This window comes from Microtus pennsylvanicus, chromosome X, assembly GCF_037038515.1.
Source record: "Microtus pennsylvanicus isolate mMicPen1 chromosome X, mMicPen1.hap1, whole genome shotgun sequence".
Lineage (NCBI taxonomy): Eukaryota > Metazoa > Chordata > Mammalia > Rodentia > Cricetidae > Microtus > Microtus pennsylvanicus.
Window position 1 is genome coordinate 129937022 of NC_134601.1, and position 288358 is coordinate 130225379.

General features: G+C 40.5%; 1 protein-coding gene and 2 pseudogenes across 4 annotated transcripts; 1 reads left to right on the forward strand and 2 right to left on the reverse strand.

Moving 5' to 3' along the window:
• Window positions 1–24096: 24096 nt before the first annotated feature.
• On the reverse strand, window positions 24097–24977 carry LOC142840913 (small ribosomal subunit protein uS5 pseudogene; annotated as a pseudogene).
• A 14837-nt stretch (window positions 24978–39814) lies between these two features.
• On the forward strand, window positions 39815–197823 carry Klf8 (KLF transcription factor 8). Of its 4 annotated transcripts, none has more exons than XM_075957847.1 (7): window positions 39815–39856; window positions 40233–40373; window positions 171040–171113; window positions 181907–182468; window positions 184255–184366; window positions 185620–185759; window positions 191883–197823. In XM_075957847.1, the coding sequence occupies exons 3-7, from the start codon at window positions 171042–171044 to the stop codon at window positions 192062–192064; spliced, it is 1068 nt and encodes a 355-aa protein (XP_075813962.1). In that variant the 5' UTR covers window positions 39815–39856; window positions 40233–40373; window positions 171040–171041; the 3' UTR covers window positions 192065–197823. The 4 variants fall into 4 exon arrangements, with proteins under 4 accessions (XP_075813962.1, XP_075813961.1, XP_075813960.1 ...); XM_075957846.1 differs by lacking the exon at window positions 39815–39856 and adding an exon at window positions 89077–89128 and having other exon boundaries at window positions 40089–40373; XM_075957845.1 differs by lacking the exons at window positions 39815–39856; window positions 40233–40373 and adding exons at window positions 161960–162051; window positions 162637–162821.
• Window positions 100077–100648, reverse strand: LOC142841736 (transmembrane protein 126A pseudogene; annotated as a pseudogene).
• Window positions 197824–288358: the final 90535 nt, after the last annotated feature.

A 288358-nucleotide genomic window follows, 5' to 3' on the forward strand; every position in this document is an offset into this window, starting at 1 on the left:
GCTGCAAAGGGGAAGGAGGGAACTCAGCTCTGGGAAAGCTGCAAGATCACAGCAGACAGCTGGGGTCAAGGCCTGATTTCTGGGAGGGAGAACAGCTAGAGACTTCTGGGAGAGAGAATGGCTAGGGCTGTGGTTCTCAACCTTCCTAATGCTGCAACCCTTTAGAACAATTCCCCGTGTTATAATGACCCCCAACTCTAAAATTATGTTTGTTGCTACTTCATAATGGTAATTTTGCCACTGATAGAAATTGTAATGTAAATATCTGTGTTTTCTGATTGTTTTAGGTGACCCCTGAGAAAACAGAGGTTCGCGACACGCAGGTTGAGAAGCACTGGGCAAGAGAGACTGTAATGTACCAATAGTGTCTAGTGAAGATAGGTAACTATGACAACTTTGAGCTGAAATCACATGGGTTGGCTCAAAACTGTGCATTTCCATTTACTGCTTCAGCTGGTTAGCTCGGAAAAGATGTTAAAGGTCTCAGGGAGATAGTACTTGGAGCTGTCAGAACACCATAGCCTAATGTTTTCCTCAAATAGGCTTTGGCTTTAGCAGAACACATTCTTCAGATGAAATCTTTTCGTGTACCAGGCTCTCACAAAATTCTTATCCATGTTTCCTCGGAGACATTATTTTTATTTATTTATTTATTTATTAAAGATTTCTGCCTCCACCCCACCACCGCCTCCCATTTCCCTCCTTCTCCCCCGGTAAAGTTCCCCTCCCTCGTCAGCCCAAAGAGCAATCAGGGTTCCCTGCCCTGTGGGACTTGCTCTAATGCATGCAGCATGGGTCTCTGTATCTGCCCTAAGCTGCTATCTGGGTGTGGCTTTAGTGCTTGCATTTTTCTCACAGTCTTCTTGAAAAGTGTTGCCCTGTTGCACTGAGAGAGGGTGTTGGCCTAGTTTGTCTTTTTTTGTGGCTGACCAGAAGCACCTTGGGGAGGAAAGGGTTTAGGGATCTTACAGCTAGCAGTCCATCCTGGAGAGAGGTCAGGGCAAGAGCCTGAGCAGAAACTGAAGCAGAGACCACAGAGGAACACTGCTCTGGTGGCTGGCTCCTCTGACCTTTATCATATTCCTTTCTTATGCAACCCAGGGCCACCTTCCCAAGGGGGTCTCTGCCCGCAGTGGGATGGGCCTTCCCATGCCAATCTTTAGTTAAGAAAATGCTTGGACAGGCGTGCCCATTGGCCAATATAATGGATGCAATTTCTCAGGTGACTCTAGTAGACAAAGGCGAAATAGCGCAGGCCTCAAACTTACCAGCACAGAGTCTAGGACCACTCCTTAGAAACGGTTGCCATCTTTGAAAGAACTCCCATCAGAGAGAAGCTCTGACACTAAAGCATAAGGCCCTCATCAGCAGATTACTAGGCCTCATTAGAAAGGGACTTTCTCTTTAAGTCCTCAAATTTTCCTGATTCCTTTAGCACACTGTCAATAATTTGAATTATTCATCCCAGTAATGAATGCTATCATCACTGAAGTGGAAACATCATCAGGGGTTGCTGAACCTATGCCAGTAGTCTGAGGCTTTCCACTTCATTTCCTGTGGGCTCTGTGGTTATGTCATCTATTGTTCCCATGTGAAAGTGTCTGTGTCCTCTTAACTCCAGCAGCCTCGTTGACTACAGACAGTCCGTGAGTATAGCACCTGGGGCTCTCCCACCTGCTCCTGCCTCATCCAGCCCCCTTTAATGAAATGCTCTTGCTTTCCTGACCCCTAAACCAAGTGTAATAATACTGAATGCGTGTGGCAGTAACTGTTCAGGATTGTACCAATTTTATTCCTCTATTTAATGTTTGGCAGTCTTCTGATCAAAAGAGTGCCGTTTCATTGTTGTTTTCATTTGGCCTTCTCTGCTCACCATGAAAGGAAGGCTAGCTTTTCTTTTGTTTTGATTTTTTTAATTGCCCATGTGTTAAACACCCTTCACTCACTGAACCCTGGGGAATTTTAACGATAGTCTTTGTAAAAAAGAAAACCTCAAAAGACTAACTTCGATGACCTTTTTATATAAACTTTGTTAAAATTTTATCTTTGAATTATAATTTTAAATATTTTAAATCCTTATATAACTAAAATCTTTTCTTAACACATTTGTAAAAGGAATGACTTCTGCCTGTCTGGTGATACATGCATCTTGCCTGGATCATTACATGCTTCTGTATTGTTCGTTGCTACTGATGTGTTTAGTATCGTCAGTGTTTCTAGAGATGTGGCACAAATTCATAACTAAATAAATACTTTGAAGTTTGTAAAAGGTTATTTTCCCAGTCATTGTCTTAAGTTTCTACTTGTCTCCTTAGTTTATTTCTAAATATTTTGTATTGATACTATTGGGAAAAAAATCATTATCTTAAATTATCAGAATTTTTTCATTGCCATGTAGAAATATAATTAGCTTCACATTAATCTGTGTGCTGCAATTTACTAAACTTTTATTGAATCTTTAGGGTTTTCTATATGTGCAGTCATTTTCCTTTCCTGGTTTGACGTCCCCTTTCTTGCCTAATTGCTCCAGCTAGAGCTCCTTGTCACAAGGCGTTGGACAGAAATGGTGAGATAGGGCACCTCATCATGCAGCATTGGTCTTCACTGCTGGAATCTTGGCCAGCCCTTGTTGTGTTTGGTATTTCCTCCCATTTCTGGTTTTCCTCAGGAATGTATATTAATGTTTTTCAATTGCTTTATCCTCTGTCATTTGAAAAAAACACAGTCTTATGTTCCCACCTTTAGTCTATTAATATAACATGTCTCATAGATTGCTGTAGGGTGAGCAATTATGTATACTGGGAATAACTCTCACTTGGTGTTTAATATTTCTGTTATGCTGTTGAATTCCATTGGCTAGCATTGAATATTTCTATGTGTATGAGTGTTTTGCCTGTATGTATTTATATGCACCATGTGTGTACATGGTACCTGAGGAGGCCAGAAAGGGTGTCAGATGCCATGGAACTGTACTACTGATGGTTGTGAGCCACTGTGTGGGTGCTTGGACCTGAACTCAGGTCGTCTGTAAGAATGAGCAGTGCTCTTAACCAATGAGCCATCTCTCTAGCCCCAGCATTAATTTTTTAATATATTTTTATTGAGCTCTACGTTTTTCTCTGCTCCCCCCCCCGTCTCTCCCCTCTCCTTCAACCCTCTCCCAAGATCCCCATGCTCCCAATTTACACAGGAGAGCCTGTCTTTTTCTATTTCCCATATAGATTAGATCTATGTAAGTCTCTCTTAGTGTCCTCATTGTTGTCTAGGTTCTCTGGGATTGTGATTTGTAAATTGTTTCCTTCCTTCCTTCCTTCCTTCCTTCTTCCCTCCCTCCCTCCCTCCCTCCCTCCCTCCCTCCCTCCCTCCTTTCTTTCCTTTCTTTCTTTCTTTTTTTGGGGGATCGAGACAGGGTTTTCCTGCATAACAGTACTAGCTGTCCAGGAACTAACTCTTGTAGACTAGGCTGCCTCAAACTCACAAGGATTCACCTAGCTCTGCCTCCTGAGTGTTGGGAATAAAGGTGTGCGCCACTACCACCCGGCCAGTAGGCTGGTTTTCTTTGCTTTATGTTTAAAAACCACTTATGAGTGAGTCCATATGATAACTGTCTTTCTGAGTTACCTCACTCAAAATGATGTTTTCTAGCTCCATCCGTTTGCCTGCAAATTTCAAGATGTCATTATTTTTTTCTGCTGTGTAATACTCCATTGTGTAAATGTACCACATTTTCCTTATCCATTCTTTAGTCGAGGGGCATTTAGGTTGTTTCCAGATTCTGGCTATGACAAACAATGTTGCTATGAACATAGTTGAGCATATGTCCTTGTGGCATGATTAAGCATCCTTTGGATATATACCTAAAAGTGGTATTACTGGGTCTTGAGAAACATTGTTTCCTAATTTTCTGAGAAATAACCACACTGATATCCAAAGGGCCCGAAATTAATTTTTATTTATTTTTTATTTTTTTTAAATATTTATTTATATGTATACAATATTCTGTCTGTATGCCTGGAGGCCAGAAGAGGGCACCAGACCTCTTTACAGATGGTTGTGAGCCACCATGTGGTTGCTGGGAATTGAACTCAGGACCTTTGGAAGAGCAGGCAATGCTCATAACCACTGAGCCATCTCTCCAGCCCCGAAATTAATTTTTAAATGCTTGGTAGAATTCAGCGGTGGGGTCATCTAATTCTGTATTTTCCTTGGTGCAGATGTATTATTACTTATAAAACTTTCATTATTTTTTATTTAAAGATTTGTTTGTTTATTTTTTTATTATTTTTGGCTTTTTGAGAACAGGGTTTGTCTGTGTAACAGCCCTGGCTGTCCTGGAACTTGCTCTGTAGACCAGACTGGTCTTGCCTGCCTCTGCCTCCCAAGTGCTTGGATTAGAGGCGTGCACCACCACCACCCTTAAAAATTTATTTTTATTTTTAATTATGTCAGTACATGTATCTCTTTGGGAGTATGGGTGTGTGAATGCAGTTGTGTATGGAGACCAGAAGAGGCCATTGGTTCCCTGGAACTGGAATGCAGGCAGTTGTAAGCCATCCAATGATTTGGGTGCTTGAAACTGAACTAGGTAGGTCTCTGAAACAATAGTACATGCTCTTAACCCCTGAAATATCTCTCCATTCTTACTAATTGAACCTTCTTTCTAGTGCTAAGAGCATTCCATTTTTTCCTTATTTTTATTCTGGCTCCCACGGTCCTTCCTCCCTCTCTTCTACAGGATTCCCTGAGCTCTGCCTACTGTTTCGCTGTGGGTCTTTGCATGTTTCCATCAATTGCTGGAGGAAGTCTCTCTGATGACAGTTGGGCTATGTCGTGAGCCACCATTTGGTGGTGACTTTTGCCGTATTTCTAGCCATGGTAGGCAGGTTCGTACTTTTCGGGGTCGGGGTGTGAGGATTAGAAATGGTAGATAGGAAGAACAGAGATAAGAAAGAAACACAGAGATGTAGAATAGAGCGAATCCTGAATGCTGGATTTCTGACTTCTGAGTTCGCCTGTGTTTATTTTCCATATGCTTTTATATCCTGATACAAAAGGCGGAAGAAGGCAAAAGGCTGCTTTAAGATGACACAGAGGACAACCAGAACAGATTCTTATTTCGATGCTTGAGACATCAAGCCATTAATTCTTTTTTTTTTTTTTTTTTGGTTTTTCGAGACAGGGTTTCTCTGTGGCTTTGGAGCCTGTCCTGGAACTAGCTCTGTAGACCAGGCTGGTCTCGAACTCACAGAGATCCGCCTGCCTCTGCCTCCCGAGTGCTGGGATTAAAGGCGTGCGCCACCACCGCCCGGCTAAGCCATTAATTCTTGAATAAAGCTATTTGATGTTTGGGCAGTGAACACACTCTAGAACAAGAATCCTGTAGGCAGCCACTCCCTAAGTCAAACCTCCTATTTCAAAAGAAGGAGAAGAAGTTTGCTTGAATTCTCTGACTTTTGGTCAGGGTGGAGTGGACTTACCTCTGTGAGCCAAGTAACCACAGCCCTAGGTCAGGATGTCTTGTTTTGTAGCCACACCTGTTGTCAACAACTTTGGAAAAGCCAAAAATAAGCTCAAACTCTCTGACCTTCAGACAAGGTAGAAAAAGCTCACATTTTTCGGCTACCATAGGGATGCATCGGTCTATGAATATAGCAAGATATCTTAGAAATCATTTCATTGACTTTGGCCTTTCTTTCTTCCTTCCTTCCTTCCTTCCTTCCTTCCTTCCTTCCTTCCTTCCTTCCTTCCTTCCTTCCTTCTTTCCTCCTTCTCTTCTCCTTTTTCTATCATTCATGTTTGGCTCTACCCTAAGTCTCTGAGCCATCCAACTTTTGGTGCCTGGCATGGGCTCCCTGTCTGGGCTTGGGCCTCAGATTGGACCAGTCATTGGTTGGTCATGCCCATAAGCTCTGAGCCACCATTGTACTTACTAGCACATCTTGAAGGCAGGACAGGTGTGTGTTGAAGGTTTTGTGACTGAGTTGGTGTCCCAGTCCCACCACTGGAAGCCTTGCCTAGTTACAGAGAATGGCCAGGGCAGACTCTGAATCCCCCATTGCTAGGAGGCCTCACCGAGGTCACTCTCATAGATTACAGGAATTTTCCACTGCAATAGGTTTTCAGTCACCGCCCCACAAATGCCCCCCCAAGTCTGCCCTCAAAATCTGTTCTATTTCCTCTTCCCAGGGAGATCCATGTGCCCCCTCTAGAGCCCTCCTTGTTACTTAGCCTCTCTGGATCTGTGGATCAGACTGTGATTATCCTTTTTACTTATCAGCTAATATTCACTGACCAGTGGTACGTTATCACGTTTGTCTTTCTGGATCTGAGTTGCCTGAGGAAGAAAACCTAGATCACTCTGATTTTTAATGCAAGCATTTATGGGTCTAAACTACCATAGGACTGGATTTAGAGCTTGGAGAAGTGACTTAGCGGGTTCGTTTTCTAGCATACATACAGTATGTCACAACCATCTCTTATTCCAATTCCAGGGGATCTAACTTTCTCATCTGGTCTCTATAGATACCAGACTAATACACACAAAATACAAAAATAAACAAATCTTTAAGACATTGCTTTTAGAACTGCATTTACCCCACCAGTACTTGTATGTAATATTTTCATTTTAAAATTTCTCCCTGATTTCCTTGATGATTCATCATCACTTTACAGATTGTTGTTTGATCTGCATGCTTTTGTATGTTCTTTATAGTTTTTCCTGTCACCAATTTCTAGTTTTCTTATATTGTAATCAGATACAATAAAAAGAATTTTACATTTTCATACTTGCTAAGACTTGCTTTGTATCCTAAAATATAGTATATCCCTCATACTGCTGAGATGATATTTTGCAGTATTGGGGTGAAATTTTCTGCAGATGTGTTAAGATTATTTGATTTATAAGGTCATTTATCTTTGGTGTTTCTTTGTATTTTCACATTAGCTGTGTTGCTCTGGATGTGACTTGATCTGCAGTAAAATTCAAGTTTTCTTTTTTATTGGTGGGAGAGTTACACATACACTTACATTCTAATCTCAAGATTGTATGATCCATCGGTTCAAAATTAAGGTATTTTTTTAAAAGATCATGTAACTCATAGGAAAAAAAGCAAAGAACTATAAATATCTAGGTCTTATTCATTATTGTTTTCAAACAGAATTTTAATTTTATTGTGTGACAGATTTTCCTGGGGAGACACAACACATATCTGTCTAATCACCCCAGATAGAGAGCCCATGACAGACCAAAGTATGGATATCATCAAAGTCCAACTTGGTGAACCAATGAGTTTCACTGAGGTTAGTTACAGGAATATGGGTAAGGGGTTACTTACAGGAGCTCAAATGATTCAAAGACAGCTGTATCCACAAGGCCCACTCCAGCATGGTGACAGCTCACAAAGCTGGGGGCCCCAGAAAACACTGCACATCCTGCAGGCACCTCCACAGGTTGGAGGGTGCTCTTCCCAGGTGTCCCAATGGGTTAAATCTTTCCAGGCAGCTGGGCTGGTTTCTGCTTCTCTCGGGCACCTGGGTTTGCTGGAGAGTCTTCTGTGCAGCTTGGGTCCTCTCAGGGTCTTCTTTGCAGCTTGCCTTGTCTGACAAGGACTCTAGGAAATCCTCATTGCTTACTCTGGGATGGAGGGACCCAGTGGATTTGGTCAGTTTCAGGGACTTCCTGAAACTGTTTTGAGTTGCTTATGTTCTGTCTTAAGGAGCTTCCTACAGGATGAAATGATCCAACCTTGGAGGAAACTGTTATACAACTCCTGTATAATCAAACTTCAGTAATGTTGAAAATTCACAAGAAAAGAGGGGAACCAAAGAAAAATGAAAAAAAAAAACAGGTCTATGGAAAGAGCAGAAAAACAAAATAAGATGAGGTGAGATTTATGAGGTCCTTTTTAATTTTTCTAGACAGGGTTTCTCTGTGTAGCACTTGTTGTCCTGGAAATCACTCTGTAGACCAGGCTGGTCCCAAACTCTCAGAGGTCTGCCTGCCTCTGCCTCCCAAATTCTGAGATTAAAGGCATGCGCCACCCCATTCCATCTCTAATCTGTGAGGTCTTATGTGCATAAGCAACCAAGCACCAATTGGGCTCTGGTAAATTGGAAAGTTTAGGGAGTCCTGGTGGAATCACTATTTGTTACTAGGAAAATCAGGGTTCCTTCTTGGGGTTCTTAGTGTTACTAATAAAAAAAGTTTAAGGGAAGACTCAATATAGACAATTTCATTAGAGTTTAAAAGAAAAATCTCAGGGCAAGAAAGATGAAAATCTCAACAGATACTTGGAGGAAGACAACGGTATGTACATTGGTGTGGACATTGGTCATGGCAGACACACAGCTACATGGTGGAGATTTCTTGAAAAGAGTGGAGTCCAACATGTTAGAGGAAAGCATGCTCAGGATAAAAGAAAGGAGAGAAGAAATGGAAAAGTTACTCTCTTCTCAGGAATTTAGAGAGATGGGCTGAGTGATACAAACTCGAAGACTGAAGCCCTGCAAGCTATTGCGCTGGGGGCTGCAACTCTGAATAGGAACAGTGCATTACTTCATAAAGGGCTAATTGTTCCTCTTTTCTCTTTAGCATGACTTAAGGTGAATCTGCTGTCTGGAGGGTTGGTTTCTTTGTCAGGTAACTGGCCAGTCCAACTGGATTAACAGGCAACAAAACAATCAGAATCTTCCTAGGAAGAGAACACCCAATCACAAGATGCACAAGGATAGGTGGTTCTTCTAGAAGGCCCACAAGAATGTTCCCAAGTCCCACTAATTATAAAATAAATTACTTGTACCTGGAGGGGGAAAATAAAGCATTGGATTATATTAAGTATAAAGAGTAATTTTTCATCCAACCAGAATGGCTACCATCAAGAAAAAAAGCAGCAAATGCTACTTTTTGTGTGTACGAAAGTAAGTCAGTCCAGGCACTCAGAAAATCCATGTAAAAGTATCTCACAAAGCTAGAAGTTCAACTACCATATAATACATCTATACTACTCCTGGGAATATAGCCAAAGATACCACATAGACAACTGCATATTTGTGTTTACTGCTGGACTAGCCACAAGAGCTAAGACATGGAACTAGCATATATAACGTGTGTGTGTGTGTGTGTGTGTGTGTATGTGTGTGTAAATGTTTGCCAGCACCGAGAAGAAAAAAGAGAACAATATATCTCACATTAGTCAAAAAGCTATTTGCAATTGACACCTCTGTAGTGATAGTTCATTTGTATTTTAATAAATAAAGCTTGCCTGAAGATCAGAGAGTTAAACAGCCACCCTGGTCAGCCTTACAAACCACACAGTGGTGACACACACCTTTCATCCCAGTAGCCATACTAGTTTGCCATAAAAAAAAGGCGTTAGTGGTATATGCCTTTCATCCCAGCCCTAGAGAGGAATATATAAGACAGGAAAAGACAGCTCTCAGACACAGTCTCATTCTGAGGTTCCTGGATCACCATTTCAGACTGAGGTAGAGGTAAGAGCCAGTAGCTGGTTGTTTTGCTTTTCTTACCTTCAGGTTGAACCCCAATATCTGTTTCTGGATTTTTTTTATTAATTGTGCTACACACTTCCTAGGAAAGAGAAATTCAGTGTTTCCCAAGGCAAAGTCATTGGATATATCAACCACAGCCCAGGGCAGGCCCTGTGCCCAGGAGTAGTTGACCAACACAAAATGGATTACATGTTTTGTTGTGTGTGTTTGTGCATGTGTGCACACACACAGATGTACACCCTTTTAGCTTTGTTCTGCTTTGGTATTTTTTGTCTTAGTGATTTTTCTTCTTTCTTTCAGTTTGACTGTTTTGATGTCCGTTTTCTGTTATTTTTCCTGATGCTTTTTCTTGGGGCAGGCAGGGGGCAGAGGTACAGAAGGAGAAGTAAAGAAAGAGGAGAAAGAGTGTGAATGGAGCTGGCTTGGTATGGAGGTCTCCAACGAGCTCTCCAAAGATAGTCTTCACTTATTATTACCAGCAGAGATTTGGGAGGGAGTAGATATAAACAGAGTGTGGCAGTAAATTGTCTGGACATAAGTGTCACTCGATTAGGTACTGGTGTCATCGCTTTGTCTCTTTGACTTTTGTCCCTACATGCACTGCTCTTGTATGAGTGCTAACATCCATCTTTCAGCTAGAATATGATGTAGGGAGTCATTTCCTCATCCGGATGCTCCTAATGAAGGTCCTCTATCATCATAATGAAAATTGTCTCCAAGTCCTTTTCCCTCTCCTTCTCCACAGTCTCCAGTTCTGCTTGTTACTGCTGCAAGTGCTACTTCCCATGCTTTTTTGTGTGTTCCAGACTTCACTTCCTTGTTCAGCCTGATGTCTTTTATCCTCAGACTTACAGATAAATGTTTAGAAGGCAATACAAATATCAAAAGGGACATACCAGTATTTATTTTGCATAATACTGAAATGACAGCATTTCATTTTAGAGGTGTTTTTAAATTTCATAATAAAGTATTGGGTGAAATCAAAATTCAGCGTGTTTACAAATAAATTGCTTGTATTAAAGATGAAATACAATTATTTTAAGATCAATATTAAGCATGCATTACTGTTTACACAATTACTATAAAATTGAAAATGCAAAATATTATTTCAACATAATGAGCTTATGAAAAATTAAGCAATGTTCAATAGTGGTGACAAGTCAAAAATGAAATAAACTTGGTATTTTAAATGGGTGAATTTTTTGATAAGTTTTATCTTAATGAAGTTATTTTTCATAAAGAAGATCTGAATGTGGAAAAATATATCATATTCATGACTGAGACAAGATAATATAACAACAATATTAATTATCTCGCAAATTATTTGTACATTTAATGAAATTTCCATTAAAATTCCTTATAAATAATGGAAGGATGAAAAAGCAATAAATCAACCAAAACTCAGGACATTCAATAGAGGATATTTATAAGCAATTTGCCAAATTGTAGGCCCAGCTGGTTATGTTATGAAGAAATTCTCAGCTTTGCTCTACTCACAAATACACATAATTCAAGCTACATGGAGGGATGATGCGGTGTGACGGCAGAATAGGAAGTCCCTGCTTATATTCCCCCCAGGGCAACAATCAGTTCACAGATATGCATGGCCTTTTCGAGAGTTTTGGAATTGAGGTAGGTATCTTTGTGGAACTATGGCATAGCAGAGGTCTTTTGCGAGGAGAGACCTAGCCCAGATGACAGGCTCATTAACTGTAGACTTAGCTCTCCGCATTGGGCCTGAGTTCTTTTATGAGAACTATCTGCCGAGACACCTGGTAGAAGCTATGCTTATTTATCCCTTAGGTGACAGGCACATAAATCTCAGTCCTAGCTATAGGCCTTGAAATCACCTTGAATATTGACTCCAGTTCCTGTGATCTGAGATCTCTGAGTGTTGCTGCCCACACGATAGCCCAAGTGTTTCTCTGCAGATCCTAAAATGGCCTTGTATACTGGGTCCAAACCTATGACCAGAGAAACATATATGAGAGAGAGGCTTGGGAATCCACAAGGAAAATAAAAGGATGCCCAAAAGGGGGAGGAACAAATGGGCAGTATAGCTCCTTGGTAGAGTGGAGAGAGACAACTGCTTCCAGCAGTTATGCCTGGTTGGCCAGTCCTCAAGGTAAGCTTGCTCCCAGCTGAACACATTCAAACTCAGTCGGGGTCTTTGATAAGACAGTGACTCCTCTGCTGGATGGGTCATTAGTAGAGAGAAAACCCATTTTGTTGTGTTATTTGACTCAGAGGCAACAGCCAGGTGTCATATTGAGCTTAAATATATATAAATATTATGTATTAGTATAGATAATATTATAAATATTATTATAGAATAAAACATTTGTGTTGTAGGAGCTGCGGGTTGCATTCCACCACCCAGCTCCCGCCACTGGCTAGCTTTACCCGATATAACAACACACAAACTGTATTCTTTTAAACACTGCTTGACCCATTAGCTCTAGCCCTTACTGGCTAATTCTCACATCCCGCTCAACCCATCTCTAATAATCTGAGTAGCACCAGTCTTACCGGGAAAGATTCAGCATGTCTGACCTGGTGGCTTGCTTCATTGCGTCTGCCCGGGAGAGGGGAGCATGGCGTCTGAGCTCACTTCCTCTTCCTCCCAGCATTCTGTTCTGTTTACTCCTCCCACCTATGTTTTAACCTATGAGGCCAAGCAGTTTCTTTATTACTTAACCAATGACCTTCCTCCATCACATTTGGTCAAATGTGGATATTAAAATGATGAGTATCACTAAAATAACCTCTGGATCTGATGTCTAAAACAATCTGTACCAACTACCTAAAACATTGATGAAGAAGAACTAATTCTAACACACTCTACTAGTTCAGCATTATTCTGATATAAATATTCTGATATATTCTGATATAAAAGCTGTAAAAGGTACTGTCTTCCCACCCTGTGTGTGTGTGTGAGACAGAGAGACAGACAGACAGACAGACAGACAGACAGACAGACAGACAGATGTTGAAGGCATTCTTTCCTCTACAATTTGGACAAAAACAAAACAAAACAAAAAATCAGAGATGCCTGAACAGGAGACAAAAACTTTGCATTGGGTGACTGTGGGTACATTCACATATCCATTCCTTGATACCCAGACATATGAAGTCTAGTTTTGGTAGAAACAGCATCGTATATCGACTTTATATGTCTGGGTAGTATTTTCAAAAGGCCAAATTCCTACATTGTAAAGGGTACCCTTGTAGTAACAAATCCACAAGCATAGAAACATTGTTACATATGTTTATTTTTATAAAATGAGTCATTGATCAGATATATTATTGTATGATTCCGTAATGCTATATAAGAATCTTTTAAATACATAAATGAGAATTCTGACATAAGTATTGTATTCTAGAAAGACAGCTGTTTTGGGGAAAATATTTTATTTTATTTTTATCTATGAGTATGCATCTGATGTGTGCCTCTCTGTGTTTATGTTGATGTGAGTATAAGTGATGTGGGAGTGATTTCTTTCTAATCTGTTGCTTTCATTGGTTAATTAATAAAGAAACTGCCTAGGCCCATTTGATAGGCCAACCCTTAGGTGGGTGGAGTAAACAGAACAGAATGCTGGGAGAAAGAAAGCTGAGTCAGTGAGTCGCCATGATTCTCCCACTCCAGACAGCCGCAGGTTAAGATCTTCCCTGGTAAGCCACCTCGTGGGCTACACAGATTATTAGAAATGGGTTAGGTCAATATGTAAGAGCTAGCCAATAAGAAGCTGGAACTAATGGGCCAGGCAGTGTTTAAAAGAATACAATTTCCGTGTAATTATTTTGGGTATAAAGCTAGCCGGGTGGCGGGACGCAGCCCCGCCGCTCATATTACAACATATAAGGGCCTGCACAGGCCAGAGGCATCAGATCCCCTGAACCTAGAATTACAGTTGGTTGTGAGCTACTTGATGTGGGTTCTGAGAACTGAACTCAGGTCTTCTGGAAAAGCCCAAAGTGCCTTAAACTATTGAGCCATCTCTCCAACCCCAGAAAGACAAATTTCTTGATTTATTTACAGCTTTAAAGACTGAGGGTTCTATTGTCTATAATGTTCCCTATTGTGCTCAGTAAAGATCAACTAAGAGAGATTTCAGATAATATGATTGAATTTGAAATACAAAAATATTGTATTGTTTTCAGGGCTCTGAGCATTAGGTTCCTTGTGTACAGTATATCTCACTTCATTTTCCTCAGAGCAGATGGATAGACTTAGCAGTTCTGAGAGACCAGGCTTATCTGTATTCGAGGCTCATTTCACATTGTCAAATGGGCCTTGCTGTTGCTACTGTCTGTGAATAAAGAAACAAAATTCCCCAAGCCTCAGCCCCTTGAAAAACTTTACTAAACAGGCCAGCATGGAAATTTGGAAGTCTTGTCCTGATGTCTGAGAGAGAGAGAGAGAGAGAGAGAGAGAGAGAGAGAGAGAGAGAGAGAGAGAGAGAGAGAGATGGTCAAAAGTACAGAATTAATAGGCCTTACCAATTAAATGCATGCTCCTCTAACATGGAAGATGTCTGATTACTTTGGTCATTGATGTTGAATGCTAAGAGAAAACTTCCCACATGTTGTGGGAAGTCCTTGCTAAAGTCCTTTCTCTAGTGGCGTCTAAAGGTAAAGGAGTTGAACTACAGTAGATTGACTGGTATTTTCAGATCTAACATGTTTCAGAGTTCTATTCCAATACCCATCGTATGTTATTCCAAACTTCCTTGATGCAAACTGGCATCTATGACTAGTCTACCATAATAAGTATTAAATATGCAAGAGCCTGGGTGACTGAACATTTCCACTATGTGTCGTCCAGGCTGGCCTCGAACTCACAGAGAGCTACCTGCCTCTGTCTCCCGAGTGCTGGGATTACAGGAGTGCACCACTACTTGGCTCCTTTTTTATGTTCTATTCACTATCATATTTCATCCTTTCACCAAGTTTCCCATAAAATAGGAATTATATACATTAATAAATGTACAAATAATAAAATTTTGGGTTATACACAAGTTTATTTGAGAAAATATCAAATTGTTTCTTTCCTGAATGTGAAATATATAATATCATATCATATAATGATGATGATGTAATATTTTGTGGTCTGTGATGTCCATATATATATATGTATACACACACATATATATGTGATATATATATATATATATATATATGATATTTGGTGGTCTTTGATGTCCATATATATACTTGTGGGAAGCAGAGGATTCTCTGAGAAATTGTGTAAGGAGTGACTGAAATCCTGAGCTAATGTGTATCATTGCCATGAACACAGTCATATCCAGGACCCAAAGCCTTAGACCCATGGAGATGATAAAGCCCTCCCCAGTTCATGCTCAGAGAAATGGCAGTCTTTTTCTTTAGAGTAGGAATATTGACAGTGTGTACAGAAAGCATCAACGGCAACATGCTTCTCCAAGATGTTTGCAACCTGAGGCTGTTCCCCTACAAAGACCTCCTCGCAGAGAAGCTAAGCCCTCCTCCTTCTGCTACACACAATAAATACCTTGTGCTTCTCAGTTGTGTAATAGTGCCCTCCATCAGAGTGACCAATCTCAGATTTTCTGTATGTGTATCTGACATTTATGAGTTATATGTTGTATCTTCTTCCCCAAGTTGCCCCAGTCAGTCCTCGAATCATGCTTACTGGATAGAAAAAATAATGAATAATTGCCCAGAAATAAAACTGCCCTTATATGGTACAGCTTTTCTTGGGCTTCTTGAGACCAGGGATGATGCATCTGTAATTGCAGGATTACACTGGATCTCAGCATGGACATTTCAGCCAGCTGCTACTGACTTACAGGGAGTGGGAAGGCATGGTTACCATTACTAAGTTCTGCCATGATTTGCTGAGATGCCAAAGGTCATTAAGGTGTCTTGAGGCCATATGCCCTGTTCAATATGCCTGTGAATTTATGGGGCTGATACATCTTGAACCAAATGGGGGTTCCTTTGTTTAACCCAAACCATACTCTCTCTCATCAGATGCTACACCAGGGATTTAACCCTTTGTGGGGGTTGGGTAAATTCAGGGAGGTACAACCATGCTCATAAATACTCCAAGTATAAAAGGCTGGAATTAGTGTATTCCATGGCTGACTATTTTAGTGAACATCCCTGGTCAATGTTACAAGGCACACTCCCCATGGAAATTTCCCTCCCAGACTGGCATGGTGACCATTGCTGCTTGACGAAGTTCTACCATTTTGACATTGCAGACCATACTTGTCCAGCACATTTTAACTTTCATTTTTAATGGTTCTAAATATTAATGTCTTTCCTTTTGGAAAATTTTGTGTGGACTTCGGTAAAAGATAAAAATATGTACAATGATAGCCTCTCTAAGCAAAATAATTCTTTGGGAAAAAATCCCCGCCACCATGGAACTGGGAATTCCATTGTGTCCTCCTAATTACATGAAACCCAGGAAAGTTAGGTAGAGATTTATTAGACCCACCAAGAATGATTCCCAAGGATAAAATGTCTACAATTCATATCCAGAGCCTGAGGCCATCAAGAGCAAGTGTTCAGTTAATAAATGTAGAGAAATCAGAATGGTGCAGTGTGATGATATTTTGTTCGTAATCTAACAAATAAAGCTTGCCTGGAGATCAGAGTGCTGAGCTAAACTACTAGTTAGTCATAGAGACCAGGCAGTGGTGGTGCACGCCTTTAATCCAGCACTCGGGAGATAGAGGCAGGCAGATCTCTGTGAGTTAGGGGCCACTTTAGGCCTTGAGACTGAAGCGTCTAAAAGAAACAGCTCACACAAAGGTGATCCCAGCATTTAGGATCCCATGCCTTTAATCCCAGCACTAGAGAGGTGGAGACAGGAGTGATAGGGCTGGTCAGAGAGAGGAATATAAGGTGGGAGACAAGCACTCAGATGCAGTCTGAGGTTTTGTAGAGACAGCATTCAGTCTGAGGATTCGAAGAGACAGGATCGCCCCTTTGATCTGAGCATTGGTAGAGGCAAGAACTCTCCAGTGATTGGCTACTTTGCTTCTCTGATCTTTCAGCATTAACCCCTATATCTGACTCTGGGTTTTATATTAAGACCAATTAGAATTCATGTTACAGTACAGTAAAATGGAAAAAGAGACTTTCCCTTTTGAGAGCGTGTACTAAGGAGAACAAGCCCATATAGTAAGACTAATAAACTGTAGTATTGTGTCTGCTTTCCAGAAATCCTCAGGCATTTGGATAAGGATTTCCATTCCTTGGGATCTTGAGGAAAGTTCCTACTTGAGAAGAGAAAGCAGTCCTTCTTATCTCTAGCAAAAGGAACTTGTGGCCCTTCCAGTAACTGCTGCCTATTGTCAAGGTCAATACTAGAGTCCTCAACAGCTGATCTCATGCCACACCTCAGCTCATTTGCCCCTTGTCTCCTGTTTAATCCTATGTGCAACTATAGAATATAAAAGGCATAGTCTTTTTTAATTAAAGGCTGCTGGCATCCATCCAGATTCACCCTTGGATCGTGTCTGTCTTCTCCTTATCCTCCCCCTCACTGACTCCAAACATCCTCTTTGTGACTTGAAATCACACACACACACACACACACACACACACACACGCACATGCTTGCGCGCACACACGCACACGCGCGCGCGCACACACACACACACACACACACACACACACACACACACTGAAGCAGGTCTCTAGCCCCAGATCATTTGGCTATTAGAGAAATTAGTCAGAGTGGATTGAAGGAAAAACTTAACTGCTACCACTGCTTTGGTGGAGATATAATTACAAGCCGGACACATAGAACAGTCCAGTTATCCTTAGAACATCCCAACCTTCATCATAGAAAAGAAACTGAGTAAATGTAGGCTGCTGCCGGATTTAAGAGGTACAAATAAAGTCACACAGACAATGGGGCCCCTGCAGCCAGGACTGTTGTGGCTTACTGCTAGTCCATCTTGTTTTCATGTAAATTATAGTTGACTTAAAGAGTAGCTTTCCACCGTTCCACCACGTCCTGGGATTGTAAAAATGTTCCTTTTACCTGTCTCTTGCCTAGCATTTCCAACTGAATATTTTTTCTTAGGGTCTGAAAAACAACCTTACTATGCATCAGGAATTTGTTGCCGAAGCTATCAAGCCCATATGCAGCGCAATCCCTAAGGCTTATAGTATCCGTTATATGGATGATATTCTAGTCAGCCACCCTGACTGAAAGCCATCCATTTTTGTCTCCCTCCAGTGCTCTTTGGTTGCTTTGGCAGGTAGATGTTCTTCATGTCTCCTCATCTGGGAGAGTCAAATCTGTGAATGTTTCTGTAGATATGTAGTCTCCTTTTGTTTATGCCTCTGTTCACACAGAGGAGGCTGCAAAACATATGACTACTCACTCACTGCCCTGCTTCATTTGCCTTCAGTGCCTCAAGCTTATAGCCCTTCCACCTTTGAAAACCTTTGTGCCCAACAGAAAATGGCTCCCAATATGTGCATTGCTTATAACCCACAAGGACAGGCTAGTGTAGAAAGATCCTCTGATGGCTCAAACAACCATTAGAAAAAGTAAACGGGGAGGGGGTAGAATTCTCTACCATCCTAATTTTCAAAACTAAGTTTTATGTACACTAAAAATTTAAATCATACAGAAGATGATCTGGCAGCCAAGGAGTGCTACTGGTTCCCAAGAAACTGGAATAAAAACCTGTGTGCAATGGCAAGATACTGTTGTGAGGAAATGGTTTGGCCCATACCCTGAGCTAATGCAGGAGTGGGCCTCAGCTGGTGCCACGAGTTTGAGGGTACTCCTCTGACTGCCTGGCCTCCATTCAGCTCATCAGGGTAGGCTGCAGCCTTGCAATGTGGACAGGATTTAATATATCACAAGAATCATTACCAACACATATGTATGACAACAGCTCCTTCTAATTGAGAGCAGATATATTTGGGAATCGGCTGGGTGTTTGAATTCACAATAATGATAGCATGGATGTGGCCCAATTATGTCAGCACATCCTAGCAGTATAAAAGGCCTATGATCAAACTGTTCCTCTTGCTATTATTATAAAAATGATACTTGATGAGCTTCGAGGCTTTGTTCCCTTTAACTTGTTAAAGTATTCCTTTTGTTTTTGCTGTGCACAACAGCTGTTCTGGCCTTTCTTAGCATCCTCACAGTGTGGTGTTGAGCATTGTAGTGAACTGCCCTGGACTAATCATGAAGATTGATCCTAAATATCTAAAAAGTAAGAACCAGGGAGATGTGGTGAATTCAGAAATCCCTTAGTATTGAATGTGTGTTTTTAACACGAACACTAGCATGTCAAGGACCTAGTGTCTCGCTTGGACCCACGGAAATAACAAAGCCCTCTCCAGGTTACCATCACGGAAATGGCAAAGCCTTCCCATGTCCATGTGCAAGTACCAGTGTTGACTGTGTGCAGAAAGCATCAACCAGCAGCTTCCTCCTTCCAGTTGTTTACAGCCTGGGCCTGCTCTCCCACAGAGACCTCCCACTGAGAGTTGCAACCCCTCCTCATTCTGTGCATAATGACTTACCAGTTTGTTTGGTAGGGGCTGTTTATCAGTTTATCAGAGCCAGCAGAATCCAGCTGATTCCAGCTTCTCTCTCTCTCTCTCTCTCTCTCTCTCTCTCTCTCTCTCTCTCTCTCTCTCTGTGTGTGTGTGTGTGTGTGTGTGTGTGTGTGTGTGTGTGTTGTTTCTTCTTCATTGTCTGCCATTTCTTCCTTCCCTCGTAGCCCCAGGCAGGTTTCTAGGACCCAGTTGCACAGGATCCAGCATATATTCATGTGTTTATTTCTTGCAGCCACTTTCTGAAATAGGCATCATTATTGTATATCCGTGTGTGTGTGTGCACGCGCACATAGATATTTTTCACTGAGAGACGGGCAGGAAGGAACACTTGTTAGGGTCATGAGAAGAAAGAACACATGCTTGGAACAAAGAAAGTAAAACAGAGGCATGAAATAAATGTCTCTTCTATGACTCTTTTAGAAAAACAGTGATTTCTTGTGCTTGAAATATAAAACAAATGGGAACCCTAGGAAGATAGGGTTGAGGTCTTGGTGCCCCTCATCCTTTATGAAAAGATCAAGTATCTAGGGGTAAAAAGAAGAGCCAGATTTCAAAACTGTTGGAAGGGAGTTCAGGAAAACTCAGATCAAACACTGGCTTGAAATCCTTGCAACCTGAGTTGGATTTTTTTTTTTCATTTTGTTTTGGTGACAAGGTTTCTTTGGTGCCTGTTCTGGAACTAGCTCTTGTAGACCAGGCTGTCCTCGAACTCACAGAGAGTTCCTGCTTCTGCCTCCCTAGTGCTGGAATTAAAGGTGTGTGCCACTACCATGCGGCTGAGTTGAATATCCTAAAGTCACATAAAAGTAGGAGAGAACCAATTACACCACAGAATACACACAGACAGACAGACAGATACACACACACCAATTACACCACAGAACACACACACACACACACACACACACCAATACATTACAGAATAACATACACATTATTATTGTTAATTCCTGGAGGTGAAGTCAATTCTCACTAATCACATGTGAGTACACAGCTTTAGTCAACTGAGTAAACAGAAGGCCCACATAGATTTGAAGCCCAGAAGAAAGCTTAAAGTCAAGGAAATAAAGGTATGACAATAAGCACACAGAGAAATGGCTAAGTGAAACCGGGGCTTGAGTGAGGTTTCCACAGGCAAAAGTGTCAAAGAAACATCATGCTAAAAGACAGATGGAGAGGTTATCAGCCAAGTCTGCCACACAGGACGTTTTTATGTGTGTTGTTTGGAGCAAGTTTTTAACCTTTCTGAGTCCGTTTCCATATGTTTAAAGTAGACACAACAGGATTGCCCCCTTTATTCAAGAGATGAAGGCTAACGCTAAGGCATGATTGAAGCCCAGCTTCCTTGTGAGAATTCCTGTTAAACAGTTTGTTTTGCTTCAGTGCGACTGTCTGTCTTTGCAGTCTTGGCTCCGAGGAGTTTCAGAGCGTAATTATGCTGCTGTATACACTTCTTCACAGCTTTTAGTTGCTAATCTTTTCTATAGTAATTATAATACCAAAAAGTATCACAAAGATTGTTCCCAGAAGTCACAAGGCGCACAAGTCACAGGACACTGACAGAGTACAAAGGTATCTATGTTTACCAGCCTAACTGGACTCACTACGTGCAATAGTTTGCTTTTCCTTTAAACTCTGATTTTGAGATTAAGTATGTAGGATTTTTAATTTCCTTTTAACTTTTTTTTTTTATTTATTAAAGATTTCTGCCTCCTCCCCACCACCGCCTCCCATTTCCCTCTCCCTCCCCCAATCAACTCCCCCTCCCTCATCAACCCGAAGAGCAGTCAGGGTTCCCTGCCCTGTGGGAAGTCCAGGGACCACCCACCTCCATCCAGGTCTAGTAAGATGAGCATCCAAACTGCCTAGGCTCCTACAAAGCCAGTACATGCAGTAGGATCAAAACCCAGTGCCATTGTTCTTGAGTTCTCAGTATTCCTCATTGTCCGCTATGTTCAGCGAGTCTGGTTTTATCCCATGCTTTTTTAGACCCAGTCCAGCTGGCCTTGGAGAGGAACATGGGATGTACTCACTCATAATTGGTTTCTAGCCATAAACAAAGGACATTGAACCTATAATTCGTGATCCTAGAGAAGCTAAATAAGAAGGTGAATCCAAAGAAAAACATATAGTCATCCTCCTGGATATTAACCCTCATCAGGCGATGAAAGGAGACAGAGACAGAGTCCCACATTGGAGTACCGGACTGAAATCCCAAGGTCCAAATCAGGAGCAGAAGGAGAGAGAGCACAGGCAAGGAACTCAGGACCGCGAGGGGTGCACCTACACACTGAGACAATGGGGATGTTCTATCGGGAACTTTTCGTTTTTTTTTGAGACAGGGTTTCTCTCAGCCCTGGCTGTACTGCAACTCACTCTGTAGACCAGCCTGACCTCAAACTCTGCCTGCCTCTGCCTCCCAAGTGCTGGGATTAAAGGTGCACCACCATTACCCAGTTGGTGATGGAGTTTTTAGCTTTCAATCGTGGCAGAATTTATTACTTACAATTTCATGCCTAACAATTTCTATGTGAATTTCATCAGCAAAATTTGCATATAGTAAGCTTTGCTATTGTATTGTGGCAACTTCATCACAAGAAATTTTCAATGAAGATTTTGGAGAGGAATCTAAGAAGTATTGCCTGAGTTAGCATTGACCACATGGTAAGCGTTCACAAATGGTATTTTACTTCCTTCTCACGTCTCAAGCACTGCAGACACTGTAGATGTTTGAACAGAAGGGCAGTTTGCAACGTTATAATGTGTAAAAATATCTAACAATGTCTATAAATTCTCATTTGAATTACATAAATTTCTACCCCACTTTTTCTTTAATTAAGAACAGTATATCTACATTCTTCAATCTATATTCCCATCTAGTGGCCCACAGAGGCAACTGCCTGCAATTGAATTTCCTCTTGGTTTTATTTTTTTTCTAAAACCTGGAAAAAAAAACAAGAAAGATAGTATGCCGTAGTTAAAATCACAGATAGACTCACTGACCCAGAGGTGTCTATTACGAAACCTTGGACAAGTTTCTACTCGTTTTCTATAGACTTTTTATGTCAGAGAACTGAACTCAGCAACTATAGACTGTTTTAACTGAGTTTTGTTTTAGTATTATATCCGAAGTCATTCTCCATGTCATTAGCCACTTTGCAAACATAATATTAAAGACTATACAATATTCCAACATTTGTTAGATTGATTGTTCTTAAAACTTCAGCACAAACATTGCGTCATTGTGCCTTGTATCTCTTTGTCCATATTATTCCTATTCCTTAAATTTGAATTCTAGTCTAGAAATAACTATCAAAATGTGTTTGCTTAAAAAAAGAAAAGAACAGCCCGGTGGTGCTGGTGGTGCACACTGAAAAGCTCTCTTGGGAGTGGAGTCTGGACTGAGGTAACTCCCAAGGGAGGGGATTTGGTATGGAACTTCCACCCAAACACACACCTTTAATCCCAGCACTTGGGAAGCAGAGGCAGGTGGATCTCTGAGTATGAGGCCAGCCTGGTCTACAGAGTAAGTTCTAGGACCGGGCTCCAAAGTGAACCTCTGTCTCAAAAAACCAAGAAATAAATAAAATAAAAGAATCTTGTGTCTATGTCGATGATGTCAAGAGTGAATTGGAAATACAGGATAAGAAGGAAGGACTATGTACGGTGGTAATCCCCAAAGAGGATCACAGTCTGTCTAACAAAGGAAGCAAAGAAAGCTGATGGTTCAGCAGGTAAGGGCACTGGCTGCCAAACCTCACTACTGGAGTTCAATCCTTGGAACCCATATGGTAGGAGAGATCTGATTCCTGCAAATTGTACTCTAACTTCCAAACAAGCACTATAGCATGTTCATGAACACACACACTCACATACACACACACACACACACGTGCACACACAGCTGCACAAGAGAAACAAAGATAATTACAAATTTCAAGTTAATTAATGATTTAACTAACTCACAATGGGTAGGAGCTGCTGATTCCTGGATATAAAAAAAGAGCTATCATCTCAAAAAAAGATGGTAGTAAGAGCCCCACAGTCCCAGCTCATCTCTGGGCTGGGGAAGCCATGTGTGTCTTCTGGATCCTGGGAGGGTCCTTATGACAGAGGGAGAACATTTTTCTTGACCCTAGGTGCTTTTGGAGTGGCCTGAATTAAAATTCTGAACTCAGGACTTGGTGGGAATTTCTGTGTTGTATCTTGAGTCAGTCCTGCTTCTTTCCGCCAGCCATTTTCTCTGTTGGAATGTGAGTGTCTTTCTCCACATCACCTTCATGCTTTAGAATGGAAAAGCCTGCTATCCTCAGCTTTCTCATTCCATACTGAGCAGCTGCTAGGATGCCACTGTCAGCCACTGACAAGCTTACATCTCCAGGATGAAAATAACAATGAAGATTGGTCTTACGTTGCAATCTCAGTAATCATAAATAACTTGAGGATGCAAACAGAAGTTGATGGTTAATGTAAAATAGGTGCTTGGGTGTGTATTTGTGAATCCTTTCTCTTTTAGAAGGCTAAATAATACAAAGACTACCTGGCTGGCTTCTGTACCCAGCAATGACAAGCTCAAAAGAGGCCTGAGTCTCAGTAGTTTACCCGAAGGCAATATCTGGTTCCGAGAAAGACACAAACTGAGACCACCCAGGTACCACCCAGGAACAGACCATCCAAAGGAAATTCCTAACGTTCCAACCATTGTAGATAGGATTACCTGCCAGCACACACCCATTGTTTTTCCACCGGGACACCCCTAGACAAATGTCAGCCAGCCACAGGTCCTGAACCTTAGAAATCCCTTACCCCAACCTCTGCTATTATGAAAACCCCAACCTAACTGAGCTTGGACTCTCCTGGTCACTCCAATAGTTGGACACACAGAGAGTCCGAGTTTGAACTTGAATAAGAATAAGGGCTCTTTGCTTTTACACGACTCGGTCTCCTTGTCGGTTTTTTTTTTTAACAGACTTAATTCACTTTTTTTTTGTATAAAAATCCTTATGTGGTGGCCACAGCTGGAGCCTGGGTCCTCTGAATAGAGACTCTGGTGCGGGTTTTCACAAGATGGTCAGTGAATTCCTGGTAAGGAGACTTGGTGAACACAGTCTCTTTCCAGAGGTCGGGGGTCAGGTAGCTGTAGGTCTTAGAGATGGCATCAAAGGTGGCCTTGGCAAAGTTGCCCAGGGTGGCAGTACAGCCCCTGGCTGATGTGTAGCAGTCATCAATGCCAGCCATCATCAGAAGCTTCTTGGGCACAGGAGCGGAGACTATGCCAGTGCCTCTGGGGCAGGGATGAGACGCACCAGCACAGAACCACAGCGGCCTGTCACTTTGCAAGGAACAGTGTGGGGCTTGCCAATCTTGTTCCCCCAGTAGCCTCTCAGCACAGGGACAATGGAAAGCTTGGCCAAGATGATGGCCCCTCGGATGGCAGTGGCTACCTCCTTGGAGCACTTGACACCGAGACCTACGTGACCATTGTAGTCCCCAATAGCGACGAAAGCCTTGAACCTGATCCACTGGCCTGCCCTAGTCTGCTTCAGCATGGGCATGATCTTCAGAACCTCATCCTTTAGGGAAGCCCCCAAGAAAAAGTGAATAATCTCAGATTCCTTAATGGGCAGGGAGAACAGGTATATCTCCTCTAGGGACTTGATTTTCATGTTCTTGACCAGGCGGCCCAACTCGGTGATGGGAATCCACTCCTTGTCTTCAGCTTTACCTCCGCGAGCCCCGCAGCCTCGTCCTCAGCCACGGCCTCCACCAAGGCCGTGGCCCCTCAGACAGCTGCCGAATCCTGCGCGGAAGCCGCCAGGGCCTCCTAATCCTGGGCCCCCGGGTCCTCCGGGCCCTTCTGCTGCACTGGCGTCATCCGCCATTTGGTGTTTTCCAGAAGAAAAAGAAGCTCCTAGTTGATTTCTGGGGGACTCTGTGGTCTTGACATAATAGCTTCCAGGTTTTAAAAATATATTTTTTAGAATTGGTGAGATGGATTGGTGGGTATTTGCCACCAAACCTTAAACCCCGAATTTGATCCCTGTGACCCATGTAGCAGAAGGAGAGAACCGACTCCAGAAAGTTGTCCAGTCCTTTCTTAAAAATATTTTTTAAAGGCCTTCAAATTTGGGTCCTTACGATAGTGCAGTACTAGAATGCACTTGGTTTCCACTTAAAGTAAGAGAGATGATAAAATGTTATAGACATCGAAATCTTTACTGAACAAGAACAAAGATCCAGAGTGGCAGTTCCACCTTGAATATGATATGCTTTTAAGTGCTGGTTTCTGTTTTGAGATAGAGTCTGTGTATAGCACCCTATCCTCAAACTCATGATCCTCCTGCCTTAGCCTCCTGCCGTAGACAAGTAGGAGTCTAGGTGTGTACCATCATACCCAGTCTACATTTCCTGAGTTCAGATCCCCAGAACCCCTGGACATGTTGGGTGGATGGGGTAGGCTGCATGTTATTTGGGGGCACGAAAGACAAAGCAGAGCCCTGGAGCAAGCTCTTGATTCAACTGAGATGAGTAAAGAAGGGAGAGCCTGGATGGTGACCTCGGGCTTCTGCATGCGCATGCGCACAGTGTGGGGAAAGGCACAAAGAAGATAAGATGACTCCAAGGTCCATCTCCAACTCTGGGTGTAAAACAGTGGAGGGAAGAAATGAGAAGCTTTCCATCAAGTTTTTTCTCCTAAGAAAAAGAAAAAAGTAAAATCTTTCCTTAGGACTATGTGATCAGAACCACCGGAAACGCGTTAGATGAAATCAAGAAGGTGTAGCATTAGAGCATGTCATGGTGTTCCAAAATAACCGCCCAGGACCATGGGTACTCTAATGCCTGGGAAATAGGACAAATTGCCCACAATTTGAAAGTGATAGTCATGACATCAAACAGAAAATTCTGAAGGTTCTAATGTTTACTTAGATTGGTCCGCCAATTTGAACTGTAATAGAGAGATCCGTAGTGAATACTAATCATAACTGAAAACACAATTAAGAAGCCGTGCCGAAGTTACAAATTTCTCTGAACATCTGCTGATACCAGGGACCAAAAATATGTTTGGAAACGCAGCTATAATAATTTGAATCCATTAAAAAAATTTCAGAATGATGCAACTTGAGCTGTGATTTTCAAACAGATCATTTGTGGGAAGAATTAGGTACGGAAAACTGAATGAAAAATTGTCATGCCTAGGCATGAAATGACTTGGAAGAAGTGTTGTTTAGAGCTTTCTCAGCAATAGGTGGGAGTAGATGGCTGAGGCGATGGCTTTGTCTAAGATTTAGAGTGGGAAAAGGAGAAGGGCCTTATAGTCATATGAAGATATGTTGGACTGATTCACCAAAAACTGCAGAAATTGTGGCCCAGAGACACGAGGCACTAGAGCATACGTACAAGCAGTAGAAGCAAGGTATTAAAGATATTTAACTGAAGCCCATGCATAGATTGCTGCTATGGAATATTGGTTTAAGGTGTGTTACATTTGTTTATGCTGTGGAACATTTGTTTAATGATGCAAAGATGTGTTGCGTCTTTTATGATGCATTTGTTTAACTCTGTGAAGCTGTGTTACTTTGCCTGTCTAAAACACCTGATACTCTAATCAAGCGCTAAAAGGTCAATAGTGAGACAGAAGAAAGGATAGGTGAGGCTGGCAGGCTGAGAGAATAAATAGGAGGAGCAAGAGAACAAGGGAGGGGGACGCTAGGGGCCTGCCACCCCTCCCCCTCCCACCCTCCCCCTCCCCCTCCCCCTCCCACCCAGCCACCCAGCCACACAGTCAGCCATGGAGTAAAAGTAAGATAATTGGGCAGTGGTGGCACACGCCTCTGACTCGGGAAGCAGAGGCAGGCAGATCTCTGTGAGTTCGAGGCCAGCCTGGTCTACAAGAGCTAGTGCCAGGACAGGCTCTAAAACTACAGCAAAACCCTGTCTCGGAAAAAAAAAAAACAAAAAAGAGTAAGATATACAGAAGTAAGAAAAGGAAAAAGTCCAAAGGCAAAAGGTAGATGGAATTATTTAAGTTAAGAAAAGCTGGCTAGAAATAAGCCAAGTTAAGGCCATGCATTCATAAGAAACAATAAGCATCCATGTGTGATTTATTTGGGAGCTGGGTGGTGGGTCCCCAAAAAGTCAAAATTGTAAAAAAACAACATCAAAAAACCACCACCAACAAACAACTATAGATTGCCTCTGAGAAATGCCACTAATTATTATTTTTAATTTAGTTTAATTTAATGTGTGTGGGAGTTTTGCCTGTATGTATGTCTGTGCACCATATACATGCAGTGTTGAAAAAGGACATCAGATCCCCTGGACCTTGAGTCCTGGATGGTTGTGGCTACCATATGGGTTCTGGGAATTGAACCCAGGTCCTCTGGAATTGCAGCTAGTACTCTTAACCAGGGAGTTGTTTCTCTAGAACTGTCAACCAATTACTATTTTTTTCTTTTTGAGACAAAGTTTCTCTGTGTACACCAGTCTGGCCTCAAACTCAGAGATCCACCCACTTTTCCTTCCCAACTGCTGGGATTAAAGGCACCATGTCCTCTCTTTGACCAATTATTTTAATTGATATTTCTGTTAAAGTTGGCCAGGTACCGTAGAGACTTGGCTTAGTGACTCTAAATTTCCTAGATTCTTACTCTTGGCACCCAACTCTTATACGCTCATGAGCTCGCCCAGAAAATGCAGGAGCTTTATCCACACACTTTCACAAGTCTCATTCTAGCAAGGATTTTGTCATTGTAGTTTTGATTTGAAAACATATCTACATCCTAGCTATATTAAAATCCCAAGTATATTCTAAAACAAGAGGGAGACAGGATTTATCAGATATCTTAAGCTCTTTGGCTGTTTTTGGAAGCACCGAAACAGAACACTTAGAGATCTGAAAGGTCTCCTGGAAGAGGTAGCTGTTTAATGAAGCTTTGCCATTAACAGCTAAGCTAAGTTTAGTTAACTCTGTTCTCTTTAGGTATTTGCAGGGATAGCTTTTTAATTCATTCACATTCGATGTGTGTGTGTGTGTGTGTGTGAGTGCACGCACACACGTGTGTGTCCTTACTGACAGCTATAATTTGGAAATCACATGCCTCACGCAGGGAATGTACTGGAACTGGGTCTACAACCAGTGCCACTCTTTTTGGAGGTTCAGAAACTTCTGACAGAGGGGCCTGCTAGAGGAGTTGCTCACTGAGGTCATTCTTGTATCACTATCTTCTAAATGGTTATCGCTCTTCCTCTCCTTCTCTGTCTTCCCCATTCTTCCTCAGGTTCTCCTCTCCCTTCCTCATCTTCCTCCTCCTCCTCCCCTCCTTCCATCTGCCAAGCCCTTTTTTTCCTTTTTGCTATCCCTCTCTCTTTCCCTTCTTCCTCCTGCCATACACTCCCTTCTCTTCACCCTTCTCCTCCCATCCTCCACCAATACTCTCTCTCTCTCTCTCTCTTTCTCTCTTTCTCTCTCTCTCTCTCTCTCTCTCTCTCTCTCTGTGTGTGTGTGTGTGTGTGTGTGTGTGTGTGTGTGTGTGTGTGTGTCCCAGCAATCATGGGCTTAGCAGACTCCTCTACTACTTATGTCTGCCTCTAGTATATTCCTCTACTACTTATGTCTGCCTCTAGTATATTCTAGCATAGTCTGCTTCAGCACAGGCTCAAAGGCAATAAATGCAGCCAATGTTTTTCTTTCCTGAGGCAGGTTTCCCTGTGTAACCCTGGCTGTCCTGGAACTCACTCTGTACATCAGTCTGGTTATGAATTCACAGAGATCCACCTGCCACTGCCTCCTGAGTGCTGGGATTAAAGGTGTGTGAAATAAACCTTCCCTGATTTCAGGTGTTTCTTGGGCATTTGTCACAGGTATTGGTCATGTCTTAATAATATTTGTTAACCTATTTATCATCCAACCCCAAAGCTGGGACATTGCTAATAATTTACTTCTGCTTAGCTTTTCCCATCTCTCCAGAAATGGCCTGATGTTTTATGCATTTGCTGTTTTGTTCTGCGTGTGTGTGAAAACACTGTCTTCTTGTTTCATTCTGGTAGGTTTTGTACTCTGTTCACAGCTGCTCAGCCATGTCTCCTGGGACTTCCTTTGTGTCCCGACAAAGGCAACCTAAGGGAGAAAGGGTTTATCTTAGCTCCCAGTTTGAGGGTACAGCTCACCGTGGCAGGAGGTCGAGGCAGCAGGAACTTAAGGCAGCTGCTCACATGGCATCCATGATCAGAACAGAGCGTGATGCATGTATGTATTAAGCTCACCTTCTCCTTTTCATACAGTCAAGCATACAGCCCCCAAATGGTGCCCTTCATACTGGGTGGGTCTTTCCACTTCAGTTAACCTGATCAAGATAATCCCTCACGGGTGGGCCCAGAGGCTTGTCTCCCTGGTGACGGTGGAGCTCCTCAAGCTGACAGTTAAGATTCACTTCCACACTTTATTTACTCGGCATGAGGTTATTAGCAACTGTGTACTGTGCTGCATTGAAGAATTCGTTCATCTTCTTTTGAATAATTAATAGAAACCAACCAAGGAAAGAGTGACTATCGGAGTATTTCAAGTGAGGAAGGGAGTAGCATAGGTGGTCACTAGTGCCCAGGAAATGTTGGGTAGACAGGAGTTGAAAGATGTTAGATATTGGTTACTGAAAGATGATAGCCACTTATGATGAACTCATTTTAGTGCCCCTGTAGCACATTAGGGAAAATACGGTCCAGAAAAAAATGTATGGTACATTATCATAATTAGAAAAGAGGATCTTGGGATTGGAGAAAATGGCTCAGTGGTTTACAGCCCTTGTTGTTCTTGCAGAGGACTGGGGTTCAAGTCCAAGCACCCATATGATAGCACCCAACCATCCGTAACTCCAATTCCAAGTCCCTCTTCTGACTTCCAGTGCAAGCTTTTGATGTACAGACAGACATAATACTCAAATATATAAAGTAAAATAAATTGGTCTAAAAAAAGTTTTTTTTTTTTTAAGAAAAGAGGGTCTGCTGTGGAATATCATTTTAACTATGTGAAGGTGTGGAGCATTTGTTTCCTCTGCCTTTGTTACCAGTGCAAAGATGTGTTGCATTGATTTCTGCCACGTTTATTTAATTATGTGAAGAGGCGTTGCATTTGTTTCACCTTGCCTGCCTAAGTTACTTGACTGGTCTAGTAAAAAGCTGAATGGCCACTAGCTAGGCAGGAGAAGAATAGGTGGGGATGGTGGACAGACAGAATAAATAGGAGGAGAAAGTCGGTCGGGAGAAAATGAGAAGAAGAAGAGAACGAGGGAGAAAGAAAGTGACACCCACGGCAAGAAGTCAGGCAGCCATCAGCTAGCCAGATATGAGAAGCAGTAAAAGTAAGATATACAAGAGGAAAAGAAGGCAAAAAGCCTCAGGGCAAAAGATAAAGAGAAACAGGTTAATTTAAAAGAGCTAGCCAGAAACAAGCCTGAGCTAGGCCGAGCATTCATAACTAATGTCTCTGTATCATAATTTGGGAGCTGGTTGGTACTTCAAAAGAAAAAGTCTGGCACAAGATTCCCAAAGTTTCCCACCACATAGAAATAGTAAGTGTTTGAAAAGGTAGAAATTCTGCGTTGTCTTGATTTGATATATTATACACATGTATTGAGTTATCCCACTGTAGCCCATAAATTTCTGCTAATAATCATGGGTCAATTAAGACAATAAAGAAATGAGTGCTTTGCATGGAAGTAGAGCATGCGTGATCTATAGCAAGGGAGGCCAGTGACCCTGAGGCCTGAGGAAAAAACAATAGAGGATGACTTTAGACCATCACCTAAAGGCCAAATCACACAGGGGCGTGGAGGCCATGGTAAAGATCCAGGCTTCTGTCCTAAGTGTGATGAGAGAAATTAGGCAGGATAATGACACACTCTGGTCTTTAATTTAAAAAGTCAATTTGACTACATATGGCGAATAAATTGAGAAGAAAAGGTGCTAGCAATTCAATCCTGAAGTCGTTTCTATTCTCATCCCCACTAGAAAAGACAAGGAAATTAAGACTCAGTGATTTTTGGGTGACTTGCCTAAGAATGCATACAGAACAGAAAGGATTTATGTTAAAATATTATACTTTGTGTATGTTACAATTCTCTAAAGGAACAGTACCGATAGAAATTGATTTACTAAACTGGCTGACAGGATGTGGTCTAGGTAGTTCAACAAAGGCTGTCTCACAGAGGAAATGTCCTCAGTGGTTGTTCAGTCTATGAGGCTGGAGGTCTCAGCTGTTCTAATCTGGCCCTGAAGGTCTCGAGGTTTCTTTGAGAGCTGCTAGTCCGCAATTTGTGTTGAAATACTGAGGAAGTCGGTTTGAAAATCAGTGAAGGAATTTCACAGCAACAAGATAGATGGGTTTGCCAGCAAGATTGAGGACAAGCAGGCAAAAGCCAGTTTCCTTCTTCAGTGCCCTTTATATCTGGGCTGTCACCACTTCTGTTGTGTACCAGATTTAAGGTCTGTCTTCCTACTTCAAATAATCTAGTTCAGAAAACTGTACACCAAAGTGCCTCGTATCTTTGGTTTTAGTTGATGCTAGATTCATTAAAATTGGCAACCAAGATTAGCCATCACAAGTTCATCCATTGTCAACTTGACACATAACTTTCATCTATTCATATCATGTTTAATTTCTAAATGAAAACAATAACCATGCCATAATTCCATCAAACATGATATAATTATCCCACCTAAAACTATAGACACATTATATAATTTAGAATAGATGTCATAGTCCCTTGAAGTATGCTTGATATTTTATTGTTTCGTAACTTAAATACAATAATATAGGTTTATACCAAGTAAACACTGATATTATCTTAATCAATGATACATTGTATAATAAAGATATAAAGGAAAGAGAACTCAAAAATAGGCTTTTATATATAAATGTGTAAAACTTGTTCTGAACACACTAGAACAGAAATTGTTACCAAGATTGTGTGGTATTGCTCTGAAACCTGACCATGTTTTTTTGGGGGGGAGGATTATGTTGAAATTTGGAACTTTGTGTGTAAAAAGTCATTGAGTGATCAGAGTTTAGTGGACCGTTCTGTGGGAGCGTGAAAGATAAAAACGTTGAGAGCAATACAGACAACCGGAGGTCTGCATTTAAAGGTTTAAGGAAACAAATGGATGTGACATTTTGAATTACAAATCTTTCGTTCTGGTCAGCTGGGGGCTTAAGGATAATTGTGATTAACAAAAAAAAAAAACAAACACCATTTTCCTTTACTGTGACAATTGATGCTAGTTAGGTGGGGCCCAAAACAACCAAACAAGCAAACAAACAAACAAACAAACAAACAACCCCACCTATAATTAACATGAGATCAGCATTATTGAGGTGAAATCTTCTGGAAAGTGTTTCCTCAAGGTTAATATACAAAGTATTTTCCAGAGCAGGACCAAGACTGCATCTCAGACTGGCAGCTGAACTTGGTAATGTGTAAACGTCTCCTGGGTGTTACTGACTTTGACAAACATGCAAACTGCAGTACTAAAGGGTCATGGAGACCAGAGCAGCTGAGGCTTAGCTTTGTGAGAGGCCAGGAGAGACCACTGGTGAAGGGGTTTCCACTGCACCCATTGCAGTGGAAACCCCAATATTGAAGAAATCATGGAGAGATGTTAAAGCTTGGCACCATGTAGCATGATTAGAATTCTTACAGATATGGCAAGGGCCATTGGTGAAGAGGAAGCTTCAGGAATAGTGGAGACCTCACCATATTGGAGGTACCAGTGCCATAGGACACCGGCTACCTTAGTGACTGACAGGTGGAAAGTGGAGCTGGCTTGAATCTACAAGACAACTGCACATTCAGTGGGCTGCAGAAGCAGAGAACTGGAGGAGCTTCCTGATCCCCATGGAGCCCGGGAGACTGGGAATTCTTACCTCTGGACTTGGGTTTTGCTTTGATTTGATTATGACTGTGCCCTGGTTCTTCCCTCTTGAAATATTGTAGGAACTGAATATTTTAAAGAAACTGAACTTTTAATGTTTGACTTTTTTAATGTGCACCGGTTATTTTGCCTGTGTGTATGTCTGTGTGAGGGTGTTGGATCCTCTGGTACTGGAGTTACAAACAGTTGTGAGCTGCCATGTGGGTGCTGGGAATTGAACCAGGGACTTTTACAAGAGCAGCCAGGGCTCTTAAGCGCTGAGTCATCTCTACAGCCCTTAGTGTTTGAAGTTTTAAAGACTGTGGGACTTTAAAAAAATAAGAGTGTGCTTTGTATTGTGGTATTGATATTAATGTAAGATCTTGTGGATTAGCAAGAAAGTAAAGGTTATGGTTTAACTATGGTGTAGTGGTGCATCAAGTTGGCAAGTAGTCAAATGTTCTGATTAGAGGTTTTTTTTTGGGGGGGGGGCAACTGACACAATTGAAAGTCATCTGGGAAAAGGAACCTCAACTGATAATGTACCTCCATAGGATTTCCTGTAGGTAAATTTATAGGGAATTTTCTTGATAATTGAAGTGGGACAGCCCAGCATACTGTAAGCACTGCCACCCAGGGGCTGGTTGTCCTGGGTGGAATCAAAAATGAGGCAGAGCAAAGAGCAAGGAGCAAGCCGGGAAATATCATTCCTTCATGCTCTCTGCCTTAGTCCTGCCTCCATGTTCCTGCTCTGCTTGAGTTCCTTCCTCGACTTTCCTCCGTGGTGGACTGTGAGAAGGGTGTGTGTGTAGAACAAATAAGCTCTTTCTTCTCCAAGTTGCTTTTGGTGGTGGTGTCTGTATTACAGTCATAGAATGTAGCTAGGATTCTTCAGAATCTGTCCTCTGAAATGTGATACCATAGATGCAGGTAGAATTTAGACAGGTTTATATTTGAGATACAGACTTAGGAATTCATTGGCTCATATGCAGAACCACGGTACTGTAAGAGATCACACAGGAAGACAATATAGATAGAATAAAAAGGACAAGAGAAAACTAGAGGTTCTCTATTATTTAGAGCTTAGCAGAAAAGCCGTCTGAAGAGCAGCCAGCAAGGTAAAAGTCAAAACACAAGAGTATTTCTATGCTGGGCAGTGGTGGTACAAGTCTTTAGTCCCAGCACCTGGAGGCAGAGGCAGAGGAGTCTCTGTGAGTTTAAGGTCAGCCTGGTCTATAGTGCAAGTTCCAGGACAGCCATGGATACAAAGACAAACACTGTCTGGGAAAAAACAAAATCCAAAAAGAAGGAAAGAAAGAAGGAAGGAAGGAAGGAAGGAAGGAAGGAAGGAAGGAAGGAAGGAAGGAAGGAAAGAAAGAAAGAGAAACGAGTATTTCTATATGAAAACCATTAGGAAAAGAACCACATCACTTCCTGGTCAGTTATACTAAATGTTTCAGAATGACAAAGACATTTAAGGACTGAAAAATGATAGTTTGATTTAGAAATAGGGACATCACTGTAGATCTACAAAAATGACCACTTAAGTAGCATCACAAGGAAGAAAAGCATGCTGAATTATATTTAAAAGTAAATAGAAACTCTCAGAGAGTATTAAGTTTTCACAGGAAATATTATGATGGAAACCATAAGAATTTTAGACTGGAAGCTTCTAAAGGGAAAGAAAACATCTAACTCTGAGCAGCTGGTAAAGTTCTTCCACTTGATGGCTGTGCAGTAAATGTTTTTGAGCTGAACTAAATTACATGCAGTTCCTACTCCCTCTCTTAGGGAACTGCATGTCAATCAGAGTGGAGGCACAACCACAGCATGGCGGCATGGCATGTTCTCTGCCCCATGTTGAATGTACCTTCAAAACGAGTGCGTATCCATGAAGCCAAAGTCCCTCTGAAAAATACTCAACTGCTCTTGGATATCTAAGGACATTGGGGGCTTTCAGATGTCCATCTTGTGGCCATTTATTATTTATTAAGGATTAAACACTAAAATGCCTTCCCAAGCCAATGTGTCGCATAAGTAAGTGTGTGGAATGTTCTAGTAGTGACTCCGGTGAGCTCATAAGATCAAATGACATCTGAAGAGGCCAGGCACTGATTATTTCCAACCAATTAGTGGCCAATTGGAAAGTGTGTATAAACATGGAAAATTAAGTTTTATATAGACATCTAGATTTTATACAGAAATCTATTTTTATTAACAATGGGTCAGCCTTTTTTAAAATTTTTGTTTTATTTGCATTGGTGTTTTACCATGGGTATCAGGTCCCTGGAACTGGAGTTACAGACAGTTATAAACTGCCATGTGGGTGCTGGGAATTGAACCTAGGTCCTCTAGAAGAGCAGTTGGTGCTCTTAACCCCTGAGCCATCTCTTCAGCCCAGAAATCTAATTCTTATACAGAGATTAACTTTTACATAGTATTTTCCAATGCTGGTAGTCTTTTCGATTTGACACATACACATGTATGTTTGTGAACATAGTTGCACATATATACTGTAGGCTAAATAAAATATATCTGTTGACATTTAACCTATGAATTGTGGATTTGTGAGCTCCATTTTAGAGCACTTTTAACTCTTGCTACCAGACTGCCGGGAGTTTCTCCACCATCCTTACTAACATGCCTGCTCTGATTTTCCCAAAGAATACAATGTTGGAGCCAGGCAGTAATGGCACACACCTTTAATCCCAGCACTTGTGAGCAGAGGCAGGTGAATCTCTGAGCCTGGTCTACAGAGCGAGTTCTAGGACAGCCGGTGCTACACAGAGAAACCCTGTCTTGAAAAATGAAAACTAGAACCTCCCCCCCCCAAAAAAAAACCCAAAGCAAGCAAGCAAAAACAATGCTGGCTGTTTTTTTTATTTATTTTTTGATGACAAGAACTATAAGAGGTTCCTATTTTTCTACAATAGCTACTTCTTAGCTAAGGTCTCTATCTTAGCCACTTTGGGGTATATGTAGAGAAGCTTGATAACATTATTTCCTCCATACTTCTGTGTTACATGGAAGGCAATGATATTGCAGGATATGGAGATTTTCTTTCTTTCTTTTTCTTTCTTTCTTTCTTTCTTTCTTTCTTTCTTTCTTTCTTTCTTTCTTTCTTTCTTTCTTTCTTCCTTCCTTCCTTCCTTCCTTCCTCTCTCTCTCTCTCTCTCTCTCTCTCTCTCTCTCTCTCTCTCTCTTTCTCCCTTCCTTCCTTCCTTCCTTTCATTCATTCATTCAATTATTGTTTTTTTTCGAGACAGGATCTCTCTGTGTAACAGTCCTGGGTCTCCTAGAACTAACTCTTGTAGACCAGGCTGGCCTTGAACTCACAGAGATCTGCCTGCCTCTGCCTTCTGAGTTATGGGATTAAAGGCATGTGCCACCACTGCCAGACTGAGGATTTTCTTCCAAGTCCACTCTTTTCTGAATGAAAGGATGAAATAAAAGGAGGACAATTACTCCTAAAATAGGAAGAAGATTTTTAGTGTATATATAAGGGAGAAAACAGAGAGACGAAAGGGTACAGGCTGAACGTGCCTGGCAGACTAAACGGGAGCTTGAGAGCAAGAGAGGAGCAACCTACCCAAAAGCTAGTAATCAGGCTAGGGAAAGGGAAGTGAAGACCAGCCCCTGGGAGAGGGAGGTTTAGGATAGAGGGTGGGGTGAGAAGTTCTGGGAGGAGCCACAGGTATTGGGACTGCTGTGAGAGCTGGGAGGAGCCACAGGTATTGGGACTGCTGTGAGAGCTGGGAGGAGCCACAGCTGACAGAACTGGTCCCAGTTGACTTTGCTATGTTAATAGAAGTCTCATTTAGCCATTTGTCCTGGGTTTCTGAGATGTAATGCTTTCCACTGTAGCACAGCTGTCTTCTGCATCAATCAAGGCATATTTTTGTTTGTTTGCTGCACGACTAAATAAGATACTACATATATTCCGTTCAACACGCCAAAGCGCTGTACTGCAGAATGTTTGAATATAAACAAGACTCAGACCAAACTCATAAGGAAGCTTGTGCGGTCTAGTAAAACAGCATCTAAATATCTGTAGTCTAAAACAAATTGGAAAGTATTGGAAGATCAGAAAAATCAGGACCTGGTTTAGTTTGGGGCTAGGAAATTGGCAAGAGAGAGAACTTCATTTTTCATTCATTCATTCATTCATTCACTCATACCTCTATGATGAATTTATTAAACGCCCTTATTTTGCCAGTTATATCACAAGTTTCTAAGAGCAAACTACGATTTAATTCAGAGCACCCATTACCAGAAGTCTGGAAACTGGGCCTGGTAACACCTGTAAGCAAAACAATACTGAGTTTAGAACCTATGATGGGTAAGCAGCTGAGAATGTCTTGATAATGGCTAAAGACAGCTCTTTAAAAAAGGATTCTTATTCTCGTAAGACTTTTTGGCTTGAGACTAAATAGCTTTCTGTCCTTCTGCTGGTGAAGGAAGGTGGGGGTTTTTGATGACCTTGCATCAAGGTCAGAGGTTATAAAATTACTCACACGATCCTTGCATTTACATACCTAATGCCCTTCATTTGCCTTTCCTACATCTCTGACCAGTTAACTCCAGCAAAACAGCTTACCTGTTTTTCTAATATCATGGTACACTACAGATCTCCTTAAGAACTATATGGGAAAGTGTTTGTCTTCAGAGCCCTCTGACTGACATTTAAATTCCAGCTTTACCATTTCTTTGGGCTGGAGTTTTGGACAAGTCTACCTCCCAAGGCTTCTGTTTTCTCATCTGAAAATGAGGATAATAATAATAATAATAATAGCCAACTCATTGTGATGCTGTATAGTTAAATGAGGTAATATACACTAGTGGGTGTGAACGAATATAATCTCACTATAAAGCAGAGAAGATTCTATTAATTTAGATGGTCTTAAGTCTCCAAAAAACTATGCTCCCTGGAACTATTAAGAACCCTAAGTGAGAAATCAGCTACCAACTGCAAATCCTAAAGACAACCCAAAATCACACTGCTAGTAGACCACAGCTTCTACCAGTTAACCTCAATGTTAGCCCAAGGGTAAAGTATCTAGGCAGATATTTTAAGAGATAATAAAGGCAAGTTGTTTATAAAAGGCATCTATGTCTTTTTTGGCATGTTTAAAAATAGATACTAATCTGGGCGGTGGTGGCACATGACTTCAATCCCAGCTCTCGGGAGGCACAGGCAGGTGGATCTCTGAGTTTGAGGCCAGCCTGGTCTACAGAGTGAGTTCCAGGGCAGGAGGGAGGGCTACACTGAGACCCTGTCTTGAAAAACAGTAACAGTAAACCAAAACCAAAACCAAATAATAATAAAATAAAAATAGGCATTACTCAATATAGACAAAAAACCAATAATTGAATAAAATAAAAATAGATGTTACCCAATATATCTCTGAAAATACTGCCCATAATATTTTTTTAAATTTGTTTTTCCTATTTTATGTTCATTGGTGTTTTGCTTCCATGTACATCTGTGTGAGGGTGTCAGAAGCCCTGGAACTGGAGTCACAGACAATTGTGAGCTGCCATGTAGGTACTAGGAATTGAACCTGGGACCTCTGGAAGGGCAGACAGTGCTCTCAAATGCTGAGCCATCTCTCCAGCCCCAATATTTTCAAACATATATTTATTGGCTTCCCACTATACAGCAGCCAATACTCATATATATATTTTAAAAATAGATATATATCTATTTTTAGATATATAATCTTATAAAATACAAGTATATATATTTGGTTTTTATTTTTTCAAACATTTTTTTTGAGACAGGGTTTCTCCGTGGCTGTCCTGGAAATCATTTTGTAGAAAAGGCTGGCCTTGAACTCACAGAGTTCCATCTGCTTCTGCTTCCAGAGTGCTGGGATTAAAGGTGTGCACCATTGCTGCGGCCTGGCACTCTTCGTTTGTTTCTTCGTTTGAGACAGGATTTTTCTGTGTAGCTTTGGCACCTGTCCTTGAACTCGCTCTGTAGAGTAAGCTGGTCTGGAACTCACAGAGATCCACCTGCCTCTGCCTCCCAAGTGCTGGGATTAAAGGTGTGCGCCAGCACTGCCAGGTTCCTGGCCATATTTTACAGATGGAGACAAAAGGATGTTCTGAACAATTGAAAGTGACCCAGGAGGGGAAAATGGTCAAAGTTGGCTCTAAGATTTTCTTTTTGTTTTTTGGTATTGAAACCAGGTGTTATCAAGAACTAAGAAGAACACTAGCAACAAACACATTTTTTTTTAAGTTTTTCAAGACAGAGTCCTGGCACTAGCTCTGTAGACCAGGTCAGCCTCAAACTTACAAAGATCCCCCTGTCTCTGCCTCCCGAGTGCTGGGATTGGCATCTGTCACCACTGCCTCTCAACAAATATAATTTCTGATGGGTCACTGTAGAGCTCCACTTTCAGCCCATGGGATAGGTCCTATGCAATGCTCTTCTGACTTCTGAGTTGCCTGTTTTGTGGAGTGGGGTGGTGGTACTGGAAGGCTTTTTATGGTTTGGTAAAGGTATCACGCAGATTTCTGGGTATCACTACAGCTTCTTTTTCCATTCTAGTCAGAAATTTGGAGTCACATGGATGAAAGGTGATGACAGTATCCCCCCTCCGCCCCTGCACCAGGCATAACTTGGAGAAGCCCCAAAGGCCAGGAGAGCTATTAAGCCCCTTCAGTCTAGAAAGTGCACAAGAGTGGGCGGTGCCAAGGAGGGCGTAACAGGAACTTTCTGGAGTTCTGGCTGGCTAAGGAAGAGCTTTTACCAGAAGCAAAGTTAAGTGACCCGGCCTGGTGTGGTGGGGCTGAGCCTGGCTTGGCCGAAAGGAGTTTGGGTGGGGTAGAGTGAGCCAGCTTCTGGACAGAGGTGAGGAGGGGAGGCTTCCACTAGGAGCTAACCCCAGCTTCATAAACCCAACAAAAAGGTCTGGGGCATTGTTAAAAAGGCCCCAGGATTCTGTCCGCCCATCTAAGAGGGAGGAAAACCCCAGTTGTGTGATGCAGCTTTAAAGGGGCTGGTGATTGACAGAATGTGTAGCAGTGGATGGGGTGGAGCCGCTGGGTGGGGTCTGGGACAGGCAGCTGGGAGAAACCAAAAGGGAGAAACAAGCAAACCATTGCCCCAGATATCGCTAAGGCTGGGCAAGGGACGCTCCTGCGAATGAGGGGAAAGGAGGGTTTTCCATCTTACCACCACTCACACCACTGGCTAACTCCCTCACACCCTTCTGTCTCGTCTTAAGATCAGTACTACGGAGTGTGCCGGCATCTCCCTAAGTCTCCCTGGGCTTGGCTCGCGGGGCGAGGCGGCGAGGACCCGCGCGCGCTCTGGCCCTGGAAGGGGCTGGCAAGAGAGGATGCCTTCGGAGGCGCGGAACCCCAAAGTAAGTCCCTTTCATTTTGCGCGGCCAGCACCTCGCCTTCGGCCGCCCTCGCAGGGTTTCGGCGGGGCGGGGACGTGGCCGCATTTCTTCGGGTGGCTCACTCCAGGAGGAAAGAAGGGTGGGGCAGGGTGGAGTAGGGTGGAGGAGACGGGTGGAGGGTGGTGCTCTCGCGCCCAGAGAGGCCACGCGGCCAGCCCGTGCGCACTGAAGCGTGTTGTGTGTTTACAGCCTGGGTTTCCACTCCTGGTGTTACTGCTTCCCTGCCACCCTTCTAGCATTCTTTCTTTTTGTCACACTCCAGCATCCCTATCAGGTTGCTTGAAACCTCAAGCTGCGAGCTGGGAGGGCTCCATCTTGCCTGGCTTCTTAAAGGGGCAGTGCACAATTTTACCTAGGGGATGTCTCTACTTGGACTGGCAATTCAGTTTCAAAAAGAATATCTATCTGTGTCTTACCTTGTTTTAACACTACCTGTTTATTGGAAGGAATTTATGTGCAGAGAGCGGCACCTCCCTCCCCCAGCTTCCCCTTCAAACTTGGTTGTAATATCCAGTGGAATTTTAGGAGGTGCAGCGTGGGCATTGATGCCAATGTGCACATTAGTTAACCACAGAGTCAATTGGCTCTGCAGTTTTAGCTAAAGGGAAACATTTCCATTTCTTAAGAGATAACACTGCAGTTTAGATGACTTGAACAAATTAATTCATTCTACAAATATATATTTAATGCCAACTTTATTGCCTGTGGCTGATTATGCTGCTGGACGATGTGTATAACATCTCAAGGCCCTGCAGAATGCTGTCAGTGACTCCTTTATTAGCTGATTGCTGGCCAAGACCTCCTCCCAGGATATGGAGAGGAATGTTGAATTTGATTCCAACATTTGCCAAGCATCTCTAACATACACACTCCTAGTTCATATGTATTTTCTTCCTATCGATGCTGGGAATCCATATACTCAAACCAAAGGAACTGGGAGCACAGGCTGGGTAACAGGATAGCTAGTCAAAATGGCTTGCAAAGTGAGTGTGTTGGTACATGCCTGTCGTGTCCGCACACAGGAAGCAGAGGCAGGTAGATCTCTATGAGGTCAGGGTCAGTCTGGCCTGCATAGTAAGATCTAGGCCCCCAGAGCTACAGAATGAGACACTGTCTTAACAAAAACAAAAAACAAAAAAAAAAACCAAGCTTTGGAAGAGAACAGGGCAGATCTTGTATGCTCGATCATTTTCACGTTGGTGTCTTATCCACTACCTTGTGTTGGGAAGGAGGGCCTCACTACCTCCCTCCCATTAGCTAAAAAGAATTGGTATAACAAAAATTCAGGAGAAATGGCTTTTATGGACCAGGGACATTTTTTACATGTGTTTCTCTTTTGTTTCTGCTTAGCGAGGGTGAGGGTGGCAGGATTGAGGATGGAACTTAATGATGTCTCCACACACAGTCCACCAGTTATCTGTCTCTAGTTTAAATGCACAGAGTCGCTTTCTTCTGTAATACGCTGGCTTTCATTGTGTCTCTAGGACCAGTTCTCAGCAAGAAAAGGTGTCTGTTCTAGGTTCCCCAGCAACATTTTAAAGCGAATAACAATTCTCTATCCTGTGTCTCCTCGCCTCTATCCTGTGTCTCGTCTGTACATCTTCTAAATTTCAAACAGTCTTATTCCAAACAGCCCATATTATTGAGTTGGCTGGATTCAGATTAAAAAAAAAAGACAAAAAAAACCCCCACGACTCAACATTTTTCCTGTGGCCTCCTGAAAACAAAGGAAAACACCTTCAAAAGAACCACTCCTGGTTGGTTTTGACAGAGGGAGTGTAGTCTTGTCATTGAGTCAAAAGCCACTTGTGCATACCAAACCTCCCCTTGAATGGAGGGAGGGGAAGGAACTGTGTGTTGATTCCGCAGCCACTATTCCGCCTTTGGTATTTATGTCATTTATTAGGGGCTGTTGTATTTCTGTTTTAACATTTGCTTGTCCCTTGTTTCACATTTGTTGGATTTTCTTTGTGGGGAATTTCTAGTTGTATATTTGGGAACTAGGAAACGCTTAGCTGTCATATTGTTGCTGAAATATGCTTAATGCCTTTCTAGGACAATGGAAACTTTATGAACCTATTAAGAAGTACTCAAGGAAAGCAGTAGAAATTTTCTCCAAGGGTTTTAAGTGGCTTTTGCGTTATTTGGCGTCGTTCTGCTTCCTTGGATTTTCATCTATGACAAGGAAAAGGGGCTTCATGAGAGATAATTGTAAAAAAACAAAAACAAAAGAGTATCTCTCTTTGTCTCTGTCCACCTTCTGTCTCTTTCTCCCCCTTCCCCTCCCTCTGCCTTTGCTTCGCCTCCCTCTGCTTTTGTAATTCCGTAGCACTAGTTCCAACCCTCAAATTGCCTTTTGGAATGCCTAGACTTTCCTATACTAGAAAAGTTTGGACAGCTTTGCTTAAGTCCTGTTTTGGTTCTTATTCAGCCCACAAAAGTAGAAAGCTGCAAAAGAGAAAAATTTCAACACAAATTTGTATTGTATCATGATAGTCATTTATTCATTTAGTTATTTCATGTATTTCAATTTTTAATGAATTCATTCATTAATTCATTTACCATTGTGGAGATGCTCTTGGAAGACAGCAAAGATATGTGTTGGGTAAAGATCTAAATTAGTAGGAATAAAGTATGGCATGCTGGGGGAGAGCTACTTAATCCAAAATAGTCACAGGAAGCCTCTTTGATACAAAACAGAATATCTCCTGAAATCAGGGAGGTAGCTATGAGGATATTTGAGAAGGGTGTTTTATGTGGTGTGTTCCAGGACTAGCAAGAATCCCATTATTGCAACCATGGTAGCAGATACCTGGTATCCCAGCACTTTTGAAGCTGAAGGACAGCCTTTGCTAGCTTGAGGTACATAAGCAAGGCTGTCTGAGAAAGAAAGGAAGGGAGGGAGAGAGAGGGGGCGAGCATCATTGGAGATAGGACATGAGGTCAGTGAGACAGAGGAAGGCAGATGCTGCAGAATAGGACGTAAAGACTTTGGCTTTTTTCTGAAGGAGTTAGGATGCATTTTCTTCTGTTCTTTAATATTGTAATTATCTTTTTTGTTTTAAGTTGAAACAGAATTGTATTACTTCCCTCCTTTTCACCATTCCCACAAATTGATAGCACAGGGTGGTGGTGCTGGTGCAAGCCTTTTATACCAGGCAGAGACAGGTGGATCTCTGTGAGTTTAAGGCCAGCCTGGTTCCAAAGCTATAGAGAAATCCTGTCTCGAAAAACCAACAAAAGAGAAAGAGAGAGAGAGAGAGAGAGAGAGAGAGAGAGAGAGAGCGAGAGCACTGAGCTGTTGAGCTGTTGATCTTGACAAAGTTGAGGTATATTGTTTTGCTGTTTGGCTGCAATGCTCATTGTAAAAATTCTTAGTAGAAGCCAGGTGGTGGTGGTGGTGGCGGCAAATGCCCTTAATCCCAGCACTTGGGAGGCAGAGACAGGTGGATCTCTATGAGTTTGAGGTCGGCCTGGTCTACAGAGTTAGTTCCAGCACAGGCTCCAGAGGTACAGAGAAACCCTGTCTCAAAAAACAAAACAAAACAAAAAACTTAGTAGGAATTTTTTGTGAGTTGTTCTTACAAACTAGTACTTAATTTTCACGGTGGCCCTTATTATCATAATTATCTGAGGATGGTTTCAACGTGAAAATACAAATGGCTCCAGTGCATTTTAACAAAAATATCACCATACATTTATTAGCACTAGGGAAATTCTTAACTTTAATTACAAAAGTGTCACAGATTTTATAATGCTATTTATCATGGAAATGTGAAATATTTGTTTGGAAATCTTTTTTAAACGTTCAGTACTGCAAACATTATTTCTTCTTTCTTTTCTTTTCTTTTCTTTCTTTCTTTTTTTTTTTGGCTTTTCTAGACAGGATTTCTTTGGGTACCAGTCCTGGAACTTTCTCTGTAGACCAGGTTGGCCTCAAACTCACAGAGATCCGCCTGCCTCTGCCTCCCAAGTGCTGGGATTAAAGGCCGCCACCGGGCCACATCAATTCTTTTCAGTTAGTTGTTCAATGTGCTTTTCCTCAAGTCCTCTAAGAAGACGTTCCATGTTTAGATGTCTCACTAGCCTGGGGAACTCAGAAAGACAGAATGAGAAGAAAGGAGTTAAAGGAGAGAGAAAAAGGACCAGAGTTCATAGTGGAAACTCTAACAAGGTAGTTTTCAGTGTCTCCATTTTACAGTTTGAAAATTCTATAGTTTTTAGGCCTTGAAAATCCCCCTTCTTATTACAGATCCTCTTTAGGAGTGAAGTAGGTGTGTATGTTGGATGTATGCATGGAGAACTACTTGCCCCCCCATAATTCTCAGTTTGGCCACATAGTAGACTCAACTTCATGAAAATTTGGATATCTTTGCCTATCTGTATAGATTTGGATTAGGTACCTGGGGAGTAACCTGAAAGAAGGTAGTGTAAAAATCAGTCTTCAGGTGATTTACACACACACACTCCCCAATCACCCAGAGATCAGAGATGTGCCAACCACTCTGAACAAAACCTTCCCATAAGCAGTGGGCATGGACAACTGTTATTTAAGCTGGACATGGTATATAATCCATCCCTTTAATAGCTGCGGTTGAGGTTGAGGCAGGTGGAAGAGACAGGTGGATCTCAGAGGTGGAGGTCAACCTGTTTTACAGAGAGAGTTCCAGGACAGCCAGGGCTGGGTAGAGAGAGACCATGTCTCAGAAAACAAAACAAAACAAATAAACAAAGCATGTCAAATTTCAGGCCTTGACTTAGATGATCCGGTTCAGAAACTCTTATGGGTGGGACCCAGTAATATGGATTTTAACAAGCCTCTAGGTGGCTCATTGCTTTAGAATTTAGAGGATCTCAAACATTTGTTCCAGGTCCAACACACCTGAGGATATAATCGACTTCATTCAGTAACTGAAGATTTCTGTGCTTGTAGGTGATAGGCAGGAAAGATGCGCTTGCTCCCACCCCGTGTCAGGGCTGCATTCCCACGCCATCACCCCACCGATTGTATTGCATGCATCATGTGCCCACCTCTTTTTTTATTTTTAGCTGAAACCTTTGTTTATTGTGCATTGCTTTATTTAATCTTCCCAGTAACTTCGTAAGACAGATACTGTTATCTCTATTTCACAGATGAAGAAACTGGGGCTCAGGAGAGTCGTTACTAAAGATCATACAGACTAGTTAGTGAAGGATAGATTGGAGTGATATTTTGTTTGTGTTTTAACAAATGAAGCTTGGCTGAAGATCAGAGGACACAGCTAAGCCACTAGAAGCCAGGCAGTGGTGGCTCACACCTTTCATCCCACGCCTTTAGTCCCAGCACTAGGGAGGTGGAGACAGGAAGGGTTCTGCCTGGTAGAGATGACTGTAAGGCAGGGGGAGACTAGAGCTCAGTGTAGTGGGAGGATTTAGTCTGAAGGCTCAGTCTGCGGATAGGATTGCCCCTTCAGTCTGAGCATTGGTAGAGGTAAAAGGTCTCCCTAGCGGCTATTGCTTCTCCTATCTCTCTCGGCTTTCACCCACTAATACCTGACTCCGGGATTCTGTTAAGAACAATTGAAATTCTAGCTACCGTATGTTCTCTGTTGTATCCTAGGAGATTTTGTTCTGTCAGCTGATGTCCTTCTGTCCTGACTTCCTCACTTTTTCTTCTTTTGTCCTCCCACCTATCCTGACATGCCTACACAGTATATACTACCTTGCTCCAGACTCTCTCTTAAGCGCTTCCTTTAGATGCGTCAATTCATACCCTGGTCACAACAGTCCCTTGAAGGAGGTGCTGTTGTTTTCCTGCTTTATAATTGGAGCACAGGAAAACCAAGCAATTTGCCCAAGCTTCCGGAGCTTGTAAGTGGCAGAAAGACATCTGGTGTGGAGTGTGCAAAGTGTGCACGCTGATCATTTCGTCATACTGCCTTATCGGCAGTAGTTTGAATGAGAAATGTGGCCAGTGGGCTTGGGTCTTTAGACACTTGGTCCCCAGTTGGTAGCACTCTTTGGGGAGATTGTGGAACCTTTGGAAGACGGAACCTTGTTAGAGGAAGGAAATCACTGGAGCAGGCTTTGAGTGTCTCTAGTCTCACCCTTACTTTCTGTTCGCCCTCTCTGCTTAGTGCTGTGGTTCAAGATGTGAGCTTTGAACTTGCTACTCCAGCCGCCATGGCTGCCACTTGCTGCCATGCTTCCTCGCCATGATGGCCTCTTAGCCTTCTGGAGCCATAATCCTAAACAAACCCATTCTTCCCTAAGTTGCTTTGGTCATGCTGTTTTGTCCCAAGCAACAGGAAAGCTATGAATACACCTTTCTAGCCATACTTTCTTTCCGGGTCTCAAGCAATCTTTCCTCTATAGCATGCAAATTAACATCCACTTTGTCTTCACTTTTGATTTAAATCCTTTCTGAAGCTGTGCTCATCGAAGTTACCACAGGCTCTCTCCTGCCTAGTGGTAAATCTTTAACCCTTCCAACTATGGCCTTCAGGGTTGCAGGCTGTCTTTTCTTCAGAGCCTCCCCTTGCTTGTCTGTTCTGTCAGTGTTATTTCTTAGATTTCCACTTGCCTCTTACTGCTCTCTGCACTCTCTTCTCTCGCTACTCTGGAATCCTTCAGTATTTCTGCCGCTACTTGTATGATGACATCTGTCTGCATGGCAAGTCTCCATTTTCAAACGGAATGTTTCTCCCGAGCCTAGACCACACATCTGTTAACTGGACAGACATTCCAGCATCTCACATGTGGTGTGTCTAACACCCTTTATGTATTGTCAAACCTTCCATTTCCCTAACGGACTCAGTTACCCTTTCTTTTCCTCCCTTTGCAATTATGCCAATCATGTTTTTTCATTGTCTCTAACCTGGCATATTAAAACAGCTCTTTTGCTGTTGTTTTCCTTGCGTATCTGTGTTTCCTGTTGAGTTGTATGCTCCAAAATGTGTTGGGGCCCTAACTTTTTCAGTGCCTTAGAATGTGAGTGTATTTGAAGATTGTTGTTTTGTGTTTGGTTTCTGAGACAGGGTTTCTCTGCATAACTGCTCTGCCTGTCCTGAAACTTGTTTTGTAGACTAGGCTGGCCTTGAATTCACAGAGATCCACCTGCCCCTGTCTCCCAGATTCTGCAACTAAAGGTGTGTACCACTGTCATCACCATCTGGTGAGACCTTTTTTTTTTTAATGATTTTTTGAGACGGGGTCTCTCTGTGTAACATCTCTGGCTGCCCTGGAATTTGCACTGTAGACCAGGCTGGCCTCGAACTCACAGAGATACATCTGCTTCTGTTCACTTGGATGGGAGACTTTTTTAAAGAGAGGCAGTAAAGTAAGAATGAGGTCAACCGTACTGATTTAATTACTGGAAACATAAGATGAGAAATTTAGACACAAAACTCACACATTGGTGCTAAGTGAAAAGCTAGACAGCAAAGACAGCTATCTGCAAGACAAGTGGGAGGTCTATACCTAATCCCTCCCTCGGAGCCCTCAGAAGAAACCTCCCGCTGCCGCTTTAGCTTCAGATTGCTGGTCCGGAGAACTGTAGGACAGTGTGTTTGTACTGTTAAATTAGTGTGTGATGCTTTCTTATGGTAGTCTCTATAAACTAATATTGAGTCCAGTCTGTTGTATAACTTAGGCCTTTTCTGAGATTTTAACCCTTTCTTGTCCAATGTTGAGAATCTTTCAGAGATGCCCTGTCATAGGATTAAATCCATGCCTCTTCATAAGACACTTTTGTCTACAACCTGCTATGCAGATAGCAGATTTTTCCCCGCCATAGGACTCCTGTTAAACTTATTAATATTTCTTGGATATGCCATATTTTTTCCCACAAATTCTGTCTTTAATCCTTGCTTTTCCCTTTCTCCCTAGTGTCTTTCCTGGGCTAGGAGTGTACCTCTGTGTTGGAGTGCTAAGCCAGCGCGTTCCCGTTCCAGCAGTGCAAACATTCCATTAGCGTTTTCTACTTCAGCCCACCCTTGCATCTCAGTTTTCTCTTTCCGGCAAACTCCTAGGTGTATCATGAGCTCCAATTCAAATTCTATGAAGTCTAGCTGTTGTTAAAAGTATACGTAGGACTTGGGTAGTCAGGGTGATGGGAAAGGGATATTCCCATCAGGAACAACATAACCATGGAAACAAAGGCAGAAATATAATAAATATAATGTGGGTTGAAGGAGATTGAAGCAAAGGCAGCCGCTGGAGAAGACAGAACGCTCAGGCTATATAGCATTCACTCTTTCAGATCCTACATATGAGTGTACTCGTGTGGTAGTACTTGATATGCCTGGCTTAGTTCACTTAGTATAGTGTCCTTTAGCTTTCGCATGTTGTGGTGTATGGCAGCATTTCATTCTTTATAATGACTAGATAATTCCATTTTGGTGGAATTTCCATTTCTTTTTCTTTTGGTTTTTGGAGACAAAGTTTCTGTTTACAGCCCTGGCTATCCTGGAGCTCGCTCTGTAGACCAGGTTGGTCTTGAACTCACAGAGATCTGCCTGCCTCTGCCTCTGCCTCCTGAGAGCTGGGATTAAAGGTGGGCACCACCACCGCCTGACAATACAATCTCATTCTTGTCTTTTACTTTCTCTTCTCATGCTTCTGGGTACCTGTCCAAAATTACTTGCTTGTTCCAATGTCTGGAAGTGTTTTTTCCTAATAGGTTCAGTTTTAGGTCTTACGTTTAACTATTTAATCAGTTTTGAGTTGATTTCTGTAGCTGGTGATTGGGACTGCATCTACATTCCTCTGCATGTAGATAATCAATTTTCCTAGCACCATTTATAGAAAGACTGTCATTTCTTCAGGTCATTCTCTTAGAACGTCTGCTAGAAATCAATTGTCTGCAACTGGATGGACTTACTTGTCTCTGTTTTGTTCCATTGGTATCTATTTGTTTCTATACCATTTCTAACAGCTGGTCTTACTCATGCCTTTATGCAGACAATATAGCTTTATAGTATATTTTGAAGATGATGCCTTTGTTGTTCTTATTCTATAAGGTAGCTTTGAGTATTTAGGGCTTTTTGTCTATATATATGTTATGATTTTTTTCTAGCTAGAAGAATGTTATTGATATCATAACAGGGTGTGTATTGAATGTGTGCCTTACTTTAGGTAGTGTGAATATAGTAATGCTGTTTCTTCATTTTTTTGTTTTTTCAAGAGTTTCCTTGTGTGTAGCCCTGGCTATATTGCATCTTGGCTCTGTAGACCAGGATGGTCTCAGATCAAACTCAGAGATCTGCCTGACTCTTTGTCCTGAGTGCTGGGATTAAAAAGGTGTATTCCACCTCCGCCTGGCAATTTTTGTTGTTGTTTGTTTTTTTTTTTCAGACAGATGAAAGATTTGAAAAGTGAGACAATAGATAGAAAACTTCTTGATAGGTCACAGTTCAAAGACCTGCACACCGATATCAGGGTGCACATGTCCATGTTTTTGAAGAATGTGTTCTCAGAATTAGACTTCATTGTCAGCACCAGAACCCTGAGCAGGTGCTTCAACCTTAAATATTTAATTTATTAATTAAAGTTAATATCTTTGATTATAATTAAAGTTAAGATTTGTTGTTATTTAAGACAGGGTCTCATTATGTACCTTTGGCAGTCCTGGAACTTACTATGTAGATCAAGCTCGCCTCAAACTCACCAAGATCCTTATGCCCCTGTCTCCTAAGTCTTAAGCATGGACTGAGTTTAAGAAATGAGAAGTTGTGCCGTGGTGGGATCCCCGTCTCTGCCTCTTGGCCCATCATGGTATAAATTGCTCCGTTTTACAACACCAGTCCTACCACGGTGGACAGACACCCAAAACCATGACCAAGATAAATCTGTCCCTCTAATACTGGGCATGGGGGTAGGCACTGTCATTTAAACTAACTCAAGTAAACTAATATTTGTTTAATCCCATTCAGGAAAAAATGAGATTGTATGGAAAGAGATAGGAGATTGGTGGGACTCCAAAGTCTGTTCTCTCTGTGTGTATCTGTTGTTATCCCCACTTTTAGAAAGCAATAACCCCTAGTGGGCAAGAGATAACTTCCTTGTGTGCTGAGTTCATGTTACAGTTGTTATGGTTCAGTTACTTGAAAAGACTTTGGATGTCATCATTCTGTTTCCAAACTCACGGGACTCTGATATGCCTAGCTTTGATCAGTTCTGGGTTGCTAGATGGGTTCTTAGGACCATGTAATATGACCAGGGCTCACAGCTTTGCTAACCAGTGAGGTGTTTCCAGGGGATAATTTCCCCAGTCTCTGTTATTCTATTATAGCAATAGAAAGCAGATGAATATAAGTACCTAGCATAGAACATTCAGTCAATAAATGTTACATACATGGATTTTCTACCCCTTTTCCTGCTCTTTCCTATTAAAACCTACTTGGATTGGGCCTACTATAAGTACATGCTTTCTCACTCAAGCTCACCTCAAATTCTGAGACATTTTTATATCTGTCACACCCTGTTCAGCCTACTTACAAATTTGACACCCTAATTTGCTGATGAACTGTATGTATTCCTTCATCTATCCTTTACTTCCCCGAGATATGCTCAAACCTTAGTGCACATAAATTCCTTCAGTTCTGTTTGTAATGCAAATTGAGCCTGGAGATTCGGACTGGAGCCTTGGAAGCTCTCTCCGTTCTAACTGCTTGACTGGCCTGAATGGATTGCACAGTGTATAGTAAAGGGAAAAGTTAAAATTTCATCAAATCTGTTTTCTTTCCAGGAGAAGTGATTGCTATTTAAATATGTTAAATGACTTTCTCAAGGTCACAGAGCTAGTCAGTGACAGAGTCCAGACTTCAGTCCTAGTAACTGCTGTTTATTATGCTGTGCTTACTAGTCTTTGCTTAAAATCAATTCTCGAAGCAATGCCTTGATTTTGAATTTCTTTTTCTATCTCACCTTAGCCTATGAAAGTACAGTAGAGGAGTTTTATTGTGTCTTCATTGAATACAATTTTGTTTTGTTGAATTATTACTTTATTTACTGTTGTGTCCTTGTAAATAGATTAAGTCAATTTCATTGAACACGAGTGATGATTACTTTATGAAACCTTTAAGTAACATAGAAGGCTGCTTCTTACACTATTCATACAGTTTTATTGGTCAAAAAGGAGAAGTGAGGCTGATTCAAATATCTGAAGATAAGATTCATAGTTGCTGATGAGGGAGAGGTAAAATTCTTTAAAATGTGCTTTTACTTCTGGTCTGAAAGCATGCCTACTCTATCCGAATGAGGCTGAGGTCCTCTTGTCTCAGTGCATGGAGGGTCAATGGACAACTTACTTATTAGATAGCAGCTATCTTTCAAGCTATTTATTGCCAGGTCCTTCCGCCCAGAATACCTACAAGTTGATGAACTTCCGATAATCTGATAGCCCAGGCATCTGACATTTGAGAACCTGCACAACCCTCTTGGGTATCATTGGAATCTGCCACTTGAGTTCTTCGTCTTCAGCTGTGTTGCAATGTGTGTGACCATGTTTATAATGCCTGGTGGCACCTTTAACAACCTGCAAGCTTTTTCTCGTTTGTAAAAATGCATTTGGTGCAGTTGTGTTAAATTTGTCCTTTTTGACTCACTCAGGGGATTTAAAATATAATATTCATAATTGGGTAGGTTTATGCTTGGGAAGCTAATTTTGTATTCAGCCTTCTGCTAGTGAGAAACAGTACATTCATAGGGAGGAAAATATTCAAGCAAAGCAGCCTCTTGGTGAGTAGTCAAGGGTCAGGGCAGCACGAGCTTCTGAATGCCCAGCATTGTTTCTCCCCCCCCCCCCGTGTAAATGTTATTTTGTTGAATCAACGTAATACAAACCCGTGAAACGCCATTTTCCCGTGTTATGAATAAGAAAATATAGAATCAGCGAAGTTAACTAAATATCTTCCTCTAGATCACATAAATTGTACTTTAAGTGATAGATCATGTCACTTTTACTCATCAAAGTTAGCAAAATGACAGATTCAAAGTCACAGGCTTTTAAAACATATTTGCTGGTTTCCCATGATTTACCCATTTTCTTCTCACTGCCTTACAGAGAGTGAAAATTAGATCAGGGGCCTTTGGACTCCTATAGTAATAGACTCAGTTATATAGAAATATCTTAGTCATGTCTGCCCTGAATGCCTACAATGTAAGAGGATTCCAGAAAATACATATTTATGTATGTCTATAGGCACAGATAAACATACTCATTCAGAAATTGCTATCCTGATATACACAGACTTATAAAGATACATTGCATAGGGAATGGAGAGATGACTCAGTGGTTAAAAAGCACTGACTGTTCTTCCAGAGGATCCGGGTTCAATTCCCAGCACCCACATGGCAGCTCACAACTGTCTGAAGATCCAGTTGCAGGGGATCTGACACCTTCACACCAATGCACATCAAATAAACTTAAATAAACCATAAAAATATTTTAAAAAGATACATTGCATAAATGAATATACTTGGTTTTCTGATGTTATAAAAAATTACACCATAAATAGTGTCTTATTTTTATTTTTCAAGACATGGTTTCTCTGTAGCTTTGGAGCCTGTCCTGGTACTCTCTCTGTAGACTAGACTGGCCTCGAACTCACAGAGATCCACTACCTCCCTAGTGCTGGGATTAAAGGTATGCGCCAGCATTGTCTAGCTTTTTTTTTTTAAACGTGTATTGGTGTTCTGCCATGGGTGGTAGGTCCCCTAGAACTGGAATTGCAGATGGTTGTGAGCTGCCATATGGGTGCTGGGAATTGAACTAGGGTCCTCTGGAATGGCAGTCAGTGCTCTTAACCACTGAGAAATCCCTCCAGCCCCCACAAATAGTATCTTATACTGAATTCATACTGCTTCTAAACTTGGCCTCCTAACTTTCTGATGTGATTCATTCTTTCAGTCTCCTGTACTTGAGCTGTTAGTACAGTTCAAATTTTCTGTGCATAAATGATCTGTTTCTCTGATTACAGTACAGTTAGAACCAGAAGGTCTGGGTGGAACCTCAGGAGAATATTTCTATGACCACAGAGTGGGTGACTTAAAACACAGAAATTCATTCTCATAGTTCCATAGGATAAGAGCCTGGCATCAACATGCTGGCAAGGCCAGGGTCCCACACAGACCTCTACACTAAGAACCTTGGTTGGCTTTTCCAGCTTCTTCTAGCCCCATGTATTCCCTGGCTTGTGACAGCACAACTGATTTCTCTGTCCTTTATTTGTGTGTATGTTTCTCTCTCATCTCATGATGGCTTCTTGTAAGAGCATACTAAACCAAGGTCTCCCTTAATCACCTCACCTTGATTTTATTCACAAAGACTTAAATGATTTTCAAGTAAGGTCTCATTGGCAAGAACTAACCACAACATAGCAAAAACTTATTTTGAGGGATACAATTCAACCTGTAAGGCCATATCCTCTGACTCGCCAGGATGCATGCCCTTCGTATAGGAAAAGATTTTCAACCGATCCCAGTATTCTCAAAGGTCTTAACCCAGTCCTGCACCAGTCTAAGTCAAAAACCGTCAACTAGACCAAATCAATACAAAAGTCCCAAGTTTCATCTGTCATTTATTAAATAAGATACGGTTGGTTGGTTGATTGAGAGGTCCCTCCAGGGGCAGAATTCTTTTCCATTTGCAGACTTGTAGAACCTGGAAGAAAAATTAAGAAGTCAGGACAGGGACAAAACAGGCATTGTCATTCCAAAATCCTTCAAACTAAAAGAATGAAAGGAATCGTGGGGTCGAAGCAGGTCAAGGAACTTTGTCGAAAAGGTCAAAGCCTGAGAATGATCCTGTGGTGTGATTCTCTGTCCCCTTGGCCTGGAAGCTCTGCCCTCCCAGCCAGAGGGGCAGTGACCCTGCCGTCCCTGCTGACGGAAGTGATGGGTTTGGCCAGGCCTCTGCAGCCACGCCCTGGCCCTTCAACTCCCTCTTTCATTCCTGCTCTTCTCTGTTCCTTTAAATCAAGACGAATAATGCTTCTGCTGGCATGGGGTTCTCACAAACTTGTTGAATATCTAACCCACATATATGTATGTGTGTGTGTGTGTATTATATATATGTATACTTATTTACACTGGAGTATCCAACTGTTATATATTTATTTTGTTTATTGTTTGCTTCTCACCACTGACTACCACTTCATGAGGGCTATACCTTTTGTTTCTTAGTGTTCAATGTTGTTTTCCCCAGAACTTGAAATGACACATAGTCCATTGTTAGAATTCAATATCTGTTCATGCAAAGAATGCACAGAGGAAGATGGTTTTTATGGAGCATCGATTTGATGGTGGGTATTTTCACCCCACTTCTCTATATTTATTTATTACTTTTTATTTTGTGTCTGTTTGCTTGCATGTATGTATGCATATCTAGTGTATGCCTGGAAACTAGAAAAGGGTGCTAGAGCCCCTGGAACTAGAGTTACAGATGGTGCTGAGCTATCATGTGGGTGCTGAGAATTGAAGCCTGGTCCTCTGCTAGAGCAGGAAGGGCTCTTTTTTAAAAATGATTTATTTTTATTTCACGTGCATTCATGTTTTTGCCTGCATATATATCTGTCTGTATGAGGATGTTGGATCCCCTGGAACCAAAGTTACAGACAATTGTGAGCTGCCATGTATGGGTGCTGGGAATCGAACCCTGGTCCTCTAGAAGAGCAACTGGTGTGGTTAACCACTGAGCCATCTCCCCAGCCCCTGGAGCAAGGGCTATTAATCACAGAACTGTGCTTGAGAGATTTTATAACCGCCAAATAAACAAGGGAGGATCAAGTGAAAGCATGTGTAAAAATCAGGTCCATCCCTTTGTCTCTTAGGTCAAAGTGACAGCAGCTTCTCTTATTATGTCAGTGACTGGTGGTTCCATCCGATTAAAGGTTGTAATGTAGAGTTTCACATTAAGAAACTATAGGCCTTTTCCTCAAGGAGCAAAGAATTTGGTGCAGAAAGAAGGAAGCATTTTGCTTGTTTTTTAAAGGGGCGTGGATAGTGGCCTGAAAACAGCAAGGGCATAGTAAATATAAGGGTGTGGGTGTAAAGCACGGAAAGCAATGGCATACTGTATCACGACTATAAATACCCCACAATGGACTACACTGTCTTAATCAACAGCAACAGCAGCAGCTCTTGGACCATCTGTTGCATTTACTACATGCCAGGCACTGTGCCAGGCCCTAGGGGTAAGAATGAATATGGCTTAATATGTCCCCTGAAGATATTTATGGTCCACTTGAGTGGGGGAGGCCCACAAGGAAGTAGTTACAACCAGGAAATGCAGAATACCCAACTTGAAGAGAACAGACAGGTTTAAGGGAAATGACAAGGGTAATGGCGGTCAGAAAAAAAATGTTTCAATGACATGGAAAGGCTTGAGTTAAAGCTTTGAAGATGAAATTTTTGTCAAGGAAGCAAGCAGGAGGACGATTTTGTGAGAACGAGGAGTGATCTGAACTCAACCTGCCTGGCTCTGAGTTCCGTGGGGGCGAAACAAGCCTGTCTGTTTTTACCACATTCTTGGTGCCACATAAGAGAGTGCTGCTAGTATTTGTGGCCACACGGTGACACCTCTGCATTTCTATTTGGATGGAGCACACAGTCTCTGTAAGTGAGCAGTTAGAAATGAGGGGCGGTTGTAGGAAATCTTTTGTATAAAGTTCCCTTACTGGTGATTCCCCGTTAAGGGTGCTCCTTTTACAAGAGAAAGGGAGAGGGCACCCAGAAGCCCAGTGAAGACTGTCTTTGTAAAGGTGTAGAGTCTGTGCTCTGCCTGTGCCTCCCACCCTTCTCTTTACCCAGACACCCAGTTTCTCTCTTACCATTTGCTCTTTCCTGTATTCAGTTACACATTTTCTAGAAATTGATCATTCCCTTTGTATGTGGAGGTTAAAAGTTGGAATCAGAGTCAGGGTTTAATATCTTATGTTCCACCTTTTAAAGGTACCCCCTTCCGCGCACGCCTTTGATCTCAGCACTCAAGAGGCAGAGGCAGGTGGATTTCTGTTGAGTTTGGGGCCAGCCTGATCTACAGAAAAAGTTCTAGGATAACCAGGGCTACATGAGAGACCCTTGTCTTCAAAAAACAAACAAACAAAAAAACAAAAGCCAAAAACCCTACAAAACAAAAGAAATTAATAAAGAAAAATAAGATAAACTTTTCTACTATTAGTGTAGCTAAGATGTTTACCCCAAATTGGACTTGAATAAAAAGAGCATTTTTCCCAAGTTACAGGTATCTCTTTTTTCATTTTATTGTACTATTATTGATATCGACGTTGTATTGCTATACCATAGAAGAAAGTGTTGTTTGAAAAAAGAACATTTTAATAACTTTAGGAACATACTATACTTTAGGATTAAGAGGCCATTTGATCTCCCTTTATGATTTGATAACCAAAGAGGCTAGATCTTACCCAAATTGGATTTGTGGCTCACTTAGAGCTCCCCAAGCTGGTTGAAATCCTCAGATGTACAAATGAACAAGCATTACAAAGAATATGAATTCTAGGGAGATGAAAGCTTGTGTACAGAGAGGAGTTAGAGTTTTAAGAAGTTCTCCTGTGGATAGGAATTATAAACTGATGTACTGAGCATACACCACAACAGACTGGATGAACATGAAGATTACGGCTTTGGGCTTTAGCCAATTCCCTATGAACTCTGAAGTGATAACAATACTATTATCTAAAGTACAATGTCATATGAATTTTCCCAAGTTGTTACCTGATGGCCTGCTTTCTGTCCAATCCAGAAATACACACTGCATTCACTTTTTATTTTGTCACTTAATTTGTGATGGTCTGATGTTATCTCCTGGTCACATTGAGGTTTGGATTGTGGGGCAGAATAAAACAGAGCTGTTGGACCTTATCTTTGTGTCATTTCAGAGAGCACGTGATATTCATGTGATGTTACTGGTGCTGTTAACCTGGATCACTTGGTGGTGTGCCAGGTGTCTACACTGTAAAAACACCATTTTTTCTTTTTTTCTTGAGAATAAATCCAGCTTACTACCCTTGATTTTTCATGACAGGATTTCTCTGTGTAGCCCTGATTGTCCTGGGACTCTCTCTGTAGACCAGGCTGGCCTCAAACTCACAGAGATCTGCCTGCCTCTGCCGCCTGAGTGCTGGGATTAAAGGCATGCGCCACCACCACCTGGCTGGTTCACCACTCTTAAATCTGGTCCACAGAATCGCTGCAATATCATCTGGGAGCTTGCTAGAAATATAGACTCGCAGGCCCACCACAGACCTACAAAATCAGAATCTGCAAGTTGACAAGATCCCAAGTGTTCTTTATATACATTAATATTTGAGCCTTATCTAGAGGAATAATCAAACATGTGTACAAGGAGACCTGATAAAATGCATTTCCAGCTTCAGTGTAACAGGAAAAGAAAATAGAAACCATCTAAATAGTAGGAGAAAATCTAATTCTGATATTTTGATAGCATGTAAGGCATACTAAACAATGAACTAGAGCCTCATGGATAAATTAATTCATACACAGGCATACACACACCCACACACACGTGCATGTATGCAAGTATGAAAAATTACTCCAGGGAGTAAAAGAAATGAGATGGTTACTTGATTGGCTAACTCTAAGGACATGTATAGTGCTTTGTTTTTCCAAAAAAGGAGCTGAAGTAAACATTGTGGGTTATAATTCACCGAAGTTTTAAGGCACTAACATGGATTTTCATTACTTTAATTTTTGTACATTTTCAAGTGGCTTACATATTATTGAATGCAAAACAGGTAAGTATACAGAGGCAACCAGACAAAAGTGCCCTTGCTTTCATAGGACTTTTTGGTAAGAGGCATACATGGATCCATCTCTCTTTTGTCTTACAATTCAAATTGTAAATGTTCTTGCATTGTCCTCTTTTCACAAGAAAACATATCTTGAAAGCAGCAGTGGCTGTGTATATCTGCCACAGTGATCAACAGTCCTTTAGACATGTTAGCTGCTCAGTACTTGTTGAGCTGAATTAGCTCAAACAGTTTAAGTTTACAGTATAAAGTATACTTATCAAAGTATAGTGACCGTTGGTATCATGTGGCAACAGTGACAGTGACCTTTTATCTCACTGCTTGTAATTTTTGAATTGATTGATTGGTTGATTTAGTGTGTGTGTGTGTGTGTCACAGTATAACTTGTGGGAGTTGGTTCCCTCCTCTCATCGTATAGTTTCTGGGCATTGGTTGCAGGTTGTCAGGCTTGGCAGCAAGTGCCTTTACCCACTGAGCCATCTCACTGGTTCTCTCTTCCTTATTTTCAGAGATTCATCATATAGTCTATGGTAATAGTTCAAGATTATGTCATAGATATGAATTAGGAATTCCCAAAGTTCCTAGGAAGTGGAACAAAATGATAATAACCATTGCCAAGTCAATTAAAGCAACATCTTTTGGCTTATTATGTGTAAAAGACTATGGCAGGTTTATGGGGACATGTAAATCTCTGAAGGAAAGTAAAAGGTTAATTATAACGACTACATTTTTGCTTTTTTTATTTTCTGGCTTAAAAAGGAAACTTCGAGAAGTTCCAGGTCTAGGTCTCTAATGAAAGCGGCATGTGATGTTCTTTAGAAACACCTGGAGAGTGGTTTAAAGTGGTGAGGGCTATATCCCAACTGCCCCTGTTCTCATGTGATTGGTCTAGGCTGGTATGTGGGAACTGGGGTCGTTTTAAGCCACTCTAGTGATTTAGCTCTGTAGCTGAAGTTGAAAGTCATGGCTACAGAGTCATGTTTCCTTGAGGAGCTCAAGTAGATTATTAAGTTATAGTCAGTCCTTCTGATGTAGTAAAATAATAGTCATTCTGTTCATTTCTGTCAAGGACATGTAATCCTTTTTACTAGAGTGTAAAGCACTCTTAAATAACAAAATTACTGCCATAACTCAAAGGAATTCACTTGTGTATGAAATATTGACAGTGATTATATTAATTTTATATTGTTGCTTTAACAAGTTACCACAAAACTAGTGATTTAGACCAGCACAAATTTATTTTATTACTGTTCTCAAAGTCAGAAGGCTTAAAATGAAGGTGTTCACAGGACTGCCCTTTCTGGAAACTCCAGGGCAAATCTTGCTTGCATTTTCTAGCTTCTCAAGGCTATTCGTGTTCTTCAGCTCAAAGGCTGCGGTAATCTTCTTCCATCCCCCCTCTCGGATTCCTGCCTTCCTCATAAGTAGTATCCTTTGATTACATTGGGCCCAGTGCAGTAATCTTATATACTACCCCAATTTCAGATTTCTACCACATTTATAAAATTTCTTTGGCTGTGTATAATAATATATATGTTCCAGGGATTAGATGTGGGATCATTTAAGAATTCTCATTTGGCCTCCTACAAGGACTAACAATGGCAGTACTTCTACTATTACAGCTACTGTTTCTTCATGTCCTCTAAACCACAGCACAAACACTTAATGCCTTTAGAGAGAAGTTGCAGGACCGGCTTGTGATGACTGTTAACATGAACTCTGTTTAAACTTAGAAGACAGCTGCAGTTAGTATCTATACAGTGACTTGTTCAAAATCACATATCAACTGAGTGGTGAAGCTAGATCTCAAGCCCAGATGGATTTGAGTTTAGTGTTCTAAGCACAGTGTGTGACTGCTTTCCCTGGTGTCCGACTTCTAGAGCTTAGCCTTTCATACAGTAAGTAGTACAGTTGTTTGAGTGCACCAAGTGTCAGCTACAGTGAGTAAGACAAGGTAGTTGGTCTCAGTCGGTCCATATTCTGAAGGAGGATACCCGAGTGTAATTACAAAACACAGTGCTAAGTGACTCAAGGCAAACTAAAGCGACTGAGAGTATCCAAAATGACAGCTGGGGGTGCACCATCGAGCTGCTTATTATATACAGAGAATGGCGTATAGTATTTGCCAGAAGACCAGGCATGAGTGCCATATTCCTGAAGGCTGAACTCCTGATATTTTTTTCATGTCTAGAATCTTGAAAATCACAGTCATGAAAGATTAAAATCCTGAAAGTTGAAATGTTGAAAACAGAAACCCCTCAAAATGATAATGCACATGAAAAACATAAAGCTGTGAGAAGGCATAGAGCCAAATTCTGGGGCACTAGCCATGCACTACGGTAATAAAAACAGGGTTATTTGGGTGTTTTGGCATTCACTGTAGCTTCTTCATAGAACTCTGATCCTTGAGTGGGGGGGCATGCTGTTGGGACAGATGGACTGTGAAACATTCTCTCAGACCTTAATTTGAGGCCAGTATGCCCTCAGTTATTTTGCAAAATAGAAACCGAAAGAACATATAATTCTTTTTACGAAGCCACTATTACCCCAATACCAAAACCACACAAAGATTCAACAGCAACAGCAAAGAAAATTATAAGTGTAAATGCACAAATTCTCAATAAAATAGTTCCACACCAAACTCAAGAACACATTAAAAAGATCATCCATCATGATGATCAGTTGGCTTCGTCCCAGAGATGCAGGGATGTTCAGTGTATGTAAGTCAATAAACATGATCCACCCATAAAGAGAGGCCCCGGCTCCCCTAGAACTGGAGTTATAGGTGGTTGGGAATTTCCTGTCATGTGTGCTGGGAAGCAAACTCGGGTCCTCTACAATCGCTATGAGTGTTCTTAAGCACTGAGCATCTCTCCAGTTCCTCAACATTTATTTTTATTGATGAATTCTTGTGTTAGGTACTCATCTTGTTGTGACAAATACCCCCACAGAAGCACCTCAAAGAAGGAAGGGGTTCTTTTGGCTCAAGGTTCCAGAGTACAGTCCATCATGGTGGGCAAGTCATAGGAGCAGGGGTCGAGGGACAGAGAGATGAATGCTGTGCCCAGTTTGCTTTCCCCCCTTTTTTGGGATGTCTGTGGAATGTTGTCACTCACATTTAGTGTAATCCAAGCTCAGCTAATCTAATCTAGAAAATCCCTCACAAATTTGCTCAAAGGTTTGTTTCCATGTTGATTACAAATCACATCATGTTGACAACCAAAATGGACCGTACCAATAATTGTATGTATTTATGAGATACATAGAACGTTTGGTCTTGATATACATGCATATTATAGAAAGCTTCAAGTGGGATAGCAGAACCATTACTTCAGTAATTTGCTATTTTTGTGGTGAGATGCTGAAAACTTATTTTTGCAATTTTCAGTATCTAATGCCTTCCTTTTCCCGATCCTTCCATGTATCCCCTAGTGTCTGCTGAGCACTTTCCTACTCCCTTTCTTTCTTTTTTGAAAAAGCGTTGCTTTTAATTATGTGTATGTGTGTGAGTATATGCTAATGAGTGCAGAAGAAGGTGTCAGATTCTCTGAAGCGGAACCGGCAGTTGAGAGCTGCCTAATGCGGGCCTGGGGATTAAACTGTGGTCGTCTAGTTGAGTAATAGATGTTCTTAACCATTAACCCATCTCGCCACCCCCCCACAACTATATTTCTATGAGTTCTACTTTTTTCTTTTTTTAAATTTATTTTTTAAAAAATTATCTTTTCTTATTTTACATGCCAAATCCAGTTCCCACTCCTCCCCCTCCTCCCCCTCCCTCCACCTTTCTCTCCCATCCTACCCCCACCCAATCCACGCCTCAGAGAGGATAAGGCTTTCCATTGGGAGTAAACAAAGTCTAGCAGATTGCTTTGAGGCAGGACCAAGGCCCTATATCTAGGCTGAGCAAGATATCCATGCAGAGAGAATAGTTCCAGAAAGCCAGTACAAGCACTAGGGATAATCCTGGTCTCACTCTCAGTGACCCCACGAGTTCTACTTTTTTTGAGACTCTGAATAAAGTGTAAGGTCATTTGACATTTATTTTTCTGTACTTGGATTAATTCACTTAATGTAATTTCCTCTAATTCCCATACATGTTGTTGCAAATGAAAGATGTTCCTTATTTCTAAAAGCTATGTAGTATTCTATCATATATATATATATATATATATATATATATATATATATATAGTTATTTATCCATCCATTGGTGGATACCAATGTATATAAAATATTTCAATTATTGCCAATGATGTTAAAATGATCATTGGAATATACGTCTATCTATCTATCTATCTATCTATCTATCTATCTATCTATCTATCTATCTATCTGATATAATAGCTTAAACTCCTTTATGTATGCATATGCCACCAAGAACTAGGATTGCTGGATCATATTGCAATTATAAGGAACTTATAATAATTATTATAAGGGACATGTCTACATTTTACAAAATGTAAGCGTAAGATTCTGTTTTCACAACATCCTAACCAACACTTATCTTTCTACATGTATTCAGCTATGTGGTTAGGTTTATGTGTGTGTGTGTGTGTTGTCCAAATGTCAGCTTTGTGTGTCAGTTCTAGTGTTATCTACATTTGTAGTGAAACAGGATCTCTCACTTAATCTGGAACTCACCAGATAGGCCATCAGGCCCCAAGAGTCCATCTGTCTTCACCTTCCTTGTGCTGGGATTAAAAGCACCATGTCTAGCTTTTCAAATTTTATAATAAGTTATTCCAATAGTTATGAAAGGTTAACTTGTTGTGGTTCTATTTTGCATTTCTCTGCTATTTAGAGATGGTAACATTATTTTTTTCATATAAAAGTTGGTCATTGCTGTCGTTCTTTAAGGAACATCTGTTCAGATCTTTTGCCAATTTGAAAATCGTGTCATTCAATGTGCAACGATCAAGAAACTACAGAATGCTTAGCCACAAATGGGACACCTGTATAACCCCCGTCACTGAGGCTGAGGGACCATCATGGAAAAGGGGACAGAAAGGTTGTTAAGAGCCATAGGTGAGGGAGGAACAGAGTGAGACAGAATCACCACACTCTTGAACTCTTGACCACTGTGGCTACCTGGACAAGACCTACACAGAATTCATCAAATCACTGGCCCAGCATGGGGGTGGAGGAGCTTCATGAGTTCTTCCTCTAGCTGAGGAGCTTTGGACGGTCTGTGCCTTCTGGGATCAGGAGAGTAGTTTCCTTTAAGGCTGTGTCTCTTGGTAGGTGGACTATGCTCCAGTGGCTGGCCATATACCCAGAAGTTTCTGGACAGCACAAATTGGAATTGATGGGTTATGAAGTTAAAAAGAGAGAGAGAGAGAGAGAGAGAGAACATGAAGTTTTTAAGGGTAAGGAAGTATGGAGAGATCTGGAGAAGTTAAGGGAATGAATTGGCGGTGTATATGATAAAACATGTTTATGAAATTCTCAAAGATATTTATTTATATAAGATATATATTTATTAAAAATAAAAATTATGTTACTTGTTCTTGAGAAGTTTGAGTATTTTGTATATTAGCCCTTTATCAAATGTTTGGTCTCTTCATTCAGTTAATTATTTTCTTTGCTCTGGGTAAACATTTTAACTTGATATAATCTCATTTTTTCTATTTTTGGTTTTGCTTGTATTTTTGGAGTCATAGCTAAGAAATCATTAATCAAAAAATAGTTATAGAATTTTTCTCTAAGTTTTCTTCTAGCAGCCTTATTATTTCCACTTTTAGATATAAATGTAGTCATTCATTGTCATAGTTAGGGTTTCTATTGCTGCAACAAAACACCATGAACAAAAAAGTAAGCAGGGGAGGAAAAGGTCTGGTCTATTTGGCTTACACTTCAATATTGCCGTTCATCACTGAAGGAAGGGCAGGACAGGAACTCAAACTGGGCAAGAATCTGGAGGCAGGAACTGATGATGCAGAGGCCATGGAGCGGAGCTGCTTACTGGCTTGCTTCCTCTGTTTTGCTCAGCCAGCTTTCTTATAGAACCCAAGATTACCTGTCCAGGGATGGCACCACCCACCATGGTCTGAGCCCTCCTCCCTTGGTCACTAATTGAGAAAATGCCTTCCAGCTGGATCTCATGGAGGCATTTCCTCAACTGAGGCTCCTTCCTCTGATGACTCTAGCTTGCGTCAACTTGTCCCACAGAACCAGTCAGTACATTCATTTCAGTTTATATTTCGTATGTTGTGTAAAAAGGTCCAGTTTTATTCTTCTGTATGAAGATATCCAGTTTTTTCAGCACGATTTATTGATTGAAATTATTATTTCTTCACACTGTATTCACAGTGTCTGTCAAAAATCAAGTTGACTTTAAAATTTGCTTATTAAAATTTGTTTTGTTTTTATAGTTTTCATTGATTAATGTATCTATACTTAGGGGAGCATCATGGTGATGTTAGGATCAGAATAATTAACCTGTACATTTAAAATCCAGTTCTATAACTATATTTATAACCATACAACACATTATTGTAGAATATCATTAATTCATCCTAAGTTTAAGGTTAACAATGCGTCTGTCGACCAGTCTCTACTTTTTGTTCTCCTTGGTGTCTAATCATATTCTACTTTTGATTTCTATTATATTACTGTTTTTAGATTTCATGTAAAAATGAAATTGCATAATAACATCTTCCCTATTTATCCATGTTGGGATAAATTGCCAGATTTCATGTTGAACAGTATTTTACAAACACACGCGCACACACACACACACTCACATTCACATTCTCTCCATCCATTCATCTGTTGATTGATAGATTGATATTTTGATTAATTCATTCCATGTCCTCGTTACTGTGACTAATGCCACAGTTAACATAGGCATGCATGGGTCTTACTGAAATATTGATGTTACTTCCTTTCTGTGTTTATCCAGTAGTGACATTCCTATATGGTACAGTATATCTTTCCTTTAGTCTTAAAACTTTCAGTTCTAATAATGGCACACAATAAGCATTTACTATATGTCAGGAATTATATGTTTGCCATAAACTCATTTAATTTCTAAAAATCCTCCAGTGTATAGCCTCTTACTCTTCTAACTTAACATAATAGAACATTATGAAACAACGAACCTCAATATATCCAGTTACCTTACAGGAATTGCCAAATTCTAGAGGCCATTGTAAGAGCTGAATGAACTCCTGTGCCAATGTTAGATTTATGGAGATTCAAGGAAGCAATAGTTGCATATGGCAAGCGTTCGTGGTCAGTTTATAATACAATTCACTTTAAAGACTGGATGCCTGGTCCACAATTACAATAGACCACCTGGTTCAGAGAAGAGGCTAAGACTATTGAACAATGGAGTAAAGTTAGAGGTATGGAAAAAAAGAAGAAAATTAAGGCATGGAGATGTGATGTACTTTTTCAGCATCATACAGGCAAGAAGATATACACACATAGGATTAGGAACACAACATTATTTTTGCATTAGTTAAGAAATGATGTAGTTGATGGAAATTAGACTCTTACCCCTTTTCTGCTTTTTAAGGAAAAGTATTACCCACTTTTCCCCTTAATGATGCTAGGTACTGAGCCTATATATGCTGTCCCAGTGAGCTATATCCCTAGCATCTTATACTTCACTTCTGATGTAATTATGAGAGAGAAGGGCCAGGCAGGATCTTCTTTTATTTCTCGTGAACAGAAATGGAGCATGGGTAGAGAAATTTCAGTATCTGCTATGGAAAAGGCATATTTTGTGCACAGTGTTACATTAACGTGGGAGTACAGAGTCATAATAGCCAAGAAATGGGAGAAACCTAAATGAACATTATAGCTGTTGAATGGATTAAGATATTTACACCATTGAATGAAACTGCCATTTGTGCCAACTTGGATAGAACTAGAAGTAATTATGCAAAGTGAAATTTTACACACACACACACACACACACACACACACACACAGATTGTATGATCTTAAATATGTAGAATTCAAAAAAAGGTTGTTATCAGAGAAGCCAAAGGCAGAACATGGGTTCCCAGGGGCCCACAAGAGTGCAGGGGTGAGGATAGCTGGTCAATGAAGTTACAGACACAGGAACAAGGTTCCTGTGCTCTGCGTAGTAGGATTTCTGTTGAGAACAGAAATGTGCTGTATATATCAAAAGGCTAGAAGAGAATATTTTGAATATTTTTACTATAAAGAAATGTTTGAGGAGATAGCTAAGTTTAACTTGATTTTAGTATTACACAGTGTATTACAATATTCCATATTCTCTTCAGTGATATGCATAGCTTTATGTATCCTCAAACACTTTTTAGAAGGATTTGGGAGAGATGTCTTAGGGGTTAAGAGCACTTAACTGTTTTGTTTGTTTGTTTTTTTTGTTTTTTTTAGAAAACCCACATTTTGTTCTCAGTTCACATATCATAGCTTACAACCACCTGCATCTCTCGTTCCAGGGGTTTCAATGCCTTCTTTGGGCCTCTTGCGTGTTCCTGCACACACATGGTGCATAAATTTATACAGGCACACACACATAGACATCAGAATAAATAAATCTCAAAAAGCCCAAGACATTCTAGAATCGAAAAGGCATGTTAGTTTACAGACGGTGATGAGACTGTGCCTGGCCTCCTGCCTTTGTCCCTTACAAGAAGCTAAGTGACAGATGTTGAGGTGGGTTAGTGGAAGAGTGAGCCATTGTGGCTGTGTCCAACAAGAAGCCTTATATTTAGGAGCAGTAGTATCTGTGGGAAGAAAACCCTCAGTCCGTTCTAATGTCCGTTTGGCATCAGAAAGAAGTGAATGGGTTAGGGGTGTTTCTGTGCAATATTGTTCCCTTTTTTGTTCCTTTAGCCCAAATTTAATATTTTCCATATCCTGGTTAAGTATGTTTCTCATATGCCTGGAGATATTCTTCAATTAATTGAAATACTTCGATGGACTAGGAAGAAAACACATAATCTGACTAAAATGACTCTGAATTTGTCTAGAAATATTGTGCAACAGCAGAAAAGTCACTTATTACTATACTGGAGAGGACTTATGCATTGAATAGAGTGTAGCATAGATAAGAGTCCTGTCATCTGCGCAATCTATGATTAAGTGCAATGAGATGGCTTCAGGTTTCAGTAGCTGAAAACCATTTGTGTATTGTTCATTTCCTCTGCGGAATAGTGACGATATCTTCATTTGTAAGTGATTTCATACATGAACATAAAACCTGGATAAATACTTTCCAAAGGGTATTCTTCTGAGTCATACCCTCACCACACACACAGGCACACACATACCTGCGCACGCGCGCACACACACACACACACACCAGGTGTGTCAGCTGATGAAATAACTGCTGAGAGACTGCAGTGATCAAGTCACGCTTGGTCTCTGCATCGGTGGCTCTTACCGTCTAGTAGAGGGAGACAGACAATAAAGACGACAAATATACAACTATTGCATGAACAGCTTAATGTAAAATGTGAAGTGTGTTCCAAAGGAAATTAGCAAGGTGTCGTGAAACGGGCTGAGGAAAGGTAGGTTGTGTTAAAGTAGAGTCGCATCTTCAGTGAAATAACATTTGAGTTGAAATCTGAATGATAAAAGCAACCCTGCAAAGTGGAAGTTGAGAGGGGAGCTAACAGGCAAGGCAGAGAGGCAAGAATGAGTTACATGGCAGAGGATGAGAAAGGGGCAGAGACGATGAGAAAGACAGGACTGTAGGGCTATAGAATTTGTATTGAAATATTTAATTTTTAATATATTTCTCAGATGATAAAGTATTTTTTGTTTTATTCTCATCTTAACCTTTCAGAGTTTTTTTCCATATGTAAATATCACACATAATTTTGAATATGCCTATGACCTTTTATTATGTTAGGACAAATGCAATTTGTATTTGAATGTGACTGTATAGTATAATTTAATAAAACTATATATGACACATTTAAATTTCATTAACCTTTTGCCACAAATCATTTTTTATTGAGCTGGAGTTCACATATAAAACTTCGTTTTGTAGTATACAACATTTAGTTTGATATACTTATATATTTTATGAAATGATTACCAAAATCAAGTTACTTAAAATATTTGTCATTTGAGGTTTAGAGAGATGGCTCACTGGTTAAGACCACATATAGCTTTTGTAGAGGACCCAAATTCAGTTCCTAGTACCCATGTTGGATAGCTCACAATTTTCTCCAACTTCTTCTCCAAGGGATCCCACACCATTTTCTAGCCACTTCAGGCACCACATGCACGTGTTCACAGCCACACTCAGACACACACACATACATAGAATTAAAAATAAATCCCAGTAAAGACTAAAAATATCCACCATCATAATACAGCTACCATATTTTTTTGGCAAGTATAGTTAAGTTTATTATTTGCATATTTAAATTAAATTATACATTATGGTATAATCAACAGAATGTATTATAGTATAATTAACAAAGTAGCAATACTCTATGTTGTATCTTCAGAATTTTTAGTTCTTCATAACTAACACTGCTCTCTGGGCAACATCTTGGTTTTCCAAGCCTCCAGCATCTTGCATCCACCATTCTAGTCTTCACTGTCCACACAAAAACATAGCTGTTACCTTAGTCGGAGTGGCCCCAGAAGCCATGACCAGCAAGCACATTAACAGTTGAGTGAAGTTTTTATAATAACAACAAAGAAAGTCACAAATCAAGGTTTCGCTTATTTTAATTAAAGATAGGTGGGAACATCCAGTAGACAGGTTCTGGTGGAGCGAGCCTCTGCTCTAGGCCTCAGATTTTATCTGATTGCCTTATTAACCTTGGGCTTGATGAAAGCTAAGTGTCTGTTTTTACATTTCAAAAAGGATTTGACTAATAGTCAGTGGATATTGGGTCAAACACACAAGTAGGCAATAAATGGCTATTAAGGGGCTAAAGATAGCGCAAGATAATTTGGCTCCAGACCTGAGACATTAACCTCTCCATAGTCACAGAAGTTCTAATCAACTGGTCTTGTAAAATTTTTCACTTGGGACTGGCTTTTCCCCCTGGGAACTTGAGTTCATACTGCTTTTGTGTGTTTAACTTTATAGATGCTACAAGTGAGATCATGCAGTATTTGTACCTTGTCTTTTCACTTAGTATAATGTCTGCTAGGTTCATCCATGTGCCAAATTCCAGGATTGTCTTCTTTTTTAAAAGTAGATAATATTCCATGTTGTTTGTAGCTGTGTTTGTCCACCTACCATATCTTCTTTTTGATTGTTGATTGATACTTGAATCGATTCCATGTCCTAACTACCAAGAGACATAGGAGTGTAGGTAGTCCCTCTGTATCCTCAGCTCGGTTGCTGGGGTTGTCCAACCAGAAGTGGAATAGATTGCTCTATGATAGTTCCATTTTTAGGGGTTTTGATATTCTTTTTGTCTTTGAGAAAGAGTTTCTCTGTGTAGCCCTGGCTGTCCTGGAACTCTCTGTGTAGCCCTGGCTGTCCTGGAGCTCACTCTGTAGCCCAGCCTGGCATTGAACTCAGAGATCCACCTGCATCTCACTCCTGAGTGCTAGGACTAAAGGCCTATGTTACCCCTACCCAGCCATTTTTAAATTTTTGAGAAAGCTCCAACCTGTTTCTTGTAAGGGCTATGCTAATTAAAATTTATATCAGCACTGAATACTTTTCTTTCCTCCCCTACATCCTTGCAAAAACAAACCTTCCATTTTTAAGTTGCTAGCCATTCTAAAAAGGGTGAGGTTCTGGATATGTTGGCTTATGCTTGCAATTCTAGCACTCAGATATCAGAGGCAGGAGGAATGCTGCAAGTTCAAAGCCGGCAAACTAGTTCTCTTAGGAAGGCTAGCCAGGTCTACAGAACAGACCTTACCTCATAAACCTAAATATACTAATAAAGAATAGTGTGAGCTTCTATCTCATTGTAGTTTTGAATTATATTGACTAGTGATTACTGATGTTGAATGTATTTTTCTTGTACCTGTAAATCATTTATATGTTTTCTTCTGAAAAATGTTCAAGTCATTTGGCCCATTTTTAACTTGGTTATTTTTTTCTTATTTGTTTGTATTCCTTTGGATAGTAACTCCTCAGCAGAAATATGACTTATAATTTCTTCCATCTTGTAAGTATATATTCACAATCATGATTGTTTCCTTGTTTTTACAAGAGGATTTTTTGAAAAATTGACATTTTTCCATGTTTGCTTATGTTACATGTGCTTTGGTGGTCATGTCCAAAACACAATTTTCCGTAGTTCTTTTCTGTGCTTTCTTTCCAGTGATTTCCATTGCACACTGTATGCCAAAGTCTTAATTAGATTGTGAGTAAATTTTTACATATAATGTGAGGTAAGGGTATTGTTTTACTCTTGCTCATGATATCAGTTTTTCCAATATAATTTACTAAAGAAGCTTTTCTTTTCCTATTGTGTGTCCTTGGCACGTTTATTGGTGATAAATTGTGATGGAGGAAGGTCATTGGTTAAATAAAAAAGAAACTGCTTGGCCCTCATTGGTTAGAAGATAGGTGGGAGGAGTAAACAGAACAGAACGCTGGGAGGAAGAGGAAGTGAGCTCAGACTCGACAGCTCTCCTCTCGGGAGCAGACGCCTCAGAGAGACACCATTCTCCCCGCTCCCGGGAAGATGCACACGATGAAGCAAGCCACCAGGTCAGACATGCTGAATCTTTCCCGGTAAGACCGGTGCTCACAGATTATTAGAGATGGGTTGATCAGGATGTGAGAATTAGCCTGTAAGGGCTAGAGCTAAAGGGCCAAGCAGTGATTAAAAGAATACAGTGTCCGTGTAATTATTTCGGGGCAAAAGCTAGCCGAGCAGGCGGCTGGGGTGTTGGGGACGCAGCCCCGCCGCTCCTATTCCTACAAAATTGATCATAAAGGTATAGATTAATTTCTTGGCTCTCTTTTCATTCATTTATTTCATTGGTCTGCATATTTTTGTATCAGTGCCATTCTTGCTGTTATCATTATTGTTTTGTAGTAGAACTTAAATCCAATAGTGTAATGTACTCAGCATTGTGCTTTTATTCAAAGATTATTTTTGCTATAGGACTAGCACATATGTCCGTGCAAATAAAGAAGGGAGTTTGGGCATGAGAGAGATTTTGAAGTTTACAGAACAGGATTTGATAATTAATTAATAGACATGGGAAATGAGAGAAAGAGACGAGCTAAAATGATTCCCATTATTTTGACCATCCTTATAGGTTGCAATTCACTAAACCGGGGACACAAAGAAAAAGAGCAAGAAGCATAGCACTTCATTGAAAATACCATCAGTCTAGGAAAAGTAGACGCCACTAGAAAGGATTACTCGGTGCTTAGGGAAACCCAAAGCAGAAAAGCTCTAGTGGATAAACTATTGTGTCATCGAATTACATAACTGCAGGTCAGGAGGGAAGCAAGTGAGGTTTTAGAATGATTGGTTTGCCTATAAAGCTGGGATGAATAGAGTAAATATGCAAAGGAGGTCCGTAGAGGAGGTCATATGGATAGCTTAGTAGACGAAATCATTTTCAAGAATAGGGGGGAGTGCCGGGCGGTGGTGGCACACGCCTTTAATCCCGGCACTCGGGAGGCAGAGGCAGGCGGATCTCTGTGAGTTCGAGACAAGCCTGGTCTACAAGAGCTAGTTCCAGGACAGGCTCCAAAAACCACAGAGTAACCCTGTCTCGAAAAACCAAAAAAAAAAAAAAAAAAAAAGAATAGGGAGGAGCTAGCGTGAATTGAGTGTCTGTTACTAGCTAGGTGCCCAATGTGTTGCCTCATTCATCCTTGGGACAGATAGCAACTTCTCAGAGCTTCAGGTAACCTCTCAGGTAAAATTGACATAATCACATATCCAGAGTACAGGAAGGGGCATTTGAAAAGGATAGGGAAGGGCTGGAGAGATGGCTCAGTGGTTAAGAGTATTGCCTGCTCTTCCAAAGGTCATGAGTTCAATTCCCGGCAACCACATGGTGGCTTACAACCATCTGTAACGAGGTCTGCTGTCCTCTTCTGGTCTGCAAACACACACAGATTAAATATTGTATACATAATAAATAAATATTAAAAAAAAAGAAAGAAAAGGATAGGGAAAATGTATCTCTGTGGAGTCATCACAGTGGTGGTTGTTGTGGAAAAGGACAAAGCATTACAGGATACTGCATTTTGCTTCAGGCTTAATGATAACGGGGTTGAGAGTTTTGGTTGAATCAGTTTTTCATAAAGAGCTATGTTTAATTCCTAATTTTGAGGCGTTTCAAAGAAAATTTGATGGTTTTGGTCTCTTGGTTAGCTTTTGGATGGCTGTAGTGCTGATTAGTCATGTTTAGGTAGGCCTTCAATTTTGTTCCATTAGTCTACATATCTGTTTTTGTGCTAGCCCTGTACTGTTTTTATTACTATGACTCTTTAATTTATCTTTAAATCTAGAATGGTAATCCCATTATCATTGCAGTAATTATCATTATTCTTTTTGCTCAAGGTTGTTTTGGTTATTCAGGGTCTTTTTTGGTTCCATATGAATTTTTTAGACTTTTCTCCCTATTTCTGTTGAAAAATATTGTCAGTATTTTGATTGGGATTGCATTGAACTCGTACATTGCTTTTAGCAGAATGGTAATTTTCTCAGTGTTAGTTCTGCCAATTCATGACCATGGTGTGTGTGTGTGTGTGTGTGTGTGTGTGTGTGTGGTGGGGGGTGAGTCTTCCCATTTTCTAATCTCTTCCTTGAGAAATTGGAAGGGTTTTTTTGTTTTTTTTTTTGAGACAGGGTTTCTCTGTGTAGCTTTGAAGCCTGTCCTGGAACTAGCTCTTGTAGACCAGGCTGGCCTCAAACTCACAGAGATCCACCTGCCTCTGCCTCCCGAGTGCTGGGATTAAAGGTATGTGCCACCTCTGCCCGGCTAGTAGTGCTCTTCCATGTTTTCTACCTTGTCTTCTGCCTTGACTTCCTTTGATAATGGACTGTAATGTGGAAGTTGGAAGTGTAAGATGAAATAAGTCTTTCCTTCCTAAGTTTCTTTTGGTCATTGTGTTTCATCCTAGCGATAGAAACCCCAGGCTAAGCCAGGGGTCCACATTCTGCTTTGAGTGCACAGTTCATAATAACCTAATGACCTTTTCCTGTTTATTATCTTTTAATATTTTTGACACTCCCAAGTAGTCTTGAATTAGGAACAAATCTTTTAACACATAAACCTTTGGGGGCACCTAAGTTCAAATTATTATAGAATGCAATGTCACATTTGATTTTAAATATGATTAACATACTTTAATGGCCCTATAACTTCTTTGCCTGTAATTAGTGACTATGGGCAGAATGTATTGTGTTGCACAGCCATAGAACTACTGACTTTCTGGGACATGCAGATGTGGAGACACTGTTGTGACTCAGAATTGGGTAGGATATGCAGAAGTTATTGTAAGCCTCCTGTGTGACCATTGGCGCTGTAGGAATGGTAACACTCTTCCACCAATGGTCATTTCCTTAGTCACATGGCTAGAATGAGCCCTGATGTTTTCCAGTTCCTCTAGCCCTTGTAACTGCTGTAGCTGTGGTAAGACTAAAACATCTGCCCTCAGACCAACTGGTAGCATAGTCACACACAGTAATTGGGACTGTGTAGTGTTAGAATCCCAGCTCTTGATGTCAAGGCCCTTGAATTTTTACATATCATGCTGTGTGCCCACTTTACAGCCTTTCTTTTTTTTTAATGTTGTAAGTGTGAAAATTCAATTTTTTTAAAAAATTGACTTGTTTATTATATATATGGTGTTCTGCCTGCATGCCAAGAAGGGGACACCAGATCTTATTTCATATGGTTGTGAGCCACTATGTGGTTGCTGGGAATTGATCTCAGGACCTATGGAAATCAGCCAGTGCTCTTAACCTCTGAGCCATCTCTCCAGCCCCTCAAGTTTTACTTATCTTTTTGAATAAATATAATCACATTGTTCAGTTAATAAAGAGCACAGAATAGCCAAGCCCTTTTAAAAACCCATCTAATCGCTCTGTTATCTTCGTGCACATAGGCAATCAGTTGTTTTCTACACACTTTAGAGGCATCTGGATTGTACATATTATACAAGTGGTAATCTAATACACACATGCTCCTGTACTGCCTTAGCTTAACAACGTAACTTTGAAATGTACAGAAACAGCATCCCCCTCATCGATCTTTCTATCCCTTTCTTCCCTTTGCCCCCCCTAGTCTGTTGGCCTTCAACTCCCCCCTTTATTGAATATGGATTCTTTTCTCACATAATAGATCCTGATTATGGTTTCCCCTCCCTCTATTCCTCCCCGTTCCTCCCTACTTTTTCTTTCCTCCAGATCCATTTTCTCTAAGTCTCTGGAAAAGAACAGGCTTTTAAGAGATAACAACCAAATATGACAAAATAAATGTACCAAGGTGACACAAAATCAAAGTTGTCATGGCAACCCAGCAGGAGAAGAATTGTCCCAAGTGCAGGCAGAAGAGTCGGAAATCCACTCTTTTACGCATTGGAGAATCCTGTTTGACTAAACTAGAAGCCATGATATATTCGCAGAGGACCTGGTGCAGGCCCTGTCCATGCTGCTGCAGTCTCCGTGAGTTCATCTGAGCTTTGATCATGCTGATTTAGAGGGTCTTCTTCCCTTGGTGTCCTCCTTCCCCTCTGCTTCTTTCCCACTTTCTCTTCCACGGGGTTCCCTGATCTGAGGGAAGGGATTGATGGAGATAGCCCATTCATTTAGGGCTGAGGGTTCTATTTTAAGGTCTCTCAAGCTCTGCACAGTGTCTGGCTGTGGGTCTCTATGTTTTTTCTCATCTGCTGCAGGAGGAAGCTGCTGTGATGAGGGCTGAACAAGGCACCGATCTGTGAGCATAGCAGAATGTTATTAGGAGACATTTTGTCACTACTTTTTTATTTTTTAAGACCATTAGTCTTTGGTTTCACTCTGGGTCTCTGGGATATCTAGTCTCGGGTTCTCGGTCACCTAATCCGTGTTGGGTATGGGGTCCATCACAAGGAGTAGGTCTTTAGTCACATCGGTTATTGGTTGGTTACTCCCAGTGCTTTGTGCCACCATTACCCTAGCATATCTTGCAGGCAGGACACCATTGTAGATAGAGGGTTTGTGACTGGCTTGGTGTTTATGGTTGTCCTCTGGAAGCATGCAGAGTACCTTCCTGGAACAAAGACACCTAAAAGTAGGGTGAAGGCTCTGTATAGGCATTGATTAGTCGTCTCCATGTTCAATGAGTTGTATAAGTATTATCTTTAGCAGTAGGGCCTGGCTGTATGTTTGTGGGAAGCAGCCTATAGTTTTGGCAACAGTTTGGGTTGTTTGGGGATTCCCAAGGGACCCTTTTGGCTAATAACTCAATTAAATGTAATTTAATTCAGATACTGAAAGCTTCCTTTGGTGAAAAGAGCTGGCCAGTTGGGACTTTGTCTTCCCCGTTATTTGGCAATGTCATCTGTATCATGAATGTATATATTTTAAGAAGTTTCTACTGTATTAGGTTTCCATACTATTCCTCAAATGTCCCTTAAGTTTAGCTGTTTCTCCCCGTAGTCCCTTCCTCAATTCCCTCCTTCCCCACTTGATCCTGCCATTCCAGCCCCCTCGATGCATTCAAACCCTCTATTTGCCTTTCCTAAGAATTTTGTTCCTTCCAATTCCTTATAACTACTCTCTGTGGTTGTCTGAACTAAAACTTGGTTATCATTGACTTCACACCTAATATTCTCATAAAAGCAAGTACATGCCATATTTGTCTTCCTGGATACCTAACTCAGGATGATTTTTTAAGTTCCATCCATTTGCCTGTTAATTTCATGTTGTCATTTTTTAACAGCTCATTAATACTCCATTGTGTAAATGAACCACATTTTCTTTATTCATTTTTCTCTTGAGAAACATCTAGGTTGCTTCCAATTTCTGACTTCAGTGTCTTATTGCTCTAGCTAAGACTTCAAGTACTATTGAATATATATAGAGAATGAACAACCTTGCCTTGTTCCTGATTTTGGCAGATTGCTTTGAGTTTCTCTGTATTGCCTAGAGGCTTACTGTAAACTGCCTTTATTATGTTTAGTTATGCTCCCGGTACCCCTTATCTTTCGAAGACTTTTATCATGAAAGGGTGTTGGATTTTGTGAAAGGCCTTTTCAGCTTCTAATGAGATAATCATGCATTTTTTTCTTTCCGTTTGTTTATATGTTGAATTTCATTTACATATGTTGAACCATCCCTACACGTCTGGGTGAAGCCTACTTGATCATTATGGATGATCTTTTGATGTGTTCTTGGATTGGGTTTGCAAGTATTTTACTGAATATTTTCACATCTATGTTCTTAAGGGAAGTTGGTCTGTAGTTCTCTTTCTTGCTTGGGTCTTTATGTTGTTTGGGTATCAGGGTGACTGTGGTCTCATAAAATGAACAGTTTTCCCAGTGTGCCTATTCTGTGGAACATTTTGAGGAGTATTGACATTAATGGTGCTCTATGGTAGAACTCTGTGGCAAAACTGTCTAGCCCTGGGTTTGTTGTTGTTTTTTTGTTGTTGTTTGGTTTTTGTTTTGTTTTGTTTTTGAGTTGGGAGACTCTTAATGACTTGACTGCTTCTATTTCGCTGGGGGTTACCAGTCTGTTTAAATTGCTTATCTGATCTGAAGTTAGCCTACTTGCTTCCCTGGTCTGAGTGGCCTGTGAATTCCCAGGGGGTGCCTGCTAGAGTTGGGGGCTGGGACAAAGCAATGGGCATGGGGAAGGAAATTTGGAGGAGTTGATCTGTGCGATACACTGGAGGTGGGGGCAGGGGGAAGGGAGGCTGCAACAGAGCTGGGGAGGAGACGGGGAGATTAGATCTGGAGGAGCCCAGGGAGAGGTGAAGATCTGCAGTTCGCCTTCCTGCTTCCCTGGCTTGGGTGGCCTGTGTGTTTGGAGTTGTGTGTTCTCGAGATGGTGCCTGGGATAAAGGAATGAGTTGGGGAAGGGAGGTAAGGAAGGGATGATGGGTGGAATCCACTGGAGATGGGGAATGGGAGGCCTCAGCAGAAGGTCTCCTGCAAAGCTGGGGGTGACACAGGGGGATGGGTCTGGAGGAGCCGAGGGAGAGATGGAGATCAGCAGCCAGGCTTCCTGTTTCCCTCAGAGTGGCCTGTTGGAATTAGGGGGCTGGAACTGGGAGAAAGCAAGAGTCGGGGAGGGCAGTCAGGAGTGGAGGATCTGTAGGATCCGCTGGAGATGGGGAAAGGGGAGGGAGGAAGGTGCCATAGGTCTCCTGCCAAGCTAGGGATGAGATGGGATTGGACTTGAGCAGAGGGAGAGGTGACAATCTGCAGCCAGCCCTGTTTCCCCGACTGCAGTGCCTATGGGTTCCCAGGGAGTCAGCTGTCTTCTTTAAATCTTAATAAATTGGTGTCATTATGATAGTGTCATATTTGTATATCATGTAACTTGTGCATATACTTCCTATTACCCTCTTAATTCTTAATCATCTTTCTATTTTTGACTCAAATGTCACTTCTTAATGAAACTGCTTCATATACCCAGAGTTTTCTCTGTGGTCAAGATGCATTGCTTTTTGTACTTCTTATTTCTAGTACAGATAATATTGAAAACAATCAATTTGTGTTGTTTTAATAACTAACATCTTCACTAGACTATGCTCCACAAGAATAAGGATCGCTTATAATTCCAGAAAATTAAAAAGTTATTATTTAAAGAATAAGTTTTTATACATAGCTTTTACTCCAGTATATTGGTTGGTTAATTGAGTACGACTCCTGAAGCATCTGAGGTTTTTTCCCATTTTAATATGTGTGTGCATGCATTCATGTGTACATCCATGGTCATTTTCTAGACTCACCTTCACTTGATCTTCCACCGTATTCACCGAGGCAGGCTGTCTTAATCAAACCGAGTACTTGTTGATGTCTCTAGTCTTCATAGCTTGTTTAGGGGGATCCCCTCTCTCCACCTTCCAAGGCTGGCATTATAGGAAGACCACCATGCCCACCTGGCTACTACATTGGTTCTGGGACTCCGTACTCCAGGCTTTACGCTTTGGTGGGCAAGCTCTTAAACCTCCTGGCCGTTTCCACGGCTCTGCACCTGAGTTTTGGTAAGAAATAGGAGCTTCGATCCTTGCCTAGTGGGGCCAAGGAGAAGGCACTAATAGTTAGATTGCTTGCTATGCCACCATGTGTACCTATGTTTGTATCCCCTGCACCTACATACACATTCTGTAATCCCAAAACTGGAGAAATAGAGACAGAAACAGAAGGATATCTGGAGCTTTCTGGCCAGCCAGGCTAGTCAAATCACTGAACTCAGGTTCACTGAGATCCTGTCAGAAATAAAGTTGGGAAATAATTTGGTATGCACACACATGCACGTATCCCCCTCCCCAACACACACAGGTGTACACATATGCACAAAGCAGCAAGAAACACTTGCTTAATGAATGGATGTCAATACGTAATGGATATGTTCTAAAGTGCTCTTTTATTCCTATAAACTACATCTTAGACCCCAATAACCTCAATTATATTTTTCACTATAGCTTTGAAGAATCCATAAGATGATTGGTCTAATTAATGAAATTTTCTTTTTTGATACCTAATTGTTATTCCTATATAATTACTCTGTAATTGGATTCGTGTATTTGTCTTTTTGTCTTAGGACAAAGGGAGTGATAACTAAAGCCCTTGATATGAAAGGAAATGGAGATTCTCTGTGTTTCACAAGTGGATTAGTACCCTGGAATAAAGCAGCTAAAGTGGAGTGTGATTCAAAATGAGATTGAAAGGGTCAAATTAATGGAGACAAAAACCGTTCTTTGTTGTTAGCCTTCCCAAACCAGTCAATAAGTGTTCCCCTCCTTTCTCTCTTCCCTGGCACACTGAGAAGCAGAACCATTGAAAACAGAGTAGGTAGCATTCCAGGCACATTGGAACCATTTTAGAAAGTGACCTGTGCTTCAACATAAAAGCAAGGATCTTCTGTTTTGCGAGAGAACAAGAACATCCATGAACAACAATCCATGACTGTATAGAATGCACAGACACGCACATGTGGTCTGTGGTATTGTTCCCATTGCAAAGCCCGAGACAGAGTGGTAAAGGACCTCATTTCTTGATTAGATATTGACGCTTTGCCTGTCTAGCTAGTTTGAAGGTGTACTCCTTTTTATTCCTCTTCCCAGTGACTATCTTTAAAACTCTGTTAAACCAATTTATACAATTTCTTTCTGTCATTGCCTTATCATAAGCGTCATCCCCCTTATAATCTGTCTTTCCTTTTACTTCTCCTTATCCCTTCTAGGCTTAAAATAATTCTCTGTGACAGAAGGACAAAAAAATTCCTAGAGTAGAAGGTGGGGAACAACCTTCCCCAGGTTGTTAAGTGGTTTATGCAGTTGGCTTTGTGTAGTTTTCCTACGCATGCTCTGTTCATCCTGTTCTGAATGTCACCAACACGTGTCCTTTCTCTTACTCCTATTAGTTTTGGATTTCTTGGTGGACTGCTTGCTTATCCATTTCACTCCTTTGCACCATGGACAGAGAGGTAATACATTTCTTTTAATAGTGACAAGGGAAGGAAAACATGGGGATTAAAAATAAAGGAGGAATGAGGTAATTTATAGAAGAAACTATGTTTCCTTCTGAGAATCATCATTAAAGTGACTCATTATGTCTGCACATCAAACCGATGCACAGTAACTGCTCAATAAATGCTGTGTATTATTACGTGGATAGTGATTCTGATTATACAAATGACAGTCCTATTAAAAAATGTAGGTCCAACTCATACTGAGTAATTTGCGGAGAGTTTAATATTGTAACTACTTATAAAGTTCCAAGTAGGGGATAGGGAAATCATCACATGGACATTGTCCTGGCTGGTTTTGTGTCAACTTGATACAAGCTAGAGAGGAAGGAGCCTCAGTTGAGGAAAGGCCTCCATGAGATCCAGCCTAAGACATTTTCTCAATTAGTGACCAATGGGGGAGGGCCTAATCCATGGTGGGGGGGTGCCATCCCTGGGCTGGTGGTCCTGGGTTCTATAAGAAAGCAGGCTGAGGAAGTCAGTGTTTCGGTTTCTCAGGAAATTCGGGATCAACCTACCCCTGGACCCAGCAATACCACTCTTGGGAATTTACCCAAGAGATGCTCTATCACATGTCAAAAGCATTTGTTCAACTATGTTCATAGCAGTATTATTTGTAATAGCCAGAACCTGGAAACAACCTACATGCCCTTCAGTGGAAGAATGGATGAAGAAAGTATGGAATATATACACACTAGAGTACTACGCTGCGGTAAAAAACAATGACTTCTCGAATTTTGCATGCAAATGGATGGAAATAGAAAACACTATCCTGAGTGAGGTATCCCAGACCCAAAAAGAAGAACACGGGATGTACTCACTCATAATTGGTTTCTAGCCATAAATAGGGGTCACAGAATCTACAATTGGCGAACCTAAAGAAGCTAAGTAAGAAGGTGAACACAAGGAAAAACATATCGTTATCCTCTTGGATAAGGGAAGTAGACAAAATTGCCGGGGAGAAAAGTGGGATCTTGGGGGTGGGGTGGGAAGGGGGTAAGGGGAGATGGGGAGAGAAAAGGTAGAAGGGAAGGAGGGGGGACTTGGGGAAATAGGAGGATCGGGATAAAGGAAGGTTGGATAGGGGAGCACGGAACCACAATCCTTAGTTAAGGGACCCACTTTAGGGTGGGCAGGAGAATTGACCCTAGAAGGGCTCCCAGGTGCCCAAGCTGAGGTCCCCAGTTAGTTCCTTGGGCAGCTGAGGATAGGGAACCTGAAATGACCCCATCCTAGCGCAATACTGACGAATATCTTGCATATCATCTTAGAACTTTCATCTGGCGAGGGATGGAGATAGAGACAGAGACCCACACTGGAGCACTGGACTGAGCTCCCAAGGTCCCAATGAGGAGCAGTAGGAGGGAGAACATGAGCAAAGAAGTCGGGACCACGAGGGGTACACCCACCCACTGAGACAGTGGAGCTGATCTACTGGGAGCTCACCAAGGCCAGCTGGTCTATTACCAAAAAAAGCATGGGATAAAACTGAACTCTCTGATCATGACGAACAATGAGGGATGATGAGACGCCAAGGACAATGGCACGCAGTTTTGATCCTACGCAATCTGCTGGCTTGGTGGGAGCCTAGCCAGTTTGGATGTTCACCTTCCTAGATATGGACGGAGGGGGGAGGACCTAGGGCTTACCACAGGGCAGGGAACCCTGACTGCTCTTTGGACTGGAGAGAGAGGGGGAGAGGAGTGGGGGGAAGGGGAGAGGGGTGGGAGGAGGGGGAGAAGAGTGGGAGGAGGGGGAGAAGAGTGGGAGGAGGGGGAGGGAAAGGGGTGGCTGGGAGGAGGTGGAAATTTGTTTTTTTTTCTTTATTCTTCTTTTATCAATAAAAAAAAATGTTAAAAAAAAAGAAAGCAGGCTGAGCAAGCCAGGGGAAGTAAGCCAGTGAGCAGCGCCCCTCCACGGCCTCTGCATCAGCTCCTACCTCCAGGATCATGCTCTGTTGCAGTTTCTGTTCTCACTTCCTTCAGTGCCGAACAGCAGTGTGGAATATAAGCCAAATGAACTCTTTCCTCACCAACTTGCTGTTTGGTCAGGATGATTAGTCACAGCAATAGAAACCCTAACTAAGGCAGATATTATCATTTCCTAAGCGTAATTAATACCAAGTGATATTATTATTCTTATATTCGATAGTGCATGCATATAGAATGATGCCTAGAAAGTTGAGAATTAATACCTAGATCTATTAGTGTCCACTGGATAGAGTTATGATCTTTGAACAAATGTAACAATCACCCTACAGTAATCTTTCAGGTTTTTCTGTTTGCTTTTGTTTTTTGAGATAAGGCTTTTCTAAGTAACAGTCCTAGCAGTCATATAACCAATTCTGTAGACCAGGCTGGCCTTGAACTCACAAAGATACACCTACTTCTGCCCCTCAAGTGCTGGGATTACAGGTGTGCGCCACCACTACCCAGTAATCTTTTAGGTCAGGTGGTGTATGTGTTAGTTACTTTTCTCCATTCTTGACGAGAAGTGGTCTGAGGAGAGAAGCATGCACAGCCAGGGGAACACACACCATCATGGCAGGGATGGTATGGCTACAGGAGGCAGGCTGATATAACACTGCATAAGCAGCCAGGAAGCAAATATTGAAGAGTAGAGCCTGACTGTTACACCTCAACCCTCACCGTGCCATGGTGACTCACTTCCTTCAGCAAGGTATCACCTCCAAAAGGCTCTCCAGCCTTCCTAAATAGCACCACTGCAAGCGCATGGAGGGCGTTTCCCAGTCAGCCTGTCTCCGTGGCCCATTTTATACCTTACCATGCCTATGTATGGATTCTTCAGCTATAGATCATATAGTTGAGAATGCATAATGTTAAGGTATATAAATAAAAATACGTTGCAATGCTAATAATCTTCATGTTGTTCCTACACATTGTGGCTTCTGCACTGCAGCCATATTAATATATAAACATCTCAGTCATTCCTCTGTATACAGCTGTTCAGCTATCCTATATTTTATTTATTTTCCTGTCATAGATTTTAGTTCCCAAATTTACTGTTGCAGATAGGCCACTTAAGATTTCAAAAATGTGCACTAATCAATTTGAAAAATACGAATTAAAACAAAAGTGAGATTTCATCTCACACCTATTTAAAATAGCTTTTAGGAACATTAAAATAGATACCAAATGTTCATAAAGATTAACGTTTGCTTTAAACTCGAGAATGAGCTTTCTATTCTGGAAAATACAACAGTGCCTAGTCTAGAAATCCATTTACTCCCCCAGTCTCAAGTCGGAGACTTGACTGAAAGAAATAACAGCAAGACTCATAAGAATACATTTTCATTTTTTGTTATTACTTTCCTACAACACAGAAGCAGATGGAGCTACTAGTGGGACCTACCAAGCTCACAGATATTCAGGCTGTGTCATTTAGGGCTACTAGTGGGACCTACCAAACTTACAGGTCGTGACGTTGGTGTTACTTGCTGTGAAGATGGTATAATGAAGGTAAAATTAGATTTTGAAGTATAATGGCAGTAAGTTCAGAATACAGTCTCCTTCCTTGCCCTGTTTGGAGCTACCGGCCAGCAATGAAAACATTCATTTTGCTTTGGAGAAAGTAAAGGACACAGTAAACATTTTGGACAAAAAGAAGGATGTGTGTGTGTCTGGTATAAGGGAGGAGAATAGGGACACGTAGTGTAGGGTACATCAGTGGGTCTGTGAGTGACATGAGCCAGAGTGTTGGGCTATAGTCATAATTACTCTCAAATGAAAAATGAGCAAGTTGCTCCCCAGTGGATTATGGGTAATGTTGAGAATGAAAATGCTGGTGGTGTACATTTGCTAGTGAAGGGTTGAATTCTTATAGGCATTAGTGAATATATTAGTGTCATAATTGTTGGGGTTTCTGTAGATACTGGATCTTTATTGCCTACGTCAAACTAGATCTCACCATATAAGGCATGCTGACCTCAGAATTGTCAGCCTCTTGCCTCAGAGGTGTACTGAGATGACAGGTGTGCGCCACTGTAATCAGCATTGCTGGCTGTGACAACCTTAAGTGGAATGACAGTTCACCTTAAAGTTAGATATTGATCCTTTCTTTAGTTCTCTCGTCAGTTCACAGTAAAAGAAAGAGGATTAATTGTGTGTGTGTGTGTGTATGACTGTGGGTGCTGGGAATCAAACCTCGATCCTTTGGGAGAATAGCCAGTGCTCTTAACCTCTGAGCCATCTCTGAGGCCACAGAAAGATTCTTTTTTCTTTTAACAACTAACAAAAGTAACTGAAACTTGTGTTCATTTTGAGTGAAAGGATAGAATTCTATTTGCATTTTTGCTTTACCCCTTTCTCTACTGTTAGCAGTCTCTTTTAAATTTTTGAGCTCTTTATTTCTTTTTCTTAATTTTAATTTCTGTGCTATTAACTGCAAGTAGAAATATGCTGCTTTGAAGAGAGAAAAGCAACCCGTCTTTGTCATAGCTCTTGGTTGCTGTGATGCGAAAGGCTTGGAGTTCACTCTTGGGAATATGAGTGTGTGTGTTGGAGGAAAAGCTGTATTAGAGTTCTGTAACAGTAGAATATTATATATGTGTGTATATATGTATATAATGCGTAGTGTACATTATGTGTAGTGTATATTATATGTTAAACAGCGCTAACCGTACATCTTAGAAGGCCCGCGGAGGCTGTCGGAGATAGTACATGGTGGATGCTGTGCTCCTGCAGCATCAGAAGATGGCAGTGGTAGTTAGGCTTTCCTGCGTTCATCAAGAGGAACTGTCAGAAAGGCAGCAAGTTTTCCCTCAACCTTGTCACTGAGATGTGATTTCAACTTCAGAATGGCTCTTCTCCACACAGGTAGCCTTCCCTGAAATGTCCTCACAGTCTCTTAGGTTAATCCTAAATCCTCTTAAATTGACAGTAAAGACCAACAACCACAAAAGGAAAATACAGCAAATAATTAAAGGTGAATTAGGATAGTCACTCCAAATTTAATGGTTTGATATTCATAGAAACTTGTATTGTCTAAATCTCTAGGAAGAAAAATATATTTGGGGTATCAAGTGCTCCATTTAATTGAATATATATTTTTGTGCCTTAGGTCTGTTGTTCTTCCATCTCCAGGATGAGTAAATTTGATCTTTTAATGGTGTTCTTCCAAGTTCCTATGTTCTGTTCTCATTTGTTTTGTCTTTGTCAGTGTCTGAATGTCCTAATTCATATATTTTTTTCCTACATTTCTGATAACTTCTCTTTTGCTTGAGCCATTTTATTGGTAAGACTTCCTGCTGAGTTTTTTAAATTAGACTTACTGAGTTTTGCATTTTTAAATTTTAAATTATATTGTTTTAGTATTTTATTGGCATGGAATCCTGCTTTATATCCCATATTGATTTTCTAAAGTCAGTTTTTACTTTGTATTCGCTTTGAGTTTTTAGTTTATTTGTATCCCTTTGATTTTATCAAACGTTCCCAATCATTCTTTGCAATTCTTTGAGACGTCATTGGTTTCACTGTTTTTGGAAGTTGTTCACGTTCAATTGGTATTTTCAGGAGTGTGTGTCACAAGCCTCAATTTTTTTTTATTTATTATGTTAGTTCATTGGGATTTACACATATGTGGGTTTTCTTCGCTTGGAGTTTTAGATTAGTTTTAATTTTCATTTGAATTATTGACAGTATTTGAGTGGTGTGGGGTTATGGTAGAGTTGAAGTGTTCAGAAGTTTGTCATTCCATCCATATTCAAGGTATATTACTTGTGTATTACTCCCAGAGTGAATTAACTTAGGAAAAGCACTACTACTGACTAGGCTCACTATGCAAATACAGTGCTTCTTTTAACTTCTCTAGCTGTGAGAGGTAGAATATTATACTAGAATAGAAATGACTGAGAGAAAGAGGGAAGGGCCAGCAGGATGGTCCAGTGCATGAAGTGCTTGATGACCTGAGCTTGATCCCCGGAATGCTCATAAAGGTGGAAGGCGAGAATTGGCTCAGAAAGATGTCCTCTGACCTCCATGTGTGCATTATGGCATGCGCATCCTCCCCATGTATCACATGCACACATAATAGTAGCAACATCAACAACAATAACAACAACAATAATATAGTAGATAATAATAGTTATTATTATTTAAAGTGCTTGGAGCCTAAGAGAAGTAGACATGGTAAGGATAAGAGTTAATATTTTAACAGCTATGAAAAAAACTAAGGTAAGAAAAGTATCAGGTGGGAGGGGAAAATTGGGGTACTGTTAAGGCCCATAGGTTTTAGGGATTAATGAAGCTATGGAATATTATAGTTAAGAAGTAAAGAGAAGAGGAAGGTAGGTGTGGAGGTGTGAATGCAAATGAGCCCAATAGGCTCAAAGGGAGTGGCACTAATAGGAGGGGTGGCCTTATTGGTATAGGCATGGCTTTGTTAAAGGAAGTCTGTCACTTGGAGTGCATTTTGGGATTTCGGAAGCCCCAGCCAGGTCCAGTGGCACTCTCTTCCTGCACCTACAGAGATGTAGATGTAGCCAGATGTAGAACTGTTGGCCCCTTCTCCAGCACCGTGTTTGCCTGCATGCCACCATGACTATAATGGACTAAACCTCTGAATTTGTATGCCAGCCCCCATATAAGAGTGGCTGTGGCCATGGTGTCTCTTCACAGCAATAGAAACCCTAAGGCAGTAGGGAAGAGAGGAGGAGGAAAAGAAGGAGGAACGAGAGGGAAAGAAAGTGAGCAGAGTAGCATTGTAGACACTGCACAGTAGGCTGGCTTGAGAAATACAGAGCACACGCAGCCCAGTGATGGGCAGACTATGAGATATTTATACAAGAATGAAAGTAAAACATTAAACTGTTTTAAGAAATAAAATATTAACAGAAAAGCTAAGACAAAGTATAATAAAATACATTTAAAGTACAATGATCACATTAGTAGATATGGTTTGGTGGAATATGTTTAAATTTTTTCCTTCCCTGTGGTGTTTCTTTCATGCAGCAAATTGCACTGATGAAGAAGGTACAGTTTGTAATTGCAGTTCAAACCTGTAAGATCAGATTCGGGTTATTTATTGCCCCAGTGGAGTTAACATGGTTGGCATTTGGCTTGCGTTTTTGGCACAGCTGTACTAGGTTGAGCAGTGTAGTTCTCAGGTCCCTTGTTGATGCTCTGTCTGGATCTGTCCTGTGTTAGGGAGGGGAGCATGAAGACCCTCGCTAACCTTAGTGGAATTAGCAACAAGTCTGCATAGGTCTTGCAGTATCTCACTTTGACCACAGCTTCTACAGCCAGGATGGATTTCTGTGCTTTCTTCCCATGGAAGTGTATAGGGTCCTTGGTTTCACATATAGTTTGGATCTGTAGCAACTCTGTCTTTCCTTGGTCTTCTATGGTGCCTTTGTGTGTGATGGGGCTTATGACCTTTAGCATATGGTAGGTAGCCACTGATCTCAGGCAAGCCCATTGCTGTGCTTCAAAATTATCAGCTCCCAGGCCTTACTGTTAGTTATGTGTCCATTCTTTGCTCATTCAACTAACTATCCTTGAAGGACCAGTGTGTTTAAGGAGAAGCACTTCCCTGGGTCTTCTCTGACCTCAGTGGAGCCTTGTGATGTGGATTTGCAGCTGCCCATGCCCACTTTCCTATGGATTTAGAGAAAAACTGATCATGTAGCATATCCCTGCTCCACTACAGTTTCACTGTCATTTGCATCCTACATTGCTGTGTAGTACTTGTTGCAAGTACTGAACCAACCAATACAGTGATTGCAGTATTGATGTAGCATTATGAACTCTGCCACTTTCACGAACCTGTAAGTATTGATAGACACATAGGAGTATTAACCATGCTAGCATCTTCCGGAATAGATCCATACCCTAAAAATTTGTTTGTCCCTCTTTATTTTCTCTCATTCTTCAAGCCATGGTAACATTAATCATTTTACTGTTTTTTATGAAATTGAACCATTTTTATAGGGCAAGTTGTGTTGCCTATCAGAAAGTCCATGTAATATTTAGGATGTGTGTGAATGTCTGTGTTGTATATACATTTCAAGATGAATACAAGGTAGAGATATGAGGAAAATAGAGAAAGGAGTGTATGTTGTGTATGTACATAGCAAATTTACAACTTTTAGGAATCTGTAGATCTGAATTTAGGACGAATTCTTTTTCAGCCATGCATATACTAAGAATTGTAGGCATGACTGCTTGCCTGAGCTGACTTAGAAAACTAGCATAACATTTGCCCTGGATACATTTTTTTCACTTTTCCGCTTTCGTTATTCTTAGGATGGCCTGGAGTTTTGAGGCAGCAGGGAAAGAGGTCAGTAGTAGACTGAGGGAGGAGGGCGTAGAAATGGCCCAAGGATAATGGATGTAGGTTCTAGGTTATCTGTATAATTGCTTGCTATTCACAAGTAGGCAAAACAGGCTGGTTTTTGCCAATAAGATAGTAGCTTAGGGGTCTTCATGGAATAGAAGCCTAGGAGGCCTACAGCTGCTCCTGGTATGTATGGGGTTTCAAGATCTGCAGAAGGAGCCTTCTAAGACTGGGGGGCTGCCACAGCCTGCAGTTTCCGCCTACCTCTAATCATCTTCTACCTTTACCACTCCAGTCATAGCCTTTGACCCTGGATGGTTTCTCAACTGAGACAATGATCTCTTCTGGAACCAAGGATGTTTTTAGCAGCCCTGGGCAATCCTGAGCTTCCAATGCATTTTCCCTTTCCTCCTTTTTTAATGTCAAATCAAAATGGAATTTCCTGTCTGGCGCCAGCTGGTCCCTTGCGCCCCCAGGTGCTAAGGGAGCTCTGGTGAATGGTGTCATAGGGCTAGTCCTACAGATCTCTTTCTATATGTCCAAGACACCTGGGCATCCGGGTGGGAGAGGTCTTCCCACATCTGCCAGGGCAGGTGTGCGATGTACGTGTGAAAGCCACCTGAGACTTCTCCATGGAGATAATGTGCTTGCTGCCCATGGGCCTGGTCAGTTCCTAATCTCTCTGCTGGAGGAATTTTGCCATAGTGTGGTCAGTTCCCTGGTGTTACCAGCTCCAGTGACTGGGGGGAGGTCACTGAGTTCTGTAGAGTATACCACAGTCTGGGGGGATCTGGATGTGGGCTACGCGGCTGTTCAGCAAGAGAAGCCCTAAACTGGTTATTTTCTTAGTATCCATCATGGTCTTTATGTCACTCAGGAAAGCCATGTGCTTTAATATGTCCATGGCCAGTACCATATCAGTGGATGTCCACCTTGTGTAGGCTCTGCTTCTCTCAAAGCCTCTGCTTCTGGTTCTTGCTGAGGTTATGGATGATAATCACAGTTCTCTTTTTGCAGCAAGTTGAAGCCCACGGTCAGCAGGTGATTCTGCAGCACTGATTTGTCATAGGTAGGATCTTGCTCTTTATATTTTTCATCTTTATTTTAATTATATGTGTGGGTATTTTGCTACATGTGTGTCTGTACCACGTGTGTGCCAGAGGGCAGAAGAGGGCATTGGATCCCCTGAAACTGGAGTTATAGATGGCAGTGTTGAGGCTGAGGATTGAACCCAGATCCTCTGGAAGAGCAGCCAGTGCTCTTAACTGCTAAGCTATCTCTCCAATCTCTTAGTGTTTTGAAGAAACAACTTCTCATTGAACTTCAGTGATTTGAACAGGGACTTTAACCGCCTTTGTTCTAACAGGTTCTGTTTGCTATGTGTTTTGGTCATTTCTGGAAACCGATCTTGCTTTGATTCTGTCTGTATCTTACAGAATGAAAAGAAATAACTTGTCAGCATCATAAGCATTAATAATATACAGTTGTGCGTGGCAGTTAATCTTGTAGCTGCAATGGAAAACTTAGTGCCAAATGTTGTAAATGTAACCAAATCTTGGTAGTCTATTTCATGTATAGTGCCATCCCTGGAGATGGTCTGCTACCATTTCTCTTGGAGAATGTATCTTTGTTAAATCCATGGTTGATATTTTGCAATTTTGTTTTATTTTGGCAAGAGTACTAAGAGCATCTAGCTATGAAATGTACTGCTTTCCCATCAAATTGCTTATTGCTGTCAATTTTTAAGGTTTTTGGGTTATCTTGATTGACATTCATCTGTTATATTTTTTGGCATGGCCTGTCGGTCTAGAATTCTACATGCATGAAATAAAAGGAACTTCCAAAGTATATTTAAATTTTTCTTTAATTTTGAGAATTTCATGCATGTCTATGATAAAATATGATCATATCCACCTACTTTTCTTCCCTCTACTTCCCTCATTTCCCTTTTGAACTTCATGTCTTTTTAAAAATAATCCACTAAGTTCAGTTAGTGCTGCCCATATGTATATGGATGTGGAGCCACCCACTGGAGCATGGGAAATTTACCAATGGTCATATCCGTAAAAAGAATGAGCTCCAGCCGGGTGGTAGTGGTGTATACCTTTAATCCCAGCACTTCGGAGGCAGAGGCAGGCAGACCTCTGTGAGTTCGAGGCCAGCCTGGTCACAAGAGCTAGTTCCAGAATAGGCTCCAAAGGTACAGAGAAACCTTGTTTCAAAAAACAAAACAAACAACAACAACAACAACAAAAAGATGAGTTCCATCCCGCACCAACAACTATCCATTGCCAATAGCCCCAGAGTAAGGAATGGGTCCTGGAGATCCTCTACCTCGTATATTCAGGAATTTTGCCTGGTTTGATCTTGTGTAGAGCTTGTGTAGGTAACCCACAACTCCTGTGAGTTCATTATTGTGATAGCCATGTCATGTCCAAAGACAGCATTTCACTTCACTCCTCCCTTAGCATCTGGCTCTTGTATTCTTTCTGCTTGCTCTTCTGCAATGCTCCATGAGGTTTCTTATGTTGGGGTTAATTAGATGTCTGGTTTAGGGCCGAGCACTCACTCTCTTATTCTTAGCACTGTAAATAGAATTTTAAAGATAATTGAAATCTGTACATTTTTAGCTGAACGTGCTATTTAAAAGGATATTAATAGGGGGCTGGAGAGATGGCTCAGAGGGTAAGAGCATTGCCTGCTCTTCCAAAGGTCCTGAGTTCAATTCCCAGCAACCACATGGTGGCTCACAACCATCTGTAATGAGGTCTGGTGCCCTCTTCTGGCCTGCCGGCATACACACAGACAGAACATTGTATACATAATAAATAAATAAATATTTAAAAAAAAAACTCAGGTTCTCTCTCTCTCTCTCTCTCTCTTTAAAAAAAAAGGATATTAATAAAGCTTTATTTAAAGAAGACAATAATACTCCAATCAGAAATACTGTGAATGATAGTAAAGAGCATGTTGGAGAAGGCTGCTAGTTAGTTCCCAGTCCCCAAAATAATCACACAGAAACTATAGTAATTAAAACACTGCTTGGCCCATTAGCTCTAACTTCTTATTGGCTAACTCTTACATCTTAATTTTACCCATCTCCATTAATTTGTGTATTGCCACATGGCTATGGCTTACCAGCTGAGGTTCCCAGTGTCTGTCTCAGGCAGTGGATCCATGGCTTCTCCTAACTCCACCTTCCTCCTCCCATGCTATAGGCCAAGCCAGTTTTTTTTATTCATTAACCAATAAAATCAACACATAGACAGAAGGACTTCCCACACCATACAACATGCTAAGGATTTTGGTCTTTTTGAAGCATTTGCTATATCATTGTGGGGCATGGGTAGAATAGGAGAAAGAGACACAGAGACAGAGAGAAAACAGTAATAGTAGTGGGGTATTTATGGTTGATTTCCAAAGTGAAAAGTAGGGCCTAACCTATGGTAGTAGACACCAATGGAAGATACAAATGAGGCAAGTTGGTATCAACAAGGTTGAGTAGTTGGTCAGTTTGGGGCAAGGAGGAAGTGAAAGTGACTCCTAAGTTTTTGCCTTGGATAATGGAATAGAATGGTACAAGTTACCAAATGAAGAACAATTCTAGCATATGGTTATAGTACCTGACTGCAACATTTTGTTCCAAAGTATATATGATATAGTGTACTGGAATGTTAACCTATGTTCATGTTATGGCCTATGTTAGTAAATATATGAATTAGTATTTTACTTTCTTAAATACATTTATTTTATTCCAGAAATAAAAAAAAACTTTCTCTGCCTCATATCTCTTACCTGTTGATATAACTGAGCTCCAGCCCCACTGAATCAGTCACCGTTGCAAGAACGTAGGGTGCTTTTCCACATCACAGTACCCCCATCAACATTATTTCCTTTGTCCCAAATCCTTCCTTTCTGGAGTCAGAATATGTAGGTTAGTCTGGTTTGCCAATAGTTCATTTTAGTAAAGAGAAGTGTGAGTACAGAAACATGTACAGCTGTAGCGAGCCTCCTAAACTGAACATGCGCCTATAAACCACATCAGACAAAACAGAAAATGACTGGACTTCCAAAAGTTTCCACTACCCACGGTTAGCTTCTGTATCCCACAGAAAACCACTACGCAGATTTCTAGCATCATTTATTAGCACTGTCTGTATATGTGTGTGTGTGTGTGTGTGTGTGTGTGTGTGTGTGTGTATAAAATCTAAATGACACCATGTGGTATATACTCATTTATGTTTAGCTTATTTCTCTCAAGGTTTTATGATTCATTGATGATGTTGTATGTACCAGTGGTTTGCTTCTTTTACATTGGTATATAATATTGCATTGTATTTATTTTTATATTATCATAAATTTCCATTGTATATCTATACCATAATTTAGTTATTATTACACATTTCATGGATATGTGAACTGTGTGCAGTCTTGAGTTTTGCTGTATGAGTTTATACTTTAATAGGTAGTTTTTTGTTGCACGCATACTTATTTCTCATGGGTATATATAAAATAATTGAGTTATCCTACAGGTTACACACATGTATAGTCAATGCTCCCACATACATCTCTCATGTGACTTTACTGATATGTGAAAACTATTTCTCTATTTTCCCTGTGTGAAAAACTATTTCTCCATTTACATTTTTTGTCATTTAAATGACAGAGATTGCAGAATTGAGTTACATCTTCATGAATACAGAGTTTTGAGATATTGTTTAATAGCTGAGTAGGTACGGTAGTTATCTTCCAATGAAAGTGTGGAATCCAGCTTCATATGTGCACCTGAACTTATGATCTCCCCACCTTGGCACAGAGTTTGACCAAGTGGATACCTTGTACATATTCAGGATAATCCTCAAAATACACTTTTGTGGCCTTATTCAGGACAATAAAAATTGGAGTATTGAGGTCCCAAAGAACCTCATGCAGAGAAACATGGAGTAAAACAATGGATCTTATTAAAACTTCAAAGCCGTTGTAGTCATTAGAATAAATGTAAAGAGCAAAACCTCACAGGTGATTATATAAATATTATACATAAAATTTAAGAATGTTGTAACTTGATTGTTATCAATGAAAATGTTGGAACAAGGACCTGTATAAAATGTCACTCATATATAAAAAATTAAGAATACAGGACAAAATCATAATAGATGTTTTTAGTATACTAGGAATAGCCTGAGGCTTGCAAAAATCCATGAAGCATTTTTTAAAATTAAATTAATTAATGGATTTTACATCTCGAGTATAGTTCTCCCTCCCTGCCCTTCTTGTATTTCCCTCACCCCTGCCTCACCTCTGCCTCCCAATCCATTCCTCCTCTGTTTCTGTTCAGAAAGGAGCAGGCCTCCCATGGATATTAACAAAACATGGCATATCGAGTTGCAGTAACACTAAGTACCTCCCCTTGTATTAAGACTGGACAAGGCAACCCAGTATAAGGAATAGGTTCCCCAAAGCCAGCCAAAGCATTAGAGACAGCCTTTCCTCCCACTGCTAGGAGTCCCACAAGTAGACCAAGCAATACAACTGTCTCACAAATGTAGAGGGCCAAGATCGGTCTCATGTGGGCTTGTGGAGCATTTATTTAAGAAAAAAATCTTTTGATAAGAGCTGTGAGTTTATAATTATAATTCATCTCATTCCCATTTCTCTTCTCCAGCTGCATTCAGTGAAAGCAGAAATTTGGCACCCACTAGCAAGGGAAGAATGGGGTTGTCAGTTCTCTAAAGTTCCATTCCCAAAAAACTGTCATTATTTAACTTTTGTGGCAGCCTTTTGGAATGCCTCATGTGCAAATGTGTCTTCTATTGGTTCTGACTGAGATCTTCTCCGTGTTCAATACTCTACACCCAGGGAAATTTGTCTGAAGAGTCAGAGAAAGATTTATCATGTACAGCCAAAGTGATATATTCAGTATTCAGTTAAAGAATAGGTTAATAAAAGTACTTAAGATAATTTGGGGAAAGTGATGTCTACAGGAATATTGATGAACATGCAATACATGCAATATACTTAAACAACAAACGATGAGGGAAGGAATTGGAATTTATAGGAGTAAAACTTCTGTAAATTACCAAATATATTTAAAAATCAGTAAAAGAAACAAAGGAATTAAGATGATATGTTGCAAGGCATTTAAGAGACATGAAGTCAAAACAGAACAAAAAGGCATACAGTGTCAGAAATGCGTGATCCCCTCTAAAAAGGATTTTTATAAAAATCAACATCCCCTTATGATGAAAGTCACAAAGAGACTAAGAATAGAAAGAATATAATTCAACATAACAAAGGCTATATATTGTTGACTTTCCTATATAGTAATAACAGACACACAGAGAAAGAAATCAGAAAAATCAGCTTACTTATAATTGCCTAAAGTGTATATATAAAGCAAAAAGTAACAGCCCTTGATCAGAAATGAAAGACCTCTATAAAGGAACATATAAAACATTAAAGAAAGAAATTGAAGAAGACACTAGAACAGTCATTTTCAACCTTCCTAATTCTGCAACTTTTTAATACAGTTCTTCATGTTGTGGTGACTCCTAGACATAAAATTATTTATTACTACATCATAACTATAAGTTTGCTACTGTTGTTAATATAAATATCTAATATGTAAGATATCCAGTATGCCATTCCAAAGGGATCATGACCTTCTAGTGCAAGTTGAGAAACACTGCACTGGAAGATGAAAAAATATATTAGCAGTAATAATACTGTTAAAATGGCTATCCTACCAATGGTACCAACAGATTCAGAGCAATCCCCTTCAAAATTTCAATGCTAGTTTTCATATAAATAAGCAAAACAATCTTAAAATTCATATGGAAACCAAAGGGATCCTTAACAATAAATAAATTAATCATAGTACTTGAACTATCATGGCACCTTGTTTCAAGTTGTACTAGAAGATGAGATAATAAAAAGAGCATGCGCTGCCACAAACCAGACTTGTCAGTTAATGGACTAGAATAGAGACCTCAGTTTAAACTCATGCCACCGGAGCCACCTGTTTGGAAACTCTGATTTATTCTTTCGAAGTTTTATAGGTATATAATTACTTTCACTATTCTCTTATCCTCCCCCCCTCCCACAGAATCCCTTCTTTCTGACAAGTTCCCCTGCTTTTGTTCACGTGTTTTTTTTTTGTCGCCCACTGCATTTAATTAGGGTTCCTTGCATGAGCAAGAGCAACTTCTAGGGGCTGAACCAGTGAGCTGCATAACAACTAACTACCTATAGCTCCTCAGGAAGAACTCAGACCTAATTAACCCTTCATTCATGATTTCTTATATCTATTTGACACATTTTTAAAATACATATTATTATGATCTCCAGATATTTTGCAGTATAATATCTTACTAATATTTTAATAATTCTTATTTAATCATATATGTCATTTTCTTTTATTTTTGTTACATGTATGTAAGTGATTAAGTATATAAATGCAACCTGCTGAGTATGTTTAGTGTTGTTTGAATATGTATGTTTTTAGGTTTGACTACTTGGGATTGGATGACCATTTAGGGCGCGCAACTCTGGAGAAGACCAATCCTCCCTTTCTGAGTAGTCTTTTGTTTTTTGAGACAGAGTTTCTCTGTGTTACAGCTTTGGCTGTTCTGGAACCCACTTTGTAGACCAGGCTGGCCCCAAACTCACAGTGGTCAGCCCACCTCTGCCTCCCAATTGCTTGAAAGGAGTGTGCCACTACCTCCTGGCTATGAGTAACTCTTCATCTGGGGATAAAGGAACTGTGTAATTTCCCCCATTCACATTGGCATGTCAATTGATGTTGTCTTTGGTCAGGCTTGTCTTAAGCAGGCATGCTGTTGTGATTTCCTGGGTATAGATTCTCTGTCATATCTAGAAAGCACAAACTTGCAGCAGATTTCTTGATCCTCTGGCTTTTACTTTCTTTCTGCACCCTCCTCCGAAATGAGTTATACTGGTTTGGAAAGCGACATTAGTAGACTCTTCTCTGAGATCTATGTCCTCAATAGCCATGAGTGGTTGGCTAGTTTTCTAGTACCAGATGTTCCTCCCCTCGCACCATAGAGTGGACCCTTAAGTCCAATCAGATAGCTGTTGGTAACTGCCAAGATATGGGTGCCACTTTTGCACCCCTTAGGGATATCTTTCTGTCCTGATCATTGTTGTGCTTCGTAGCTTACTTAGGTTACAGTGGTGTAGGACAATTGATTACTTTCTTCTGTTGGCAGCTTGTATTAGTTAGTCCTCAGAGAGACTATTACTGGGCCAGAGCCACCTAGGTTGCTCCATGTCCTGTGGCCAAAGTGTGAGATTTCTTCAGCAATAGGGTCTTATCTTCAACTTCTGGGAGTCAACCAATGGCAATATTGTATTTTGTTTTGGGAGTCTCTTGAACTCCCTTCACCAACAGCTTGAAGGAAGGTTTCCTATACCTGGCTGTAGGATTTGGTATTGCCACCCAAAGTGGTGTAACTGCATTTAAAGTCAGCCAAAATCTCTCTCTCCGTGTGTGTTTGTGTGTATTATATGTAATTATAGGTGAATATAATATGATTTCTTAAAGCATTTACAAACGTCCTTGTCATTATTATCTCTTATCTCTCCTGTATTAGTGTTCCACCATCTCCCCAATTAAAATTTCCCTCCCTATCTTCCCATATCCCCCAGGATATCACTTGTATCCTGTGATTCCCCTCTCTAGCCTGCCCCCACAGCCTCCTTTTACTTTCCTAGGTTATGCAGGTACACTAGAATCTAAACCCTCATCTGAGGATTCGGAACTAGGAACCATGGATGTGAGAAAATGTGCTGTTTGTCTTTCTCAGCCTGGGTCACCTCATTCAATATGTTATTTTCTAGTTCTGTACATTTACCTGAAAATTTCATGATTTTATTTTTCTTCCCTGCTGAATAGCACTCCTTTAGGTATATGCACCAGCTTTTCTTTATCTGTTCGTTCAGTTGAAGGACATTAGGTTGTTTTCATTTCCTAGCTATTCCTTCTTGCTGGTGTATAGAATTTTACCGATTTTTTTTAAAGTTGATTTTGTATTCAGCCCTTTGTTTAAATTGTCGATTATTTCTAGTTGTTTTCTGGTGGAAATGTTGAAATCTCTTATAACAGTGTATTGTTTGCAAATAGGGATAATTTGATATCCTTTTTTCCATGTTAGTACCTCAAGTTTCCTTCTCCTGCCTTGGTGCTGCTGCTCGTGCTCTAAGCACTATATTGAAAAGGAGTGGGGATGGTGGACCGCATCGTCCCACTCCTGATCTTAATGGGATTGCTTCAAGCTTTCCTCCACTAGGATGATATTGGTTGCGGGTTTATCATATATAGTCTTTATAATCTTGAAGTATGTTTCCTCCGATCCTAGTCTCTAGGACTTTTTTTTTTAATCATGAAAGCATGTTGAATTTTAATCAAAGATTTTTTTTTCAGAAAATTATTGGGAGATGATCATGTGATTTTTATGTTTAAGTCCATTTACATGTTTTATTAGATTTATTGGCTTACATACATTGAATCACCCCTGCATCTCTAGTATAAAACCAATATGTTTGTGACAGATGATCTTTCTTACATATGTATTTGGTTTGCAAATCTTTTTTTTTGATTTTTGCATCTTCTTATTCATCAGGGTATTGGCCTGTAATTTTCTATTTGTTGTGTCTTCCTGGTTTTCATAGTAAAGTAACAGTGGCTTAGAAGGAGTTCAGAAGTGCTCCTTCTGTTCTGGTTCTTAAAATTAATTGTCTGGAGAGGTGGCTCAGCTGTTAAAGGCTAGGCTCACAGCCAAAAAAATAAAAGTAATTTAAGAAGCACTGATTGTAAATCTTCATTGAAAGTCTGGTAGGATTCTGCCGTGGACCCATCTAGGACTGGCTTTGCAATCAAGTGGGTTTTTTTTTTTCTCGTTTGATCCTATTATTTGTTCTGTGTCTCTTTAGGTTGTGGAGTTCTCATTTCACTTTGGATGAATCTAGAAAACTTTCCCTTTCCTTTAGATTTTCCACCTTAATGGAATACAGGTTTTCGAGTGTTCACTTACAACATTCTAGATTGCTGTAGTGTCTGTGATGGCTATTCTCAGTTTTCAACTTGACTACATCTGGAAAGAACTAAAACCCCCAAATGAAAGGCACACCGGTGAGGGACTTTTGCTTCATTTGAGGTAGGAAGATCCACTTTTAGTTCAGATCTTTGACTTAGGAAGACACGCCTTTAATTCTGATCTTTTGAAGCTGGGAAGGTCTGCCTTATCTGGACCACACCTTCTGCTGGAAGCCCTTATAAAGGCCTTGGAAGAAGGAAGCTTTCCGCTCTTTGTCTGCTTGGTCTTATACTGAAAGCAGTTCACTTTCTTTACTGGCATTGAAGCCTACCTCTTAGGGATTCCAGCATAGACTGAAGACCAGCGGAGACGTCCAGCCTCATGGACTGAACAATTACGGGATTCTAGGACCTTCTGTTCATAGGTAACCACTGTTGGATTAGCTGTAAGTCATTCTGATTCTGATAAATCCCACCATATATATATATATATGTATATATATACACATATATATACATATATATATATTCATTCTATAAGTTCTGTTACTCTAGAGAACCCTGACTAATACAGTGTATAATTCTGTTTCTTTTGTTTAGTTGGGGCAAAGTTTTGCCAATTCTGTTTATTTCTGCAAAAAACCTGCTCTTCGACTTTTTTTATTGTATTCTTTATTTTTCATTAGTTTCTGCTCTGGTTTTTATTATTTCTTGCCAGCTACTGGACTTGGGTTTGGTTTGTTCTCATTTTCCAAATTCTTGAGTTGTTCTATTAAGTCATTTATTTGTGTGTTCTGATTTTTTAAATTTAGGAGCGTAGAGAAATAAATTTTGCCTATAAGACTACTTTTATTGTGTCCCAGAGGTTTTGGTATGCCATTTTTTTAAATTTTTATTAATAGTTTTAATAAGTCTTAAATTTCTCATTTGATTGATTCTTTGACTCATGTGCTATGTTTAATGTGCTTGAATTAGTGTACTTTCCTGGTATTCTTTTGTTGGTTCTTAAAAATTTTTCCTGGGCGTTCCTGGGCTGTGACGGTGCACGCCCTTAATCCCCAGCACTGGGCTGAGGCAGGCAGTTCTCTGTGAGTTCAAGGTCAGACTGGTCTACAGAGGTAGTTCCAGGACAGCCAGGGCCGATACGTAGAGAAACCTTGTCTCGAAACAACAAAATATAACAATGTTAGTGACTTTTTATTTTCTTGTCAGTGATTGTGTGTGTGTGTGTACGTGTACATATGTATTGAATATGCCAGCAATATTTTGTGCTAATGCATCAAAGTGATCATTAAAAATAATTCATCTGTTGCCAACTAACATCATCTCATTTATCACCAGTGAAGTACATGTCAGACTTTGTCAATACTTAGGACACAGCAAATTTTTTTATTCCCTGATTAATTACGTAGAAATCATTTATCGTGTCTACTTTGTCTTAAATACTGTTAGCAATAGGCATATAGTACCCAGAAATCATCTCCCTTGTGGAGATTGAATAATTGGAATGAAGGGAAAAAGACCACGTTTATAATAATAATTTTCCTATATGATTAGACACTATGACACACACACACACACACACACACACACACACACAGCATCAAGGTGACAGTGGAGAGCGATTCCTTAGCTGTAGTGCCATGCAAAACTGAGATGAGGCTATTGTAAGAAAGAATAGCTGCTGGGAAGGCCCTGAAGTAGAGATGAAAGAGGGTATGTGGCAAAGACCCAAAATACACAAGTACCTGGAGCCTCCTAAATGAAGAAACACATTAGAGAAGGATTTAACTTTGAGGAGGTAGTAGGTTAGACAGTATTAGGCTTTTCTTATTTTTTTCCACAGTATTACAAATTTTTTATAGATGTTATACGGATACATTTTTCCTTTTTATTATTTATGTATTTATTTTTTAATATAAGAGACGGATTATTTTATTTTTGTTGTAATATTTGCTTCAAGTCAATGAATTTCTGAGCCAGGTTCAGGTAGCTGAAAGGCCTTTATGAGTTTATATTGTCTACACCCAAGGTATGCTGCAAAAACAGTCTGAAGTACAATGGGAAATATCTTTCTACAGACAGGCTTACAAACTGTAATCCAGTCATTTAAGATGTTTCCTTTCTGTAGTAGAGGGCTTGAGCCATACCTGGCAGCCAGGCCTCCATTCACAGGTATAGCCAAAAGGATAGGATATAACTACCCATACCAAAACCCACTAGTGCATTCTGGGTCATGGCCCAGGTCTCACAGTTCAAGTCACCTGTACTCAAAGGTAAACTTACAAAACTTGCATAAGACAGACTCACTGTCATAAATGGCATCAAGGCCATTGGTAAGCTAGAAGCTTGTGTCATGGGCAGGCTGCTCCGAAAAAGACCGTTTGCTATTAGGCCACTGAAAGCAGCTTTAAGTCCAATATATGCAGATCCATGTTCAAACAGATACCTTTCTGATTCTGGAAGTTGTTTAATTTTTCTGGATATGATATCAGATATTAGGTCTTCTTTGATAGTTTGTTTCTGATCTTCCATCTTGGACCGCTCCTGCAGCACCTTCCGCCCTCCTCCCAGCCACTGGTATTTGCCCAGAGTTTCCTGGGTCGGGTTTCACCACAACCTTCCCTCCGGTAGCCTGGGCTTTGTCTTTGGCTGACACGTGACCCCTCCTTTTTATTTTTAAAACAATCTTATTTTACATACCAATCCCAGTTGCTTCTCCCTCCCAATCTCCCACTCTTCCCACTTTTTCCCCACCCCACCCCTCAGAGAGGGTGGGGCCTCCCATGGGAAATCAACAAAATAGGGCGTGTCACGTGAGGCAGGACCAAGGTTCTTCTGGTTGAGCCAGGTATCCTTGCCCTGGCAATGAGCTCCAAAAAGTCAGTTCATGCATTAGGGATAAATCCTGATCCCACTGCCAGTGGCCCCACAAACTGGTCATACATAAACTTATTTTAGTTGGAAGTACTGGATAGTAATGACCAATGGGTAGTATAAGCTGTTATAATTCTTCTTGTCCTTTCTCCATTTCATGTATATATCGTGTGTGTGTGCGCGCGCACACACACACACACACACACACACACACACACACACACACACAGGTACATGTAGAGGTCTGAGGTTGATGTCAGGAATCTCCCTTTATTGCTCTTCCACTTTAGTCTTTGAGGTAGGACCTTTTATTGATCCGCAGAGTTTGCTGTTCAGGCTAATTAAACGAGCCCCCTTGCTCTGGGGACCCCTTTTCTCCATTTCCACAGGCCTGGAATTCTAGGTGGACTACTCTGCCCACCTGGCATTTACATGGGTTCTGGAGTTCCAAACTCTAGTCTCCTTGCTGCATGGCAAGTACTTTAAAAGCTAATTCCCTTCCCCAGCCATTAATGGGATTTTTAAAGATCTGTCTGTCCCACAAAGAATGCAGTACAGTGGAACTGACGGATGAATTGAGGGTCTAGCGTAGGGAAGAGATGAAGGTAGCTTAGCGTCAGCTAATAACCCTGTAGACAGGATTCTTTATATATGTACCAGGCATGCGAGATAGAGTTGTCACCATCTCTTGACTAGTCAGATAAGGATAGGATCAGAGGGAAGGGAAAAGAAGAACCTAATGACTCCACAAGCTTAGATCTCAAGTTTTGCATAGTGGCTTCAGAGATGGCTCAGTGGTTAAGAGCAACTCTTGCTCTTGAAGAGTCCTAGTTTTGATTCCCAGCAGTCGCAGGGTATCTCGTAACTATAACTGCAGTTTCAGGAAATCTGATGCCCTCTTCTGACTTCCGTCAGCACAGGACACTTAGGCACATGTACTCTTGCAGGCAAAACACGCGTAAACATAGAATAGATGAATGTTTCTGAAGGGAAATAAGAGAGCAGTGGATCTGGGGAAGAGGGAAGGTGGTGGAGACTGGGATGAATGAAGGGAGGGGATGCTGTAGTTGAAATGTATGAGAGGAGAACAAAAAAGTAAACAAAATATTTTTCTTTATCCAGGCAGTGGAGGCACACAGAGTGGTGTCCAGGACAGCTAGGGCTACACAGAGAAATCCTGTCTTGAAAAACTAAAAAAGAAAGCCTAAATCAAAATTTATATAAATATGTATTTTCTGTATATGACTGTTTTTATAGGCAAGAAAACTGGACAGAGCATTGCCAGCAGTAGTGGTGCAGAGCTTTCATCCCAGCACTTGGAAGGCAGAGGCAGGCAGATCGAGGCCAGCTGGAACCACACAGAGAAAACCTGTCTTGAAAAACAAAAACAAAAAACCAAACAAAACTATAAAGAGAATCATGAGAGGGGAGGAAGAGGTGAAAATAGGGTAATGGAGTACAGTACTAGGAAAGAAGGAGGAGCTAAGCGGAGAAAGGAAACCATCTGGAGACATGTGTGGGGAGCACGGGGGTTGGGGGAGCGATAGGGAAGAAGAATTAATGAGAACAACATGTGTATGAAGATGACAGTAAATTCCAGCTTTGCATGCTAACCTAAACAGTAACTGGCTGCATAGTTTTAATCTGTGTATATAAGAGAATGATAATGTTAATTATTAAAAGCCGTGAGAGAGCACTGCCAGGTTATTTCTAAAGGTAAACTTATCAGAATCACATCAGACTTCTCAGCAGAAAGCCTAAGGGCCAAGAAAGCATGCGGTGCATTTCAAGCCTGAGTGCATAGAACTGCTAATCATGGTTACTCTGTCCAGCAGATGCTATCCTTTAAAATAAACAGAGAAGCCAAGACTCTCCAAGATAAGCACAAACTAGAGCAATTTATGGGCATTAAAGCAGCATTTCAAAAGATAGCTGAAAAAACATCTTATAAACAAAAGAAGAAGAAAGAATTTTGCAACCATGGAAATAACGGTGCTCAGTAAAACATTTGCAAACTGAATTCAACAATCTATTAAAAATCATATACCACAATTGACATAATTTCACTCCAGGTTTGCAAGGATACTTTAAAATGGCTATCAGTAAACATAGTCTATCACGTAACTATGGACTTGTATATATATATATAATTTTGATAGATGCGGAAGATTAATTTGAGAATTCATGAAGTTTCTCTTCATGATAAAAGGCCTGAAATAATTAAGAAAAGAATGGTCATACCCAATATAATAAAGGCTATATATATCCCAAACCCATGGTAAACATTCTGATGAACTGGGAACATTTCTTCAGAATCATGAATAAAGTGTGTTTTTCCTCACTGTAGTGCTTGACATCTTAGCTAGAGTAATGAGGCAAGGAAAATGAAAGAAAGAGCATCTAAGTAAAAAATGAAGAATCTAAATGATATAATCTTCACTTAAAACGCCCCAAGGAATACCCAGGAAATCTATTAGATCTCTTAAATACGTTCAACAAAATAGTGAATTTGCAGTCAAATCTTTACCACTGAGCTATACCCCTGCACCTCAACAAAACAGTGACTTTGATTGGGTTGTGTGTCTTCTTGATGTTTAGTTTCTTGAATTCTTCTTGTTTGTTTTTGCTTGAGACAGGCTGTAGCTGACTGTCCTGGAACTCGCTCTGTAGGCCAGGCTGGCCTCGGACTCACAAAAATCTGCCTATCTCTGCCTCCAGAGTACTGGGATTAAAGTTCCTTGAGTTCTTTGTATGTTCTAGATATTAATTCATTGTTGCATCTGATGTGCAGAAGCCTTTTGATTTTAGGAGATGCCATTTGTTCATTTTCGGCATTATTTCCTGAGTGATCAGATCCTATTCCTGAAGTCCTTAACTGCCCCTATCTCTTGAAGTGTACTGTCCTCCTCCAGCAGTTTCAGAGTTTAAGGTCTTATTTAAATTTCCTTAATCCACTTTGCGTTGATCTTTTGTGGGGGATGAGTGATACGTATCTAATGTCGTTCTTCCTCATGCAGATACCCACTTTCCCCAGCAGTACTTGTTGAAGATGGTATATTTCCTCCAACATGTATTTTGGCATCCTCGTCAAAAAACTGGCGGCAGTAGTTGCCTGTCCTTTTATCTGGGTCCCTTATGCTGTTTTCCTACCCTGCGCCTGTCTTTGCACCAGCACCATGCTGCCTTTATTAAACTGGGTCTGCAGTACAGTGAAATCGGGGACGTTATCTCTGGCATGTGCTTACTCTTCAGGACTGTTGTTTGCGCTATCTGAAGTCTTTTGTGGTGCCGCAGGAATTTTATGTTTTCCCCCTCTGTTTCTGTGAAGAATTTCACTGAGTTTTTATTGGAGTTGTGTTAAATCTATAGATTTTGTTTGATAGGCTGTCCATTTTCACAATTTTGGCTTTTATAATCCGTGGTGTATTCTTTAATTCTTTAATTTCTTTCGTCAGTCTTTTCAAGTTTTCATTGTAGAAGTTTTTCACTTTCTTGGTTGGGTTTGCTCTCTGGTATTTTGTTTACACTATTGTAACTTTTGTACACTATTGTATTGTTTTCCTGATTTTTTTTCTCAGTATGTTTGTTATTGGTATATAGGAAGGATACTGGGTTTTATGGCAAGTACACATCCTGCCACTTCTCCTAAAGCATTTATCAGATCTTAGCGTTTTCTGGTGGAGTCTTTACTGGCTCTTATATATAAGGTCATGTCATTTACAATGAAGGATACTTGGACTCCTTCCTTTCCTAGTTGGAGTCCTTTAATTTACTTCTATTGTCTTACTGCTCTAGTTAAGGCTTAAAGTACTATATTAAATAAAGGTTCAGAAGGTGGAACTCTTTCCTTGCCTTCTGTATTAGTGGGAATGCTTTGAGTTTTCCCATTTAGTATAATCTTAACTATAGGTTTGTTGCATATACCATTTGTTATGTTGAAATAACATTTCTCCTATTCTGGATTTCTTCAAGACTTTTAACATGAAGGAATATTGGATTTGGTCAAAATTATTTCTGTGTGTCCATTGGGATGATGATTGTGCTTTCTATTGTTGAGTTCCTTTGTATGATTTATAACACTTACTGATCATGTCTCTTTCACCATTCCTTCATCTCTGGAGTTAACCTAACTTTAGCACGGTAAATGGTGTTCTCGTATTTGGTTTGCAAGTATTTTTTCTTATTAAAAATTTCCGACTCCTCCCCACCTCCCATTTCCCTTTCTCTCCCCTCCCTCCTCACCCCTCCCTCCCCTCCCAGTCTGAAGAGCAGTCAGGGTTCCCTGCCCTGTGGGAAGTCCAAGGACCTTCCCCCCCTCTATCCAGGTCCAGGAAGGTGCGCAGCTAAACAGACTAGGCTCCCTCAAAGCCAGTACCTGCAGTAGGATCAAAACCCAGTGCCATTGTTCTTGACTTCTCAGTCAGCCCTCCTTGTCAGCCAGATTCAGAAAGTCCAGTGGCTGATCTAGTGGCTCACCAAGGCCAGCTGGACTGGAACTGAAAAAGTATTTTTTTTGAGAATTTTCACATGAATGTTTACTTGAGAAATTGGTCTGTAATTTTCATCCCCCCCCCACTCTGTGTTGTGTTGTGTTTTTACCAGGTTTTGGTTTTAAAAAAATGGTACTGTTCCGTTCTTTTCCGTTTTATGGAGTACTGTGAAAAGCATTGGTGTTAGTTCTTTGAACATCTGATAAAGTTCACTACTGAATTCATTTGGGACTGGACTTTATTGGTTAAGAAGATTTTTTCTTTTTTTTTAAACCAATCTTGTCACAGAAGATTCTTATTTATTATTTATTTATGTATATTTTATGTGCCTTGGTGTTTTGCCTGCATGTATATCTGTGTGAGGGTGTTAAATTCTCTGGAACTGGAGTTACAGACTGTTGTGAGCTGCCATGTGGGTGCTGGGAATTGAACCTTGGTCCTTTGGAAGAGCAACCAGTGCTCTTAACCACTGAGCCATCTCTCCAGCCCTGGTTGGGAAGATTTTTGATTAATGTTTATGTCTTACAGCTTCCTACAGAGATGTTTACATTTTTATCTTATCTTGATTTGATTTTGGTACGTCATACGTATTAACAAATGTATTCATTTGTTTTAGATTTTCCATTTTAGTAGAATATACATTTTTTTTTACCTAAGACCTAACATCTTCTGGATCTTAATGGTATCTGTTTTAATGGCTCCATTTTTATCTCTAATTTTGATCTTTCCTCTCTTTTTTTTTTTTTCTATTGATTGTTGCATATGGCTTTTTTTTTTCTATTGATTGTTGCATATGGCTTTTTTTTTTAATTTTTTTATTGATAAAAGGAGGATAAAGAAAAGAAAAAAAAACAAATTTCCACCTCCTCCCACCAGCCTCCCATTTCCCTCCCCCTCCTCCCACTCTTCTCCCCCTCCTCCCACTCTTCTCCCCCTCCTCCCACCCCTCTCCCCTTCCCCCCACTCCTCTCCCCCTCCCTTTCCAGTCCAGAGAGCTGTCAGGGTTCCCTGCCCTGTGGTACGTCCTAGGTCCTCCCCCCTCCATCCATATCTAGGAAGGTGAACATCCAGACTGGCTAGGCTCCCACCAAGCCAGCACATGGCATAGGATCAAAACCGCGTGCCATTGTCCTTGGCGTCTCATCAGCCCTCATTGTTCGCCATGTTCCGAGAGTCCAGTTTTATCCCATGCTTTTTCTGGTAACAGTCCAGCTGGCCTTGGTGAGCTCGCAGTAGATCATCTCCACTGTCTCAGTGGGTGGGTGCACTCCTCGTGGTCCCGACATCTTTGCTCATGTTCTCACTCCTTCTGCTCCTCATTGGGACCTTGGGAGCTCAGTCCAGTGCTCCAGTGTGGGTCTCTGTCTCTATCTCCATCCATCGCCAGATGCAAGTTCTAGGATGGTATGCAATATATTCGTCAGTATTGCTCTAGGGTAGGGTCATTTCAGGTTCCCTATCCTCAGCTGCCCAGGGAACTAACTGGGGACCTCAGCTTGGGCACCTGGGAGCCCCTCTAGGGTCAAGTCTCCTGCCCACCCTAAAGTGGGTCCCTTAACTAAGAATTGTGGTTCCGTGCTCCCCTATCCAACCTTCCTTTATCCCGATCCTCCTGTTTCCCCAAGTCCACCCTCCTTCCCTTCTACCTTTTCTCTCCCCATCTCCCCTAACCCCCATCCCACCCCACCCCCAAGATCCCATTTTTCCCCCCGGCAATTTTGTCTACTTCCCTTATCCAAGAGGATAACTATATGTTTTTCCTTGGGTTCACCTTCTTACTTAGCTTCTTTAGATTCGCCTATTGTAGACTCCATGAACCCTATTTATGGCTAGAAACCAATTATGAGTGAGTACATCCCATGTTCGTCTTTTTGGGCCTGGGATACCTCACTCAGGATAGTGTTTTCTATTTCCATCCATACTTTCCTCTCTTTTGATTTCAATCTCGCTTCTCTTTTGAAAGAATCAGTTGTTTGATTCTTTATATCAGTTTTTTCATTTCATTAATTTCTTCTCTGATCTCGAATTACTTTCCATCTATTGATTTGCAGTTTGCTTGTTTTTTTCCTAGGGCACAAGGTGTATCATTACATTATTTATTTGAGATCTAGTTGAGTTTTAAAAATATTTTTCTATTTTTGTGTGCATTGGTGTTTTACCTGCTTGGTTGTCAGTGTGAGGGTGTTGGATATCCTGGAACTGGATATATAACAGTTGTGAGCTATCATGTGGATGCTGGGAATTGAACCCATGTCCTCTGGAAGAGCAGCCTGTGCTTTTAACTGCTGAGCCATCTCTCCAGCCCCAATATCTGATTTCTTTTTTTAAGGTTAATGATCATGTAATATTTAAATAAGTTTGCTTATAAACATACCACATGCACCCACAGGGAGAAGTGAGGCTCTGTAGACACAGCAGCATAGCAGAAACACAGAAGCAACCACAAAGAAGATTGCTTTCTGTAGGCACTTGCCTCTGCTTTCATTGTGTTCCTCGCATTTCAGTGTGTTGTGTTTTCATTTTCATTTGATTCTAAGAATTTCTGTTTCACTTGTGACTTCCTCTAGGACCAGTTCATTATTTCCTAGCGTGCCATTTAATTGTCACATGTTTATGTATGTTCAAGAGTTTCTCTTGCTGTTGATTTTATAGTCGTATTATGTTATGATCAGCTAGAATACAACAAATTATTTCAATTTTCCTGTATATTTGTTGACACTTGTTTGGTGCCCTAATATACGATCCGTTTTAGAGTAATTTCCACTGACTGCTGAGAAAATAAGTATGTATTCCGTGCTGTTTGGATGGAATCTTCTTTAGATGTCTGTTAGGTCAGTATGACCCATGAAATAATTAGTCTATTTCTCATTTAGTTTTTGTTGGAAAGACTTGTCAGTTGATAAGAATGGGGTACATAAACTTCTCATTACTTTTGTGCTAGCACTAATCTGTGACTTTACATTTAATAATATTTTTTATGAAATTGAATGCATCTATGTATACAACATATATTCTTGGATTGTATTATACTCTGGACTATCCCCTTAATCACTGTTAAGTGACTTTATCTTTTCTCACTACTTTTGTTCAGATGTATGTTTTGTCAGATATTAGTTCTAGCGACATCTGCTTGTTTCCTAGTTCCTTTGTCCTGGAACACCTTTACCCATCCTTTAATCCTATGGCAATGACAGTCTTTTGTGGTGAGCTGCATGTTTTAGGGGACAGCAAATAGATGGTTCCTGGGTTTTGATGCCATCTGCTTTTCTGTGTCATTTGGTTGAGGAATTCAGACCATTAATATTCACAATTATCATAAAAAACTTTGTGCTGATTCCTGGTTTTGTTTTGTTGATTCTGCAGGGTTTTCTTCCCTCTTCCTTTCCTGCTTAACTATTATTCTACCATGGTTTATTCTTTCCTGTGGCCTCACTGATGGAATTGGTTTTTTTCTCCTGTCCAAAGAATTCCTTCCGTTATCTTCTGTAAAGCTGGGTTTGTAGTCATAAATTCCTGTAGTCTATTTTTGTCGTGCCAAGTTTTTATTTTTCCTTCAATTGTGACAGTTTGCTGGTTTTTTGAGTATAGTAGCCTGTGTTGGCAGTTGTCTTTCCCAACTTGAAGCACAACATTCTAAGCCATTCTGGCTTATAAAGTTTTAATGAATTATCTGCTATTAATCTGATTGTATGTGAGTTCTTTCTCTCTTACTACTTTCAATATGCTTTATATATTTAGTGCTTTAATTATTCTGTGATGAGTGTCCTGTCTTTAGGATATTGTCAGTTCTGATTGTTTTCTTTTTGTTGCTATTTTTTTCTTTTACATTTTTATTAATTCTTTAAGAATTTTGTACAATGTAGTTTCATCATTTTCATTCCCCTTCCTCCCCAACTCCTTCCAGGTTCATGCCCCTTCTCAACACACCTGACTTTTTAATCATCTTTTATAAACAAACTATCAAGTTCATTTTGTATTGTCCATATGGTCTTGAATGTGTGGCCTTCCCCTGAAATGTGAATTACTCACCAGAGGCCAAGTTCTTGAAGAAAACTGACTTTCCTCCTAGCAACTGTTAACTGACAAAATATGCTCAGTGAGGGGTGAGACTTCATGCCCACCTCCTTCACCGTGCTGGAATTTTGTCTGGCTTGAGCTTTCATAGCTCTTGTGTATGCCGTCACAACCGCCATGAGTTCCTATGTGCAATTGCTTGGTTGTGTCCAAAGAAACACTGCTTGCTTGTAGTCGTTCACCATACCTGTCTCCTATTTTTTTTCTGCCTCCCCTTCTGAAATGATCTCTGTGGCTTGGGAGGAGGGACTATAATATAGATGTCCCATTTGGGCTAAGGATTCTACAGTCTCTTATTCTCTGCACCTTGACTCATTGTGACTCTCTGTGTTAGTCAGCATCTGCTGCAAGAAGACACTTCTCTGATTATGTTGAAAAATGCATTTATCTATGGGTATAATAATGTTAAGCCATTAAGAGTTGATTTAATACTGTGTCCATTTAGCAGAGTAATGGTACTAGTTTCTCCCCCTATAACCTATGACCTATCAAGCTATAGGTTCTTGGTCCTGTTAACAGTATCAAGTATGGGTCTCTTCTTTCTGAGTGGGACTTAAACCCAATCAATAAGTAGTTGGTTACATCCATGATGTTTATGCCAGTGAACATGTCTTTCCAGACCAGAAAATATTGTTGCTCACAGGATTCACAGCTGGGTAAGACTGGTTATTACCTTTCAACTCTGATAACATTTGTAGAACCTTTCAGCACTGTGAAAGTTAGCCAGCAGAGAAGAAGCTTCTATTTGACTGCAAGTTTGACTTCTTTCTGTTTTATGATTTAAGTATGAGGTGCCTTCAATAATCAGGTCTTACTGTTTCATTCTGGAGGGTAACCAATAGCATTAACAATAGCCTATAACGTTTAAGGGTCCATGGAAGCTTTCTGGGCAATGACTCTAAAAGAAGGAACCTATCTTGGTAGTGAGGATTTTCTTTGTTTGCCTATTGTATCTAGTGGGGTGATTGCCACCCTGTTATAGTGTAACTTCATTTTAATTCTTTTAAAAGAAGGTTCTGACTTTTTCAGAATATCTTTAGAATTTAACTATCCCTCCCTTATTTACTTCTCTATGCTCTTTTCCTATCAACCACCCTGTTTTATCTTTCCTGTTCCCTTATTCTCTTGATGGCCACCTGTGTTTGTTGTGCATATGCTTAGGATTATGATAGCCTGTTGGTGGAGTTTTCCTTTGCTGTATGGATGTGGAGAAAGGTGAATACTTATTCAATGCTGGTTTGGGTGAAAACTGTTAGAGCCACTATAAAAATCAATATGGAGATTCTTCTAAAATCTAGAAATAAAGCTACCATGTAATCCAGCTCTACTACTCTTGGGCATATACCCAAAGGACCTTGCAAACTTACAGTAGAGATACATCCTCATTCCATATTCATTGCTTCTCTGTTAATAATAGTCAGGAAAAAGAAGCAGCCTAGCTTTTCATTAACTGATAAATGGATATAATAAAAATGTGTTGTATTTTCACAATGGAATATTATACTCAGCTGTTAAGAAAAAAACAGAGTTGTGAAATGCATAGCTTAGTAGATGGAAATGGAAAAAAATAACCCTGAGTAAGGTAACTGAGACCCAGAAAGACAAATGTCACATGTTTTCTCTCATTTATGGATGTTAGCTTTGATATGTGTGTTTCATTTGGAATACTCGTGGAGGTTAGAAAGTCGGTAAGGAGGTGTGGGGATGGATAGCTTTCAAGGGAGAGGATCTCCATAGAAGTCAGTGGTATAAAGAGTTAAGGGGGGATAATGAAGTTGGGATAAGAGGCAAGTATAAGAGGGTATGGGGATATGAGTGTGTGTGTGTGTGTGTGTGTGTGTGTGTGTGTGTAAAATCTTTTTTAAAAAGGTCATATGGAAGCCTACTACTGTAGAAGCTTCCTAAAGACAAAAGGGATGTTTTTCCCCTATGTAAAATTTAGGGTTAACATGACAGAGAAATAAAAAATAAAATGACATAATATTAGGGAAAAGAAACAAGTAAAGAGGAAATGTAGATGTCAGGTACCAAAATGTGCTGAAGGGACTACTATCATTAAAGTATGCTTTGTGCATGTATGGAAATGTCATACTGAATCCTGCCTTAGTCACTCTTCTGTTGCTGAGAATAGACACCGTGATCAAGGCAACTTTTAGAAGAAAGCATTTAACTGAAGGGCTTGCTTACAGTTTCAGAGGATTAGTTTGTGATTATCAGGATGGGGTGTGTGATGGTGGACAGGCAGGCATGATGCAGGCAGCAGTAGCTGACAGCTTACATCCTGATCAGCAGGCAGGAGCCAGAATAGAGAGCAAGACGCAGCCTAGAATGGGCTTTGGAAACTTAAAATCCCACTCTCAATGACAAGGCCACACCTACTTCAACAGTACCTTCTAATCCCTCCTAAACACTCCACCAAACGGGAACCAAACATTCAAGTATATATGGAGTCCATCTTATTCAGACCATCGCAAACCCTTTACAAGTAATGTATCTTGTGAAAAAATTAAAGGTTCAATATTTATCCCTTCTATACCCTGAGTGATGTTCCAGTAGTTTTCACCTCACAAAATGATGAAACATATTGAGTACATATGAGTTTATACATACTGCAGCCGTCCAGATAGCTCAGCAGTAACACGTGGTAGTGCACAACATGAAGATACTTTGGCAGTCTGAACCAAAGTATTTGATCAATGTGATCTTGGCTGTGTACCTAAGTACATACATGTAGTGAGTAATAGCTGGCTGAGATGGATTTGTCAGTATTGAGAAAGTGAGGAATTCCTAGAGAAAGACTAGTTCTTTTGTCAAACTGGACCTGTGAGAGGAAGAAAAAATGGTCTGAGAACTAATGAATGAAAAGTAACTATCTTCATATCTCCTCAGTTAAAAGCTGATTCTGATCATCTCCTCTTTAATGAACTTGCTTTTTTTCCCCTTATAATCAATATCATACCCAGAGGTTCAGAAACTGCAAGTTATATTCAGGTCACCGGGTGGCTTATGACTGTAATCCTAAGCTAATTGGGAAATTAAAGCAGAAAGATTGCAACTTGAAGGCTATCTGGAATTACAGAGTGAGTTCCAGGCTATCCTCGGCAACACAGTGAGACCCTGTCTCAAAATAAAAATGTGTTAGATACATAGATCAGTGATAAGAGTACTTAACTAGCATTCTCAAACTACTAGCTTCAGTCTTCAATATTGCCAGGGGAAAGAAGTTTCCAGTTACTGAAAACCCCTGTTTCAGAATAAAAGTTAAGAGCCAGGTATGTGGACCTTTGTTAAGGATCATTGGTTAAGAGCCTGGGTGGCTACTTTTCTAGAGAACCTGTGTCTGGTTCCCAGACCCAAATGGTAGCTAACAGCCATCTATAACTGTAGTTCCAGGGGACTGGAGGTCCTGTTTGGCCCTGCATGGGCCTGGTGCATATATACAGATCAGACACCCACATAAAAAATAAAAACAAAATTTGAAAGTTTTCATGTAGCATGTTTAAGGCTTTATGATTGGCTTAAATGTCAACTTGTCACAAATTGCAATGAACTAAAGTAGAAGTGCCTTCATTGCCTTGATTGATGTGGGAAGATCCACCTGGACATTAGACATTACCTACAGATGTTACAGATAAAAAATGCTTATACAGAAGGCTCATCATTTCTGCCTATTGTTTGCTTGGATTTCTCCATTGCTAGTACGTTAATTTGACCTGTTGCTGCTGCTTCTGATTCCTTGATGGATAGCAGAACCAGCGTTTCCAAGCTTTTGTTGACTAGGGTCCAATGCCTCTGTAGGAATCTTGGCTTCTGTGCAATTAGGACTGCCAAGGCACCCAGGATTGAGCAGCTACCAGTTATCCTCCCTGACAAGTAAGAGACAGCAGATACATACATGGATACAGGGTGGGGAGGGAGAGGAGGAGATAGTCCATCAGTGCAATATGGACTTTTATCCTTCAACTTTGAAGTATCATAGTGTTATAAAAAATCTACATATATTTTTGGTATACAATATGATGTTCTGATGTGCATATCTCTATATAAATATAATTAGCTCTTTATTAAACCAATGAGAGCAACACACCTTCACAGTGTACACAACATTACCTTATTTTCAGCTTCCCTTCTTCTTAAGAAAGAGCATATTCCAGGGTCATTGTAGGCAATGTGAGAGACATCTCTGTGTCTTGTTGCTTGTATGAAAGCCTGAGAAGAGAAAATAGTTGCCCAGTTTATGTGGTCTCTACCCAGTCTTTCCATTTACAATATCACTGTATACATTTCTGTAGTCGCGTAGGTGTTGTATGATATATATTACTAGCTCCAGAAAAATACCTTTGGTCATCCCTCCCTGTCTCTACCCACTATGTACACCTAATTGCCTATCCCATTTTGTTAAAATCAGACAAAAAGAGTCTACCCCACTTCTACTCCATGGGCACCATGAGGCTGAAAAGGCATGTTTCCAAGTGAGGGTTAGTGTTTGGCCTTTCTCATCTTTGCTCAAGGACTCTTGCTGAGTTCTGAGTAGTGTGAGTGTAACCTGCACCAGACTGAAGGAAAGCACTCCATTTAGCCTCTCACATGTAAGGTTTCTTTCTCAAGTCTGTGAAGGGGACATTCAAGAAGGGAAAAGGTACAGGAGGAAAGGAAGCAAAGAGACTAGAAGGGGAGAAGGATGAAGTTAGACAACAGGAAGTGAAGTGTAACAGGCTTTTGTTTGTGCCACCAACCAGCTCCCAAATCATGACAAGGAGACTTATTATTAGTTACAGATGTTCAGCCTTATCTTATGCTTGTCCCATTCGCTCCTATAATTTAATTTAACCTGTTTCTCTTCATCTACATTTTTCCTCGGGGCTTTTTATCTTTCTTTCTTACTGTATGTCCTACTCCATGTCTGGCTGGCTGGTGGCTGCCAGCCTGTCTGGCCCTAAGTGTCTTCCTCTCTTTCTCCCATGTTTTCTTTCCTTCTCTTCTCTCTCATGCCTAGACTTTTCCTCCTACTTATTCTGTCTTCCTGAAAGCCCCGCCTATCTCTCTACTACCTATTAGCCATTCAGCTTTTTATTAGACCAATCAGGTGCTTCAGGCAAGCAAAGCAAGACATCTTTACATTGTTGAATAGATATGCCATAAACAAATATAACAAATCTTGGCGGGGCAGTGGTGGCGCCCGCCTTTAATCCCAGCACTCGGGAAATCCCAGAACTCTGGGAGTTCGAGGCCACCCTGGTCTACAAGAGCTCGTTCTGGGATGGGCACCAAAGCTACAGAGAAACCCTGTCTCGCAAAACCAAAATAATAATAATAATAACACATCTTTACATTGTTAAAAAAATGCAGCATAAGCAAATGTGACGCATCTTTACATAGTTAAAGTAATATTCCACAGCAGTGAAGTTAAAAAATTGTGGAAACAAAAGGAAGAACAAATGTCTCTGAGTGGGGGAAAGACTGCCTTGTTTGTTTGTGCTATCTGCCATTTGTGGATTGCCGAATCGTTCAGTTTTCATGGGGCTGTAGTTCTTTGTCTGCCCTGAACATTTGATTCTCCCAGAATCGGCTTTCCCCAAAGACAGAGCAGTAGAATGGTGGTGGAACTTGTCATGTTTCTGCCTTACTTAGCTTTTTAGAGTCAGTCTAGTAGGAGGTTTGTTAGAAAAGAGCCACATGCCCTATGTTGGCCATATTTCAGACTTAGCTAGAGAGCTGCTGTTTTAGTCAGGGCCTGATAGCTTTTAATAGCACAATAGCACCTACATAATTTCGAGGTACATTTAGTTGACATAAAAAAGCCGATAATACTTAGTAAATGTGTTCTCAAATAGATGGGCCATCATCTGAATAAAATAACCTATGTAATACCTTGAAAAATCATTTCTAACTGTGTGGGAACTAGGAATAATTTTACAGATTGTTTTTTTATCTTGTTTTTACAGTGTTTACTCTAGCCCAGGTTTGCCTCAGACTCATTCTGTAGCCAAGGCTGGCCCTGAATTCCTAGTCCCTCCTTCTACTTCTGAAGTGCTGAGGTTAGTCATATATTACCACAACTCCCTCAACGTAGAATAAATATCTTGATGTGTGCTTATTTTTCAATTTTGTGCATAGTCAATACTCAATAGATAGTTAAATCTTGAGTAAAATTTGATGGTTTTATTACTCTTAAGATTGTTATTGATTGACTATTTTTCTGTATCCTGTCAGCTAAAATATTGATAAATGTCACAAAGGTTCATGGGCACCTGGGAGGGTGTTAATAATATTGATTATGTACTGTACTCTGTGATATGAGCTATGGGATAAATGAGGAAAAAGTCAGTTATTGTTGGTTGATCTTCTGAAACTGTAGGACTCACATACAAAAAAAGAGAATGAAATGTGAAAAGGTTATTCTTGGAAGTAAACATACTAAATTGAAAAAGTTGGAGACTGAAAAGTTGAAATCTGGCTTCTTAATCTCGCTCTACTATTATCAGCTGAATACTTTGGGGCAAGTGAATTAATCATAGTGAATGAGATTTATGATGTGCTGTTGAATTCAATTTGCTAGTATTTTGTTGAAAATTGTAACATCTATGTTCAATGTGATTATTGTTGTATAGCTTTTCTTTTGTTGTTGTGTCTTTATCTGGCTTTAATATGAAGATAATTCTAGCCTGAAATTAACTTTAAAAGGAGCAAACATCTGAATATATGACTTGAAATTGCAAAAGAAACCTTTGAGAACGTTTTATGATATTTGTATAGGCAATGTTGGTTTTTGTTTGTTTGTTTGTTTGTTTGTTTTTTACATAACCTCAAGTATAGAGAACAAAAGCTAGAATAGACAAATGAGATATACCAAGCTCAGGGTGAAAAACCCTTCTGCTCAGCAAAGGCAATAGTTGAAAGAAGCCTATTAATATATTTGGCATTAATACATATGGATAAATATTAATGTTATCAGAATATAGAAAGGTCTCAGAAAAGCCAGTAAGAACAAAACACCTAATACTCCTAGAGAGAATGGAACAATTGGGCTAGAGAGAATGGAACAATTGGGCTAGAGAGAATGGAACAATTGGGCTAGAGAGAATGGAACAATTGGGCTAGAGAGAATGGAACAATTGGGCTAGAGAGAATGGAACAATTGGGCTAGAGAGAATGGAACAATTGGGCTAGAGAGATGGCTCGGTTACTAAGTGCTCTTGCCTGCTAGTTCAGTGGACCCAGGTTCAGTTCCCAGCATCCATATTGTGGTTCACAGCAATCTGTAACTCCAGCTCTATGAGATATGATGTCTTCTTCTGTCCTCTGTGGGTACCAGCCATGCACATGGTACATTTAGTAGACATCAAAAAGCAGATAATACTTAGTAAATGTGGTCTCAAATGGAAGGGTCATCATCCAAAGAAAGTAACCTATGGAAAACCTTGAAAATTATTTCTGAGTGGGAACTAGGAGAAATATTTTTGCAGATTTTTTTGTATTTTATTTTTTACAGTGTTTTACAGACATTTATTCAGGGCAAACACCCATACACACAAAGTATATTTTACTGTAAAGAGAAGCTTCTTTGATAAGTGGTGGTAGCTACACATATCTATGGGCAGAAGACTAAGATTTAGAATGTTGTAAGGAATTATGGTGGCCTAGCGAAGTTGTGGTAAATGGGCAAATTGTTTGAATAAGTCTTTCTTGAAAAAAAGAGATGCAGTGGCCATGAGGCGTGTAGAAACATGCCACGACAACATAATTAGTGACCGGGAAATTGAAAATCAAACAATAATGAGATTTAAAGAATAACAAATTCTGGTGAGACTATGGAAGAAAGAACTTTGATGCAGTGGTGATGGCAATGTAAATGAATATAGCCATTAGGAAGGTCAGTGTGGGAGTGCCTCAAAAAATTTGGATATGAAATGATCAAAGTAGCCCACTTCTGAGTATACTAAGGAATTGAAATCAACTTAACAAAGAGATAATTCAATAGCAACATCTGTTATAAGTACTATTTAGAATAGCTAGTTTGGGGAATTAGGCTTTGTATCTATCAGCAGAAAGATAAAGAATATGAGTGTGTGTGAGTGTGTGTGTGTGTGTGTGTGTGTGTGTGTGATTGAGTGTGTGTGTCTGTCTGTCTAATGGGTTTTATTCATCCTTAAAGAAAAATGAAATCATGCTATTTACACCAAAATGTATGCAATTGCACGACATCATGTCAAATAAGCCAAAGAATGACAAGTTGTGCATCTTTTCACTCACATGTTCAAGTTTGTTTTTTTTTTCTAAAGTCAGCCTGAATGTAGAGTGCAGATTACCAGAGATTAGAGAGGCCAAGTGTGAGTCAAGAGAGGCTGGATCTGGTCAGTGAATACGTTTTGGACCACTGCACTGAGCCCCATTAACATGCATGATTAGTACATGCTAGTAAGAATAAAATACCATTTAAAAATAAAGTTTGAAAGTAATTTTTCAATTCCTCATTTCGTTTGCTTTTCTGTACTTTCCTCGCTTCTTTCCTCTTCTTCCGCTGATGGTTATCATACTCTATTCTTCACATCTTCCTGCATTCTCATCTCCCAACCCAAAAGCCACATACATTGGATAACTGAATAAGTCTAAGGGAATCAAGAAGCTGTGTAGGAGTGTACCTGCTCTGCTGACATCTCAGTGTCTAGAATAAGAGTTCTCCATTTTGCTTTCTGTTAACATGTTCTTTTTATATTTCTTAAACTTTCTTGCCAACTACATTAGGCAGAGAGCTAGTGCAATCCCCTCAATTTACAAAAAGAGTCACAAAATCATATCTAGTCATGACCTAAAATTGATGATAGCTAGAAACAACCTCTGACTTCTTTAATGTCATAATTCCTCTATCACATGAAAGCAAGGGATTTGAGAAGAAGCCAGCAGTAAGTCTATAAGAAGAATTTTAACTTAGTTGAATGGTGGGACATATCCTTACTGCCAGCTGAGGCAGGAGGATTCACACTGAGTTTGAAGCTAGCCTAAGCTATATAATGACACTGAGGCTAACCTGAGCTACAGTGTGAGACCCTATCTCAAAAACAAATTGGCCAGCAAGATGGCTTAGCAGATGAAGGCACTTGCTACCTAGGGTGATTGCCCCAAGTTCAATCCCTGAGACCCATTGGCGGAAGGAAAGAGATGACTCCTGTAGATTATTCCCTGACTTCCACGCGCACTCCCCACCTGAACACAATGTAATAAAAAAGCAAACAAAAAGCGTTGGCTTAATGAAGGGAATGACAAAGAGGCTTGTTAGAAACAGAGGAGTGCTGAGATTCACTCGTATTTTCCAAAGGTAAGAATTGCCACCATTTGTTCATTGAGATGTCTGATATGCCTATGCTATCTTTGTATATATTAGGAGAGTAAATATTTGCTGAATAACTTGGTTGACGCTCTACAACTTAAGCCCTCTCTTAACCACTAGACTGTACTTGCTTTCTACCTGAAGAATAGAAATTATTCATGTGTTTTACATCATATAATACATAGTGCTTTCCACTCCTGCCTTCATAAACTGTAAACCATTGTTATGTCTACAGGGACAGGTCAAAGAGTGTTCGTCATCACTGCCAAGGTATTTCCCTGGAGCAGTCATAGCACGTATTGACTCCCGCAGGCTCAGTTGAACCAGACAGTGGAGTCATTCTTGGTGATGAAAGGTGACAGGATGAGGGTTTCTGCATTTTTTTCAGTCTTGGCTATTACTGAGCTCAGAGAAAATTATTCTCTTGTTTGATGCAACGGCAACATTTTGGTGGCTACTAATTCTCACTGGTCCTTTCTGAGTCCGAGAACTCTGTTCATAAAGATCAAAAGTCCTAAGGAGGTTCAAGTGTGTTGTTCATTCATAAGTGCAAATGCACTGCAGCATCTCTTCAGAAGCTTCTTTTTATCCACAGTGGGTTTTAGATTAGCAGTCAACTGAGCAGACTTAAATGCGATGGTTGCTAAAAGACCCGCAGTGTCCCAGTCAGCTAGGCATCTGACCAGCTCTTTGTTCACGCCTTCATTACATGTGTATGGAAGAATATGATAGTAACTTTTTAAGCCTACAATTGTAAGAAGTATAAAGTATAAGAGGCAATGCATTTTACATTAGAAAGTGAGATGCAGCAACATTTTGTTCGTTCACACATCCCTGTGTGTTCATATTCATGAGACATCAGGGGTGATGATTCATTGATGTCAAGACATTACGCAGAAGAAGAAGGTATCTCCATTTTAAGTATTTTAAATAGTGCTGAGGAGTTGAATCCAGGGCCTTGGAAGTGCTTTGTAAGTACTCTACCACTGAGCTTTATCTACAGAGTATATTTTAAATCTTAATAGATAGGCTAGGTCAAATAACATATGCTTCAACTGCACATATACCTGTTTCACCACACTCTGGTCAATATAAATAGTATAAGAAAAATGCTGATTTCAGGCCTGAAAACATCTCATTAGAATTACATTTGCATTTATTGATAATACATTGTATTCTTTTATTTTTATGTTTTTGAGATTATAATTACAACACTTCTCCCTTGCCTTTTCTACTCCCAAACTCTACCATAAAACACTTTCTGCTTGCCTTCTAATTCATGATCTGTTTTTTGCTACTTGTTAATGAACGCATGCACGCACGCACACACACACACACACACACACACACACACACACACACACACAGAGAAGTATATAACCTGTTCAGTCTGTATACTCTTACCTGTATGTATGTTTTCAGGACTTACCACTTGGCCCTGGACAGTGTGCTCTTCACTGGGAATGACCACATCTCCTGATCCCAGATTTCTTCCTCAGTTGCTTATAATTCTTTGTGTAAGATTGAGGTCTCATGGGCTTTTACCCATATTTCATTCTGTTGCTTTATTTGTCTTGTTAAGATTTCAAGCACTTTATGGACTAGGCGTAGTGAAAGTGGATACAACCTTCCTTCATTCCTAATTTTGAAGAAAATGGTTTCTGTTGCTGTCATTCAATAGAGTATTGGGTATGAGTTCATCATGTAGAGTACTGTTAAGTCAAGGTATAATTTTTCTTTGTTTTTTAATTCAGGATCTTAAAGTCCTGACTGTCTAGGAACCCACTCTGTAGACCAGGCTGTCCTGGGGGTACATAGAGATCTATTTACCTGCCTCTGCCTCCCAAGTGCTCGAATTAAAAGCATGTGCCACCATACCTGGCATACTTTAGTTTTTCTATTTTTAGTTTCTTCAGTTTTTTGTTTTGTTTTTCGAGACAGGGTTTCTCTGTAGCTTTGGAGCCTGTCCTGGAACTCCCTTTGTAGACCAGGCTGGCCTCGAACTCACAAAGATCTGCCTGACTCTGCCTCCCGAGTGCTGGGATTAAAGGCGTGCGCCACCACCGCCTGGCTCTTCAGGTTTTTTTTTTATGAAAAAGAAATGTTGATTTTTCAGCATGTATTAAACTTACCATGTGTTCATTGTTCTTGATTTATGTACTGTATTTTTTATTGATTTGCATATGTTGAACATCTGTGCATTACAATGAATTAGTAAATAATTTCAATTTGATTCTTCTAAATATCTCTATAATATGTTATACATTAGTTTGTGAGTATTAGGGTGAGGATTTTAAGATCTGTATTAATTTATGAATTTATGTAGATATAAAATTGTGATCATTTTATTTTTTTAACCCAGTTTTGGTATCAGGGTAATCCTGGCTTTGTTGAATGACTTTGGAAGCTTTCTTTCTCTTAGTAATTTATGGGGTAGTTTTGTGGTGCATCAACATTAACTCTTCTTTAAAACCTGCTCGGTTTCAGCACTGAATCTATCTGGTCCTGGCCTTTTCCCTTTTGTGAGGCTATTGTTTATCTCATTGCTCAGTTTTTCTTTATGCTCTTGTTTTACCTTTGATAGGCCATATAATGTAGAAATTTACTTGTATTTTCTGGATTTTCCAACTAATAAAGCATTATTTAAAAATACTACCTAATTAACTGCAGAATCTCAAGAATATTTATTGTAATATTTCTTTTAAAAAGTTTCACTTTATTAACTTGGGTCTTCTCTTTCTTCCATTAATTTGGCTAAGGGTTTGTTGGTCACATTTATCTTTTTCAGGTAACTTTGTTTCTTTGAACATTTATGGTGTTCTTTTGTTTTCTATTTCAATTTCAGCTCTTATCTTTAAAGTTGCTAGTTTGCCTTGTTATGCTTTATAAGATGGGATGCCCACCCTCGGGTTACTTGTTTGAGAACAGGATGCCCACACTTGAGTTTGAGAACGGGATGCACACTATTGGGTTACTAGTTTGAGAACGGGATGCACACCATTGGGTTACTAGTTTGAGAACGGGATGCACACCCTCGGGTTACTAGTTTGAGAACGGGATGCACACCATTAGGATACTAGTTTGAGAACTCTGCAACTTTTTCTGGTAGCGCATCCTTAGTTACAAAATTCCTTCTTAGGAATACTTTTGCTGTATCAAAAAATATTCCATTTAATGGTGTTTTCATTTTACTCAATACTAGAAAGTTTTTGATCTCCCACTTGATTCAGTAACACACTGCTCACTCAAAAGCACAATATTAATTTTCCATGGTTATGTATTTTCTATAGTTTCTCTTGATGTTGAATTTTAGTTTTATTCCATTATGATAGGATAGGATACCAGTTTAGATATTTCTATTTTTAAGACTTGTTTAATGGCCTAAACTGTGATCTGCACTGACGAAAGTTCCACTGGTGTATTCCATAGCTATTGAATGGAATATTCTATAGTCGTCTTTTTAATCCACTTAAATATGCTGTAATTCAATTCTGATTATTTTGTTTACTTTTGTTTTGGTTATCTATTTATTAGATGGGTTAATTGAGATTTCTCACAGCCATTGTATCTTTACAAATCAATCTGTTTATATCCAGTAGTGTAAATTTTAGGAAACTGGGCACATGGAAGTTTGATGTATATATATTTGCAATAATTATATTCTTGATAAATTATTCTCTTTATTAATATGTACTCAACTTCATTATCTTTTCTGACTAATTTTGGCTTGTATCTGTTTTGTTAGATATGAATATATATAGCTAGTCCATCTTGCTTCCATTTTTATCCTATATATCTTTGCCAGTGAGGTATTGTCTTAGTTAGGTTTCTGTTGCTTTTATAAAGGCCATGATATGATCACAAGTAACTTAGAGAGGAAAGGATTTTTCAATTTACATGTCCCCAACACAGTCTACCATGAAGGGTAGTCAGGACAGGAACTTGGAGGTAGGAACCAAATCAGAAACCATGGAAGAGTTTCTGGCTTGTGCCTCCTTGCTTCCTCGTCATACTTTCTATACCACAGGACCACCAGCCTAGAGGTGGCACTGACCACTGTGGGATGGGCCCTCCCACATCAATCATTGCTCAAGAAAATGTTCAACAGATTTGCCTACAGGTCATTTACTCATTTGGGGTTCCCTCTTCCCAGATGACTTTACTTGGGTTTGTAGTAGAGAATGCATGGTTGGATCTGTTTTTAAAATTCAAACATCTAGTGTTTTTGTCTGTTAACTGGAGAGCTAAGATATTTATGTTTAGAGTTATTACTGAAAGAAATATGCTATTTTCTACACTTTTGATTTTTTTCCTTGTTGATTTTATTTGTTCTTTTGATCTTTTTAATTATGAGCCTTTGTCTCTGCTATTTTATTGAAAATGTTTGTGTAAAAGTCAGTCACCGATAACCTCCAAGCAATATAGCAAATGATGTCTTAGTCATTCCATTTGTCTGAAATCATTTCCCGTATGTGGTGTCCGAGACTTTATCATCGTCTTGTTTTTTCCTTTTAACCTCTGCTCTCGTCTGTCAGTCTACTTTGCTAAACCACTCAGATGTTATTTACCTTTAAACTTTGGCGTCCTACAAGGCTCAATCTTTCTACGTACAATCGCTTTTAATGTAATCCAATTCTGTGACTTCACATGTCTGTACATGCCAGTGATTCTTCAGTTTTTTACCAGCTAAAGTCATGCCCATAAAAATAATAATCCACAGTTCCTCTCCCATCCATCCCCGACAAACAAGCTTTCTCTGTGTAGCCCTCGCTGTCCTGGTACTCATTTTGTAGACCATGCTGGCCTGGAACTCACAGAGATGACCCTGCCTCAGCCTCCCAAATATGGGAATTAAAAGCATGTGCCACCACCACTAGGCCAAAATCACAATTCTTATGTCTACCACCTACTTGATTCTTGTTTGCCTTGCCTTATCACCAGCCCTGTAAAACCTGTAGCCTTTCTTGTTTCTTCATTTGTTTGTCTAGGTCGGGTTTCTCTGTGTAGTTCTGGCTGTCCTGGAACTTTCTGTAGACTAGGCTGGCCTCAAACTCACTGAGATCCACCTGTCTCTGCCTCCCAAGTGTTGGGAGTAAAGGCCACAACTGCAAGACAATAACCTGTAATCTTATCCATTTATCATGACAGTCCCATCCTTTTATTTGCAGAGGACCAAACCCTCAAGTCTTTTCTTTCTTTCATTGTCTTAGCAGTTGAAGAAAAACTGTTTATTGGGGGTGAGGAAGCACAGGCATGCTGCAGACACACACACAAAATTACCCTCTGCAAAACGGAGGGAGGATTTGGGAAGCTGAAGAATTTGGTCTTTTCTTGAGGCCTGTTTTTTTTTTTTAAGTCTCTGAAGAGTTTTCCTTCCCTAATTTAGGGTTGGTCAGTTTGAAGAAAGATGGGAAGGTAGATTGGCTCACAAGTGTTGTGTAACATGTCCCGATCCAGACGCAAACGGAACTTGTTGAGTCAGTCCATCAGCACAGGGCCTGCCGGTGGGAAACAGAAGACCACTAGCACTTTGTTTTACAGCCAAGCTTTTGTCGCAAATCAGGAGGATGAGGAAGAAGCTCACTATCTTTGCCATCTTGGAAATTCCCCTCCATTATTCCTAGTCATAGCCCCTTACCCTATCTGTCTGTCGACCAACCCCTAGCCTCTCATTACTCCCTCTCAGAGGTCACCCTGACTGCTCTCAGTTTGGGTTGCTAACTGCTCTTAATTGCTTCCTGCTCACCAGCCTAGACGGGGGTGGGCAGTCAGTCCTCTGAGACGGCTTGACCTCATGGGCCATGATAAAACTTCACCAGTGGTGATGATCCAGAACATAAGATAGCCAAGGTGGTGGTGGTGTATATCATTAAAGCTTGCCGTCCCAAGGGGGGTAGCATCTGTAACGTATAGAAAATGCCACTCTTACAGCATTGTTAGAAAAATAGCTGGGGCGGTTCTGCCCTTATTTGAGGAAGAGAACAGGCAAGACAACCATCCAAAGAATCCTTGACAGGCTTTGTCGTAGGTATCAAGGAGACTATTGATTCCTTTGCTAAAATTGTAAGGCTTAAGGTGTATCCTGTGGAGGAGGCCATTTGTTTGATTCAAGAGTTCAAGGAGTATTTCATCAGCCCTAAGTTCAGAAGTCACCCATTGAGTATTTTTCTGTAACCATGGGAAACATTGAGAGACAAGGTTAATGTGGAAAGCTCCTCAACATCATGGTTAACATAAGTTTTGTATAAGAAGGTGAAGCAAATTGTGTAGCTGACTGAACTGTGTACAAGAACCTTTTTACCAGAATCCTGTAGAGGCGTATAGGCGGTACCTTACCAGCAAGAGATGCCTCTGCCCATACACCAGCTGGAATGTCTAGTGGAGGCATACACTATAGACCAAACCTGAATGAAATCCAGATTTCCTTTATTGAAGTTACAACCAGACAACAGCATTTGATAGACAATGAAAAGAAGACATATCTTTTTCAAAGTTGTTCAGCAATGTCCCAAGACACCATTTTATTACCTTGAATATTTCTTCAAGCCTGGGAGTTAACAATGTATTTGGCAGCCTCCTTTAATGGGAACATGATTGGGTAGACATCATATTACAGCTGTGAGAAGTGCTCTTTTACAAAGAGATAGTGTGATCAGGAAGAAATGAATTAGTAGGAAATAGTTGTCCAAATGATATTTCATATGGTTCTTTCAGTACAATGTCTAAGGACTGTTGAATCTAGGGAACGTGGGGTGGCGGGGGAGGGGGTAAAGCAGGAGAAGAGAAGGGAGGGGAAACTGTGGTGATATATAAAATGAAAAAAAAACCTTTTATTTAAAAAAAATGATACTAAACCGGGCAGTAGTGGTACAATCCTTTAATCCCAGCACTCGGGAGGCAGAAGCAGGCGGATCTCTGTGAGTTTGAAACCAGCCTGGTCTACAGAACTAGTTCCAGGACAGGCTCCAAAGCCACAGAGAAACCCTGTCTCGAAAAACCAAAAAAAAAATCATCTTCATCATTTCAACCCTGGTCATACTTTTCTGATGGGCGAGGAAGTATAGGTGGCCAGAATGAATCACTTTTTTTTTATGTGCATTGGTGTTGGGTCCCCTGTAATGGGAGTTAAGTGAGCTGCCATGTGGCTACTAGGAAATAAACCCGAGTCCTCTGAAAGAACTCTTAACTGCTGAGCCATCTCTCTAGGCCCCACTTTTTTTCTTTTACTCTCAGTGCCAATTGAAGATCTGGTCCTCAGGGATCATTTGTGCTTGGGAGGAGCCTCTCTGACTCCTCTAATCTCTCTGTTGTCAGTTAATCCATCTGTGTGAGGCCTTGCCTGACCGGTGTTTCATTTGGATGTGTGGAGGAATTTTTCTCCTGTGTCGACTCTCTTCTTTACAGACAGGATGCTGATTAGCGGCCATTCAATGATATCTCCTCTGAGCAAGGAAACAGGTAACTTCCCACAATTATAGGACACTTTGAGACATGCCTCATAGTTTTGTGGGACACAGTTGATCTTGAAGGCCTGGGGAGGGGAGTGATCTCCCCTTCAATGTGCCTGACCACATTGTCATAGGCTTCCAAGTATGGTTATTGAACACCCGGAGGGTCAGTTGCACCACTTTCTGTAAAGTTCAGGTGAAGCTTGAACAGCAATTAAACATGTTAAAAATAAACTTTGATTAGATTCGCATAAGGTAATCCATCGTGTAGGGGTTTTGTTTGTTTTCTAGCAATATCTGGATGATCTAGTGGGTAAAAGAAAAGTTGGACATAGGGAACTTTAGAGGACATTTCCTCCTATTTGTAGAACAGCTTTAGCTATTAGATGATATTAGAATTTAGTGTTGCCACTGGGGGCCACTTTCATTATTCCCAGAAAAGCGTTTAAGTCATGCTTGGGTCAAGAAAAAGACTAAGGCCCTCTTTCTAAGTACCTCAGGGTCTAACCTGCTCCAGTTGTGCAGGAGGCAAGTCTGTGGGGGAACTTGAAGGACTCTTGGAGGATTTTGTCCCCATCTGTAAAGTGCGAACAAGATTGGGAGAGACTGATGGAGGTTCAATTAAGCCTCCGGCAGTCTCTCAACCCAGCATCCAGAGAGAGAGGAGAGTGACCGGCCAGATTCTGACACCCTAGGACCACTTCTCAGTGTCCTTCTTACCCAGGACTGCAGTTCTGGTCCCTGCCGGTTTTCACTGACAACCCAGATATCATTGTTAGATTATTTTAGTTTTCTCCTAACCTCATTGGAGGTCAGATCAAGGTTAGAAAGCCCTGTCTTGTGAGAGACACACACTAGTTCCCTCCAAGCCTCGTCCTTGGGACTGATCAAGGTGGGGCTCTCACTAGCTCTTCTGTATGTAACCTTATCCTTGGGACAGATCAAGGTTAGGGTGCCAGGACTTCTGAGAGAGAGATTGAGGTTCCCTCCCCCAGGACTTAAATAGTGGCCTGTTTTCTGTGATATAGATTTACATACCTTTAACTCCTGCAGAGGAACCCCAGAGCATTTCAAGTAGTTGCCTGAACAATAGAAAAGGGGTTATTTGCTCTGCCATAGGGTCTTCCAGACCTCATGTCCATTTTCTTTCTTTAAAGCTGTAAATTCATATTATTATTGTTATTATTATTATTAATAACTTAATCCAAATAGGAAGCAAGCATGATAAGTGATTTTCTTTTTATTTAAAGAATATCGGGCTGGAGAGATGGCTCAGAGGTTAGGAGCATTGCCTGCTCTTCCAAAGGTCCTGAGTTCAATTCCCAGCAACCACATGGTGGCTCACAGCCATCTGTAATAGGGTCTGGTGCCCTCTTCTGGCCTGCAGGCTTACACACAGACAGAATATTGTATACATAATAAATAAATAAAGAGTATCATCTAAATTAGAAGAGGCTTCTCACAATCCACTATATGTAAATTGTGTTTAAGTCCCTGTAATCTGGAGGAGAGTAAACAGAAAACAACAGAATAGCAACAAAGCTAAAAACTCAGAAGGTCACCGTATTCGCTTGTTTCTTTTCTTAACCTGTTATTTAACTGAAAGGCTCACATTTAATATAAAACAAAACTGAACATTAAAATAAAATAAAACAAACCATCTTGGAGGCCTGGTGTTGCCTCTTTAAGAGTCTGTTTTAAAAGAGAGAGGGAGGGAGAGAGAGAGGGAGAGGGAGAGGGAGGGGGGCAATGGTAATCAGGCAGCTCAGTAGGACTGTCTTGGAAGTTTTTTTTGGGGGGGTGGGTTCAAGACAAGGTTTCTCTGTAGCTTTGCAGCCTGTCCTGGATTTAGTTCTTGTAGACCAGGCTGGCCTCGAACTCACAGAGATTCGCCTGCCTCGCCTCCCGTGTGCTGGGATTAAAGGTGTGTGCCGCCACCACCACCCAGCTCTGTCTTGGAAGTTTTATGGGTGCCCTATGTTTGGTCTATGGTAGATTGTCACATTAGCTAAGATTGTGGTGAAGTTGCATGGCATTTGTCTTTTTAAAAATAGAACATTAGCAAAGGTGGCAGCCAAGTCACACGGCTGCTTCCATCTTGATGTTGTCAGCAAAGCCACATAGTTGTTTTCTGCTCAGGATGAGCCCAGGTCCCTGATAAGGTGAGCTCATAATCTCCCACAGGGGTGGGATCCGCACATCTTACAGATTAAATGTGGACTTTTACACCCTTTTCTTTAGAAGGACCCTTTAGTTAGGTGAGGGTGGATGTAGGAGATAGTCCTATGGACTCAGCAAGTAGGCCCTCAAAAGCAAAAACAGAGGAAGGAATTCCACAGTCTCAGCTCAGGGTAGCTACTATCAGTGGGAGAGCTCTCAGCTAGCTTCTAGAGGGAGAGGGAAGACATTTAACCACCATCTAATTTTAGTTCGAAATAGTAGTGGGTTTCTCTCTCTCTGTTTGTCTCTGTCTGTCTCTCTGTATGTTTCTCTGTCTGTCTCTCTCTCTGTCTCTCTCGTCTCTCTTTGTCTCTCTCTCTCTCTCTCTGTCTCTCTGTCTCTCTCTCTGTCTCTCTGTCTCTCTCGTCTCTCTCTCTCTCTCAGTGTTGGAGAAGAGAAAAGTAAGGGTAGGAGACACAGGCGCTTTGCAAAATCCAAAGGTCTGTTTGTCTCCAGGTTAAGCGGAACCTTCCAAATCTCTCTCCAAATCTCTCCCTCAGGCAGCCAGATGGCCCTGAGCAGAGTGAGACTGTATCGCTCTGGAGCCAGGGCTTAGGTTAGCAGGGTAGTGTTAGTGTCGGTTCACAGGTCCCTCCCTAGTCGCCAAACAGTTTAACAGACTTCCTAGGGCACACAGACTTAGAGTTAGAAGGTCGAAGGGGGCCTTCCTGGTTAAAGAAAAGAAAATCACCAGTCTCTATCCGGGCTGGGGGAAGGGTGCTACAGCTAATGGGACAGACACAGCTTCCTGTCCTTTCAAGGCTTGGCCTTTCTTACTCACCTTGAAGAAGTCCTGAGACAGGTCCCCAAAGTTATACAGACCAAGGGCCTTGGTTGGGTTTGTTTTCTCTGCCTTTTTAAAGAATTAAGAAACAAAACAAAACAAAACAAAACAATAAGAGTCTCAAGCGAGGCAGATGGTAGTGGAGGATCTGGAATACTGAAAACGGGCGCAGGTAGAGTCAGCAGTTTGAAGAAAGGCATTTAATTGAGGGCGAGAAAGCATACACATACCGCAGACACAGGGAAAAAGACCTTCTGCAGAGCAGAGGGGCACCTCAAGAAGGGGAGAAAAACCCCAAGTCTTTTCTAGAAGTTTCTCTGATGCTCTGTCTATTATCAGAAAGCAGATCAAGGGCATCTCCTTCAGAATGCGACCCTCATTCCCTTTGTTGCTGTTTCCCTGGGTTAATGGAATAAGGGACTTGAAAGGCCTCCCTGCTCGCCTTTAAAACACTGATCAAATGTTGTTGCTTTTCTCCTTGAAACATCTTTCAGTAGGTTTCTACTTCATACATCTCAATTAAAGCTAGGTCTCTATGCCCGCTAAGGTATTGGGAGCTCTGACTCCCTGACCTCAGTTAGTGCTGTTCTTCCATCCCTGCGTTCTTTGTACTTTAGCCACATTTTGTTCTTCCTGTTTATCTTGGAAAACTTTAGACATACTTTCCCCTCAAGCATTACCTGTCCCATGTCCTTAAAAAGGTTCCTGCAACTCTTCCTGCGGATCGCCCTGTTCTTTCCTTCAAATGTTTGGTCAAATGTAAATTCCCTTAAATGGCGCTTTCTTCATTGCAGTCATTTCCTGTTTTAAGAAGTTTTTCTGGTGAAGTTTTGGGGTCTCTTATCTATCCTAGCATATTATCTGTAGATAGTGATAACTTGATTTCACCTTTTCTTGTTTGTATCCCTTTAATTTCTCTCTTGTTCTTACTGTTTCAGCACTATATTGAAATGAGTGGGGATGGTGGAACAGGCCTGACTCATTTAATAGGATTGCTTTCAGTTTCTCCACACTTAGAGAGAGGAGTTTGCTTTATTTTTTTCTTTTTGTAATTTATTTTTTCCATTCAAAAATATACACTTCCTCCCCTCCTCCCATTCCCCTCCTGCTCCCCCACTCACCCTCCTTCCTTCCTCTCCCTCCTTAAGAGAGGGCAGGGAACCCTGCCCTGTGAGAAGTCCATGCCCCCCCCTTCACATCCAGGCCTAGGAAGCTTTGCATCCAAATAGACTAGGATCCCAAAAAGCCAGTACAAGCAGTAGAAACAGGTCCCAGTGCCTTTATCAATGGCTTCTCATTCAGCCCCCATTGTCAGCCACATTCAGAGAGTCTGGTTTGTTCACATGCTCATTCAGTCCCGGTCCAGCTGGCCTTGGTGAGCTCCCATTAGAACAGGCAAAGCATGGGATAAATTTGGACTAGCTGAATATAGCGGACAATGAGGAAGAATGGGAACTCAAGAACAATGGCAGTGGGTTTTTGATCCTACTGCACGTACTGGCTTCGGGGGAGCCTAGGCAGTTTGGATGCTCACCTTAGAGACCTGGATAGAGGTGGGCGGTCCTTGGGCTTCCCACAGGTCAGGGAACCCTGATTGCTCTTTGAGCAGATGAGGGAGGGTGACTTGATCGGGGGACGGGGAGGGAAATGGGAGGCGGTGGCCGGGAGGAGGCAGAAATCCTTAATAAATAAATAAATTTAAAAAAAAAGAACAGGCACACTGTCTCAGTGGGTGGACCAACCCCTTGCGGTCCAGATTTCCTTGCTCATCTTCTCCCTCCTTCTGCTCTTCAACTGGACCTTGGGAGCTCAGTCCTTGCTCTGATGAGGGTCTCTGTCTCTATCTCCATCCATCACCAGATGAAGATTCTATGGTGATATTCAAGATAATCATCAGTGTGATAGTGGGGCAAGGCCAGTTCAGGCATCCTCTCCTCCACTGCCCAAGGACCTAGCTGGGGACATCCCCGTGGACACCTGGGATCCCCTCTAGAGACAAGTCTCTTGCCAACCCTAAAGTGTCTCCCTTAATGTAGATCTCTTCTTCCCTGCTCCTATATCCTCCCTTCCTCCATCTCCACCCTCCCACTCCCCCAAGCACTCTTTCCCTTTTCTCTTCAAGAGAGGAGTTTTCTAACATAATTTTGTATAGTTTTTTTCAAAAAAATCAGAAAAGTCATTTTTAAAATGACTATACTATCAAATGTGATTCAGTAGATACAATGTACTACCAATTAAAATACTTGGCATTTTTAATAGTGCTATAAGGATATCCTAAAGTGCACATGGATCCCCAAATACCCTAATAGCCAACCTAACCACCAGCAAAAAATGATCTTGAAGGAGACAATACAATATATGGTTTCAGAATACATTTTAAAGACATACTATCAAAGGAAGTATGATATTAGTCTAAAAATAGATTAATAGATGAATGGAATAGAATAGAGGACCCAGAAAAAGACTCACACATTTACATCAACTGATTTTTGATAAAGGTGCCAAAACATACATTTCAGAAAGATAGCTTCTACAACATATGGTTCTGATAAAGCTGGCTATTTGCATGTACAACTCAAAATGGATCAAAGACATTAATCTAAAATGCAAAATACTGAAACAAGTAGAGATAAACATAGCAGCAATACTTCAAGTTATTGACACAGGCTATACTTTGCTGAACAAGAGTCTATTGGCTGAAGAAATGAGAACAAGTATTGGCAAATGGTGCTTCTATACAGGAAAAGAAACAGCAGAGCAAAATTATAGTCTACAGCACGAGAGGAAAATCTAATAAACTATTCATCTGCTAGAAGAATAAGGATAAAATGCATAAGAAACCCAAAATGTTAACCAAAGAATAAATAATTGAATCAATATCCAGGTAATGAACTGAACAGGAATTTTTAATACTAATGGGCAATAATTACATGAGAAAATGTTGAAACTTGTTAGCCATTAGGGGACTGCAAATCAAAACTACGTTAATATTCCATTTCCTCAGTAGATGTGGGTATGATGAAATAAGAAAACTGTAGCAAGTAAAAAAGTCAGAGATGGTGCTGAAAATGCAGGGGCAGAGGGCTATGAGCCTTACATGATCTTGGTGGTTGGTAATTTAGATTAATGTAGCCACTATAGAATACACTGTGAAGACCCTTTAAAATCTAAAACTGGAACATCCATAAGATTCAGATCTTAAAAATAACATTTAGAGTAACAGAAGTCAGCTGGCTTGCTGATCATGGTCATTGTCCCACTGTTAAAAATCACCCCCAAAGAAGAATGACTGTTTCCGTCCCCCAGTAGCTATCAACTGCCAGTACCTCTTTGGCTTGGAGTGTGGCCCCTTGTGAGTCCCTCCCCCTCTCTATGATGGAATTTTAGCTGGTGTGATCTTGTATAGGTCCTGGGCAGGTAACCAGAGCTGCTGTGGTTTCCTAAGCAACAGTCTTGTTCAGAAGACAGCATCTCATAGCAACCTCCAACATTCCTTTTTTTCTAGATTACTTACATTCTTTCTGCCGCCTCTCTTTTCGTGTTCCCCTCTGCCTCGTCTTTGTGATGTTCCCCAAGACAGGAGAGTCTTTTTTTAGGAAATGACCTATACCCAGCAAATTTTAAGTATACAATATGGCATTGTGTAGGCAGTATGTTATATTAGCTATCCAGAACTTACCTGGCAATAACAGAAATGCTTTATTTTTCAACTAATACTTAAACATAAAGAGCTGTACATCTTTTTGAGTAATATATAAGGTTTGATACATTTATGTGTTGCATGATGTTTAAATCAGGCTAATCATGTTTATTTCAAAGACATGATAATTTTTTTTAGGGTGTAAGCTTTCAAAATTCTCTTTTCTGGCCTTTGAAAAGTGCAGTTTATCCTCGTTATCTCCAGTCACCTCACTGTAGCTTTTTGCTTCTCTCCAACTTTTAATTGATTATCCAGTGTCAGCTTTCTTCCGTTCCTGAACACTAGGCTCCCTGAGTTCTTGTAGCTGCCATTCTCCCCTTCTGTAATAACTTCCACATATGAGTGAGCCCAAGTGCTGCTTCCATTTCTGTGCTTGACACTTCTCAGCAGGATAGCCACTTCCACCCATCTTACTACAAGCTACAAACTCCACCCTCTTCTAAAACCGTATTGTGTATGTGGACCACAGTTTCTGAGCCATCCTTCAGTTGTCCCCATTAGGTTCTTTCCATTTCTTGGCTGTTCTGTACAGTGCAGTAAAGAACAAGGAGTGTAGACCCACTAGTTTCATTTCCTTTCTATATATTGCCGTATTTTAATTTTGGGAGAAATACCAATTCTGTTTTCTATAATGGCTGCACTAATTTATATTTCCACCCACAACATGTTCCCTTGTAGCCACATCCTCATCAACATTTGTTATATTTAGTCATTTGTGTACTTGTTTTTGTGTGTGTGCATGTGTGCACATGTGCACTGTGTTCATGAATGTGAACTCCAGAGTCCAATACCAGATATCTTTCTTGATTGCACCCTACTTTAATTTTTGAGACAAAACCTCTCACTGCACCTGAAGTTGATTGATTTAGCTAGGCTGGTTGGCCAAAGAGCTGCAGAGATAATTAATTAGTTAATTGTGTGTGTGTGTGTGTGTGTGTGTGTGTGTGTGTGTCAACATGCATGTGGAAGTTAGAGGACCTTTGTGGAACTCAGTGGGTGCTAAGGATTGAATTGGGGTCTTTGTACCTTCTCACCTTCTGGCCTCTCATGGCTTTGAATTGTGATTACCTAAGGATGGAGTATGTTGACCATTTTTTATTCTATTCTGTAGTTAATTGTACTGAGTGTTTGCTGTCATGGTGTAGACTTCCTTTCAGTCAGTCTACTCTGTCCCTTTAGTCTGTGTGTGTGGTCTTAATGTCAGCACTTTTGATTAATACAGCTTCGAGGTATATTTTAAAGTCAGGTAGCGTAGTACCTCCTCCTCTGTTCATCTTAGTCAAAATAGCTTTGTCTGAAGATATTTGGAGGTTCAATATGCATTTTAGAATGTCTTTTAGCTTTTTGAAATATGCTAATTAGGATTTTGATGGGAATTGCATTGAATTGTACATTGCTTTGCAATATGAATGTTTATCATTATTGTTTCTTCCAGTCAATTACAGCAGAATATCTTGCAATGTCTTGGAGATCTATTTGATCTTTCATCAATATTTTATAATTTTGTTATAGAGTTTTTTGATCTCTTCAATTAAATTTATTCCTAGCTAGTATATTATTTTAGTTATTGATTTGTTTTATGGAATTTCTTTTTATAGTCTAAAATACTACTGCTATTTGTGTATTAAATTCCCATTCTCCACTTCTGTATTATTTTAAGACATTTTATTCATTATTATTGTTGTTGGGGTGCCTCACTTGCTATGACATATGTGTGGAGTTCAGAAGACAACTTTGTAGAGTTGATTCTCCCCTTGGATCCTAGAGGATCATACTCTTGATTGCTGCGTTTGTGTGAGAAGGGGCTTTACCTAATATCTGGCTGGCTCTCTCTCACTAATTCTAATAGGTTAGTAGTGTTTTCTTGATCTGTAAGATCCCATCCTAGGCAGTTTTCCTTCTTTTCTAACCTGACGTCCTTTATTTCTTTCTTTTCCCTACTCATTCTACCTTGAGTGCCTAACGCCATGGTGGATGAAGTGGTAAAAGCATATGCACTTGTCTTGCTTGGTTCAGATGTATCAGAAAGTTTTCCTCCACTCCTCACTCGGCAAGTGTTAGGCCTTCCTAACAGTGGCCTTTATTATGCTCAGCCATGTTTGCATACTGATCATGAAGGGATGCTGAGCTTCATCAAATGCTTTTTTCTGTCTGAATTGAGGTGACTATGTTTTTTTTAATCCTTCCGTTTGTTGGTAATGATGCATCACATATATTTACTCATGTATATTCTACCACCATCCCATTCCTGTGATCACAGGGAATAATCATTTTGTGTGTTGATTTCATTTACAAGTATTTTGTTGAAGATTTGTTTTTTTGTTGTTGTTGAAGATTTGAGTGTTCATGTTCATCAAGAATAACTTATGAAATTTGCATATCACTGCATTGCTTAACCCTCATCAGAGAACCTTCTTCTTGCAGTAGATGGGAATTAACACAGAGACCCACAACTAGATAATCTGAAGAGAGTGAGAGACTTTGGAACACTCAGCCCTAAGTGGATGTCTGTATGACACCACACTCTTCTTCTCTAGATTCAAAGTTCTGTGTGGACAAGGAGGTGGAACTATTGCCACAGGTGCTAGAGAACTCTGGGAAACACTGTCTTCCAGACACAGCAGGACCGATGCACATCTGAGCTCACAGAGCCTGTAAGAGCATGCCCAAGATGTGCACAAATTCAAGCCAGACAAAAATCCCAGTATAGACAAGAGGAAGTGAGCACAAAGTCCTGCTCCTAACCAAGAAACTATTTCCAATTACTACCTGTTGAGAGAGAGAAAATTGGTTTTCTCCACTGGAGTGATAATTGAATATATCAACCACACTCCAGGACAGACCTCATGCTCAGTAGCAGTTGACCAACACAAAGCAGACTGCATGTTTTTTGTTTTTTTGTGTGTGTATGTGCTTTTGTCTTTGTTGTTTTGGTTTGGTGTTTGCTGTCTTCTTGGTTTGGTTTTGTTTTAAGTGAGAGAGAGAGAATGTGAAGCTTGGTGGGTAGGGATCTGTGGAAGATCTGGAAGGACTTGGAAGAAGAAAAAGAATATGATCAAATATATCATATGAAAATATTTTTAAATATCCCACAGTACTCAGGAGGCAGAGGCACGTAGATCTCTGAGTTTGAGGCCAGCCTGGTGTTCAGAGGAATGTCCAGGTCTATACAGAAAAACCCTATCTCAGAAAAAAAGGAAATAATAAAACTGTGAAAAAGAAGATTATAATATTTATTATATTTGTATCTGATTTTGGTAGAAAGCTAGTATTAACCTTGTAGAATATGTTTGGACAAATTCTTTTATTTAAGGGGAATCTCTTTAAGGAAAATTTATATTATTTCATCTATAAATGTTTGCTAAAACTTACGAATGCCACTCTCTGGTTTTGAGCTTCTCAGAAATGGGAACCTTTTTATTACTGATAAACTTTTATTACCTGTCACTAGCTTGTTTATGTTTTCTAGTTTCCCCTAATGTAGTTTTGGTAATGTTTATGTTTTTGTGATATTTTTCCATTTCTAAGTTACCAAAATTTGGACATATAGTAGTTCATAATAATTTCTAATAAGACTTTTTGCAACCCTTATTCTTTGTTGTATTCTCTTATATTGAGTCTTTCCTCTTTTCCTCCAGTTTAAGGGTTGTCAAGTTTTTTTTAATAATTTATTTTTATTTGCATTGGTGTTTTGCCTGTGTATATGTCTGTATAAAAGTGTCACAGACAGTTGTGAGTTGCCATGTGGGTGCTGGGACTGAAACTGGCTCCTCTGGAAGAATAGCCAGTGCTCTTAGCTGCTGAGTCATCTCTCCAGCCCTGTTAAATTTTATTTTGTTTTGTTTTTTCTTAAGCAGTTCTTTGTTTCTTTGGTCTAAAAACAGACATGGGTTTGATTATTTTAACTATCTTTTTCTTCAAAAACCTGCTCTTTTTAAAATTCTGTCTCCATTGGTTTTTCAAAAGAAAGTTATTTTACACATACTTGTATACTTTTTAAATCTTTTCATGTTATTCATTTTTGGGTTTGCTATTATGGGATCTGAAAATGGTTGGTATGATATCAATTTTAAAAAATACTTGTTGGTACATGTTTTGTGTGCTATCACATGATCTATCACAGAGCACGTTCCATGTGCTGATGAGGCAAATATGGATTTCCTAGTGGTGGAATGGACTGTATTTTTTCACTTTTTAAAAAGACAAGGTATTGCTATGTGTTCTGGGCTAGCCTGTATGGCATAGGGATCATAATCTTCTTGCCTCTGCCTTCCAAGTGCTCAGATTACAGGTATTTATCATTGTTTCTTGCTTTGGGATGTTCCTTAGATGTTTACTATCTCCATTTAGTGAAGGGGAAATTTAATTTTTAGAGGTTGTATTTTTTATTATTACCATGGGGGGGTTAAGGAGGAATGCATCATGGCATTTATATGGAGGTCAGAGGAGAACTTTGTGTTTTTTTTTTCTCCCATGTTGTGGGTCCTCGGGTTTGAACTCAGGTTGCCAGGCTGGCTTGTCAAATTCCTTTACCTGATGAATGATCTCACCAGCCCCAAGTGTGTAATTTAACTCTTGTTTCTTCATTGATTTTCTGTCTAAATGCTTTTCCCATTGATGAGCATGGGTGTTAAAGTCCTGAGCTACTTTATATTACACTCTGTCTTCATTTAGCTTTATTGATACTTGTTTTATACTGTTATTTGTTTGTATACTTGGATATTATATATTATTCATAGCTGTTGTTTGCTCCTTCTGAATTGACATCTCTATTATTAGGTTGGTTTCTCTTCTGACTGCATTTGATTTCTAATGCTATTTTGTCCCTCAGTAGTTGGCTACTCCTAATCTCTCTTGGTTTCCATTCACACTGACTATCTCATCCCATTCCTTTTTTCTGGATCTTTTTGTGTTCTTAGATGCAAAGTGAATGAAGTGGATTTCTTTTCTTTTCTTTTTTTTTTTTTGTAAAGCCAAAGAAGACTTTGTTAAGAAAAGGTTTTTTGTTTGTATTTTTCTTTTTGAAACAAGGTCTCAGTATGTAGTTCTGGCTAGCCAAGAACTCACTGTATAGAACAGGAAGGTCTTGAACTTGCAGAGCTCCATCTGCCTCTGCCTCCTAATTGCTAGGAAGAAAGGCATGTGTCTCATGCCCAACAAAAAAGTTTTTAATATAAGCTTAAATATAAGCTGAGAAGGAGACGTGGAGGGAATGTGACTTAAGGAAACAATAAGGTTTCTTCAGAGACTGTGGATTTGGCAAAGTTGCACTTAACTGTCTTGATACTAGCTATATACACAGTTTTTGTAGGTTTTGGAGTTACATCACTCAAATTACATAGAAGATTAAGTGAAAACATTTTGGTATGCTCATATATACCTGAAGATCTTTTCTTTGGTAAATAACATGATTTATGAGCTATAATATACAAGCCAAATGACAGATAAGATAAAAATATAGATTAAAATGGATTTAAAGTATTATGATAGGTCACAGAGAGATCAGGACATGGTTTGACTATAAATAAGATTCATTATTGTATTTTTGAGATTTTCTTGATTCTCAGCCAACAGGGTTGAAGGAATTCTTTTCTCTGGCCATGTCTCCTTGATTTTTTCTGCCATTCTGTTTCGTCCCCAGTTTCTCCCTCTAAGACTTTGCCTAACAGTAAGAGTTGATAATGATCAAAGTCCCATTGTTCAAGTTTCTTACTTCTGAAAATGGATAGAGACAGGACCTGCCTATCCACAGTTTTAAAGTCTTTGTCTTATCTGAGGGAGATAGACGAGTTGGAGTTTGGAGCTCTGAGGATCACCGTTCAACAGAAAAAGTGAATTTCTTTTCAGTAGGTTTGTGTGTGTGTGTGTGGAGACAGAGTTTTCTCTGTAGCTTTGGAGTCTGTTGTGGAACTTACTCTGTAGACCAGGCTGGCCTTGAACTCACAGAGATCCACCTGCAAGGCCCAGCTTTCTTTTGAGTAGTTTTTAACTTGTTTCAGTTACAATGTCTTTTATTTGGAACTCTGATCTATTTCCCTTGCAGGCAACCATTGCCTTGATTCAACAACTATGAAATCTGTCTTCCAGTTTTTTTGTACTGCCTTTCTCCTCTTATACTCTTCCTTAGTGATTAAATGACTTACCCTATGATATGATTTGAATCTTTGTTATTTTTTTATTCTAAGTTTTTACCCTGTAGTTACTAGGAGGTTCAGAAGCATCTTTAATTATAAAAAGTTAATTTCCTTTAGTCTTGTTCTAGTAGTTTGCATATATTCTTGTTCCTGTGTGTCTGTGAGGAGTCCTGTGTCTGTGGGGATTCCTGTGTCTGTGGGGAGTCCTATGTTTGTGGGGGAATGCTGTATCTGTGGGGGAGTCCTGTGGAGAGTGCTGTGTCTGTGGGGCGTCCTGGTCTGTCGGGAGTCCTGTGTCTGTGGGGAGTCCTGGGTCGTGAGGAGTACTTTCTGAAGGATCTTATTCATATCCCACCTTGCTCTGTATTCTCTAATTCATACAGCATATACCATGTATGAAACTTTCTTGTTGGATATATTCTTGAGAGGAAGTTTTTATTGATGTTTCTTACCTAGCTCTGCTAGACTACGTGTCTAAAACTGATAATTTATACCTGTCTCCACCATGTCAGCCCCCAAATACTGACATGGAAACTTATTATAAATTATAAAAGCTCGGCTGATAGCTTAGGTTTGTTTTTAACTAACTCTAATAACCTAACCCATTTTTATTAATTTGTGTGCTGCCATGTGACTATTTGCTTCTTACTTAATTAATCTCCAACATGTCATGCTTCCTCCATGTCTCCTCACAGATCTGCCTTTTTCTTCCCAGTGTTCTCTCTGCACCAAAAAAATCCTGCCTAGCTATTGGCCGTTTAGCTTTTTATTAAACCAATCACAGTGACATATCTTCGTACAGTGTAAAGGAATATTCCACAACTATCATGGCCGTCAGATATGTGCTGCACATTTGGGGAACATAACTCATTGAAAAGTTTATACTCATTTATGTTTTGTCTTGGTTGCACACTTAAGGACAAGGGACCATATCTTGGAAGAGATTTCATATGTGCTATGCATCTTATACTGGATTTCCCCTTGAATTTCTGTGATATGTGTTAAGAATCCATTGTTTATATTTTTATTATCAGATCCTAAATTATAAGGTAATTGTTTCAGTTCCATATAATCAAAATTGTACCATTCAGTACTCTGCCATGCCGTTCTCATTTTCTCCTTTAAAAGGCTCAAGACCCGTGAGTTGAAATGGATGATTTTGTGGGTAAGGATTTACTGTGACCTGCAGTAGACAACTGGCACTTGCTTCTAAAATTTTAGTGAATTTTCTGAACAGATGAAAATATGCCCTTGGGTAAGAAAATAACAATGGAAATATAAATAGATATTGTTTTCAGCAGGATGTTGGAAAAAGGAGATAGTACAGGAGTAACAAGAAATGAGTTCCACACTGAAGAAGGGTTAAGTGATTGATAGTACCAAGATTCTAGGCCCCTGGTGACATGTGAGGTCACTTGTTGCAGATCAGTACAGTGCAGATATGATTGGAAGAATCCCAGCAACTCATTGATTCAGAGATGAGACTGCCGAGCAACCATTCCAGTAGTGGACATAGTGAGAGGCAGAAGCAAACTCCGTCATATACCAAAGCAGAAAGAAAAATCTGTGCCATGGCTATATCTGTACTAGTGGCAAGTGTAGAAGAACTCGGCGGTTGAAGGAATCTAATTTAGAACTCTAGGTATCTGGCGTGCTAGACGCTTTGCTATTACTGCAAGTTAGTGAGTGGTTTGGTCAGAGTGGTTGGCTATAGCTATCTAAGACACACTAAGTTGTAAGGGAAAAGTTACTGTTGTAATTTAAAAACGTTTGGTGACAAAACTCTTCAGTAAATTGGCTGTTTGCAAAATGCAAGGCTACAGTGTATCTATAAAGTCAGTGTCTCCTCTTAGTCCTTCTTCCTTGTTGTAAGTGCATTCCCAGTCTATCTGAAGAACATATGTGAAGATCAAGAGAACCCACTAGTTTAGTGCTAGAGAAGTTAAAACGTACAGCATAAAAGTTGACCTCACAACTTAAGTTTAGCACATAATTATAATTGCTGGCTGGGCAGTGGTGGCGCACACCTTTAATCCCAGCACTCAGGAGGCAGAGGCAGGCGGATCTCTGGGAGTTCGAGGCCAGCCTGGTCTACAAGAGCTAGTGCCAGGACAGGTACCAAAGCTACAGAGAAACCCTGTCTCGAAAACCAAAAACAAAACAAAACAATTATAATTGCTGTTTTGCTTCTTAGGAACCAGTCCTAGGAAAGTTGAAAGTAAAAGGTTTCTTTATTTGTACTGTACATGTTAGGTTAGCCTGTTCCAGTTGGTCGCTCTGGAAAAAGGGTTTGAAGATTTGATTACGCTTTCACCCCGAGACAGTAAAATGTGGGATTATCAAATGAAGGTCACACTCTACTAAGAAGCAGACAGAGCAGTAGCCACCAAGGAACAAAATACCCAAGCAACACAGATAGTAGCAAATATTAGCACCTAGAATTACAATCTTCCCCAACCTAGATGCCTAGATGGCAGCATAAAAGCCACAGTTAATAACAGCCAGGACAATATGTCTCCACTAGAGCCCAGTCCTACCACAGCAGGCCCTGAGTATTGCAACATAGCTGAAGCCCAAGAAAGACCTTAAAACAGCCTTTATGCATGTGGTAGAGATTCTTAAAGAAGAAATAAATAAATCCCTCAAAGAAATCTATGAAAATGTTAGCAAACAGTGCAAGGAAATGAATAAAACAATTCAAGACCCAAAAGTGTAAATAGAATAAAACAATTCAAGACCCAAAACTGTAAATAGAATAAAAAAAAACTGAGGGAAATCTGGAAAGGAAAAGCTTAGGAACTTAAACAGGAACTACAGAGGCAAGTTTCACCAACAGAATTCTGAAGATAGAGAGAATCTCAGGTGTTGAAGTTATAATAGAAGAAATGAATATATCAAAGAAAATCTTAAATTTAAACAATTCCTGACACAAAACATTCAGGAAATCTTGAACACCATGAAAAGACCAAATCTAAGAATAATAAGAATAGAGGAAGGAGAAGAAACCCAGGTCAAGGGCACAGAAAAGATTTTCAAGGAAATCTAGAAGAAAATTTCCCTAACTTAAAGGAAGAAATAACTATCAAAGTATGAGAACCTTATAGAACACCAAGTAGAGTGGTTTTCTAAAAGAAAGTCCCCTTGGCACATAATAATCAAAACATTAAGTATACAGAGCAAAGAAAGAGTGTTAAAAGTTGCAAGGAGAAAAGATTAAATAACATATAAAGGCAGCCCTGTCAGAATTACACCTGACCTCTCAGGGGAGACTCTAAAAGCTAGAAGGGCCTGATCAGATGTGCGGCAGACTCTAAGAGACAACAGCTGCCAGTCCAGACTACTATACCCAGCAAAACTTTCAGTCACTGTAGAGAGAGAAAACAAGATATTCCATTATAAAGTTTAAACAGTATCTATCTACAAATCCAGCCCTACAGAAGGTACCAGAAGGAAAATTCCAACTTAAGTAGGTTAACTACATTCAGGAAAACACAGGGAATAAATAATCTCAAACAAGCAAAGCTGAAAGGGAAGTGTGCATGTACATACACATGTACACCACCACCACCACCAACAACAAAATAACGGGAATCAGAAATCATTGGTCACATTCACCAAGAAAAAGACACAGATTTATGAATGGGATGTGAGAAATCATGATCCATCCTTCTGTTGCATCCAAGAAGTACACTTTAACATTACCTCAGGGTAGAAAAAAAATGGAAAGAGAAGATATTTGAAGCAAAAGGACCTAAGAAGCAGCTGGTGTAGCCATCTTAATATTTGACAAAATAGACTTCAAACCAAAACTAATCGGAAGAAGGACACCACCTACTCATCAGAGGAAATACCCACCAAGATTATGATGCAATTCTTAACATCTATGCCCAAACACAAGGGCACCTAAATATGTAAAAGAAAAACACTACTACAGTTTAAGCCACATATTGACCTTCACACAGTGGTAGTGGGAGACAGCATGCATAGGACTTGCACGGGTCTGTACCAGGTCCCTTGTATGTATGTTCTGGTTTTCAGTTTAGTGTTTTTATGGGATTCCTGAGTGTGTAAACCAGTGGATCTCTGTTTCTTGTGCCTTCTGTTCAGCTCTTTTCCTTCTGTTGGTTTGTTTTGTCCAATTTCAATGTGTTAAGATTTTGTTTTATTTTATTATTATCCCTTAGAAGCCTGTTTGTTTTATAATGAGAGACAAGACAGAGTGGATCCATATGGGAGGAGAGGTGGCGAGGAACTGGGTGGAGTGGAGGGGGACAGAATCTGTAACCGTGATTTATTATGTGAGAAAAAAAAATCTTTGTTCAATACAAGGTTAAAAAGTAAGCAGGCCATGATGAAGAAGCCAGTGAACAGTGTTCTTTCAGGTTCTCTCATTCTTGTGTCCAGGTTTCTGCCCGGCCTTCCCTTCATCATGGAGTATGATTGCAATTGCCCCCGCACCCCCAAAAGAACAATTACCATCTTAGTTCTTAAAATATAGCACAGAGATAGAATACTAAAAACACTATGGTACTGACACAAAAACAGACATGTAGACCAGTGGAACAAAATTAAAGACCCAAACATGGGTACACCTAACTTTAGCCACTGAATATTTGACCAAGTAAATAGCCTGGCGAAGAGAAAGCATCTTCAACAAATGCTTCTGGGAGAAATGAGTATCCATGTGCAAAAGAATAAAAGTAGACCTGTATCTATCACTTTGCACAAAAACAAACACAAAATTGATCAAAGAGCTAAACTTAAAATTGTAAATACTCTAGAAGAAAATATAAGTAGTCCTCTATGTGATATATAGATAAAGGGTAGAACTTTTTTAATAGGACTGCATTCGCCCAAGTATTAAGGCCAACGCTTGATAGTGGTACTTCATAAAACCGAAAAGCTTCTGCATAGCTAAAGAGTCAGTCAAGTACAGAGGAAACCCACAGAGTGGGAGTGAATCTTTGAAAAGTTACACATCTCACAGAGTATTAATATCTAGACTACGTAAAGAATTCAAGAAACAAATTGCCAAAACAAACAAACAAAGAAACCCAAATGACCTATTAAAAAAAATGGGCCTGGGACCTGAACGGTGAGCTCTGAAAAGAAGGAAAAACTGACTAAGAGTGTTTCAAAAAGTGTTTATGGTCTTTAGATGTTATGGTCTGAATAGAAACGGCCCCCATAGCCTCAAATCTTTGAATGCCTCGTCATTAAGGAGTGGCACTACTAGAGAGAGATTAAGAGGTGTGGCCCTGTTAGAGGAAGCTTGTCCAAGGGGGAGTGGGTGGTCTTTAGGGTTTCAGAAGCCCAAGCTAGTCCCGGTAGGTGGTTCTCTTTCTTCCTGCTGCCTGCAGATCCAGATGTAGAACTCCCAACTTCTCCAGCACCAAGACGTCTGCTTGTATGCTGCCGTGTGTCCCACCATGACCATGGACTAAACCTCAGAGACTAAGCAAGTCCCAATTAAGTTATTCCATTTTATGAGTTGCTGTGATCATGCTGTCTCTTCACAGCAACGGAACGGTGACTAAGACACTAGCTATTAAGGAAATGAAAATTGAAATACCTCTGAGATTTCATCTTGTTCCAGTCACAAAGGCAAAGATCAGCAACGGAAAAAGCAGACAGTACACGCTGGAGGGAATGTGGAGAAAGGGGAACCTTCCGTCACTGTTGGTAGGATTGCAGTCTGTGTGTCCGCTCTGGAAATCAGCATAGAACATTACCAAAAAGAGAAATCCTTTCCAGAGTGGTTGCACAAGTTTGCATTCCCACCAGCAATGGGTGAGTGTCCCCCTTTCTCCACAACCTCTCCAGCAAAGGCTATCATTGGTGTTTTTTATTTTAGCCATTCTGACAGGTGTAAGATGGTATCTTAAAGTTGTCTTGATTTGCATTTCCCTGATCGCTAGGGAAGTTGAGCATGACCTTAAGTGTCTTTTGGCCATTTGAAGTTCTTCTGTTGAGAATTCTCTGTTCAGCTCAGTGCCCCATTTTATAATTGGATTGATTAGCCTTTTACGGTCTAGTTTCTTGAGTTCTTTATATATTTTGGAGATCAGAGCTTTGTCAGTTGCGGGGTTGGTGAAAATCTTTTCCCAGTAAGTGGGTTGCCTTTTTGTCTTAGTGACAGTGTCCTTTGCTTTACAGAAGCTTCTCAGCCTCAGGAGGTCCCATTTATTCAATGATGCCCTTAGTGTCTGTGCTGCTGGGGTTCTACATAGGAAGTGGTCTCCTGTGCCGGAAAGCAGTGTTTCGGTTTCTCAGGAAATTCGGAATCAACCTACCCCTGGATCCAGCAATACCACTCTTGGGAATATACCCAAGAGAGGCCCTGTCATACAACAAAAGTATATGCTCAACTATGTTCATGGCAGCATTGTTTGTAATAGCCAGAACCTGGAAACAACCTAGATGCCCTTCAACGGAAGAATGGATGAAGAAAGTATGGAATATATACATATTAGAGTATTACTCAGCAATAAAAAACAAGGACTTCTTGAATTTTGCATACAAATGGATGGAAATAGAAAACACTATCCTGAGTGAGGTAAGCCAGACCCAAAAAGAGGAACATGGGATGTACTCACTCATATTTGGTTTCTAGCCATAAATAAAGGACATTGGGCTTATAATGCATGTTCCTAGAGAAGCTAAGTAAGAAGGTGAACCCAAAGACAAACACATAGGCATCCTCATGAATATTAACCTTCATCAGGCGATGAAAGGAGACAGAGACAGAGGAGCACGGGACAGAATTCTCAAGGGCCAAATCAGGAGTAGAAGGAGACGGAGCACGAGCAAGGAACTCAGGGCCGCGAGGGGTGCACCCACACACTGAGACAATGGGGATGTTCTATCGGGAACTCACCAAGGCCAGCTGGCCTGGGTCTGAAAAAGCATGGGATAAATCCGAACTGGCTGAACATAGAGGACAATGAGGAATACTGAGAACTCAAGAACAATCGCAGAGGGTTTTTGATCCTACTGCACGTACTGGCTTTGGGGGAGCCTAGGCAGTTTGGATGCTCACCTTAGGAGACCTGGATAGAGGTGGGCGGTCCTTGGGCTTCCCACAGGTCAGGGAACCCTGATTGCTCTTTGAGCAGATGAGGGAGGGTGACTTGATCGGGGGAGGGGGAGGGAAATGGGAGGCGGTTGCGGGGAGGAGGCAGAAATCCTTAATAAATAAATAAATTAAAAAAAAAGAGAGAAATCCTACCCCTTGGCAATGCCCAAAAGGTTTGACATCATCCTCCACAGATACTTGCTGAAAAGTTCCTGTACCCCAATAAGCCTCTCTGCTGACACAATAATTCAAATCAAAACAAATCAAACTAAATTAGAAAAAGCCTAGGTTTAATGGATACAAATGCTCCTGGATGGTTTTCCAGCCCCCCCAGAATAGGAGATGGGAAAGGAAGACCGATTTGTTCTGGGAGGGGATTTAAATACCCTGTGGGAGTGGTTTTCAGTATCTCTGGGGAGGGATCATTCTTTGGGGGGCTTTCTCAGGGGTGGAATCTGGACTGAGGATCAATTTCCCGGGGAGGGGGCTTGGGATGGAACTTTCACCTGAACATTCCAAGCATCTTTGAATATGGATGCCAAGAGCTGAGGTGAAGCTTCTATCCAAACACTTGCTCAACCATGTTTATGCCTGTAGCTAGGGAATGGAAATAACCTCTATGTCCTCCAGCAACGATAAATGTGGTACATATTCACTATAAAATACCATTCAACTGTAATGAAAGATGAAATCATGAACTTTGCAGGTAAAAAGATTGTATTGAAGGGAATAACCCAGACCCAGAAAGACAAACATCACAGCCTATCATATGAGGGTCCTAGTTCCAAATCTTCAGATGTGTGGACATATGCTGGAATAATTGCTGAAATCAGGAAAAGAAAAAGAGATGTTGCTGGAGTGGGGACTTTGGGGGGAGCAATAGAGAGGGGCAGAGCAAGATCCAAGTGATTTAATGATGGAAATGAGCAAAAGAGGAAGGAGGGTCTAATTAGGGAGAATAGAGAGAAATAAATACAGAAGGAAGGAGGAGGGTTAAAAACTAGAAAGGATGTCTGAGGAAGTCATATGGAATCATACTACCTAAAAATTACACATGCACATAAACATACCATACAGTTCTAACTATATACTTTAAATGAAATTTTCCCATCTGGTTTGACAGTGTTCCCCCAAGAGCCAAAAACGATTTAACATAAACCTCAACAGCTGACTTTCTTTTCAGGGTCGTTCAAGAGACTCCCCAAACATTATGTGCTATTCCATTTTCCTTGCTTGACCCATAGAGGTGGAAGGTAAGCCCCTATTGCTGAAAACACCATCTACTTAAGACAGAGTCCAGGAGCCTCTAAACTGGAGCAGACCCAAAAGGCCTGTTCCTGAGGACTAGTTTTTGTGATACCAGAAGGTGCCATTCAGTATTCTAAAGGAAGGAAGCAACTAACAGCCTACTGAACTATAACACCGATGAGCCACATCATAGCCCTAAGGGTGCAGTAGTGGTATTCATGCCAGTGGCGGGCACTAACAAAAGGGAAATTGTGCCTGCTGCAAGTGAAGTCATGGATTTTGGAGGAGAAGCTACAACTGCCACTTTACAAAGCCAGTACAATCCCTAGCTGAATTACAGTCTAAGGATTTGTCCTTTTATCCTATCTTAGTTACTTTTCTACTGCCATGCTAAGACACCATGGCCTAGGCAACTTACAGAAGAAAACATTTAATGGGGCCTTACAGTTTCAGAGGATGAGTCTATGGGACTTAAGAGCATAGCAGTAGGCGGACAGGCGTGGCATTGGAGCAGTAACTGAGAGCCTACATTTGATACACAAGCATAAGACCGAGAGAGCTAGCTGGGAATGGTGTGGGCTTCTGAAACTTCAAAGCCCATCCCCAGGGGCCCACCTCCTCCAGGCCACACTTTTATTCCTTCCCAAATTCTAGGGACTAAGCATTCAAATAGAAGAGGCTAAGGGGCCATTCTCTTTCAAACTATCACATTCCAGTCTCTGACCCCCATAGGCTTGTGGCCATATCATAATGCAAAATGCATTTAGAACAACTTCAAAGGTTCCCATAGTCTTTTACCGTCTCAACACAAGTTTAAAAAAAATCCAAAGTCAAAGTCTCTAAGCAATCTTTTAATTGTAACCTCCTATAAAATAAAAAAGCAAATTGTGTGCTTTCAACTTACAATGGCACCAGATATACATTACCATTCCAAAAGGGAGAGAATGGGAGTAGAGTGAGGAAATACTGGACCAAAGCCTAACTAAAACCCAGCAGGGCAAACTCCAAATCCTGTAACTCTTATGTCTGCTACCAAAGGACTTGGATGGTTCTTCCCTTCAAGTTTTGCTGACTGCTACACACTTCCCTCTTGGGGCTGCTTCCTTTTTGCATATGCTGCTCTTCTTTGCATATATCCCAGGTCTTTGGCATCTCCAGCATCCCGGATTCTCAACACAATCCAGGCTTTACTTCTGTAATGGCCTTACCTGACCTCAGAATTGCCAGGGAGGCTTTCCTTAATCTTAGAGGAAGATTCCAAAATGTTTATATTCTCATAGCCTTCATGACTCTTAAGCCAAAATCAGGTGGCTCATGCTGCAAGTTCTGCTGCCTGCTTGGGCTGGACTCTGGCCGCCTCTTTGAACCGCATTTGCACAACCTTTGATTCCTTGCTTGGTTGGAACAGATAATTCCTCGGGCCTTTTGTTTTCCCAGATTGCAGGATTAGCTGGGTGGGGTCTCACCCTGAGAGCACCACTCCCTTTCTTCCATTTCTCTATCTATTTCAGCACAAACCACGGCTTCAGCATTAAATTTCCTAGTGTTCTTTTTCTCCTCAAACTGCACATTTTTTCAATTTCTTTTTAGAAACCTGCATAAGGATGTAAGCTCTCAGTTACTGTTCCAGGGCTTATATATTTGACAGTTTAGTCCCCACTTGGTAGAATTATTTGGGAAAGATTAGGAAGTATGCCCTTGTTGGAGGAGATGTGTCCTGGTGGGTGAGCTTTTGAGGTTTCAGAACTTCAAGTCACTTCCAGTTAGCTTTCTGCCCCTTGCTTGAGGATCAGCTCTAAGTCCTCAGCTACTGTCCAGTACCACGCCTACTGCCTGCTGCCATGATCCCAGCCATGATGTTAAGGACTCGAAGCTGTGCTCGGAAACTGTAAGGCCCAATAAACTCTTCCTTCTATGAGTTGCTTTGGTCATGGTGTCTGCTTAGCAATAGAAAAATAAATCAAGATATCACTCAGATAAGTGTAGTCTTAACCCCTCAGTCAAAGAAGCTTCTCTTTATATAGATGAGGACCATTACAGAAAACTACAACCAATCAAAATGTGGAGGTGTAGAGCTGCCTCCCAAATGAACCAACTAAAGTTCAACTATGACACCTAAGGCTCAGGGATTATTGCAGAAGATGGGGCAGAACGATTTTTTTAAGTAAATTATATCTTTATTCAGTTCCAACTTCATTATACAAAAAATAATCCAATACGTAGGAAGAGAGAGTAATTCAGACACGAAATAAATTGACAGCCTGTGTGCCACTTTTTTTTATTTTTTGCCACTTTCTTTTTTATTATTTTATTTTATTTTATTACTTTTAAAAAATACCAGTTCAAATTCCCACTCCCTCCCCTCCTCCCACTCCCACTCCTTCCTCCCACCCCACCCCCACCAATCCTAAGAGAGGGCAAGGCAAGGAGGGGGCACAATGATTTTAAGAGAGAGGAACGGGGTGCTTGCTGTGAGATTGTGTCTCTTCCAAATGCCAGAAGTTATGCCCATAAAGTCTCACCAGCGTGACTATTTAAACATGAACTGAACAAGGGCAACAGCAGTAGACATGTTAAAGTCCATGAGGTGCCAAGCCAACAGGCAATGCTTGAGGGTGGAAGGAATCGTCTTCCCCAGAGAAGAGCACACCAATTGGATATCTAATACCAATTGCCAGCCCTGAAAACATACATATAAGTACATTATACAGATTGAGTAGGGTGTGCTTATACATTTAGGAACACACACACACACACACACACACACGCATGTACATATATGTATATTACAACAATTAATGAAAAATTAGGCCATGCAATTAAAATGGAACAAGAAGGGGTATATAGGAAGACTCGGAGAAAGGAAAGGGAAGGGAGAAAGGATGTTATTATATTATAATTGCAAAAGATAAAAGAAACAACTTTTTTATTTGTTTTGGTTTCTGAGACAGCATTTCTCTGTGTAGCCTTGGCTGTCCTGGAACTTGCTCATGTATCACTAGGTCTTACTGTAAAATGTGCATCTCAGTGAAGTAGCAGGAAGCAAATGGAGCATATGGTATATAGTGTGCTAATATGGTAGTCATTACTTTTAGCTGCTTCCGTGGAGAGAATGTTTTACAGTTAATAATGGAAATAAGTTTTTTGCTATGAATAGCAGCAAAGCGTGGCTGCTGTGTGTATGGTGACTGTTTCTGAGTCTCATAGAGCAGTAAGTAGCCCAGTAGCAGAATGCAGGTTCCCGTGGCTCCACGGTACTTCATGTTTGCTCTGGGACAGAAACACCAGCATCTCCTGGAAACTTGTGAGACATGAGAAGTTTGGGGTTCCTTGCAGTAATCCACTATATCTGAGTGAGGCTGGATCTTAGCAAGACATTCAGATGAGTATCTGTGCTGAAGTGTGATGTTCGTAATCTGCTGGAGGCTTAAGATGTGTCACAAAATCTTAGTTTTGCATGAGAAACTTATTTTTCACAAAGATGCTGTTTACATAGCTTTTTAAAAAATTTTTTATTGAGAAAAAAAAAGTTTCCGCCTCCTCCCAGCTTCCCATTTCCCTCCCCCTCCTCCCGCCCCTCTCTCCCTCCCTCCACTCCTCTTCCCCTCCCTCTCCAGTCCAAAGAGCAGTCAGTGTTCCCTGCCCTGTGGAAAGTCCAAGGTCCTCCCCCCTCTGTCCTTTGTTTTACCTAATTTGTTCATATTTTATGCACAAATCATTATAATTCAGTCGTCTTTTTTTAAAAAATAAAAATAATCAATTTTATTCTTTTTTAGAAAAATAAAATATTAAAGCAAAACATCACGTTAAAGTTGTTCAAGGCAAACCAGTAGGAGGAAAAGAGTCCAAGACAAGGCACAAGAATCAGAGACTCATTTGTTTATATAATCAAGAGTCCCAAAAAAGTATGAAATTGAGCCGGGCAGTGGTGGTGCACACCTTCAATCCCAGCACCAGGGAGGCAGAGGCAGGCAGATCTCTGTAGCCAGCCTGGTCTACAGCGTGAGTTCCAGGACAGCCAGGGCTACGCAGAGAAACCCTGTCTTGAAAAACCGGGAAAAAAAATTACTAAACTGAAAGCTATAATATACATACAGAGGGCCTGGTGCAGACATGCCTTGACCCTGTGCCTGCTCTCTCAGTCTTTCTGAGTTCATATGAGCTTTGCTGAGCTGATTTAGAGAGCCTTCTTCTCCTGGTGGCCTCCATCCCCCTGTGCCTTTTGCGCTCTTTTCACAGCCTCCTCTTCCAAAGGTACCCTGAGCTCTGAGGAAAGGGATTTGATGAAAATTTCTCATTTAGAGATGTGTGTTCCAAGGTCATGCTCTCTTTCTCTAATGTTGGGCTGTGGGTTTCTGTATTTGTTCCCATTTGCTAAAAAGGAAACTTCTCTGATGGTGACTGTGCAAGGCACTGATCTAAGAGTATAGCAAAATATCATTAGGAGTCATTTTAGTGATACTGTTTTAGAGCAGTAGTGTTTGGTTTACCCCAGGTCTCTGGGCTATCTAGTCTCTGGTTTTAGTTACCCAAGCAGTGTCAGGTATGGGTTCCATCTCATGGAGTGAGCCTTAAGTCAAAACAGACATTGGTTGGTTACTCCCATAGGCTTTATTATTTGTAACCCTAAGTTTTAGGAATTATATTTTTATTATTTTAAGTGTGTGTGTGTGTGTGTGTGTGTGTCTGTCTGTCTGTCTGCCCGTCTGTCTGTGTCTATGTCTGTGTGTGAATACAAGTACTCATAGAGGCCAGAGGTGTCAGATCTCCTTGAGCCGGAATTACAGTTACTTGTGGATTCTGGAAGCCAAACTCAGTCCCTCTGCGAGAGCTGTAGGTGCTCTTAAGCACAGAGCCGTCTCTGTACTAGGTTACAGTTCAGACAGTTAGCCAAATAAGGAAGCTGATCTTTTGGTTTCCTTTTTTAATGTGCTCATTTGTATCTTTGGCAGAAAATAATGTAAGTTAAATTATATCTTCTTATTCTACATAATAAGCAATATTGAATTGTTTTGTGCAGAAAAGCACATGCTTTTCTGGCATGCTGAAATGGGAGCAGCAACACTGCATGGAATCACAGGGATTAGTTTGTAAGAAATTTTTCTATTCAAAAAATTGTGTAGTAAATGCCTTCTGAATTGCCATGAAAAAGTACCTCTTGCTTTGTTTTTATTTGTTCGCTATTAGAGGAATCACCCCCATTCTATTATTTCAGCACAGAACAATCAAGAACAGATATAGGCTTGCAAAAAGAATTGTCATTAAAAAAATTATATAAATTTAAAAGTTTCTTATCTGGCTAGACAGTGGTGGCACACGCCTTTAATCCCAGCTCTTGGGAGACAGAGGCAGGCTCAGTGGACCAGGCTGGCCTTGAACTCACAGAGGTCTGCTTGCCTTTGCTTCCTGAGTGCTGCTTTTAAAGGCGTGTGCCACAACCACCCAACCTCTTGAGTTATTTCTTCCTCAGGATTTTTCCTGGTTTTCATTTTGGGAAAAGAAGCTTCTACAACCTACCTGATTTCCACCAAAATCCGAACCAGATATCATCAGGAAACTGTAGAACAGAGAAGTTAAAGATAAATGCGGGGCATAATGGCATATGTACTGGGAACAATAGTGAGTTAGAGCTTAGACTGGGTCTCACAAAGAGACCCTTTCTCAAAACAAAATAGATGAACATGACATTTAAAGAAATCAATGATTCAGTTATCCAGTCAGTGAAATTAACAAATATTTATTGAGCAATTACTTTCTTTCAAGAACTAAGTTACATCCTTGAGTAAAGCTGGCCTAGATTCTGCTTCTTTCAATGAGGTCTGATAGGAGAAGCAGGAATCACACAAACACACAGTATACCCAACTAGAAACCAGGATTACTGCTGCAGAGGAAATGATCTGCTAAACATGGAAGTGTGGGAGAACATTCTGCCAAGATCTGTGCACTTTGGCTCACAGAACAGTGTCTTTATTAGGTGGCAAATGCTCGTTGAAGCAAAGCCATCAGGGAGAAAACCGTAGAAAGAGAAAACCATATTTAGTGGCATTAAGTTTTGTCTTGAAACAGACACTTTTGAGAAATTTCTGAGTTGGAATAGCCAATTATAGCTGCAGTTCAGGAGGGCAAATGTTGTTAAGAAAACCAATTAGGAGAGATTAAAATTTGTTTTACATCTGTTTATTGTGTGCATGTGCAGGTGGAAACATAAAACATAAAATTCACCACAATCTGTGCTGCCCAAGGCTAATCTATGTCCAACCCATATTTTCCAAATATAAAAATAATTCATGATTATTATGGAAAATATTTTAGATATTATGAAGTTTTCAGATAATTCTACAGGCCATTCTTTTTTAATGCTAAATATATTTTTGTAACAAAAATGTGTGTTTAGGCAAATTTAAATGACACTATATATTTTCTTTGTGTCTTACTTTTCAACCCAATACTACACAATATCCTAATTTCCTTTCCTTTTCCTCCCTTTCCCTCCCTCCCTCCCTCCCTCCCTTTTCTTTTTTTTCTTTTTTTTTTTTTAGTTTAGGACTTGACTTCCAAAGCTTAAGCAAACCTATTCCCACTGAAGTATATTCCTATTCGTGTTTCTGTTTTGAGATGAGAACTTGCTCTGTAGCCCAGAGTGGACTCCAGTTTATGATCTTCCTGCCACTTTGCATAGCTTAAAGCATAAATTCTGATGTCTGTATATTATCATTCTTTATCTGCTAAATGATATCACATAGTGACTATTTTACAGTGGGAGTTTATGTCTCGTTGTTCTGAAACCTGGTACATAGAAGATCTAGGATCTTGCAGATCACTGTCTTATAAGAGCTGTTTTTTGCTTCTAAGATGGAACCTTGTTGCTGGCTCTCCAGAAGGTATGAGCATTGTCTTTACATGGCAAAAGGAATGAAAGTGGGGAAGGGGATAAAGTCTGTCCCTTAAGCCGTTTTATAGCTTTCTCAAGGGTCCTTTCTCTTAATAACATCACCTTGGGAATCAAGGTTTCAAGATATGAGTTTTGGAGAGAGAACATATGAAATCTGGCTAGCAGTATATTTGTTATGTGGGCGTTTTGTAATTTAGCTCCCTAATATCTTATTGTTGAACACTCAATCTCTCCTATTACATCTAAGTATGGAGTGATGGTCTTCCTTTGCCCTTCTTTCTGTTTTTCTGTTAATAGACTTACTCTTGCACTTAATTACCTGGTGAACTAATATGCTAAAGCACCTTGGTTTCTGTGAGATGGCATCACTGGCTGGGCAGTCTATAATTTGTTGCAACTGAGATAGCAGATAGCAAAGTGTGGAAACGATGTTACAGAAATGGATTGAGCCATTAGGAATGAGAAAGGAAAGAATAGGAGGCATTTGGATGATCATGGATGGAAAAATTAGTCTTATCTGTAGTTCTCCAGAGTTGAGTCTCAGGAGTAATAATAAAGTATAATTGAGTTCAACACAAATTCAGGTTTTGAGTCCCTTATCCAAATGCTTGGGAACAGATGTTTTAGTTTTCCACTTTTTCCTCAGATTGTGGAAGATTTATATATTTATATACTAATTTATCATGGGTATGGGCCTCATGGTTAAATATGAAATTTGTTTTTGTTTCAATTTATGGGAATAGCATGAAGGTAATTTTATGTAATATTTCGTGAGAATGTATTTTCTACATTTGTATTATTTAAGGTGTGAGTATGTTCATGCACTCGTGTACACATGTGGACGTGAGAGAACACACTGCAAGAGTCAGTTTGGACTTTTCACCATGTTATGCGAGTTCTGGGTATCAAACTCAATGCATCTGGTTTTTCAGCCAGCACATCTCACCAGCCCCTAGTGGAACTGCACTTTGAGTATAATTCTCTGATGGCAGGTGAGGACCATTTCCACCTTTGCTGTCTAAGCACTCCAAATGCTTCAGAATCCAGAGCACTTTAGATTTCTGGGTTAGGGATTCTCAGTCTGTAAAATGTGCTAGCACTCACTCTGTACCAAGTCCACGTATTGTCACCTTATCTTCTCAGTGTCACCTTCAGCAACTTCCCCTAATCCTCATTTTAAGAAATAAGGAAACCAAGACCCAGGCAGCTTATGTAAGTTGTCCAGTGCCTCACAGCTAAGTGATGAATTAGGGGCAGTGTTAATGAATTGGTGGCAGTATTAATATGCAGATCTCTGTCTCTGATTCTTAATTATTATACTGTACCAACTTTCACTGGGCATTTGCTACAGTACAGGTACTATCCTCAGAAATGAAAACATGATGTTACTGAACTATGGTGATCAAACTCCTGACATCAAGGAGCTAGCAGTCAAATGAGTAAATTGCACATAAAAAAAAGAATTTCCATAGAATGTGACAAGCCCTGTGGGAGACATATGTCACGATGGCGTAAAAGCCAAAAGAAAGCATTGTAGTATCAAGTGGACTAGTTCAAGAAGTAGGGGCAGGTGGCTTTTCCCCTAGGTTCAGTGTTAAAATGCCATGCTCTATTGTCAATTCTGCCATGGCTGCAGGAGAAACAGGCAAGTTTGATTTTTATTTGTAGACTGAGGTGTTAACACACTCCTCTAAATCAAGGTGTCCAACAAATGAACTGTTGGATTGGGATAATTAGATTCACACTGGCTTGCTAAAGATCAATTGTGTTTGAGTTACTTTCATGATTTAGAACATATCTGTAGCGTTGCTTACGTCTTACTTAAATGGGCTGACTTCAATAAAAATAAATTTTTACAAAAATAGCATGACTGAAAATGGAAAGCCAGTTTTATTTTCTGTAAATAGAAGGTAACCATAAAATAAATACACAGTATGGGAAAATATTTATCTGTGTGCCATCCAAAATGATCCTTCCTAGAACTATTGGCATGCGTGGCACATGTTAAAAACACTTACTGAAATAACATCTTTAGGCCTTTTCCACACCAACATTCTGTAACTGGGGTGAGTAACTCTTGCAAGGATTTGTGTCCCCCACATTTTATTTTCAGCATATTCATGTATATTTACTCCACTTGGCCACATAGTCCTGACCATTGCAATTATGTGTTTCTACCATGTAAATAGGTGTATCCCCATGGCATACTAATTAGACTCTCATCCCTGATCAGACCATTTATCTCATCTTAGGAAGTGAATTGCTACTGCTAATCTGCCTGACATACTCATTGAAATTCATCAATGTACTGACTGGAGAGGGTAATGCCCTGTCATTGTCACTCCCTGTCAAACTGCTTTAACTGTGTTTGTGGTATTGATTTGAGGATAAAAACTAGTACTGTTTGGTGAAAGGAAGAATGAAGGAAATCAAGCATATGGCTTCAGTACTTTTAGTAGGTGTGTTAAGAAAGATATTAAGAAAGCACCATAAGCAGAACCCCTATTCAGATTTTCTGTGTCACTTTCTGAGTGACTGTGATACACTGTTCTGGTCCCCAGGGTAAGGATCCATTCCTTACTCGTTTGGGGGACAGTGGGAGCTAGACCATACTCTTCTACAGGGACATTTTGCTTCTGGGGACCTAGCACTCCTGGATCAGCCTAGTGATAAAAAAATTTCTGTCCTATTTATACATTTCCTTGGATAATCTCATATGTTTATTTGTGTAATATGAAAGCAAGAATTCAAGTCTTATACTGACTCCGGAATAGACATTCTAGGGACAAGACTATATTACCCCTTTCCTTAGGTGAGGCGCAGACTCCCAGTTTTTCTGGTTTGACTTGGTTGCTGACTCTGAAGGCTCTTCCTTCCTCCAGTTTATGGGTGTGGTAACTTCTGTAGTCTGAGTGGTGTAAAAATCCACGGGAGCCCAACATCTTGTCCTAACACATACACCACCACCACCACCATCACCACCACCATCACCACCAGCACTACCACAATTAACCAAGCTTTTTATTTATAAAGTTAGTGGCCCAAGGCACAATTAAATTTATAGGAGTTGTAGGCCTGCTAGAACTTGCCTGGGTTGATCTCAAATTCTGGCCAGATGCTCCTGGCCCATTGGATGTTCCTAAGGTGAACTTAGTGGTGCCTCTGGGTGTATTAGAGCAAGCACTTTGGTTGCTATTTTTGTAAATTAGTGTATTTACGTGTATAAGGAGAGGAAATACAAAGAATACGGGTCACTGCTTCAACCTCTGTGGCCAAAAAGGAGACTCAGAGTTCAGAGGTTCCATTGTTAAGAGTAACACTAGTTAACCTTTGAGAGCTTCCTTTGTGCAGAGCACTGTGCTTTGCAGGCGGTAATCTCATCGGGCTGAGGTAGGTTTTTCAGGGACTGATTGCTGATAGAACTCTGGAGACTTTCGGGAAAAACAGTTTGATTCCTTCCATTCTGGGAAAGAAGCCCCAAAGCTTAAATTCACTAGTCACTGCAAAGCCTCCTCTGTGTCTTATTTAATCTTTTTGACAGTTCTGTGAAGCCAGCGCTAACAGTATCTCTGTAAAAGAAATCACTGTAGAAACTGGTGTTTAGAGACGTGAAAGCTTTTGCTCACCTTTGCACAGCTTACAGACCAAGTTTTTTTTTTCCCCCAGATTCTTCTCTTCTCATCTAAATAGACATCCTTCTTCCTTACTGTCCCTATCCTTTGCTGCCAGTAACCTTCGTGATGTCCTCTGAGCCATGGGAGGAACTCAACACTGCCCCTCCACTAGCAGGGAGGCAAAAGGTCTGCGACCAGCTAAGCTTGCAGGGAGATTATACCCCCTGAGGAACTGCAGAGCAAAAAAAAAAAGTGGGTGAGGGGGGCGATTTTGTTCCCACTAGGTCTAAGCTAAGCACTGGTTTTGGCAATATTCTTGCTGTTCCAGGAACAACAATATCATAAGAGGGCTGATTTTTTTGCGTACGTACTACTGCCTCCTTGTCCCCCAGGCTTCTCTACTCTGCTGACCCTCTAAGTCCCCTCCCTGGTCTCCACCCTTCCTCATCATCCTCTTCTGCCCTTTTTTTCTGCCCCACCTTCTCCTTAGCCCCAGCTCTTCAAGTATTTTAAATTGTTGTTGTTGTTCTGCTGGGAGCAGGGAGGGTGGAGACCTCTTCCTGAGGCTTTTCCTCCTCTTCTCCCTCTAGCCCTCATTCCGGGCTCCACCCTCGTAGTTTGTTGGCTTGCATTCTGGAAGAAGAGGAGAGTCAGGAGAGTGAAAAGGAAGAAGGGCAGCAAAGAGCAGCATCTTGTGAGACCTGGGTGTCTGCAGGCTTTTCTGCCATCTTTCATTAAGTTCAGTATATAATTTAACTCTCACCTTACCCCTGTGATGTAGAGGAGCGTTTAGGCGACTTTTTCAAGTACTCAGTCTTCCTTATGCTTTGGGTGGAATGGAACAAGTTGAAGATACTTGTTGCTATTTGCTTTATGCATTTCTTAAGCCACCTAAGAAAAGGGGAGCCTGAGGTGCTTCCTACAAGGAAGAAACACTGCATCTTTTTCATGTCTGCTCCGTCACAACTTTCCATGTGACATAAGTGGCATGCTGATTATTGATATGACAAGTGGCAAAGGACAAGGTTGGGTGTGGCTCAGTGAGAAGTGCTTACCAAACATACACAGTGTACTGGGTTCAGGCCACATTATGGAAAAACAACAGAGACAATCCCAAGAAAAACTCCATCTTTACAATGAACTGTGGTGCTGGGGTACATAGTTCCTTCAAGCAAGACAGATATCATATCTAAAAACTTCAAAGGAAAAATGTGAACCAAAACACTGGGTGTTTTGAAGTCAAGGGCTCCTACACTGGAGTTCCTGGGAAAGAATGGGAGGTTTTATTTCTCCTTCTAATGTTCAACGTGCTTCTTATTATGGCATAGGTACTAAGCATGTTTCGTTGACTAAATGGATGGAGGAATGGATGGGAAAGAATCTTGAGCTTATTTACCTAAGGCTTAATAATTGACCTTTTTCCCAAAAACAGAATTTGGCAATCTGATACAATGTTTTCTATACAAACAACAGGTGAGGCAGACAAAAAACAGGAGTCTAAAATAAATCACTTTTAGCAAGAGGATAGATTGTTTTACTATCTTCAAATGGACACAACTTCTTGTGGAGCCTGCATAGATTAAATAAAGAATTCATGATTACCAAAGAGTATACCTAGCATAAATAAAGAATTCTAGTGGCGGTTGACGTTGGAATGTATTACAGAAGTCTGCCTGTCTTTATTTTTCACATCACAAAAATATATTAGTCTTTGGTAAAAAAAAAAGTTTTACATCCTTGAATCTAAAACCGTCTGACATTACTGAGGATAGTCTTGGACTAATGAAAAATATTTTTTTAGCAATACTCCCCAGATTTTATACGTTAAGAACATAAGAATTCAAGGGATAAAATGACCCTTTTAAAAAAGAATACGTACAGTTGTACATTGTATTGCATGACTTTCACTTAGAAAGTCTTACCTTGTAAGCAGGGTAGGGCTGTGGGCAGCAGTGGAAATATGGTGTATAGAAAGAGGCATTTATAAAAGCTCCTACCACAGGGACATTCTTTCACGTAGCAAGTACATATATGTGCTGTTTTTCTACACAGGAAGGTGGTAGTGATAGCACAGAGTTCAGCATAGCTATTGCTTGATAACTATTATTGATAATAATACCCAGCATGTACATTACAGAGTAACATCTGATGCCTAACCTCCAGGACATTATGGTGCAGTAATAAGGAGAAGCCGTTATAACAGACCTAGAGGTGCAGCAGGAAATGGTCAGTTCTTCCTGAGCGAATTAAATAAGGAGAGGGGATGACCTTTAGTCAGTCCTTTTAAAAACGTAAGACAGAGTTAAAGGGCCACTTCAGATAGAGAAGGTAAAGTGTTTTATGCCCCCAAGATTGGAAAAAGCCTGGGATTATCAGAGATTTTGAATCTGGGTAAGATCTAGTAGAACAGCAAAACCGCTGCTGCTTAAGATAAAGGCAGCCTCTGGATCGTCACAGCAAGTGGAAGGATTCCGAGGTGTTGCCTTGAATGTTCAGGTGGTTGCTGAACTACCAGTGGGAGAAGAGATTGTTTTGGGAGCGAAGGAAAACGAGATGTTAAAAATGCATCTGAACAGAAGAGCAGTTAAGAAAATGGACCTACCTGCGGGGCACATACTGAGCTGTGACCCCCAGTTTCCTTATTCTTTTTCATAAGAAGCTGGGTGTGACAGTGCATGCCTGTAAACTCAGAACTAATGAAGCTGAAGCAGGAGACTGGTGAGTTTGAGGTCAGCCTAGGCTATAACATTAACCTGAGCTCCATCGTAAGACTACCTGTCTCAAACAAATAACACCAAAAATGAGCTGGGGATACAGCTGAGTGGTAGAGTGCTTGCTTAGAATACACTAGGCCCCGAATTCAATCCCCAGTACTCCCTGACGGGGCATAAAAATATAGTGCTACCTACTTTCCAGGGTTGTTACCAGGAATAAAGGAAAATGGATGACTATAATGGTACCTGGCCCAGTGAACTGCCCATATGAGGTGCTGAAAACTTGGAACCTATTATTATTCCTTTTGCTTGGCTGCTCCTTCCCTTCTTCTCCTTTGTTCCTTCTCTCTCTTTTCCTTCCCCTTTGAAAGAACTGTGCTAGGAAAGAGACACTGGAAGGAGGCTGTGGTTATCTGTGACTTCATGAGTTTCCATTAAAATGAGCTAGAGAAGGACTTTAAGGCAAGGGCAAAAAATGCTGGAAATGTGGCTTCTAGTCTATGGATTCAGTTCTTCAGGGATGTTAGCCAATGCTTGGCGGAGAGGCGGTCTCAGGGGGTTGAGAACTCTATTCTTAGAGAGCTGGTAGCTGGGAGACTCAGAAAGCCTCTCTGAACTCTCCCTGCCAGGGCCACAAGGTGTTAGGAATTCATCTTCAACTCATTTCTCCCACCTTCTCCTTCACTCTCACCTTCTCTTATCTATTGCTAGAAAATGCACTCAGCTCCAATCTCCTTTCCTCTTAAGCGTCCTCCCTAAAAAGACACTGTGACCCCTCTTGTCCTTGCTAGTGTCACGCGTTGCCATGGAGAACTGGGAGGGTAAAAATCCTCTTACAGTTACCATCTTTCTGACATTCCCTATTCCGCATCCTTTTCTTCCTGGAGATCCCTTACTCCTAGTCACCACACCCTTCTCATCCTCCCCTAGAGAGCTTAAATCCTGGTGGATAGGTGAGCATGTAGGGTGTCCGAAAACCTGTCAGGGACTGAGTATTCACTGAAACTGATTTCAGTTGTACCTGCTGCTGCAGGAGGCCAACAGACGCGGCCGCCAGGGGCGAGGCCAGCTCCTAGCTCCTAGGTCTCGCCCCACCCCGTCTCCTGTCCCTCCGCCTTCTCTGCCCCACCCATCTCCACCCCCTCCTACTCCACTCCCCTCTAGCGGCCACTTGTCCCTTTTAAGGAACTCCACCCTAGGTGGAGTCCTCATGGTAGTCACACCTCTCTTCTGGGCCTAGTCTGCCAGAGAAAGAGCTAAACACTCCACCTACTCAGGTTGCCCGGCGAGCGCGCCAAGCTCTGACCCCACGGGCGTGGTGTACCAGTGGGGCGGCCAGGTACCACCGGGAAGTCTCTCTGGCGAGGTCCGGCGGGAGTGCCTCCCACTCGCGTGGGAGCCCCTGCCCTGGGCTGGTGTTTTCCTATATGTTTGGACCATTCGCCGGCGCCTTTTCCTCCTTTCTTTTTAGGAAGGCGCCGGGTGTGCAGCGCTAACCGCTGCGTGGGGAGGGGGGTCCTCTGGCGCTGTCTGCTTGTGGGTCTTCACTGACTCCTTCTCCGTCTCAACTTTGCGTTCAAGTCGTGATCTGAGGTTTGGGTGCTTGGTCGGGACCCCGCCCCAGCTTTCTCGGGGAGGGCATGAGGAGTTCTGAGGTGGGTGGAGAATGGGCTTGGCCGGAACTGAATCGGTTGAGGTAAAAGGGGAACGCAGGAGCTTTAGCGCTGGCCACTTCGCCCCAGAGAAGCCGCTGTATTTTTAGCACAGGGAAGGCTGCAGTGGGAGGATTCTTTTTAGGAAGTCTGCTCTGCCGCCCCGATTCGGGGCTTGGATGCTTGAAAGCTTTGTTTCCCTTGTTCTGAGGGTGGCCCAGCTGGGTCTGAATCGACTCCCTCCCTTTTTCGTTTCTCCCATCCTTTCCCAGCCCGGAGAAAACAGAGAGGTGGGGGACCAAGGAAGAGGAGGCTAAAGCGCGTTGCCAGGCGCGCTGTCAGACATGGGCGGGTGCGAGGGTAACAGCTGTCTTGAGATCAGCTCAGGAGTAAGAGTCTCCGGGAGGACTGCTTGAGCTCCGGACACTTCAGGAGTCCTCAGCTAGAGACAAGGGCGGTAAGTGACTCGGGAAAGAACCCACTCTCCTGTCCTCAGCCTAGGTTCTAACTCTCCCCCTCCCGCCGCCGCCTATACCGCCACCGATGCCGCCGCCGCCGCCGCCAACCGCACACACCCACTTGGCTTTGGATTTTAGCAGTGAAGTGGGATGGGGGGCGTGTGAGCGGAAGGGGTAAGAACATTATGTGGAATCAAATTAAACTCAAGGGAAAATGATTTCCCTTAAGGATTGTGAAGAGAGACTAAGAGGAGGGGGTACTTCGGGGGGCCTTGTGGAAGAATTGAAAGGGAACAAGAATGGATAGGTTTGTCTAGTTCAGTCTCTCCTGTCTCGGTGCTCTCAATTCTTTTTAAGTGGTTTGTTTTAACCCCATACATCTAAAGTCTCAGCTAGAGAGAAGAGGATTTGGAAGACCGGTGATCCCACTTACAGATCCCACTTACGTCACCCCTCCCTTCCCCCAAGCAGTAGCAGGTAGAGATGCTTCTCGAAAGCTGGAGGAGGGGCAGCGAAGAGTTAAGTTGGGAGCCTGGTCTCTTAGTACTAATGGCAAGACCCCCTTCAAGGAACCTCTGAGGAGGAGCTGGTTAGGGTGTGCCAGCTCTTTTTCGGGGGGGCTGAGCTTGGTTGCAGTAGGAAGCCAAAGCATAGCCCAGTCTAGGCTCCTTAAGATGTGGCCAAGAGGTTAGTTCCTGTAGGTGGATGATCAGCCAGCATTGCTGTGATTACTGGAGCGAAAGGATTTGCTTAGCTACAAGGTGAAGCTTTTTTGTACTTTTTTTGGCCTTAAAAATTTTGAAGAAACTAAATCACATCCTAACAGGTGGCCAAGAGAACAATACCTTATTTTCTCTAATATTACTGTCAGTGCGAAAAAAATATATATAAAGTATTTATATGCCACTTAGTGTAATAGTGACAGAGAAAAGAGAAAAGAGAGAATAATATTTAAATTTGGATTGTAAGCTGAAGATTGTTGATTTGAGGTAATAAAAAGATCTACTTTGAAAGCCTACTACCACCACTAACTGGTTGCATGAGCACGAACCTTGCTTTTCTCCTCTGTAGGATGCATATTGGAAATTCTCACTCAGGAGATATACATGACATATGCTGCTAGTACTTCCTCTGATTTCCACTTTCCTTTTCTATTCTTTGTGGTTTTCCCGCTGGAGTACTGCTAGCCGAATTATTACTTTGCCGTCCTTAAAACACATTTCAGACGAAGGGAACGAAGACCTGTGCAGTTTAAGTAGTTTGCACAAAGACAGGCTGGAATATATGTCTTATTTGTGATTTAACATTGTTCAAACTGGATTTTATCAGCTGCAAGAGAAAAGGCCACTAATCTGCCTATCTTCTGATTCTTTGGTCAGTTTAACCCATATGATGTAACCAACAGGACCTTTGGACAGCAAACCAGTGATTCAGAAATGATTTCATCCTCTTCTTCAAAGTTTGGGGGTAACCCTTATAAGAGAGACATTAATCCTTGCGAACTGCTGGTGAGACAGTCTAGGCACAGCGTGTCTTCAGGTTAGTTTAGAGGGCAACTAGGCAGAAATACAGGGTGGTAGAATTCTACCTTCCGAAGTGTAAGTGACATGTTCAGTCTGTTCTCCAGACCCGTTGGACTTCACGTCATCAGAATGCTAGAGAACCCTCTTGCTTTCGGATCTCAGAGGAAAGAAAATTGGTGGGAAAAAATGATGGCCACAACTACCCTTATTTTTCTGGTATATGCATTTCAGAGATGAGGCTGTTAGTGGGTCTGCTATTTGTTTTTGTTTTTTATTGCCAAGGTACCAAGACTAGATATTATTAGTCTTTCCAGAATGTTCTGTTTCCATGTGAGGAGGTAGAGATTGGGCACTCACGCTATTGTACTCTGGCAGGGTCTTATTAATGTTTGATACATTTAGATGTTTTATTTATTTTCTTATTTATATTTTTATTATTTTTATTTATGTGCCTTTTTATGTGTCTAAATGAGCAAATTGCTGCTTGTGTGAAGGAACCAGAATTACTGGTGATGGTGAGCTGCCCAGCATGGTTGTGGGGAACCAAACCTGGGTCCTCTACAAGAGCAGGAAGCACTCTTCAGAGATAGCGGTCCCTCCAGCCCAGGACATTTATGTTTACCTTAGGTTTGAGTCACTTCTACTTTATGAGCTCACTTAAATTGTTAAGTGAGGGAAAAAGAGTTTGGGGATACGTAATTCACTTACAAATTGACATACTGGATGTTGGAAACTGGAGAAAAATGGTATTTTGTTTGTTTGTTTCTTAGTATTTTGGGACATTGAAACCAGTATCTGGTATATCATTGAAATTTTTTTTTCAAAAGCAACAGGGTCTTACTTTGTAACCAGACTGGCCTGGCTCGCAATCCTCCCACCTCAACCTCCTGAGTGCTGGGATGAAAGGTGTGTGCCACCACCGCTCCGCACACTGAGGCATTTTTAAAGCTCATTTTGTTTTAAAGTTCTGCTGCATTTTGGTTCTTTGTATTCAGAACTAAGTCCCCAGTTCTGTTGAGACTCCATGACACTCACTGTGCCTTCATGGTACTTACCCAATCACCTTTTCCTTGGAAACATTTGGTACATAGTTTGTAGATTATCATCTAAAGTCTTACTCTTTTTTTTTTAGTTTTGTGAGACAAGGTTTCTCTGTACAACAGTCCTGGCTGTCCTGCAGTTGACTCTGCAGACCAGGCTGGCCTCACAGAGATCCTCTGCTTCTGTCCTGTGCTGGGATTAAAAGCAGTCACCACCGCCAGCACCGCCTCGGGGAGCCTAAGGTCTTATTGCCATATTTTTTGTAAGCGAAGGGAAAACTGATGGGTATGATTGACCTAAATGATCATCCAGTGTGGTTACAATTTAACTGCTAAGTAGAGTCTGAATAGATGGGTGTTGGCTCTTCGACTGAGGACAGTGTGAGACCACGTTTGGTTTTCTTTCTGACTTACGGACTCTTTTTTTATTTCTTTAGATTTTATAAGTAGAAGTCGGGTTTCTGTTCTTTTTATTAACCCCAATTTAACTTCATCATCTAGTCTCTTATTTCTAGAATGATACGGTCCTTTTTAGTTGTAAGTAATGTATTTAAGTGACTGGTCTCACCAACTTTGCTGTTTTGAGTGCTTTACTTTAATGTTGTTAATGTTGTGTGTCTAAAGGGGACAAATATAAATTATTGAGCAAGAAGTTACTTATAAATGTCCAGAACATACTAGATATATAATATGCTAAAAGATGTTATCTGTATATTTAGGTTCTTTTAAGCCTAATGTGGATTTTGTTTTTTGTTTGTTTGTGGTGCTGGGAATTGAATTTAAGGGTCGTGCATATATAAGTGTTCTGCCACCGAACTGCGTCCCTAGTCTGTGAGAGTTTGAAGGTTCAATAATGTAACGCTAGATAATGTTAAGATACTTCAAACCTGCTAGGTGGTTGCGGTTGTGCACTCCTTTAATCCCTGCTCTCGGGAGGCAGGCGGGAGGCAGGCCGATCTCATAGTTTGAGGCCAGCGTGGTCTACAGAGTGAGTTCCAGGACATTCAGGGCTACACAGAGAAACCCTGTCTTGAAAGACCAGCGCCCCCTCCCTCCCAAAAGCAACTTATTTCAAACCGCTGAAATTTTGGTATTTTGTTGTAACCACCACCTTCTAAAATAGGGCCTATTTTCACCACTAGAGTTAGCCGCTGCTCATTCAGGACTTTCCCTTTCCTTGTTCTACAACTTGCCATTAACATTACCTTGGTGAAGTTATTTAAACTATGCATTTGAATGTTCTCCTGTGAATTGGAGATCACTGTAGAGACTACTTGTGGTTGAATGGCAGTGAGGAACGTATTGCTCACAGTGAAATGCTTGTGAAAATTAATTTTGTCAAAATGCTTTAAGAATATATGAAAGCATAAAGTATAAACAGTGAGAAAATGTAGTTGTGCTTCTCATGTCTTTGGAACAAAATAGAAGCTTTTTCTTCTTTCTTAGTTCCCTTATCTACCTAGTTAGCTAACTGCTTTGTTGCCTGTCTTTCTTTCCTAACATCTTTTCTGTTATCCTAAAAATTGCCGCAACCTTAATTTAGACCAAAGGCTTAATATATCCAATTACAGCTCATACAAATGTTTTGTTTTCTCTAAAATTGTTGTAACTTCTCATTTAACAGATTGTTTATTTTTTCTTAACAGATGTATTTTAAATAGGTAACATTTCATATGGTTCAAGACCCATATAGGTTTATAAAAATGCCTCGTTGTTGTTCTGTGTCGCTGTAGAGTTTTTTACTCTATGAGTAAGCCATGATTTATTTAACCACTCTTCTATTGATCAGCATTTAGGATATTTCCAGATGTCTGTAGTGATTCTTTAATAAGAAGGAAAACTCAGTAAGTAGTATATATAGTGCTGTTAGAACAAAATACCACTAACTGGGTGCTTTAAACAACAGAAATTCTGTTTTTCTAGTTCTAGAGGCTAGGATCAAGAGATCAAGGTTTCAGCATAGGCTGATGTGTCGTGAGGGCCGCTTTCCTAACTCCCAGATGGCTGCATTCTTTGCTGTGTACTCAACCAATGTCTTCCTTTGTTTAAGTGAAGAGACAGCACTCTCCTGTGTTTCTTCTTAAGGGATTAATCTTCTGTGATTAGAGCACTACCTGTATGACCTCATTTACTTTTAATTATTTCCATAAAGGCCATATCTCTAATAGCTCAGGAGTGAGGGCTTTCACACATGAATGGGGGGGGGCATGAAGGCACTTTGCCTAGTTTCATACTCTTAAAAATTGGCTGATTGCCAACATTTTGAAGTTGGATTTCATTTAAAATCTAGATTCCATTTTCTCTTAAGTAATTAGATGATAGAATAAGGTAAGATTTTATATATTTCAGAGCATTGAGTCTTTGCTGCTGTGGCCTTTTATTCTTTTTCTCAATTGATACTTAAGTGCTGTGTGCCACTTGTATGATTAGTCCCACAATTAGTGGGTACCTTTACTCTCTTTGTCAATAATAGACCTTATTGTGACGGAATGAAAGGACCTCCATTCTTGTTTTCTACTTTACGTAACTATTCCAAAGTCCACGGTTTTCATATTTTTTTTCATTTAAAAAATTTTGTTTTTGAGAATTTTATACATGTATATAATGAAATATGAACATATCCACCTCTCATTTCCCTCTTTCCAACTTTCCTCCGAATGCTATCTCAACTTCATTTTCTCCTCCTCTGTTTTTTTTAAAAAAAAAAAAAAACCCACTAAGTCTACTCAGTGCTCCTGATATGTGCATGGATGTGGAGCCATCTACTGGAGGGAGCGGATGCTACCTAATAATGGCCACACCCCCAAAGAATGTTTCTCTGACTCAGCAACAATAGCATCTTAGTTAGAGGCCAAGCCTTGTGGGCTTCTCCATTCCTGCTGAACTTTTGTAGGTCTTGTGTAGGTAACCATAGCTGCTGTGAGTTCATGAGTGTAATAGCCATGCCATCTCTAGAAGAAAACATTCAAGTATTTTTAGGTAGAAAAAGAACTTTTGTATTGAGCTGGTTTCAAATCCCAGCTCAATCATTTCCATCTTACATGGCTTTAGCATTGCTTAATCGCTTTGATGCTGTATTTCCTTTCGTGTGTCACTTTTATTGTTGTGTAAGAGAAAATGGGGCTTAAAAATTGTCATCTGAGGTACCTAATCCAACCACCACAGTGGATACTCAGAAGCAACCCCTTTCCAGCACTGCCCTGACTCTCTATTTTCTTACAAGACATATAATAAAGCGAAGTGCAAAATATATATGTGCTATGGTCGTTTATTTTTCTAGTAATAAAAATATAGGTGGTACTTTAAAAAAAATGGAATCTCAAAATTCTAAAACATGCTCCCCCCCCCCTTATTTTTCTGTGTAAACCAGGCTAGTCTCAAACTCAGAGATCCACCTGCCCCTGGCTTCCTGAGTACTGGAATTAAAGGTGTGTACCATCACTGCCTAGCTCTCTTGTACATTTATTTACTTAAGAAAACCTACAATAATCTATGTGCTAGTGCTGTTATTATCATAAGGAACTCAGAATTCTTGCCCAATTTGTTGTTGATGCAAAATTTGTTATTACAAAATTTTGAGCTGGTGGTGTTTATAATCCAAGTACTTCAGAAACCAAGGCGGGGGAGGGGGTTGTTCTGAGTTCCAGGCTAGCATGGATTACAACATAGTGAGACCCCCATCTCAATGGAAAGAAAGGAAAAGAAGAAGGCAAATGCAGTAGGGAGAGGGTGGTTTGCATATTTGGAGCCAAGATATAACAACATAAAAAGTAAACATTGAACTTAAAATCAGTTATTTCATCTATTGATTATCAGGAAATTAGGAAATCATTTCTAGTTGAAAAGCAGTAATAATACACAAGGAACCTCCTTGGGAAATATAAAAGAAAACTTCTGAGCCACTATCAAAATTTAGACAATTTTGACAGTTGAAACTGTTGTCTCCAATTTCATTTGAAAATTCAGAGGCTACACTTGGCATAATACTACCAATTTGGACTCTAGGTGAGTCAAGCATATGGGCACAAAGCAAATGCAGCAGAGATATTGATCTGAGCCTATGAATCACATTTTCTGACTTGAAAAAGGTGTTTTTCTCTGTAAAACGCAATTTGTCCATCTAGAACTACAGGATTTCACATTATCGTTTGCAGAGCCGTAATGCTTCAATAGAGCCTCCCAGGGTTAGATCAGTGGGGGAAGTGTATACTAAGGAATAAGAACAATTAGGACCAGAGCTTGGAAAACTTTGACTTCTAACAGAATTGAAGCTCTTGTCACACACCCCTGGATGTAGTCTAAGGACCAAGGACATTGTCTGAAACTATAATAGATGCTCAACAAATTTCTGAAGGCTTATCATAATGCTGACAAAAAAAAGGAGCAAGGGGTCAGGGCTCATGTTTTAGGCTTGTAATCCCAGCTTTCACCAGGGTAAGGCAGGAGCATTTGCTTGTGTTTGAAACCAGGCTGAGCCACACAGTGAGTTCCAGGCCATCTTAGGCTACAGTATAAAACCCTGCCTTACTCTCACAGAAAGAAAAAGGGAGTAAAGAATGGAGGGAGAGGAGGGCTTCTTAGTAAAAACAAGAGTTGGGAAATGTAGGAAAGCGTGAACTAAAGCTGCAGAGGCTGCATATGAAACACTCGAGCGATAACAGTAACTTGAAGGGAGAGGTGCTGGGAGGACTAGCTAAGCGGTTTCCAGTTCCTAACTTGAGAAAGAGGTGTGGAGGTAGAAGAAGGGTTATGTCAGATAATGCTCTTGAAACCCAAAGGGGGCGCTCGTAACTAGAAGCATTTGATTGGCTGCTGCCAGGAAAGCTTGGACAAGTGTTGCAGAATTATTTCCTTTGCATTCATAGCATCCTTGGCTAGTTGTTATTTCTAGCTAGGACTAATTGCAAGGCATCTATTGTCTGGTCTCCTTTGTTTGGTTCCTATGGGTTAAGATAGGACAGGGCGGAGGAGGCACAAGTATGATCTGAAATTGACTGGCTAATTTGTAGGTAAGCTGTAGATTTTGCTTTGTTTCCTTGGCACCTCTTTTCCTCTCTGGTGAAACTGAACTGTAGATAAAGCAAACAAAAGCTGTTCCAGAGGAAAATGTAGGTGCTTTTTATAAGATGACTGATGGTTCAAGGTATTGAAATGAAGCTATTAACACCATCTCTTCATAAGAGGGACAGCTATGTATAGTATATAGGAAGATGAAAACTGCTTTTAGCTATGCTTGGCTTACAGATTTAAAATGCATAGACAAAAATGGTTTGTTGGTTTGTCTTTGTACATATATTTCTCAGATAAATAGTAGTTAAAAGTCCTTAGTGAAAACAAAGACAGGACCAGGATCGGAAATATTTTGGAACTATAGAAGTATGCTGATAATCACTGAAACAGGACAGGTTGGAGAGGTTTGTAGAAATAGGTTCACTTACATGAAGGAAGGGAAGTACTTATAGTATATAGGCAGCCAGTGTCTTTTCCTTGAGTAGATTAACTTAGAATGTTCTAATAACTTTTTAGCACAAGTTTCGTCTGAAAAACTGTTTGTAGAGGATGGATGGGTGAAACCAAGTGTACATGTCACACTCTATGCATATAATGGGGTCAGCATTGTTCTGAAAGATGTTTTCCCTTTGTGTCTTTTCTAGATATGGATCACCTCATGAACAGCTTGGAGGTCCAACTTAATTCAGAAAGAGGTTCAATGCAGGCATTCAGACAGGTGAGTTTTGGGGAGTTGAATATCTCTTAAGCTTTGCAGAATTGAAGCCCCATTTTTAAATGACATGTATGGAAAATGAGAAGGGATAAAAGAAGGTAGCTTTTTACAGAATTAATTGAATGTCTGGGTGTGGATTTCTGTGTGGCCTCGAAGAAACAGCTTTGTATTGTCCTTGTATTCTTTGGCGAAGAACAATGATAATTTATTTAGCACTGTCCCAGATTTCAGATACGGTGAAAATTGTGTGCTTTCTTTTATTTAATTTCTTCAGTAGCCAAATTGAACAGAGTATATGAGGGTTTTCGAAGGAAGCATCCTGTTGACTCTGCTTCCCTGCTAACTGTTTTCCTCGAGCACCCTGGCCAATACTTTTGCTGTGTGTGTGTGTGTGTGTGTGTGTGTGTGTGTGTGTGTGTGTGTGTATGTGTGTAGAAAAAAAGATAGAAGCACGCACACATACACACACACACACACACACACATATACATAGATATAATTTTTAAAAAATTGGCTCCTATGATTATAAAGGTATTGCAAGTCCAAAACCTAATGGACTGGATCAGCAGACTACAGAGTTAGAAAAAGCTGCAGTTTGAGTCTCCAAACACTGTTGGCAGAATTCTTGTACCAAACGTGGTGGTACAAGTCTGTAATCCCTCTACTCAGAAGGTTGAACCAGGAAGAGTATGAGTTCTAGCCCAAGGAGATCCTGTCTAAAAAGGAAAAAAAAGCAATTCTTTCTTTCACTGTGAAAATCGATGTCAGTGTCCTGGTTTGCTTCTGTTGTTATGATAAACACCATGACCGAAAAAGCAGCCTGGGGAGGACAGGTTTTATTTATTATAGTTCATAATCAAGGAAATCAAGGCACAAATTTAAAGGTAGGGATCTAGAGACAGGAACTGAAGCAGAGACCACTGAGAAACAGGGCTTGCTTCCCCTCTCCTGCTTTGCTTGTAACCAGGCTTTATTTGCCCAGTGATGGCTCCTCCCAAACCAAACATTAAAAAATTACCCCACTAAGAGGCTAATCTGATGGAGAAAATTTCTCAGTTGAAAATCCATCTTTCTATGTATGTCTATGACACTTAGTCTTTGTTTTATTTTTTTAAAGATTTATTTACTGTGTATACAGTGTTCTGCCTGCGCACCAGCAGAGGGCACCAGATTTCATTATAGATGTTTGTGAGTCACCATATGGTTGCTGGGAATTGAACTCAGGACCTCTGGAAGAGCAGCCAGTGCTCTTAACCTCTGAGCATCTCTCCAGCTTAGTCATTGATTTATTTAGGGCTTTAATAATTTATTAAAGCCTCTTCACTTTATGGAAGTGGTTTATTACAGGTCCAGTGATTTAAATATTTGTCCTATTGGGGAAAAAAAGAGGCTAGTTGTGGTATCTATTCAGGAGCTCAAGGTAATCAGATCTCTGAGTTCAAGGCCAGCCTGGTCTACATATCAAGTTTCAGGCCAACAGTGATTGCATAGTGAGACTCTGTCTCCAAACAAACAAACAGAAACATGTAGAAAACTGTTTAACCAACCATCTGACACTGCTATCCAACTAAGTTTTCATATAATATTAACAATCACTGGTCTTGATGTTTGCGTTTTACAGCAAAGAAAACTGGTCTTGAATGATGTGAAGAAGTATTTATTTTTTGAGATGGGTTTTATTGCATAGGCCTGACTGGACAGGAGCTTGCTGTGTAACTCTGGGCATCCTCACACTCATAGCAACCCTCTTGTCAGGCTCTTCAGTTCTGGGCTTTCAGGCAAGGTATGGTGCCTAGATGTTCAGGGTTGAGTCGTAAGACTGCATAAGTGAGCCCCAAATACAATCAGAATTACCTTGAAAAATCTGTTAAAATTGCATGGAAATTGAATATCCAAATATCTCTATTCATCTGATTCTTTCCATCTTTTTAACCTGTCCATAGTGATGGGTTGCTAATCCTTATTTCATCCCAGGTGAAATCTCTGGGTTACATTTAGGAGTCATATATGCCATATATATGCTGTGTGTGTGTGTGTATATATACATATATCATTGACTTGAGGTCAGTCCTCAATATATAGGTCTTGTTGGCCTGGTACTCAGTATATAAACCAGGCTAGCCTTGAACTCAGGGTAATCCTCCTGCTTCCTTCTTGTCAAGTTTTATTTAGAATTGGAGGTGTGTACCACCAGGGCCAGCTAATGAGTCCTATTTTTAAGCAGTGAATGATTGGTCCATGGCGTATAATTGGATTTAAGTTACGTATGCATTTGGATGAGGCTCCTCTGTAGTGTTTTAATGATGTTAAATTGAATTGAATATCTTGTTTATCTTTGTAACTGCTGCCATTTAGAAACTATCAGTACATCAAAAACTTCCTAATTGTGCAAAACATCGCTGGAGCATGGTCATAGTGGTACTAAGAGAAAGCTTTCTGACTCAGGAGACACCTGCTGCTCTCCATTTTCTGGATTTCTATATATTCATACCATGCAGAGCGGCACTTGACTGTCACCCATCTTTTGTTTCTAGTTTTTGGTTACTTTCTTGAAGTGGAATCTCTTGGTTGAAACTTGTGAGTGCCTTATTATAACCTACATGTCTCTTTCCATGTATGTCCTTTGACTGTTAGCATATTACAACTTTTTAAAAAATATTTATTTATTTATTATGTATACAATATTCTGTCTGCGTGTATTCCTGGAGGCCAGACGAGGGTACCAGATCTTATTACAGATGGTTGTGAGCCACCATGTGGTTGCTGGGAATTGAACTCAGGACCTTTTGAAGAGCAGGCAATGCTCTTAACCTCTGAGCCATCTCTCCAGCCCCATTCTACAACTTTTTTACAGTCTTTCTTACACACACACACACACACACACACACACACACACACACACACACACACACACACACGTGCTCTCTCTCTCTCTCTCTCTCTCTCTCTCTCTCTCTCTCTCTCTCTCGATCTGCATCAAGACACTTTGTCCCTTAATAGCTGGAAATAATCACACTCTCCTGTTAAACTTCATCAGAACTGCCACACCCCCCAAATGAACAGTTTTTCTATATCTAGTGGAGATATATATGTATTTCTGAGAGGTTTCCAGTGACATGTTTTCTTAATTTTTTTTTGCCCACCGGGACTGTGCCTAAATGAGTCTGTCCAATCCTCATCACATTTAGGAGTCCAAATTTCAATTCTATCTCTTCTATAAAATTTCCCCTGACAATCGAATGCCCATGGATCTCTAGTGCACTCGTAGTCCCAGAATGCTAATTGATTTCTAGCAGTTATTCACATCGTTCCGTTCACTTCTTGCCCTATATTGTCAGCTGTAGCATGGAAATATCTCACATCTTACTGTTGATGATTTTCATTTCTTGCTTCCCCTTTCTCTCTTTTTAAGATTTATTTTTTAGTGGCATGTAAATGTCTGTCTGTATGTGGCCATGTGCATATGGATGCAGGAGCTCTGGAGGCCAGGGGCATCGGATTTCCTTGGAGCCTGAGTGACAGGTGGTCGTGGGCTGCTCACTGTGTATAAACAAATCTATTCTCTCAGAATCCTAGAAGCATAAGTCTGCCACTGCCCTGGACTATCAAATTGTCATATCAGTTGTCATAGTGACAACATAGTTTCTTACCTTTTCACACACCTGGAAGATACAGGCGTTCCTTGGCTTGTGGCCCTATCTCTCTGGTATCTGTCTACCTTTGTTTTGTGTTCACATCACCTTATTTTGTGGCCCCCTAGGTAATCCAGAGCGGTTGCTTTAAGATCCATAAGTCTATCTGTAATTATTCTTTTCCCAAATAGGTGATGTTCATTGATTCTGGGCACTAGGATGTGGATAAATATTTTTTGGTGACCATCTATCAACTTGGTATAAAATGTTACAACAAGCATCTAGTTGTTAAAGTAACTTTGTTGATATATCATTAAAAGTAATTATACATTAAAAAGAAATTATTTCCTCTCTTTCTTTTTCTTCTTTAAATTTCAAATGAGCTACTAATATTTCTATGCTGTGTAATAAGCAAGTACCTAGAACTCATATATACACAAATACGTATATGTGCTCATGCATATCCTGTGGTTTTTATCTCTTTGTTTTTGGGGACGGTCTCTTGTCATGTATTCTAGGCTGACCTGAAACTGAACATCCTCCAGCCTCAGTCCCCTGAGTTCTGAGATTTCAGGTGTTTGCAGTTTTGATCTTGGTTCCCCCTTTTGTTATATAATGTGTTAATTATCACATTCATTAGGTTGTATAAAGAGAAATTGTCCAGTAGTGCCTTATTTCCTAATGCTACTGTGATGGTGAAGACAGAAGATTCAACATTCCTCTAGGTTTAGATTAAATTTAGCGTTTTAATAATATTCATCTCCATCCATTTTTCTCTAATACTGAAACACATCATGGCATTATTGGAGAAGGGCTGGAATTTCAGAGGGTTAAACTGGCTTTTCGACCAAACTAATGAATGTGCATAATATATGTGTACGCACACACAAGTGCACCGAGGCATGAAAATGATTAGTCGAAACCCAGAGCAAAGCTAGAAGAGACCTGTGTACAAAAACAGCTTTTATCTTTCGCTTGGGGAGGAGCCTGGGTTTTATCTTGTTACCATGACAACACTCCTTCCTCTCCTTTCTACTTACTGCGCTGCCTGCAGTATTTTGTTCTTTCATTTTCTTTCTTGTCTTGCCTTCCTACTTTAAAGCTCCACATCAGAGCTATTTCAGATAAATGAGAAGTAACAGTTTGGTTTGCCTCACTGGATTTTCCCCGCTCTCCTGAAGCCAAGGCTGTCTTCATCAGATGTTTAAGAGCTTAAATATTTATAAAAGTGACCACTTTTTTTCTGGATTTCTTTGTAGAATTGCGTTTCTCCATGATCTTTGGTAATTTGTCAATAACGAATTTAAGAAAAATGCCAAATCAAATATTCTTTTTTTAAAAGCCTGATTAGGATACTAGGCATATGAGGAGGAGTGTGGGAAGTAAAACATCTTTAAAAGCCACTCCCAAGTTTTTGGACTTTTCCATGCACAGCCGCCTTCATAGACTCTGAAGCCCTGGAAGGCTGTAGCTTCAAGCTTTGAAATAGCAGCTTCAGAAAGTAGCCATTCCCTTTCTTTGAGGAGTGGTTAATTATTAACTGGAGAATACTCAAAACCTGAAACTGCCCCCACATTATTGAAGGAGGAAAAGGATGAGTTCAGGAGAAAAATCTCATTTCCGAGCTTTACATCAGTTTCCATATGAGCTCTCAAACAAGTAGTTATTCTGTTCATTGAAGAATAGAATAGGGAGCCAATCCTTAGGCAACCGCCAGAATGCTAGGGCTGTAACCTCATTCCTTACATGATTCTTCTTTAGAATCTGCAGGTGTAGCATGCTGTGTAGTGTGAGAAAAGAAAAGAATGCGGTAGTACGTGTTTGTTATTGTTTGTTTGTTTTTCCTTTTTTTTTTTTACCATAGTGGATTGTTTTATATGAAACGTAGGATAAATCGTACCACACATCAGGATACTTACTATTTTGATCATATTTAAAAGGTACACACAAACAAAAGCATTGTTTCTACTAGTAGATAAATATGGCTGTCTTTAAATCACAAACGTAATTGATGCCTGCTTCCAAGTGCAGTACATTTTCTTAAGGAGCTTACTTGTAGAAGCGTTGACACCCAGGAAATACTTGTTATAGGCTGGATTCATTTTGCTATAACAAGTAATATGTGAAATCAGTCTGTCCAGATGGAAAATGTAATGATATTCATTAAGGAAGTTATTAAAACACTAGGATCTAAATAACCACCTTCTAACATTTGCTTCAGAGCTATGTGATGACAGCAAGAGAGAGCAATGATTTAAGCACCATTGCAGACAGTTTGAGTGAAAAATTGAGAATCCACAAAGCAGGCTTGGTCTGCAGAAGCTCAACCCAGGATAGAGAGTTTGAACAGGGCCTGTGCCATTATCTCTCATCAAAGCAAGAAGCATAAATGTGTTTCTACACTTTCTTTGTTCAGTTTCCATTTAGGGTGTTCTTGAATAATGTTTTCAGTAACCTGAGTAGCTGCAGATCAAGTACCAGCTTTGTGCGAGCCCTTGTGCTGATATTAGTATCGCGGGTAGCACTCTTTGTCCTAGCAATGGCCTTGGCAAAAGAGGAAATTTACAAATAGTCTCCACTTTATATGTAAGACTCAGAGGTTTGACTTCCTTAGAATTCTAGGCCTAAAGCACGGACCCTAGAAAACACATTAAAAATTGTAACTAAGTACTTCTTTGTTGTGTCTATCTATATATCAGCACCAGTGATCTTATTAGAGAAAATATTGTATATAGGGCTGAGGAGATGCCTCAGTGGTGAACAGTGTATGCAGCTCTTGCAGAGGATCTGAGTTCAGCTGTCAGCGTCCATATTAGGTTGCTCACATCCACATGGAACTCCAGGTCCAGGGAATTCAGTTTCTTTGTGCATCGTCATATCCTTTCTTCCATCACTTCATAAGCATCTCAAGCAACCTGTAACTCACGTGTGGATTAACCCCCTTTGTGAAAGGGGCTCAAAAAAATCTTATTAGCAGGAGCAGGTGTGGCGTCAGGTGGAGACCAGAGTGATAACGTTATCAAGATCTGCTTCGCTGGGGCTAAGGAGATGGGTCAGTGGTTAAGAGCACCTGGTGCCCATGCAGAGGACCTGGGGTTCAGTTCCTAGCGCCTGATCTCCACAGAAACCTAGCTGCAATGTGCACATACCCACATGTGTGCACATACATACATAATTAAAGATAAAAATAAATCTTTAAAAAGAAAAAGAGAAAATATTGCATCTAGCAACTTTTTTAAAAAATATTTATTTATGTATACAATGTTCTTTCTGTATGCCTACAGGCCAGAAGAGGGCGCCAGACCTCATTATAGATGGTTGTGAGCCATCATGTGGTTGCTGGGAATTGAACTCAGGACCTTTGGAAGAGCAGGCACTGCTCTTAACCACTGACCCATCTCTCCAGCCCTGCATCTAACAACTTTTATTGTAGCTCTTTTCTCAGTATCTTCAGAAGCCATCGTAAAAAAAAATGTGGGGCTGGAGAGATGGCTCAGTGGTTAAGAGCATTGCCTGCTCTTCCAAAGGTCCTGAGTTCAATTCCCAGCAACCACATGGTGGCTCACAACCATCTGTAATGGGGTCTGGTGCCCTCTTCTGGCCTGCAGACATACACACAGACAGAATATTGTATACATAATAAATAAATATTTAAAAAATTGTGGAAATGCGTGACCTTCCTGCTTTGCTTAAAGAATCTTTTTGTAAAGATTTATGTAAGTATTGTAATGTTCTGTCTGCATGCATGCCTACAGGCTAGAAGAGGGCACCATATCTCATTACAAATGGTTGTGAGCCACCATGTGGTTGCTGGGACTTGAACTCTCGACTTCTGGAAGAGCAGCCAGTGGGTCTTAACTGCTGAGCCATCTCTCCAGCCTTACAGATTGTTTTGATTCTACTTTTGATACCACTGAATGAAGCTACTCTGGCAGAGACAAGTAGGAATGTAGAAAAACATGGTTGCTTAAATTGATTTGGGAGATCCAGAGATCAGTAAAGATGTTTACTAAAATGATTCTTTTTCAAAAATTTGTTTTTATGTATATGTGTGCATGCCTGTTTGTGTATATACAAGTGCCCATGGTGCCAGATGCGGGACACTGGATCCCTTGGAACTGTAGTTATACAGACAGTTGTGAGCCACCATGTGGGTGCTGGGAACTGAACCTCAGGTCCTCTGCATGGGCACCAAGTGCTCTTAACCACTGACCCATCTCCTTAGCCCCAGTGAAGCAGATCTTGATAACGTTATCACTCTGGTCTCCACCTGACGCCACACCTGCTCCTGCTAATGGGATTTTTCTGAGCCCCTTTCACAAAGGGGGTTAATCCACACGTGAGTTACAGGTTGCTTGAGATGCTTATGAAGTGATGGAAGGAAGGATATGAAGATGCATAATGTAAAAAAAAAGATTAGCACAAGGCCCAAATTGAGTTGGGGGCTTCCAAGTTAGCAAACAGAAGAGAAATGCAGATGGAAGTCTGGTTAAGTTCTGATGGTTGAATTTAGATTCTTTTTCTGTGCCCACACTCATTCCCTTAATACTTTTGGGGTGTGGTCCGTAAGTGAAGTCACAGCAAGAGGACGCTACCTCTCTATATTTCTTCCTTTCAGAATTCAGCTCCTTATTTTCTCTCATCAATTTTTAAAAAATAGTTACTACTGTAGTACCGTTATCATACCTTATAATTATAATTAACAAAGCTCATTCATACCGCGCGTATCCAGTTAGCAGTCGAGTTTTTCCAAGTTTCCTTTCTTTAAATTCGTCTCTCACTGCTCTCCGGTCATTGGCAGAAATTTCATAGCTTTGCTCATGTCACTGTACTCCTCTGCTACCCAGCCTTTCCTCGAATCCCCTTTCCCTTCTTTCCAAATCACACTGGAGACTAGCTCAGTAAGCATTTTGAACATCTCTAATAGTTTAAAACTTCCATAACTCAAATGTGTTTTCAGAAAGTAGAGCCGTACTCTGATTATTGGCTGAAGTGGCACTATCATCTCCAAGGCCATAGTCTTGATTTATATTGCTTGGCTGTTGTTTACCCAGTACCCAACATCCTTGACATCTGATTTGATCAAGTTTTTAGAGATATTTTAATTAGATTGGGACTTTTCTGTTTATATTACATGTTCAGTGACCATTTATTAGTATTTTTGATTGTATTTTAACTAATAAATTAAAAACAAAGTTCATATACTTTAATGTAGTGCCGTGTCATGTTTGGATATCTGTATACATTGAATAATGTGCAGCTTATGCTAAACACAGCCATTTCCTCAGACATTTGTTGTTTTATAATAAAAATTGTCAAACTCTTTTCTGTTTTTAAGTTTTTATTTTTACAAATGTGAGCCTGCATGAGTACATGTGCGTGTAGTGTTTTTAGAGGCAGAAGAGGATGTGGGGTCCCCCTGAAACTGAAATCACAGGTGGCCTGTGAGCTACCATGTGGGTGCTGGGAACTGAAACTCCGTCCTCTGCAAGAGCAGTAAGCATGTTTAATCGCTGAGCCGTCTCTTTAGCCCAATGTCATATGTAGCCACACAGGAGGCTGTGGGATAGGATTCCAGGGTTCTTTGCTTATTAAACCATAGCTTGGTTCCTATTGATCATTCTTTGCCCATCTTCCTTCCATTGTCCCTAAGCTCTGGTAGTCAATTTTTCTGTTCCCAATTTGTGCAAATTGAGTTTATTTAAAGCTTCCGCACATGAATAGGATCATGTGATACTTGTGTTTCTGTGCCTCCATTGTTTTCCTTAAAATAAAGATCTCCAGTTCCATCCATGTTGAACTGATAACAGGATCTTATTCCTTTTGAGGATGAATACTATTCTATTGAGTGTATTTATCATGTTTTCTTTATCCTCTTATCAATTGCTAAACAGAGTTCATCCATGTCCTAGCTATTGGAAAAACAGCTGCAGTGACTGTGGGGGTGCAAATGTCTTTGCCTGGGTTTCTGCATTTCTGTCTCTCTCTATCTCTATCTCTGTGTGTCTGCATGCATGTCTGCGTGTGCATGTGTGTATGCATGCAGGCCAAGTCACTGTGTATCTCAGGCTGGCCTCAGACTCACAGTCCTCTCACCTCAGACTCTCCTGCCTCAACTTCCCAATTGATGGGATTATAGATAGATGTGCATTTAATTTTTAATTATTCCACATTTTAGAACTTACAAAATTTAACATTGCATGTAAATTCAACTAATTACCCTGTATCATATTCCCTGTGCCTGTTATCTACTAACACACCATTGCTAATAGAAGTGCTCTTCTTACCTCTTTTCTCTCCTTGGGAAAGCCTATTAATTCTCTGACTCACCTAAAATGTCACCTTCTCCTTAAAGCCTTCCCTGTCTAGATAGAACAGATTACCCCCCACCCCCAAGCAAATCTTTTCTGTGTTGGAAGTGGAACCTATGACTTTGATTTTGCTAGGCAAATGATGTACCACTGTGCTACATCTACTTCCTCGTTTCTCTGAAGCATCTTGTTTATATATCACATTACTTATTTCAGTATGACTTGCAAGGTACTCATTCTAACATTCTAGTTAGTATATACTTAGCTGTGCCTTATTCATAAGTAAGTTAAGAATAGTATTGCTGTGTCTTACTCATAACTGCTATCACTGGACTTAAAACATTGCCTTTGCAGGACCATTGTGTAAATGGTTTCTGCTCCTTTTTTCAAGAGCTATTTTCTAAATGAACACCCTTTTATTGGATTTTTTGAGTTAAAATTGAATTTCATTTTAGCTCTATGATTGTGAATTTTTTTTTGAGACAGGGTTTCTCTGTGTAACAGCCCTGGCTGTCCTGGAATTAGTTATTGCAGACCAGGCTGGCCCTGAACTCACAGAGATCTGCCTGCCTCTGCCTCCCAAATGCTGGGATTAAAGGCGTTTGCCACCACTGCTCGGCCATGAAAATTTAATTAAAGGATTTTTATCAATTGTACGATACAGTAGTGTCAATACTTAACACTGGTGCATAGTACCATTTTCTTTCCTTTTTATTTTGTAGTGTATTACGGTCTCATTTCTTTCAATATGATGTATCTTTTCCATGAGTGTAGAGATTTCTTTCTTTCATTGTTCCTGTGTCTCTGTAGAATACTAACAGTGGCTGTCTCACCTCATATTCATTTATTTTAGGTCACTGGCCCTGTTCAGATCAGAGATCCCTCTGTGACAGCACACAGAAGTAATATGACTTCTTCCCCACTCCTGGATGCCAGCCCAATGGAGCACCCAGCCCTGTTTAATGATATCAAGATCGAGCCTCCAGAAGAGCTCCTGGCTAGTGATTTCAACCTGCCCCAGGTGGAACCAGTTGACCTCTCCTTTCACAAGCCGAAGGCTCCTCTCCAGCCTGCTAGCATGCTGCAAGCTCCAATACGGCCTCCCAAGCCACCATCTGCAGCCCAGGCCATGGCGATGCCCACTTCATCTGACACAGGCCCTTCACCGGCCATTCCTACCGTTCTCACTCCAGGCTCTATCCTGGCGTCCTCTCCGGGGACGGCGGGCCAGCCGATTTTACATGTGATTCACACCATCCCCTCAGTCAGTTTGCCAAATAAGATGGGTGGACTAAAAACAATCCCGCTGGTGGTGCAGTCTTTGCCTATGGTCTATACCAGTCTGCCTGCAGACGGCAGTCCTGCAGCTATTACTGTCCCACTCATTGGAGGGGACGGCAAAAATGCTGGGTCAGGTGAGTGCAGGCTTTACAGCTTCTTATAGTCAGAGAACTTGCTTTCTCAGTCATTCTGTTTTGTCTCTTTTCACCTCTTCCAATCGGGAGGGACACTGTTTCAAAGGAGATTTTTTTAAATTATCATTTTTAAAAAAGTGGTTCTAAAATAATTTCTCTATAATGCTTAAGAATGTATAATGAGCCATGTGTCTTGGCACATATCTGTAATGTCAGCACTTGAGAGGCTGGGGTAAGAGAGTCCCAGACTAACCTTGGACTGCAAGCTCCAGGCCACACTGTGGCAAGGAACTTGTGACAAGGAGACCTTGTCACAAAAGAACCTATAATTGATCTCCGTTAGATAGAACATGTTTCTCAAACAAAGATGCATATTCTTGAGTGAAATAGCACGTGTCTTCCTAGAATCTTTGTTTTTTTGGTAATTAATAATTTAAATCACTATATTTAAAAATAGTGCTATTTTAAAAGAAAATGCAAAATTTGAACTCTGAGTTAAATTACAAACTAAATTGAAAAACTGCACTTAGTAAGACCTTGTTCATCCTGGGCCTTCCCAGATTACTGCGCTATTTGCTATCTGTGCCTTTAGGAACGGTTTGTTAGAAAACTCACTCTTCCTCCCAGGGCCGTAACTTAGCCGAGCTCGGTGGTGGCTCACCACACCGTCCCTGTTCTCTATAGAAAAGTCTCGGCAATATAGCCACGTTTCTTGGGAAGCCCTTTATTTGACGTCTGTGACCTTCCTTTTAAGATTTTATTGCTTTGAAGATTTTATTTGATTTCAAGAGTATGAGGCCATTTTTCCTACATGAAGACTTTATGATGTGACTCTGCACCTCTCTAGGGACACCCAGCACAGGGCTCTCTAGTACTTTACTACAGATCATTTGTTGAACAAATAAGATTGAAAATTTGCTTGCAAGAGTTTCATATGCTATCATCTATCTGTTTATTTATGCTTGGTGGTACTACTGGTACTCTTCTACTGAACTAAACCCCCCAGCCTTCTTTTTGATTAAAAAAAACCAAAACAAACCTTTTTTTGAGATAACAGTTTCACGAATGTACTCAGACTGGTTTAACATATATCACCCTAGCAGTTGTTGAATTGTGATTCTTCCACATCAGCTTATTGAGTAGCTGGGGTTACAGGTCTGTTTCACCAGGCCTATCTTATTTAACTTTTGAAGTGAGCTCAGAATTCAGAACGTATAAATTAAACCCCGTCTTTCATTGTCCTCAACAAAAGTTCCTTTTCCAGAATTATGTTGATTTTGTTCATAATCAGAAACGATAAAAGAAAATCTGTTGCTTCTAACATGGTCTGAAATATTTGTCATCACCATGTGTGTAATATTACAATCAGTTTTGAGTGTTGTGATTGTTGGGATAATCCTAGGAATTCTCTCACGACAGTCAGGGAACTCTTCAGAGACTTCAGTGTCTCAAAAATACATGGAACCCATCTTTCCTACAAACCCTTTCCCGGGAGCTGGAGGTAGAGGGATGGATACATCATACTTAGATCGTGTCTTGGAGAAATTCACATTCTGGTGATGGGAGGACAGTCATTGCTACCTTTCCTTCAGAGACACCTCTGTCCTTTCTTATGCTAAAAAATTGTTTAGTAGTTACTGCCTTCCTCCTCTTTCTTTTTTTCCAAGATTTTTCTATCTCCTACTTCTTAATGTGGGAATTCTGAAAATAATTGTCGAGGTGAAAATAACTGTAGCAGTGCACAGTTATTTTCCTGGTCTATAGTACTCCCTTTCTTTTTTTTTAGTCAAAGTTGACCCCACCTCCATGTCTCCCCTGGAGTTTCCAAGTGATAGTGATGAGAGTGCGATTGAGAGCGGATCTTCAGCCTTACATAGTCTGCAGGGATTGCAGCAAGAGTAAGTATTTAAAGTGTGCACGCGTGCGCACACACGCACGCATGTATAGAGTTAGAATTAACAGAACACAGCAGTAAAAGATTGAGGAAAACGAAGTATAAGCTAACTGCTTTCCCCAAGAACTATATAAGTGTGTGTACTTTTGTAGTGTTTTTCTCTAATAGCCTGGCTTTCTAATCTTGAAAGGAATTGGAAGCAATTAGCTTGCATTAAGCAACCATGATTTTTTTTATTTTTTGTTTTAAATGTTTTATTCATTTTAATTACCAACCACAGTTCTCCCTCCTTCTCCTCTTCCTGCTCCTCCCCCCCACCTTTCCAACAACCCACCTACCATTCACTCCTCAGACAGGGTAAGACCTTCCATGTGGAGTTAGCAGAGCCTGGCACATTAAGTTGAGGCAGGACCAAGCCCCTCCCCACTGCATCAAGACTGAGCAAGGCATCATTCCACCATAGGGAATGGGTTCCAGAAAGCCAGCTCATGCACCAGAGATAGATCCTGGTCCCACTGCCATGGACCCCTCAAACAGACCAAGCTACATAACTGTCACTTCCATGTAGAGGGTCTAGTTTGGTCCTATACAGGCTCCCCCACTGTTGGTCTAGGGTGTATGAGCCCCCACAAGCTCAGGTCAGCTGTCTCTGTAGATTTCCCCTTCATGATCTTGACCTCCCTTGCTCATGTAATCTCCCCTCCCTCTCTTCCACTGGACTCCAGGAACTTGGCTTGGTGCTTGGTTGTGGATCTCTGCATCTGCTCCCATCAGTTACTGGATGAAGGTTCTATGATGACAATTAAGGTTGTCATCAATCTGATTACAGGGAAAGGCCAGCTCAGGCATCCTGTCCACTATTGCTAGGAGTCTTAGCTGGGGTCATCCTTGAGGATTTCTGGGAATTTCCCTAGCACCAGTTTCTCCCTAACCCCATAATGGCTTCCTCTATCAAGCTATCTCTTTCATGAACAAACATGTTATATGAAAAATACATTTTGTTAAGCATGATAATGGCACATGTTGAAGTGAAATGTTCACACTGTTTGACATCGTAGCTACTCAAAGAAAAATTACCACCTCCAGTGCTTTCTCAGTGAGTTGCATTTCCTAAGCAGACTGGCCTAGTTGAAAGAATTGCTTACATTCTTCCAGCTATTTCTTCTCTTAGGGGAGCTAGCATTAAATTTGCATAAATGATAAAATGGTCTGAAATCCCACCACTGTAATTAGTCTAATCTTTCTTCCTTTATTTAGACCAGCAACAATGGCCCAAATGCAGGGAGAAGACTCTCTCGACTTAAAGAGAAGACGGATTCACCAGTGTGACTTTGCCGGATGCAGCAAAGTGTACACCAAAAGCTCTCACCTGAAAGCTCACCGCAGAATCCATACAGGTCTGTCCCTCACCCCCCCCCCACTGTTCCAGCTCCAGCACACACCTGCATACATAGAGGAGGCTAGAGGGAGAGAGAAAAACTACAAGGAAGAGAAGATCACTTATGGGTTTTCATCTTATTGTTCTTATCCTAACACCAAGAACAGTCTAGCGAAACAGAAAGCCTGGTACCGTCCAAATGAATGTGCTGCTGGGCCTAGTTTTGCAGTGCCATGTAGTCAATAGGTCCAAGGCATCATGCATGGTATCAGCACTTTACTAACTTAGCTACATCACCAGCCCCTTTGAGCTTTTGTTTGGTTTTCTTTTGTTGTTCACTTTTTTTTTGAAATGGGATATCATGTAGCCACCCATGGCCTCAAACTTGCTATATAACTGAGACTGACCTTGAATTTCTAATACTTTTGCCTTCATCTCCCAAGTGCTGGAATTCTAAGTATCCAATACCAAACCCATCATATTTTTGAGTTTTGCTTAAGGATTCTCTATATTGTTTTCTATGTACTAGTTTACTTTTCTACCATCAGTATACCAGGAATCTTTTTTTTTCATATTATTCTTACCATAGTGTGCTGTATTTGTTTATTTATTATGCTAGCTATTCTGACTAGGCTAGGGTAGCATACGGGTTCCTTTTATGTGTCTGCGATGGCTGAAAACCAAGCATATTTTCATGTATTTACTGGAACATTTGTACTTCTTTTCAGTAGTGAGTGTCCACATCATTTTCCCATTTAGTGAGTGAATTACTAATTTGCTATTATATTGAGTTCTTTGCATATTTTGGATACTAATCTTCTCTCTTATGCGTAGCTAGCAGAGATGTTTCTCTCACGTTATTGGTTGTGTCTTTTGCTGATTTTTTCTTTGTTCTGCAGATGCATTTTAATTTTTCACCCCATCTTGAGTTTATTTCCTGAGCTCTTAGAGTCATTGAAGTATTTTACATATTTCCTCTAAGTTTCAAAATTATGGTTCTGACATTAGTTTCTATGCCATTGTGAGTTTCGTTTTGTTTAGTGAGAAATAGGGATAAATTTTCAATGCTTCCCATGTGGGTATCTAGTTTTCTTAGCACCAGTTATTGTCACAGATGATCTTCCCCAATATGTGTGCATTAGATGCTTCTCATCATTGTAACTAAATATTTAAGCAAGTCAACTTTTTTTTCTTTTGGTTTTTCAAGACAGGGTTTCCCAGTAGCCATGGAGCCTGTCCTAGAACTCATTCTGTAGACCAGACTGGCCTCAAACTCACAGAGATCCAAGTGTCTCTGCCTCCCAAGTGCTGGAATTAGAGGTGTGCACCACCACCACCTGGCTGAGCAAATAAACTTTAAAGAGAAAATTATATTTTTGTTTCTAGTTTTAGTGTGTGGCCACCTGCCTCTGTTGCTTCCAGTGAAGCAGAACATTGTGGAGAAAATATGTCAGGGAAGAGAGTAGCTCACCACATGGTGGTGTACAAGAGACACAGATGAACAAAGAAGGCCCATGAACAAGATATGCTTTCTGAGTATATATATCTTCATGCACCCATCCTCTATGCAGGCGCTGTCTTGTGTTTTCCATCACTTATGAATAATGTAAAGTTTTAAGAGCGTCAATGGATTAAGCATTGATTAATAATCCAGTCACTTCTAGCATTACCAACTAGGGACAAGTCATCAACACATAGCCCCACATAACCTCTTGGGGTTATTTTGTACCAAAACATAATTTTTTTCTTTTGTCAAGAATTTAATGGCTGTAGACATGTGGGTTTATTTCTAGGTTCTTTATTCTATTCCATTGGTTTATGTGTCTGATTTTTTTTTACCAGCACTGTTTTTTTGTTGTTGTTGTTACTATTGCTCTGTAGTGTATTTTGTAATACCTTCAGCATTAATATCATAAACATTTTGTTTAAGATTGCTTTGGCTATTTAGGTCTTTTGTACATCCTTATCAATTTCAAGTGAGCCAGGAAGTGATAGCACACACCTTTAATCCCAGCACTCAGGAGGCAGAGAGTTCGAGGCCAGCCTGGTCTACAGAGTGAGTTCCAGGACAGCAGAACTATTACACAGAGAAATCCTGTCTTAAAAAACAAAAAGAAAGGAAGAAAGGAAGGAAGGAAGGAAGGTAAAGAAAATAAAATTAAAAGACTGCGGAGCACATACATTTTCAACATCATTTTTATTATATAGCTTATAAGAACCAGAGTCATGGCGGTGCTGGAAAAGGGTTTAGGAAGCCATTTAGGTTCACTGTTTACAGCATAGAGCTAATGAAGTGACAATAAAGGGACGCAGAACAGTCATAACGGTATCTACTCAGTATCGGGTTCTGCTTTTATTTTTGCTTCCTTTTGAGTATCACCTATATTTTTATTCTAGAAAAATAAAACTCAGGTTGTCAGGCTTGGCAGCAAGCACCTTTACCAAGTGAAGAAGTCCATCTCAGTTCTCTCTCTCTCTCTCTCTCTCTCTCTCTCTCTCTCTCTCTCTCTCATTTTGTTTTATTGCTGTGCATAAAATTTCAAGCACTGTATTTAAAGGGAGTATGAATTATAGACATCTTTGCCTTGTTTTTTTATTGTAAAAGAAATGCTTCCGGTTCGTCCTCATTCTATATTATGCTGGCTATCGACTTGCTGATAGTCTTTATAATGTTGGGGTATGATCCTCCTATTCTTAATTTCCTCAAGGCTTATATTATGACTATATGTTGAACTGTATCAGAGTCCTGTCCTGCATTTTTGGAGATTATCATGGCATATTTATCTTTGATCTTATCTATGTACTATGTTACATTTATCAATTTGTGTATGTTGATCCATCCTGGCACACCAGAATTTAATCAAGTTAAATATGGCTTATTTTTGATATGCTGTTTAATTGAGTTGAAAATAATTTGTTGATGATTTTTGTGTCTGTGTTCATCAAGACTGTTGTCCTGTACCTTGTTTGCTTTCTTTTTTTATGTGTCCTCATCAAGTTTTGGTGTCTAGATGACACTGACCTTAACTTGAACAAAAGCTTCATTAACCATAATAAAAGGCAAAGATCTTGAAATAGAAAAAGGGACTTCTTCCTGAACTATTTTGAATGAGTGTTCTAGCAGTGAGCTCAGATTGCCACACGGTGGCACTACCTCAACACGTTGGTTATAATTCATCTGGGTGTAGTGAAAATAGGATCTCCTAGGAGAAATCCTTGAGCAGTCACAATAAAGTCTATACATAGCAAAACTGTTGCGGAGTGTGGAGATGGGCTATTACTATGTTGAATAAAAGTGAAAAAAAAACTCATTTGCACTTCCTACATTCTCTGAGATCCTGTTGTTCTTTCTAGATGTTAATAATCTTGCATAACCTACCAGTTTCTTCTTTTCTTCGGTGAAAGAGATAGACAGGGTAGCACTGCCTAGCCTAGAACTCACTATATAGACCAGGCTGGCTTTGAACTCAGAGGTCTCCCTGTGCAGTCTTGTGGTTCTGAAATAAAAGGTGTGTACCACTACACCCAGATTGTCTTTAGTCTTTAATGCTTCCAGCTGTGTGCCATTCTTCTTAAAGGCTAATGCAGCAATTTCTGAATACTGAAATGATCAGTAACTAACATCTTTAATCAACCAAATAGTTTCCTGGTAATGCTCCAAACCTGTGAGATAGACCAGATTTAATTCTGTCGCCCATTATCTACTAAGTAATTAGTGAACACTCGAGAGGGTTAGTAGGCGGCAAGCAGTAAGTTAAAAGAGAAGATGCAAATCTGATTGCCACCAGACTTTAAAACAGCACAAAGCAAATGCCTCAGAAATTTTATAATGGGGAAAAGAGGGATAGAAGAGCAAAGACTGTTAGACTCCTAATACATTCTGTGTCTGCATTATTTATTGTCTTTTATTATAAAATAATACTCATTCTAGTAGATGAGAAACAGAGAAGCATATAAAGGAAAAAACAAATATTACTATGATTTGTGATCTGTGTTTATCCACAGTTAATGTGTATTTGTTCACATAGCATACTTCCTTTAATTAAAATAAAGTTTTGGCTGGGTGGTAGTGATGTACACCTTTAATCCCAGCACTCAGGGGGCAGAGGCAGGAGGATCTCTCTGAGTTTGAGACCAGCCTGTTCTACAGTATGAATTCCAGGACAGCCAGGGCTACATAGAGAAACCGTATTTTGAAAAAAATTAGATTTATTTATGTTTATTGTATGTGTATGGGTGTTTCCCCTGTATGCCTGTGTACCACGTGTGTGCCCGGTGCCACAGAGGCTAGAAAGAGGCATAGAGGCATCAGATCCCCTGGAACTGGAGTTACTGATGGTAGTGAGTTATCATATGGGTGCAGAGAATTGAGCCTAGATCCTTTGTAAGAGCAGCCAGTGCTCAGAACCACTGAGCCATCTCTCCAGCCCCAACTAATTAACTTCTGCAATACCTTCTCACTTAGGAACACAGACTAGCCTCAAATTCCTGGACCTCCTACCTCACTTTCTTTAGTACTAGGATTGCAGGTGTTCACTACCAGTCCTGGCTTATTTTTTTTGTTATAATATATATGATGTCTATCATATATGTTATATATGTCTACATCCTGATTTTAAAGTATTCAAACAGTACAAAAAGTTGTAAAAAAAAAGTCTCCTGCCATCCTTCTTTTTTACTTTTCCCATTGTTGATACTTTTCCTATAATTTCTGTTTCAATGTGTCGATGTTTCCTTTATCCTGAGTGTATAAGTGTGTGGTATATGACCCATGCATATAATGGGATTGTGCTTTGGTAGTTCTTCCTGTACTACTTTTTTCCATTTTTTCCTCTCCTGGTCATATATGTCCCATATATAATCCAGTTTTAACCGTAAGATTCAGAGCATGGAGCTTGATAGCTCTCCCCATTCCTCTCCATGGAAGAGTTTATGACCGGACAGAGGAGCAAGCAAGCTTCATCTGAGTGCTCTTTCCATTGAATCACGTGCTCTTGTTGTCGATGGATTTATTTCAGATCAGCCATTAGGAAGTATCCGATGAAAGACTATAGCTAGACTCAAGTAGTCGAGTAGAAAGTGGCAGCCACCTGGATTTGTGTTACAGTTTGCATGTCAAATTCCGCCTACAGGCTCCTGTGTTTGAAAACTTGGCCCCCAGCTGCTTGTGTGTGCTATTTGGGGGAGGTTGTGGAATTTTGGCAGTTGGGGCTTGGCTGTAGAAAGTGAATCTCGGGGAGGTAGGCTTACAGCCCAGCCCGACTTTCCTCTTTCTGCTTCCTGATCTGCAGAGATGTGAGTACACACTGGACCGAGCACCTGACATGGATGGAGCCTCCTGCCACCATGTCTACTTTGCCTTAATGAACTGCATGCCTGCAAACCATGACCCAGAATAAATCCTTTCTTCCCTAGCTTGCTTCTTGCCAGGCATTGGGTCACAGCTAGGGGAATACAGTTTGTACTAGCAATCTAATTTTTTTTTTCTTTTTTCTTCTTTTTGAGAGAGTACCTCACTATATATCCTTGTATAGCCTGGAACTCACTATGTAGACTAGCCTGGCCTCAAACTTGTAATCTTGTTCCTCCTGCCGCTCCCTCTTGAGTGCTAGGAGTGCCGGCAGGCTTTCCTATGTCTAGCCTCCACTGCCTACCTTTTAAAATGTTTTGAACAACCTTGTGGGATATTTCTGCTTCTGTTTAGATTTGAGAAAATGCACTTGGCCAGGGCAAAGTGACTGTGTACTGTAGGTTAGTGTGGTAGAAGCAGGATTCAAAGACTGTTTCTCTCCACTTTACTGTCTCAACCTAAGTTTAGACCTTCTGCAAACAGCACTGTGTAGTTGAGTAGATTTTTAAGTATCCTCACTACAAAAGGCAGTGTGTGAAATAATGCATATGCTAATCAGCTAGATTTAACCAGTCCACAGTGTCTGCGTATTTTGAAACTTGTAGAAGACAAGCAATATGATGTTTATTTGTTAAGCTAACTAATTAAAAAGGTGAATGAGTGTACCCCTTTACTGTGATTGTCTTACTTTTGGACTCGAGCTTTGATATAAATATAACTCATGCATTCTGCTGTGTTTGTGGTAGCAAGTCATTTGCTGATTACCTTAATTTTGCCGTATTCCCCCTGCAGGAGAGAAGCCTTATAAATGCACCTGGGATGGCTGCTCCTGGAAGTTTGCTCGCTCGGATGAGCTCACTCGCCATTTCCGTAAGCACACGGGCATCAAGCCGTTCAGGTGCACAGACTGCAATCGCAGTTTTTCTCGATCTGACCACTTGTCCCTACACCGCCGGCGCCATGACACCATGTGAATATCCCAGGCCCCAACAGACGTGCTGCACTGGTCTCCTGAGTGTGTGCTGAGGTCGAGACTGTGTTTGCCTCTTTTGACTACAACTTGCCCCTGTGATTGGGGTTAGAACAGCCTACTGAGCCAGGTTGATGAGACTGGAGAAACAGTTAGCTGGTCTCCATGTGGCTCTTCATATTCCGCTTTCACCTCTCCACTGTCCAGACTTCAGTTTTGTCAACCTCTTCCTGGGTTGAATTCTAGTGCGGCGCCCATGGTTGCCCTCCCTGATCCCTTATGCTATGTTATAGACATTTTTCCTACAATAACAAACAAAACAGGAATCAAACTCAAGGCTGTGAACAAATTTCTGCTGCTCCCCTCTTTTCTCTTGTTTTATAAAACTTTTATCCATATATATATAGATATATATGGATATATATATCTATCTATGTAGATATATATATATATACTGTAACCAGTACTTAAAGTCACTTGGTGATGTCCTAAAATGAGGGTTTTTTTTTTCAAAGTCATAGGTACAAGGGGCATAACGGTGTTGATTGGTCAGATTTACAGAGAATTGAGTCTGAAATACAGAGTCTCATTCTAACCCCAAAGGTTTTGTAGATCCAGTTTTACTTGTTCTTACCAGTTTGGTTTACAGACAATACCAGCCCTCCTTTTTGAAGTCCATCAAAGAAATGAAGGGATTTTTTTTCGACCTCCTCTTCCTCCTCATGCTCCTTTATAATTATTATAAAAGGTTTTATGGCACAATTACATTCTTTTTAGATTAAGTTTGGACAAATATTCAAAGCACAGAAAGACAGATCAATAGGGAGACGTATCCTAGGAAAGGGTGTTGGGCTGTGACAGGAAAAAGCAAACCTGGGAGGAACCTGTGAGCAATTATTTGGATAAGGTGTTAGCACTGCTGTTAATCCCAAACCTCATTCAAAGGGCAGCCTGTTGCAAAGGCGCTCTCGATGGCTTACATTGTACTGTTGATTCTTTTGTTTACATGAAGCAACCATTCGTCTGATTACCTGAGAGAAATTGCACACTGAGCATGTTATACAGAGGTGAGGGGTTGCACTAAAGGAATTTTGTTTACTTCGTGCCATTTATTTTTTTGGCTCTCCTTCTTCTGTTTTTAGTGAGATAGAAAAGATTGTTTTTCCGACACTGACATATGAACTGCTATCAATCCCCAAGCCATTTTATTTTAGGCGTAACAGCAGGATGCATAATATACATTTGGTTGCCCAATCAGACTGTTCCTAATATTCTCTGGGGCAGAAAACCCTCTGTTCCTGGCCCTGGACCTCAGATCTACCTCCATGTGGCATATCCCGTCTCCTGGGAAACAGGGGAGGGGCTCTGTGTCAGTAGAATTGGACGCAGCCTCTTGCCTAAAGGTTGTCTTTGTACTAAACCTTTTTTCTTGGCAGATATTCGAAAGTTCTAGCGTGAACACTTTAGGTTACTACCTCCTGTGGCTGTCCTTTCTATCTAAATCCTAGAACTCTACCATCTAGAAGGGGTCCTGTCTACTTCTGTCCAGATGAGGCAAATACGGGTTCAATTCTTTCTCCAGATAGTTCCTTGAGGCCTTACAGACCTGTACACTCCTCCCAGGGATCACACTAGTAAACCAAATTAAAGAGAATAATTATGTGATTGGTTGCAATATTTGTCCAATTTTATATGTTATCCTCAAAATTTATCTATAGTTGAGGCCAAAGTAGGTAGAATGTGCTTATGGCCATTGCCGCTAACGCCATGCACACGGTGGTTCTAGTCTCATATTTTGTTGGTTTTGTTTTGTTTTGTATTTACCTTGTTGTTTCCAGGCCATAAATTCTCCATAAGTTAAGACCTACTTTTGTTTTTCAAGATGACATATAGGTTTTCCTATTATCATTATCTTCATATAGGATTTTTCCTGACTTGGGGTATGCAAGTTCCAAGCTGTATGTATACTAATTACTAAAGCACTAATAAATATCTAGGGTCAGTCTATTAATGGGGACCACATTGTATGACAGATTGATAAATGTATATTACTACCATGCATGGGCTTAAGCTTATAATTGAGTAGTTGGTACAATATTATAGAACAGAGTCTGAAGGGTTACCTACCTTTTTCCCACTTTAGATCCTAAGATTTGTTTTCCAGAGTTCAGAATTGGCATGTGCCCCTTAGACTTCAGGATATTGAGACATATAGTTACAATATTAACATTGAGACATATATTTACAAATGAGCACTATCAAATTATAGTACTCATAAGGGTGATCAAATTAGGATCCTAAGTGTTGATGTTCCTAGCATCTCTGAGCCTTTATTCAAATATATTTCTGCAGAGTGATAATAGACTGTGCAGACGCTTGGTTCGTTGTCTTTAGTCACGAAACCATTTGAACCCTGTTCTTGTTGCCCTTTTTTCCAAAAATGGTAAAATCTTCCTAGTTACAAGCATATTCTTTAAAAATGTGTCATAATTAAGAAATTTTCACAGAGTAAAGAGATTCAAACACAGTACAGTGTAGAGTTACTGCACCAAAAGCACATGCACGTTTGCTAGATGGTGGAGCAGAAAGAAAATGAAATGCATCTCTCTTGGTTAACATCTGAGCTTCAACTAAGTTTAACGGGCTAACAACAGCAAAGCACTGTTAGTATGACATTTGCCTACATCGAGATATGGAAATCTCAATGGGATGATAATATTCAGGAATTTATTACAGTGGAATTCCTCCTGTAGACGTTTTGGCAGCTGAATATAACTATTGATAATTGCCATTGTAAAATATAGAAAATATAAATTGGTTTGATGAATTAGTGGGGTTCCTTATGTGCAGAACACAAATGTTTATAAAAAGAATTTCTTTTTAAATAAATTTTCCATGTTGGAACTCTTAGGTTTTCATAAAAAAAAATGTGAAAGTAGAGCAGAGTTCCTGTTCACTGCACATTGTACATTAGTATGGTACACTTGTTACAGTTAGTGGAACAATACTGATATGTTAATGTTAACTGCAGTCAGTGCTGTGTTCAGACGCCCTTAGTTTTCATCTGCTGTCCTTTTCCTGTTTTAGTATCTCCTTCAGAATACTGCATTGTATTAATCGTCACAGCTCCTTTAGTTGTGACAGCATCTCCTTGCTCGCAAGGACCTTGGGAGCATGTTCTTCAGTTGGAATTTACTTGCTATTTTTCTCATGAAAAGACTAGGTTAGTGGATTTGGGCCTGAACAAGCACACAAGTGAGTTACTATTTTCATAACATCATATTTCTGTAGCTTATCATTCTTCATGTTATCTTCAGTCACATGGCTGGAATAGTATATGTGAAATTTCTCACATAGACCCCTTTTCCTATTATGCTATACTGTTTGGAAGGAAGTTACTATGTGCAGCCCACACATGTGGAAATGGTGAGTTATGAACCATGTTCTTGAGAGCAATCCATAAATTCTTTGGAATTCTTCTGCATGGGAGCTTTACCTCCTTCCCATTTATTTATTTTCATAATTATTTATGCCAACATGGACTCATTGATATTTATTTTATAGTTTATTTTATAATCCAATGCTACTTGTATTTTGTTGCCCAAATTGTAGCTTTGACTGTTAGGAGCTCAATTAATTCCTAAGTCTTTTTTACCTACCCCATCATTTGTTTTTCAGCATGTGCTTGAGGTTTAGTGTCGTAAGATGTTCCAGGTTCATCTTGCTTTTGTTTTGTAGAGGCACTTTCATAATCAGACATTTCGTCAATGAGTTCTAATTCCTTTTACTGAAGAATTGTATCAGAAACCAAGGTCTGTGCACTATATGTGTTTGCTATGTTGGGGATATTATTTCTTCAAGGCTTTTCAGCCAATAGAAATATATGCATATATATTATGCTATATATATGCACGTGTCTATAAACATTTCCATATGTGATCTTCTTTATTATCTGTATATGAATTCATACCATTGTCTACAATCCTTAGTTATCTCCATAGCCTTCCATGCTAACAGTGAGAACCATAGATCCACCTTCTGTAATTGTTGAAGTCTAGTTTATATACATATGAACAGAGACTTAAGTGTTATTCCTTATACCCATGAGAAAAATCAACCAACTAGAACCCGGTGCTTATGGTAGTAACATTTTTAGAACTTCACAACTCCTTGAACCGGAATGGTCTACAAGATTCTTGAATTAAAGTTATCTGTATTTTCAATTCTATTCTAGCCCCTAAATGCTTTCTCATACATGAAGCAAAAACCATTGGTGATTGACCTAACCTGGAATAAGTCAAGGAAGCTTGTTGATCTTCCGTTGTGTGTGAGTGGGAAGGCAACTGCATGGGCCCAGTTTAAAGAAACACTTAGCACTGTCTTTTTCTTACTAAAATGGATCTCTGACAACTGGGTGGTCCCCTGATTTGCCTCTCTTCTGTATTTTCCCAAGTTTTTAGGCAAGTCACATCACCTCTCTGTGCCTCTATTAACCCATCTAAAAATGGGGATCCACATATCTACCTCACAGGAGTGTTGTGAGGCTTCTTATTAATAGATGTTTAAAATATGATGCGTGATCTCTAAATGAGCAAAAAAGTATTATAATCATTACTATGATGCTAATTAGAGTACCCTATATTTACCCTAGGGAAAGAAGAATAGCCCTCATCAGTAAACAGAGAAATTTAAATCAATAAGAAAGATCAGTGAAAAGTGGCCACTGGAAGTAATATTGTTTGTTCTGTTACCCTCACTTTCCTTACATCCTGTAACTATGGGATTGTCAACTGTTTCCAGACTTGAAGCATATTAGGACCTAAAATAATAAGAGGCAAAATACATAGTTTTGAAATGATATTTTTCTCCCTTTCTTACTCTGGTTGGACTGCATTACATATAACTTTGTCAGAAGCACAAAGACAATTTCTCAAAGCTTTTCAGTCTTTGGTCAGTTCCGTTTCATCAGTTCAGCTTTCTCTTTCTGCGTGTACTGTACATTGAACAGTAAAGCTAGGAGGGGAGTGGGGTGGGACGGTTGGGTTGGGAGTGGACGGAAGAGAATGGAAATTATGTAGGTGGTTTTCAAACACTGGGGAATACTTTCCATTTCTTTTTTTCTGGTGGTGGGTTGGGGACAAGGGAAGAGATAACTATTTTGTTAACAAATTCTCCTTCCCTTCCAGTAGATGTTTCCTAGGGTCAGTACAAATAGCCGTGTTGGATGTTACTTTTATAACTACGTTGTATACAGTGCTGTTTTCATTGTGTTCCTGAATCAAAAGGGAAGACAGTCCCTAGTGATGTTCAACCCTGGTTTTGACAGGAGGTCGCAGCAGGAGAGCAGTACCAGAAACTGACTTTCGTGGTGGGGAAAGGAGCCTGCAGTGAAGGGATTTATTGGAGTTTTGTCATTATTTAAAGAAATTATAAAACAGTATATTATGTATTAGTCTCTATAACTCTTCTGTTTGTGCCTCCTTATCTTAGTGCTTTAGAGCAGCACCTATTTTCACTCTCTTTTATACTTGTTCCTGTTCAGAGGTATGATGTTGAGCACTCTCTCATATCCGAGTCTGTTGTGTACCTGAAGATTCTCGAGAATTGTCTCAGTAAGCATGGCCACCCAGAGGTTACTCTGTTGTAGCTCAGTGGGCACCTCCTACTGCAGCTTCCAGGCAGGGTGTGTGCTTGAATACTAAGCAACCTTGTTCTGTCTGATTACTGTACTTTTTTAATAATAAAAATATTTTAAACCAGAAACCATGGGTTTGGTGTTCAGTTTATCTTCTCACTGTATTTCTTCAATGTGGAACAAGTAGCTTATTTTCTTTTTTGAAACTCTGCCTAAAAAAGTGTGACAGAGGGTACTATATAGTATTGTGCAGCAACAAAGGAAGTCAGACGGTCTCAAAAAATGCTTTTCTCTAAGTACATGAAGCCCTCCTAATTCTTGCTGTGTTATATTCAGACATACCCATGAATAAGACTTGATGAAGACTGTGTGCTGTTTTTGTATTTCCTATAGAGAATCCCCCAAGAGTTCTGAGGGTATGGAATCAAATGCTAGGTTTTCCTGTCCAGGCCTTTTGGGAGGAAGTAAATAGGTAAAGGAGGCTATTACGACAGTTTTAAAGTCCAAAGACATCTGAACACATTGCTAGTCCTGAGCAGGCTCGTAGGAAGAAGTCTCATCTGAAACTTTTGCATTGCAGAGAAGCATTAGAAGAAAAGTAGAAGGGGGGGAGGGGAGATCTCCTTCTGTGAAGGAGATGGAGGCCAGAAGTTGGAGGGACAAATTAAAAGTGGCTCTTCCCAAGGCTGTTGGGATGATGGATCCTAAAAAGAACAAACAAGTTTACAGATTTCCCCTCAGTGTTTATTTATTTTGTGAGAAGCAAAAAATATTTTGAAAGTGTTGTTAAAAAGAGCTTGGGGCTGGAGAGCGGTTAAGAGCATTGCCTGCTCTTCCAAAGGTCCTGAGTTCAATTCCCAGCAACCACATGGTGGCTCACAACCATCTGTAATGGGGTCTGGTGCCCTCTTCTGGCCTGCAGGCATACACACAGACAGAATATTGTATACATAATAAATAAATAAATAAATAAAATATTAAAAAATAAAATAAAAGAGAGAGGGTTGTTTGATTTAAATAAAAAGAGCTTTACAAGCTGGGTGGTGGTGGTGCACACCTTTAATCTCAGCACTCTGGAGGCAGAGGCAGGCAGATCTCTGAGTTCAAGGCCAGTCTAGTCTACAAAGTGAGTTCCAGGACAGCCAGGGCTACACAGAGAAACCCTGTCTTGAAAACAAAAAAGAAAGGAAGGAAAGAAGGAAGGAAGGAAGGAAGGAAGGAAGGAAGGAAGGAAGGAAGGAAGGAAGGAAGAAGGAAAGAAAGAAAGTTGGGTGGTCATTAAGGAAGCAGGACTTGTGAGCTTTGAGTCCCTCCCCTTCTCATCACAAGTACCTGTGGTAACTAGAGTGTACAATTATATTGTGCCTGGGGGGCCTAACACGCATAACAAAAGATTATCAGGCAATTTTCCTATATGCCAGTCCATCCTGCGTATATAGTCTCTTTATGTCGCTAGTAGTCACGCAGCCCATTTCTGAACCTCCAGCAGCTCCCACCAATACAAGCATGTACTTTCCCCGCCTTCAGAACACTGATTCAGAGTTATTGAACCTGTGCTCCAGAAATAGAAACTTCCAAGGCCTATGATGACGATTTCCACTTTCCCAGTTCCTGTGTTTAAATTGATTGTCATTACATTCAGGAGTGGATTAAAGGTGACTCATCTCTGCCTCCTGTGCTGCCACAGACATCAGCAGCTACAGGAACCCTCTTGTTTATAACCCACCATCTCCCTGGTACTTCCAAGCTGTAAAGAGAAGTCCTTTCCATTTTTCAACCTCTTTTTTTTTTTTTAAAAAAAAGTTTCAAATCTTTTTTTTTTTTTGTAAGTGCCCTTTGTTACTGGCTGCCTTGTAGGAAAGGGCCAATTTAGGTGTCTAGGAGAAACGTTTTCCATCTAGATAAGTAATCAGAACTTTGGGAAAGAGTAAATGAACTTCGTATCTGTAGTTGAAGGAATAGAGCCAACCCATGTACATGTTCAGTCCTTAGACTGAAAAGAATACAGGCATTGCTCAGACCTTCCGAAGCCACCATGTACACTTGCCACATTTTTTTCCCTTCCAAAGAAGTGGCCTCTATCCTGTTTCTATGCTCATCATATAATTCCTCTCATTTTTAAAGTTTTTTTGTTTTTTGAATTTATAATACAATCACATCATTTCCCCCTTCCCTTTCGTCCTTCCAAAGCCTCCCATATATTCCTCCTTGCTCGCTTTCGAATTCATGGCCTCATTTTTGTTAACTATTGTTACAAACATACATATTCCTAAATACATAAATACAGTCTGCTCAGTCCATATAATGTTGCATGTATATGTTTTCAGGGCTGACCATTTGGTATTGGATAGCCAATAGTGTACTGATCCCCAATAAAGACTGTTTCTCCTGCTTCCAGCCCTTCTCAGTTGCCTGTAACTTTTTTTCTAGGTTGGACGTAGCCCACCCTCCACATTAGCATGCTTTTCCCTTGTTCAGACTTTATGGGTGTGGCTTCTGACATTTCCAGAAGATAGAGTCTCAGCAAATGCCCTGGTGTCTGGCGCTTACAGTCCCCTCTCTCCCCCTCCTCCATGTTCCTTGAGCCTTAGGTGCAGGAGTTGTATTATAGACGTGTCTGTTGGGACTGGCCTCTGCAAGTCTCCATTTGGCTTGGTTGTACGTTGCAGGAAACTGTCTGTTGCAAAGAGAAATGTCCATGATGAGGGGTGAGGCTTGCATTTATCAGTGAGAATAAGGATAAATATTTAGAATATACTTAGGGAATATGATGGTTTAGTAAAGAGACAATTGTAGGTTCTTCTCCAAGGTCCAAGACACTTCCCAAGATAGGGTAGGTTTCCGGGATCAGGCACAATTTCCCTATTTTTGAGTGGGGTTTAATCCAGTTAAAGAGCTGTTAGGTATGGCCAAGGTATGAGTGCCACTACTGAACCTTAGTGTATGGTTCCATGCTGGCACTGTGGTTCATAGGCATCCTAGCTGGGAAGGACTGTTGGTTGCTTCCCTCCTTTGGAAACTCCCATGGCTCCCTTTCTGGTGACCGCTAGTCTTCCAGGAGGAGGCTTTCAGCTCAGTTCTAGCTCAGGGGCTCTGTCCGACTAACAATAGTCATGGCATTCCTCTCTTTTGAAAAATGTCCTTGTCATCAATGAATGCAAATGCAACTATGTTCCTTTTCTTGTTTTTGAACCACACATAATGTGCTTTTGTGCCTGAATTCCTTTACTTAGAATTTTGTTTGTGAGACCCATCCATGATCTGTGAGCTATTGCTGTGAGATATTTCATCATACACATATGATGGAATAAGTACTTATCTACTCCAAATATACTATATACTACCCCTTTTGTGGTAGGGAGTTCCCCTAACACTGTTTCAAGTTTAAATGTAACAATACTTAGAGAAACACATCTTCGGGGAAGGTTCCCTTAATGGCTTTTGATGTCCATTTGTAAGAAGTTCTATCTAGGGAAGGGAATCCTGGTGCATAGAATATTTGTTTACTTTTAAATATTTTTAAAATTTTATTTTTCTGTGTTTATTTTATTTTTTGGTGTTTTCCCTGCATGTATGTCTTTGTGAGGGTGTTAGATCCCCTGTTGTGAGCTGCCATGTGGGTGCTGGGAATTGAACCTAGGTCCCTTGGAAAAACAGCCAGTACTCTTAATCACTGAGCCATCTCTCCAGCCCAGACATTTGCTTTTTTTAAGCTTAGCTTAGCATTGTAAAATAGTTTTCAGTGCAATTGCATCAATTTAGATTTCTACTTATAATATGTGAGGTTTTAAATCACAACTCTGATAATATGTTACACCCTGCTTTTGGTTTTTTAAGGATCAAATCCAGGGTACTATTGCTGGGAAAGAAGACCATAAGGACTACTTTATGTAGAGAGATAACATGGTACTAATATGGATATGTGATATGAGTCAGCTATAACACAGCAGACACTGGACATCTCGGGAGGGGGGGCTGTGAGTCACTACCAATTGGCTGACTCTGAATGTCCTTGGACTCCCAAAGTAAACACCTATATAATCTGTTGGCTGAGTTCCACCTTTTGTGATCCTGTATAAGTATGTCCCTGAGGTCAGACATAAGAGACTGTGCCTTTGCCCACCTGCCTGTTTCTCTACAGGCCTGCGCACTTAGCTTCATGTGGCCTGGGTGCCAGTCTGCTCACATGTATACAGCCTGTGTGTACCTGGGTGCCTGCTGGTGCCTGACTAATGGATGTATCTTACCACCGTACTTCTCAAATCCTCAGATTCTCCTCAGCCTCCTGACTTCTCATGACACTCCTCCTTTCCTGGCGTTAAAGCATGCGCCTCACAACAGTAGGATTAGAAGTCATTCTCCTTCTTTCTTCCTTTGTATTTCTTTTTCTTTTTCTGGTTTATCAAGACAGGCTTTCTCTGTGTAATAGCCTTAGCTGTCCTAGAACTAGCAACTAGCTCTGTAGACCAGGCGTTGAACTCACAAGATCCTTCTTGCCTCTGCCTCCCAAGTGCTGGGATTAAGCATAAGCACCACTACCTGTTTTCTTTTAAACTGATAAACTTGTCCTTAAGTTTTCTTCAAACTGTGTTTAGTTATTTTTTTTATCCATGACACTAAGAGCCTATGAAAGGGATCCTGTGTTCCTGGTAACAATACATGCTAGGGATGATCTAATACCTAGCAAAATGAATTTCTTGAATTCCTGTTTTGGCCAACTTCATGATATGAAAATATGCCAGTGACTTCCATTACCATTTACTTGATCCCCTTTGAGATTTTTTTGTCACAGTTACCTTTTGATGTCTTCTATTAAAATATCTGTTGAAGATTGCTCCCAGATACCAGCTTCCAAGATAGAAGTACTTAGTCTCAAATTACTGGGGACGTTAGTAGGAGATCCATGTGATAGCATCTGTATTGGCTGGGTATATAATGCACAACCTAGAATCACCTGAGAAGAGAGTCTTAATTGAGGAGTTGTCAAGATCAGGTTGGTCTGTGGGCATGTCTGTGGGGGGATTGTCTTGATTGTCAACTGACCCAGCCCACTACGGACAGCACCCTTCCCTGGCTGGGTCCTGAAGTATGTTAGAATGAGGAAAGCCAGCAAGTAGACACATTCCTTTCCCCTGACCTTGACTGCAGATGTGCTATAACTTGCTGCTTCAGTTTCTGCCTTGACTTCCCATGGAAGTCTATAACCTGGAGCTGTGATGTGAATAAACTCTTGACTCTCCTGTGCTGTTTTGCTCAGAGTATTTGTCACAGGAACAGAACTGAAACTAGAACAGTTCATCTCAATGGATTCTTCTCCAAAACATGCCTACTCAAAGGCACATGCCCTTTTTACAGTTAGCTTAGACCCAGCTTGTATTCAGTGGCTGATGCATGCAGCTGTTAAAACTGGCACCCTTTCCCCATTCGGGAACAAAACTTGCTTTTGGATTTGTCTGACTCTTTTGCTGTGGTTATATTGAAGTTCTACATTGCCTTCTATGCTGTTTTCTCAACATCCCTCTGGATTTTCATCCTCACAACATATCCCAATATATTATATATATATTATATATATATATATATATATATTTTAATAACTGCACTTACATTTTTTTCAAATTTAGATACAGATTCCACCTAAAACTAGTTTTTACATATGATGAGATGTAGGGACTATTTATTATTATTCTACATGGATAAACATTTCGCCTTAACATGGTTTGTTGAAACCTTTATCATTTTCCCACTGAAAGTGTCACGGAGCTCCATTTCTGTTCTGATGATGCAGTAGTATTCATAATAGCTGTATAATAAAGGTTAGAACCTAGTGAGAAAACTCTCATCATATGTTTTTATTCTTTAAGTTATTGGTTTGGTGATTTACATTTTCAGTTCCTAGTATCAAGCTGCTTTTTCTTTGTAGGATGAAGTCACCTTGACTGCAGTTTATAATAAACACTGTTATACATCCTGTAGTTTTCTGCTTCAGTCCTCATTGATTTTTTTCTTTTTGTTTATTATTCTTTTCTTTGTTAAAGATTCTTTGTACGGTATGATGAACACAGTTAGCAGTGGTGTATTATGCATTCCCAAACTGCTACGAATAAATTCCAAATGTTCTCATGATAAAAATTATTTGAGGTGGGGCTGGAGAAACGACTCAGTGGTTAAGAGCACTGTCTGTTCTTCCAGAGGACCCAAGTTCAATTCTCAGCACCCACATGGCAGCTCACAACTGTCTGTAATTTACAGGGGACTCAACACTCATGGCAAAACACCAATGTATGTATGATAGATAGATAGATAGATAGATAGATAGATAGATAGATAGATAGATAAAGATACATTTGAGGTGCATATGTTAATAAACTTTAATTATTCTAAGTTACATTTGTAAATCATAATATGACTTTGTACCTTATACAAAGTCTTACTCTATTGTACAGGCTAGTCTCTAATTTCCAATCCTCTTATCTCAATATCTCTATTACTAGGATTGCATGGGTGCATCACCATGCCTGCCCCACCTTCCCCACCCTCTCTTCCTCTCTGCCTGTCTCTCTTCTCTCTTTTCTATGTGTGCAAAATCATTGCCTCACCGTGTAACACTGGCTGACCTCCAATACTATCCTCATATGTATTGTGGTTACAGTCATGTACCACCACACCCAGCTTTTCATAAATTGAAACATCTTCATACATATTTATGAAGTATATTATGGTAATCCAATACATGTACACAATGTACAAATCAGGTCAAGGATTAGGGAGACTGTTCTACACACAGACACACACACAAATACAACACATACATACCCCAACACCACCCCACACAAAATTAAGTACTCAGATGAAGACAATAAGAATTTTGATCCTATTCTCTTTGGATGTATACCTTGCTCAGCCTAGATGTAATAGGAGGGCCTTAGACCTTCCACAAAGCAAAGTGCCTTACCCACTCTTAGGATTAGAGGGAGATGGGGTAAGAGGGTACATGGAGGGAATGGAGGAGGGAATTTGGATTGGTAATTTTTAAAAAATCTAATAAATTAAAAAACAAAAAAACCAAGAATTTTTACCTCAAACAATGCTTTCTTATGCTGCCAATTTTGTGCACTCTTTCTAGACATCTGAGATACATTGTATATTTTATTCTATAGTTACCCTACTTGTTAGAGAAGTAGTTCCTCCACTCCAACTATGCTTTAGTACCCCACCCTGAACTTCTTTCCACACACTCTGCCTTCCTAGACTGAAATAACCACTAGTCCAGTGCAGTCTTCTATAAGATTGATTTATTAGATTTCAAAAATGATTAAGAACAAGTTGTGTCTGGATGTTTTTCACTTAGCATAAAGGGTCCCAGTTTTGTAATGATCTGTCCTGTCCCTTTAAGAGACATGTCCTGCCCACTCCGCCCTCTCCCTTCCCTCCCCTGCTCTGTCTGCTGAGGCGGGCAGATCTTCCTGCTTGCAGCCTGAGTTTCTTCCTTTTTAATCTCTCTCCCAAAGAGGTAGCTTCTGTCTCTCCTTTCTCCCCACTTCTCCTTTCCCCACACTCTCTTTCTCTCTCTTTGCCTCTCTCTGCTCTTCCCCCTTCTCCCCTTTTCTTCCATAACCCACTAAATAAATACCCACTTTCTCTGCTTGACATGCCTATCTATCTTGGTCTCTCACAACCATGTGGCTCCCTGCCTAGGCTACTTGCCTAGGACCTGCTGACCCTCATGGCCCATGGGTCACCTGGGGGCTCCCTGCCTGGGACTCACTGCCTTCGTGGCCCATTATGGTCTCGTGCCCTCTGCCCACTGCTGCCACTTGGGGACCTGCAGCGTTTTATTTTTACCATTACATTGGTGCCTTGTGACTTGGCCAGGCTCTCTACGTTCCCTCCCACCCACCCGGTCTCTGCAACCAGGATTCTTTACAATAGCTCTGCATCCTATTTGCCTGAATGCTGACCTCTACACATGCCAACAGCTTTGGTGTTGAGTTTTCCTATTCTAGCCCCCAACCACAGCCTTCATGGCTAGGTTGAGCCCTTCACTGACATTCATCTCTGGTTGCTTTCCAAAGTTAAAATTGTGACTGGACAGACCAGGGTTGGTCCTCCTGTACTAGCACTGCACACACTGTGCCATGCATTCGATTTGGGGGCCCAGGGTCCCTCAGATTTTCTTTCTCCTTTTCTTTTCTTTTCTTTTCTTTTCTTTTCTTTTCTTTTGGACCACTCATAAGTGGTTGCCTCCATGAGAGAAAATTGGAGCAGCCTCTAGCCTCTTTGGATTCCTAGTCGCCTGGACCTGAACCAGTCAGGCTTTAACACCCCACTTATATAGAGAGGATGCTCTTCTATAGGCCCTGTAGTGTTTTTCATGGATTTTTCACATTTTCAGCTATGGTATAAATCCTCAAACTATGCCCTGCTGGTGTCCTGCCAGCTCTGCTTTTCCTCAAACTGTCCCTGCCACTGCTGCCGACAAGATTGGTCAGACCCATGAGACAGCTGTTTTCCATTCCAGTCTTTACTCCCTGCCGTGGCTTTGTGGCATGGTGGCTCGGCAACAGGACATATTACGCTTCTAGGTAAAACTCCAACAGCTCAAAAAATGTGGCTTTTCCATACAACATGTGACTGGTGCCATTTTGACTGAGGTCAGGTGACCTTACCGCCATCTAAACTGATGGCCAGGTCAGGTGACCAAGTCCTGCCATCCTTAATAAGATATACCCTACCCAGTCCCCCGGTTTACTTATGTTTTTGTCTTTAAATTCCTCTTGCTAACTCTGTTACATGTGTGTTTTGTGCAGTGGCATGCCTTGTTAGGGCCCACCAAGAGCATCCACTTTGCCCAATTCCTCTTCACTCTGTGTGTGTGTGTGTGTGTGTGTGTGCACATGTAACTTAAATACACCTATGTTTACTGTTAAATGTTATAATTGTCTGCCCATTATATCTCGTTCTAGACTAAGAAAGGAATAAGTCTCATGATTTAAACTGGTATGTACTTTTAAGCCTCTTATAAAAATACTCTATATGTAATCCAACCCTGATTTAAAATCTATTAGGCTGTTCTTCCTATTGACAGTTCTGCCATTAACCTCCTATTGCAAGCATTTTTTCTTCTTTCTGTCTTTTTATGAGTGTAAATCTTACCTGTTAAATTGAGAGCCAGTACAGTCAAACTCAGACCCAGCTCTCCAGACAAATTCTATGCTGTAGCTGTACCTCATAAACAGCACTCAACTGCTCAGAGACCTGGGGAATATGGCATTTAAATATTTAATTATTAAAAAAACTTTTCATAACAAAAAGAGGCAGGTTGGCTTCTAGCAGCAGCACTCTATTTCCTCCAAAGAAGACATAAGACAAATGGGCACACAACAACAACCATCCTCAATTCATTTCAACTGCCAAGTGCTGACCACTGGGAAAAACTGCCTTTCATCTAAGCTGAAAATTTCTAGACATGGACATTGACAGCTTAGCTGCTCAGGTCAAGGTAGGCTTGTCTTCCTACAGATTTCTTAGCCCACAGGATCTTCTGGTGCCTGGCAGACTCTGTGCTAAACAGCAAAAGGCAAATGTGACCTTCAGCGACCATGGAGGACCCTGAAGAGTAGCTCTGGGTGCCAATCAAGTAAGTTCTCTGTCGTTTTTTAATCAGTAACTCAAGTAAAATTTTGTCCTTCTCCAAGATCTCTGATGCAGTTTGACAGCTGAGAAGTTTTGTCAACTTAAAAGGACAACCTCACCAAACAAATTCTAGCAAAAGACAAATACAAATTATTAAGGTGTATACCTGCAAGTTATAAAAGTGTGAGTACAAATACAAGCTATCAAATTTTTCTCTCATGCTGCCTTTCATAGTCATAAAGACACTTTTTTTTAAATTTATTTATTTATTAAGGATTTCTGCCTCCTCCCCGCAACCGCCTCCCATTTCCCTCCCCCTCCCCCGATCAAGTCACCCTCCCTCATCTGCTCGAAGAGCAATCAGGGTTCCCTGACCTGTGGGAAGCCCAAGGACCGCCCACCTCTATCCAGGTCTCCTAAGGTGAGCATCCAAACTGCCTAGGCTCCCCCAAAGCCAGTACGTGCAGTAGGATCAAAAACCCACTGCGATTGTTCTTGAGTTCTCAGTATTCCTCATTGTCCTCTATGTTTCATTATGTAAAAATACCTGTCACAGTCATTCTGATATAAATATGCTTCTGTTTAAAACTTATGTTTTCACAAACCCAAAGAATTCTTGTGAGTTCCAAGGAGCCGACTTGAAGGATCCACCTTAATTAAACAGGTCAGATACATCCCTTTCAATTCCCTAGTCCTAATTTTTTCCCCTAAACTTAACTTTGTCCTTTGTTCTGCCATTACCTTAAACAGGTATAAGAGACACCAGACATTTCCATACCACAAATACTGGACAGGAGCAAAGAGACCAGCTACCCCAGGAAGTGACCAGCACCCAGATTTCTCCGGTTCTTAACCCCCCCCAAGACAACACCCACAAATAAGCAGGAAGCAGTCTGGAGAATCTGCCATCCCAATTCCTTTAACCTGTTGTGCCTAACCTCCTGCCTTTTTATTATATAAAAGAGATGGGACTATAATGGTCTGTCCTGTCCCTTTAAGAGACAAGCCCCACCCACTCCCTTTCCTGTCCACTGAGGCAAGCAGATCTTCCTTCCTGCTTGCAGTCCAAGTCTCTTCCTCTTCTGTCTCTCTCTCAAACAGGCAGCTTCTGCCTCTCTCCCTTCTCCCCACTTCTCCTCTCCCCCATTTCTCTTTTTCTCTCTCTTTTTCTGCTCTTCCCTTTTCTCCCCTTCCCCTTCTCTTCCATAACCCACTAAATAAATACCCACTTTCTCTGCATGGCATGCCTACCTGTCTGTCTCTCACCAGCTGCGGTTGCAGTTCCTCGTGGGACTGGCTGCTTTGTCTCCTGTCTCTCACCCTCCACGCAGCTCCCGGCCTGGCACTTGCTGCCTCTTGTGGCACACAGGCCCCTTGGGGAACTGTGCTATTTTATTTTTAACATAACATTTATAACAAGTGTTATCCATGCTACTCAAAAGAACAGAATTGCATTCTTTGTAATCTGGATTTATGAAGGATATGTGGAAAAATTCTCTAGTTTGGATATTGAACATTGTGCTGCATTACAAGTGGGAATGCATATGTCTTTGGTACTTCATCTCCTTTATGCCCAGCTGTGGAATTACTGGATTTTATGGTATTTCTACTTGCAGCTTTATGAAGAATCTCCGTACTAGTTTTTCAGTTTGTTTGTTTGATTTTCTGTTTGGGGGTTTTGTTTGGAGAATTCTAATTGGTCTTATAATAAAAACCCAGAGTCAGAATTGGAGTAAATGCTGAAAGATCAGAGAAGCAAAGCAGCCAGCCATTAGTTCTTACCTCTACAAAATCCTCAGACCAAATGGGATATTCTGTCTCTACAAATCCTCAGACTAAATGCCTCCAGCTCCTGTATCTTCCTGCCTTATTCCTCTTTCCACCCAGCCATATCCATTCTTGTGTCCACCTCCCTAGTGTTGGGATAAAGGCTTGTGACTTCCAGGTACTGGGATTAAAGGTGTGAGCCACTGTGACCTGGCTCTGTTTCTTTTTGAGACTGGATCAATCTAGTGTAGACCAGGTTGACCTCAAGCTCACAGAGTTCCAACTGCCCCTGCCTGCTGAGTGCTGGGATTAAAGGTGTGCACCACCACTGCCTGGCCTCTAGGGCTAACTAGTGGCTAGCTCTGCACTCTGATCCTCATGCAAGCCTTATTTGTTACAGCACAAACAAAATGTCACCACAGGGTTTTGTTGTTGTTGTTTTTCTGTATTACAGCCCTGACTCCTGGAACTTGCTCTGTAGACCAGACTGGCCTCAAACTCAGATCCTCCTGCCTCTCCCTTCAGAGTGCTGAGAGTAAAGGCCTGTGACACCACCATCCTGCTCATACTTTTTTCCATAAAGCATGGATTTCAATCAGTGTATAAAAAGGTCCTTTTTCTCTGCCTGCTTGCCGGCATTTGTTAATTTTTATATTTTAACCATGATCATTTAACTGAAGTGATAATGGTGTCTCTTTATATTTTCAATTTTGTTTGTAATTACCTGATGTTTAGGAGACTGAAGATTCTTTTTTTTTTAGGTAGGAAACAAATATGTTTATTTTAGAATAAGCCATACGGAAGGCAGTTATAAAATCAGGAAGGAAACTCCCATGTTCTCCAAATGTGTCCATGAGATCATTTGGTCTCACAGCTTTCTTTTTTTTTCATTTTTTTATTATTTATTTATTAAAGATTTCTGTCTCCTCCCCACCACCGCCTCCCATTTCCCTCCCCCTCCCAGACTGAAGATTCTTAAATATACTTTTTATCCATCTGCATATCTTCTTTTGAGAAGTATTTCATGTTTAATTGGATTGCTTGTGTTGTTCATGTTAACCTTTTGTGTTCCTTATTAAATTCTAGGTATCAATCCCTGACCTAGTGAATAATCGTAACTGTATCTTTTATTGTATGCTCTATCTTAAAAAATCTAGACAGTTCTTTATTGTCATTTAAGTCACTTAAAATGAGACTTTTATCAAGAATACCTCTCTAGCAAAATGTTCCCTCTTTGTCTTTACCTTTACTTCCTGAGTTTTTATTGTTATTGTTGTTGTTGTTATTGTTGTTTTTAATCTAAAAAATTTGTATTCAGTATATTTTGACCATACTTTTCCTCCACCAACTCCTCCTAGATCATCCCTGCTCAACTCTATGCTCTCATTTTCTTCCTCCCTTTCCCAAAAGTAAAACAATTAGAAACCAGAGATCAAGACAAACAATAAGACAAGAGTGAGACTCAAGGATCTACGTGGATGAGGACAGGATTGTTAGAGCCGGAGGTGGTGGATGACTCCAAGGAAACAGTGTCTTCCAGACCCGCAAGGCTGATACATGTAGGAACCCCAGAGACTGACAGCATGCATAGGGTCGGCACAAGTTCAAAGCAGACAAAAATCCTAGCATGAAGAAAGGGAAGTGAACGCGATGTCCTCTCCTGAACCAAGAAGCTTTTTGTAATTGTTGCCTTCTGGGAGAGGGAAAATCTGTTTTCTCCAGTGGTGTGCCACTAAATATTATCAGCCAGGACAGGACCCACACCAAGGAGTAGTTAGCCAAAGCAAAATGGACTTCGTGTTTTGTTGTCATGTGCTTTTTGTTTTGTAGGTTATATGCGCTGATAACTGTGTTTGTGCTGTAACAACTAAAGTTTGCCTGAAGATCAGAGTGTGGAGCTAGCCACTCTAGTTAGCCAGAGAGGCCAGGCAGTGGTGGTGGACACCTTTAATTCCAGCACTTGGGATGCACAGGCAGACGCATCTCTGTGAGTTCAAGGCCACCCTGGGCTGCACAAGATTGAATCTGTTTAAAAGAGAAACAGAGTTTACACCTTTAATCCCATTGCTAGAGAGGTGGAGACAGGAATGATATGGCTGGAGAGAGTGAGAGAGGAATATAAGGTGGGAGGAGATAGGAGCTCAAGGCTTTCAACCTTAGAGACAGGATTTCCCATTAAGTCTGAGGATTCTATAGAGTTAAGAACAGGTGGCTGGTGGCTGGCTGCTCTACTTCTCTGATCTTCCAGCATTTACCCCTATATCTGACTCAGGGTTTTTATTATTAAGACCAATTAGAAATTGCAGTGTGGTCATATCTTTTTTTTTTTTTTTGGTTTTTCGAGACAGAGTTTCTCTGTTGCTTTGGAGCCTGTCCTGTAACTTACTCTTTAGATGAAGCTGGCCTTGAATTCACAGAGATCTGCTTGCCTCTGCCCCCTCCTCCCAAGTGCTAGGATTACAGTTGTACAACACCACCACCTGGCTGTATGTTATATCTGATTTTCGGTGGCTGCTTACTTTTCTATGAAGAAGCAGCTTCATTTTTATAATCCCATTTGTCTATTTCACTTCATTGCCCTGGGAGTCCTATCAAAAAATTGCCATTCATCACCAATATCTTCAAGTTTTTACCTTGTGTTTTCTTGCTTGAAATGGACATTCCTGTATGGCTTGCTAGCCTGAAACTGCTACATACCTTATACTGGCTTTAAGCACACAATCCACCTCCCTTACCAACTGATAACTGGTGTGTACCACATTGCATAACTATAATATATATGCACATACACTTTTAAATTTAGGGTTTTCATATAGAGAAAATATGCTCTATGAGTTGTCCTGAGTTTAGCTTTTTTTGTTTAACATGATTTCCACCTCCATTTATTTTCTGAACTACCATTTTTGTTACTCTGCATAGTCAACTAAAGCCCCATTGGGTGTGTGCCACAATTTCATTTCATTCACTTGTTGATGGAGTTCCTGATTGGCTGCCTTTCTCAGATATTTTAAATAGTATAGCAATAAACATGAATAGATAATTATTTCTGTGGTTTATTGACTTGGAGTCCTTCGGGTATACACCAAATAGCATTATAGCTGGGCCATATGGTGGAAATAGTTTTCGATTTTTAAAAATTAATTGGTTTTTAAAATTAATTTAAATTAATTTAATTTAAAATTAGTTGGTTTTGTTAATTAAATTTGTTCCTATCCAGTTGTGCATATACACCATCAGGGCAGGTCGGTTTGGGTTGGATAAGAAAGCAAGTTTAGCGGCCACGGCAAGCGGTGTTTCTCCATGGTCTCTGTGTCAGTTCCTGCCCTGGCTTCCCTCAGTGATGGGCTGTGACTCATAAGCCGAAAAAACCTATAAGCTGAAATATACCCTTTGCTCCCATAAATTGGTTTTTTTTTAAAGATTTATTTATTATGTATATAGTGTTCTGGCATGTATGCCTGCAGGCCAGAAGAGGGCGCCAGATCTCATTATAGATGGGTGTGAGCCACCATGTGGTTGCTGGGAATTGAACTCAGGACCTCTGGAAGGGCAGTCAGTGCTCTTAACCTCTGAGCCATCTCTCCAGCCCCCCATAAATTGGCTTTGGTCAGTGTTTTATCACAGCAACAGAAGGCAGATTAGGCAGAAAAAGTTCCCAGCTCAAGCTTGCTTTCTCTAATCTTTGGTGGTTTTTTGTTTGTTTGTTTGTTTGTTTTTTCTTTCTTCATATTTTATAACCAAGGCATATGTCATCTTCTATAGTATGACCTTATCATCTAGTTCTGGTGGGCAGCCAATAGGCCTGACAAAAACTTATATTATTTGGGGCTATTGGGTGCCTCCATGACCCACCCCTGTGGAGTCTGTGGAGTCTGTAGAGTATTTTATACGTGGAAGTAGGATCTATGTTTAATAACCCAGTGCTTCTTATAGCAGGGTCATCCAGCCATTCAGGGTAGCACCTTTCAATCTGTCTGCCATAGAGTCTATTTGAGTTACAAGACAGCAGTTTTAATATTGTTTCTTTATTCTCCCTTAATCAAAGTTAACCTCCCCCAAGCATTCTCGTCTCCCCAGTCTGCCTCTGCCCACATCCCTTCTTGTTTTAGCCTTTCCACTTACAGTATTCTCCCTCTTCATTTTCCTTTTACCTTTTATTTTATCTTCCCCGCTCATTTATGTCAATGCTCCACCATGTCTACCCCACTTTTTTTTTGAGTTTTCAAGACCATGTTTCTAAACTGTGTAGCTCTAGCTGTCCTGGACCTTGCCCTCTAAACCAGGCTGGCCTCGAACTCACAGAGATCCTCCTGCCTCTGCCCTCAAGTGCTGGGATTAAAGGTGTGTGCCACCACTGACCAGCCATGTTCCCTTTGTTTCCTGGATTTTACACATACTTCTGGTTAAAGAAACATAACTAAAGAATTGAAACTAAGATTCCCGTGTGAGAAAAAATATGTCACTTATCTTTATGGATCCAGCTTTCAATTCCATTAATTTCCCAGAAAATTTCATTTTTCTGACAGCTGAAAAATTCTTTGTGTATATGTGCCGCATTTTTTTAAAAAATTAACTTATTTATTATGTTGTTCTGCCTACATGTATGCTTGCACACCAGAAGAGAACAACAGATCTTACTACAGATGGTTGTGAGCTGTCATGTGGGTGCTGGAGTTGAATTCAGGACCTTTGGAAGAACAACCAGTGCTTTTAACCTCTGAGTCATCTCTCTAGCCGCTGTGTACCACATTTTCATTATCTATTCATCAGTTGATGTCCATCTAAGCTGGTTCCCCTTCCTAGCTGTTGTGAGCAGGGCAGCAATGAACAAGATTATTTAAATATCCCTATCATGGAGTATAGGGTTCTGTGAGTAGGGGGCTGGAGAGATGGCTCAGAGGTTAAGAGCACTGACTGCTCATCCAGAGGTCCGGAGTTCAATTCCCAGCAACCACATGGTGGCTCACAGCCATCTGTAATGAGAACTGGTATCCTCTTCTGGTCTGCAAGCATACAGACAGAACACTGTATACATAATAAATAAATAAAGAGTCCTGTGAGTATATGTTCAGGAGTGCTGTAGTTAGGTCATGTAATAGTTTTATCTTTAGCTTTTTAAAATTTAATTGTATTTATTTATGTCTGAGAGTTTTGCCTGCATATATGCCTGTTTACCACCTGCATGCCCGGTGCCCTTGGAAGCCAGAAGAGAGCATCAGATCCCCTAGGACTGTAGCTGTAGACAGATATGAGCCAATATGTGGGTCTTAAGAATCAAACTTGGATTCTTCGGAAAAGCAACCAGTTCTTTTAACCACCGAGCCATCTCTTTAACCCTCAATTTTATTTTTTTAAGGAAACTCGATACTGATCTCCAGTGTGGCTGTATTAGCTGTGTAAAAGAGTTTCTCTTTTGCCACATCCATGGCAGCATTTATTGTTAGTGATATTTTGGTATTCATTTTAAACAACATTTTTATTAATTTTAAAAATATCTTACATGCAAATAATGTATTTTGATATCTACCTCCACACTCCTCTCTTTAACATCTCCTAATACTCAATTCCCTCCTCTCTACCCGCTTCCAACTTCATGCCTCTTGTTTTTTTATAATCTCCTGAGTCCAAATTGTGCTGTTCATAAACTCATGGTCTGCATGGAGATATCCACTACAACATGGCCGACCTACCAGGAGCCATAACCTAAAGGAAAACTGACTCTTCTCCCAGAAGCTATCAGCTATCCACAATGCCTCAGTCAGGGAGTGGAGCTCATGAGCTCCTATCCCCTCTTGCTTTAATAAAAAGAGATTTGGAAGCAGCATTCCTTCCTCTTATATCCGGCAGAAGAGTTTGAGAAGTACTGGTATTGCTTTTTTGAACTTACAGAATTCTGCAGTGACCCCATCTGGCCCTGAATAACTTTTGGTTGAAGCCTTTTTATAGCTACTCCAATCTCTTCCTTGGTATAGATCTGTTTAAATTATTTATTTTATCTTGTTTTAATTGCAGTAGGTCATATGCATTTAGAAACACATCCATTCCCTCTATATTTTTCAATTTAGTAGAATAAAGGTGTTCAAGATGACCCTATGATTTTCTGAATTTCATGGACTGGACTGTGTCCCTTTTCATCTTGAATTTTATTAATGGCGTAGGAGTTTATCGATCTTGTTTATATTTTCAAAGAACTGACTCTGTTACACTCACCATTTTTCAATTTCTATTTCATTAATTTCTACTCTGATCTTAATTATTTCTCCTGTCTAGTGGTTTGGTGGTATGGTTTGTTCTTTTCTTAAGGTGTATAATTAAGCTCTTTATTTGAGAGATCTTTCTTTTTTATTATCTCTTAGGACTGCCTTCATTGTTCTCCATGGGTGTTGGTATGTTGTGTGTTTTCATTGAATTCTTCAATGCACTTTACAAAAATTTTGCTGAAATTTTCCTTTTGCATCTGAGTTCACAGGGGCTGCGATATATGGCTTCATTTGTTGTTATGTCTTTATCTGGTGAGTCATTTGATGGGCTAGACAGGGTGTGATGACTTAGAGTAGAATCTCCGAGAAGAAAACTTGTTTCCGAAGAAAGGCACAACAGTGTTAGCTTTCTGACTGCAGTGTGAACTGGAGTTTTCTCAAGACCACATCTGTGTGGAAGACTATGAAAACTGATTAACTTGCTGGAACTTCATGAGTTGTGGGGAGGTGGCATGCTACAGACCAGGAGCCAGATCATCGTGGGCTATCTTTGGCCCACATAGTGACCATCTAGTCCCAGTCCCTATATCTGATCTAAGTTTGTGGCTGTTAGGTAAAACTTCTGGAATGCATTGTTAAACTTATCAGACCACTAGTTCCCACCAACCCTAAAGCCAAACGGATACAAGATTGCATTGGAAACCCGCAACAGAGACCTTACTGTTCTGTCATACCCCACATACCTGATGTTTTCCCTGTGTATTTGGTAAATGCATTGATTTTTTATTTTCTTTGGTTCTGTGGCAGCAGAGATTCATGAAACTTCTTGTGGTGGATGCCATTCAGCACATTATAAATCTGCCCCTGGACTATTGTCGCAGTGGGTGTTGGATCCACTGGAGCTGGATCTTCAGAAACTTTTTTGAGGCTTATGAATTAGGACAGTGGAGGCGCTGAAAAGAATTGAACAGGTAAACAGTGGCAGAAGCGTAAGAGTCAAATGATAGAGAAGGGCATTCCAAGTATAGAACAGGGTGGGCTCACTGTTCTCTTATCATACATCAAAAAAATGGATGTCAAAACAAAATTTATCAGAAAATGGGTCTGGAGAGATGACACAGAAGTAAAGAATGTTTACTGCTCTTTAGAGGACTGGAGTTCAGTTCCCAGGACGCACGCCAGGTGGCTCAGCTTACAACTCACCTGTAACTCCAGCTTCAGCAGATCCAATACCTTCTTCCGGCCTACATGGCATGTGCACTCACATGCACATACTTACACGCAGACACATTCACACATAATTACAAACTATTAGTCTCCTTTTAAAATTAGTTTTTAAAAGATGCAGGGGAAACAATCAAAGGAAAATAGAAATTGAATACTTATACGCTTTGAATATCAGGGCTCCCAGCTTCATAAAACAAACAATACTGGATGTAAAGATGCATGGTAACCTCAGAAAATAAGAGTGGGTGTACTCTAGCTGGGCAGTGGTGGCACAACGTTTAATCCCAACACTCAGGAGGCAGAGGCAGGCAGAGCTCTGTGAGTTTGAGGTCAGCCTGGTCTACAGAGCGAGTTCCAGGACAGCTAAGGCTGTTATACAGAGAAACCCTGTCTTGAAACAAAAAAACAAAAAAAGGAAAAAAAATATAACAGAGGGACATTTGAGTTAAATACCTGCAGATGAAACAAACCTAAAAAACATCAAACACTGCACAGTACAGTCGTCTCAGCAGCCCCGGAATGTTCTCTAAAAATAGATTACATAATGGAACACAAAGCAGGTTTTCACCAATAGAGAAAAACTCAAATATTATTTTGGTATTCTATCTGAATACAATGCATCAAATGAAATTGAGAACACAAGATATAACAGCCTATGGGACATGGTGCAAGCACTCCAAAAAAGAAGTTTATCCCTACACGTGCCTGCATTGAGAGGGGGTGGGAAGAAAGAGAAAGAGCGATCTCCGATAAAGAGCCTAACAGTGAAACTTGCAGTCTTAGAAAAACAAGAACAAAGAAACCTAAAATCAGTTCATCGAAATAATTAAGATTAGGGCAAAAATTAATGAAATGAAAACAATAGAAAAAAATCAATGAACCAAAGAATTCATTCTTTGAAAAGGTAAGTTTGACAACCCCCAGCCAAACTAGAAAAATGAAAGAGAGGGGACCCAAATTAATAAAATTAGAGATGAAAATGGTGACATTACAACAGAAACTAGTGAAATCAAAACCATTAGGACTTGTCTTGAAGTCCTGTATTCCAATACATTTTAAACCTAAAAAAGTTAATGAACTTTCAGTTGCAAAATTAAACATAGATGAGATAAACAATTGAAATTGATTCATAATAAGCAATGAGGCTGAATTAAAAACAAAACAGAACAACCACTTCAATTAGAAAGTGTCCACCCAATTCAAAATCCCATTAGATCTTTTTTTTGTGTGTGTGTGTTCTTGGATTCGATTTGCCAGTATTTTTTTTAATTTTTTTATTTTTTTTATTGAAAAAAATATTTCCGCCTCCTCCCAGCCTCCCATTTCCCTCCTCCTCCTCCCACTCCTCTCCCCCTCCCTTTCCAGTCTGAAGAGCAGTCAGGGTTCCCTGCCCTGTGGAAAGTCCTAGGTCCTCCCACCTCCGTCCATGTCTAGGAAGGTGAACATCCAGACTGGCTAGGCTCCCACAAAGCCAGAACATGAAGTAGGATCAAAACCTAGTGCCATTGTCCTTGGCTTCTCAGCAGCCCTCATTGTCCACCATATTCAGAGAGTCCGGTTTTATCCCATGCTTTTTCAGTCACAGTCCAGCTGGCCTTGGTGAGCTCCCAATAGATCAGCCCCACTGTCTCCGTGGGTGGGTGCACTTGGGGAAACGGGATGATTGGGATAAAGGAAGGTTGGATAGGGGAGATAGGAGAGCAGGGAAGCACATATCTTGATTAAGAGAGCCATTTTAGGGTTGGCAAGAGACTTGGACCTAGAGGGGCTCCCAGGTGCCCAGGGCGATGTCCCCAGTTAGTTCCTGGGGCAGCTGAGGATAGGGAACCTGAAATGACCCTATCCTATAGCCATACTGATGAATATCTTACATATCACCATAGAACCTTCATCTGGCGATGGATGGAGATAGAGACAGAGACCCACACTGGAGCACCAGACTGAGCTCCCAAGGTCCCAATGAGGAGCAGAAGGAGGGAGAACATGAGCAAAGAAGCCATTAGATCTTTAAATAATTGCAGACACCGATGTTTCTGAAACCATTTCAAAGTACCAGGGAAGGAACATTACCAGATTCTTTTAACAAAGCCATTATTATGCTAATCGCAAAATCAGATAAAGCTGCAAAAGATAAAAAAGTAGGTCATAGATGTCTATCAACAGATGGATACATAATGTAAATATGATTCATATACACAATGGGATTGTATTCCTTCAAAAAAATTGAAATTTGGAAAACATATTGTGCTAACGCAGGCTCGGACAGACAAGTATGATGTATATTTTCTTACATGTACTTGTTAGCCTATGCGGATCCCCATTTGGAATCAATAAGGGGAAAGCGCAGGAAACTAGAAAAAAGGGCCCTGTGACTGAAAACAGGAAGAGACTCCAGGGAAGGAGGAGAAGGCAGTAGGACAAAGTGAAAGGGAGAGCAAAGAGAAGTGGGCAGGAGGATCATTCAAAATGAAAGCTCATTTTAAAAGCAAAATAAATGAAATAAAATGGCAGCTGGCGCCTCTGATAAACAGTGATGCAAAAATTTGCAATCAATACTTGACAACTGAATTTAAGGCTACCTCAAAAATATCAAATCACATGGTCATCTAAATAGATACAGAAAAGGATTTTGACAAAATCCAACATTTTTTTTAATGATAAAAAGCCTTGGAGAAGCTAGGACACAGAGACAGAAGGAACTATCTCAATAAAGGTCGTGTGAGCTCCCTGTCCCTAAATGGGACAATTCAAAGCGTCGACACTACAATAAAGAAGCGGATGAGGCTGTCCACCCCTTCCACTCCTGTTCAGTACAGTGTGTGGAGTTTTACCTAGAACAATAACACAAAAACGCATGAAACAAAAAGCAAGCGACGCTTTATAGACGACACCACCAGGAAACTCCCGGAACTGACTGAAACCTTCAACAAAATGGCAGAATATAAAAATTATAAAACATTAGCAGCTTTCTTATATACAAAGAACAAGCATACTGAGAGGAAAATCAGGAAAACAGCCCCCATTCAGTATAACCTTAAAAAAAATCTCGAAGGAAACAAGTAAGTGAGAAACCTTGGCACACACAGGTTAGTATAAGTTCTGCAGAGTATGTGGGCACCATTGAGGTGGGAAATCTAAGTTTTTATAGGAACAAAGCAGGAAATGAAGTCAGTGTTAGCTGAAACCACCATTTTGAAAAGTTCTGGCCGTTTTCCCGAACCACAGTCATCAAGATTCCAGGACTGCAGTAACCTATTCCTCTAGATCCCTGCCACTATCCCCCTGCAGGCTCCCTGTAAGGGCTGCCGGTGGAGATGCTATCAATCACCTGACATTCTTTCCTCCACCACTCACCCTTCTTTATCGCTCCTGACAAACAGAGGCCCATTTGGGGCTCTGAAGTAACTCTTCAACCTCGTTCTTTGCCCCTTTACCTTTCTCTCAGCTTGGAAGTGAATGACCGGCTCCAATTCTCACAATGAAACCTCTCTGTAGGGTTTTGCCCGCACCCCAGAAGCCTGCAGTCTTCAAAATTAATTTTTCATTGAAAATGTTTTCATACAGTCTGTTTTGATCATATTCTTTCTTCTCCTCAACTCTGCCCAAGCTCTTCTCTACTTTTTCTTCCCTCTGTCCTTCCCTCCCTGGCTGCCTCCCTGCCACAAAGTCCACCTCCTTAGTTTGTTCCCTTGTCCATCAGACTTTCTAGTCAGCAGAAATGAAGGGAGTCCTTCAAAGCATATAACTGTCCTGGCAGAAATAAATTTACTCTAAATTAGAGACTTATGTGCCCTTCCCTTTGCTTGTTGGACTATTGAAACATGGAACTCCAAGAAACTGGAATTTTCCCAAGAGTCTCCTGGGAGAAGGAAAGGCTTGGGAGCCCGGGGCTAGCCAAGGAGGAGTTTATCTGAACAGGAAAGATTTCACACAGTGCTGATTTGGCAGGCCAGTTTTCTGAGGAATTGAAAGTGAGGCAGTGGTGATAGGTGGGTGGGCTAGCCCTCCACAGGAACTGCTCAGGTATGTGCTGGCACTCTATTTAAACTTCAACCTCATGTTAGCACCCTGAAGATAAATTTGGTATAGGGGAATCACTGGACCTTTTTGTTTTTCCAAAATGGCTCCATGAATGTCTCCTTTTTGCAATTCACAGTATCCCATGTGTCTTTAGTGGTGCTGTGGAACCTGCTTATTAGGCAGAGCCAGGACTCTGGTCCTACCTCGGGCAATGAATAGTAAGGCTCATGTGTTGACTTCCCTTAAAGAGACAGCTACTACATAGATTGAGCATGCGTTGGCCTTCAGAGACAACTATGATAAATCTCCGAGTTTTTAAGAATAAAATATCATTGGCTTTTTGGTCTTTGGGCTAGAATTATAGAAGATATAATGAAATAATGATATTTATATACATGAATATAATATGCTATATTATGTAAGACATAACGAAATAAACGTGAATGTGTGGACATGTGTATATACTCATTTTGTGGGGACTTGGGAGATTTTTAACTGTTTGAATTCAGAAATGTTAAATGTTCTTTAGGTCAGATAGAACACATTCAGTTCTGAAGCCACTGTGACAAAACATAGGGCAACATGGGGGTCTGAAAGCAAAAGAATGCTTAACAAGAGAGGCAGGCGAGAAAGAAAACTTGGTGTCAGGAAACACAAGCCACACGGTTCACAAGACAAGCTACATTTCTGTCACAGTTTTCCTCAGGAGGTTCCCACTTATGCAGCACTTTACATAGATGTGTCCATATGCATTTGCCATATAAAGACTTAAATTTTTATTTGTTTATTTTTAATAAAAAGACACTGCAAATTCTTCCTATAGGAATCTGTTCTGTCTCATTACTTGTTTTATAAGTGTTTAAGGCTTACAATTATGACCTCTTTGGTTTAAAGACAATGAAACACTGCTTAAATTTTTTTCCTTGAGAGCTTCATGCATGTATACCATGAAATATGGTTATATTCCTCCACAGTTCCTCCTTTCAGGCTTCCCACAGGTATTGCATGCACGTCTGCTTCCCAACATCATTTCTCCTTCCTTCTCCTCCTCTTCTTTCCTCCTCCTCCTCCTTTTCTTTCTTTCTTTCTTTCTTTCTTTCTTTCTTTCTTTCTTTCTTTCTTTTTTATAATCCATTAAGCACCATAAGTGTTTCTTATAAATGCACAGGTATGGGGCCACTCACTGAAGTATGGAGCAACCTTATAGCATCTAAATCCCCAAAGAAGAGCTAGGGAGCTCTTCCCCATCAGTATGGGAGTTTTGCCTGACTTGATCTTATGCAAATAACCACAACTCCCATGAGCTGCTGCGTTCCCCAGGCACACCAGGTCCAGAAGACAGCATCTCCCCACACACCTTCTACTTCTGACTCTTCTGATCATTCTTCTTCCAAGGCCTTCTCCGAGTTTTGGTGTTGGGGGCTTGATTAACACAACCATGTATTCTCAGAGTCAGTTGTGATTATCTACATTGACTGCTGTCTACTACAGAACAGGAGGTTCTCTGTCCAAGCTTGAGAACAGCCCCAGTCTATGGGATAAACATAAATATTTAGAAGGTAGTCTGACAACGTGACCATTTAGAAAAAAACAACAGCTGATCCCACCCTTGGGCCTCCGTATGACTTTCCTGGCCATAGGCTTTAAAACATATTCCTAGTATCAGGCGTGACATTCTCTCCTGTGGAGCAGGCCTCCCACCCAGTGAGAAAGCAGTTGGACACCCTCTCTAGTCGTGTTACTATTTCCCCACTGGGCACACGCCGCCTCACAGGTCAGAACTGTGGCATGTAGTAAGACAGCGATACCTTTCTCCCAGCAGCCTACATAGCATCTTAGTATCTACAATGAAGTCTTGAAACAGCACAGTTCTCAATTTATTTGGGGTAAGAAATACTTTGAGCAAAATCCAATGGAAAAAGTTTCTCTACTTTTCTAAATTTATTTTTATTCCTTTTTGTCCCCAAAAGTGTGTGAATCAACACCACTACAATGCTCCATGGGAAAAAGAAACCCCTCTGGAGGGCTCATTCTGCTGAGGCTGGAGCATGCTAGGCTTAGAATTCTAGCCTGCCCCCCTCCCCCGCTCTCTTTTCTGTTTCAGGCTCAGAGATTATACTGTGTCTTTAAGTGAATGCAGACAGTTGGCATTTATCAACATGTAACTCTCTACTTTCTCTTGTTTAATAAAAAGGAAAAGAGTATAAAAATGGGGTAAGAAGGTCAACAAAAGAGTGGGTTTGAAATGTGTGGGTGGGTTAAATGGGCATTTTGACAACATGGCTTCTCTTTTGGCATGTTTAATTGTGATGTTTAGTGGACATCCTTGCACTTTAAGATGGCACTTTTAAGCTAAAATTCTCTCCTAATGATGACCCAAGTCCTGCTACTCTAGGAGAATCAAGAAGAACCAAGAGGATTTTATTTAGAATTGATATTCTCTAATTTTTTTTTGATTTTACTAGGAAGGATAGAAAAGATGCTCAATTTTAAACACTAAAAGTTACACCCACAGAGTCTCACCAGCATGACTGTTCAGACATTTATTGAACTAGGATGACACCAATGAACATGCCAAAATGGACAAGGGGAAAGCCCATGAAGCTTCAGTCCTACAAAAAGAACTGTAGGCAACTGAAGAATGCAGAGAGAGAGAGAGAGAGAGAGAGAGAGAGAGAGAGAGAGAGAGAGAGACAGAGACAGAGACAGAGAGACAGAGAAAGACAGAGCGAGAGAGAGAGAATAATCTTTCCTAGGGAAGAGCATATCAGTTGATTATCTGATACCAAATAGTCAGCCCTGAAAACATACAGGTTTTGGATATGGACTCAACAGGTTATATTTAATGTATATATGCATATATAAATATGCATGAACTAATTAGTGGGAAAATAGGTCATGAATTTGAATGAGAGTGAGAAAGGATATGTGGGAGGGATTGGAGGGAGTGAGGGAAAGAGAAAATAAAAAAGGAAAACGTGCAAGTTGCTTTGTTACAGTGAGACTAAATGTGTACGCAAAGGATCTGATGCTTCTCTGTCAAAATAAATAATTATGACCTTCCCAGTTGGATTTGTATGATGCCATTATGTCAAACGTTCCATGTTTAACTTTGTAGTTTTTGGTATGCATTTTGCAGGATGATCTCAAGGCTCTGCAGGTTGCGTAAAGGGTTTTGAATCATGTCTTAATATTTCTGTAATTGAGTCACATGGATTCAGTTTGTTGCCATGGCCTTGTACCCTTGATTTTTTAACTCCTTTTGGCATATTTTTAAAACTGGTCTTTAGTTACCTGGATATTATGACGACAGTACCTATTTCTGCCATCTCTGATGGCACAGACCTGTTACTCAAATCCCGGCTGTATGCGGGCCAGCTGCAGTTGTGTCTTCCTTGGCAGTGGGACCTGTCAGAGTAAGAAGTCTGCGAGGTGTCTCCTAAGTCCCAGGTATGGAGCAAAAGCTTTCAGGTGTGGCTCTGTGGAGTTGGGTGGACAAAGAGCTCAGATGTGGCTCTGTGGAGCTGGGTGGACAAAGAGCTCAGATGTGGCTCTGTGGAGCTGGGTGGACAAAGAGCTCAGATGTGGCTCTGTGGAGCTGGGTGGACAGAGAGCTCAGATGTGGCTCTGTGGAGCTGGGTGGACAAAGAGCTCAGATGTGGCTCTGTGGAGTTGGGTGGACAAAGAGCTCAGATGTGGCTCTGTGGAGCTGGGTGGACAAAGAGCTCAGATGTGGCTCTGTGGAGCTGGGTGGACAAAGAGCTCAGATGTGGCTCTGTGGAGTTGGGTGGACAAAGAGCTCAGATGTGGCTCTGTGGAGCTGGGTGGACAAAGAGCTCAGATGTGGCTCTGTGGAGTTGGGTGGACAAAGAGCTCAGATGTGGCTCTGTGGAGCTGGGTGGACAAAGAGCTCAGATGTGGCTCTGTGGAGCTGGGTGGACAAAGAGCTCAGATGTGGCTCTGTGGAGTTGGGTGGACAAAGAGCTCAGATGTGGCTCTGTGGAGCTGGGTGGACAAAGAGCTCAGATGTGGCTCTGTGGAGCTGGGTGGATGAAGAGCTCAGATGTGGCTCTGTGGAGCTGGGTGGACAAAGAGCTCAGATGTGGCTCTGTGGAGCTGGGTGGATGAAGAGCTCAGATGTGGCTCTGTGGAGCTGGGTGGACAAAGAGCTCAGATGTGGCTCTGTGGAGCTGGGTGGATGAAGAGCTCAGATGTGGCTCTGTGGAGCTGGGTGGACAAAGAGCTCAGATGTGGCTCTGTGGAGCTGGGTGGACAAAGAGCTCAGATGTGGCTCTGTGGAGCTGGGTGGATGAAGAGCTCAGATGTGGCTCTGTGGAGCTGGGTGGACAAAGAGCTCAGATGTGGCTCTGTGGAGCTGGGTGGATGAAGAGCTCTGTCTACTCAGTGCCACTGTGCAAAAAATAATATTTGGAGATGGTTTTAATGCTGAAAATAGAGCTAAAATCAAACGGGATTTTTTTTTCTCCTTTTAAATGGGACTTTTTCCCAAGATGATTAATGGATAGCCTGGTCAAGTTCAAAGCTTTTTGATATACAAAGCATTATAAATGGAAGTACTCTATCAATAGACAAAGTGTAATGAAAATGTGCCTAGATGGATAGTATATAATTTCTGCACAAAACTGTTTAGTAAATGCATTACTGTATATATAAGAAAACTTACTCTAATGAAAAAACGTAAAGACTTTTTAAGAGGAAGAATTCCCATGAGGCAGTGAAGTGTAGGAGATTGGCAGAGTGAGCTCCAGAGTGGAAGACAGCATATTCTCAGAGGGTGACCATGGACAGACGATGGCCAAAGTGTCCATTGTGCCCCTACACTTTGTGCATGCTTCATCTTATTTCTAAGTTCTCAGGTACAGTCAGCTTTCTGAGGGTCATTTTCCTGTTTAAAGAGACAATGGTTTATCCTTATTTTTTACCAGAAAGTCTCCTGCTAGATAATAATTTTGGAGTTTTGAAGTCTTGGAAGCAGAGTCAAAAAGTTATCAGTTAGTGACCGTAGGGCAATCCAGGATATCTTGACTCCTCCGGAGTCCAGAAATAAGAGTCAAATCCCAGTCTTCTGACCGGTAGTCAGAACCCCATAATTTTAGTGATTGTCTTTGGACGCTGTTGATTATGCAGGACGGTCCAGTTCTAATGCCCACTTATCCTGATAATACCTAATTAGCTACCAAGCAGCGTTAGATACTATCTTGAAGTTTATGAGGGATGTCATGCTTACCAATGCAAAACAAAGCACATCTGCCAGCACCTACCATTGAGGATTGGTTAACTAAAGTCTACCACAGACAGAACTGGCAATTTGCTCAAGGAGGACAAGAAGTGTCCTAAAGCTGGACTCTAGATGATTCTATAGTAATAATGGCTGTGAGACAGAAAAAAATCTTCTCTCAGGAACTCCTAGCTATGTTTGTTGTGCTCTGCCGAGGCCCGTTGAGATTCTCACAACAAAAACAGGCTTCATTTTACTGTGCTGAAAAACTTGTTCAGAAGAGCTACAATAAAGACAGCTTTATTTTTTGAGATCTCAAAAATGTATGCTAATAACTGTTGTTAATGTAATGTACTAAATACACTCTAAAGCTACAGCTGGACATTTCTTACAAACAAGGAAGAAAATGGCATTTTTAGAATCTCTAAATTACTAAAATGGGTTTTGACTTTTGGCAAAGATCTTCAACTACAATATTAATGGGATGTTTTGTGAATATATGTAAGAGTACATGGCCACCTTTAAACATTAACATTTTTGTTTGATGAGACAAAGCCATCCAGAAATGTACATAATTCACACCAATATGACTGAATAAGCTTACGTAGAATAGCATGTAAATTATATACATATTCCTGGAAAATGAAATCCCCAACACACCTGTTCTCAAAGTAAACAATTACTTGCCATGTAAAAGAATTCATAAATACTGTTTTCTTGTGCTTTCCCCCAGCGGTCATCACAAATTCATCTAGGAAACCTAATTGCTTCTGGATGAAAGAATAATGACTTTTCATATGTCTTTGAGAAGCACATAGTTAATGCTTAAAGTAAGAGCCGTAGGCAGAATACTCAGGGTGAGGAGATGGGGGTCTTATCTCCCTTGATATTTACATTTCAAAGAGATGGTTCTGGAACACTTAATTAAACATTCTTGGGCTACAAGGATGCCAATAAAAAATTTTTATGTGCACATCAAAGGGACAGATTTACAAATGCTAGGTAAATATCTCAAAGAAATGCTCTAAGAAGGGAGGGGGCAATTTAATTTTTCATTTTGGAAGAAGAAAACTTCCTTTGTTTTTACAATAATCACTTCTAAATATTGAGAAAGTTATTATGTGAAATAAAATAAACTTCTGATAAAGAGAATTAAAGGAAAAATGTAGAAGAGTTATAAGGAGATGAGTCAGGTCATCCATCTCTCCCCAAATCCATAATCTTCACCTTTGTGGGTAAATTAGGAATTAGGATGACACCCAATCTGGTTTTGTAGGTTCCCTGCCCTGGAGGAGAATTGGTGCTTGAGAAAGGAAGGGACTGGACTGGGTGAAGCATTCGAGTGAGGAGAGAACCAGGTATCTCCTTCTGAAAAGAGAAATGCTGATGTAAAGCAGCATATAAAGCAAAAGCCAAATTCAGAAACCACCCAATTAAATAACTCCTATAGGGAGACATGCTCACTGTTAGTCTCTGACCAAGTGAGACAAGAGTTAACTCCCACATGGAGTAAGGGATGGGTCCAAGATGGATGTGAACTAATCATTTAGCCCAATAGTCAAAAAAGGAAGTGACTCCATTAATAGCCTACAGAGGAAATTAAATGAGTGGATAAAGGTGACTACAATGTGTGACAGCTCCCCTGATTGGATGAGTAACACACGATTATCTCTCTGGCTGAGCTGAGGGAGCATGCGTAGGTTGTGTGGGTGCCTCATTGGGTTAGCTTGTGATTCACTCAAAGGATGAGAACTCATGATAAAGACCACCATAGTGTCCATCTAAATTGGGCTGCATGGTCATGTCCCTTGGGATTCTTCCTCCTCGCAGTACTCTCGGGTTCCTTAATAAATGTACATTCTCTCTGCTCCTTGTCTGTGTTTTCTTGTTCATCGTGGGCATAAGCAAGAAGCTCAGAAACAGCTGGCTCAGGGTAGCTTTGGTGACCATAATCATCTGGCATCCTAGTTCCCTGGTGAGCTCACCAAGAGCCAAGAGGGAATCCATTGCTCTAGAAGAACTCATGTAATAAGGACTACTCGCAATGAATTCTGGTGAAAGAAATTAATGTTAGCTAATGTTGTGCCAGGATGGAGGAGCCTAGAGGAAGGGGTAAAAGTACTTAGCATCCCAGTATTTATAATCCTATTGAATGGAAAGTTTTCATAAGGAATGTAGGCTGTGAACAGAAATCCAGTACGTGACTTATCAGAGAAAGATAATCACCTGCTCCCCTGGGGCATGGGGTCTTTACGTCAGTTAAGAGAAGCTATCTGGCCTTGCCTTCTGGTCCAGCTCAACAGATAAGAGGCAGGAAGCTCACCATCTGCTCAGAAAAACTTTTAATATTTTTTTCTTCTTGAGAATGCCTATTTGGGGTGAGGTACCAGAATTCATTAAGAATTAAGGTTTAATTGGTTGTGTAAGACATCCTAAATCACCAGGTCAGGCTCCAAACATCTACTGTCTGACTGTAAAAGAGTAGAGAATTTCCTTTCTGTCTTTTTGTATCTACAAACAATTATGCATAAAAACAGTGTCTTCGTAATTTCTTAGTTTTACTTCCTTTTGAAATGACTGCCACAAATGACTCCATTTTGCCATTGGCTTTTAGAAAGTCTTTTCTATGTAACCGTAGCTGGCTTCAAACTCCTTCTGCTTCATTATTGGAAATATGGGTATCTATCACAGGAGTCACCTAAGAGCATCGGAAAACAGATGTTTACATCACAATTCATAACAGTAGCGAAATTACAGCTATGAAGTAGCAATGAGAATAATTTTATGTTTGGGGTTACCACAACATGAGGAACTGTATTAAAGGGTTGCAGCATTAGGAAGGTTGAGAGCCACTGTTCTATATGAAGTTCCCAGGGATTGAACTCAGGTGGTCAGGCTTAGCCGCTGAGCCATCTCACTGGACCCCTGGAACAATTCTTTGTCCTGGGAAAGAAGACCATGGAGACTTCAGTGCATGCCCTTTCAACTCTGACTCAGGCCTGAAATAGTAGCCTCTCAAAAAGAAATTATTTTGTGAGAGCTTGTTCTTCTGCAAAATGTCAACAGACAATAGTTACAGGCTTTTACAAGGAAAATAGAAAATATAACCAACAAGCACACACTTTTTAAAAATACTATTTTGAAAAGTAATTACTTGTTAGTCACTTTTCATGAACTTGATTGTGGGTGCTACAGAAAAGGATCAGGGCTGTGGCTGACAAAAGACTTAGAATCAGCAGGGTTAGAATTCTGCAGGGCTCAACAATGGATAAAGCGGAGTGAGCTATGCTTTCATTGTACATAGCTACTTCGGGGTAGTGATTATGAGTGATAGCATTATGTGTTGATCGACAGCCTATCCTAACTTGCTTCTTATTTGAAGAAATACATTTAAATTATTGCTTCAATTAAACAATGGCATAATTCTAGGTTATGTTCATGCATAAATCCTTATTTCATGCTGTCTTCTAAGAATAAACAAGAAGTGGGGCTGTGAGATGGTCCGCTGGGCAAGGCCACTTGCTGCTAACTGTAACTACCTGGCTTCAGTTCCAGAAAGCTCAGTGGTGAAAGACAGAACCTCCGAGTTTTCTCTTGACTTCCACATACATGCCCCATCATTAAATAAACATAAAAATATTTTTTAAAAAAAGAACACTTAAAAACTATTTTAAAAACCAAAATGAAATGTTTTGGTTTGTACGCACTCTCCTTAGGCTACCAATTATCTGATACTTTTAAATCATTAGTAGGCACTACCCGGAGTGCATTGTGGTACGGGGTGCTTAACTATCTTTGCTTCAAGACGATTGCAATGGTGCAATTAAGGGTGTGTGAGCATAGGCTTGAAAGAGGTTAGCAATACCCTAACAGTTGTAGTTAGGAAGACACCAGTATGCCAAAGTGTTCTCCTAAGCTTCTACTCTAGAAACTTCATTACTTAAGGAGCACAAACAAACTCAACATACAAAGAATCCTGGAACAATGAACACATAACTGCATAGAGGGTGTGTGTGTGTGTGTGTGTGTGTGTGTGTGTGTGTGTGTGTATTTAGCTTCTATTTTGAAACAAAGTTTAAAATCCTAGGCTTGGTAAAATAATAAATCTACAACATGGGCAAAAGCCCCAAACTTCAGACATCTCACAAATTTAAGGGACAGTGAAAATGTTCACAAACAGACTCATTTTCTGATATGTAAGTACATCTCATACATGCAATAGCAAAATGATTTGGTCAAATCATATACATTTATGTTGGGGTTTAAATAGTCGGTTTGCTGGTTTGAATAAGAATGGGTTTTATAAGTTCATATATTTAAAAGCTTGGTCATCATGGACTAGAACTATTTGAAAAAGAGTAAGAGGTGTGGCCTTGTTGGAGTAGGTGTGGTCTTACTGGGAGTAGGCATTTTCATCATGTCGCACCTGCCAGAGACTTACTTAGATGGCACTATATTATACATTTTATAAATTACTTTTTATTATAAATATTGACTTATGACAAGTTGCACAGTACTCTGAATCTAACATTTTTTCTTTTTGAACACTGGTGATTTTCTCTTGAGAATTTAATAATGTTCCAATATACCAAATTAAATATTAAATTATCTACTCTTATAACATTATAACAAAATATTAACTAGAAATAAATTAATTTTAAATGATGACCTTTCATTGTAATAGCAAAAGTAGTCCAGAATGTAAGTCTATTTCATATGCTAAAATCCTCAGAAACCATATAAAAAGTATCTCTAGTAAAGTGACAGTCCTAGGTTATCTTCCAAGGTCCATAATGTCTTTAGTCCTGGGTAGTTAGCTAAGTTTTCGGTACCAGGCATGATTTCCATCTTATTGACATGACTTAAGTCCAGTTAGAGAGCCTTTGGTCATCACCAAGGTGCGTGTGCCACTATTGCACTTTTAGGATTATCCTCCTACACTGTTTTTTTTTTGTGGTCAATAGGCATCATAGCTATGTAGGACTATTGGTCACTTCCCCATCAGGCTCCTCGTCGTTAGGGATGGTGCTTTCAGGTCAGTTCCAGCTCAGGGATGTACAGGCTCTGTGTCTGGAGTGCTTCACCAATAAGGTCTTATCTTCCATCTCTGGGGAACAACCAAGGGAAATAGCAATAGCATGTGATTTTGGGGAAGTCTTTTGGACAACTCTGAACAACAATTCAAAAGAGGGTTTCTCATTCCTAGTGGTTTTGTTTTTGTTTTTGTTTTGTCAGCACAGTCTACATTCTAAATGATTGTCCTTATACCCACAGAGAAGTGTAGTCCTCACCCCAAATCAAGAAAACTTCTCTTTGGTAAGCCAGACCCAAAAAGAGGAACATGGCATGTACTCACTCATAATTGGTTTCTAGCCATAAATAAAAGACATTGAACCTATACTTCGTGATCCTAGAGAAGCTAAATAAGAAGGTGAACCCAAAGAAAAACATATAGTCATCCTCCTGGATATTAACCTTCATCAGGTGATGTAAGGAGACAGAGACAGAGTCCCACATTGGAGCACCGGACATAAATCTCAAGGTCCAAATCAGGAGCAGAAGGAGACGGAGCACGAGCAAGGAACTCAGGACCGCGAGGGGTGCACCCACATACTGAGACAATGGGGATGTTCTATCGGGAATTCACCAAGGCCAGCTGGGCTGGCTCCCAATGGTTGTTTTTATAAGGTATTTGATCACAACAACAACAGCAAAACCCTAATACAACATGGATCTTTACAATTATTTTCTATATGATACCAAAAAGAAAGAAATAAAAGCAAAAAATAGTTCAATGAGAAAAAAAGAAAGAAAACTTCTCTTTGCAATAGACAGAGGTCATTAGAGAAAACCACAACCAATCAAATGCAAAATTGAGGACCCTATTTCCAAAGGACACATCTACAATAAAACAGTAATTATTATTATTAATTTTACAAAACAGAGTTTCTCTGTAGCTTTGGAGCCTGTCCTGGAACTCGCTCTGTAGACCAGGCTGGCCTCGAACTCACAGAGATCCGCCTGCCTCTGCCTCTCGAGTACTGGGATTAAGGGCATGCACCATGCACCACCACAGCCCAGTTTTGGTTTGTTTTTTCAAGACAGGATTTCTCTGTGTAGCTCTGGCTGACCTGGGACTTGCTTTGTCGACCAGGCTGGCCTTGAACTCAGAATTCAGAGACTCACCTGCCTCTACCTCCCAAGTGCTAGGACTAAAGGTATGTGCCACCACTGCCCAAAAGCCACCACTGCCCAACAAAACAGTGGTAGTTTTAATTGGCAACATGACAAAACCCAGAAGAGCCTAGGGAGCATCTCAGTGAGAGATTGTCTACACTGGTTTGGCCTCTTGGCTTGTATGTGGGGCTTGCCTTGATTGCCTTAATTGATGTGGAAAATGTGGGCAACACCTTTTGGTAGTGTCCTAGACAAAAGGACATGCAAGAAGGAAAGCTTTCCTGTTTCACTTGCTTATTCACCCTGTTGATTCTGCTTTTGATTCCTTCCCTGATAGTAGAACCAGCTTCTTAGCATTTCTAGTGTGAACTGAAGATCAGTGACTCTCCAGGAGTCCTCCAGGTCTTTGGCACCAAATTGAGACTGCTGGGTCATCCAACCCCATGGACTGAGAAACTACCGAGTTCTAGGCTGTGAGCCAGTCATTGTTGGACTACTCTGGCCATATCATGTAAGACAATATAATAAATCTTCCTTTATAATTTGTTCATTCTGTCAGTTCTCCTCTTGGGAACCCAGAGTAATGTAAAAACTCAATTTCAAGTAAAGAGAAAATGATTTAAGTATATGTGTGTTCTATACAATATGTTGGAAATGCTTATACTAAAATGTATTTGTTGTTTCTCTGAAATCCAAATTTAACTGAATATTAGTTTATATGGCTCGTGACCATCTACTTCAAGGATGAACACAGAAATGCTTTCATATCTCAAATCGATTCCATGTGTGACTAACCACACCCTTGGTGTCAAGGTGCTGCTTGCTTGGTCTGGTTCTCAAGCCTAGCTCACTCCATTGTCCTCCCTACCACAACACCCACTCTCTACAGTGCATACTACTCTGTGTGCTTAGAGTACAGTCATGCTGCTGGATCAAGTTTTGTCTGTGGGACAGCTTACTCCTGAAACTATTGTACTGGAAAGCCTGTATAGCCTCAAGAATGGGACTCCCAAAATAAATTTAAGAAAATATCTGATATCCCAAAATGTCTCCTATATACAACACCTAGGGTGCTCAGGGGGAAATGATCTGAGAACTATTTTCAAGTCAAGACTGGTTTTGGTTAGACATGTATGTGGGCTGCATGTTGGTGAAGGCTGAACGTTTCCCTTACTCCTCCATTTTTGTTACTATGTTGATGCTTCATTTCTCTATGTCTTATATGGTTAGCCTCCCCCCTTGATAGTAGCCATTGTTTTCCTTTGGTCACTATTTCCCATGGCTCCTTATTACTTGGGTTCTTTTTTGTTCATGACGAAGTAATTACTAGATGCCTCTTAATCTATCTTGTATCTCATGTGCTTGGATCATGGTCCATAAACTAGTGTGTAGGCTTTAAATGCAGGGCTAGAGATAGTGGAATATCTGATTTATCCCCAGAGCAACTATAACCATGGTTAATTCACCGATGGCATACGGTCTAGTCATAGGTGGCTAATTTCTCTCTTCAAATACTTTTTTTCCACTAATATGTCTGCCTTGTAATCTGTTTTTCTTTCAATTTGCCAGAAGTTGTAGTTTTGGAAAGAGTGAGGATGTGAAAAAAAAGGGCTCTATTAATTTACAAACGAGCCAAACTGCTCTCAGTTGCTCCATTGCTCCGTTGCCCTTTCTCAGCATGTTGCATAGGTCCAACAGCCAAATACATTCCTCTTAGAACATAGTGAGTGAGGAGGAGGAAGGAAGGAAAGTGGTTGAAAGTATCCCTAGATCCAAGTGAGATCCAAGTGTCTGGGGAAAAAAAAAACATTTTCCAAATTGGGGAACCAGGCCTTGTTGGGGCCTTTCTAAATCTGCAGTACTCCTTAAAATTTTATAAGGTAGGACAAGGAGGTAAAGAGAGCAGGAAGAAAAGATTCTTCAAATTTCAAAATGTTTCCTGTTGCTGTCTCTCCTAGTAAGATATCCTTTAGCCTAGAGTTGAAATCTTAATTGCAACACAACACCTGCTCTTTTCTGTGGTAGCAGCTGTTCTCAACACCATTATTGCATCAGTAAACCTAACACCTGCCTAGCAGGCTGATTTGGGGGATAGGCTCTCCTGCTCATGGCTTCCCACCTGGCTGTTCTCACAGCTGCTGATCAAACCCTGGTTAAAGTCGAATGAATTTCACATGGTGACTGTCTGAAGAAACAGTGTCACCATCAAATCTCATGAATTTGGACCCTCTTATTAAGATTTTGAATAATCTGTCTTGGGGAGACGGCTGGCCGATTAAAGTGCTTGCAGAGAAAGCAAGGGGGTCGGGATTTATACCACAAGAATCCATGTTAAGTGCTGGGCTTCTAGAATTCTAGCCTCAGATGACGGGGGCAGGGGATCTGCTGAGGAAAGTGGCTAGCGAGACTAACTAGATCACATGCTCTGGATTTGAGTAGGAGACCATGCCTCAATGACTAAGGCAGAAGAGTGATTGAAGAATATTCCCAACATCAACTTCAGGCCTCATGCCCACATACATGCAAATGCCTGCATACACACATGGGTATATACCGCACATGGAAAGCAGACATAAGGGGGAAAAGTGAACAGTCTAGCACAGGCCTGTGATTAACTTAGCTGCTGTACTGCGATGAGCTAATGTGTTACATTGCCGCAGGCATAGGTGGTTAACAAAATATGAGAAGGACACAGTTTTCAAGACATTAGAAGTATATAGAAATAACATTCAGATACTTACCAAGTTGTTTTCTCAGTCTCTTTAAAATATCAGCTACGTCCCCTGTTCAAACTACCCTTCCCCCCTGTTATAATTAGAGAGGTTGAACCATTTCAAGTAATCAAAATGCCTGTTTCTGTTCTCAAATCTTCTCCAGAGCTTTCCCTCTTGCCCATGAAAGCATCTTCTAGAAGGTTCCTCCATTCTGTGTGACCAGATCCTTTCACCCAGTCTGATAGGGAAAGGAGTACTCACAAAGGTGAAGCAATTACTGAAATTGCCCTGATAAAATCCAGCACTGGGTAGACAGATGTCCAGACCCTTAAGAGGCTTAGGGAGGTATGCCAAAGGTTTGCCCAATAGCTCTTCATTACCAGCTGCAGACATATGGCCATGATGGCTGTTAAGTACAGCTGAGCTCTGGAATCAATCTCCTGATTTGGATGATATGTATAATTGAAGAAGGGCCTTAAGACCAAAGGAACAGGCTTACTTATATGAATTATAATAAAGTGTTTACAGAGTCATTTATATTGCACTATTTTTGTATAAAAATCTATATGTTGGATGTTAGATTTTTACTTTGTTTGCTTCTAATTTAGTTAAATTATTAAAATACTATAGAGTAACATTTGTTTTCTGGTCTAATAACAGCACTGTGCACAACCTAGAGCAAAGCATTTGTTCTATAAGTCAAAACCATTTTCTTTAGTTTCTTTTCTTTTCTTTTCTTTTTTTTTTGGTTTTTCAATACAGGGTTTCTCTGTGTAGCTCTGGCTGTCCTGGAACTCGTTCTCCTGCTGCACCTTATCCTCAGAGGCGTCCATTTCCTGTATTTTCCCTTCCTGAGAAAGCCCCAGCACTCTGGCCAAGTGATGAGAGGGTGCAGAAAGAAGTCCACAACGCTGTAATGACAATTAGAATGACTCTCCCTTTTTCGTGCCTAAAAATAGAAAAAAAAGAGTAAAAGATAATAATTTACTTTTAATTAAAAACACTTTTTATTTTACATACCAATCTCAGTTCCCCCTCCCTTTCCTTGTTCTATTCCCCCCACCTTTCCCCCACTTCCATCCACTCCTCAGAGAGGGTGAGACCTCCCATGTGGAGTCAACAAAGTCTGTCACCTTACTTGAGGCAAGACCAAGGCCTTCCCCCTGTATCTAGGCTGAGCAAGGTATTCCTCCACCAAGAATGGGCTCCGAAAAGCAATAGGGATAAATCCTGATCCCACTGCCAGTGTCCCCACAGACTGCCCAAGTCATGCAACTGTCACCCACATTTAGAGGGCCTAGTTAAGTCCTATGCAGGTCCCCTCCCCCCCATCAGTCCAGAGTCAGTGAGCTCCCACTAGCTCAGGTCAGCTGTTTCTGTGGACATCCCCATCATGGTCTTGACCCCTTTGCTCATATTATTGTTTCTCCCTTTCTTTGACTGGACTTCAGGAGCTCAGCCCAGTGCTTAGTTGTGGATCTCCGCATCTGCTTCCATCAGTTGCTGGATGAAGGTTCTATGATGACAATTAAGGTAGTCATCAATCTGAGTACATGGGAAGGCCATTTTAGGAATCTTCTCTATATTGCTTGGAGTCAGCAATACCACTCGTGGATTGTAGTATGGATACACACCCATACTACAAGGACATTTACTCCACTATGTTCATAGCTGCATTATTTGTAATAGCCAGAACAACTTAGATACCCATCAACCAAAGAATAAATAAAGAAAATGTGGTACATTTATACAATGGAATACTACTCAACTGTTACAAACAATGACATATTGAAATTCGCAGGCAAATGGATGGAACTAGAAAAATCATCTTGAGTGAGATAACCAAGACCCAGAAAGATAAACACGGTATATACTCACTCATAAGTAGATATTAGACATAAAGCAAGGAATAACCAACCTGTATACAGTCCACAACCCCGGAGAAGCTAGGTAACAAGGAGGATCCTAAGAGAGATATACATGGATCCCCTGGGAAGGGGAAACAGACAAGATCTCCTGAGTAAATTGAGATGGAAGGGAGGGAAGAGGGGACAGGGAGTGGGGGAGAAGAACATGATGGAATGGGATAGTTGAGTTGGGGAAAGGACAGAGAGGGAGAACAAGAAAAGAGATATCTTGATAGAGGGAGCCATTATGGGGCTAGCGAGAAACCTGGCACTAAAGAAATTCCCAGGAATCCACAAGGATGACCTCAGGTAAGATAGTAATTGATGCAAAAATCATTAAACCCTAAATAACCCCAAAGCATGTATAAACAGTTTTCCTTTCTTTTTCACTAAATTTAAAGTTTGCTGTAGTGAGATTTCTAATGGAGTTTTTCTACTGTCCTGTCTGGGAGTTCTTTAGAAGTGTTTCAGTTCTGCTAAAACTATTTGGCCTGTTGCACCATGTGTGTGACAGGCCTTGAACAAGAGTGTCATGTCTGTGACAGGAAAGGTTCTGGGCTCTGCTGAACTATTTGGAGTTCTGTTGAACAATCTGTGACAGAAACAAGCGTGTTGAGACTTGGTCACGGTGTCTCTTCAATACAATAGAAAAGTAAGCAAGACATCCTCCATTTAAGTCTCTCCAGAGTTCCTCTTGGTTCTGCTGCAGCCTCCCTACCTTAGTCTGTCCTCCCTGCCCACTCCTAGTCCCTAGGGATTTGGCCTTTTGGTGTGGACCCAGGGTCCCCCAGGTCTTTCCCAATGCCCATTCATCCTTTGCTTCTAGCCCAGCTCCAGTCTGTGGTAACTCCCATCAACCTGCAGAAGCACTTTCTACCAGTTACCTGCAGTAGACACAATCTGATAGCACCCAGGTAGGCAACCTTTATCTTCCTTCCTGTTTTCCAGTCCAGTCTCTTCAGATTTAGCCTTAATCTTGCTGCAGACTGCTGGCTTGAGGCCCTTCTTAGGCCATATCCATCAACTTGGGACGAGGGCTCTTGGTGTAGATCCAGGGCTCTTTTAGATCTCTCCCATTGTCCTCTAAGCCTTTCGTTATAACCCATATCTATTCCTTTGTGATTCCCCACTGACCTCCGAAACAACTCTCTAGCAGGAACCCCATAACCACCACACTTGGCTTGGACTCAGAGACCCCACAACTACAACAGTTGGCTAAGATCCAGAATAGGCAACAGCCTCAAACTCACAGAGATCCATCTGCTTCTGCCTCCGAGTGCTGGAATTAAAGGAATGCGCCACCACCGCCTGGCAGAACACAATCATTTGTGTAAGTTGGCAACCTACAAAATGGGAAAAGAATCTTTACCGATTATACATCCAATAGATGGTTAGTATCTAGACTATATAAATAACTAAAAACACTGAACATCAAGAAAACAAATATCCCAATTAAAAACTGGGTTAGGTATAGAACCAAACAGAAAGTTCTCAAAAGGCAAAATAAAAATGACCAAGAAACACTCAAAACCGTTCAACATCTATAGCTATCACCGCAATGGAAATCAAACCTACTGTGAGACTTCATCTTACACCTGTCAGAATTTGGTCACTAACAAATGACAACAAATGCTGGTGAGGATGCAGGGAGAGAGAGCAGTCATCATCTGATGGTGACCATGCAAACTGGCACAGTGACACTATGGGAACCAGTGTGGAGTTTCTCCCCGAAACCGAGAATCAGTCTATCTATCACAAGATCCAACTACACCTGTCTTGGGCATACCTAAAGACTACATCTTACTATGGAGATTCTTGCTCATCCATGTTTGTTGCTGCTTTACGCATAATACCCAGAAACCGGAAACAACTAATGAATGGATAATGAAATATGTTACATCTACAGAATTACTCATATGTTAAGAAAATGAAGTGGAATTCTCAGGCAAATGGATAGAGCTAAAAAAATCATTGTCATGTACTCACTCATTAGTGGACTCTAGCCATAAACAAAGGACATTGAGTCTATAGTTCACAAGCCTAGAGAAGCCAAATAACAAGGTGAGCCCAAAGAAAAACATATATAGATCCTCCTGGAAATTGGAAGCAAACAAGATTGCCAGGCAAAAGTTGGGAGCATGGGGGTGGGGGTAGGGGTGGGAGTGGGGATGAGGGAAGGGAAGAGGGGGAGAGAGAAGGGAGAAGAAAAAGACTGGGGAGAGCTTGGGGGCATGGGAGGGTGGAGATGGAGGAAGGGAGGATATAGGAGCAGGGAAGAAGATATCTACATTAAGGGAGCCATTTTAGGATTGGCAAGAGACTTGGCTCTAGAGGGTATCCCAAGTGTCCACGGGGATGTCCCCAGCTAGGTCCTTGGGCAGCAGAGGAGAGGGTGCTTGAATTGGCCTTGCCCCACTATCACACTGATGATTATCTCCAATATCACCATAGAATCTTCCTATTAATTTTGCCAGGTTTATAACAGAGTTGGACTCATTTAAACTTCTGTTCAGGCTGAAGCCTTTACTGACTTTATCCCTCTGATTAAACATGGCTGCCACACATTGGGTTACATGTACTCACCAGCTGATAAGTCTCTTTATAGCCTTTGCTGCTGTTTTCAAAACTTAAAAAAAAGCTGATTCAAAATTTAAATTGATCTAAAAAATTTTTCTGAGGTCAAAACTTAATGTACCAGTGTAAAACTAGCGCCTAATTCTTGTGTCTGGAGCAGTCAGCCTATATTAAGCACATTATTTTTTTCTTTATTTTTTATTGCTTTATAAATAATACGATTCAAAATTTCCACTTCCTCCCCTCCTCCCATTTCCTTCCCACTCTTCCACTCACCCTTCCTTCTCCCCCTCCAGTCCTAAGAGAGGACAGGGTACCCTGCCCTGTGGAAAGTCCAAGGTCCTCCCCCTCCTACATCCAGGCTTAGGAAACTATGCATCCAGATAGACTATGATCCCAAAAAGCCAGTACATGCAGTACAGACAAATCCCAGTGTCATTATCATTGGCTTCTTATTCTGTCCAAATTGTCAGCCACATTCAGAGGGTCCAGTTTGATCCCATGCTCATTCAGTCCCAGTCCAGCTGCCTTTGGTGAGCTCCCATTAGATCAGGCACACTGTCTCAGTGGGTGGACCAACCCCTCATGGTCCTGACTTCCTTGCTCATCTTCTCCCTCCTTCTGCTCTTCAACTGGACCTTGGGAGCTCAGTCCAGTGCTCCCATGTGGGTCTCTGTCTCTATCTCCATCCGTCACCGGACGAAAGTTCTATGGTGATATTTAAGATAGTCATCAGTCTGACTATGGGACAAGACCAGTTCAGGCACCCTCTCCTCCACTGCCTAGGGTCCTAGCTGGGGACATCCCTGTGGACACCTGGGGACCTCTTTACAGCCAATCCTCTTGCCAACCCCAAAATGGCTCCCTTAATTAAGATATCTTCTTCCCTGCTCCCATATCTGTCCTTCCTCCATCTCAACCATCCCACTCCCCCAAGCTCCCCCCAACCCTGTCCTTCTCCCTTCTCTATCCCCCCTCTTCCCTTCTCCCCCACCCCCATGCTCCCAACTTTTTCCTGGCGATCTTGTCTGCTTCCAATTTCCAGGAGGATCTATATATGTTTTTCTTTGGGTTCACCTTATTACATAGCTTGTCTAGGATCACAAACTATAGGCTCAATGTCCTGTGTTTATGGCTAGAATCCACTAATGAGTGAGTACTTACCATATTTGTATTTTTGGGTCTGGGTTATCTCACTCAGGATAGTGTTTTCTATTTCCATCCATTTGCATGCAAAATTCAAGATGTCATTATTTTTTACTGCTGAGTAGTACTCTAATGTGTAGATGAAGCACATTATTTTGTTCTTAGGTACATTTGCAAAAGAGAATAGGCCTTAAGGACCAGATTTTATATTTTGTTTAATTTTTTTTTGCTAATCCTGACAGACTTTTGGCTACTTAGAAAAATGACTTTTAAAAAGCCAAGGCTCATTTAAGTGCTGTTTATGTTAAGTCTTTTATGTAGCCACTTAAAGTAATGGTAATGTATCTAATAAATACCCTAGGCATCTGTAACTAGGAATGTTTGGAACTGTGTGTATGTACTTTCTATATGATTCAAAAGTTTGCAGAATTAAGGACATGCAAGTTTAATACATGCAAAATAACCAGTAAGTGCTGTTTTCTGTAATAGACATTTATGTCTGGGTCATGGCCTATGAAATTGTCAATGAGATATTTGTGACATTTCTTGCTATTTTTAATCAGTACCATTCTGATGAGAAATCAGCCATTGGGATGCCATACTAGGTAAGCCTCTCGTCTATACATATTGTCTCGATGAGCTATTTGACTATTGTACAAGAGATGCACCTGTACATCAGAAAACGTGTATTTGTAGTAACTACCATTGTTCCCTAATTTTTCAAGTTGTTTCAGATTTTTATGGCTAGTGCTTTACGCCTATTATTTTATCGAGGCAAAGCACTCTAATTTTGCTTCAAAAGTAGAAGCTGAATTATATGTAAATCACTCTTGCGTAGTTCTCTGTACTAATGTTAATGTTGCTGGCTCTTTTATGTCATTTTTCTTGCATGTGTATGCGTTGTAAGATAGAAAATTATAAGAACAATCGACCAAGCTGTTGTCTTCCAAACTAGGAATTTTAGTGATGGTGACCTTTTCCAGGTGTTTGATTTTCCATGCGTGCTTGCTTGTATCACGACTCTTCTCTTTAAGCCAAGGAAATGGCAATGATAACAGAAGATAGAAATTATTCAAATGGACAGGGACAAGGACCGTGAAAACGAGCAGTTCTGATTCCTGTCTTTGGCCGAGAATGCCAGAAGCATTCCAGACAGAGACACTGCTTCATGTCCTGCTTTGGAGTCTGTGCTGACCAGGGGCAGGCATGCTAGAAATGTTCTAGCTAGAGGTACTGGTGTGTGTCACAATCCCCCACCCAGCCACTAGATAGAAAGATACATAGACATCTTATAGAGGGGGGAGGCGACAAGTAGAGTGGCCAGACAGCCCCTCTACCTCACCTCAGTTTCTGCCGTCAGTCCTGTGAAAATCCCCTAGATGAGCGTCTCCATGGCAACACATTTCTCGTGACTCACTCTTGCTAAACAGCTCTGTCTGCTTCCTGCGTCTTAAGCTGTCACCTATGAACCTATAATACATTCCTTTCTGGAAATTCATCCTCTCTCAGGCCCGGAAGATTCATTCTTCAAATCGGCCAGACAGGAGCCTAGGGCTACTGACTCAGTGGGATTTTTGTGTGAGCTTCAGTCATTCTAACTCCTGCGTTAAGTCCATCTAAGGTTGCAAAGCCTCTGTCACACTCAAAGACCCAGTGTTATCCCTGCTGCAATGAGACATGCCATAATACTGTGCGTTTCTAGAAGTATGCCTTAATAATGAAGCATTATTAGACATTTCTCACCTAAAGAATAACAGAATATTTGATTTTCGAACCAACTTTAAAAAGTATTTGCTTTTGTTGCTTGTGTTTTTTGTAGAGCTTTAAAACTATGATCTGTTAACATTCTGAAGAAGAATACAGGACAAAAAGAACTGAGCAGCATTTTGGAAATGATAGGACATCATCCATAGACAGAATCAAAGTACAAGAGCTGCCAGGTGGCCTGACACAGGAGGCATTCCTTAAAATTGGTCATAAAGTTGTTCTATTTTGGTTTGGTTTGGTTTTTCCAAGACAATTGTTTCTCTGTGTAGCCCTGGATATCCTGGAACTCACTCTGTAGACCAGGCTGGCCTCAAACACAGAGATTCACCTGCCTCTGCCTCCTAAGTGCTGGGATTAAAGGCGTGTGCCACAACCACCTGGCTATAAAGGTTTTTTAATATTTATGTTTCATTTTCATTTGTGTGTATATGCGTGTGTGTGTGCATGAGAGAGAGAGAGAGAGAGAGAGAGAGAGAGAGAGAGAGAGAAGGAGCGAGATTGAGAGAGGAGAGAGAGACTGAGAGCGAGAAGAAGAGAGAGATTGAGAGAGGGAGAGAGAGAGAGATTGAGGGAGTGAGGAGAGAGAGAGAGAGATAGAGGGGGGTGCAGGTGTCCACAGAGACCAGAAGAAGGTACTGAGTCTCGCATGAGTTGCCTGATGTTGGTTCTGGGAACTAAACTTAAATCTTCTGGATGAATAACAAGCACTGTAAACTTCGTAGCCATCTCTCCATCCCCAGTCATAGAGTATTTTACCGGCACTCTTTGACACTGCTTTCTGAACTGTAGGACATGATCAGACCAACTAGGACAGGACTTATCTTGGTGACAAGGGCCCATCAAGATCCAAGCACCAAATGCTTAATCAGTGGTTTGTTCAGAGATTATTACTGATAGACAAGAGGAGAAGTTGTCAGAACTGAAATCAAGTCAAGTTTGGTATGGAAGCAATTGTTTGAAAGTCTAGCTCCTGGGTGACTGAAATGGGAAGGTTCTAAGTTTGAAACTGCCTGGACTTCATAGCAAGACTTTATCTCAAATCAACTACACAACATTGCCATTTTTTAATCAGTCTTTACAAAAGTAACTAGAGCTTCATAGAGGTTATAATGAAATGTCTCTAGTGTGGTTATCTAACACTAACTGAATGAGATCTAACCTTGGTTCCTACTTGGGTTCTGTTTATGGTATTTGTTTCAGACACAAACATATTTCACCTCAGCATCGAAGTATAAAAACAAAGCGTAGGGGAATTGTAATCATCCTGGCAGGGATGAAAGAGACACTTGTACCCTTCCTTTGACTATCATACTGTTGAAACAATGGACCTCATGAAACTGGCATTTGGTCCGGGTTCTCATTCTGGGAACAGGAAAAGTTGGACTCCTGGTGCCAGCCAGAGAGGGCGCTAGTCTTCTGGAAAGACATTTCACTTGGTTCTGCAGGAGAGACTGCAGCTGGGAAAATGGTGCCATTCCTTAGTTACAAACACGTCTTCCTCTCAACGCAAGCTTAAACTTCTTGTCAGGACTCAGAAGATGAACTCTAGATCACTGGATCTCTTCGTGTCTCTTCACAATATAGTAGGGTGAATAAGTCTCCAGTTTCTGCTTTCTCATGATTGCTTTGTCTCTTTAATTGACCCAATGAGGATGGTTGGATGAGCCGGACTCGTTAAGACAGCCAAGACCCAAGCTCTGACCCTAAGACCTCTGGAAACATTTTCATATATGTGTGTGTGTCATATTTATCTTCTTCCCTCATTGCCCACATATTCTGCTGCTTTCTCTGTACTCCACCCCACCCCTTTAAGATCTCTTCTTCCCATGGCTCCTTTCTTATTTCATATCACTCTTCTCTCTGTCTCTCTTTCTGTCTCTCTGTCTCTCTTTCTGTCTCTCTCTGTGTCTCTCTCTCTTGCACGCACACACACACATGCACACACACAAGTAAACCCAGGTTCCACATATGAGAGAAATACAATGTTTGCCATTTTGGATCTGGCTTATGTCAGTCGACATAATGCTTCCCCCATTTATTTTCTTAAAAACCACAATTTTATTTCACATGGACCCAAGACCAGCACTTCTCCAGGGAGGCTCCTCTGGGACCTTCAGTGCCAGACTGGGAATGCCAAGACATCCAAGCCCCATGTACTGAGAAACTACGAAGTTCTTGGCCTCTCTGGTATGAGATAACCATTGGACTACTCAGAAGGTATGTTGTTAGCAAGTCTAATAAATCTCATATATATCTATATGAAATTATCAAACAACATAAATAAAATTTAAAACGTTTGAACAATTGTATTGTTTCCATTCCTGGAGAACCCTAACTAATGCAGTAGCCTAGAATGTGGTCTAGTTTTGAAAAGTTTCTGTGAACTAATGAGAAGGAAATTTATTCAGTGACTTCTGGATGGAAAATAGCAGTAGATATTGTTTAGGTCCACTTCACTTATGGTCAAATCTTTTTTGACTTTTAGTTTTAATGATTTATTCAAAGAAGATATTAAACTCTTGAAATCACTCACTATTTTTGTATCAGGATCTATCTGCTTATCCTGTTTTAGAAATTGGGAATCCAGTCACTCATTGCATATATGTATGTATGTATGTATGTATATATATATATATATTTGCATTTTATTTTTAAAATATTTACAAATTTTATTTCTTGATTAATAATTTCATATATGAGTACTATATTTACATCATTTTACCCTCTGTGTCTTCCTTTCTCTTATTTCCATGTCCCTCCCATTCCTTCTCAAATTCATGGCCTCTTTATTTTTTAGTTTTAATTGTTTTATGTATGTAAAAATGAGTTGATAAATTCCATATGCTGAAATCACTTATTATTGTTCGTATGTGTTTAAGGCTGGCCTCTTGTGATTGACTCACCTATCCGGGGGCTCATCCCTAGAAAGGATCGATTATCCCTGTCTCGGCAACCACTGGTTTTCTATAGCTCTTCTCCTAGAGATGAAGCCTTATGAGAATTCCTACATCAGTGGCTGTTGTTATTTTCTTTCTTAGGTCTTGTTTAGGCAACCTTTACTTTTAGAGTTCCTGGCTACAATTTCCCGGTCATATATTGAAGACACCATCAGCAACAGATGTCCCATCCTGATGCCTCTGGCTCTTGCAATCTTTCTTCCTTCTCTTCTGTGATGTTTTCTGAGCTTTAGGAGTATGTGTTGTGTTGTAAATGTATCAATTGGGCTTGAGAACGTCACAGTCAGTTTTTTTTCCTGCATTTTAACGAGTTCTGGCTTCCTGTAGTATTCTCGGATGCAAAAAAAGACACTTCTTTGGTGAAAAGCAAGAGCTACAGTTTTGGCTGCATATAAGGATACATATTTAGAATACAGTGGCAATAGTAGGCTTTCTTCTAGGGTTCATGGCCTCACCAGTCATGGGCAGTGAACTAAGTTCACAGTACCAGACACGAATTGTTGTCAAGTAGGTTTTAAGTCCAACTAGATAGTTGCTGATTTCCCCCAGGATGTAATTGTAACTCTCACATCTTTTGGCTATCTTGTCATTTTGGTCAGTGTTGTTCACAGTTCTGATTGTTTTCCTCCCTTGGCAGCTGATATAGTTCCTTTTGGTACCCAGAGACCTAAAGGTGGCTTTCATGTCAATACCAGCTTGATCCCAAGTGGTATGGTGTCCTCATCATTAGGGTCTCACCTTCAATTACTAGGAGGTCATTAGGACAATGGCAATAATCTATATTGTTTGGGGTTGTCTTGTACTTCCCTGACCTGCAACTTGAAAGGAGGTTTCCCATGCCTGGTACTAGTTTTTTTTTTTTTTAATTTTAATTAAGTAGCCTGTGTCTCTTGGGAGAATAGTGTCACTCTGTATGGAGTAAATTAATTTATATTATATATCTATCATCCATCTATGTATGCATGTGCACACGTGCACACACACATATATGTAATTTTAAGTGAATATAAAATAATGTGGTTACCTATGGCATTTTGAAAGATCCCCGGTGTTATTTATGTCATCTCCTTTACTCTGCTTCTGTGTTGCCATGCCTTCTCTCTCTCCAGGTAAATCTCACCTCTCCATTTCCCCCCTCACAGCACCTTTGTTTTACTCTTTACCTCTCGAGAGATCCTGTACCCCCACAATGGCCCCTTTTATTTTCCTTGTATCTGCTCTTATTCCAGATTGCAACTTCTGATGATTTATTTGTTCTACATATGTAATGAGTTTTGTTTGATTGTTTATTTGTCTTACTATGATATGTGGTGGGGAGTTTCTTTCTGGTCTTTTCTATCTGGTGTTTTTTGTGCTTCTTGTATCTGTATGGTATGTCTTTTTTTTTTAATTTGGGGAATTTGTCTTCCATAATTTTATTGAGGATCTGGTCTATGCCATTGATTTAGGATTCTCCTTCATCTAGACCTATACTTGAATAAATTGGTCTATCTATGCTATCAACAGTTCCTGTGTGTTCCTTTAGTGTGTGTGTGTATGTGTGTGTTTAAGGACATTGATACTCTATTCTTGTGTGATCTAATATCTTCAGCCTGTCTTCTAGTCTTGATATTTTATCTTCTGCTTGATGTAATCTATTTGAAAAACTTTCCCCTGAATTGTCTAATAGTGTTATTTAGTTTTTAAATTTCTATCTTCATTTTAGTTTGAGCTCTCTTTAATATCGCTATCTGTTTATTGAATTCCATTTCTAAATCCTAAATAGATTGTAATCATTTTCTTCAACTTCGTGTTTGTGTTTTCTTGGGCATCACTCAAGCATTTATTGCTATTCATATCAAGTTCTTTGGGCTGTTTCTTAGTGTCTTCTTTAAACTTCTCGAATTCTTTGATGAACTTAATAATCATTCTTTTAAATTCTGTGTCCTTGGGTTAATCTAGGAAATTATTATTGGAAAATATTTCTATAGGACTGGTGGATTTGCCAGGGGTAGGGAACATATGCTTTCCATCTTTCATGTGTCTTGTGTTTTTACAATGAGATATGACTATGTGGACTCATTTCGTTGGTTGTACATCTCATGTAGAAACAGCAGGTTGGGTTGGTTCCCAGCCTGTTTTAGACCAAGCCGGAGGTGTGAATGGCACAGGCAAGCCTTTCCAGACTGGACCAGGTTAATCTGAGGATGTGGCAGGCTAAGGTCTACCCACCTTTACTTCCCTCCGGGTCATTCTAGTTCCCCATCCAATCTTCCTCACACCTTCATGTCCTCTCCTTTTTAGTGCTACTAATAACCCCTGGAGTCCTATTAGTGCTACCTATCTGGGGTTATCCACCTGGAGTTAAGTAGTCTACCAATAGCTATGTCCTAAAGCAGAATGACTCTATGTCCCCCAGCCTAAACCAACTGAAGTATCTCCACTAACAGGGCTGGACTCTGGGCCCCATCTCCATCTGTACTGGAATTTTGACTGTCTCCATCTTGGACAGATGCACCTGCAGCTGCTGTGAATTGACGCATGCAACAGCTATGTCATGTCTAGAGACCAGCACTTCACAACCCTTTCCCCCATTTGCCAGCGCTTACATTCTTTTTCTCCCCTTTCTGCAATGTTTCTTGAGCTTCGAATGGTGGGAAGGTGACATAAATGACCCACCCAGAGCTTAGCGTTTAGTGTATACTCTGCACTCTGACCAGTTACAAGTCTCTGTATTAACCATTACCCACATCAAACACCCAATCTGAGAGCAACCCAAATCTATAGGTATAAGCATAAATATTTAGAGTACAATTTGGCAGCATGGCCATTTAGCAAAACAACAAAAGTTGGTTTCCCTATAGGTCCTATTGTTACCCTAATTGTGGTCTTTTGACCAAGTTTACTGTACCAGGCATGAAGTTCCTGTGGGTCAAGTCTCTTAACGGAAACTTATTACCCCACATCACGCCGTTATTGCACTAGTGGCCTATCTTTCCAGGCACCTCAGTACCATAGGATGTAAGACCCAATGCTAAGTAAGACCCCTGCTGTCTTTTCTCTCCTCAGCGCCTGCACGGCACCTTCAGGCACAGTGTAAGCTGTGTATCAGGGAGAGGGCTTCCTGGTCAATTTGAGCTTGACTTCTCTATGTCCTGCATCCAAGGTGAGTGGTGTCTTGGGCAGCCGTGTCTTAGCAGCTAATTATGGGAGTCAACTAAGAGCGGTAACAATAGCCTGTGTTGTTTTGGGCACCTCTGGGGCCTCCCTGACCAGTACCTCATCAGGAAGTATCTCATGCCTAGCACCGAAAATTTCATTTCATAACCCATGTATTCTGGGAGCAGCATTGTCCACTCACACAAGGTACCAACGGCTCTGAAAAATATTATATTTTAAATTAGCTTGTAAATTAAGGATTTCCATAAGGCTTCTTCACGTATCTTTAGTTTTTATTAGCACATCCCTATTCTCTCCTTTCCTCAATGCCTCTATCCCTATTTACTTTAGCAATTATTATTAAAAGTTAGGCATATTTATTTTCATTATTATACTGTATGAATATGTGCCTGATTAATTTAAATGATATTGTGATCTCATGAATCCCAGAGATACAACTGCAATTTTATGTAAGTTAATTTATTTTATTTTACTTTAAATTTTTTTTGAAATAATAATTACATCAATGCCTTCTTCCCTTTCCTTGCTCCAAACCCTCCGGTATATCCCTCCTTGCTCTTTTTCAGCTTCATGCCCTTTTTTTCAATCCATATAATGTTACCTCTATCCCCATTTCAATCTTGAACCCCCTCCTTCCATGTCACCTGTGTTGTTATCACCTCTGGTTGAACTGTTTCCTTGGCGGAGAATATCTTAGGTTTCTGTATAGCTTTCTCACTCAACCTTCATTTGCTTAAGCTTTCTGCCAAACCTCACTCTCCCATCTTCCACTCACCTTCATGCTTGAGGCTTTCTCTTCCCAGTGTTCCCCTTCTCTGTCTCTTTTTATCTGTTTTCGACTGTCACAGCCCCCTTAAGGTGTCCGTCCCCAGTGGTCTATTTCTAGTTTCATGACTTCCATATATACTTCAGGTTCAAAACGCAAAACGAAAGATTGAAAGCTAAGATCTCCTTATGAGAGAGAACCTGAAGAATTTATCTTTCTTTGCCTGGGTGACCCCAGTATATTTTTTTCCAGTTCCATCCATTTACCTGCCTATTTCATGGTTTTGTTTTCCTTTACAGGTTAGTAATGTTCCATTCTGTAAATGTACCACATTTTCTTTATCTGTCCATCAGTTGATGGACAGCTTGGTTGATCCAGTCTTCTGATTATTGAGTTGAGCTGCAGTGAATACTGGTGGGCAAATATCTCCACAGCAGGATATTACGTCCTTTGGGTATATGTCCAGGAGTGGTATAGCTGGGCCAAATGACAATTCTATTTGGAGTGTTTTTGAGAGATCCCAAGCTGGATTTCCAATGCGGTTGCAGCCGTTCACACTCCCACAGACAGTGCATGGATGCATTCCCCTTTCCTTACTTTCACAACAGCCTTTGTTGTCATTTATATCCCTACCCTGCTCATTCTAGCTAAAGTGGCGAGATGACCTCTTCAAGTAGTTTAATCTGTCTTTCTCGATAGTTAAGGGTTTGAACACCTTTCATGTGCTTTCTGGCCAGTTCTAGTTCGTTCGTTCTTTCTTTCTTTCTTTCTTTCTTTCTTTCTTTCTTTCTTTCTTTCTTTCTTTCTCTCTCTCTCTCTCTCTCTCTCTCTCTCTCTCTCTCTCTCTCTCTCTCTCTTTTTCTTTCCCTCCCTCCCTCCCTCCCTCCCTCCCTCCCTCCCTCCCTCCCTCCCTCCCTCCCTCCCTCCCTCCCTTCCTTCCTTTCAGAACTTCTTGTTCAATTCCATAGCCTTTAAATTTTTTACGTTCAATTTTTTTAAAAGACATTCTTTGTATGCTGTAGACAGCAATTTTCTATCAGACACATAGCTTACAAAGATTTCCTCCTAGTCTGTGGGCCTCCTCTTCACTCAATTGACAGTTGCCATTGTCGTACAAAAGCCTTTTCATTTCGTCAGGTCCCATTTTATCAATTGTTAGGCTTCTTTTGTGTGCTACAGCAATCATATTTGGAAAGTTCTTACCTATAACTGTATGTTGAAGCATATCCTCTCCTGCATTCTCTAGCAGTTTCAGGGTATCAGGTCATATGTTGAGGTCTTTGGTGCATTTGGAGTTGGGTTTTGTTCTGTGTGAGCGATAAAAGCCCAGTTTTATTTTTCTGCAGATTGAAATCCAGGTTTCCCTGCAGCATTTGCTGAAGATGCTGCCCTTTTTAGAATTTATATTTTATACTTCTATGAAAAGTCAGATATCTATAATATTTTTTTATTTTTCGTGATCATAATAGAATTACATCATTTCCCCCTTCCCTTTCTTCCCGTGTAACCCCTCCCATTTACCCTCTTGCTCACTCTCCATTCAGGGTCTTCTACTTTATAACTGTTTTTACATATATAACTATAATATATTCCTAAATACAGATATACAACCTGCTCAGTCTTTATAATATTCCCTTTATATGTTTGATCTCAGGCCTGACCTTTTGGTGTTGGAGAACCACGTGGGGGTTGCTTTTTCCTGAGGAAGTCCATCTCTCCTGCTCTCACCCTTTCGATAACACTGTTTTTGTTGTTTAAAGCTGTGTCCCTGCCAACGTTCTTCCTTCCGTGCCCATTGCTGTCATTGTTGTTCAGGTCTTGCTTAGGCAGCCATGTTGGTGAGACTTCATATGTGAAGCCTCTCTGACGTTGCCAGGACAGAGTCTTATCACAAACGTTCTGTTCCTCTGGCTCTTACAAGCTTTCTGTCCCCTCTATCTCCACATTCCCTGAGTCTTAGGTGCAGTAAGTGTATTGTAGATGGATCCGTTGGGACTGGACACAACATGATCTCTTGTTCTCTGCATTTTGACTGGGTATGGTTTTCTATAATGATCTCTCTTTCAAAGTTTCTTTGCTGAGGGGTTAGAACTACACTTACTTATGGGTATAAGTGTCTTCCTCATGAAGCTTGTATGGTGGCTTATGGTACCAAGAAAACTAGTCCTCCAGGAGGAGACTTTTAGGTCAGACCCACCTAGGATTCTTGGTGTCCTGTTTCCAAAGTGCACGATGTCTTCACAATAGAAACTTACCTTCAGCCTCTGTAAAGCAACAAAATACAGCAGTAATACTATATAATGTTTTGAGAGTCTCTTGGACAACTCTGATCAATAATTCAGAAGAAGCTTCTCATGACTCCTGTTGGGGTTTTGTTAGTCTATGGCTCTTGGAGAGAATATTGCTAGTCCAGATAGAAACTTTTCATTTAAACTATGTACATATACACAGACTTAAAACTATGGTTTCTTATGATGCCCGTGGAGGCCAGAAAAAGATGTTGTGTCCTCTACAATGTACAGATGCTTTGTGAACTACCATGTTGGTACTGGAAATAAAACCCAGGTCCTATGAAAGAACAGTTAGTAGCATCTGCACTGATGCTCACTAACCAAGAGGCCAAACATCCCTGGCTGTTTCTCGGCAATATGGTAACACCAGCCTTTCTCTGAGTCCAAGGTTTTCACCCTGAGTTTTGTAAACCCTAGCTAGTTTACTCCTCCTCCTGGTCAGCTCTGTATTCTGTTGATGTGAGTTTTAGGACTCATCGCCTGTACGTTTCTGTCCCTCTTTGGCCTCCTCCTTGCTTCCATGATTTCTACTGGCTCAAGTTCTGTTCTGGGTTTTTGTTTTGTTTTTTAAGTGTGAAATGGTGCTTTATTATGGTTTTTTTTTTAATGTTTGCAGACTGTCTTGGGTAGTGAACCCAGGGCCTTGTACATACGAGAGAAGTGTTATACCACTGAGCTATATTACTGCCCCCACTAGGGGCTTTTGTTTTTTTAAAATATTTATTTATTCATTTATTATGTATACAACATTCTGCCTCCATGTATGCCCACATGTCAGAAGATAGCGACAAATCTCATTACAGATGGTTGTGAGTCACCATGTGGTTGCTGGGAATTGAACTCAGGACCTCTGGAAGAGCAGCCAGTGCTCTTAACCACTGAGCCATCTCTCCAGCCCCTGGGGCTTTTGATATAGGCGCAGAGAGTAATATTTTCTTCTTCTCAGGACTGCCTTCATTGTGCTCCATATATTTTGGTGTGTTGTGTTTTCAATTTCATTCAATTCTAGGAATTTTTATTTCCTTTTTAATTTCCTTAGTGAGTCATCCATCATTCAGTAATATGTTGTTCAGTCTCTTTGAGTTTGTGTACTTCTTTAGTTTTCAAAATCTAGCTTTGTAGAAGGAGGGAGAATCATGAGCAAGGAAGTCAGGACCGCGAGGGGTGCACCCACCGACTGAGACAGTGGGGCTGATCTATTGGGAGCTCACCAAGGCCAGCTGGACTGGGACTGAAAAAGCATGGGATAAAACCGGACTCTCTGAACATGGCCGACATTGAGGGCTGATGAGAAGCCAAGGACAATGGCACTGGGTTTTGATCCTACTGCATGTACTGGCTTTGTGGGAGCCTAGCCTGTTTGGATGCTCACCTTCCTGGACCTGGATGGAGGGGGGAGGACCTTGGACTGCCCACAGGGCAGGGAACCCTGACTGCTCTTTGGACTGGAGAGGGAGGGGGAGAGGAGTGGGGGAGGGGGAGGGAAATGGGAGGCTGGGAGGGGGAGGGAAATGGGAGGCTGGGAGGAGGCGGAAATTTATTCAATAAAAAAAATCTAGGCCGGGCGGTGGTGGCGCACTCCTGTAATCCCAGCACTTGGGAGGCAGAGACAGGCGGATCTCTGTGAGTTCGAGGCCAGCCTGGTCTACCAAGGGAGTTCCAGGACAGGCTCCAAAGCTACAGAGAAACCCTGTCTCGAAAAACCAAAAAAAAAAAAAAAAAAAAAATCTAGCTTTGTTTCATTGTAGTCAGATATAGTGAAAGCTGTTATTTTAATTTTCTTAACTTTGCTGAGCCTTGCTTTGTACCCTAACATATGATCTGTTTGGGATACGAATGTTCCATGAGTTGCTGAGAAGAATGCATGTTCTTTAGTGTTGGATGGAATGTTAGGGCTATTTGACTTATGATATCTTTACACCCCAGTTTTTCCATTTATTTTGTGAGGATGGCAAACCTATTGTTGAGATTAGGGTGTTGAAGTCACCCACTATTACTGACTTGGGGTTAATCTATGATTTATATCAAGCGTTATTTGTGTTTTGAAATTGAGTGGACCGGTGCTAGTACTCTTAGTGGACTGCTCCCTTATTGGTATGAAGTGGCCTTCTTTAGCTCATTTAACTAGTTACTATTTGCAGTCTTATTTGTCAGATATGAGAATACCCACACCTCCTTGTTTTACTGTTCCATTTTGCTTGGAATACCCTTTCCATTCATTTTCCCTAAGGTAGTAGGTGTTATTGACAGCAAGGTATACTTTTTGAGAAGCACAAAGGATGGATGTTATTTCTAAGCCACTCAGATAATCTGTGTCTTTTTATTATATGAATATACACTATGAATATTCAGTTATCTATTAAGGATGTATATTAATTAATCATTGCTTCACTGATTTTTTTGTATTTTCTTAGACCCTTTTATGCTTAGCTGTCTTGGTGTTGCTTTTTTTCTCCATGTGGCTTCTTCTGTGACTAAAACATTCTTTCCAGCTTTTTCTATGGAAAATTAATTACTAACATAATATAATTATATATAATAAAATTATATATATATATATATATATATAATATGATTCCAGGAGTTTCTTTTTTAGATTTGTTTGTTTGTTTGTTTAGGTATATGGTATTCTGTCTGCTTGCTTGCCTGCATTCCGGAAAGGGCATCAGATCTCATCATAGAGAGTTGTAAGCTGTCTGTGGTTGTTTGGAGTTGAACTCAGAAACTCTGGAAGAAAGGCTAGTGCTCTTAACCTCTGAGCCATCTCTCCAGCCTGAGGAGTTTCTTTTCTGGTCATGTCTGTTTGGTTTTGGGTAAGCCTCTTATAGCTGGATGAATGATTCTTTAGATTTGGAATGTTTGTTGGATGATTCTTTTGAAAGTATTCTCTACGCCTTTGCCATGGCCATAATACCTAGATTTGGGCTTTCATCTCAAAGAGAATGTTCTCTTCATTTTTCAAAGTATTGTTGATGTTGACTGAATTTAAGTTCTGACATTATGTTTTCAACAATATCATTATATTGCTGAGGCTTTCCACTGATTTTCTTTTGTCTCTGTCTCTGTGTGTGCGTGTGTGTGTTTGTGTGCGTGCGTGCGTGTGCTTGACACATGGTTTCTCTGTGTAGTCCTAGCTGTCCTGGAACTCACCATACAGACCAGGCTGGCCTTGAACTCAGAGATCAGCGCGCCTCTGCCTCCTGAGTGCTGAGATTAAAGGTGCGTGCCACCATCACCACCCAGCTCCACTGATATTTATAATTGACTCATTGTTCACTTCCAGCTTCATTTCTGTATGGCTTTTCTTCAGTATTTTTATCTCTTTGTTGGTCTCTGTTTTTCAGACCTGAATTGGCTTCCTTATTATTATTCATCTGTTTTTTTTATTGAAGCACATTATGCTCACTTTGAGTCCTATGAACGTATTTTATCAGTCTTTTGAATTCTTTGTTTAGAATTTTTATCTATATAATTCTCATTGCATGCCCTTTGTGTGTTGGCCAAGCAGTACATTCCGAAGTTATATGCCTCCTTGCAGGTCTTCTCTGCACTTGGGGTAGCCTGATGATACACTTAAGCCATTTAGCATTGCTTCTTGTGCTTAGGCACCATACCCTGAGTTACCATTGGCCAATTCCCTGCCTCGGTTACTGTGTGGTAACATGCCCTGTGGTTGGGCATGCTACCCTGGGTGACAACAGGCTCATGTCCCACCTTCACCATCGCTTGGTGTCCCTTTGTTAATTTTTAGTGCTTTTATTGTCTTTAGAATAGATTGAATTTTTATTGTTTTGATTCTTCTCTTTCACTGGGTCACATTAAGGCATCTTCTAGTTTGCCATCTTACCTGGAAATCTCTTGCAAAACCATTAAAATAGCAATTGAAGGAAAGGAAATTAAAGAATGGAAGAGAAATCTACACTCATGTCTACTACAGCATTCTTTACAATATCTAATATGGGAAACCAACCATGTCTATCAGTGGAAGAATAGACAAAAAATTAAATGTCTAATTGTAAGAAGAAGGAAACTCTGTGCTTTTGACAAAAGTCATTAACTTGGGAGCATTATGTTTAATGCATAAACTAGGTATAGAAACACTAATGAAAATGTAAAATTATAGAGGGAAATTGGAGAAGAAAATGTTACTTATTGGGTACCTCTTATACACACACGTGAATAGTTTATATGTATATATGAATATAATATGTAACCACATAGTCTCTAAACTTCACAGCAGTTATATGAAGTATATAATATTAAATTGATTTTTACAGAGTTAAAAGTATAATCAGGTTCTCAAAAGAAAATCAAGGTAAGGCTAGACCTTTATTAACCTAATTCCTCCTTTAGCTAGCTTAACAGCCAGACTATTGCTTTTGCCTCTTCCTTTTCTGACAGGAAAGCACCTTTTATATAGCCATACTACTTCAGTCACTGCATATGACCAAGTAGCTTGGCTTTGTTTAGAAAGCTATTGAAAGGGATGATGTGAGCAGTCCTCTTCTAGTTGGAATAGGAGAGGAACAACAAATTAACTCTCCCTTGGCTACAAAGTGAAATACAAGTCCAATGTTCTCTTTCAGCCTTCCCTGGCAGATAATGGAATGAATGACACTGAGTGGTCCAGGTTGATGTTTTTCAGAGAAAATTTCAGTCCAATTTGAGTGTGCACCGCTCCCTCTTCATATGTCCATGTTTCTGGTAAGGTAAGTGCTCTTGTTGTATTTTTGAGGCAAATCAGAAGACCCATTTGATTCTGCTGCCTACTTTTTATGAAGTGCTCTGTTTTGTGTCTTGATGTTCTGAACCTGTGCTTCCCGCACAGCCCAGCTAGGCATCCTGGTCTTCCTGCCCTTCAGCTCCATCAAGTCACATCACTGACGCTTCTTCTTTTTCTTTTTCTTTTTCTTTTTCTTTTTCTTTTTCTTTTTCTTTTTTTTTTTTTTTTGATTTTCGAGACAGGGTTTCTCTGTAGCTTTTTGGTTCCTGTCCTGGAACTAGCTCTTGTAGACCAGGCTGATCTCAAACTCACAGAGATCTGCCTGCCTCTGCCTCCCAAGTGCTGGGATTAAAGGCGTGTGCCACCACCGCCCGGCTCACTGAAGCTTCTTAATGTCTACTTAATAGCTCAGGCTTCAACATGCACTGAGAGCAAGCAGAACCTCAGGTGGAAGGTCTAAAACAGGCAACTTCACAGTTCTGTGCCTTATAATCCACTCTGGAATGATAGCAATAAGAAAAATGCTTGGTACCATCATTCGAGTACCGTGACAACTGTGCTCTTTATGAACAGAAACTGTATTGGACACATTCTGGTCTCGGACCCCTAAAGTCAATAACTTACCTTTATTTTTGCTTCTTATGACTAGAATCTGTCACCCAGGTTATGTTTCTAGTCGTGTGCTTTTCAGTAGAATGAAGGTGATTTATTCTATCTTAATTTTCTTCTGTGAGAAAATTTACCTTCATCTAGTCATCTATCACTTCTGTTTTCTTGCCACTGGAGTAACTGTCTGTTGTTTGTGATCATATTATTTTGACATGGTGCGCTGACTAGTTATATTATCTTTATCCAGTTGTCTTTTCCTTTTTTAAAAATTTATAATAGTTTTTACTAATTCTTTGAAAATTTTGTACAGTGTATTTTGATCACATTCACCCAAACTCTCCTGCCTATTTCCTTTCAGATTCACTCCCATTTCCTTATCCCCTCCAAGTTTTTAAACTTTAAATTGTTGCTATTATTATTTTACTTTGATATGTAGGTTTGGTTATAGATTTTCTCTGGTTTCTAAAAGTATTTTCTGAAGTTAACTTATAATTACATCATCTCTTCCTTTCCCTTTCTTCTCTCAAACTCCTCTCATGTACCACCCCCCCATTTCTCTCTCTCAAATTCATAGCCCTTTACTTGCTAATTATTGTTACACACACATACACACACACACATACACACACACACACAAAATCTGCTCAGTTCATATAATGTTACCTGTATTATATGATTTCAAGGATGACCACTGGTATTGGATAACCAACTGGGGACTCTTTGCTGGGGAAGACTTATTTTTCACCTTCTCTGCATTCTTTACTTGCCTGTAGCACTTTGTCTAGGGTTGGGGCCTTGTGAGCTCTCTCCCTTCCACATAGTATGCTTTTTGGTATTGACCTTGTTCAAGTCTCATTTAGGCCGGCGAGTCATTGAGACTTCATAGATGGAACTTCCCTGGCATTCCTAGGAGACAGCTTCACAGCCCGCATTCTGTCCCTCTGGCTGCTAGTCTTCCTGCCTCTTCTTCCTTCATGCTCCCTGAACCTTGGCTGTTGTGCTGTAGATGGATCAATTTGAGCCAGAGACCACACGATCACTTATTCTCTGTGTTTTGATAAGTTATGGTTTTCAGTCTCTGTATGTTGCAAAGAGGAGTTTCTTTGTTGAAGGGTAAGAGCTACACTTGTCTGTGGACATAGGGATACATATTTAAAATGAAGGTAGGAAATTATACCAGTGTTGTAAGTGACAGTTGTATGTTCCCCTCCAAGATTTATGACCTCACTAGCTCTAGTAGTTGGCTAGGTTTCCAGTGCCAGGCCTGATTTCTTAACTGCTGAGTGGGACTTAAGTCTAATTAGACAGATATTGGGTACCGCCAAGATATGAGTACCACTCTTGCACCCTTAGGGTGATTTTACCATTCTGGTTATTGTTATAGTTCATAGGTGCAGTAAGTGACGGTTGGTTGCTTTTCTTCCTTGGAAGATTACATAGTATCTTCTGGTGCCGTGAAAGCTAGTCCTGCCAAAGGAGGCTTTCAAATATGATCCGGCTCACATGCTCAGTGTTGTGTTTCTAAAGTGTATGACATTTTCAGCAACAGGAACAAACATTCCACCCCTGGGAGGCAACTAAGGACAACAACAATGTACTGTAATGTTTTGGGAATCTCTTGGGCTCCTCTGACTAGTAATTCATAAGGAAACTTCTCATGCCCAGTGTTTGGGTTTTGTTAGCTAGTTTATGGACTGTGGGGACAGTATTGCCAGATTAGGTGGTGTTAATTAAAGCTATGTGTACATGAGCTTACATATAGTATGGATTATGTGTAGTTTTGGGTAAATAAATAAAAATATTTTGAAATTAAAATATAATTACATTGTTTCCCTCTTACCTCTTCTCTTAACCCATCCCATGCCCCCTGATCCCTCTAAAATTCATATCCTCCTCTTCTTCCCTTATTTTATATGTACATACATATGCATAAACGAGCCTGAAATGGCCCAATCCTATAGCCATACTGATGAATATCTTGCATATCACCATAGAATCTTCATCTGGCGATGGATGGAAATAGAGACACAGACCCATATTGGAGCTCTGGACTGAGCTCCCAAGGTCCAAATGAGGAGCAGAAGGAGGGAGATCATGAGCAAGGAAGTCGGGACCACAAGGGGTGTGCCCACCCACTGAGATGGTGGGGCTGGTCTAATTGGAGCTCACCAAGGCCAGCTGGATTGGGACTGAAAAAGCATGGGATCAAACTGGACTCTCTGAATGTGGCAGACAATGAGGGCTGACTGAGAAGCCAAGGACAACGGCACTGGGATTTGATTCTACTGCATGTACTGGCTTTGTGGGAGCCTAGTCTGTTTGGATGCTCACCTTCCTAGACCTGGATGGAGCGGGGAGGACCTTGGACTTTCCACAGGGCAGGGAACCCTGACTGCTCTTCGGGCTGGAAAGGGAGGAGAAGGGGGATAGGGATAGGGGTAGGGAAATAGGAGGTGGGGAGGAGGCAGAAATTTTAATAAAAAAAAGTAAATAAATAAATAAATATAGAAACTGTTGAATCCATGTAGTGCTGCTTGTATGTATGTGATTTCAGGGCTGAACACTTGGTACTAAATAACCAATTGAGCGTTACTCCCACCCCGAGTTTTGTGTCCTCCTTTGTGTTTAATAATCACTCAATTCCAGTTTGTGATGCCCCTATGTTTTTAGATGTGGGGTTCTCTGCTGGAGCATGGTCAATCTGCTAGCAGCCACACCCTAAAATGACACTGACTTTTCTACCCCCTGAAGCCATCTGTCCATAGCTTCTTAATTACGCTGGGATCTTTACTGGCTTGGTCTTGTGCCGGAAGCCACTGTTTTGCTTCAGTCCTCCCTGACCTCTTTCTGGCTCTTACGATCTTTCTCTTCCTCAGTGGTTCCTGTGCCTTGGGGCAGGTGTGATATAGACGTCTTTTTCATGGCTCAGTGCTCCGCTGACACTGATTCTCAGCAATTCTTTTCCGGTTGTTTTCTACTGAGCCCCTCTCTTCTAGTTTGGAGCTCTCTCTCTCTCTCTCTCTCTCTCTCTCTCTCTCTCTCTCTCTCTCTCTCTCTCTCTGTGTGTGTGTGTATAAAATGGTTTAGTACAGATGTCAATTGTGGTTATATTTTTGAAAAGAAGATTTCTTTCTTAATTTTCCAAATGTTTCTATATTTCCCATATGTTGGACAATGATCTTCACTAAATATGTTAATACTTCATTTAAATATTTTATGAACAGAGACAAGAAAAACAAAACTTAATTCTGTCCAAAACTAATCAAATAGCTACCAGTTACAAGGCAACATGGCAGGGTTCTGTAGAGGAACAGAATGCATAGATGAACATATTACTATGAAAAGGGATTTAGTGAAGTGGCTTGCAGACTAAGCTCTGGCTAGTCCCATAATGACTGTGTCTGACGGAAAGGCCAAGAATCCAGTGGTCATTCAGTCCATGAGACCGACTACCTCAGTCTTCGTCAATCCACGGTGGAATCCTTAAGAAGTCTGTTCTCTTGCCAATGACATATGGTCTCTGCAGCAGAATAGATGATCTTGCCACAGTAAGGACGATAATAACCTCCTCTACTCTTCATTGTGTGTTTCCAGAGGAAGTAAGGGCAAGCAGGCTAAAAGTGAAAGCTTCCTTCTTCGCTCTTCTTTTATGTGGACTGTCACCAGAAGGTGCCACCCAGATTTAGGCTGTGCTTCCTTTTCAAATGATACAGATTTAAGGTATATCTTACCGCCCCCCCCCCCTTTCAGGCGATCTAAGCTCGAAAACTCCTCCACAGGTGTGCCCAGTTTGAGTTTTTGTTAATTTCAGATGTAGTCAAGTTGAAAACCAGAATAGCCATCGCAGGTCCACCTCTTGTCAGTCTGACACACAATCACTATCTCTTTATGTCATGATTAATTTTCAAATGAAAACAACAAAGAGGTCATAATTATATCTAATATGATATAACTATCCCAGATAGAAGTGAAAACACAACTATCCCATGTACAATTGCACACACATTGTATATTTTAGAATAGGTAGTAATACCCCTTGAGGGACAATCTTTAAATGTCTCGTAGCTTAAATATGATAACAACTGGTTTTATCTTAATTGGTGTTATATGATAAAGACAGAGGAAAGAAAACAAAAGTATCTACTTAATGTATGTGTGTACATTCACAAAACATGTTCTTAACAGAATACGACAGAAAGTCTTGTGTCAGCTATAATGCTCATGTCTGCAACTGGTCACGTGGCCTTCGTTGGTATTGATAGTTCCTTCCTCTACTACGCATTCTGAATTTCCTCCACCCTCAGCAAGCTCCTCAGCAGCTCTTGGCTGTTTTCCTAGAGAAGTGAATCATAAATACAAGATCGGGACTGATGGAGGCAATGAGGAAATAAAGGACAGAAGACAGGCGTCTCCAGAAGCAGAATTGTTCGTTAATCAGAACAGCTGAAGGTCACATATACTCTATCTTTCTTTCTTCCTTCTGCCCTTCCTTATTTCTTTCTTTCCTTCTTTCCTTTCTTCCTTTTTTCCCTTTCTTCCTTCTTTCTTTTTTCTTTTCTTTTCTTTTTTTTGAGACAGGGTTTCTCTGTGTAGCTTTGGAGACTGTCCTGGAACTAGCTCTGTAGACCAGGCCAGCCTCGAACTCACTGAGATCCACCTGCCTCTGCCTCTTGAGTGCTGGGATTAAATGCATGTGCCACCATGGCCCAGCAACATAATATTTCTTACTTTCATTATGGGGAAGCAATTCAATTTCCCCTTGAAAATCTAGTAGTCACGCTTCCTAACACTGTTATTTCTTTCTTAGCTTGTTGGATTAAAGATATCAGAATCTCCAAGTGGGGGAAGTCTGAACTTCCAGTCCAATGAAATGGTTGTTGTATCTCTTGGTAGGAGCATTTCCCACTCTGGAACCCAGGCTTATAGGCCGGTAGAATTTAAGGTCATGGGAAGAGGAAGTAAAAAGTCTCCTAGTGGATTGCTAGTTACATTTCCATTTCTACCCCTTGATTCCTGAACTCATGATTCAGGCAGTAGGAAAAACTATTATACATTGGATGCTGATTTAAAGTATAAACCACCTTCTGGAGAATCCTTCCCCAGCCCTCCAGGGAACTGTCACCTAACCGGTGCTGTACCAATGTCTTCAAAAGGCCATTCCACGATTCTGTCAGGCCAACTGCTTCAGGATGGTGGGGAACATGGTAAGACCAATGAATTCCATGATAATTGGCCCATTGCCACATTTATTTGGCCATGAAGTGAGTTTTTTGATTGGAAGCAATACAGTGTGGAATACCATGATGGTGGGTAAAGCATTCTGTAAGTCCACAGATGGTGGTTTTGGCAGAAGCATCATGTGCAGGAAAGACAAATCCATAACCAGAATAAGTGTTTACTCCAATAAGGACAAAGTGTTGTCCTTTCCATGGAGGAAGTGATCCAGTGTAGTCAACCTGCCACCAATCACTGGCTAGTCACCCCAGGGAATGGTGCCATATCAGGGGCTCAGCTTCACACCTCATCTCTGCCCTCTAAATGGCTGATTTCTGGAATGAAAACTTGCCGATTTTTCCTCCATGGCATTCCATCTACAGAAGCACTTTTCCTAAAAAAGCTTTCTGCCAGCTTTCTGACGGAAGTTTCCTCCTGCGGATGACCACTTCATTACATTTGATGTTATGATTTCAATCTTTTCATTTGTTTAATGCCATTTAGTGAATCATTATCAGAAAAGGAATTAAGAGTTACTCACTCATCTTGAAATGAAATGCTTTTATTTCATTTACTTAAAATATTGAATAAGGCTTGAGGACATAGCTCATCAGTTAAAGTGCTTGCCAGACCAGTAATAGAATCAGAATTAGGACCTCCAGAACCCATGACGTATCTAAAATAGCTTTGAAAGGTAGAGATGGGAACAAAATGATGAAGGGGACCAGCCATATCTGCAAGCTCTGAGTTTGATTAGGAGTGATGCTTAGACAAATATGGTGGAAGAGAAACTGATAAAGATTCCCAACATCAAACTTGGGTTTTCACACACATGTGCACATGAACACATGTACGTACACACGTATACATGAAAACATTCTTCTTTCCGTGTGTGTGTGCACATACACATATAAACACATACACACACATATACATGGAAAGAAAAAACTATTTCTCCTGCAGTGTAAATTAATTCAACATTTATTTATAGTGAATAAAGCTGAGAGATCACCACATTCTATTCTTTGTAGACATTTCTGGTAAATTAATAGGGAATCCTAGAATATAAGTTGAAAGTTTTTTTTTAAAGGAATAACTAAGGTGTAGAACAGTGACTTTGCCTTCAAAAAATTAACTTACAACTGGGCGGTTCTGACATTAGTGAGCATGAGTATAATTATCTTAAGACAGAGCAACTATTGACTTGGAAGTCTAGATTTGTTCCCTTTGAAGGATCAGTTATTGGACAAATGCATACCCAATACTCATGATGGGCTCGTCTATGCTTCAAGGCTAGAATTCTGTCCACAGGGAGTTATGAAATGAGGAAAAAAGAAATAATAAACATGTGAAAAGATTTATTTGCTAGGTATAAGGTGAAAAAATTCAACTAGAGGAAACCAAATGCCAGTGGTTGTTTCAGGTAGCAGAGTCACCAGTCAGTGACTCTGAACCAGTGGTTCTCAACTTTCCTAATGCTGTAACCCTTTAACACAGTTCCTCATACTGTGATGACCCAGCTATAAAATTATTTTTGTTCCTGTTTCAGAACCATAATTTTGCTCCTGTGATGAATTGCAATGTAAATATGTGATACAGAGGATATCTGATAGGAGAGCCCTGTGAAAGGCTAGCTCAACAACCCCCAAAGGGGTCGCAATGCACAGATTGAGAACTGTTGTTCTAGGCACCCTAGTGATAGACCCCTGTGACAAAGGACCTTCTCTCCTTGATGCCACCTCACCCTACTGTGAAGTGAAGGAGGAAGGTGTTGGATCTTCTGGAATAGGAGCCAGTGCTCTTAACCTCTGTGCCCTCTCTCCAGCCCCAAGTATCTTCATTCTTACCAGGCAAGACAGTTATACTTTTTCCCAGATAAACAGGAAGAGTGCTTCTAAGCTGGCTCCTGCATCCTTGCATCTGAACATTGTAGGCAGTCAGATGAATCAAACTGTCAAATTTTTTAAGCTTGGCAGTTGCACATGTGATAGAATCCAATGTGAATCTCCCACTGATATCTTAACAGACATTGCTAGTAGGTGGTCCAAATGTGAATTATCTCTAATCAAGACAATTGCTTCCGGCACATCTTTCAGTCTCTTTTGCCTCAGTAACAGCCAATCTTGGCCAGCACTACCCTGCTTGATGGAGCTTGCACAGGGCTTTCACTAGAGGTTAACTCCTCCTGGGTCACGGGAGGGAGTTAGGGTCAAGGAGTTAGGACGGTGGTTAGAAAATGGCCCTCTGTTCTCTAACTCGTGTTGTTCCCGGAGAGCTCTAGGTACATAGGGTCATGGAAGGAGTCACCAGATCAATGACAGGTGATTGCCCAAACTGGGGTGAGAGAGGAACTCATGTCCTTCTTAGAAGTCAGAAGGTGGTTTCAAATACATGCCTGGTGGGTATTTGAAACATTGGCTTATCAAGGGTGAGTGGATGGGACCTAAGTAGCTGGTTCTTTCTCCCTAAGTCCTAGGAGACCCTTTTGTAGAAGTGGCCATCCACCAATCATCTGTGTCAGGACCTCAGGCTCCAGGTACAAAAAGCACATACTGTTGGCCAGTTGTACAGTGTTTGTGGCCAGTCCAGTTTTGGTGGCCACGTCAGTCTTTACGGTGGCACCAATATTGATAGTCTCCCCAGTGTTGGTGGCTACAATGACATCAGCATTGGTGGCCGGTGGATGACTGCCAGAGAGAAAGTTTACATTTCAGGAGAAGCTCAAGGTGGTGAGCAGAGGCATACAGGTAAGATTTGCCAAGATGATTTTGTCTTTGGGGCATTGTGTCTGGGTCTGTAACATACCTCGACATACATTTTCTGTAAATCTGGCAGAGTCGCCATTCTCTGTCTTCATCTTCCTGGCCATACTGAAGCCTTTTCAGTTGTTACTGTTTCACTGCTCCCCTCTTGCTGTGATTTCCTAAGGTATCAGAGTTCTGGTAAGGAAATCATTCCCTATGCCATTGTAGTAATATGGAGCTGCGGCGGGGCTGCGTCCCCAAATCCCCAGCCGCCTGGCTCGGCTAGCTTATGCCCCAAATAATTACACGGACACTGTATTCTTTTAAACACTGCTCTGGCCCATTTCTAATCATCTGTGTAGCGCCCCTAGGTGCGCTTACCGGGAAGATTCTAGCCTAAGTCCATCCTGGGTTGGAGCTTCATAGCGTGCGTCTTCCCTGGAGCAGGTAGCATGGCGTCTCTCTGAAGGCGTCTGCTCCGGAGAGGAGAGCTGTGGAGTCTGACCTCACTTCCTCTTCCTCCTGGCATTCTGTTCTGTCTACTCCTCCCACCTATCTTCTAACCAATGAAATGGGCCGAGGCAGTTCCTTTATTGCTTAGCCAATGAAATCAACAGATTGATATATGACACTCCCACATCATGCCATAATTTATATCTTTTAACTTTGATTAATATATCAAAAGTTTGAAAATTCTGTTTATCTTTTTTAAAGGATAACTCTTCACTTTGTTTATAGTTTTTAATTTGTTGTATTTGTTTTCATTTCAGCATTTTTGGCTCTGATCTTTGTTTTATCTTTTCTCCCACTAATTTTGACCAAGGCTTTTTCTTACATTTGTAAAATCTTGTGATATATTAGGGATTTATTTATTTGGCATCTCTCTGGTAATTTGGACTTAGTGTGTGTGCATGTGTGTTTGCCTGCATATATGTATCTGCATCACAAATGTGCCTGATGTCTGCAATGGTCAGAGGAAGTTGGATCCTGTGGAACTTGTTCTGGTTGGTTATGAGTCATGTGAATTCTGGGAACTGAAGCCAGGTCCTCTGCATGAGCAAGTGCTCTTAACCACTGAATATCTCTCTACCCCATCTCTCCAGTGTTGTAAAGTAGGTGCTTCTACTCATCAACCTCCCTCTCAGAGCTGTTGTCATTTTATCTTACAGTTTATGAGACGTCATATTTCCCTTTTCATTGCACTCCAGTTTTTTTTTATATTTCCCTTTCTTTCTTAATATACCACTGATCACGCAAAAGTGTATTGGATGTGTTCATATGTTTATATATTTGTGTTACATAATTGTTTAAAACCTATTGTTAAGTAATTATTAAACCAAAATATTCCTTATGGTCCAGAGAAGATTTTCTAGTTATAAACTTATGCTTTTCTATAGCACAATCAAGTTCAAAGTGAACCCTGAATAGGGTACAGAAATTTGTGAAACAATAATTTGTTTTTGTAAATGTTAAAAAATGATTCAAGCACATGTTGATGTAACAGAAATGAAACAAAGTTAAAGACAGACAGACTCACAGAATTTCTGATTGGGAAGTGAGTAATTATCAGAAGTGTCTGAAATAAAATTACAAATATAATGGGTGAGATGAATGCTTTCATATATTAATAATGAGATATAATCAATATGGGTCCTGGAAAATTGCTGAGAGTTTCCCTATCAAGAGCATACATAGCTTTGGAAATTAATCTCATAACCAAGACTCTAGTATATAGTAGGTATTATCTAGAATATTATCAGTAACATTTCAGAGATCACTTTATAAGAAACATGGATAAGATTTATTTATTTTTATATTAACTTATATTAAAATATTTTATATATCAACAATTTCATGCTGCAAAATAGTATTTTCAATACAAAGCAGTTCAAAGAGTAACTGTTTATTGAACTGTTAAACTTTATTATAAATTAAATTTTCTTAGGGTTCACCTGGAAAGTCGAAATAGACAAGATCGCCTGAGAAAATTGGGAGCACGGGGGTGGGGGGAGAAGGAAGGATGGAAGAGAAAGAGGAGTGGAGAAGGGGAGGGGAAGGAGAACTTGAGAAAACAGGAGAGCTGAGATAGGAAAGACAGACATGAGAGCAGGGAAAGAGATATCTTGACTGAGGGAGCCAATATGGGGCTAGCGAGAAACCTGAATCTAGAGAAATTCCCAGGAATCCACAAGGATGACCCCAGCTAAGACCCTAAGCAATAGTGGAGAGGGTGCCTGAACTGGCCTTGTCCTGTAGTCAGACTGATGAATATCTTAAATATCACCATAGAACCTTCATCCAGCAACTGATGGAAGCAGAGGCAGAGACCCGCATCAGAACACTGGACTGAGCTCTCAAGGTCCAATTGAAGAGTGGGAGGAATGAGAAAATGAGCAAAAAGGGCAAGACCGTGATGGGCTCACCCTCTGAAACAGTTTACCTGAGCTGATGGGAGCTCACCAACTCCAGTCAGACTGGGAAGGAACAAGCATAGATCCAAACCAGTCCCTCTGAATGTGGGTGACAGTTGCTTGGCTGGGGCAGACTTTGGGGCTACTGGCAGTGAGTGGCACTGGGATTTATCTCTACTGCATGTACTGGGAACCTATTCTCTTTGGATGGATACCTTGCTAAACTTAGATGTAGTAGGCAGAGACTTGGACTTTCCCAAAACAATGTGCCTTATCCTCTCTGTGGAGTGGATGTGGGGAAGGTGTGGAGCAAGGTAGGGGAATGGGAGGAGGGGAAGGAGTGGAAACTGGGATTGGTATGTATAATGAAAAAAGATACTTTGTTTTCTTTTTTTAAAAAGAAAAAATAAATTCAATTTTCTTTACAAAACATTGCATTTGACTGCTCTTAGGCTCTACCGCACTGGTACCCTCAATTACTTTTCTGATCTTCAAGTAGGGAGTCAACAGTGTCAGAAGGGAGCACAGAACGTAGAATGACAATCACCAACCCTGCTAGAATATCCAGGAGCAGCTGGCAGACCTGTGACCATGACAGTTACACCAGGGACTGCTTACTTTTGAAACCCTGAAATGAAGACTGTGAGAAACTTATAGAGGAGGAACTAAAAGGGACTACCTGCTTTAAAAATAACGGTGCACGCCTTTAATCCCAGCACTGAGAAGGAAGAGACAGGTGGATCTCTGTGAGTTCCAGGCCAGCCTGGTCTACAGAGCATGTTCCAGGACAGGCTCCAAAGCTACACAGAAACCCTGTTTCTAAAATTAATTAATTAATTAACATCTTGGTTTCCCCTCCCTCTTCTCCTCCCAGTTCCTCTAATACCACTCACCCCCAACCCTTGGTCCCACCCCCGTTTCCAACCTCCATTCAACTCTGTTTCTGTTCAGGGAAGGGCAGGCCTCCCATGGATATCAAACAAAAACAAGGCAGTAAGACTAAGCACCTCCCCAGGTATTAAGGCTGTGCAAGGTGACCCAGTATGAGGAGTAGGGTCCCAAAAGTTAATAGTGTCAGAGACAGCCCCTGTTCCCACTGTTAGGAACTGGAAACAGCTCTGGAAACTAAATGCCCAATGCAAAGTTATATAGAATTTAGTAGTAAAAGAAATCATAAACAACCTGAAAATTGAGTGACAGACAGTTATGAAAATTAGAATAAAATGTTCAAATTGAAAAAATTTAATATTAAGTTTCAGTATAAAGTCTACTTCTAAGTAGAATTCCAAATCCTTTCTCTTATTTATTTTAATTGACATTTACTTTTCTAGACTGAAAGTTAATTTTCTTATCATAAAAATACACTATTTGCAAAGGATTAAGTTAGATTTTAAAAATTCTCTTCCAGTGCAATATTTAAAGATTTAGATAGTAGCATTCATATACCTAGCAAATTTTGGAAAATTATTTCATGAATTTGAAATCAAGTACGTATAACATAAAATAAATTTTAAAAGGTTCGCTCCAATATTTTCAACAAAATAACACACAAAGGATAATAATTTAGCGGGTTACTTTTTAATTTTACTGTTATTAAAGTCCTGTCACAACTGGGGAAAAATTCTTGTTCCTCTAGTTGACTATCATACTATTGCAAGGATGACTCCAAGAGGCTGCAATTCCCCCAGAAAGCAGGCACAAGGCAGAGCCAGGAACTTGCCTCCCAGGAAGATTTCACACAGTGCTAACAACTTGTCTGATCACCTTTCTGGAAAGACTGGAGCTTAGAAAAAGATGGGTCAGTGATAGGCCGGCCACACCCTCACTAAGACTCCTCAGCTGTGCACATCCCTGGCCCTCTCTATGTAAACTTAATTTCACTTTAGGATCACAAAGATGGGCGGAGAGGGTATCATGAAGTCTGTCTCCTCCTGCCTCCCAATGTGGCAATCATGAGTAAAGCTCCCCTTTCTGGTTTCTTTTCTGTTAATTTCAAGTTAATTGGCTTCTCAAGGATGGATGGCCAGACTTGGCTTCTTGGGGTATAGACAGAGAAACTGATCTTCTTAACAGTAACTCTAAGAAGAGTTACCCAAACATCAAAAAAAAAATGACACTTTGGAAATGATTCATAAGAGAGTCCAATTTTCCAGCAGACTCATCACATGTGTGAAAACAGTTGAGAGAGGGCAGGTAGGCAGAGTAGCGTGTGGTTAGCAGCATGGGAGCAATTCTAATCTTTTGGATCTATCAGAGGAAAATGACTTCTCTTACCATGGGCCTTACACTTATTCCAAGAAGTCTCCTCGACTATCTATTTTTATTTGAATGTTTTTAAGGCATGCAATCTATATTAGTTTTTTTTTCTGTATAATCCATGGAGTCACAATACTAAAAATTTCACAAAACAACTTGAAAAATACTAAGTTGCAGACTAATAAATACTGTGTTTCCTCAAGTTCTCTAGACTATGCTACCAAGAGTAAGTTACATTAGCTCAGTCCGGATTATCAGATGGGAACACATCTTTATGGCTGCCTACTGAAAGCAAGCCGCCAGAAGCTCTACATTAAATTCGACCTCAAATTATTCTTAGGATTGAACAATAACGCACAGAGTGCTTTCACTTTTATTGGTTTTAACCCTATCAGTTGCCTCTAAAATATGTAATTAAGTCCTTTAACTTGCTTTAAAATAATATGCTGCCTTTGCCGCCCATACTTTCTAAAATAGCAAGTCATCCTTGGACAAAAGAAAGTGGATCATGTGGAAGATGGTCGGCCTCAGCGGCCCTCTTCCGTCTTTGTTTATCTCGGCTGTTGCTTGCAGCCGTCCATTAAGGCTGCTTTCCACACCAGCTTCCGGTGTTATTGTGGATTAGTCATGTGATTCAGGATTTAATGGTCATCCCTTTTGCTCTCCTCTCTTTAACAATAACATGAAAGGAGCCCGGACAGACACAAAGCCTCTGGTCTTCTCCCTCTGTGTCTTTCTGTCACCATTTGTGAAACAGAATAAGGAAACTTCTTCATAAAATTCAGCGAGTATGTTTTTCACATCTTCTGGTAGGGTCATGTGTTAGAAAACACACAGTTCTCCACAAGAAGGAACAGTTTTTAGCTACACTTTTATTGCCTGTACGGCATTTTCTCCTCCCTGCTCTCCCTCCCTTGCATTTTTTTTTTGTTCAGCGTGAAGCCCCCAGAGCTGGCTTTGAAAGCCCTTTTTTCTCTATAGAATTGAGTCTGTTAAGCACAAAACGGGTGCTGACAAAGAGTCAGTTACGTTACGTTGCTGCACATAAAGGATAGTAAATTTGCATTCACTTTAAAACTAGAAAGAATCTCTGGCGATTTGGTGATCATGGAGGATAGGGTAGTCAAGATTGGAATCACTGAGATTTGGAAGTGGATATTTTCCACATCTAATAAGCTTTGATTTAACATCCTGGATATGTAGAGGAGTAGATTGTTCAGGTCAAGGAAAATGACCTGCAACCAGGTCAGCCCTAGAACTAGTTGCTCAAGTCACGTGCAAATGAATTTTCTGTCGAGATTGTGTGTGTGTTTAAATTCTTAATTTTTTTTCCATTATGACGTGATAAGATGAGAGAATTTATTTCATTTTGTCAGTTTGGGTAAGACTTGTATTCCGGCCTAAATGTGATCTCTCACATTTCTGAGAGACTGAGAATGTACTGGCTGCAGCCTTTGAAAGGAATCTTTTATTAGTGTGGATTAAGTTTATTGGATCTACCATGCATGCATTTTATCTCTGCTGTTTCTTTGTTGATTTGTTTTACATGGATGAACTCTGTGTTGGGAAAACTAAGAGTACTGTAGTTATATTTTTTATATCTGCCATGTGTTGCTCTATGTCCAGTAATGATTGTTTTCTTAAATTAAGTACTCTGATATTTGGTGCATTTATCTTTACAGTTTTTATATACTTTCCTGATGGATTAGTATCGTATTCAGTATGTAGGGCTCCATTTTTACCATTTGACTTGATTCTTGCAGGCGTTTGGATTCTATTTCCTTGAGATATATTTTCCTTTCTTTTTATCTTCAGTTTATGAAAACCTTGTCAGTGAGGTGAGTTTATTTCAGACTGTGAAGAGTTAAGTCCTGTTTTTAATTCAGTCAGACAGCCTGAATCTTTTCCTTGGAGGAGTTAAGAAAGTTTACCAGGGCTAATTTTGAAAATGTGAACTAATTCACATTATCATGATTTTTTAAATTTTTTTGTTTGTTTTGAATAGAGTATTTTTTCTCTCCTATTAATTCCCTTATATTGCTGTTTTGTTGAAAGTGGTTGATTCTGTCTGAATTCTCATTTACTTATCTATTTTGTCTTTTTGTTATTAGCATATATTCATTATACATGGCAATTGCTTTATTATTATATTTTCAGACATGTATATAATACATTTTGTTCACACTCATGCCCTGTTACACTTTGCCCCTCCTCCCTCCTATACTGATCTCCTTCTTAAATGTTCCCCTTGTGTACACACATTGTTTTAGTTTATGCTCATCTTGGAATGTGGTTTGCTTTAATAATGAAAAAAATCACATAACTGCATTAATAATTTTGATTGACAGTTTCTCTCATGTCTTGAAATACATTATTCCATGTTCTCCAGGCTTTTAGCATTTAACATGCTGGAAGTTAGTTATATTCTAACAATGATGAGATTTTTTTTTTAATTTTTGTAAGTAACTTATAACTTATAAAAGTTAATTTCAGCTGTCAGTTTGGTTGGGTTAAGAACCATTAAGGAGATTAATGAGACAAGCATTTGGGTGTGTCAGTCAGGGATCTTCCAGAGAGGATGGACTGTGGATCAAAGCTCACCTTGAATGTGGACAACACTGTCACGTGGGCTGTGGACCCAGACTGACTAAATAAAATATGCCGGCCTTGAACTCACAATCCTCCTGCCCTGTCCTCTTCAGCTCATTGAAGAGGTGTGTCTACCACCACTGGTTGTCTACCTGCTTAAAAATTTTATCTTTGTCTTTATATAGTTCAGAATTTGAAGTTTTTGAATCTCGGAATGTATTTATATAGTTTTATTCTAGTTGATATTTACTTAGTTTTTTTAAAAAAAAATTTAGATTTCTTTTTTAGCCAAATATGGTCAGTGTGCAGTCTTTATTTCTAGAATGCCTCTTCAGTCATAATTGATTTCCTCTTCCTTCTGTGTCTCAGAGGGTAGGATAGCACCTTTAGGATCTTGAGGCTCTATTTCCTTCCTGTTGTTCTTGGTGACATCAGGTCTATTGATACATTCTTTTTAAAAAACATTTTTCTTTTATAATTTATTTTTATTTTATGTGTATTGATGTTTTACCTGTATGTATGTCTATGTGAGGGTGTCAGATCTTGGAGTTAGAGACAGTTGTGAGCTGCCATGTGGGGGCTGAGAATTGAACCAGGGTCCTCTGGAAGAGCAGTCAGTGCTCTTTAACTACTGAGCCGTCTCTCCAGCCCCTACTGATAACTTCACTCATTTTTCTGTCATCTCCATTTTACTTCTGAATCCAATGAGGGTTTTGTTTTCATTACTTTCTTTTTCTGTTGTGTCTTTGCTGGTTTTCTATTAGTTCTTTGAGAATTTCATAGATGTATTTTGTTTGTATTTGCCTCCTCTCCCCACTTTTCACAGCCCGCTCCCCCTTCTCTCTCCACCCAACTTTCTGACCCATTTTTTTCAGTTGATGCAGCCCAAGTGTTCTTGGATGTGTGGTCTTCATCTGTACTCTTAGAGAAAGCTATCTCCTCCCAGTAGCTAACAAGTGCCAATAAACAGCTTCATGGCTAGAGATGGGTTTTGCACCAGCCCACTCTCCATGCAAAGAGGCTGTCTTGCTTTGGCTTGCACAGGTTTTGCTAAGTTTTTAACTTTTGTCTGTTTTGAAAGAAACTGTAAGTAATTGTAAAAAAAAAACCCAACTTCTTGTGATAACTACTACCCCTTTCAGCATTTGTCATTCAAACTGTTAACATTTGCAATTTTAGTTTCACATGAAAAATCATTTTACAGTGTCCTATATATTTTAGGTATTATTAAGATCTATATAAAAAGCTATATTCATCTTTCATGGTTTTAGCTTTAGATAAGGTCTTGATACACAGGCATGGCTGTCCTGGGCTCCCTATGTAGACCAGGCTTTCTATCCTCCTCCCTCACACAGATTACAGGTGTATGCCACCACTGCTGGCTCAGGACCTAGAAGACTGTCTATGGTTTTTGTTTGTTTGTTTGTTTGTTTTTGTATATAGGTCCCTTCTTTAGGCACAGCATGAGGAACAGTTAAATATGTAATATTCATGTTTATCTTTTCTTTTGCACCATGGATCCCACTACAGCAAATACAAAGTAACAACTTGCCCTTCCTTAGCGCTGACTAGGGAGCCCTTTAGCTCTTTACTTAGCTCTCCCAACATTATCTCTCCATCAGTATGTAAACTGCTATGACTGGGCTTAGCTGCCTTCAAATGGTGGAAAAGAATGCAGACACTCCCATGGTGTATGATGGGTGCAGGAACTCGCATGCTCACGCCTTTCCTGAAGCTTGGAGGGAGGAAGATGAGGAGAAAGTGGGGTACTGATTATCCTTGCCTTCTACCCCTATTATTCAAAGTTTTCCACCTTTTGGTTCCAGATGAAGATGGCGGCTCTCTTTCCTACACATGCGGTCAGTGACACCAACAGAAGCGAGAAATGAAACACTCGCTACCTCTCCGCCAGTCTTTCTAAGCGGCGTGGGAACTTTGGGGTGCCAAGTGAGGATCACCCCTACCTCTGAACCACCTACATCGATCTTACAGCTGCTGGTGCAATCGGTGTGCTTATTTCCTAGTGGAAAGTGCTCTCCAAAGGGTGGGAAGAAATTGAGTGTCAACCAAATCTAACTCAGGAACTTTTGTTCTGTTGCATTTATGCCATTGACAACGAAGGGTCAGGTCTATGGTAGTCTATTTTTCTTTTCAGTCTCATTGTATTGAGAGACATGTCGGATATTAGTGAGGCACACCTTGTGGCCCATCTGTGAGTGTTTCCAGAGAAGTTTAAACGAAGAGGGAAGACCCACCCCGAGTGAGGGTGCCATCAGCCCATGGGCTGAATCTCAAACCGAGCAAAAAGGAGGAAGCCAGGGGAATATTCACAGTTTTTGTTCTCTGAGCTTTGACTAGAGATGAAAAGTCTCCAAGAGCCTCATATTCCCATGGCTTTGCCTTCCTGGCCATGAATGGCATCTTTTAAAACTGGGAATCAAAAGAAACCTTTCAATTCTTAAGTTGCTTTGCTAAGTATTTCGTCACAACAACGAGAAGAGGCAATCAAAACAAATTCTTAAGTACAGTACCCTGGCAATGCCCTCACTGCGAAGTTCATTGCCAGCTCCTTACGCTGAGCAAAGGATCTGATGTTTTCCATGCTCATACTCACTAACTCTGTTCTTCAGTGTGTCACCTACCGCTTTGCTAGGCTAATTACAAAGAAGACAGAACTTCTTGTTTGGTCCCCAATGCCCCCTGGAGTGGGAATTAGAGTCAGGACAGCTGGTTCTTTGGTGAAAGGAGGGCAATCAGCCTCCCACTGTGGGGAAGAGACAAAGAGAGAGGTGTTTTTATGGAGTAGAGCTTTGTCAAAAAACACTTTCTGTTCCGTTAGACAAGAGAAGTATTTGCCTGGGGTTAGGGTGGGAATGGAATATTCTTAAAGGTGTTCTCTCTCTTCTCCCCCCACCCCTGTGTGTGTGTGTGTGTTTGTGTGTGTGTGTGTGTGTGTTTGTGTGTGTGTGTGTGTGTTGGTAGGTCACAGATGGAGGCTTCAGAGTCCTGTCTGGGACGTGTGAATTTGAGCAAACAAAATGGCATCAAGCACAAGCTCTGGAGCCTTAAGGCAAGGTAACTTCTTCTTCCCACTGTTTCAGAGGATTTGACTCTCTTGTCTGTGCTGCTTGTATTTTGTCATTTTCAAGACATGAGCCGGAAGTAATAAAAGGCAGGCCAGGTGGCTGATATGGCTAGAGTGAGCCCATCTGTTTTATAAACCCACTCAGGAAATTCTGAAGCATAAGAAAGTTTGAGAAGCACTTGAGTTACTAGAAAAATGGTGTTTCCGGGAAACATCTGAGCAAAGTTTGCAGCAAATTCTATATTTCAAATGCCAACGAGGTAAATCTGATGGCAATAGAGGGTTCAGAGTGGAGGGTAAAGGAAAATGCAGACAAAAATGTAATGGTAGATCTAGTGTTGACAAACTGGGGGTCATGTGAAGCACGCTGGGCAGGGTTTGACGTGTTGACTAAGAATTACTGTGATTAAGCTCAGACTCCAGGCAAAGCTCTACCCGAGTTCAAATTCCAACTTCCTTAAATTCTAGTTTTAAGACCTTTGGCCAACGTACTTAGCTGAGCTTTTGTCTTTCTAGCCCTAAGATGGGAATAACGAAGGCATAGATTTCCAAGAGCTGTTAGATTTCCCTGAGACGATAACTAAATAGTTTTCCCTACACATCAGGTGCTTAGTGCGTGGTAGGAGGTATATTTTCTTAAGAATCAGTTCTGAGGTGCTCCTCCAGAGGCCAGCCGGGAAGTTGTGAAAGAGCTGTGAGATTTGCTAAGATGACCTTTGTGTGTTTACCCAGCAAGCTTTTTTTTTTTTTTTGAAGGAAGATCTTTCCCAATTCTTTCCAGGCCAGACAGTCCAGTGGAATTTTCATTAGGTTTTGGTTAGTTTTGACCAGAATTGAGGGACGGAGGGTGGAGGGGAGGCATTGGGAATAACACCATGTTCCATATACCACCGCTGGCATGTGTTTTTCTCATGGAAAGTTGAGGACAATGAGGAAATCATACAGATGTTAAGGGAAGAACCAGCATTTGTTATTGGATATGTTATTATTTCATTATCACAACACCGCCATGGGAAAGGCAGTGTTATTGGCACAGTTCAGAGGATTGAAGGGACTTGCTCAGTCGCAGTACTCCTAAATTCCCTAACCAAACTACAACTTGAACACAAGCTATGAGATTTGCTCTTTTTCTGTACTTGCCTCTTTAAGGGAAATTGCATTTTCTTTTTCAAAAGTCTATCAGCATTCCTTTCTATGACTTTCCGATGTTCTTCAATTTCTCCCTTGAAGTCATCTGTGATAAGAGAGAAAGCAACAATTTCAAGATTTAGAGAAACACAAAAATTCTTAAAATCTTGGTTGTTTGCTATCTGGTAGGCGCTCTCCTAAATACTGATCATTTAATAGAGTACAAAGTAGGGAATATACACAAGCGGGAAACTATGCCATAGCATTATTGCTTCATTTACAACAAAAACTTTAGATGTTTGATAATAAATGATGGGCTGAGCTTTTTACTTAATTTTTGATATTAAAAGTTAATTATATTTCTCCTTTCCCTTTTGTCCCTCCAGCCTCCCATATACCCCCCCCCCGTTTTCCCTCAAATTCATAGCTTTCCCCCCACTAATTGCTCTTGAAGATAGCCTATTCAGTCTGAATAATGTTACTTGTATTTATGTTTTCAGGGCTGACCATTTAGCACTGAGCACTTAATTGGTGTGCTCTTCCTGGGAGAGGCCACTTTCCCCTCTTCCCGGCTGTTTTCAGTTTGGACCGAGTTTTTGATTTAGTTAGAGTGGAGGCACAATAGCCAGGCAGAAACTGTAGCTTGGCAACCAAGGCCACTTTGCTTTCATCGCTAGTGGAAGCCTAGAGATTTTTCAGGGGAGATTTTGAAAGCTAAAGTTCATTTAATGGAGTCTAGTCAAGGCAAGAAAACTGAGGGTGATGGGGGTGGGGAGAGTCGTTGAAATTAGGAAAAAGAGGAATTGTGTGTATGTCTGGAAAAAGAGGTTGAGCACAGCTTATACTTTACCTACTGCAAGCATCAAAAATCCAAATGGGATCTCAAAAAGAGTACTGCATTTTTCTTCAAGATTCAAAGCCGTGCACGATGGGACCCCAGCATTCAGGAGGCTGAGACAAGAGAATTAATTGTGAGCTCAAGGCTGACTGATATTTTCTCTTTCTCAATTACCTATGTGTGTGTATGTATATATGTATAGCATATATATATATATATATATATACATATATATATTCATTAAGTCTAGGAAAAAATTAAGTGAGCATGATTTTAAAATTATAAATCATAGATATACATATAAATTGTTCTAGAATTTTCTTCATGTAAATTAAAGGCAAATAGGGTCAAACTACTCAAGTACTGTGACAAATAGGGCTGGAGAAAACAAAATATTCTTTCCTAGATGTTAATGCCTTAGAAAAACAAAACAAAAAATGAACCTGGGAGAACTTGACCAGGTACACAATTTATTACCCTTTGGAAACCTGTTGAAGATGAAGGGCATTGCCACTGGTAACAGTTTTGAAGATCTCAGATATGTAGCATTAGGAAAAATAGAATAATCCCTACTTATAAATTTATAGTTACAGAAGCGAGGGATAGCTTTTAATCTCATCCAACAGCTTTAAAAATTGCTATCTTTGGCAAGAAAGATGGATTAGTGGTTAGATCACTTGCTGCTCTAGTGAAGGACCCGGGCTTGGTTCTCAGCACCAGCATGGTGGCTCACAATGGTCCATAATTCAAGTTCCAGGGCATCTGATGACCTCTACTGCCCTTCATGGGCACCAGATAGACGTGGGATGCCACACACTGGCACATGCCATATACCAGTAGCATACATGCATGCAAGCAAAACAACCGTGCACATAAGAAATAAAAACAAGTCTTGCAAGGTGAGGTAGCACATGCCTTTAATCCCAGGACTTTGGGGGTAGAGGTCTGTGGATCTCTGTGAATTTAAGACCATCTTGATCTACACAACAAGTTCTAGCCCAGCTAGGGCTACAAAGTAAGACCAAATCTCAAAAATAATGATAGCTGGTGACCTTGTCAGTCAAACATAACTAAGAGATGCTAGTGGGCATTTGAAATGGTCTGAAATTTTAAAGTGAGTTTTGAGATAAGCAGATATAAAGATAACTATCTAGAAACCAGTTCTCTGTGGCCGACACTCACTCCAGTTTGTACTTTGGAAGAGTAAGCTATTATCAAGTTAAGAGTTATTGGGCATAGACAAGTTAAAGAGCTGGATATATGCTGGGTGGAGGTGGTGCACACCATTAATCCCTGCATTCGGGAGGCAGAGGTAGGATCTCTGTGAGTTCAAGGCCAGCCTGGCCTACAGAATAAGTTCCAAGACAGCCAGAGTTACATAGTGAAACCATGTCTCAAAAAACAAAAATCAATCAAAAGGAAAAGTGCTGGATATACACAATGACTTTCAAAGTTTTACTTTGTGTGTTGTGGGTGTGGGTTGTGTATGTATGAGTGCAGAGCCTGTGGAGGACAGAAAGTATCAGATCTCCTGGACTTGGAATTACAGGGAGTTCTGAGCTACCAAGTTTGGCTGCTGGCAGCCAAACACGCGCCTCTGGAAGAGCAGTAAGTGGGAGGAGATACAGAGGCTCATATTGGATGTTAATGTCCTTGACCGTTGGATGTTCATTTGATTTCCAGAAAATCCATTGTGTTGCTATAAGAAAAACAAATTCATCTACCTCATTTCAAGCCCCCAGCTGCAGTGTAATTAGGAATTAATCACTCTCTTTTTTCGCCAAATATAAGACACTATCCTGCTTCCCTGTGATTGAACACACACACAAATTTAATAAAGAAGGTAGAGTAATTTCCTAGGACAGTTAATCTTGTTATTTAATAAAAATGAGGTCTACCTCATATTTTAAATTTGTTGTCTATAACGTGGCATAGGTTCTTGGGTTACATCCATATTAAATTAATGAAAATGATGACAAGATGCTATCCATGGTCCAGGTGGAACGGTTTTACTGAAAGCCTATATGAGCTTCTTCACTAATTAAATTTAAATAAACTGGCCCAGCTGGTGAGATAAAAAGTGACTCTTAAAGTGACAGTTTGTCTTTGATTTGTAGACTTCTTGGGTTTTTTTTTTTTTTGAAGCTTGCAGTTTTCAAGCTAGAATGTAGAACTGTTACTATAACCATACCCCGTCTCAGAACTTCAGTCGTTTGACTACTGGTTTTCGTGACTGTTCCCAGTGATAATTATTTGTACTCTGTATTTTGATATTTAAAATACAATGGAAGGCATGAAATAGTCACAGCTGGTTTGCTGGTCTTTGTTTATTTGATTTTGTCTGTGTGTTTTTGTTTATTGAGGCAGCCCCTCACGATGTAGCAGAGGACAGCCTTGAACTTCAGATTAGCCTGTTTGTTTCCCGGGTTGAGATTACAGGCATACCCATTGGGCCTGTAAATCCTAAACAGCTATGTTACGTGGTGGTATCAAAGACAGAATTCATTGGAATAATAATTTACTATTTCATTTAGTTACTCTACCACGGCTTAAAGATCACTTATTTCATTCTGGATTCTTTGTTAAGTTCTACAAGAAAAAAAAACCTAGGTAACCCTGGGCTTGAAGAAATCTACAAGGTCAGTAGAGAGGGGTGGTCAGGAGTCACAGGGAAAAAGCAAAATGGCAAACTAGAAGAAAAAGACACTTTGCAGTGTCTCCAGTGTTCTGAGTCTGGCCAGCTAGATCCCGGCTGCTTCAGAATGTGTGTGTCTGACACATCAAATTCAATATTAGAAAAGAGAGTTCTGGCTATAATGAAATAGGGTGAGAAAATGTGCAACACCGTGTTACAGGTGGCAGTCGGATGACACAGAGGAGAGTAATAGAAAGCAGGAGGAGGGACAGAGAGAAATGGCATTTAATTGAAAAGCAGCATGAGCATAGTTGCTCTGGGAGCTACACAGTAGGCTACCTCTTGAAAACATTTGTGTTTCTCAACACACAATCATAGTGCTGTATTTTTGTTTTGTTTTCGCTTTTTTGGTTTTTTAAAAATTTTTTTGAGAGAGGGTTTTTCTGTGTAACCGTCCTAGCTGTCCTGGAACTAGCTCTTGTAGCCCAGGCTGGCTTCAAATTCACAGAGATCCGCTTGCCTCTGCCTCTTGAATGCTGGGATTAAAGGTGTGCTCCACCGCCCGGCAAGACTGGAAGCTTAAGTGTCTAGGAGGTCAGAAGCTGAGCAGGAATATGTGATTGCAAAGAGGGACTGGGCCTTAAAAAGCCAAGGTCATGGGAGCTGACACACGCCAAAACTGCCAGCTCTCTCCAGCCTTCAGCAGGTTTCCTGGGGGGATGCAGGAGCACAGCCGGACAGCAGCATTCAGCATCAGTTAGGCTCTGGGAGTACAATGATCTAGCTACTCTGCCCAGAGCAAACTCTAGATCAGGGAACGTTGCATGCCATGCTACTTGGTTCTCTGGTCCTAGATCACTCTAGTGGACCAATTGGCAGCTACACAAAAGGAACAAGGGATTAATAACCCTCATGCCTTGTTGGCTCCAAGAGATACATAACCCAAGAAAACCAAAGGTAGCACAGATTGGCATAAGAAGTCAATACCCATGCTTGAGCTCAAATACCTCAGCAGAGACAATGTTTTTTATTAAGAATTTTGTTGTATATGTTGTTTTCATCATATATTAATTATGACCTTTAATTTCCGTTATTCTGTTATTTCTTGTTTCTGTGGTTTTGAAAAATGTGTGTGGACATTTTTTTAAATATATTTATTTATTTATTTATTATTAAAGATTTCTGCCTCCTCCCCGCCACCGCCTCCCATTTCACTCCCCCTCCCCCAAACAACTCCTCCTCCCTCATCAGCCCTAAGAGCAGTCAGGGTTCCCTGCCCTGTGGGAAGTCCAAGGACCTCCCACCTCTTTCCAGGTCTAGTAAGGTGAGCATCCAAACAGCCTAGGCTCCCACAAAGCCAGTACGTACAGTAGGATCAAAACCCAGTGCCATTGTTCTTGACTTCTCAGCAGTCCTCATTGTCCGCTATGTTCAGCAAGTGTGTGTGGACATTTTGACCTGCATAAAACATTGGCAGAAAAGGGAGTTAGATCCTCTGGGACTGGAGTCAGAGACAGAACTGTCATGTGGGTGCTAGGAGTCGAACCTGGGTTCTCCGCAAGAGCAGTCAATAATTTTAGTCATTAGCCACTGAGCCATTTCTCAGTCCCATTGTTTCAGTTTGGAAATCCTCTATCTATCTATCATCTATCTATCTATCTATCTATCTATCTATCTATCTATCTATCTATCCATCCATCTATCATCTATCTACCTACCTACCTACCTACCTACCTACCTACTTATCTACCTACCTACCTATCTATCTATTTGGTTTTTCGAGATGGGGTTTCTCTGTGTAACAATCAGCCCTTGCTATCCTAGAACTCGCTCTGTAGACCAAGCTGTCCTTAGATTCACAGAGATCCACTTGCCTCCACCTCCTGAGTGCTGGGATTAAGGCATGCACCACTGACTGGCTCAGTTTTTTTATTTTAATTATTTTAGTTTTTCTATTGTTTTACATTTGGTTCTGTCTTAATTTTTTTTCATTTTATTATTTTTTAAAAGATTTTGGTTTGGGGCTGGAGAGGTGACTCAGTGGTTAAGGGCACTGGCTGCTTTTGCAGAGCTGGAATCAGTTCTCAGCACCCACATGGCAGCTCATAGTTGCCTATAACTCTTGTTCCAGGGGATCTAATGCCCTCCTCTGACCCCACAGGGACCAAGCACACCCATGGCAAACAGACATACATGCAAGGCAAAACAACCATACAATAAAAGTAAATATATAAAATTTTAAAAAGTAAAAATAATTTAGAAAATTGCTTTACTCAACAATGACCAGCATGGCAAGCTATCTCTAACGGTGTGAGAGTAGCATGCATATTTTGGCAAAAACTAGTAGCTGTATGATTGGACTACTCAATAGGAGCAAACTCATGCCTAGGACAGTAAACATTACCAACTATTTGGAGCTAGTAAGGTGGTAGATGTTAGTGGAGAACCCGCTATTGTCACTTTACTAAGCCAGCATAATCTCCAATAGCATTCTAAATACTTACCTTTATACCCACAGGTAAGTGTGTCTCTCAGTCCTCATCAAAGACGCTTCCTGATAACAGTCAGAAACCAGTACAGAAAACTATAATCTGTTAAAGTGCAGAGAACAACTGGTTGATTATGTGGTGCCCAGCTCCAGCTGATACATCCACAACACTTGGGGAACATTGAAAAGGAGAGGTGGAAAGCTTTTAAGACCCAGAAGAATGGGAAGTCTGCTGTGCAACTGTGTCTCCTAGAAACGTCAGAAAAGCTACACCCATTATACCACAAACAATATGACTTCCTATACAAGATCCAAGCAATGACAACACTAATGGACATGCTAATGTGGAAGGGGCAAATCCCAAGACAAAGAGCTCTAGACAGCTAATGGTAGCTGAGGGAGAGAATTATTCTTCCTAAGGGATCAGCCCTCTAATTGATTATCCAATACCAAGTCCTGAAATCATACACATGTAAGCAACATTAAGTGAACGCAGCAGGATACGCGGATACATGTACTGATGGTAATTAAAGAAAAAGAGACTACAATTTTGATAGGGAATACAGGGGTGGGGGACTTGGGAAGGGTTGCAGGGAGAAGGCATGGAGAGATTGGAGGAAAGAAAGGAAGGGGAAAATTATGTTATTATTTCAATTAAAATAAAATATTAAAAAGATAAAATTGGGGGTATGCTGAGGCTGGGATATAAAATAAATAGATAAATAAAGAAAAATTGTGGCTTATATTTTTGCACCCACTATTCCTGATGTTAGTCTTAGGTTGGGGATGCCATGGTGCTTGATTTTTAATTTTTGTATCTTGTTCATTATTATTTGTTGTTATTGCTGTTATTTGTCTTCTTATTTTTACACAGTAGTAGGGACTGAGGACAGCACCCCTAAGCAAGTTGCATAGGCAATCTGCCAGTTCACCTTGTTCTGCACACAACCCATTTCTGTTCAAACTTCAGTGAGTCCTTTAAATCAAAGAACTGGGAAGATTAAAAAAAAATAGCTGATCACCAAGCCCAAAATAGGCATGTCTAGTTTAAGCTAATCCTGTATATCTATCCCTATAGCAATAGCAAGGAATTATTGAAAGCAGTATTTTTTTTAAAAAAACTTTTATTTTATACACTGGAAAATACAGAAGAAATGAATAGATCTCTAGAGTACCAGAACTGAACCAAGAGATTATAAAATGTATACATAGATCAATCAAGTAATGAGATTCAAACAATAACACAAAGTGTCCAAACAAAGAAAAGTTTAGTTTATATAGCTTCATCCTTGGATTCTACCAGACCTTTAAATAAAACAGCCACAATATTCTTTATAATGTCCAATAAAATTAAGGAGAGGAAAACTTTCAAATTCACTGTATGGAACAAGGATTACCCAGATACCAAAATCGGATAAAAACACTACAACAACAAAAATATAAACCAAAATCCCTGATGAACATAGATGCAAAAATGCTCATGAAAATACTTGCAAATTGAATTCCAGAACACAATAAAAATCATACACTCTGAGCATGATGGCTTCATTCTAGGATGAAATGATAGATTTACATAAAAAGCAGGAAATGCAATATAGAACAGAGATAAAATCAAGGACAAACAATGTTACTATGGCAGTAGATGAAGAAAAGTCATTGACAAAATTTTACACTATTTGATATAAAATTCCAAAAGAGTAAGAAGAGAATTGTACTCCAACATTGTAAAAAGCTGTATAGAATGGGTTCATACCCCAAAAATATACTGAATGAGGGGAGATAACGGCCCTTTGTATAAAACCAGGAAGAGATAGATTGTTACTTTTACCACGTTCATTTAATGTATTGCTTTAATTTAATGTATTGCTTTAGTCAGATCAATAAATCAATATAAGGACATACAAAGGGAGTAATAGCAAACTAGTAAATAATTTTTTTCTATTTTGTAATAATATCCTAAATAATAGCCTATGTTTAGAAACTCATTAAAAACTCCACCAAAAACCTTTTTGACCTGACAAATTCAGTAAGATACCAGGTATAGTTACTTTTCTATTTCTGTGGGAAAAAAAAACACGACTAAAGCAACTTGTAGAAGGAAGATTTATTATTCAGGGATTTGCTGTGGAGTAATCTCTTTGTACACTGTGAAGATGTGTCACTTGGATTGGTTTAATAAAAAGCTGAATGGTCAATAGCTAGGCAGGATTTTGGGGGCAGAGAGGATGCTGGGAAGAAAAAGGGCAGAGCATGAGGGACATACATAAATGAGATAAACTTGCCTGGAGCAGCACATAGATTCATAGAAATTGGTTAATTTAAGTTATAAGAGCTAGTTAGAAACAAGCTTAAGCTATTGGCCAAGCGTTCATAATTAATAATAAGTCTCTGTGTTATGATGTGGGGGCTGACTGATGGGACAGAGAAAGACTCGCTATAGGGATTACAGTTCCAGAGGGAAAAGAGTTCATTACCATCCTTTCCGGGAGCATGGCAGCACTGGAGCAGCAGCCGAAAGAGCTTACATCTTGATCCACAAGTATGATTCAGAGAGAGGGGGAGAGGGAGAGAGAGAATGGCAAGAGTCTACAGAAACCTTAAAGCCATCCTTCCTTTGCTCCATGTTGCTTTGGTCATTTTTTTTTCTCAAAGCAATAGAAAAGTAACTAACAAGGCCACACCTCCTAATCTTTCCCAAATAGCTCCACCAACTAGGGACCAAGTATTAAAACATGAACCTATTGGGGGTCAGTCTCATTCAACCCACCGCACTAGGACACAAAATTAACTTAAAATTGTACTTTTTCTGTATCCTGATTAGAAAAACAATACAGCTCACAATATTTTCAAAAATAATAAACACTTTGATTTAAATGTAGTCAAAGAGGTAAAACTCTTCTACAGTGAAAAGTATTAAAAAATCAAAGAAAGAAATTCAGGAAGACACTGGGAGATGTATTTACTGCCAATATTTCTGGACCCTCCCCCCAGAAAAAGAAGAGTTAAAATGGTCATATTACTAGAACTGATCTTTAGGTTTTATACAAGCTTCAAGCTGGCGCGTGTCTGTCATTCTAGCAATTGGAGGATGGAAGCTTGAGGGTCATGAAACTGAGGTCAGCCTAAACAAAACAGCAAGTTCCTGACCACTATAAACCGCAAAACTAGGCTTCCAAAAAATTAAAGTGTTACAAATAAAAGATCCAAAGATATTTTCATAAAACTTGAACAAAACATCCTCAGATTCAAATGGAAGCTCAAAACTCCAATTAGTCAAAGAGCTCCTGATCTAAGAGCTATCAACAACCCTGACTTCAAACTGTGCTGTAGAACCATGGCAACAAAAAGGCCATAGAAACGAACACAGAAAGCAGTGGGAAAAAGCAGGACACCAGCCTCAACTTCCCCAGTCACTTTCTGCTGAATATTGTCAGTGCTCAATTTGATGATGTTGTCTCTGTTGCTATTTGCTCTTTTACCGAAAAGCCTCCACTGTGGGCACATTCTCCTATTCCCAGGGATCCTCGAGGTCAGGATCTTCAACTGACTGGCTGCCTTAAAGGGCTTCCTCAGTTAGTTTCTACAGGATGATTGGAAACTCCTAGTCTGGTACTGTTACTTTTATGCTGTTCTTTTGTTTAAACCATTAATTTGATGTTGTTTTCCTATCTGTCAAATCTCTTACTATTTATTCTTTTTTGTTGTTTTGTTTTTAAAGACAGGGTTTCTCTGTAGCTTTGGAGCCTGTCCTGGAACTCACTCTGTAGATCAGGCTGGCCTCGAACTCACAGAGATCCGCCTGCCTCTGCCTCCCGAGTGTTGTGCATAAAGGTGTGCGTCACCACTGCCCAGCTACTATTCATTCTTTTAGTTTGACTTGTATACTTCATCTAACTCGTTCATTCATAACTAAATACAATAGGTCATTCTCCAGATTGTCCAAAACAAATTGAATAATTTATCCTAGATTAGCCACCAAAAGTTGGTACATGAATGATTTTGATTCAAATTATTAGGTTCTGGAATTCTACACTTAACAGATACAATATTTGCTTTATGACAGACCAGCAATTAAATGATTAAGCCTAGCAGGGACATACAATCAAATAAAGTATATGGAAATATGATAAGTGGCTTCTTAAGATTCCCATCCCCCACTCACTCAGGTGAACATTAGTGTAGATTCTATGAGACGTTAATTATAAGCCGTTTATCATCTAATTAGTTTACTGCATGATAATTCTTATTGGGCCTTAAAAGCAGCAGAAGAAGGCAGAGAGCATAAGAGAGAAGAGAGGAGAGAGGAGAGGGGAAGGGAGTGAGTGGAAAGGGAAGAAGACAGAAGGGGGAGAGGCAAGAGGAGACAAAAAGATTGCTTTGCTTTGGTTGGCTATGGATATATAAGAGCCAATGACTGTGCAAAGCCTCTCTACCAACTTCCAGCAAGTATATGGTGAGTACACGGAATGACTGTCAAAGAGAATTCTTCAGAGCCTATACATGAAAGTGTGGGCCCGATCCCTAAGTCAGCACCTTTACTTTGGACTGTGGGAGCCAGAGTAGAGAAAGGAGCAACTGAAACCAGGGTAACGTGTTTTTCAAAAGTGTTGCAATTGTGAAAATGCTTGTTTGTTTGTTTGTTTCATTTCCCGCTCTGAGTACCGCTCAATTTCATTCCTTCAAATGGTTCTTTTTCTGCCAATTTGTTTCTGCTCCATGAAATACTACTGACTTTGTACCAGCAGCTTTCCTCAGAAAAGCTTGTGCTTTATCAAGAACCTCTCAATTAAAAAAAAAAGAATCCTATAGAGTCTTCAGATTTCTGTAGATATAGAAACATATCATCTGCAAACAGTAGTTTGATTTCTTCTCTTCGTGCTTGTATTTCACATCTTTCTTTTTCCTGTGCAGTATCTCTGCCTAAGACTTCTACTAGTGTATTAAAAACACAGGGTGAGAGTAGACATATTTTTCTTTTTCCAAGTCTTAGGTGAAAGGATTTTCATCTTTCCCCCACATTTGGTCCAAAGCTGTGTGTCATATGTAGCCTTGATTGCGTTGGCAAGGATGTAGAGTAAACAAACTCTTAACAATTGCTGGCAGGAGTGTAAATTTGTACAGTCACCAAAAGAACATAATGGATAGGTCCTCCTCCCCCCAAAACTATACATACGATATGATACAGCATTTCTGGATGTAATATGCAAGTGAAATAATACCATCATATCAAAAAGTACATGTTATATATGTACATAAAAGCACACAAAGAAATATTATTCAACCATAAAATAACATCATTTTTTCCATTTCAGCCAAATGGATGAACCCAGAGGGCATATGGTAATTAAAGAGATCAGGGAAAGACAAAGCATGTTCTTCTTCACATGTAAATGTTAAAGAAAAAGTCAATCTGAATGGAGAATTAGTGGTTACTATAGCCTGGCATGAATGTGGAATTAGAGGTGGAGGTCGCATAACAGGCACCAAAGTACAGTTGGATAAAAGTAGTAAGTTTTAGTTTTTTATGTCACTATGAAATATCTACTAATTCACAATAATTTAGTACATATTTTATAAATGGCTAGAAGAGAAGGTCTTGGATCATCCACACACAAAATAATGATAGTGAAATTACTAATTATTCTGGTTCAGACAGTACATGTATAATTATACACTGTAAGCATTATTTAATTTGTACTGTGCCCTATATTTTATAACCAAAATGTTAATAAATAAAATTAGGATGTGGCTGTGTGCCAGATTCTCTGACTTTGCATGGCTCTGCTATTTACTAGCTATGACACAAGACCAGGCACTTCGCCTCTGTGTTCTAGTTTCTTCAGTTGCAAAATATTAATAATGGTGTCTTTCACTTAGAGTCCGCCTGAGGTTTAAATGGGAAAATTTGTGTTAGAGAGATTAGAAAAATAACACAATAAACATTCAACACATTATCTTGAGAATTTTTGAGAAAATCTAGAAACTCATTTAAATTAAAATTTTGTTGACAGATGCCTTTTAGAAACCAAATCATGTAGGTCTGAATATTTGTCAAATATGCCCCTTTTTGGTACATTTTTGCATAGGCAGACCAGTAGCCATTTTGCATTTAATCTAGATAATTCCCTAAGTTCTTAGGAGACTGTGAGATGCCTATTTGGACACTATCTTATTTCTTCTAAGCTGTACCACATTCTTGTTCTGTAATGGGACCCCCACACGCTCACTGTGTAGACCAGGCTGGCCTCAAACTCAGAGATCTGCCTGCCTCTGCCTCCTGAGTGCTAGGATTAAAGGCATGCACCACCACCACCCAGCGCTTGTTCGGCAGTTTCTAAGATGTAATTGCCATATCTCAACAAACCTAAAGTTATGCCTATCAAATTAGCTACATGG

What these genes read in the sequence shown, in the direction of transcription:
- Klf8 (XM_075957847.1), top strand. Translation starts at nt 171,042, where the DNA reads ATGGATCACCTCATGAACAGCTTGGAGGTCCAACTTAATTCAGAAAGA. An exon ending in CGGCAAAAATGCTGGGTCAG is followed by an intron (nt 182,469 to 184,254) that starts GTGAGTGCAGGC and finishes CTTTTTTTTTAG; the next exon opens with TCAAAGTTGACCCCACCTCC. An exon ending in TCACCGCAGAATCCATACAG is followed by an intron (nt 185,760 to 191,882) that starts GTCTGTCCCTCA and finishes TTCCCCCTGCAG; the next exon opens with GAGAGAAGCCTTATAAATGC.